At 43.8% G+C, this 243,793-nt stretch overlaps 1 long non-coding RNA gene across 1 annotated transcript; it reads left to right on the forward strand.

Annotated features, from left to right (window-relative positions):
- Positions 1-109,552: 109,552 nt before the first annotated feature.
- LOC134577954 (uncharacterized) lies at positions 109,553-239,244 on the forward strand. The gene is made up of 2 exons (XR_010086066.1): positions 109,553-109,884; positions 237,726-239,244. It is a non-coding gene; the product is annotated as an uncharacterized LOC134577954 (long non-coding RNA).
- The last annotated feature ends 4,549 nt before the right edge of the window (positions 239,245-243,793 follow it).

Below are 243,793 nucleotides of genomic sequence, written 5' to 3' on the forward strand. Positions count from 1 at the left end.
CGGTTTTATGAAGCACAGGTCATGTCAAACTAACTTGATTGCGTTCTACGAAGAAGTAAGTAGAAGTATAGATCAGGGTGTTGCAGTGGATGTGATCTATTTGGATTTTGCCAAGGCATTTGATACAGTTCCACACAAAAGATTAGTGTTCAAACTCAAGGAAATCGGTCTCGATGAAAATGCTTGTTCTTGGGTAGAACATTGGCTTAAAAACAGAATACAAAGAGTTGTCGTTAATGGTAAATTTTCAAGCTGGACAGAGGTGGCAAGTGGTGTCCCTCAGGGGTCTGTTCTGGGACCCCTTCTATTTAACATTTTTATAAATGATCTTGAAGACAGCATTGAAAGTCATGTTTCAGTGTTTGCAGATGACACAAAACTTTGTAAAATAATACAATGTGAGCAAGATATTACTTTGCTGCAGAAGGATTTAGATAGACTGGAGGACTGGGCACTCAAATGGCAGATGAAATTTAATGTTGAAAAATGCAAAGTTATGCACTTCGGCGTAAAGAATACACAAGCAAGGTATACCCTTAATGGAAGCGAATTAGGGATAACAACACACGAAAAGGACTTGGGAATTGTTATAGACAACAAACTATGCAACAATGTGCAATGTCAATCAGCAGTGGCCAAGGCCAGTAAGGTATTGTCATGCATGAAAAAGGGCATTCATTCTCGGGACGAGAATATCATTTTGCCTCTCTATAAATCACTGGTAAGACCACATATTGAATATGCTGTGCAATTTTGGGCACCTGTTCTAAAGAAGGATATCATGGCACTAGAAAAAGTGCAGAGGCGGGCTACAAAATTAATAAAAGGAATGGAACATATCAGCTATGAAGAAAGGTTAACAAATTTAAACCTATTTAGTTTAGAAAAACGTCGCCTGAGAGGGGATATGATAACATTATACAAATATATTCGGGGCCAATACAAACCATTGTGTGGAAATCTATTCACAAACCGGACTTTACATAGGACACGAGGCCATGCGTTTAGACTGGAAGAAAGAAGATTTCGTCTAAGGCAAAGGAAAGGGTTTTTTACTGTAAGAACAATCAGGATGTGGAATTCTCTGCCTGAAGAAGTGGTTTTATCAGAGTCCATACAGATGTTCAAACAGCTACTAGATGCATACTTGCAAAGACAGAATATTCAAGGATATAATCTTTCAATGTAGGGTAATAACTGCTTGATTCAAGGATAAATCTGACTGCCATTCTGGGGTCAAGAAGGAATTTTTTGTCCTAGCTTGTTGCAAAATTGTGCTTCAAACTGGGTTTTTTTTTTTTTTTTTTTTTCTTTTGGATCAACAGCAAAAAACAGGTGTGAGGAAGGCTGAACTTGATGGACGCAAGTCTCTTTTCAGCTATCTAACTATGTAACTATGTAACTCTGTACCACTAAAAACTTAATATCTTTCATAATTTAGAATATGTTAGTTTAATTTATTTTAGATTGTGTTATGTTAATCTTTGCAAATTAAGGACCACTCTAGGCACCCAGACCACTTCAGATGAATGAAGTGGTCTGGGTGCCTGGTCCAGCTAGGGTTATCCCATTTTTTTTTATAAACATAGCAGTTTCAAAGAAAATGCTATGTTTATAAATGGGTAAATTCAGCCTCTAAATACTCTAGTGGCTGTCTCATTGACAGCCACTAGAGGCGCTTGCGTGCTTCTCAACTGTGAAAATCACAGTGAGAGCACGCAAGCGTTCATAGGAAAACATTGATAATGCTTTCCTATGCGACCGGCTGAATACGCGCGCAGCTCTTGCCACGCGTACGCATTAAGCCGATGGGGCGGAACGGAGGAGGGTCGGAGGCAGAGAGCTCCCCGCCCAGAGCTGGAAAAAGGTAATTTTTACCACTTTTCCACTTTCCAGAGACGGACGGGAGGGGGGCCCTGAGGGTGGGGGTAACCTCCTGGCACTATAGTGCTAGGAAAACTAGTATGTTTTCCTGGCACTATAGTGGTCCTTTAAATACTCACAAAACCAATACTGTTGTTGATAGGTTTATGGAACACTGTTAAAGGACCACTGTAGGCACCCAGACCACTTCAGCTTAATGAAGTGGTCTGGGTGCCAGGTCCTTCTAGGGTTAACCCATTTTTTCATAAACATAGCAGTTTCAGAGAAACTACTATGTTTGTGAATGGGTTAAGCCTTCCCCTATTTCCTCTAGTGGCTGTCTCATTGACAGCCGCTAGAGGCGCTTGCGTGTTTCTCACTGTGATTTTCACAGTGAGAAGCACACAAGCGCCTCTAGCGGCTGACAATGAGACAGCCACTAGAGGATTTGGGGGAAGGATTAAGCCATTTATAAACATAGCATTTTCTCTAAAAATGCTATTTAAAAAAAAAAAAAGGGGTTAACCCTAGCTGGACCTGGCACCCAGACCACTTCATTAAGCTGAAGTGGCCTGGGTGCCTAGAGTGGTCATTTAATGCGAATAGCCACAGCTTACCGATATTCGGTACATTTACGATTTCAAAATTCTAAATGAAAAATGTTTTGAAAGGGAAATGCACAAAATATACATGACACATGTACTAGATGCAGTGTGTTTATAAAGGGAAGTTGTGTGTATTTGTGTAGTGTGTATATAATGAATGCATAGTGTGTGTGTGGTGTGTGTGTGTGTTTCTGGAGGTATGTAATTTATGTTTCATTCTGTCAAATTTTTAAAAAAATGTTACCACTCAAAAACATTGCCTACCTTGATCAAAGTCACGCACAATACTGATTCTGATGACGCAAGACAATTCTCTGAAAATAAAAACAAAACAATATTAGATTTAAAAGAAATTAAAATTCATGTTTAAGATTAGTTGGATACGTAAACATGATTTTGACTGTGTGCCAGCAGGCGAAAAATGCAGCCCCAAGAAAGTAAAAGTAAAAATTCAGGGCAGCACTTTTCAAGTGCTGAGCATCAGTGAAATATGTGGCAATATAGAGAAATGTATTTCTTCAACACAGCTATTTTATGTATGCCCTCAAGGAAAGCACAGGAGAAGAGCCTGCCTTGCATGCGCTGAAGCACAAGATGAAGGACAGACCTTTTCCTGCGCTCCAAGGATGGCATACTAAAATGGTACATACCGATTGAAAACACAATACAACACTCCCAAACGGGTGGGGAAAAAAAATTGAAAGAAAGAAAAAAAGTGTGTTTGACTGTGTACCAGCAGGCGAAAAATGCAGCCCCAAGAAAGGAAAAGGTAATATTCAGGGCAGCACTTTTCACGTGCCGAGCAACAGTGAAACTGTGTGAATATACAGAAATGGAGTTCAGCGATAAAGCCATTTTATGTGTGCCTGCAAGCAAAGCACGGGAGAAGAGCCTGCCTTCTATGCGCTGAAGCACAAGATGACGGCCAGCTCTTTTCCTGCGCTCCAAGGATGGCATACAAAAATGGGACACACACATTGAAAACACAAAACTACACTCAATAAAAAAATAAAAAGTGAGTTTGACTGTGTGCCAGCAGGCGAAAAATGCAGCCCCAAGAAAGTAAAAGTAAAAATTCAGGGCAGCACTTTTCAAGTGCTGAGCATCAGTGAAATATGTGGCAATATAGAGAAATGTATTTCTTCAACACAGCTATTTTATGTATGCCCTCAAGGAAAGCACAGGAGAAGAGCCTGCCTTGCATGCGCTGAAGCACAAGATGAAGGACAGACCTTTTCCTGCGCTCCAAGGATGGCATACTAAAATGGTACATACCGATTGAAAACACAATACAACACTCCCAAACGGGTGGGGAAAAAAAATTGAAAGAAAGAAAAAAAGTGAGTTTGACTGTGTACCAGCAGGCGAAAAATACAGCCCCAAGAAAGGAAAAGGTAATATTCAGGGCAGCACTTTTCACGTGCCGAGCAACAGTGAAACTGTGTGAATATACAGAAATGGAGTTCAGCGATAAAGCCATTTTATGTGTGCCTGCAAGCAAAGCACGGGAGAAGAGCCTGCCTTCTATGCGCTGAAGCACAAGATGACGGCCAGCTCTTTTCCTGCGCTCCAAGGATGGCATACAAAAATGGGACACACACATTGAAAACACAAAACTACACTCAATAAAAAAAATAAAAAGTGAGTTTGACTGTGTGCCAGCAGGCGAAAAATGCAGCCCCAAGAAAGTAAAAGTAAAAATTCAGGGCAGCACTTTTCAAGTGCTGAGCATCAGTGAAATATGTGGCAATATAGAGAAATGTATTTCTTCAACACAGCTATTTTATGTATGCCCTCAAGGAAAGCACAGGAGAAGAGCCTGCCTTGCATGCGCTGAAGCACAAGATGAAGGACAGACCTTTTCCTGCGCTCCAAGGATGGCATACTAAAATGGTACATACCGATTGAAAACACAATACAACACTCCCAAACGGGTGGGGAAAAAAAATTGAAAGAAAGAAAAAAAGTGTGTTTGACTGTGTACCAGCAGGCGAAAAATGCAGCCCCAAGAAAGGAAAAGGTAATATTCAGGGCAGCACTTTTCACGTGCCGAGCAACAGTGAAACTGTGTGAATATACAGAAATGGAGTTCAGCACCAGAAACTTTTTTTGCATAGATATCTCTTTATCCTATATGTATAAGCATACAATAAGACAAAGAGAGCCAGGCAAACTTTACCCCAAAATAAAGACAAATTAAAACTTACCGTAACCACTTTGAATTTGTCCAAAATTCTATTGCGCTTTGAATGAATCTGAAATCTGCGTTCTGAATTTGAAAAGAAGATAAATGTTATTTTAAAAATTAATTTGTTATAATGTTTTTTATATATAACTAAACAATTACAAAAGGATATGGATATTTATATATATTATATATACGACTGTATGTATGTATGTATGTAATGTAATGTTTTTGGTGCTACAAATGTAAAATAATAAATTACAACAATGTATGCTTACAACTACATATACTATTATAAATAATGAATACATTGAAAATATCTCTAAAAATATTTTTAAAAAAACATATATAACAAAAATACATATGTACACACACATAAAAGAAAATGTATATAAATATGAATTGAAATAGCAAAACTGTAAAAAAAATATAACAGTTAAAATAGTAAATCTATTAAATAGGTCATATATATACCAAATCTACATTTTCTTCTCTAAATAAGGCAAATAAATGAATTAAATATTATATAAATCACTAAATAAAATTAAAAAATGAAAATAACAGTTAAAATAGTAAATCTATTACATAGGTCATATATACAAAATATACTTTTTTTTTAATCTTAATAAATAAGGCAATTAAATGAATTAAACATTATATAAATCACTAAAAAACATTAAACACATTAATAAGACATTACATTAATTAATAAGCAAATAAAAACATTAGAAAAGTGTACTTACTGTCAATGTGCAGCCAGATTCCGTTAGGGAAGATTCTTCTTCGGCACTCTGTCTTCAGTGAGAGATTCTCTCTCACACACTGGCCTCCGAGGAATAAAACTGAGATGTGAACGCGCTCGGCGCGTTCACATCTCAGCATAGTCTCTAATGCAGGCGCGCTCACATCTGAGCTGCCTGCATTAGAGGGAATTACGTTAGACGTCCAAGAGGACGTCTGACGTCAGCTCACTGTGATTCTAACAGTGAGGATTGCGGAAGCACCATCTAGTGGCGGTCTCAGAGACAGCCACTGTAGGTGGGAATAGGGAAAAAAAAATACACTGCTTTTTCTCTGAAACGGCAGTGTATTTAAAAAAAAAAAAAAAAACTAGAGGTACCTGGCACCAAGACAACTTCATTGAAATGAAGTTGTCTTGGTGCCTAGAGTGGTCCTTTAACGGTGAGGGTCAGTTACAACATGCTGATCCTATATTTGTTTATGTTCCCTTTACCACTACTGACTTATTCAATTGGAAGACCCATAACTCCTCCTACACAGATAAACCTCAAGCCATGACAGATTTGATTACTTCTATAATCCAGACACATAATCCCACTTGGGCTGATTGCCAGCAATTACTTATGATATTGTTCAATAATGAGGAGAGAACTCGGATAAATCAGGCGGCAATTAAAGCGCTTGAGGAAACGGCCCGTACCCAAAATCAGGCCAACCCGGCAGCATGGGCCGCAGCCCACTACCCAAACGCAGATCCGAATTGGAATATTAATGGCGCAGATATGGCCCATTTAAGAGCTTACAGGGACGCCATTATTGCTGGCATGAAAGCCACAGGGAAGAAGGCGATCAATATGTCAAAGATGGCTGAGGTATTGCAGAAATGTGATGAGTCGCCCAGTGCCTTTTATGATCGATTATTGGAGGCATACCAGTTGTATACCCCCTTTAATCCAGAGACTCCTGAGTATTACCGGATGGTTAACTCTGCCTTTGTCAGCCAAGCCTATGGAGATATAAAGAGAAAATTACAAAAACTAGAAGGGTTTGTAGAGATGTCTATAACTCAGCTAATGGAGATAGCGAATAAGGTTTATATGAATAGGGAGACAGAGACGAAAAGGGAAGAAGAACGAAAGATGAGAAGGAAAGTAGACATGTTAGCAGTAGCTATCGCGGGTGTAGATAGAAGGGAAAAGGAAGTGTATAGGGGAACTGAGAAAAGTGAGAATAAGTGGAATAGGGAGCCTTTAAGTAGGAACCAATGCGCATACTGTAGGGAAGAAGGGCATTGGAGAAGTGAGTGTCCACAGAGAGAACAATAGGAGAGAGATAGAACAAGGGCAGGGTATAGTAATAATTATAGAGGCAGAGCGAGAGGAAGAGGAGGCCCTGGAGGAAATGGTCGGAATAATAGAGGGAGAATTCATGGGGATAGGTATTACCCAGTAGCGCAGAGACCCCGAGAAAGAGAAGATAGAGACTTCGTGGGTTTGGCTGACACTGTCATGGATGACTATTGATACCGACCGGGCTCTATCCCCCTTGGCCGAGCGGAGCCTATGGTCGATGTAGCAATAGGGGGAAAAAAGAGTTCTTTCATGATGGACACTGGTGCGGAACATTCTGTGGTGACTAAACTAGTCGCTCCTCCTTCAGGAAGAACTATCACTGTAATAGGAGCAACTGGAAGGAGTGCTGCTAAACCGGTTCTTAAAAGTCGACTCTTTACACTGGGAGACCACGTAGTAAAACATCAGTTCCTTTATATGCCTGAATGTCCAGTCCAACTTCTAGGACGAGATTTGTTGTCAAAGTTACAAGCACAGATAACATTTCTGCCTAACGGAACGACATCCTTGAAGTTTAATGGACCCTCAGGTATAATGACATTATCAATACCGAAGGAAGAAGAGTGGCGACTTTATACAGTGTTGACTAGCCAAAACCCTAAGAGTGATGAATCCTTGTTTAATATACCAGGATTGTGGGCAGAGAGTAACCCACCAGGACTTGCTCGCAATATTCCACCTATACGGATTGAATAAAAACTTGGAGTTTATCCAGTGAGCCTAAGACAATACCATATTCCTCAAAAGGCAAAGAAGAACATACAGTCTTATTTGGATAAGTTCATAAGCTATAAAGGTGGCAGAGGTGACTCCGTGGATTCATCACTCCAGGGTTAAACCAGCAGCAGCAGATTCTTGACAAGCTACACCAGATCCTGAGAATCCCTGCAAGATCCGGTTGAATATATAATAGAATATCTCCCAATATAATCACGTTTTGAATGTAGACGGGATCAGTATAATCTTCTTTATCCCAAAGATTTAACTTAAAGGGAAAAAACGATAAAAGAACATAGTGTACCACTTTAAGGATATAAGAAACACTTTATTGTCTGCACTTACAAAATGCAAGAAGGTTAAAAGCCCATCAAATATTGTTGTGAACTTCTCAGTGGATCTCCAAGTAGAAGTACAGGAACCCAGGTTGAAGAAACACGAACAAAATAAAACTTTAAAATACAAAATCAAAAGTCCGTAAAATAAAATGTTACAGGAAGAGGAATGCTGAGGGGTTCGTATCTCTAGAGAGTCGCAAAGTTTAGTGTGGTTCAAGGCAACTTGAGGTGTAAGCAAACCTTGGTTAAGTGATGCATCTGGAATTATGAAATATCAGAGGCATCAAAGGGGGGAATGTGGTGGAATCTCGGTAAAAATAAATTTAGTAGGCCGAGATTGCCACGTGGTATGTGCACGTGCATATGCTGATGTATCGGTCGGTTGGTTGCATGAGGCAATGATACAATCAGTAGTGTACAGAGCATGTGCAGGAATACAGGATATACGAGTATTCCCCTCCTCCATTGTGCTGGACAAGCCATGTGGTCAAACAGGAATTTAGTCTCTATTCTGTTGATTGGGTAAGAGTACGTGTAGGTGGAGCTAATTATAGGAGGAGCTATATGTCTATATAAGGGACCTACACTGTACAATCGGGGCTCAGATCTTTGCTGTTTTTGGTGACATTAGTCCCTCTGAGTCCCGGTCGGTGAATCGAATAAAGATCTCTTCCTTCCTGAAGAAACCTGTGTCCATCTCTCTGTGCTTGGCCTCCGTCAGTTTCTCCGGTATCAAGAGAATTGTTCAAATATTTTATAGACAAATTTAGATCGGTGAACTTTCGGTGATCAAACATGGCAGCTCATGGGTAGCTAATCCTTTCACAGCAGAAAGGACAGGGAACTCTGAAATTGGTATAAATAGATTATATGCTAATAGGCTTACCAGGCCAATATTTTTCTGGCCCTGTCAGGGTTCACCCTCTAAGCCCTAAGCCCTGAAGACCCAGCACATCTCTATGAGTTCGCTAGCCTGGGTACCCTTTTAGTGTCTGGGGGTCTGACCCAATTCTCTCCCTCAGAGAATGAAATCGGTCCACTGAATACATGAGGCCCAGATAATTTCCCTGAAAACCTGGCTATGCCTCTTCTATGTAATCCACCATGTCCGGGGTTTGTTTTAAAGCTTCCCCCACTGGTGATGACGAATGGCATATGGGGTACAGATGGAAGCCTATAGTTTAAATAGTTTAGGCTGTCAGTTGTTCAAATCCCTATTTGCTGCTTACATTCAGGCCTGCAGCTGTCCATCTGTCTCTAAGGCTGTTTAGTATGGTATCCCTCAGGTAAGTGCATTAGTAATTTAGATTAAAGACTAGTATAGGCACCTGGGTTTCTGTTCTTTCAGTTCGTCCCAGTTGCTTACATTAGGCTTCCTTCTAACAAATAGATCACATTTAGGAGGTTTGTGTGGTGATCATTTAAGTTAGTTTATAATGCAATGTTGCAATAATGCATATTACAAAACGGTTCTCATAATGCAATGATACATATTACAAAAGAGTGCCGATAATGAATATCCTGGCTTTGTAAAGTATGCCTGAATAGCACAGTCCTGAAAACAGATAAGCGAAGGTTTTCCCAAGTTAATGATTGAATGACACAAATGTACATGTCATGGGTAATTAACCTGACACAAAGTCATGACCGGTGAATAGTCGCCATATGGGCAGGTGAAGATTCCCCAAAACCCCATACCCAGCACTATTACCGCTAAAATGTGGCTAACTGAACATGTAAAGTCACATCAATAGTGGGAACCTTAGGACGTACTATCCATTTACGCTGCCTCCTGGGCCTACCTGGGTGATCACCAGAGAGTCACTTGTAGACTCTATGGTCTTGATAATTCTGGTGAACCCTTTCAAATTTTTGTTTTTTTAACTTAATTAACTTGTTCTTTTAAAAACGCTTCCTTTATCTTCTGTTGCAACTTTAACCCCTCAGTTGTTGCCAGGAGTATAACACGTTCAGGTTCCATGTCCAAAATATTTTGATTGATCTCTATCAAATCAGTTTTGACATCCTTGATAATAAACATTAAATCCAGTGATGCCTTGTTGAGGACCTTTCGTTTAAACGTAGTAGTAAAAGTAAATGTCCTTACATGTTAAGTGGTGAGGCAATTCCTAGCTGGTCTTTTCCTCTTGATAAAACTGTAAAGTGTCCGTTTGTTCTGAGATTGCTCCAGCTTTTAACAAAAATTAATCCATAATGTTCAAAATTCCAATTAAATCCACATACCTTGAAGGTGACTTAAAGTGCTGGAGGGGCCGATCTGCTTAATGAAGCAAAGTGCTGATGCATAGGAGGGAGGTGTAGCCAAACTCCCAAGTAACACAATACACAGAAATTCCTTGAAGACAAACTGAAAATCCCCTGTATTGCTTGGTGCCAAAACCAAGGTTTCAGTAGATAAAATGGTAAATAGTGAGGATGTACTCTCGGTCTTTTAAAAAATCCAATCTTTCAACGTTTCAGTCCTCTCAGGGACTTTCTTCAGGAAAAAAATGCAGTAATAAACACATACAACAAGGCATATATGTATATTGACACTTTTGGAGGCGGAGCATGTCCGCACATGTGCACAACAATCAGGAAGATGCTGGTGTTCACTTGGTTCAGCTGGGGTGAGTTATACATCCTATTTTTATTCTATTTATATATGGAATATAAAAATATGTAAATATATTTGTGGTATATATTTTTGGTTGGAAACCATAACCGATCATGAATAAGTATTATTATACTAGAAATTGGTAGTGGTGTGCCGGAACCGACGAGTAATTAAGCCTGTAATAAAGAGGGTCCAACTGATTAGAGTGATAATATTTAAATAGTAACCAAAAGGGTGAGGCAGAAGGGCAACGCTGGAACTTGAGTGCAGGTAAGGGGAGGAGGTCTGGTTTTAAATAGGCTGTACAACTCCTCCCACAACTATGGGCTAACGCCCTTACATTTGTGGTCGGAAACCATAGCCGATTGTGAATAAGTATTATTATACTATAAGTTGGTAGTGGTGTGCCGGAACCGACGAATGGTTAGGCCTGTAATAAAGAGGGCAAAAGGATAAGCAATACTTATTAAACCAGAAACTATACTTACAAAATCATGGTATTAAAACATTTTAATTTCCTTTCTGCACGTGGTATTCACCTGTAATAAGTGTCTGATTTCCAGCGGCCCGTATTATGTGAGTTGGAACCATAAGACTGGTTGCAGATGAAGCTGCTCCTATGTGGAATGAATGACCAGAGTAATAGGTTGGACTAAACCCAACCTAACTAGCAGAGTTCGCAGGTTCAGGACAAACTTGTGCGTTGTTAGCGGTTTACCGTGTAACTCGAGTATTGTAGAAGCATTTGACAAGCCTATAAGTGATGAGGTTTGTTTGTTGATCGAAAGGTGCAGTGTCAAGTAGGTTTGATATGTCTCAAGATTTAGAGCTGACAATTGGCAATCGCTGTGGGTTTTGAGAAAAGATTAACTTCTACAGTACGCTCTTTATGGGATAAGATAACAGGAAAGGTGAAATATTAAGGAATACGCATATAGGGTTGTATACCTATAAGGTATACCTTGAAGGTATTGTGTGCTAGTTTTAAGAAATGTGGCAAAAGGTAGCGAAAGCGACCAATGATTAAATAGAAACTCGTTGTAATCTGAAAGTCTGCCACAAATTTGGAAAACAACTTGAACACTCTGTCGTAAGTTTCCCTGGTGTTATTTGACAAGCCCATTTGGGACAAGTTTTACTGTGCGCTAGGAGAGCCTCTAATCCAAGATTGGATCTATTGAAATGAGGAGGACTGGTCGCATGTTTGTTTGCTGTGGGGTGATGCCAGAAAAACTTCTGAAATTTGAAGTGGGATAATGCATCAGCAGCTGTTTTATGTACACCGAGAACATGCATACAAGTAATGAGTAAGAGCCCGCAGAATACTAAAGAGCGGTAGATCCGATGCAACTGGACTACAGGTCACAGAACCAGTGACCTAAAAATGGCTGTAGATCTTGTGTGGCAGCTGTATTGGTTGTATAAGGGGGGAATTAACAGACTGGGAAATGAACATGGCTTTTCAATCTTATAAGAAAGAAACATGTTTGACCACCTGGACAGGTCTGATAGAACAGGTGTGACGAGCATGGCAAGTTAATGTAGGCGGATGACCAGGGAGTTAGTGGAGAAGTCCAATAATGTAGTTGCAAACTCACAGTTTGGTGCTGATGACGAGGTTCAGAGAATCAAGAGGGCTCTGAAGATACCTGTAATGACAGGCTTTTGCCAGAGACTGTCTCCATGCTGCCTGGTACACCAGACCCTGCCTATGGCTAGGCAGTCCTTTCCCAAGTGAGTCCAGTTAGGTACACTGCAAATTGGGCTGCTGGAGGAGGCTACGGAAAAACTATATTTGAGCGCACAGGGAAGTAGGTAGGGCCATGTGCACTTGCATGCTTCGTGGGATAGTAAATGGTACTTTTTTTTTTTTTTTGTCAATCTTTCTTTTATTATGGCATATGCGTTATGGGATACAGAAATAGAGAAGGGAGGTACGTAGGGATAACATATGTGAGTGTTAACAAGAAGGTTCACATTACACTCCCAAGAAAACCTGCCATATTTTTCTTTTTTTTAACATGAGTAATCACAGCGTTTCAGGTTAGGTTAAGCGTCACAAAGTAAAACATCATTAACTAAGGTAAAAGAGTGACGTTTAGTAGATATCATTATAACACACGATAATGCTGACAAGCTGGTTTGTGTTTCACACTTAGGAAGTACTGCGATCATTACTTATTAAAACATGAAGAGACATAGCGTTACTGACAATACGGGGAAACTAGTAGCGTACTATGATGCATTCGGTTAATTATAAGAGGTTTATAAGCTTATTCAGCAACAATTTATGCCAGGTAGAGACAGTGTTATTCAAGATAGAGGCACCCGGCTTATGCAGGGCCTTTGATTGCTGGGTATCAGCAGCATGACAGGGATGTATAACTTAAATAAAGGCTCTATGCTAGCAATTAAGACTGGGGACAATTCCCTTCAGTCAGATATAATACGTGCATATATTACAAGGCTATGATATAGTAGTGAGTAATGTGTCGGTTGTTGCTTGCCGGGTTCATTAGGATTCTCCAGTGCCCGGTAGCAGGTAAGTTGTGGCAGTGTCCGGTCAATGAGAGAGAGAGTCTCTGCCTGACAAGCAGAGTAGCCAGCTGTGGGTAGCGCTCGGCAACAGTCCAGTCCTTAGCCTATGCCTTTCCTGGCGGCCTTGTCAGTATACCTGGGACAATGACTTGGTTGTCTGAGTAGTGTGTCCGCCATCCCTCTTCTCGAGTGTAAGGACCCAGTTGTCGGGCGTGTTTGCTCGCGCTGGTGCTGGGATGCTTGTGGGTAATCTGAGTGTGATCTGCTATTGACTGCCCGTTGTGCAGTTGCCCTCGCTGTTCGGACACCGCCTGGGTAGGCCTGCCGGTTCTTTTCTTGACCCGGTTTGTGTTGAGGCTTGGGGGTGGCTGACCGTTTCTCCCGCGGCACTGGTGGTTTTCTCGTTGGTGGGAGACGGCGTCTGCCACGGCGCCATTTTCTATCATGCTTGTTTAGGCGTGGAGCCCATTTAGGGTAAGCTTGAGGAGGCACTGCCGGCATTAGTTTCTGAGCTGGGTCCATTGTAGTGGCTTGTCGCTCACCGAGTTTCCTCCAGAAAGCTTCGAAGTGTGCGTCGATTCTCTTTAGGATCTCTGTTAGCTGTGCAGAGCCTCTTGTAGGTGAGGCAGCGTTGTCCGCCATTTTGGAGGCCCCGGCTCCTGCCTTGTTTATTAGGGTCGCAGGCTTGGTCGTGAGGCATGGGGTCAGTGCTTCTCCTCCTGGCGGGGACCGGGATCTCCCCCACCGGTCCATGGGGGGGGGGGGAGGGAGTGTTTCAGTGTCGCTTGCGGCTGTGTGCACTCGGCGGGGAAGCGGCCGTCTTCCCTCACCATCTCCCAAGGTAGGCCCCATGCTGCTGTTATGGTGTCTGGTCTTCACGGTCGTCGGGTTTGGTCTCACCGGGTTCCGGTAGGTGACCCCCATGTCATGGGCTCCTTTGTAGGAGGGTTGTGGCATTACAGCTCGAGTAATTGGCATATTTTTGGCTCTTGTGGCAGGAGCTCCTACAGAGCACGTCCAGCCAGTTTGCCAGTCAGGCTCCGCCCCCCAGTAAATGGTACTTTTAACCCCTTAAGGACCAAACTTCTGGAATAAAAGGGAATCATGACATGTCACACATGTCATGTGTCCTTAAGGGGTTAAACTAAAAAAACTCGGATAATAAAGGGGAAGGATGAGTAATAGAGGTAAAGGCCAGTTGTCGAACTTGACTTCTGAAAGTCATGGCCTGTGAAAAAGAGGGTAAAGCGCATGATTTGGTGTAGCAGAGAAACAGTGAGCAATGTGGCGTAATCCACAAGCAACACTGCAAATAGCATCATGTATTGTTAGAGCTGCATGCTTAACCCTAGAAACCAATAGGTCTTGTAACAGAGGTCCATATGTCCCTTAGGACGATAGGACATATGAGATAGCATTTTTATATAGACCAAGGTTATAACCAGTTTGGGTATGTACAGGAGTATGGTCTATGGCCCTTAGTACAAACTACTGGATAAACCCTGTAGGGCATCTGTCTACAACTGGTCTTGGTTAGGCAATAACAAGGCACCAAACCTGCTCCTGGGTTAGGGCAGGGAATGGTATTCCTTATATCTGGACATCTGCAATTGGACTGGTCCAGGATTGCACAGGACTGGCCAAGCGTTATCAAGTTCTAGGTTCGAGTGTATTATTTGTCTGGGGTGGAAGGTTTGTTGAGGAACAAACCTCCTTGCACCTATGTAAGAGACATAGTATGAGGTGATAAAGAATGTGTAATTTAACAGTAGTGCCATGAAAGTGTAACCCTGCATCAACAGGCTCCTTACTTAGTGCCCAACTGGTGAAGAAATTAGCTAAACCAGGGATAGCGGACGCCCTACTAATTTGCCAAGTGAGTTTGAGAGGCTCTAGATATGAATTGGGCCGAGGGACTGAGGCCACCGAACGGAGTGGCAGGAATGTTGGCCTCTTGGTGACAAGTAAGAGCTTCCATACAAGTGGCCGTGACCAGTGAGGCCCTGTCTAATAACTTTTAGAGGTTGAAGCGAGGTTCTAACTATGAGTTGGGCCGATGTGCTAATACCTCTGTTTGAGGATGGGAGTTGGCCTTGCGGGATCAAATTACCTTTAAACTAGATTATTGCCAGCACCATTACCTTTCATAGCTCGTTGATCTATCCCAAAGGAATGTAGGGCAATAGCGAATTGATGGCAGGTAAAAGAACTACATACCTGGCCCAACTAGTGTGGTTGAGCTTGAGAATGGACTCTTGTAGAGAGGGAACTAATGATCCACTGAGAATGCTAATGGGAATGTGTCCAGTATGGTGTAAGTGTAACTGGAGATAAGGGCACAACGTATCTGATTTGAGTTTGTGGACTAAGACACGGGGCGACAAGTATACACAGTAGAATCGAGCCAATAAGGGGACAAAACTATGTATCTAACCTTAGTCCCATCAACATGAGGATAGAGAAGATTATTAAACGTGCTGTATCTAGGTATGAGTTCCCACTGTGCGTCCTTCTCTAAGAAAGACTGAATAGTATGTCATACATCTATATTCCTAGTAGGAAACAAACTCTGGAGGAACAAACCACCTTGCACCTATGCAAGAGACAGTCTGTGCCTGGGGTGTAGAATGCTGACAGATGGGGTTATAGGAAAAAAAATGAGGGGCCTAACGAGGCCGTAGTCTTACGTAATTACTCAAATGAGGGGCCGAAATGGAGTTGTAGTGGAATGCCTGTGGTGGGCCATATTTAACATATGAGAGACGGCCTAGTGAGGGCCGTATGTAGAGACATTGTTGTGGCAGGCTGTATGCCAAAATAACCTTATGCCAAATGTAAATCTAATACCATATGTGCGTGCCCAAATGAGGGGACAAAAAATTGTGCTGTACTGCATAACTCATGGAGGGCCAAGGTATGATAGGGTTGTAGCACACCCTGGTAGGCTGGAAATTATGTCTGAGTTGCTGGGTAATGGGTTGTATGAGATGTAACGATCGTACGTATCACAATGTAAGTGGCCTGGTTACACCGAACTACTGATATTATGCTGAAACACAATGGCATAAGAAGAGATTTAAGGGTTACATTCATAATGAGGGACAATGGACCGTCTGTGAGTATGGCCAGGTGTATGCCACTTAGGAAGGGTTATGAGTGGATTATTAGGGTGCACGTATGCTGGTAGCATAAGGAATAGCAAATGTGTAACATGATAAGACATGGTTGATTAAAGGTCGTAAGTTGTGGGATAGCTGAACTTTATCCTTCGCTTGCACCCGGATGGTATATTAATCAATTCCAGGATGGGGGTTTGGAAGTGGACTTACTGGTCCACTGGGGACATGTGAAGAGTGTTGCAAAGACCTAGTGAGGGCTTGTGTAGGGAGTATGCATATAATGCAGAGAGATGGCCCAAATTTGAGTCCTGAGGTACAGGGTGGACATGAAATGCAGAGTGTCGGTTTCGGTGATACTTCAATTTTGATAGTTATGGCTCGCTTCAGGTATGATGTGGACCTTTACCGACAAAAGGTCACTCCGGGTCATTCTAAGCTTAGCGTGTCTTTATGCAATCTATAGCTGTATACGGAGTAGACCCTTCCGTTCCCAAATTACTTATAAATACTGTTTTCCTTAACCATTCTAGATGATAATTTGATTTATCACTAAAATAATTCAGTGTCTGAAGACCCAAAAAGGCACTGTAAAAATATTGTAATAAATGAAACAATGACTCAAATAAATATAAGATAAAAGTGTATTGGATGAATGTAACAGAATGCAAAAATAGTCAGTAAATAATCAATCTTACCAAAGTAATAGTGATCACAGCATATGTCCTTGTGTATGATGCTCTGCGTGCAAGTGAGAATGGAATAATGGTTGAATGAATGAATGTATGCCTGAGTGAATGAATGTTAAAGAATGACAACGTCCTATCCTTTCTCTTTCAGTTAAATAGCCATTTTGTCCTCCATAAAGCAGCCCCCACCTGTGTGATTTTCCCAAAAAGGTTTTCTAACTTGTTACATGATGTAATGTATTGCATATCTAAGTTTGGGATATTCCCTAAATGGCTTGAGCTTGTAGTTAGCTTACGAAGTGTTTTGTATACATTTGACTGACAGCACATGTGTTTTTGGAATATTCTCTAGAAGGCTCTTGCCTGTAATTAGCTTACAACGAGTTTTGTATACATTTGACTGACAACATGTGTTTGTTCTAATTTAATTTTAACCTTTTTAGCTGTTAACCTTGTGGGATGTCATTGAAATGTTAACTTTTTCAAATCTAAGCAAAAGGGCCTTCCATATTTCATACACCTATTGTATACAGCTAAATGTACATTCATATTAGATATATATATATATATATATATATATATATATATATATATGCACCATACCATATAATACACATATATATTGCAAACTACACATTAAATAATGATCAATACTCCACACAGAGTAACACACATTGTGGGGGGTGGGGGGAGGGGTAGGCGATTTGTAAGTCGTAGAACATTTGGGGGGTTACTGGTTGTTAATGGAGGAGCAATTAACATGAGTATGATAGAGGTTGGACGGTAGCATACCCTGCGGTATAACTGATGGTGACTGAAAGGTCGGCATGGTGAACATATAGGGATTGAAAACACCTTATCTGGATGTAATACGTACCTGCTGAGTGACATGATGACCGGTACCTACCTTGATGCCGGGTGTCTAGACTGTGACCTCTAAAATGCTAAAGTGACAGTGGCAGTCAACCCTGCTAGTGGGGGACAGAGAATTAGGCCAGAAATGGCTGGAGACCAAGATGCAATACACTTGACGCAGTAAGAGACAGGATTTTAAAACATATGCGAAAGACAATTGGGACTTCTGATTTGGCATACAAGTTAAGGAAATGTTGGACTTAATAAGGCTGAAGCGTCAAGAAAGCGAAAAATGCTCCCCGTGAAACCAAATATTCCTGGCTGGAGAAAACCATGCTTCATTTAGGAATCAAACCTAACCCAAATGTAAAGCATAGTACTTAACAAAATAATTACTTTGACAGGCCACATGGTGGCAATATTGGCTTAACCACCTGCAAATCTCTTAAATGAATGGCTGAAATCTGCCGAAATGAGGGGAATTGTTGTGGAATTCCTTATCCTTTATTTTAATACTGCTCGCAAAGAGCAGAAATGAAAGTGCCGAACGTGGCATGAAATTGCAAGATTTATGCGAGCAGTGTTGCTGTGAGTATTTAAATCTACTGAACGAACCTGTTTGGTAAAACGCGAACTGACACGCAGCAAGTTTAAAAGTGCAAACAGACTACACGCGGTGAACCCAGCAGGTCTGTGGGCGGGCAGGTGGTAGAGGGGGGGCGTGTAGGCAGGGGAGTCCATGAATTGATAGCGTGGTGCCGGGGGAACCGGTGAGTAGGAAGGGGACTGAGCTACTGGTCCTGACAGTGTACTAAGATAGGGCGAATAGGATAGCAGCCGTAAAAATTGCATTGTTACCCAAACTGTAATACCTATTTCAGACTCTCCAAATCCCACTGCCAAAACAATATCTAAAAAACCTTTTCCTAAAATTTACCTGGCAGGACAAGAAAATCAGAGTGGTCACAAAAATATTACAAAGTTCTATAAGTAACGGAGGTCTTGGATTCCCTATTCTGCAACATTACCAAAGTGTGGCTAAGTAGCGTGGTTCACTTGCATCCCTCCAACACGTCACCTCAATGGCTAGATATTGAATCCTACTGAATAACTGCACACACTCTTATGGGTTCCAAAACCCTTACTCCCGCCCTGCAGCAAATGTTGCCACTAAGCAACTTTCTGCTCAGTACATGGGACACGCATGGCAGTAAACTACTCTCCTGAAAACACCTATCACTAGAAACTCTCTGAAACCTGTGTCTTTCAGTTCCCACATACAATTTGGACACAACACAGGGTGCACTTTCCTGAGCTACAACAATCGTACAACCTGCCATTCCAAGCTATATTCTCTTGCTTACAATTAAATTCTTGCATATCTTGGTTAAAACCCAAACCCAGACACGGGAACACCCTCCTATGTAAAAGTTTGGACAGATACATGCAAAAATTAAACCCTTGGGGGCGGAGCCTAGCAGCCAGACTGAGCGGTTGTGCTGATCCTCAGCTCCTGCTCTAATCCACACTTTTTGGGAGGAAATCCCCTAAAACACGGCACATTCGCCCACCAAAAGGCAGCTATCATGTCCGGGACACCCGGGGGAATCTCCCGACACCAAACCCAAGCCTGTAACCCTCCGGGGACCCGACATACAACCCTGAGACCTGCCGGAGATCGAGCAGCGGGGAGACGGCCGCTCCCTGCGCTATCTGACCTGGACAGAGTTTCCTTGGGGCTGCCACCTCCTACCCCCCCCCCCTCTGGACCGATGGGGGTCATCTCGGTCCGATCCACACATCAGGAGAAGCAGCTGCAGGCTGAAACCACGGCTTGACTCGCCGCAGCACACGGGAAGTCGAGCACATGGCACATCCAAAATGGCGGCGACAAGCTCACTGAGCTATGGTCCTGAAACGGTGACCCACAGCGATATCATGAGGCGTATAGAAACTACCTTTGCCCGCTTCTGGCACAACCTAAATAGACAGCTGCAAGCACCCCGAGCAACGCTGCAAACCTCACTAAAAACGAGTAAGCTGCATCATCCCCAGGGGGGCAGCAGACAGGTGTCATCGCAAGGGCAAACAAAGCGGAAGACTAGAGTTGGGAGTGGGGGGAAGAGATCCTCAACCCCAGGCAAAGTAACTGCCCCCAAGCCTAAAATACAGAAAACCCGACAAGTCCCTGCACCTCTGAAGCAAGAGAAGCAGAGAAGCAGCCAGAAGGCTACAACCCACTCAGCACCGTCCGCCACACACCGCGGCCTCCAAAGACCAAGACAACGCCACGCGGGAGGTTTGCTCCCAAAAGAACTGGCTAAAGCCGTCAAGCGACTGCAACCCAAGCGCAGACCCCCCTACGATACTCTCAACGGAGCCGCAGAGACCACAGGGCGCCTTAAAACCCGGAGATTCCAGACAAACCAACCCGAGGGCCTAATCGGACAGTTCCAGGGCCCCAGCCGTTTGGGAATAGGCTGAGCAGGTTTTCCAACCCGCAACCGTGATGCCCAGTCACTTAGAGGGCAAGCCGAGTAACTGGACCTACCCGATGAGAGACTCATCCTGGAAATATGTAAACTCACCATGCAAGTTTGGACTCTTATTCAACCCTAATAGTTTTTTATAGTTATTGCATATTTTAGTTTTGTCGCCACCGTAATCTAGCAACTGTCCTTCTAGCGTGAGGCCTAGCTTACCCAGCAAACATGTACCGCCTATTTAGACAGACAAATGCCAGGCTTAACCGACCCACTAGACTGTTTAACATGTCTTCTAATGTAGAGATTAGCCCTCACTATGCCTATTCATGCCATGTCTCTAATATATATCACTCATCTGCATAAGCTTTCCTGATGTACTCTATGTACTAGACTACTTAAACAAATTACCTTACAGTATTGTTACAGCTTCACTGAACCAACTTGTTTATATAAAAAAAATTGTGCAGAATATTCCACATGCCAACCAACTGTTAAATGTCTGTATTTATGCTTGTCAAAGCTGTTGGGGCGTGACGAGCCCACTTGTGATACTATCTTGCACGCAAAAATAAAGAATTACAAAAAAAAAAAAAAAAAAAAAAATTAAACCCTTGAGTAAAACACTCCATATCCTAAATGAGGAGCTTGCTGATCATGGTATTAAGTTTGAAGAATCCTACAACAGGGAATTGGGTCTCAGTTTTGCAGATTCTGATTGGGTTACAGCATATACAGCCTACACAGATCTGACTTCCTGTGCTACCCACCTGGAGACACAAAGAAAACTGCTATACTAATAGTATGAGGTGCCCAGCAAACTACGCAATATATGGCCTCAAACCATCTACCAACAGGTTGATGTTGGAGGTGTGGTGATACAGTTGGTACAATGATGTACATCTGGTTGGCACGTGATAGACTACAACCTTTTTGGAAGAAGGTAGAATCATTGATATGTAATCTCTTAAACATGGAACTATCAATATAACCACAGATTTGCATTTTATTTATGCTACCACAAACCTTGACAAAGACTTCTTTAACTCTTCTCTATCATGTATTGATATCGGCTAATACTCTGATAGCCCTTGGCTATCAGACCAACCCCGCCCCACCCCCACCCCCCCAGATATCCCTGAATTTGATATATGAAAATGTGTTCAAAACACAAGTTAGAAGCTCAACGAATATGGAAAGCACCTACTTGTCTGTTTATTGTTAATTACTTTGTTAAAAGACATCCAGAACACTAACATATACTCCTGATGTGTGATGACCATTGTGATATGTATGGCACATTTGAAAATTGTATCATTGCGCACTCAAAAATATTATAGTACTGTTTCTTCCAATACATGATATACAATGTTATTGTATTCAAAATATTAAACTGGACTTCAATAAAAATTGTCAAATTAAAAATATAAATCAAAGTGTCAGGATGACGTACGACTCAACATGCAGAATTAAATGGACAACTTTAGTTTAATGAAGCAGTTTTGGTATATAGATCATGCCCCTGCAGTCTCACTGCTCAATTCTCTGTCATTTAGGAGTTAAATCACTTTGTTTATCCAGCCATAGGCACATCTCCCTGCATGTGACTTACACAGCCTTCCTAAACAGTTCTTTTAAAGAGTCATCTAGTTGACTCTACTTTATTCTGTTTAATTTATAATTTCTTATCTCCTGCTCTGTTAATAGTCCTGTAGACCATAAAGAAGCTTCCTGTGTGTGATTAAAGTTCAATTTGCAGAGAATGAGATAAAAATGTCTAAAGCAAGTTAACATTTGATTGAAAATAAACACATTTTGTTTTCATGGAGGCTATGTCAGTCTTGGCTAGGGCTGCCTAAATAAAAACAAAAGGGATTTAACTCCTAAATGGCAGAGAATTGAGCTGTGATACTGCAGGGGCATAATCTATACACCATAACTGCATTATTGAGATACAGTTGTTTTGAAGTCTATACTGTCCCTTTAAATAAAAATAAAAGAAAACAACAAAAGAAACATATTACTGTCAGGGTATTTATATCGGCAGACATTTTGTGCTATGGTAGAAATTAAAAGTGTATATTCTGAAGTCACTATGAACAGACCAGACTCCATTTTGTTATTTTCAAGTTAACAAAGAGACACAAAATTTATATCCTTTCTCTAAAACTAACCGCTTTCCCAGAGCTGAAGGAATGCATAGTATATACAAACCAAATAGATAAGAATTGAGAACAGGGGGTGGACAGACTGTCTAAAATACTAATGGAATAGAATAAATTCTAAACCCAGACATAGGTGACATAGAAGATTAAATAATTTAATTTTACTTTCTATATCTAACAGATTCCCATTGTATTTAGGGGTCATATGTAGTATTTGAACTGTCATATTAGGAATTACTACAGAAAATGGAGACACATAGTCTGAAGAAATTTCAAGAAAATTGTTTGATCTGCCAGAATACCTAAGTTATAGGCAAAATAAAGATAAGCCAAAATGACGTCAAAATAGCCACAAGGAAAAGTTAACTCTTTCCTGGATAGGTATGTTTAGTGGGACAAGACTGCCCTCTATAGACCAAATACTAAATTTATGATTTAGAAGATAACCACACCCCCAGTTTTATATTGGTCTACAACCAGTGACGTACAGAGGAATCTGTCCCTTTAAAAAGTTAAGACAAAGGGTATTCAGGGTATTCAGAGATTCAGTATTCGAGGCAATCATCAGAATCAAGAATCAAGAGAGAGCAGGCTAAGAAAGAAAAGACAGAGAAGCATTCCTTGACACTTAGCTACTTGAGAATATCTGATGAGAAAATATCTACTTAACTGGTAAATATAAATTGTATCTATTTTTATAACAATTTGTGATTTTATTTATATGGTATACATTTCACTTAACACGATAACGTTCTTTGGGATCTGAGAATTGAACATAGTGGGCAATTTCTCAACTGTTACAATTATTATCCCATAAATATCCCCACAAATTGGAGGCACGCTGCTGAGATCGTTTAAGTTGAAATTATATTCCATATACAATAATATTGGTGTAATTCATGCAATTTAATCTTGATATAGAAAAGAGTTTTGTATTGAGATTAAATCAGAGTATAAAAATGGCCAGTGATATATCTGTACCAGATAATACTGAAATAATTGAAGACCTAAGAAAACATGCTCTAGTCCATATTCATAAACATATGAAAATTGAATACAGCTATGAGGTTTGGTTGAAAAGCGTAGAATGGGAAGCTAAACACACCATTCTAAGTGATGAACACATAATGACATATCTTCAGAAATTGCTGAACAAAAGAACATAGAGAAAAAAATGGGGTTCATAATACACTCTTGGCCTTTCTTTATGACAGCACTTCTTAAGGCGTTAGATGAAAACAAGTTACTGAATGCCAAATTGGACACGTACAGTGAACAATTGGGCATTCAAGATGGGAAACACCAAGATTTACTTGCTGAGCATAAAACTCGTCAGGCTGACCATGAAAAATAAATGAAAGCTTTGACGGATAAATATGCACAGGAAATAAATCAGCTTAAAATGCAATTGGATGAGTATGAAGAGGAGAGTCAGAAATCAGGCAGTGAGGTTGGTAGCCATCATTCTGTGCCAAAAAGTTGCACAAAAATGCAAGAAAAGGGACAGCCAAGATGGCCGGTCGAGATTTCTAAGAGCTCCTGCACCAGCGGGTGCAAATATATTATTTCGGACCGAGACAATAGCCTCAGCAGCTCCTGGAGCTCAGAAACGGATGCGGAATCAAACGGGGAACAGAGCGATACCTTTCCTGACCCGGTACACCAAGCGATCTCTACAACCGGCCATGCGGCCTACTCCAGAGCGGGGCCTGGAGCCTGGGGGAGGCGGCCGATCCCCCGGCAGGGCGCACGCTCACATTCTTGAACCCATCTCAGCCCTGCTCCCCCCCCGGACCGGTGGGGGTTATCCCGGTCCTTGCTGGGGACGATAACCCCCACGACTCAGCCTGTAACCCAACGAACCCAGGATGCCCCTGAAACCGCTGCCGCAGTAGCTTCCGCGCAGCACAGGGTGAGCACGGGGAACCCAAGTGACAACCACTCGGAACACACTGACTACGCCGCAAGGCTGGATGCGATCTTCAGGGCGTTTTGGAACAAACTCGAGAGGCGCTTACATCAGCGCACCACACTTAAACGTGGCACCCACTCACCTACACATCCATGTGGAGCGCATAAAATGGCCACTGCGACCAAACCTCTGCGCCCGAAGGGCCTGCAACACCGCCCAACCTCACACGCTAAACTGCGGGCTAGCACTACTGACCGGAGCAGCAGATCCCCCTATGGTCGGAGACCTCAACTGGACCGGGCACACACCCAATCAATAGCCCAGCACCAACACAGACCCGCCTGCCCACCTCAGCGAGGCTCTGCCAAACGCCAACCTGGCAAAGACCCACCAGCAGTGGCACAGAGGCGAGAAACGACAGGGAACAAGCTCAAGCCCGACAAGCTATGGAGAGACTGATCCCTGGTCACCAGGCCACACCGCTTATCATCAGATGCTCAAAACTTGACATGCCCCAGTGCGGGCAAAGACTATGCCCTACCGATACAGGGCATAGGGTGACTGTGGACTGTGACATGGGTACTGCAGGGGGTTCCATCTTACTCTGCTGGATGTGGAACTGTTGTCTCACAACCTCATGTTGCCTCCTGTCTTCCTGGCACTCTGAGTCCAGCTAGGTCTCGTGGTGACTTACCTGATGTCCGGTAATATTTTATCAGAGGACTTGCTGAATGTCGGCTGCAACACACTGAGCCCCTACAGCTATAATCAACTGATCTCCTGTTATAAGTTGCAACACCTTTAGTATATTAATGTGTAATGTGTAATTGCCTGCAGGTCTCTGCTATGCTAGCTAATGCCTAAACGACCCAACCATCTGGCAGGTGCAGTCAATCCCACATAGGTTACGGTAAATATAGAACGCAATACCTGGCACCATAACAAATATGCCACACAGCTCATCAGCACTTAACGCCCATGAGAGCAGCACCCACGACATAGCTAATGACCCTAATCCTGTTCGGTTAACCGCATAATAAGTTACCACCTGGTGTTCTTTGGGTAAATGTACTGCTCAATCCAGCCAAGCCAATATAGCTAATCACCCGCGTGCCCAAGCTTGCAGTTATTAAATCGTTGTGTTCTTTATTCATAATGCATCTAAGTCATATATGTATACCAATTAATACCAATCAATAATAACAAACACACGGACACCCGTGAACAAATGTGAAAATATGTAAAATATATAAATACACAAAAAACTTAACTTATAGGCACACGACTTCCCAAGGTTATCTCCCAGCTGATAACCATATAACAAGGTATGTATGATAGATAGGATATTTTGGGATTCTGTAAGTGTACCTATAATAGAGGACAAAACATAGTGCAAATATTGCTTTAAAATTAAAATGAAGCTTCCAATGATTAGAATGCACTCACATATTCCAGGACAAATAAAGCGTGTTATAGGTGCCTCCCCTTGGTGGAAGAAAAAGGGGGGTATGTTCCTTTAAAAGCTCCCTCCTCGAGTGATAGCCAGTGGGGTATCCGGGTCAGCTAGGAGATTCACAGACAGCAGACCAAACGGAGTACTTAAATGGCAATTTATTCACTTGTAGAAAGGTATATGATAAAAATCATAAAAACAAATTAAGATAACGATGCTGGTCCTACGCGTTTCGTCCTTGTGCAAAAGGACTTCCTCAGGGACCTCTTTCAATGATCAGTAATCAGACAGGTACATAAAATCACAGCAGCATCCTAAACATACTAACAATGAAACATCTTATATAGGGCTAGTTCCTTAGAGTCATTGGTGGAATAGTGGGTGTCTTCAAATCCTGCAGTTCTAATTCGTCAGGGTGTTCTCCTTCAGGTGTATTCACTTTGCCGAGATGAAGAAAGCCGGGTCCGTTTCCCTTGTCGGCTACTTCCGCATTCGTCATCTATGACGCGTGCGTCACGTGTGTCATCACGTGATCCTCATGCGTTCCATGCTCGGACCAAAAAAATGGCTGTGCGTTCCACAGCATAGAAAACAGCCTAAGGGAGAGTTTTTCTTATACCAGATATTTATATATACGTAGCTGCAAGATAGAAGACTGTTAGAAACCATCTTTTCATCTAAAGTATATAAAAAAAGGTAATGATGTGTCCTCTATATAAATAAAAAAAAACGAATAATCAGTTTTAAGACATAATGATAAATGAATGAAAGACACAACTTCCTATCTAAGTTGGTCATTCATAGTGAGTGTTTGTGACTTTGCTGAAATAATAAAACATAATAAAATATAATAATAGTGATAATAATAGATAATGATTAAGAGATACTCATACTCATAACCATATTTTAACAAACCATTAAAATGACATACAAAACATATCAATTGCAAAATCGTCTTGTGTAAAGTGACATGAATATTTATTTATATATTCAATTACAAATCCATATTGTATTAAAGTGACATAGCTAATACCATATTTCTTCCACCAAGGGGAGGCACCTATAACACGCTTTATTTGTCCTGGAATATGTGAGTGCATTCTAATCATTGGAAGCTTCATTTTAATTTTAAAGCAATATTTGCACTATGTTTTGTCCTCTATTATAGGTACACTTACAGAATCCCAAAATATCCTATCAATAATACCAATCAATATATGCTTATAAAATATGTAAAGCTTGTACCAAACAAAATCGTTTAGACATACCTGCCCAGGTTACTATGTTGTCAAACACCAATTGTAGTCAATGCATAATCGCTTAGACAAAGCTGACTAGTTTACTATGCCGACGACGACCCATTGTAGTTAATACAGATAGTTTATAAGCGACTTGACATACTAGCCTGGCTTACTATGTTTCTTTCACAAAAAATGTGCAAACACTTCATGCCACTGTTTAGCCTATGTTAACAACAAAAGCTCGCCGTTGTGGCGCATAACTATGCTTTGTAATCACCTGCACAACAAAAATAAAGAATAAAAAAATAAATTAAAAAATGCAAGAAAAGACTATCTGTAAATCCCCTCCTTATTATGATTTTCCCACACCAGACCAGGTTTTCATAAAACAGTCTGTAAGGAAAGACGTGAGTAATTCCGGAATATCACCTCTGTGAAACAGAATTCTCCATCTCCTGGCATTGCCAAACAATCTTGGCAATCTTGGGCAGAACAGTTTCAAAAAGCTGTCTTGGCCAAACTTGAGAGGGAGAGTCCAGTTCAAGGTGATAGGAATGAAAACAGACATGGTTCTGTACACTGGCAGAATTCTGATGCTAATCGGAATTGTGACAGTGAACGAGAAGCTCAGAGTGATGGGAGTGAAAGTGATTGCACTGTCCACTCTGAAGGCCATGTGACTGATATGCCATCTGCACTGTTGTACGGGTCTAATTCCTCTTCAGCAGACAGATCGCATAGACCCAAACACAGAGACAGAGGTCGTAAATCAACGACGCCTGTTTATGAAACGCCAAAGGTTATTAAATTCCTTAGAGATACTGTCCCGCAATTTTCTAGAGGTTCAGGAAATATATCTGAAATGGTTCATTACATGGACCTTTGATTCAATGTGCCGTGTTTATCTAGAAAGTCTTCAAGCTATACAGTTAATGTCCTGGTCCAAGATGAAATATGAAATAATCATGGAATATGGTAAGTATAAAACCATTGCTTCTGCTAAGAAGGCGCTTTATAACTTAAAGTGCCGTCCAGATCACAGCCCCAGAGAATTTTTAATAATTCTTAAAAATGCATACTCCGTGGCCCAAAGAAAACCCAGGTATGAAAGCACAGACTTCAAAGATCTGTATTTTCATGCCATGCCGGTAAACATACAAATGAATCTCGCAAGAGATTACGATTGTAAGTTACCTTTAGAATGACTAGTCAGTCAGTGCATGAAATTGTATACTATACACCATGCACATGACGAAAATCAGCAAAAGGTTAAGAAACCTGGTGATAAAATGGTGTCAGAGACTAAAATTCAGTTAGGTTTAGAAACCCAACAGAAAAAGAGGACCTATTCCGAGGTTTTGAAAACACCAAAACCTCAGAAACAGGAAAACATCAGAAGCAATTCTGCAAATTCCTCTGATAACTCTGAGAAATCCAATGCCAATGGGAATAAACGCCCCTGGGTTAATAAGAACCAAGGCAATTCCCAATGGAGAAGGAATCCTCAGGGAAATAGGAGATGTGGAAATTGAAATAACCAATCTGCTTCCAATAACTCCCAACAGTCTCAGCCATCCCAGCCAAATTCTAATGGGCAAAGACAAAACGGCAATGGGGGAAATAATTTGCGCCGTCAGGTTGGTCAATTGACGGACCAGATGGGCAAATTAATGGAGGGAATGACAAAGATTAACCAAGTCTTTGCTCTCAATCCTTTTTTAGGGACAGCTCCAAGGGCAGAGCCACCTGTGCAGCAGCAAAAACAAGTGCCGCAGCCACAATAGCTACTGTGACTAAACAGGCTAGGTTGTCAGTAGATGTAATACCTAACCCTGTTTCCTTTCCAGGTACTAACAGTCAAATAAACAATAGTTGTGTTAGGAAACCTATTGCCTATCCCGTCACTTCACTTCCGGGTGAAGGAGGCGCAACGTGTTCCTCTGTTTTTTCATTTCAGCCAAAGGCTAAAGTAGCCTCAGCAGCCGCTAGTTTCCAGGATCCAGACCTGAAAGGGTTAACTGATGAGATGCCGACCACTAGTTCCCGCTTGACAGTTCAAGATATTCCTAAAAAGGATGGGCCTGTGGGTAAGACTGAGCATTCCTCAGTACAGGTAGAAACTACTGCTGTGACCGGTAATGTATGGAAAACGAGTAATATGTTGACACATTCTAAATTCTTATGTGAATTAGAAGAACATGAAGGAAGGTACTACATGTCTGTAGAAATACAGGATTCGCTACCCCAACCTTTTAAAGGGTTAAAAGATACTGGCTCACAAGCCACTATCTTATCCAATGCCTACTTCCAGCAGGTAATGGACTTAGCAACGGATAAGCGGAAGCTAAGAGATTTCCCCAATGCTCTGTTGAGTGTAGGAGGAAATGCACTTCATGTTATGGGCAATACCTGGTTAAAGTTTAAAATAGGTAACAAAACCTTTAGACACCCGGTGATAGTGGTAGATCTCCCCTATAAACGACTCATTCTGGGTATAGACATACTCAGAAGACTTAACACAATTATTGACTGTGTGAATGGAATTGTATGGTCACAAGCTAAGGTTCCTATAACCTATGAGAAATCACATGTACAATCTGATCGTAACTGCCATGTGATAGAAGAAAGACCTGACTCGATAGAGGTACATTTTAGGAATAGTCAGTCACCTGACGTGACTATCCTGCAGGTGAATGATGCAATCGCACCTGTAGATGAGCATTCTGTAAGAATTGCTCCAGAGAGGATCCAGAATGTCTCTCTGGAAGGTGATGTTTTAACCATTTCTCTCCACAGGGACTATGTTGAATCTGTTGATCTGGCAGGTCATGCTCAATTCCTTGCCAGAATTGAAAGGGTTAATAATAACTTATTCTTTCCTATTCAGATAAATGACTTAGGAAGAAATAGGAATGCAAAGCTGGACTTACAGAGTGAGAACAGCTATATTAGCAGAAGTCTGTTAAAGCAGATCGCTAATCCTAAAATGATAAGGTACGCTTCCCCACATGACAGGTGGATCCAGAACCTGGATGGCGAATCAGAGAGTCACAATGTGATAGCAAAATGTTTACTATCTATTTCCATCGGAAATAAGACAGTTAAACATTTATTTCTAGTGATAGACGAACCTCGCTATCAGGTTTACATTGGCAATGATGTCATACATCGCTTTGCCATACACCTTGACCTGATTAATCCTTGTGGATACCTTCACGAGGAAAACGCCCTGAAATCAGGACAAATACTCCCATATGCGGCAAGTTGTCAGGGTATTTATATCGGCAGACATTTTGTGCTATGATAGAAATACAAAGTGTATATTCTGAAGTCATTGTTAAACAGACCAGACTCCATTTTGTTATTCTCAAGTTAACAAAGACACAACATTTCTTTCCTTTCTCTATTGCTGACCGCTTAGCCAGAGCTGAATGGAATGTGTATATAAACAAGCCAAATAGATAAGACATTGAGAACGGGGGATGGACAGACTGTATAAATTCTATTCCCAGACTTAGGTGACAGAGGAGATTAAACAATTAAATTTTACTTTCGATATTGTACAACGTCCCATTATAGTTAAAGGTGAAACTTAGTTCACAAACTATCAATTTTAGGAATTATAGCAGAATTTGCAGACGCATAGTCTGAAGAAATTCTCTTGATCTGACAGATAAAATAGGTAATAGCCATCATAAAGATAACGTAAATGACGTCAAAAATAGCCACCAGGAAAAGTTAACTCTTTCCTGGATAGGTATGTCTAGTGGAACAATACTGCCATCTAGAGTCTGAAAATTAAAATGATTACCTAGAAGGCAACCACACCCCACATTTGTGATTGGCTATCACCTAAGGAATTTTTCCCTTTAAAAAGTTAAGACAAGGGAAGAGAGGAGGATTCGAAGATTCAAAGATTAAAGAGAGGCATTACAACACTCTGGGGATTCAGAGAGATCCAGGCAGAATCGGGCGACCAGAGTAACCAAGAAACTCTCACACTCCATGCAGAGAAAGAGATCTATGACATTTAGCTACCTGAGGATATCTGATGAGAAAATATCTACTTAACTGGTAAATATACAGACATTTAATTAATTAATTAAAATTAATTAAAATTAATAGCATGATATATGACTGGATAAATCATGTTTGATTTCATATTTAGAAATCGTAATTATTAAAGAATATATATATGGTTATAGCATCCCATCTGCAGCTGGGATTAATATAGCCATTAATGTATTTGTGTGATTAATATCACGTTAGCATATCATGACCATTTATCCAGCTGTATTGATTGGCTCTAAAATAAGATAAAATATCTGTTTAGACAAATTAATTAAAATATCAGCTTATAGAACATAGTAGATTTTCTCATTGGATGCAAGGAAATGTTTAAAGGTTGATGACTGGTTAAATGTTATTTATTTAAATTACATAGGAGTAGATCTTAACTACTTAGGAGGTCTAGCCAGCACTGCAAGGGTTATTTCTAACTGCTAGCTAAGTTCCATTGCCCTACACTGTAGCTCTGTGTGTGAAACTTCACATTCTTTCTCCCTGTAAAGCCTATCATAAATTGTCCTGACAGCTAAGTGCTGTAGAGGCGTTTATATTAACCAGGAAGTAAATGGCCTATTGTATTGCATATATTGTTTTATACTGAATATTCATTGATTATTGCCATATTGTATTACATATGTTATGCTCGAATTCCATTGATTATTATCATGCATGTTGCTCATCATTATTATTTAAATTGTTAAGAAATAAATATCTATTTTTATAATAATTTGTGATTTTAATTACCGGTTTATGGTTATACATTTCATTTAACACGATAACGATTAAGGATCTGAGAATTGAAAATCGTGGGCAATTCTCATCTGTTTACATTATTATCCCATAAATATCCCCACAAATTGGAGGCACGCTGCTGAGATCGTTTAAGTTGAAATTATATTCCATATACAATAATAATATTTGAGTAATTCATGCAATATTAATCTTAATATAGAATAGAGTTTTGTATTGAGATTAAATCACTGTATAAAATATGGCCAGCGATACATCTGTAACAGATAATACTGAAATAATTGAAGACTTAAGAAAACATGCTCTAATCAATATTCATAAACATATGAAAAATGATTTAAGCTATGACGTTTGGTTAAAGAGCGTAGAATGGGATGCTAAACGGACGCTTATGACTGATGAACACATACTGAAACAACTTAAAGTAATTGCTGAACAAAAGAACATAGAGAAAAAGATGGGGCACATAATACACTCCTGGCCTTTCTTTATGACAGCACTTCTTAAGGCGTTAGATGAAAACAAGGTATTGAATACCAAACTGGACACGTACAGTGAACAATTTGGCATTCAAGATGGGAAATACCAAGATTTACTTGCTGAGCATAAAACTCGTCAGGCTGATCATGAAAAAGAAATGACAGCTTTGATGGACAAATATGCACAGGAAATAAATCAGCTCAAAATGCAATTGGATAAATATGAAGAGGAGAGTCTGAAATCAGGCAGTGAGGTTGATAGCCATCATTCTGTGCCAAAAAGTTGCACAAAAATGAAAGAAAAGACTATCTATAAATCCCCTCCTTGTCATGATTTTCCCACACCAGACCAGGTTTTCATAAAACAGTCTGTAAGGAATGAGGTGAGTAATTCAGGAATATCACCTGTGAAACAGAATTCTCCATCTCCTGGCATTGCCAAACAACCTTGGCAATTTTGGGCAGAACAGTTTGAAAAAGCTGTCTTGGCCAAACTTGAGAAGGAGAGTCCAGTTCAAGGTGATAGGAATGAAAACAGACATGGTTATGTACACTGGCAGGATTCTGATGCTGATCAGAACTGTGACAGTGAACAAGAAGCTCAGAGTGATGGGAGTGAAAGTGATTGCACTGTCCACTCTGAAGGCCATGTGACTGATATGCCATCTGCACTGTTGTACGGATCTAATTCCTCTTCGGCAGACAGATCGCATAGACGCTCAAACAGAAACAGAAGTCGTAAATCAACGACGCCTGTTTATGAATCGCCAAAGGTTGTTAAGTTCCTTAGAGAGACTGTCCCACAATTTTCTAGAGGTTCAGGAAACATATCTGAACATCTGGAAAATTATGATAGAGCAATGAATTCATTGGGCATGTATGATGACATTCAAAAGAAATGGTTCATTACAGTTCAACATTATGGTTCAACAGAAACAACCAATCTACTTCCAATAACTCCCAACAGTCTCAGCCATCCCAGCCAAATTCTAATGGGCAAAGACAAAACGGCAATGGGGGAAATAATTTGCGTCGTCAGGTTGGTCAATTGACAGATCAGATGGGCAAATTAATGGAGCAAATAACAAAGATTAACAAAGCCTTTGCTATCAATCCTTTTTTAGGAACAGCTCAAATTGCAGAGACACCTGTGCAATTGCAACAACAACAAGTGCCGCAGCAAATATAGCTACAGTGACTAAACAGGCTAGGTTATCAGTAGATGTAATGCCTAACCCTGTTTCCTTTCCAGGTACTAACAGTCAAATAAACAATAGTTGTGTTAGGATACCTATTGCCAATTCCGTCACTTCACTTCCGGGTGAAGGAGGCGCAACGTGTTCCTCTGTTTTTTCATTTCAGCCAAAGGCTAAAATAGCCCCAGCAGCCACTAGTTTCCAGGATCCAGACCTGAAAGGGTTAACTGATGAGATGCCGACCACTAGTTCCCGCTTGACAGTTCAAGATATTCCTACAAAGGATGGGCCTGTGGGTAAGACTGAGCATTCCTCAGTACAGGTAGAAACTACTGCTGTGACCGGTAATGTATGGAAAACAAGTAATATGTTGACACACTCTAAATTCTTATGTGAATTAGAAGAACATGAAGGAAGGTACTACATGTCTGTAGAAATACAGGATTCGCTACCCCAGCCTTTCAAAGGGTTAATAGATACTGGTTCACAAGCCACTATCTTATCCAATACCTACTTCCAGCAGGTAATGGACTTAGCAGCGGATAAGCCGAAGCTAAGAAATTTCCCCAATGCTCTGTTGAGTGTTGGAGGAAATGCACTTCATGTTATTGGCAATACCTGGTTAAAGTTTAAAATAGGTAACAAAACCTTTAGACACCCGGTGATAGTGGTAGATCTCCCCTATAACCGACTGATTCTAGGTATAGATATACTCAGAAGACTTAACACAATTATTGACTGTGTAAATGGAATTGTATGGTCGCAAGCTAAGGTTCCTATAACCTATGAGAAATCACATGTACAATCTGATCGTAACTGCCATGTAATAGAAGAAAGACCTGACTCGATAGAGGTACATTTTAGGAATAGTCAGTCACCTGACGTGACTATCCTGCAGGTGAATGACGCAATCGCACCTGTAGATGAGCATTCCGTAAGAATTGCTCCAGAGAGAATCCAGAATGTCTCTCTGGAAGGTGATGTTTTAACCATTTCTCTCCACAGGGACTATGTTGAATCTGTAGATCTGGCAGGTCATGCTCAATTCCTTGCCAGAATTGAAAGGGTTAATAACAACTTATTCTTTCCTATTCAGATAAATGACTTAGGAAGAAATAGGAATGCAAAGCTGGTCTTACAGAGTGAGAACAGCTATATTAGCAGAAGTCTGTTAAAGCAGATCGCTAATCCTAAAATGATCCGGTACGCTTCCCCACATGACAGGTGGATCCAGAACCTGGATGGCGAATCAGAGAGTCACAATGTGATAGCAAAATGTTTACTATCTATTTCCATCGGAAATAAGACAGTTAAACATTTATTCCTAGTGATAGACGAACCTCGCTATCAGGTTTACATTGGCAATGATGTCATACATCGTTTTGCCATACACCTTGACCTGATTAATTCCAACTTGTGGACAAGGTTAAAAGGTAATCCTTGTGGATACCTACACGAGGAAAACGCCCTAAAATCAGGACAAATACTACCATATGCGGTAAGTATCCAAGTGCCTAATGACATAACCATTCCACAAGGGACAAGTAATTTTCTTTTACCCCTACAGGTCAAGGAGGGTCAGAGATTAGAAAACTCTGATGCCCTAATCTGTTTATCCAACAGGATACAACAATTAGGGATGGTGGTAACACATACACCAATGGTAAGTATTGCTAAGAATCCCACCTGTATAACGGTTAACAATGTTACACCCAATAGTGTTACTTTACCAAAAGGAACATTATTAGGTCTAGCATTGGATGCTGAGTACTATACATTTGGTTTCCAAAACCAAATTATAGGCCTCATCCCTGAAGAATACTTAACTGAGGACGAAATTGTCGATCAAATATTCCATTCCTCCCCAGAAGGATTATTTACTATCCTATCTGTATATCCCTTCAACGTCAAAGACGGCTCGTGTAAAATCGAAGAAGCATCAATCACCTTCAATCATCCGCTCAATGAGCAGGAATCACAAGAGTATCACGACCAAAGAGAAAAGGTAAGTCAACACCAAACTGACCTAACTTCTAGGCTTGAAGAAGCTTATGAGATAGGCCAGCCTGAAATCTTTCCAGGATTTCAGGAAAGGCTAGAAGAGCAAATATCTTTAGCTGACGGTTGCTCCAACGATGCTGAGCGGCAACAGCTAAAGGAAATCCTTTTGGAATTCCAAGATATTTTTGCAAAAGATTCCTACGACTGTGGGTTAACTAACCTCCACGTAGCCAGAATACAAACTGATCCAAATTTACCACCTGTATTTATCAAACAATATAGACTCCCATTAGCGTCATATGATGATCTACAAGACATCATTCAGAATTTAAAGGAAAGGGGTATTATACGTCCAGTGCACAGTTCGTATAATAATCCGATCTTGGGAATTCCGAAACCTAATGGACAATGGCGTTTATGCGCTGACTTACGACAGCTAAATAAACGTGTCTATATGTCTGGTTGGCCAGTGCCATACATAGACCAATGTTTGGTACAAATGCAGGGATCCAAAATATTCACTGCCATTGACTGTGCGCAGGGATATTGGACTGTACCAGTCCATAATGAAGACCAATACAAATTGGCCTTCACATTTGGAAAGCAGCAGTATACCTGGACCCGTATGCCTTTCGGTTACATAAACTCTGGTCATGAATTTGCTGTGTTCATGCATAAAGCTATGCCTGATGCACTCGAGAGAGGAACGTTATCATATGTCGACGATGTCTTGCTGAAAAGCACTTCCTTTGATAAGCATATCATAGAGATTAGACATGTTCTCACTCAGTTAAGAGAGGCAGGGATTAAACTGTCTTTACAAAAGGCACAATGGTGCCGCACCCATGTCAATTTCCTCGGACATGAGGTAACTTCTGAAGGATTAAATCCCCAGAGGAAGAAGGTTGAAGCCGTACTAAAGGCTAAAACACCTTCAAACATCAGGGAATTAAGATCATTCCTTGGTATGACTAACTACTCCCGTAAGTTTATAGATAACTATGCAGAAATAACGAAACCACTCTTACACCTGCTTAAAAAGGAAACTACCTGGAACTGGGGGGAGCCTCAGGACCTAGCGGTAAGTGAACTGAGGAGGAAGCTCACTCAGGCACCCTGTTTAGCATACCCAGAGGGGGGTAAATCCTTCTATCTGGAGACAGGTTATACCGATTTAAGCATCAGTGCTGTTCTGTATCAGAAGCAGGACAGCTTAAACAAAGTTATTGCATATGCTAGCAAGACTTTGTCACCTGTTGAAGTTAAATTCAACGCGTGAGAGAAGGCGTTATTGTCGACTGTCTGGGCACTACAACATTTTCGTAGCTATATCCAAGGTGAGAAAATAATTGTAGAAACAGCTCACCAACCTCTACAGTAGCTGCAGAGTGAAAGAATTAGAGACGGTAATCTCTCTAACAGTCGGATTACTGCATGGACTCTATCCTTACAGGGATGGCCGTTAGAAGTCCGTTATAAACATAATAAGAGAAGCCCAGTTGCCCAAGGTTTAGCAGAATTACATGACTGTACTGCTCCATCTCTGGATGATAATGACACCGGAGATGACTTCCTAGAAGAGCAATTGCTATCCCCTTATAAAGTTTATGACGAGGAATACTGTCGACCACTACCGTGGGTATACATTGATGGTTGTTCATATCACCACGTCGCTGGTGCTGAACGGAAGTTAGTTGCAGGTATCGGAATCGCCTGGATAGGTGATTATCCCAATGTATCTATAGGATACAATATTGGTCCCAAAAGCAGTCAGATAGCCGAACTCTGTGCAGTATATAAGACCATTCAAATGGCAATAGAATATAGTATCAAAGAATTTGTTATCATAACTGATTCCAACTATGTTCGCAACAGTTTCGTCGAATATCTGCCTAGCTGGAAACGTAACCAAATGCTGAAAAGCAATAGCAAACCTGTTAAACATGGGAAATTGTTTTGTAAAATCGATGAGTTGGTTAAGGAACATGGTTTGACCATATATTGGAAGAAAACCAAAGGCCATTCTAAGATAGAAGGTATTGATAAGGATGGTAATGACTTAGCCGATTCACTGGCAAAACAAGCAGCCATCAATGGTGAAACCCTAAACATTGATGATCTTATGGGTTCAATTCACGTTGAAGCCATAACTAGACGACAGGCTAGAGATAATGCCGACTTAAATGTCGTGCAATGGAGTCATGAAGCTCCTAGTGAGGACCTGATTACCAGTCAGAAGAACGATCCTGTCATAGGCATATTCTATAAACATATAGAAGACCCTACTGCCAATCCCATCACAGATGAGGATTGCAAAGATAATGAAGATTTACGAATCTTGATGAGATATAAAGTCCAATTTAGTATCATGGATGGGTTGCTGGTCAGAACTTCTAAACATGGTATTCAACAATGGGTAGTCCCAACTGTATACCGAGGGTTAATGCTCCAACACGCACATGATGCACCTACATCTGGGCATCGTGGTGATAAGATCACATATGAGATATTGCGTGATTATGCATATTGGCCACACATGTTAAGAGATGTTAAGACATACTGTCAGGGATGCTTGATTTGTCCGCAATATCAACCCCATGGTCCAACCCATCGTGCACCACTTCAGAAGAGGGGGGTGTCATTACCCTGGTCTGATATCCAAATTGACTTTATAGGTCCTGTAACAAGATCTTCAAGAGGTAACAAATACATGTTAACAGTTACATGTATGTACACAAAGTGGATAGAATGTTTGCCTTGTAAAGAGAACACGAGTACCGTGTGTGCCACTTTGTTGATTAACCATGTCTTTTCCAGGTTCGGTCTGCCTCAAAGAATTGAGTCAGACAGAGGTAGTCATTTTACCAGCGAAGTTATGGCTAAGATGTGGAACATTCTAGGTGTTAAACGAAAGCTACATATTGCATACCGCGCTGCGTCTAGCGGGGGGGTAGAGCGATATAACCAGTCGATCGTTAATATTCTGAAGAAGTATGTTAAGGAGTCTGGTAAAGACTGGGACATTAAATTGCCCCTAGTTTTAATGGCGATTAGAGCTACACCTAGCACTGCTACCAAATTGTCACCTTTTGAATTGATGACAGGAAGAAAGATGGTTTTACCACAGCATTTACTATATCGTACTTCAGATCATAATTTGATCAATGCTGCCACTACGCATCAGTATATCGAAGATTTGCGCGAGCATTTACAACATGCGTTTGCTTTTGCCCAAAAGAATCTAGAGAAAGCAGCAACAGGGGTTAAGACCTATTATGATTTAAAAACCACGCAAAAGGAATATGAGATAACAGATCAAGTCTATCTGTATAATTTTGCGCGAAATCAAGTCAAGGAAAAGAAATTTTTACCTTCTTGGAAAGGGCCATATGTCATCATTGACAAAATTTCCCCAGTAGCGTACAAAACAAAAATTCCTAAGGATGGTGATTTTATTGAAAAGTGGGTTCACATTAACCAGTTGCGTGCTTGTCATCCTAAATCTCAATTAAGGATTATAGGTGTGGATTCAGATGCAGAAGGGTGAACGACTAACCTGGATGAATGCTTGATTCACGTGGTATCGTATGATGTGAAATGTTGTGATGTGTCATGATCTCATGTATGTTCATGTCATTAACCATTTCCTTGCCATCCAATAACTACATTTTTAAGCAGGTTAATAACTTGTTTAGTTGCTATAGGCATATTGCTGAGGAGTCAGTAATAAATGTAGTGAGGGATGAAGTTATAAAAATAGAATTAGAAAGAATACATATGTTGATGAATCATAATAATGTGTTGTCCTAGGCCAAGTGATGTCACACTGTTATAAGTTTGTATACTTAACAAACCTTGAATCATTAGTAGATAAGTCTGAAACGAGTTCCTGATCCGTGACTGTCGAAAGATGTCCAAGAAGGATGTGGCGTGTTTCTGGATCGTACTGCTCCTGTGCCAAGAGCTACGGACCGACCCGATCGCAGAGATGGGACCATCCTCCGGCATCCTGATTCAAGAGACACCAGGGTTCATCTTAACAGAAAAGAGGATCCTTACCCGACGTGTGTTCGTCAGCTTGGACCCCAAGATTTCCATCGAGAAGGCGTACAACATTTCATCGATGCAGCTTCCTGAGTTACAGACTTGGTACCAGATGCACCTCCAAAGAGCACAGGACCGCGTGCGAAACATCTTGGAGCAAGCCCGGAAACCATTTGTATCCAGTTCTATTTCGATGAGTAACCGACCCAAAAGGTTCCTCACCGCTATAATTGTTGCATTAGTTTGTGCCACTGTTGGTGCAGTTGTCGCAACTGGAATGTCTGCAGCCAACTCTATTACTGTCCAAAAGCTGGATATGGAAATCTATGCGCTAAAGCAACACATTAACGATATTCATCAGGTGATAAAAGAGCAAAGAACACTTCTCCAAGACGTGTTAACTATTGTGGAAGACACAGTTGTTACAACAAATTTGCATTCGGAGTTAATTGCCAAATCCACTGAGCTGCACCAAAGTCATGACTTATTTAAGCGTGAACTTCTATTTCTGCATGACCCAATATTGTTCCACACACTTGCTTTTCTCGACGAAGTGCAAACTGGAATGATCGAATTGGCAGGGGGACGCATACCTCTGTATTTTATATCCAAGGATACTGTTCATGCGATGCTTGCCAATGTGGATGGAGAAACAATTGAGCCCATGCAATTAAATCTGGCCTTTGAGATGGGGAGCGCTATACCTCTCTTAATTGATCCGGAACGTATGGAGATTTGCTTTTTATTGGCCATACCATATGTAACTCCCAAAAACATTTTTCAAATAAAAACAATTTACAACGTTGGTACATGGAAGGACAATATCCATGTAAAAGTCCAAACCCCAGATGTTTTGGCTTTTCAACCGTGGATACCAGATTGGTATTCAATACCCATTTTGAATGACTGTGAAAAATTCAAAGACAATAATTTCCAATGTGATGGAAAACCTTTTGTGTACGATTCTACCAATGCTTTGTGTGGAATCGAGTACCTTAAACATGGCTCTGAAACATGTCAAGTGACTATGTCAAAAACCGACAGTAATGCATTAGTACATGCTATCTTAGTAAAAGATAAATGGTTGGTAAGCACGTGTCTTAAAAACATGAGTGTTTTTCGCAGGGACCAGGTGACTAATAAAGTAATTGCCTTACCAGCACCTGTATCACTGATCAAGGTACCCCACGACTCTCGTATCACCATCGGTGACGTTACGCTATACCCAGTGTACACTGACGTCCTCGAAAGTGCTATTGAGATGGTGGATCCCTTCCAGAATCTAGATATCCCTCTAGATCCTAATCTTAAGTTCTTGCTGGACCATAAGCCCAACCACACTATCCAAATGTCGATCAAGAAAGATAACATTTCTGTGGACACATTTAAATACTCTGAGTTAGATACTGACCTTATTGATCGTGTTGACTGGTTCATACATGTTAAGATTGTTATGGGATGTGTTATGATAATGATGTTATTATGGTTAATTGTACTAAGCATAAAGTTCAAAACACTTACAGGTACAAAAATATACAAAGATGTTCATTCCACGCATGAGCCTATGTCAGAAATGATGTGATTGCACACTATGTCTTGTGACTTCCATAGTGCCTACTCATTAGCTAAATTATTTGGCTATGACAGGCACTAAAGGGGGGTTATGTCAGGGTATTTATATCGGCAGACATTTTGTGCTATGATAGAAATACAAAGTGTATATTCTGAAGTCATTGTTAAACAGACCAGACTCCATTTTGTTATTCTCAAGTTAACAAAGACACAACATTTCTTTCCTTTCTCTATTGCTGACCGCTTAGCCAGAGCTGAATGGAATGTGTATATAAACAAACCAAATAGATAAGACATTGAGAACGGGGGATGGACAGACTGTATAAATTCTATTCCCAGACTTAGGTGACAGAGGAGATTAAACAATTAAATTTTACTTTCGATATTGTACAACGTCCCATTATAGTTAAAGGTGAAACTTAGTTCACAAACTATCAATTTTAGGAATTATAGCAGAATTTGCAGACGCATAGTCTGAAGAAATTCTCTTGATCTGACAGATAAAATAGGTAATAGCCATCATAAAGATAACGTAAATGACGTCAAAAATAGCCACCAGGAAAAGTTAACTCTTTCCTGGATAGGTATGTCTAGTGGAACAATACTGCCATCTAGAGTCTGAAAATTAAAATGATTACCTAGAAGGCAACCACACCCCACATTTGTGATTGGCTATCACCTAAGGAATTTTTCCCTTTAAAAAGTTAAGACAAGGGAAGAGAGGAGGATTCGAAGATTCAAAGATTAAAGAGAGGCATTACAACACTCTGGGGATTCAGAGAGATCCAGGCAGAATCGGGCGACCAGAGTAACCAAGAAACTCTCACACTCCATGCAGAGAAAGAGATCTATGACATTTAGCTACCTGAGGATATCTGATGAGAAAATATCTACTTAACTGGTAAATATACAGACATTTAATTAATTAATTAAAATTAATTAAAATTAATAGCATGATATATGACTGGATAAATCATGTTTGATTTCATATTTAGAAATCGTAATTATTAAAGAATATATATATGGTTATAGCATCCCATCTGCAGCTGGGATTAATATAGCCATTAATGTATTTGTGTGATTAATATCACGTTAGCATATCATGACCATTTATCCAGCTGTATTGATTGGCTCTAAAATAAGATAAAATATCTGTTTAGACAAATTAATTAAAATATCAGCTTATAGAACATAGTAGATTTTCTCATTGGATGCAAGGAAATGTTTAAAGGTTGATGACTGGTTAAATGTTATTTATTTAAATTACATAGGAGTAGATCTTAACTACTTAGGAGGTCTAGCCAGCACTGCAAGGGTTATTTCTAACTGCTAGCTAAGTTCCATTGCCCTACACTGTAGCTCTGTGTGTGAAACTTCACATTCTTTCTCCCTGTAAAGCCTATCATAAATTGTCCTGACAGCTAAGTGCTGTAGAGGCGTTTATATTAACCAGGAAGTAAATGGCCTATTGTATTGCATATATTGTTTTATACTGAATATTCATTGATTATTGTCATATTGTATTACATATGTTATGCTCGAATTCCATTGATTATTATCATGCATGTTGCTCATCATTATTATTTAAATTGTTAAGAAATAAATATCTATTTTTATAATAATTTGTGATTTTAATTACCGGTATATGGTTATACATTTCATTTAACACGATAACGATTAAGGATCTGAGAATTGAAAATCGTGGGCAATTCTCATCTGTTTACATTATTATCCCATAAATATCCCCACAAAGTATACAAGTGCCTGATGACATAACCATTCCACAAGGGACAAGTAACTTTATTTTACCTCTACAGGTCAAGGAGGGTCAGAGATTAGAAAACTCTGATGCCCTAATCTGTTTATCCAATAGGATACAACAATTAGGGATGGTGGTAACACATACACCAATGGTAAGTATTGGTAAGAATCCCACCTATATCATGGTCAACAATGTTACACCCAATGGTGTTACTTTACCAAAAGGAACATTATTAGGTCTAGCATTGGATGCTGAATACTATACATTTGGTTTCCAAAACCAAATTATAGGCCTCATCCCTGAAGAATACTTAACTGAGGACGAAATAGTCGATCAAATATTCCATTCCTCCCCAGAAGGATTATTCACTATCCTATCTGTGTATCCCTTCAATGTTGAAGAAGGCTCGTGTAAAATCGAAGAAGCATCAATCACCTTCGATCATCCGCTCAATGAGCCGGAATCACAAGAGTATCTCGACCAAAGGGAAAAGGTAAGTCAACACCGAACTGACCTAACTTCTAGGCTTGAAGAAGCTTATGAGATAGGCCAGCCTGAAATCTTTACGGGATTTCAGGAAAGGCTAGAAGAGCAAATATCTTTAGCTGACGGTTGCTCCAACGATGTTGAGCGACAGCAGCTAAAGGAAATCCTTTTGGAATTCCAAGATATTTTTGCAAAAGATTCCTACGACTGTGGGTTAACTAACCTCCACGTAGCCAGAATACAAACTGATCCAAATTTACCACCTGTATTTATCAAACAATATAGACTCCCATTAGCGTCATATGATGGTCTACAAGACATCATTCAGAATTTAAAGGGAAGGGGCATTATACGTCCGGTGCACAATTCGAATAATAATCCGATCTTGGGGATTCTGAAACCTAATGGACAATGGCGTTTATGCGCTGACTTACGACAGCTAAATAAATGCATCTATATGTCTGGTTGGCCAGTGCCATACATAGACCAATGTTTGGTACAAATGCAGGGATCCAAAATATTCACTGCCATTGACTGTGCGCAGGGATATTGGACTGTACCAGTCCATAATGAAGACCAATACAAATTGGCCTTCACATTTGGAAAGCAGCAGTATACCTGGACCCGTATGCCCGTCGGTTACATAAACTCTGGTCATGAATTCGCTGTGTTCATGCATAAAGCTAAGCCTGACGCACTCGAGAGAGGAACGTTATCATATGTCGATGATGTCTTTCTGAAAAGCACTTCCTTTGATAAGCGTATCATAGAGATTAGACATGTTCTCACTCAGTTAAGAGAGGCAGGGATTAAACTGTCTTTACAAAAGGCGCAATGGTGTCGCACCTATGTCAATTTCCTCGGACATGAGGTAACCTCTGCAGGATTAAATCCCCAGAGGAAAAAGGTTGAAGCCGTACTAAAGGCTAAAACACCTTCAAACATCAGGGAATTAAGATCGTTCCTTGGTATGACTAATTACTCCCGTAAGTTTATAGATAACTATGCAGAAATAACGAAACCACTCTTACACCTGCTTAAAAAGGAAACTACCTGGAACTGGGGGGGAGCCTCAGGACCTAGCGGTCAGTGACCTGAGGAGGAAGCTCACTTAGGCACCCTGTTTAGCATACCCAGAGGGGGGTAAACTCTTCTATCTGGAGACAGGTTATACCGATTTAAGCATCAGTGCTGTTCTGTATCAGAAGCAGGATAAACAAAGTTATTGCATATGCTAGCAAGACTTTGTCACCTGTTGAAGTTAAATTCAACACGTGTGAGAAGGCGTTATTGTCGACTGTCTGGGCACTACAAAATTTTCGTAGCTATATCCAAGGTGAGAAAATAATTGTAGAAACAGCTCACCAACCTCTACAGTATCTGCAGAGTGAAAGAATTAGAGACGGTAATCTCTCTAACAGTCGGATTACTGCATGGACTCTATCCTTACAGGGATGGCCATTAGAAGTCTGTTATAAACATAATAAGAGAAGCCCAGTTGCCCAAGGTTTAGCAGAATTACATGACTGTACTGCTCCATCTCTGGATGATAATGACACCGGAGATGATTTCCTAGAAGAGCAATTGTTATCCCCTTATAGAGTTTATGACGAGGAATACTATCGACCACTACCGTGGGTATGCATTGATGGTTGTTCATATCACCACGTCTCTGGTTCTGAACGGAAGTTAGTTGCAGGTATCAGAATCGCCTGAATAGGTGATTATCCCAATGTATCTATAGGATACAATATTGGTCCCAAAAGCAGTCAGATAGCCAAACTCTGTGCAGTATATAAGACCATTCAAATGGCAATAGAATATGGTATCACAGAATTTGTTATCATAACTGATTCCAACTATGTTCGCAACAGTTTCGTCGAATATCTGCCTAGCTGGAAATGTAAACAAATGCTGAAAAGCAATAACAAACCTGTTAAACATGGGACATTGTTTTGTAAAATCGATGAGTTGGTTAAGGTACATGGTTTAACCATATATTGGAAGAAAACCAAAGGCCATTCTAAAATAGAAGGTATTGACAAGGATGGTAATGACTTAGCCGATTCACTGGCAAAACAAGCAGCCATCAATGGTGAAACCCTAAACATTGATGATCTTATGGGTTCAATTCATGTTGAAGCCATAACTAGACGACAGGCTAGAGATAATGCCGACTTAAATGTCGTGCAATGGAGTCATGAAGCTCCTAATGAGGACCTGATTACCAGTCAGAAGAACGATCCCGTCATAGGCATATTCTATAAACATATAGAAGACCCTACTGTCAATCCCATCACGGATGAGGATTGCAAAGATAATGAAGATTTACGAATCTTGATGAGATATAAAGTCCAATTTAGTATCATGGATGGGTTGCTGGTCAGAACTTCTAAACATGGTATTCAACAATGGGTAGTCCCAACTGCATACCGAGGGTTAATGCTCCAACACGCACATGATGCACCTACATCTGGGCATCGTGGTGATAAGATCACATATGAGATATTGCGTGATTATGCATATTGGTCACACATGTTAAGAGACGTTAAGACATACTGTCAGGGATGCTTGATTTGTCCGCAATATCAACCCCATGGTCCAACCCATCGTGCACCACTTCAGAAGAGGGTGGTGTCATTACCCTGGTCTGATATTCAAATTGACTTTATAGGTCCTGTAACAAGATCTTCAAGAGGTAACAAATACATGTTAACCGTTACATGTATGTACACAAAGTGGATAGAATGTTTGCCTTGTAAAGAGAACACGAGTACCGTGTGCGCCACTTTATTGATTAACCATGTCTTTTCCAGGTTCGGTCTGACTCAAAGAATTGAGTCAGACAGAGGTAGTCATTTTACAAGCGAAGTAATGGCTAAGATGTGGAACATTCTAGGTGTTAAACGAAAGCTACATATTGCGTACCGCGCTGCGTCTAGCAGGGGGGTAGAGCGATATAACCAGTCTATCGTTAATATTCTGAAGAAGTATGTTAAGGAGTCTGGTAAAGACTGGGACATTAAACTGCCCCTAGTTTTAATGGTGATTAGAGCTACACCTAGCACTGCTACCAAATTGTCACCTTTTGAATTGATGACAGGAAGAAAGATGGTTTTACCACAGCATTTACTCTATCGTACTTCAGATCATAACTTGATCAATGCTGCTACTACGCATCAGTATATCGAAGATTTGCGCAAGCATTTACAGCATGCGTTTGCTTTTGCCCAAAAGAATCTAGAAAAAGCAGCGACAGGGGTTAAGACCTATTACGATTTAAAAACCACGAAAAAGGAATATGAGATAACAGATCAAGTCTATCTGTATAACTTTGCGCGAAATCAAGTCAAGGAAAATAAATATTTACCTTCTTGGAAAGGGCAACATGTCATCATTGACAAAATTTCCCCAGTAGCGTACAAGATAAAAATTCCTAAGGATGGTGATTTTATTGAAAAGTGGGTTCACATTAACCAGTTGCGTGCTTGTCATCCTAAATCTCAATTAAGGATTATAGGTGTGGATTCGGATGCAGAAGGGTGAACGACTAACCTGGATGAATGCTTGATTCACGTGGTATTGATACCGGAGAAACTGACGGAAGCCAAGCACAGAGAGATGGACACAGGTTTCTTCAGGAAGGAAGAGATTCTTTATTCGGTTCACCGATCGGGACTCAGAGGGACTAATGTCACCAAAATTTCTGAAAGTTCTGAGCTTCGGACAATAATGCAGGCTCCTTATATAGGCACATAACTCCTCCCATATTAAGCTCCACCCGCACATTCTCTTAACCAATCAATACAAATAAGAATCAACGTCCTGCTTGACCGCATGGCTTGTCCAGCATAATGGAGGAGGGGAATACTACATCCTGTATTCTCGCACATGCTCCGTACACTACTGATCGTATCTTGCCACGTGCAACCGACCGACCGATACGTCAGCATATGCACGTACACATGCCACGTGGTAATCTCGGCCTACTAAATTTATTTTTACCGAGATTCCACCACATTCCCCCCATTTGATGCCTCTGATATTTCACAATTACTTGAGGCATCACTTAACCTTGGTTTGCATACACCTCAGGTTACCATGAACCAGACCAGACTTTTCCATGATGTGAATCCCTCAACACTCCTCTTCCTGCATTGGTTCTCCCTGATCTAGAGCCTCATATTTATATATGGCCATTATCTGTGCTGCAGCCTTCCTTTCTGCTATATTTTCTATCAGGCTTTGCACAGACCTAACTACTAAGGGAATAAGACATGGCAGGAGCAGACACAACATTAAAATCAGTATGAATCCGCCTACCAATGCCTTAAGCCCTCCAAACTGCTCATACCAGTTACCAAACCAACTACTTGGATTATACCCTTTCCATACCTGAGTAGGCACATGCGCTAGTTTAACCATATGGCTAGTAAGCTCAGCTATTGCTTGCCCTTCGTCATCTATTTGAAGACAGCAATTGCTCAGGTTAAACTTCCACATACACCTCCCTCTACTGCCAATAGGTAATCCAAGGCTAATCTATTTTGGTACACTGCTGTCCTCATCCTGGTATTATGCTTCGCTAGAAGATTGAGCGCTTGTGAGGTCTCATTAGTAATTATCTCAACCACCGCCTGTAACCTTATAATGCGGTTGAGCATATAAATTGGGGTTCTATATCCGAAAGTACCATCCTCTGCCCATGTGGCTGGCACATAATAGTCTATAATACGCTGGGGAGGCCATTCATCATCTTCCCAGGCGCCTATCTCTATGGGTCCCCTTTTCTTCCTATGATTCACATCATACACTTTAACACCCAAAGTCTCACCTGTTTCAATAGGTAACAAGAAGAAGGATGGTTTGAGCATACCCAACACACATGCCCCTTCCCAGTCCTGTGGCAACTCCGAATAGGCCTTCTTACCACAGATCCAGTACAAATTTGCTGGGGCTTTCCAACTAGATGTAATAGATAGGTCAAACCATACGTCCTTTAAATTGGCATATCTTGCAAACGGGTTAGATGGTTCTGAGACATTTGAAGCCGACCACCAAGTTGTATTCTTTGTATCATCATCATAAGCTTTTTGCCCTAGACAAGTTAATTCTCCTACAGTAGTATTAAACATCATTCCTTTCCTTGCTATGCAAACATAACCTATGATGGAGGTCTTTAATCTCCACTCAGATTTACCTCTAACACTCATCTGATAATCGGCTTGTGAAGATATTAATTGTTCAACTGCCTCAGAACCGGACATTACCTCCTTTGCTTCCCAAGGCCATTGGTCTCCCATGTTAGTACCTCCACACACATAGCAGTTGGTTACATTAAGACTACCGGCAATACTCTCAGCTAAATCTATGAACAGGTTTTTAGCGTTATGGGGGATCTTATTATCTATACTCATCTCTTCATAAAAGGAATGGAATACCTGATGAGTTTGGGAAGTTACAGTATCGATCTCTATCCCTATAAACAATATTGTCCCAGGGTCTAAACCCGTCCCATATATTTGAAACCCAAATAAGTTACCATATTTATCTAAAAATTGGTCAGGATTATTTATAAGAATATGGACTGGATTGCATTCCATAGACTTACAGTATGGATTGGTAGGCAACTTAGTAACAATCATATCCTTGTCTGCTGTCTGTCCCCAAGTTGCCCACCCCACACAAGACCAATATGGGCAAAAGTTATATTCTCTATTTGGGCATCTAGGACTCACATACTTATTTTTACTACTGGGACATATGTATTTATCATTAGACCCATACGTTCTCTCCCATCTAAGATCCCCACATACATTCCACGGCTTTCTACCACTTGATATCGCTTTACATGCATCAAATAGCAGAACACCAGAAGAATGTACGGATTCTAACACCGTTTTGTTTATTAGGGTCCCCTGAGGATCTCCGTTCCTGAGAGTCAACCAAATTGTACGAGGTTGATACTCTGGATTGAAGCACTTAGGTTCTCCTACTCCTAAATGGCATACACTATACTCTACATTTAAGTATCTACACCTAGACACATCACCTTTACAATCATATTGCGAATGCCAAATTAGGGTCTGGGAAATATGATTACCTGTTCTTGTAGTCTTAATGCATACCTCACAGCTAGGAGTGTCGGTACCTCTACCTTCCTGAACATAAAAAGACATATAAATACACATTATCATAAGCACGTCTTTCGTCGGCTGCATCCTCAATCTTCGTCCGTGCGATGGCACCTCAGCTTCCAGGAAGTAAGGGCTGCAGGGAATGGAGTTCTGCTCATCTTCACAGGGGTCCCTTCGAGACTTTCCTGGCTTTTATATTACACGTTGGTGAGCGGACAGGCTTTATTATGGCCGTCTAAACACTCACTTACCAATCTCTGAAACAATAAAATTTGTAATCCACAAGTTTCCTCGTCATTCCGACTGAGTCGTGCGCTTTAACCGGATCTTGCAGGGATTCTCTGGATCTGTTGAAGCTTGCCAAGAATCTACTGCTGCTGGTTTAACCCTGGAGTGATGAATCCACGGAGTCACTTCGGCCACCTTTATCGCTGTAGGGGTAGACAAAAGAACAACATAAGGACCTCTCCACTTGGGCCCTAACGGTACATTATTCCACTCTTTAATCCACACTTGGTCTCCTGGATGGTAACTATGAACAGGGGGATAAATATTCACAGGTAATCTATCTTGTACCCATTTCTGTACCTCCTCCATAGTCTTACCCAACTCTACAACCTGCTGCCGGGTAATTCCTTCTCCCAACTGACTCAAATCCCCACTTAAGTTACCAAGTACGGGAGGTGGACGCCCATACATGATTTCAAAAGGAGAGAGAGGAGTCCGTGTAGATGTTCACTCTTAAACCTTCAGCCAATTGTAACGCTCGTGTTAGTGCTATCAATTCTGCCTTTTGTGCTGATGTTCCTTTTGACAGTGGCCGAGCTTCTATCACCTTATCTATCGTTGTTACTGCATATCCTGCATAGCGAATCCCTTCTTTCACATAACTACTACCGTCTGTATAATATTGGACATCTGGGTTCTGGATGGGAAAATCACGAAGATCTGGTCTACTTGGAAATACTTCATCCATCACTTCCAAACAATCGTGTTGACTTTCAGTAGGTTGTGGCAAAAGGGTAGCTGGATTTAAGGTATTTACAGTCTCTAAATGCACTCTTGGGTTTTCACACAACATTGCTTGATACTTGGTCATACGGCTGTTACTAAACCAATGATTTCCTTTGTAATCCAGCAACGTCTGTACTGCGTGTGGGACTCGTACATAAAGTTCTTGACCCAGAGTGAGTTTATCGGCTTCAGCTACCAGCAGGGCGGCTGCAGCTACGTCTCTTAGACAAGGTGGAAGACCGCTGGCCACTGCATCCAGTTGCTTAGACATATAGGCAACAGGTCTTTGCCATGATCCCAAGTACTGTGTCAATACTCCCACAGCCATTCTTCTTTGCTCGTGTACATACAAGTAGAATGGTCGTTTGTGATCAGGTAGACCTAATGCTGAGGCACTCATCAAAGCCTTCTTCACATCTTCAAATGCCGTTTGCTGTTCTTGAGTCCATAGGAAGGGGTCATGTTCTGTACCCTTAATAGCTGCATACAGTGGCTTCGCCAATATCGCATAACTGGGAATCCATATCCTACAGAAGCCTGCTGCCCCCAAGAATTCTCGCACTTGTCTTCTATTCTTGGGTATTGGTATTTGGCACACAGCTTCTTTTCTCTCTTGCCCCATTATTCTTTGACCTTCAGAGATATGGAATCCCAGATATTTGACAGTTGGCAGACACAACTGAGCCTTCTTCCTAGACACCTTGTATCCTGCCTTCCAGAGAATGTGTAGTAGATCGTGTGTTGCTTGCTGACATATTTCTCTTGTGACTGCGGCTATCAACAAATCATCTACATATTGTAATAATACACACTCTCCTGGGATGGACTTGAAATCCAGTAAATCTTGACTTAGAGCTGAACCAAATAGGGTAGGTGAATTTTTAAACCCTTGGGGCAGTCTTGTCCAAGTCATCTGGCGTTTCGAGCCCGTTACAGCATTTTCCCATTGGAAAGCGAAGATACATTGGCTTTCTGCGGCAATTCAGAGGCAAAAGAAGGCATCTTTGAGGTCTAAGACTGTAAAATAGGTAGCCCCGCCCGGAATTAAAGCAAGCAGGTTATACGGATTGGGCACAACTGGGTGTATACTAACAACCGCATCATTGACTGCTCTCAAGTCCTGCACAGGGCGATACTCATCTGTACCGGGCTTTTGAACAGGCAGCAATGGGGTGTTCCAGGGGGAAGTACAGAATTTTAGGATACCATACCGTATGAACTTATCCAAATACGATTGTATATTCTTCTTGGCCTTTTGTAGGATATAATATTGCCTTAAGCTCACTGGATAGACCCCAAGTTTCAGTTCGATTCGAATTGGTGGGATATTGCGAGCAAGTCCTGGTGGGTTGTTCTCTGCCCACACTCCTGGTATATTAAACAAGGATTCATCACTCTTAGGGTTTTGGCTAGTCAACGCTGTATAAAGTCGCCACTCTTCTTCCTTTGGTACGGATAATGTCATAATACTTGAAGGTCCATTAAACTTTAAAGATGTTGTTCCGTTTGGTAGGAACGTAATCTGCGCTTGTAATTTGGATAGCAAATCACGTCCCAACAATTGGACTGGACATTCAGGCATGTAAAGTAATTGATGTTTTACTACGTGGCCTCCCAATGTACAGAGTCGACTTTTAAGAACCGGTTTTGCAGCACTCCTTCCAGTTGCTCCTATTACGGTAATAGTTCTTCCAGATGGAGGAGCAACTAGGTCAGTCACCACCGAATGTTCAGCACCAGTGTCAATCATGAATGCACTCCTTTTTCCCCCTATTGATACATCGACCATAGGCTCCGCTCGACCAAGGGGGATGGAGCCCGGTCGGTATCAATAGCCCTCCATGACCGTGTCAGCCAATCCTACAAAGTCCCTATCTTCTCTATCGCGGGACCTTTGCGCTGCGGGATAGTATCTGTCTTCTCTTACACTTCCTCTGTTATTACTATTACTCCCTCCGGGGCCTCCTCTACCTCTCGCTCTGCCTCTAAAGTTTCCATAACCTGCCCTGGGTGGGTCTCTCTCGTACTGCTCTCTTTTTGGACACTCGCTTCTCCAATGCCCTTCTTCTCTACAATACGCGCACTGATTCCTACTCAGGGGTTCCCTATTCCACCTACTATCGCCTCTATCTGGGCCCCGTCTATCTACGCCTGCGATCGCTATCGCTAGCATATCCGCCTTTTTACGCATCTTGCGCTCTTCCTCTTTCTTACTCTCTGATTCCCTATTCATGTAAACCTTATTCGCTACTTCCATTAGTTGGGTGATGGACATTCCTGCGAACCCGTCTAACTTCTGTAGCTTGCGCTTAATATCTCCGTATGCTTGACTGACAAAGGCGGAGTTTACCATTCGGGAATTCTCAGTAGCTTCCGGATTAAAGGGGGTATACAAGCGGTATGCCTCCAATAATCGGTCATAAAAGACACTGGGCGCTTCATCACTTTTCTGAATCACCTCAGCCGTCTTCGACATATTTATGGCTTTCTTCCCTCCGGCTCTCATGCCAGCAATTATAGCGTCTCTATAGGCTCTTAAATGGACCATGTCTGCGCCATTAACATCCCATTTGGGATCAGCATTAGGATAATGAGTTGCGGCCCATGCTGCTGGGTTAGCTTGGTTTAAAGTACGGGCTTCTTCCTCCAGCGCTTTAATGGCCGCTTGGTTTATGCTAGTCCTCTCCTCGTTGTTAAACAGTGTCATTAATAATTGCTGGCAATCAGCCCAAGTTGGATTATGCGTCTGGACTATCGAGGTGAACAGGTCGGTCATGGCTTGTAGTTTTTCAGTATACGAGGAATTGTGGGTCTTCCAATTTAGGAGATCGGTAGTCGTGAATGGGACATATACGAAGATTGAGTCAGCATACACCATTTGACCTAAATCAGTAAGGTATGCTGACCCAGGAGTCAAATGGAGTGGCATCTGATAATTTTTGGGTTTTTGGGTACCGGTCAGTTGTCTGGTTAGGGCTTCGTTGAGGGGCGTCAGTTAGGGGTTCCGGTCGAGGGGTAGTAAGGCATGAGGATGTAGAAGCTTGATTGTGGGGAAGGTCGGTGAATAGAATATTCCGAGCCGGGCTAGAGGAAGCCTGACCGGAAGATTGAATTGGCGCCAAATCAGGATATATGGGTTTAACGGGGGTTGGTACCGGAAGGGGAGGTTTAGTAACGGGTGGAATGGATTCTGAGCTGGAGGAGGAAGTAGATGGGGACAACGGGGGAGGGGGTGTGGAACTTCCTGTACTTGTATCACTTCCCCTTGCAAAGAAGTAAGGGGGCGGCATAGGGATCTCGGACTCAGGGGGCATGTCCGAAATGGGCGTAACCATGGCCCTAGTGGACAACCGAGTCCTGGCCACCATGAGGTGACATTGCTCCTCGTGGCATATTCGGATCCATCTTGGCGAGTCGTTTACGGCCTGCCTCCAACAATCAATGTATGGAAACTGTCCGTAAAGTTCAGGCCTACCTGATACAGCCACGTGTACACGCTGTACCAGATTTGGATCTAAACTGCCACGTGGCGGCCATGCCGCAACCAAAGTAGGCCATTCCCTAGTGCACAAAGTGATCAAACGTGCAGGAGACATTTTAACCCCAAAATCACATACTGTGAATCCCTTTTTAAAATTCTTTATCATACAACCTAAGGGATCCAAAATCGTCGACTCCGACGCGCCCATACTTATCAATGGAGCGACGTTGACAACGAATGCTATACACACACTCTATTCAACAGTCACACCCGTTTCTTCGGCAACAGCACCACGTGGTACAGTTACCAAGTGAAACATACACAATAACACAATAAAAACACTCAGGGAATTCCTGTACACACACAGCTGTTACACCAGTCACTAAGTAATCGATATTATGCCCTTTGGCGAAACTATACAGTCACCCACGCTATAATTCTCTATATATGAATTACCCGTCTATAACACACCCCAGTAACATCGTCTTTACAAACAGCAGTTACAGTACGGTTAGCATAGGTCAAAGTACAATTTAAGGTCACAATACAATTATTAGTGGTTATGGTGTTAAACATGCAATAGACAACAATTATTAGTACTTATATACAGTGTCAGTAAATATACAGGGTTATGGTACCGTGCACTATAATACAGCTATTAACACTCTCGCTAGACGGCAGAGCTCACGCTATCTAGATATACACGCTACTAAACAATCTTTAACACATATACAATCCCAACTAATCTATTGGCCAGTACCTTGATGGACTACCTAAAACTATCTACATCCGTTTTGGTTAGCCACACTGCCCAAGCACCACATATAGCGAACTAGAGGGCGGAATTTACAACAGAACCCTTTTAGTCTATCTACTCTATCAAAAGTCTAGTGGGTTCCAAATTTACACGCCTTCCCACTTAGCCAAGATAGGTTGAGAGCTAGCGGACCGAATTTACACAGACGCCGCTTAGTCTCCCGGTCCCTCCGACCTAGCGAACAAATTGTACACCCTAGAACGCTAGTCTAGACAAGACACCGGTGTCCGGCTAGGGCTATATACACAGAACCCCGCCTGACTCCAAACCAAATTAAACGGTCTTACTAAAGAGCGTTCAATTGAGCGGTGCGCCTTCGCTCCTTCCCTCCGACAGAGGGGGCAGATTCCATACACAGATTAACCCCTTATGGGCCTACCGCACAATCGGTATACCCCTAGTGGGTCCGCCGTCTAAAACAGCGGTCGTCTTACCTCCTCGTTCCTAAACCTGAGTTCACACTCATCGACGGGGACACCCCAGCACTTACTACATAGAGGCCGATGATCTCCTGGACAACAGACCAGTGGCGCCGAGACGAAGGGAGGTCCACGCAAAAGTTCAGGGGTGCAGCCGTAGAGAACGTGGGCAAAGATAGACCGTCTCACGCCTCTGCTTCTCAGCTACCGTTGAACGATGAGCTTCCCGGCCAATGCACCAAATGATACCGGAGAAACTGACGGAAGCCAAGCACAGAGAGATGGACACAGGTTTCTTCAGGAAGGAAGAGATTCTTTATTCGGTTCACCGATCGGGACTCAGAGGGACTAATGTCACCAAAATACAACAAGTTCTGAGCCCCGGACAATAGTGCAGGCTCCTTATATAGGCACATAACTCCTCCTATATTAAGCTCCACCCGCACATTCTCTTAACCAATCAATACAAATAAGAATTAAGTTCCTGCTTGACCGCATGGCTTGTCCAGCATAATGGAGGAGGGGAATACTACATCCTGTATTCTCGCACATGCTCCGTACACTACTGATCGTATCTTGCCACGTGCAACCGACCGACCGATACGTCAGCATATGCACGTACACATGCCACGTGGTAATCTCGGCCTACTAAATTTATTTTTAACGAGATTCCACCACAGTATCGTATGATGTGAAATGTTGTGATGTGCCATGATCTCATGTACGTTCATGTCATTAACTATTTCCTTGCCATCCAATAACTAAATTTTCTAAGCAGGTTACTAGCTTGTTTAACTGCTATAGGCATATTGCTGAGGAGTCAGTAATAAATGTAGTGAGGGATGAAGTTATAAAAATAGAATTAGAAAGAATACATATGTTGATGAATCGTAATAATGTATTGTCCTAGGCCAAGTGATGTCACACTGTTATAAGTTTGTATGCTTAACAAACCTTGAATCATTAGTAGATAAGTCTGAAACGAGTTCCTGATCTGTGACTGTCGAAAGATGTCCAAGAAGGATGTGGCGTGTTTCTGGATCGTACTGCTCCTGTGCCAAGAGCTACGGACCGACCCGATTGCAGAGATGGGACCATCCTCCGGCATCCTGATTCAAGAGACACCAGGGTTCATCTTGACAGAGAAGAGGATCCTGACCCAACGTGTGTTCGTCAGCTTGGACCCCAAGATTTCCATCGAGAAGGCGTACAATATTTCATCGATGCAGCTTCCTGAGTTACAAACTTGGTACCAGATGCACCTCCAAAGAGCACAGGACCGTGTGCGAAACATCTTGGAGCAAGCCCGGAAACCATTTGTATCCAGTTCTATTTCGATGAGCAACCGACCCAAAAGGTTCCTCACCGCTATAATTGATGCATTAGTTTGTGCCACTGTCGGTGCAGTTGTCGCAACTGGAATGTCTGCAGCCAACTCTATTACTGTCCAAAAGCTGGATATGGAAATCTATGCGCTAAAGCAACACATTAACGATATTCATCAGGTGATAAAACAGCAAAGAACACTTCTCCAAGACGTGTTAACTATTGTGCAGGACACAGTTGTTAAAACAAATTTGCATTCGGAGTTAATTGCCAAATCCACTGAGTTTCACCAAAGTCATGACTTATTTAAGCGTGAACTTTTATTTCTGCATGACCCAATATTGTTCCACACACTTGCTTTTCTTGACGAAGTGCAAACTGGAATGATCGAATTGGCAGGGGGACGCATACCTCTGTATTTTGTATCCAAGGATATTGTTCATGCGATGCTTGCCAATGTGGATGGAGAAACAATTGAGCCTATGCAATTAAATCTGGCCTTTGAGATGGGGAGCGCTATACCTCTCTTAATTGACCCGGAACGTATGGAGATTTGCTTTTTATTGGCCGTACCATATGTAACTCCCAAAAACATTTTTCAAATAAAAACAATTTAAAACGTCGGTACATGGAAGGAAAATATCCATGTAAAAGTCCAAACCCCAGATGTTTTGGCTTTTCAACTGTGGATACCAGATTGGTATTCAATACCCATTTTGAATGACTGTGAAAAATTCAAAGACAATAATTTCCAATGTGATGGAAAACCTTTTGTGTACGATTCTACCAATGCTTTGTGTGGGATCGAATACCTTAAACATGGCTCTGAAACATGTCAAGTAACTATGTCAAAAACCGACAGTAATGCATTAGTACATGCTATCTTAGTAAAAGATAAATGGTTGGTAAGCACGTGTCTTAAAAACATGAGTGTTTTTCGCAGGGACCAGGTGACTAATAAAGTAATTTCCTTACCAGCACCTGTCTCACTGATCAAGGTACCCCACGACTCTCGTATCACCATCGTTGACGTTACGCTATACCCAGTGTATACTGACGTCATCGAAAGTGCTATTGAGATGGTGGATCCCTTCCAAAATCTAGATATCCCTCTAGATCCTAATCTAAAGTTCTTGCTGGACCATAAGCCCAACCACACTATCCAAATGTCAATCAGAAAAGATAATATTTCTGTGGATACATTTAAGTACTCTGAGTTAGATACTGACCTTATTGCTCGTGTTGACTGGTTCATACATGTTAAGATTGTTATTGGGTGTGTTATGATAATAATGATATTATGGTTGATTGTACTAAGTGTACTCTTACAGGTACTAACATATACAAACATGTTCATTCCACGCATGGGCCTACGTTAGAAATGATGTTATTGCACAACATGTCTTGTAACTTCTATAGTGCCTATTCATAAGCTTAATTAATTGGGCTATGAAATGCACTAAAGGGGGGTTATGTCAGGGTATTTATATCGGCAGACATTTTGTGCTATGATAGAAATTAAAAGTGTATATTCTGAAGTCACTATGAACAGACCAGACTCCATTTTGTTATTTTCAAGTTAACAAAGAGACACAAAATTTCTATCCTTTCTCTAAAAAGGGATGCATAGTATATACAAACCAAATAGATAAGAATTGAGAACGGGGGGTGGACAGACTGTCTAAAATACTAATGGAATAGAATAAGTTCTAAACCCAGACATAGGTGACAGAGAAGATTAAATAATCTAATTTTACTTTCTATATCTAACAGATTCCCATTGTATTTAGGGGTCATATGTAGTATTCGAACTGTCATATTAGGAATTACTACAGAAAATGGAGACACATAGTCTGAAGAAATTTCAAGAAAATTGTTTGATCTGACAGAATACCTAAGTTATAGGCAAATTAAAGATAAGCCAAAATGACGTCAAAATAGCCACCAGGAAAAGTTAACTCTTTCCTGCATAGGTATGTTTAGTGGGACAAGACTGCCCTCTATAGACCAAATACTAAATTTATGATTTAGAAGATAACCACACCCCCAGTTTTATATTGGTCTACAACCAGTGACGTACAGAGGAATCTGTCCCTTTAAAAAGTTAAGACAAAGGGTATTCAGGGTATTCAGAGATTCAGTATTCGAGGCAATCATCAGAATCAAGAATCAAGAGAGAGCAGGCTAAGAAAGAAAAGACAGAGAAGCATTCCTTGACACTTAGCTACTTGAGAATATCTGATGAGAAAATATCTACTTAACTGGTAAATATACTGGCATTTAATTAATTAATTACAATTAATTAAAATTAATAGCATGATATATGACTGGATAAATCACGATCAGATTTCGCTATTTAGAATCTTAATTACTAAAGAATATATATATGGTTATAGCATCCCATCTGCAGCTGGGATTAATAATAATCATTAATGTATTTATGTGACATATCACATGTTAGCATATCGTGATATTTATCCAGCTGTATTGATTTGCTCTAAAATAAGATAGATTAAAAATTCTGCTTATATAACATGCTAGATTCCCTTATTGCATGGTTCCAGGAAATGACTAATGAACTGGTATAAATGTTATTTTATTTAAAATTACATAAGAATAGATCTTAATTATCTAGGAGGTCTAGCCAGCATTGAAAGGGTTATTTCTAACTGCCAGCTAAAGTTTTTACGACCTTATGCTGCACTCTAATGAGTTATTTTCTCTGTGTGAAACTTTTTCTCCCTCTCTGTGAAAGAGTCATAAATCTCTTGACAGCTAATGTTGTAGATTCTATACTGTATTAACCAGGAAACGTATTGCCACTTTGTATTGTATATTGTTTTATACTGAATATTCATTGATTATTCTCACGCATGTTACTCATTATTATTATTTAAATTGTTAAAAATAAATGGTATCTATTTTTATTACAATTTGTGATTTTATTTATATGGTATACATTTCACTTAACACGATAACGTTCTTTGGGATCTGAGAATTAAAAATAGTGGGCAATTTCTCAACTGTTACAATTATTATCCCATAAATATCCCCACATTACCGAGCCTTAGTTGGCCAGATATAACATAAAAGAGAATAGTCAGGAACAAGCAGAACTCAGGGACACAGAAAGAGACTATAATGAGAATACCAGCCAAAAGATCAATGATACCAGAATGTAGAAAATTATCAAGAACAAGCCAAAGCCAAAATACCAGTAGGGAAAACCAAAATGAACACACTGTCTGATAACCATAAGTAAAAACGATGATAGGGCACTGAAGAACTGGTGAAAGACAAAGGGTATTCAGGGTATTCAGAGATTCAGTATTCAGTATAAATACCTTAATGATGGCTGTTATATACATCAGAACGTGCATGATGTAAATGTGATGCCGCGTGAATGGCCACGTAATTTTCCCAATTTGGACCCACTGTTTAAATATTACCAGCATGCAGCGTCCGTGTCCTACATCATGCTGGTCGCGAGCGCTACAGGGAGGCAAAGAAGTCACCACAGTTCCAGATACAGGTACGCACCAAATGTAAGATAACATTTGGTACATGTGATAATATGTGATACAATCACTGATCATTTTTAATAAGTGCCAATGTTTGTTTATTATAGTTTTAATATCTGTGTGCATAATTAAAATCAAAGAGCATAGCTTTTTGACCATCTTCTTGATTATTCTTAGTGTATTTAAATTCAATAAGATCATCTTGATTGCACATTAATACTTCTTCACATGCATCTATCACCAATTCCTCTTGATATTTTTTTTCTTAAAATCTCCCTTTTAAAGTTGTTTAAAAACATCTTTGTCAGTGCAATTCCTTCTAATGTGACGTAATTGGCCCTTTGTGATATTATTGAGCAATGGAATATAATAGCCAATGTTATATAGTACATCATTATTTGCATCAATGTTCCAATTCTTTTTATTTTTTTCAATTGTTTTTATTTCCTTATTTTCAACATAAATTTCCAAATCCAAGAATTCAATATAGGTAGTGCAATATTTACTAATTAATTCTATGCCCCGGTTGTTTTGATTTAGACTACTTACAAACGTTTCCAAATTGGTCACAAACCCATTCCATATAAAAATCAAATCATCTATGTATCTGTGATATAAGGCTAGTGTCGCTCCCCATTCTGGACTTCCAAAAATATATTTATTTTCTCATCTGGACACGTACAAGTTTGCAAAACTGGGAGCAAACCTAGCCCCCATAGCATTCCCTTGGAATTGTAGATAATATTTAGTGTTTATAAAAATTTCAGTGCAACATTACATCCCAAGTCATGCGATGTGGAAGTATACAAGGATGATACATCGCTTGTCACTAGAACAAAAGTATCTTTCATTCTTAATTGTGTAAAATTCTAATAATATCTGTGGTATCCTTTACAAGCATATCCAGGTCAGTGCTGTGCTATGTTAGTGTTAAACTATTAACTTTTTGCCCTCTTTTTACAGGCCTACCCAAGCGTCGGTTTTGGCACACCACAACCGACTTATGCAAACACTAACAACTCGGCTTATTGTCCCGACCACAAATGGAAAGGCTGAGCCTGTAGTTGTGGGAGGGGTTATTTGGCCTTTAAATACACAGCCTGCCCCTTCCTCTGGGCTGAGGCTTTCTGGTTCAGCCCACCCACCACTCCCTTTATAAAGCAATTCAAATTGGTGGGCCCTCTTTTTACAGGCCTACCTGAAGGTCGTTTCGGCACACCACAACCGACTTATGCACCACTAACAACTCTGCTTATTGTCCCGACCGCACATATACACATACATATATATATATATACATATATATATTTGGGAGTCCAGGCCAACTCTCTGGTTTTGCACCCCTGCCTTTCACAGGTGCCTAATTCAAAGGCTATATTTAACCTTGCCCTGCAGAGAGTCCCAGGATGAAGCATTTTCCAAGTAAGTGGATTAAGCTCATAAGAGTAGGCATTAGGTTGCTGGAGTAGGATCTGACAAGAATGGGGTACATTGACGTTCTAGCAGGCTTATGCAATGTTTGATCATATACTGTAACTAAATCCACAATATTTTTTACCTAGGTGAGGTATTTTTTTAGATAAAACAATTACATTTTTGTGAGACTTGAAGTTTCTGTTTAGTGAGTGAGAAAGTGTCCTGGATCTTGTATGTTGTATGAATTGGCCCTAGCTTAACCCTATAATGTGTAGCTGAGTGAAGCCTCTTGGTTTCTTCTCTCTTACATATTGCCACATTACCATGACATTACCAATACCATATCACCCTCACATTGCAGCCATGCTACCAATTTGGACACACATAAATATATGAGTTTGTATGTGTATGTGTATATAGCATGTATATATGTGCATGTGTCAAAGTGTATACATGTGTGCATGTGTCAGTGTGTAAATGTATACATACTGACACATGCATACACTTTGACACACACATATATACATCGATATGTGCATACACATACACACTCTGATACAAACACATACACATATTTACATAGGCAGAAGTTAGACACGCGTACATCAAGTTCAGCCTCTCTCACATCTGTTTTTGCTGTTGCTCCAAAAGAACGCAAAAACATAGTTTAACCCCTTAAGGACACATGACATGTGTGACATGTCATGATTCCCTCTTATTCCAGAAGTTTGGTCCTTAAGGTTAAAGCACTTTCCAATTTTGCAACAAACTAGGAAAAACTACCTCTTGCCCCCAGAATGGCAGTAAGATTTATCCTTGGTTTAAAAAGCTATTACCCTACAATTGAAAGCTTACCTTATATACCCGAGTATAAGTAGAGTTTTTCAGCACATTTTTTGTGCTGAAAAACCCCAACTCGACTTATACTCGAGTCAATTGTCTGTATTATGGCAATTTATATTGCCATAATACAGACAATGGGGCTGTGTAGGTGGGGGGCTGGCAGGGAGCATTTACTTACCTCTCCTGCAGCTCCTGTCAGCTCCCTCCTCCTCCGTGCCGGTCCGGTCAGCTCCCTCTGTCAGCTCCCAGTGTAAGTCTCGCGAGAGCCGCAGGGTCATAGCGCGGCAGCAAGACTTACAGTGGGACTTGCAGAGGGAGCTGACCGGACCGGCGCGGAGGAGGAGGGAGCTGACAGGAGCTGCAGGAGAGGTAAGTTACAGCTTTCTGCCAGCCCCACTCCACTGAACTGCCAATGCCACTGGACCGCCAGGAAGTGAGAGCCCCCCTCCCTGCCATGTATCAAGCAGGGAGGGGGGACAAAAAAAATGCTAATAAAATAAAATAATAATACAAAAAATAACAAAAAATTAAAATAAAAAATAATATAACAAAAAAATAAAATAATAATTTTAAAAAATAAATAATAAAAATGCCCACCCCCCATGAAGGCTCTGGAACATATACACAAACACACACTGCATCACACACACACTGCACTCATACACACACACTGCACTCACACACACTGCATTCATTATATACACACACTGTAAATAAATATTAAATTAATATAATTTTTTTAGGATCTAATTTTATTTAGAAATTTACCAGTAGCTGCTGCATTTCCCATCCTAGTCTTATACTCGAGTCAATACGTTTTCCCATTTTTGGGGGGTAAAATTAGGGGCCTCGGCTTATATTCGGGTCGGCTTATACTCGAGTATATACGGTATATCCTTGAATATTAGATTTTTGCAAGTATGCATCTAGTTGCTGTTTAAATATCTGTACAGACAGGGCTAAAAACACATCTGCAGGCAGAGAATTTCACGTCATTCTTCTTACTGTAAAAAACCCTTTCCTTTCGATTTGACTAAATCTTGCGTGACGTTGTGTCCTAAGTATAGTCCTGTTTATGAATAGATTTCCAGACAATGGTTTGTATTGGTCCCAAATATATTTGTATAATGCTATTATATCCCCCTGAGGCGCTGTTTTTCTAAATTAAACAGATTTAAATTTGTTAACCATTCTTTATAACTAAAATATTTAATTCCTTTTCTTAATTTTGTGGCCCACCTCCACACTTCTAGTGCCATAATAATCTTCTTTAGAACAGGTGCACAAAACTACATAGCATATTGAAGATGTGGTCTTACCATTTGTTACGGTAGTAATCTGTATCACCGTCTAGCATTCCCTTTCTCCCAATAGCAGAATAACCACAATAATCCACAGGGTAAAATAACACTGGTATCGGCAAATAATCCACACATGAGCCAAAGCTTAATGCTGGAACAAGACTGATTTACTGAGATACAGGGCACACAATTTATACAATACAAAACTCCTCCTCTGGGCCAGGCTAGATAATTGGGTTTGAGCAACATGCTAAACTCAATTATCTACTGGCCAGAAAAATTACAGTTTTTACAATTTTTTTAAAACAATACTTTCTACTAGTGTTGTCGCGAACCCGAAATTTTCGGTTTGCGAATGGCGAACGCGAACTTCCGCAAATGTTCGCGAACCGGCGAACCGCCATTGACTTCAATGGGCAGGCAAATTTTAAAAACAACAGGGACTCTTTCTGGCCACAATAGTGATGGAAAAGTTGTTTCAAGGGGACTAACACCTGGACTGTGGCATGCCAGAGGGGGATCCATGGCAAAACTCCCATGGAAAATTGCACAGTTGATGCAGAGTCTGCTTTTAATCCATAAAGGGCAGAAATCACCTAACATTGACACCTGTCCTCAAAGCCCAGCCCTGATACACACTGACACAGAGCAGAATAGAGACTGTTCCCCCTACATAGGGTCACTTGGCAGATATGGATTGACACCTGTCCTCAAAACCCCGATACACACTGACACAGAGCAGAATAGGGACTGTTCCCCCTACATAGGGTCACTTGGCAGATATGGATTGACACCTGTCCTCAAAACCCCTGATACACACTGACACAGAGCAGAATAGAGACTGTTCCCTGTCCACAGAGACCATGATACACACTGACACAGAGCAGAATAGGGACTGTTACCCCTACATAGGGTCACTTGGCAGATATGGATTGACACCTGTCCTCAAAACCCCTGATACACACTGACACAGAGCAGAATAGGGACTGTTCCCTGTCCACAGAGTCCATGATACACACTGACACAGAGCAGAATAGAGACTGTTCCCCGTCCACAGAGACCATGATACACACTGACACAGAGCAGAATAGGGACTGTTCCCTGTCCACAGAGACCATGATACACACTGACACAGAGCAGAATAGAGACTGTTCCCCGTCCACAGAGACCATGATACACACTGACACAGAGCAGAATAGAGACTGTTCCCCCTACATAGGGTCACTTGGCAGGTATGGATTGACACCTGTCCTCAAAGCCCCTGATACACACTGGGGGGAGCTACTGTCCTCCCCAACCCCTGCGCGGTGGGTGGGGGCCATAAATCACAATGGGGTGACCTACTGTCCTCCCCCCCTCGGCCCCCACCCCTGCGCGGTGGGTGGGGGGCATAAATCACAATGAGGGGGCCTACTTTCCTCCCCCCCGGCCCCCATCCCTGCGCGGTGGGTGGGGGGCATAAATCACAATGGGACGGACCTACTGATAGGAGTGGAGTATTGTTCATATCAGTTTAATACCTTCCGCGTCTCCTATCAGTGGACGTGTAAATGGCAGAGATTTTTAATTGTTGAATCACCTCCCCTTTTTAGGCCAAGGTGGGAAGATGCTTAGACCACTGGTATATTGGTGCCATCTTGGAGGATTTTAATTTTTGGTTTGGTTTTTGAAGCCACAGTGCTGCACCAGTGGGCCTAAAAATTAGGCATGTACACATGCCTGAAAAATTTGGTATTGTTGCAGCCAGAAAAATTGATGTTTGTTTCACAGGCAGAAAGTGCCCTAAAACATGGCGGCTTGAACCCTAGTTGGTGGCGGATAAGTCACGTAAGTCAAACGTCATTCAGAGCTAAAATACAACAGCGTGTGGACCATTTTTAGCCCAAGGCAGCTCATCTCATCAGGCCTTTTTTAAGCGAATGTATCGCCCAGTGTCAGTCCCTTCAGGATCCATCCCTCATTCATCTTAATAAAGGTGAGGTAATCTAGACTTTTTTGACCTAGGCGACTTCTCTTCTCAGTGACAATACCTCCTGCTGCACTGAAGGTCCTTTCTGACAGGACACTTGAAGCGGGGCAGGCCAGAAGTTCTATCGCAAATTGGGATAGCTCAGGCCACAGGTCAAGCCTGCACACCCAGTAGTCAAGGGGTTCATCGCTCCTCAGAGTGTCGATATCTGCAGTTAAGGCGAGGTAGTCTGCTACCTGTCGGTCGAGTCGCTCTCTGAGGGTGGATCCCGAAGGGCTGTGGCGATGCATAGGACTTAAAAAGGTCCGCATGTCCTCCATCAACAACACGTCTTTAAAGCATCCTGTCCATGCCGGCGTGGTCGTGGGAGGAGGAGGAGGAGGATGACTTCCACCTCTCCCCCTGTTAGATTCCCGTTGTGCTGTAACATCACCCTTATACGCTGTGTAAAGCATACTTTTTAATTTATTTTGCAAATGCTGCATCCTTTCCGACTTGTTGTAATTCGGTAACATTTCTGCCACTTTCTGCTTATACCGGGGGTCTAGTAGCGTGGACACCCAGTACAGGTCGTTCTCCTTCAGCCTTTTTATACGAGGGTCCCTCAACAGGCAGGACAGCATGAAAGACCCCATTTGCACAAGGTTGGATGCCGAGCTACTCATTTCCCGTTCCTCCTCCTCACTGATGTCATTGAAGGTATGTTCTTCCCCCCAGCCACGTACAACACCACGGGTACCAGATAGGTGACAACGAGCACCCTGGGATGCCTGTTGTGTTTGGTCTTGCTCCTCCTCCTCCTCCTCAAAGCTACAATCCTCCTCTGACTCCTCTTCCTCACAATCCTCTTCCAGCGTTGCCGCAGGTCCAGCAAGCGATGCTGATAAGGCTGTTTCTGGTGGTGATGGTGACCACAACTCTTCCTCTTCCTCTTCACGCTCATCTACAGCCTGATCCAGCACTCTTCGCAGGGCACGCTCAATGAAGAAAACAAATGGTATGATGTCGCTGATGGTGCCTTCGTTGCGACTGACTAGGTTTGTCACCTCCTCAAAAGTACGCATGAGCCTACAGGCATTGCGCATGAGCGTCCAGTAACGTGGCAAAAAAATTCTCAGCTCCCCAGAGGCTGTCCTAGCACCCCGGTCATACAAATATTCATTAACAGCTTTTTCTTGTTGGAGCAGGCGGTCGAACATTAGGAGTGTTGAATTCCAACGTGTAGGGCTGTCGCAAATCAAGCGCCTCACTGGCATGTTCGCCGCTGGATATCGGCAAAGTGAGCCATGGCCGTGTAGGAACGCCTGAAATGGCCACACACCTTCCTGGCCTGCTTCAGGACGTCCTGTAAGCCTGTGTACTTATGCACAAAGCGTTGTACGATCAGATTACACACATGTGCCATGCACGGCACATGTGTCAACTTGCCCAACTTCAATGCCGCTATCAAATTTTTTCCGTTGTCACACACCACTTTGCCGATATCCAGTTGCTGCGGAGTCAGCCACTTTTCCACCTGTGCGTTCAGGGCGGACAGGAGTGCTTGTCCGGTGTGACTCTCTGCTTTCAAGCAAGTCAAACCCAAGACGGCATGACACTGCCGTATCCGGGATGTGGAATAGTACCTGGGGAGCTGGGGGGGTGCCGTTGATGTGGAGCAAGAAGCAGCGGCACAAGAGGACTCAGCCGAGGAGGTTATGGAAGAGGATGGAGTAGGAGGAGTAGAGGAGGTGGAAGCAGGACTGCCTGCAATTCGTGGTGGTGTCACCAACTCCTCTGCAATGCCACGCATTCCTTGCTTGTCAGCCGTCAGCAGGTTTACCCAATGCGCAGTGTAGGTGATATACCTGCCCTGACCATGCTTTGCAGACCAGGTATCAGTGGTCAGATGGACCCTTGCCCCAACACTGTGTGCCAGACATGCCATGACTTCCTTTTGCACAATCGAGTACAAGTTGGGGATTGCCTTTTGTGAAAAGAAATTCAGGACGGGTACCTTCCACTGCGGTGTCCCAATAGCTACAAATTTTTTGAACGCCTCAGACTCAACCAGATTGTATGGTAAAAGCTGGCGGGCTAATAGTTCGGACAAGCCAGCTGTCAGACGCTGGGCAAGGGGGTGACTTGGTGACATTGGCTTCTTACGCTCAAACATGTCCTTGACAGAAACACATGACTGTGGGCAGATGAGCGGGAACTGCTCAAGGCAGGAGACGGAGTGGCGGATGGTTGAGAGGGGGCAAGAAGGACAGCAGTGGTTGACATGGCTGAAGATGCTGGACCAGGAGGAGGATGGCGGCTTAGAGTAGGCGTGCTGCTTGTACTCATGTGTTGATCCCATAGGCGTTTGTGATGTGAGATCATGTGCCTACGCAAAGCAGTTGTACCTAGGTGGGTGTTGGACCTCCCACGACTCAGTTTCCTTTGGCACAGGTTGCAAATGGCATTGCTGTATTCAGAGGCAGACACACAAAAAAAATGCCACACTGCTGAGCTCTGCAATGACGGCATTCTGGTGGTGGACACAGCATGCGTTGATTGGCGTGCTGTCGGGCTGACCTCGGGTGCCGATGCATGCTGTCTGACTGTACCACTAGCTCCTTGCGACGACCCCCCCCTGCTTCCAACTCGTCTCCTCCTCCTCTCTGTCTCCCAATCTGAACTTTCGCCCTGTTCTTCTTCTTGCCGAGCGGGCACCCACGTGACATCCACGGACGCATCGTCATCATCAACCGTTTCGCTTGTATCTGACAACTCAGAAAAGGAAGCAGAAGCGGGTACAACATCATCATCATCACACCGTACCTCCATGTGTTTAATGCTGCCTGCCTGAGACATATCCCTGTTATCTACATCCTCTAGCAATAATGGTTGCGCATCACTCATTTCTTCAAACGGGTGTGTGAATAACTCCTCTGACATACCAAGTAAAGCGGCTGTGGTGCTAGTTTTGGTGGTGGCGGCAGGCGGGTGAGTGCTATCTTGAGAGGTGCCTGAAGCTAAGCTGGAGGAGGATGGTGCGTCAAGGTTCCGAGCGGAGGCTGTACAAGATTGGGTGTCCTGTGTTAGCCAGTCAACTAAGTCCTCAGAACTTTTCAAGTTCAGGGTACGTGGCTTCTGAAAACTGGGCATTATTCTATGGCAAAAGGGAATCACAGCACCACGACCACGACGGCCCCTGCGGGGTGGCCTTCCTCTGCCTGTCATTTTTTGGGGGATTAGTGGTAGTATGCGTGCAAGCTACTGTGAGACCAGATATGATTGGCAATGTGAACTGTAACAGTTCTGCAGAGCACACTGTAGGCCTGAGACACCCGCTTGAAGACAAGTAACTGCTATTCAATCTATAACAGTGAAAAATAAATTTTGGGTTTAAAAGCATGCTATAGAGACACCAGATATGATTGGCAATGTGCACTGGAACAGTTCTGCAGAGCACACACTGTAGGCCTGAGACACCCGCTTGAAGACAAGTAACTGCTATTCAATCTATAACAGTGAAAAACAAATTTTGGTTTTAAAAGCACGCTATAGAGACACCAGATATGATTGGCAATGTGCACTGGAACAGTTCTGCAGAGCACACGCTGAAGGAAGGACTGACAGAGCCGCTTGAAGACAAGTAACTGCTATTCAATCTATAACAGTGAAAAATAAATTTTGGTTTTAAAAGCACGCTATAGAGACACCAAATATGATTGGCAACTGTCAAAGCACGCTGGAACAGGTCTACAGAGCACACGCTGAAGTAGGCCTGACACCCAGACGCTTGCAGACAACTAACTGATCTTCTATTACAGTGAAAAAAAATGATTTCTTTAAAATCTAAAGCTTAAGCTATTGTTAAAACAGATATGAGTCGTGGCACTGACTGTGCAAATGGGCAAGGCATCCAACCTGACACAGAAGCTGGCAGGCAGGCAACTGCTCTTCTATTACAGTGAAAACAAATTATTTATTTTAAATCTAAAGCTTAACCAATTGTTAAAACAGATATGAGTGGTGGCACTGGGCAAGTGGGCACAGTATCCAATGTGAACCTCACACAGAAGCTGGCAGGCAGGCAACTGCTCTTCTATTACAGTGAAAAAAAAATATTTATTTTAAATGTAAAGCTTAACCAATTGTTAAAACAGATATGAGTGGTGGCACTGGGCAAGTAGGCACAGTATCCAATGTGAACCTCACACAGAAGCTGACAGGCAGGCAACTGCTCTTCTATTACAGTGGAAACAAAATTTTGGTTGTAAAAGCACGCTATAGAGACACCAGATATGAGTGGCAACTGTCAAAGTACGCTGGCAGGGTTGTGCAGGGCACACGCTGAAGGAAGGCCTGACAGAGCCGCTTGAAGGACACTGACTGTCTGCTATTAGATTACACTGGAAACCTTTTTTCTTTGTAAAAGCACGCTAAAGAGACACCAGATATGATTGGCAACTGTCAAAGCACGCTGGCACAGGTCTGCAGAGCACACGCTGAAGTAGGCCTGACACCCAGACGCTTGCAGAAAACTAACTGATCTTCTATTACAGTGAAAAAAAATGATTTCTTTAAAATCTAAAGCTTAAGCTATTGTTAAAACAGATATGAGTGGTGGCACTGACTGTGCAAATGGGCAAGGCATCCAACCTGACACAGAAGCTGGCAGGCAGGCAACTGCTCTTCTATTACAGTGAAAAAAAATTATTTATTTTAAATCTAAAGCTTAACCAATTGTTAAAACAGATATGAGTGGTGGCACTGGGCAAGTGGGCACAGTATCCAATGTGAACCTCACACAGAAGCTGGCAGGCAGGCAACTGCTCTTCTATTACAGTGAAAAAAAATATTTATTTTAAATGTAAAGCTTAACCAATTGTTAAAACAGATATGAGTGGTGGCACTGGGCAAGTAGGCACAGTATCCAATGTGAACCTCACACAGAAGCTGGCAGGCAGGCAACTGCTCTTCTATTACAGTGGAAACAAAATTTTGGTTGTAAAAGCACGCTATAGAGACACCAGATATGAGTGGCAACTGTCAAAGTACGCTGGCAGGGTTGTGCAGGGCACACGCTGAAGGAAGGCCTGACAGAGCCGCTTGAAGGACACTGACTGTCTGCTAATAGCTTACACTGGAAACCTTTTTTCTTTTTAAAAGCACGCTAAAGAGACACCAGATATGATTGGCAACTGTCAAAGCACGCTGGCACAGGTCTGCAGAGCACACGCTGAAGTAGGCCTGACACCCAGACGCTTGCAGACAACTAACTGCTCTTCTATTACAGTGAAAAAAATTATTTATTTAAAATTTAAAGCTTAACCAATTGTTAAAACAGATATGAGTGGTGGCACTGACTGTGCAAATGGGCAAGGCATCCAACCTGACACAGAAGCTGGCAGGCAGGCAACTGCTCTTCTATTACAGTGAAATTTTTTTATTTATTTTAAATCTAAAGTTTAACCAATTGTTAAAACAGATATGAGTGGTGGCACTGGGCAAGTGGGCACAGTATCCAATGTGAACCTCACACAGAAGCTGGCAGGCAGGCAACTGCTTTTCTATTACAGTGAAAAAAATGATTTATTTAAAATCTAAAGCTTAACCAATTCTTAAAACAGATATGAGTGGTGGCACTGACTGTGCAAATGGGCAAGGCATCCAACCTGACACAGAAGCTGGCAGGCAGGCAACTGCTCTTCTATTACAGTGAAAACAAATTATTTATTTTAAATCTAAAGCTTAACCAATTGTTAACACAGATATGAGTGGTGGCACTGGGCAAGTGGGCACAGTATCCAATGTGAACCTCACACAGAAGCTGGCAGGCAGGCAACTGCTCTTCTATTACAGTGAAAAAAAATATTTATTTAAAATCTAAAGCTTAACCAATTGTTAAAACAGATATGAGTGGTGGCACTGACTGTGCAAATGGGCAAGGCATCCAACCTGACACAGAAGCTGGCAGGCAGGCAACTGCTCTTCTATTACAGTGAAAACAAATTATTTATTTTAAATCTAAAGCTTAACCAATTGTTAAAACAGATATGAGTGGTGGCACTGGGCAAGTGGGCACAGTATCCAATGTGAACCTCACACAGAAGCTGCCAGGCAGGCAACTGCTCTTCTATTACAGTGAAAAAAAATATTTATTTTAAATGTAAAGCTTAACCTATTGTTAAAACAGATATGAGTGGTGGCACTGGGCAAGTAGGCACAGTATCCAATGTGAACCTCACACAGAAGCTGGCAGGCAGGCACCTGCAATTACATTACACAGGAAAAAAAAAAAAAAAAAAAAGCAGCCTGATGTTATAGCCCTAAAAAGAAAACTAACTGATCTTCTATTACAGTGAAAAAAAATGATTTCTTTAAAATCTAAAGCTTAAGCTATTGTTAAAACAGATATGAGTGGTGGCACTGACTGTGCAAATGGGCAAGGCATCCAACCTGACACAGAAGCTGGCAGGCAGGCAACTGCTCTTCTATTACAGTGAAAAAAAATTATTTATTTTAAATCTAAAGCTTAACCAATTGTTAAAACAGATATGAGTGGTGGCACTGGGCAAGTGGGCACAGTATCCAATGTGAACCTCACACAGAAGCTGGCAGGCAGGCAACTGCTCTTCTATTACAGTGAAAAAAAATATTTATTTTAAATGTAAAGCTTAACCAATTGTTAAAACAGATATGAGTGGTGGCACTGGGCAAGTAGGCACAGTATCCAATGTGAACCTCACACAGAAGCTGGCAGGCAGGCACCTGCAATTACATTACACAGGAAAAAAAAAAAAAAAAAAGCAGCCTGATGTTATAGCCCTAAAAAGGGCTTTTTGGGGTGCTGTCCTTACAGCAGAGATCAGATGAGTCCTTCAGGATTGTAGTGGACACTGAATACCCTAGCCTAGCTATCAATTTCCCTATCTAATCAGCAGCAGCTAAACTTTCCCTCCTCTCACTAAGCATGCATCTTCCGAATCAATCGAAAATGGATGCTGGGAGGGAGGTTGGAGGGTGTGGAAGGGAGGGAGTGCTGCTGATTGGCTGGAATGTGTCTGCTGACCGAGAGGCACAGGGTCAAAGTTTGCCCAATGATGACGAATAGGGGGCGGATCGAACTGCGCATGTGTCCGCCCGCCGCGGCGAACGCGAACACGCTAAGTTCGCCGGGAACTGTTCGCCGGCGGACAGTTCGGTACATCACTACTTTCTACATAACATATCAATATAAATCCCTGGGTAGCTGATGGTCTGGGGAGCAACACACTCAAATTTCGTGAAAATCAGTTCGGTAGTTTTCGTGTCGCGTTGTGTGGACGGTTGACCGGCTCACCGCATGTTGGTATCCGATTCAGAGTTCCACGAAATTGGGGCCAAGAGCCGGTCTCTGTTCGGGTCAATTTACACAAAAACTACCATGGTTAGAATCCAGAGAGTTAGTGGAAAGTGCTCCTTTCATTCGGAACTTCCCTAACGCCATTCGCGTACAGTTCATGGAAATAGGTCAGACGGGACTTCCATGGAGGACCGGGGCATGCTGGAGAGCCATGCCGAAAATAGTTCCAGTGAGTTTTTTGAGAGCCCAGACCAGTGCCAGGCACTCTTTCTCAATGGCTGCATAACTGACCTCCCTTGGCAACATAACTGACCTCCCTTGGCAACAGCTTCCGACTCAGGTAGGCTCATAGGCGTGCGCACGGGGTGTGCCGGGTGTGCCTGGGCACACCCTAATCCCCGTGGCACGCCTATGTATTGAGTCCTGCAGGAACAGCGTTCCTGCACTTTTATTTGAGCAGGAACGCTGTTCCTGCAGACACTCAGTGCCCCCCAAATGCCCCAGTTCCGGCCCCCATGTTCTTCTGCCTGTCTTCATCTCAGCCGCGGCGAGGGAGCTGTGTGCTCTCTGCTTCCTCTCGCCGCGCGCCGTTTGCTGATGCTGGGAGCCGGAATATGACGTCATATTCCGGCTCCCAGCTACAGCAGACAGCCCGCGCGGTGAGAGGAAGCAGAGAGCACACAGCTCCCTCGCCGCGGCTGAGATGAAGACAGGCACCCGACCCACTGGACCCCAGGGACAGGTCCACGCCAGCACTCCAGGTAGGGAGGCTGGGTGGACATTTTTTAATAAAATAAATACATTTGTATGTGTGTGTCTGTGAATGTATGTGTGTGTCTGTGAATGTATGTGTGTGTGTCTGTGAATGTATGTGTCTGTGAATGTATGTGTGTGTGTCTGTAAGTCTGTTAATGTATGTGTGTGTGTCTGTAAGTCTGTGAATGTATGTGTGTGTCTGAGTGCGTGTCTGTAAGTGTGTCTGTGAATGTATGTGTGTGTGTCTGTAAGTCTGTGAATGTATGTGTGTGTGTCTGTAAGTGTGTCTGTGAATGTATGTGTGTGTGTCTGAGTGTGTGCCTGTGAATGTATGTATGTGTGTGTGTGTGTGTGTGTGTCTGTAAGTGTGTCTGTGTATGTGTGTGTGTCTGTGAATGTGTGTGTCTGAGTGTGTGTGTCTGTAAGTGTGTCTGTGAATTTATGTGTGCGTGTCTGTGAATGTATGTGTGTGTGTCTGTGAATGTATGTGTGTGTGTGTCTGTGAGTGTATGTGTGTCTGTGAAAGTATGTATGTGTGTCTGTTAGTTTATGTGTGTGTTTGTGAGTGTATGGGCGTGTGTCTGTAATTGTGTGTGTGTCTGTGAGTGTGTGGGACTATGTGTGTGCACGCGTATATATATGTGTGTGTCTGTGTATGTGTGCCAGTATATATATATATACACACACACACACACATGTATATTATTTTTTTGGGGGGGTGGGAAAAGAGTTCCCACACTTTATTCCCCAGGACTTCTCCAGAGATCTCCGGATCTCCCCTGTCGGCTCACGCAGAGGCGGCACTCTCTGAGTGCTGGCTCTGCTCTTAGCCTTCATGGGCTGGCGGGGAGATCAAAGATCTACCTCACCAACCCACAGCAACATGGAGGGAGGCAGGAGAGGACCCGGGGAGCTCTAGACCGCAGCTCTGCCAGGTTCCTCTCACGAGATCTGAACATTGCCAAGGCAACACTGAGATCTCGTGAGAGTTAACTCTAGCTCCGCAGGCTAGAGTTCACTCTCCACTGGACCACAAGGGATGGCACATGGCAGCAAGGATTCCCCCTCCCTACATAAGGTAGGGAGGGGGGATATTTACTAATCTGCCCTCACCTCCACAATCCCTCCAAAAATACAGCCCACACACACACAGCACCTAGACACATACAGCACGCTCACACACACCATACACTAACCGCACCCTCACAAATACACACAGCACCTTTACAAACACACAACACCCTCACACACAGCACACTAACAGCACCTTCACAAACACCCACACACACAGCACCCTCACACACACACACATCACCCTCACACAGCACAGTAACAGGACCCTAACAAACAGACAAACACCCTCACACACAGCACACTACCAGCACCCTCACACACAAACAGCACCCACACAAACACCCTCACCCACATAGCACACTGCCAGCACCCTCACACACACATCACACTACCAGCACCCTCACACACACATCACACTACCAGCACCCTCACACACACACTAACAGCACCCACATCACACACTAACAGCACCCTCACAGCACACTAGCAGCACACACAGCAGTGTATGTGTGTGTGTATATATGTATATATATATATATATATATATATATATATATAGCAATAGAAAGAAATATACCAGCACTCCTCGGATTTTCAAATGAAGTTTTCCTTTTATTCCAAAGTACAATTTCGACGTTTCAGCTCTCCCTCAGAGCTTTCATCAGGACATATACAAAATTCTAAAACATAAACAGACTTATATATAGGGAGCTAAAATCAAGGTAAGTACTCACTTTTACAGCTGATTGTCATTTCCCATTCCCGCCCGATTGCTCAGGTTGCCTGTGCATGTACTTCCGGGTATGGTCATGTGACCACCATAAGGAGTTCCGATTCGCCGAGCACATCACGTTTCCTGGGCAACCATGGGCACATTACCTCATTGGTTGATCCCCCGTGTACTGGTGCTGTCAGGGCTCAAAATACATCATTGCCACGGACTTCCTATTTACACATCACCATGGCAACCTGATCGCAGCCGGGCTGGTTTTCTGGGAAGAGAAATGTACAGAGAAACCAGCTGATCAAATTCAAGAGACAGAAGATGGAGAGGGTGCAATTGGACTGCAATTGCAATTGGACAGAAGATGGAGAGGGTGCAATTAGAACCAGCTGATCAAATTCAAGAGACAGAAGATGGAGAGGGTGCAATTGGACTATCAAGAATATTCAGTATACCGATGGCTATCAGGTGAGCAGAGGGGGAAACAGAGAAGATTCCGTAGGAGAATAGTGAAACCGAATATCGCCACCATCGACATAACATCTGGTGAATCCGCATCAGAGGGAGAGGGCAGTCAAAGAGGACCCTCTGTACATTTTTTAGACAGAGAAGGGGAATCGAGTGCGGAGAAACAACCGACAACGGTCACAAGAAGCAAATTCAAAAATGCAAAAGGACAAATACCAGACGTGGATGCAAGGGACGTCTCCATTGGTCAAAAAGGGAAACCACCGATACGCAAGTGATCCCAATCTTCAATCTATCTACAAGGGAATTGTCACCTCTAGAGGTGAATATCTTGAGTAAAGGTTTGTCGTTCATACCTACCACTCCCCCCAACCACTTTCAATGGGACATAGAATTATTTAAATTTGGTCGTACCATCAGACTAAAAGATTTTTTTCAGAAACCAAAATCTCTGACTCCCTCATCAACTACTGGGATACCTTACAAATTTAGAACTCCTAGCACTTTTGACCCTCCTTCAACTCAGGTGGCCATTAAATCCTTTCTAACAACGGTTCAAAATGAAACTGATACTATGTTGAAGAAACACAAACAGACGCACTCCAACCTTTCAAAGAAAGAACGTGAATTGGTACAAAACTTGGCTATGGATCCTGAGATTGTAATACGACCAGCGGATAAGGGTGGTGGGATTGTGATCTTGAATTACTCTGAATATGCTGAGGAGATCAAACAACAATTAATGGACACTGATACCTATAAACCACTGGACAGTGATCCCACAATTCTAATTGCCAACAGAATCAGTGAAACACTACAATTTGGTCTACAAGCTGGACACATTGATCTGGTCCTGTTCCAATATCTACAAAAGAAACATCCCAGAACCCTGATAATCTACACACTACCAAAAATACATAAAAATTTAAAAACACCGCCGGGTCGTCCCATAGTCTCTGCAGTACAAGGCCTGCTGGAACCCATAGCTAAGTACCTTGACTACATCTTCAAAGATCCTGTAACGTCCCTCAGCACCTGCATTAGAGACACCCCTGATCTGCTGCAACAACTTAAGCAGATTGAGGAATTCGACGGGGTTCTCATCACAATGGATGTAGGGAGCCTGTACACAATCATCCCACATGAGGAAGGTGTGCAGGCCATGCGGGACCTTCTCACTCACTCTCCAAGCTACAAAGGTCCGTCATTTGAGTTTGCTTTGGAACTGCTTATGATTGCTTTACAGAACAACTACTTTCGTTTTGAATCACAATGGTACCTCCAGATAGCGGGAACATCCATGGGGGCAGCGATGGCCCCATGTATGCTAACACGTATATGTATGAATACGAGATGAAATACATCTTTCAACAATATGGCCATTCAATTGTTAAATATTTTAGATTCATCGATGACATTTTGATTCTGTGGCGAGGTTCTAAAAATGAAGCAATACAGTTTGTACAAAACCTTAATGAGCTACCTACACCGGTAAGACTGACTGCCAACATTGATGAGAGGAGTGTCCAATTTTTGGACGTGGAAATTATGAACATCAATAAGAAGTTGGAATTCAAACTGTTTACTAAATCCACGGATCGCAACACTTTGCTGCGATTTGAAAGTGCTCATCCAAAGCACCTTAAAGAGTCTTTGCCCTATACACAATTTCTGAGGGTATTACGCAACAATTCTCAAAGCTTCCAAGGTGACCTACAATTTGGGGACATGTATAAGAAATTCCAGGCACGCGGGTACCCTAGGAGTATCCTAGATAAAGCTGTATTGAAGGCTAAAACGACGTTGTCTTCACCAACATCCTCTAATAAGAAAATGGTTAACACCAGACCCATTTTTCCTATGAATTTTAACACTGCATCTAAGGAATTGACATCATCCATACGTCGAAATTGGAATATAATTGAAGTTGATCCCACTCTCCCAGATGAGTTACGCCAAAAACCGTTATTCTGTTACAGACGGAACAAAAACCCGCGGGATCTGTTGGTGAGAACTAAAGAGAGTAAGAATGTTGGGTGCGTTAGGTGTTTGGGATGTGTCACTTGTGGGCACATCATTCCCTCCAAAACCTTCAGTCACCCATATACTGGCAAAATGTATAAAATCAGACAACGAATCCATTGCAGGACGGATCACGTTATCTATAAGTTGACATGCCCTTGTGGGCTCAACTATATAGGTAAAACAGAGACGGCACTCTGCGAGAGAATTAGGGGCCACAGATCTAGTATCCGGCTTGCCTATCGTGATGGCAAGTCGGACAAACCTGTGGCCCGACATTTTTTGGAACATCAACATCAACTATCCTCCCTGAGATGTGTGGCAATTGAACATGTACCTATATCGGCCCGAGGAGGGGACAGAGGCAGATTCCTGATGCAGCGTGAAATATATTGGATAACACAACTGAACACCTTGGCACCCAAGGGCCTGAACGAAAAATACTCCTTAACAGTTTTTTTGGGGTGATGCAATATGTGATGTGATATAGAATTATTCGTGTACTACTACTGTTAATTAAGAATTCCATATTAATAATGTTTTAAGATAATGATTCAAGGTGGGCTCGCAAAAGCAGGATTTTTTGGGAATAGTGTTGTCGCGAACCCGGAATTTTCGGTTCGCGAACGGCGAACGCGAACTTCCGCAAATGTTCGCGAACCAGCGAACCGCGCGAACCGCCATTGACTTCAATGGGCAGGCGAATTTTAAAAACAACAGGGACTCTTTCTGGCCACAATAGTGATGGAAAAGTTGTTTCAAGGGGACTAACACCTGGACTGTGGCATGCCAGAGGGGGATCCATGGCAAAACTCCCATGGAAAATTGCACAGTGGATGCAGAGTCTGCTTTTAATCCATAAAGGGCAGAAATCACCTAACATTGACACCTGTCCTCAAAGCCCAGCTCTGATACACACTGACACAGAGCAGAATAGAGACTGTTCCCCCTACATAGGGTCACTTGGCAGATATGGATTGACACCTGTCCTCAAAACCCATGATACACACTGACACAGAGCAGAATAGGGACTGTTCCCCCTACATAGGGTCACTTGGCAGATATGGATTGACACCTATCCTAATGATCCCTGATACACACTGACACAGAGCAGAATAGAGACTGTTCCCCCTACATAGGGTCACTTGGCAGATATGGATTGACACCTGTCCTCAAAACCCCTGATACACACTGACACAGAGCAGAATAGAGACTGTTCCCTGTCCACAGAGACCATGATACACACTGACACAGAGCAGAATAGGGACTGTTCCCCCTACATAGGGTCACTTGGCAGATATAGATTGACACCTATCCTAATGATCCCTGATACACACTGACACAGAGCAGAATAGGGACTGTTCCCCCTACATAGGGTCACTTGGCAGATATGGATTGACACCTATCCTAATGATCCCTGATACACACTGACACAGAGCAGAATAGGGACTGTTCCCCCTACATAGGGTCACTTGGCAGATATGGATTGACACCTGTCCTCAAAACCCCTGATACACACTGACACAGAGCAGAATAGAGACTGTTCCCTGTCCACAGACACCATGATACACACTGACACAGAGTGTCCGCGTGAAATAGGGCCGTGAGTAATGACGTCACGGGTAGCCTGCCCATAGTATCGCATAGGGTGGAAGAGCTGATAGGACATCTGAAACGTATTGGGATGGAGATGCTTAATTGTTCTCCAAAATGCTTGACACCACCCCATAGTGAATCTCTGCAAACTTTAATACCATCAGAGGGGGAAGAATGTGGCAGCCCACTGGGATTATTCGAAAAATTTCAAATTGATGATTTTCCAGACCCTGGGGTTGACATTAGTCCAGATTTACATCTTGTGACCCATGAGGATGTTCCAGGCACTACTTGTGAAATAAAGACAGATAATAAAGTGAATGATCCTTCTCCTTGGGACTTGCACCCTGTCGTTGAAGGTGGAGTAGGCAATGGCAAGAGCATGCTGTGGGTAGTCAGTGCAAACACTCTCTTCCCGGTGAATAATGAGGAGACTAACTATGATGACGTTATTTGCGTTGAAAGTAATGATGCCAGAGATCTTTTGAAACCATATGGAAGGAACGAATTGGTTAAAAGAAAGGCAAGAGACCACCTGCATATAGACAAGAATACGCATAAGAGAAAGAAGAGAACAGGTGAAAAAGAGAAGCTGCAGACTGCCTATCTGCAAATAGTTGAGTTATGTCCTGAAGATGTCCGTGTTACCACAGTGCAGACTCTGTTTGATACACTACTGAGGAGAGTCAGAGAAACCCCAGATCTTCACGTATTGGATGAGTCGGTGCGTGGAGTTGCAGAGAACGTAGAACAAGAAATATTTAAACTTTTCCTGTGTACTGACAGCAGATATACATAGGGTCACTTGGCAGATATGGATTGACACCTGTCCTCAAAAACCCTGATACACACTGACACAGAGCAGAATAGAGACTGTTCCCTGTCCACAGAGACCATGATACACACTGACACAGAGCAGAATAGGGACTGTTACCCCTACATAGGGTCACTTGGCAGATATGGATTGATAAATCCCTGACAAACAGCTACCACATGCAAGGAAGGCAGCAGGGGCGCAAATGACCCACTCCCGACGCGGGAAGGTAGTGACGACAAATAACAATACAGGACTCTTTAGAGGCCCTGTAATTGTAATCAGTCCACTTGAAATCCTTTAACTTTGATCAATTGGAGGGAAGTCTGGTGCAGAGCCACTGACCCATGCGCAGGGCCAGCCTTAGGCCTTTGGGCGCCCTGTGCAAGAAATCTTCACCCTGTCACACCCATGTGCAAGAAATCTTCACCCTGTCATAGGGTCACTTGGCAGATATGGATTGACAAATCCCTGACAAACAGCTACCACATGCAAGGAAGGCAGCAGGGGCGCAAATGACCCACTCCTGACGCGGGAAGGTAGTGATGACAAATAACAATACAGGACTCTTTAGAGGCCCTGTAATTGTAATCAGTCCACTTGAAATCCTTTAACTTTGATCAATTGGAGGGAAGTCTGGTGCAGAGCCACTGACCCATGCGCAGGGCCAGCCTTAGGCCTTTGGGCGCCCTGTGCAAGAAATCTTCACCCTGTCACACCCATGTGCAAGAAATCTTCACCCTGTCATAGGGTCACTTGGCAGATATGGATTGACAAATCCCTGACAAACAGCTACCACATGCAAGGAAGGCAGCAGGGGCGCAAATGACCCACTCCTGACGCGGGAAGGTAGTGATGACAAATAACAATACAGGACTCTTTAGAGGCCCTGTAATTGTAATCAGTCCACTTGAAATCCTTTAACTTTGATCAATTGGAGGGAAGTCTGGTGCAGAGCCACTGACCCATGCGCAGGGCCAGCCTTAGGCCTTTGGGCGCCCTGTGCAAGAAATCTTCACCCTGTCACACCCATGTGCAAGAAATCTTCACCCTGTCATAGGGTCACTTGGCAGATATGGATTGACAAATCCCTGACAAACAGCTACCACATGCAAGGGCGGCAGCAGGGGCGCAAATGACCCACTCCCGACGCGGGAAGGTAGTGACGACAAATAACAATACAGGACTCTTTAGAGGCCCTGTAATTGTAATCAGTCCACTTGAAATCCTTTAACTTTGATCAATTGGAGGGAAGTCTGGTGCAGAGCCACTGACCCATGCGCAGGGCCAGCCTTAGGCCTTTGGGCGCCCTGTGCAAGAAATCTTCACCCTGTCAGACCCATGTGCAAGAAATCTTCACCCTGTCATAGGGTCACTTGGCAGATATGGATTGACAAATCCCTGACAAACAGCTACCACATGCAAGGAAGGCAGCAGGGGCGCAAATGACCCACTCCCGACGCGGGAAGGTAGTGACGACAAATAACAATACAGGACTCTTTAGAGGCCCTGTAATTGTAATCAGTCCACTTGAAATCCTTTAACTTTGATCAATTGGAGGGAAGTCTGGTGCAGAGCCACTGACCCATGCGCAGGGCCAGCCTTAGGCCTTTGGGCGCCCTGTGCAAGAAATCTTCACCCTGTCACACCCATGTGCAAGAAATCTTCACCCTGTCACACACACACACACAGGCAGACAGCCATACACACGCACACACACAACTGCGACTGACTAGGTTTGTCACCTCCTCAAAAGGACGCATGAGCCTACAGGCATTGCGCATGAGCGTCCAGTAACGTGGCAAAAAAATTCCCAGCTCCCCAGAGGCTGTCCTAGCACCCCGGTCATACAAATATTCATTAACAGCTTTTTCTTGTTGGAGCAGGCGGTCGAACATTAGGAGTGTTGAATTCCAACGTGTAGGGCTGTCGCAAATAAAGCGCCTCACTGGCATGTTGTTTCGCCGCTGGATATCGGCAAAGTGAGCCATGGCCGTGTAGGAACGCCTGAAATGGCCACACACCTTCCTGGCCTGCTTCAGGACGTCCTGTAAGCCTGTGCACAAAGCGTTGTACGATCAGATTACACACATGTGCCAAGCACGGCACATGTGTCAACTTGCCCAACTTCAATGCCCCTATCAAATTTTTTCCGTTGTCACACACCACTTTGCCGATATCCAGTTGCTGCGGAGTCAGCCACTTTTCCACCTGTGCGTTCAGGGCGGACAGGAGTGCTTGTCCGGTGTGACTCTCTGCTTTCAAGCAAGTCAAACCCAAGACGGCATGACACTGCCGTATCCGGGATGTGGAATAGTACCTGGGGAGCTGGGGGGGTGCCGTTGATGTGGAGCAAGAAGCAGCGGCACAAGAGGACTCAGCCGAGGAGGTTATGGAAGAGGATGGAGTAGGAGGAGTAGAGGAGGTGGCAGCAGGACTGCCTGCAATTCGTGGCGGTGTCACCAACTCCTCTGCAATGTCACGCATTCCTTGCTTGTCAGCCGTCAGCAGGTTTACCCAACGCGCAGTGTAGGTGATATACCTGCCCTGACCATGCTTTTCAGACCAGGTATCAGTGGTCAGATGGACCCTTGCCCCAACACTGTGTGCCAGACATGCCATGACTTCCTTTTGCACAATCGAGTACAAGTTGGGAATTGCCTTTTGTGAAAAGAAATTCCGGACGGGTACCTCCCACTGCGGTGTCCCAATAGCTACAAATTTTTTGAACGCCTCAGACTCAACCAGATTGTACGGTAAAAGCTGGCGGGCTAATAGTTTGGACAAGCCAGCTGTCAGACGCTGGGCAAGGGGGTGACTTGGTGACATTGGCTTCTTACGCTCAAACATGTCCTTGACAGACACATGACTGTGGGCAGATGAGCGGGAACTGCTCAAGGCGGGAGACGGAGTGGCGGATGGTTGAGAGGGGGCAAGAAGGACAGCAGTGGTTGACGTGGCTGAAGATGCTGGACCAGGAGGAGGATGGCGGCTTAGAGTAGGCGTGCTGCTTGTACTCATGTGTTGATCCCATAGGCGTTTGTGATGTGAGATCATGTGCCTACGAAAAGCAGTTGTACCTAGGTGGGTGTTGGACCTCCCACGACTCAGTTTCCTTTGGCACAGGTTGCAAATGGCATCGCTGTTGTCAGAGGCAGACACACAAAAAAAATGCCACACTGCTGAGCTCTGCAATGACGGCATTCTGGTGGTGGCAACAGCATGCGTTGATTGGCGTGCTGTCTGACTGACCCCGGGTGCCGATGCATGCTGTCTGACTGTGCCACTAGCTCCTTGCGACGACCTCCCCCTGCTTCCAACTCGTCTCCTCCTCCTCTCTGTCTCCCCATCTGAACTTTCCCCCTGTTCTTCTTCTCTTCTAGCGGGCACCCACGTGACATCCACGGACGCATCGTCATCATCAACCGCTTCGCATGTATCTGACAACTCAGAAAAGTAAGCAGCAGTGGGTACAACATCATCATCATCACACCGTACCTCCATGTGTTTAATGCTGCCTGCCTGAGACATATCCCTGTTATCTACATCCTCTAGCAATAATGGTTGCGCATCACTCATTTCTTCAAACGGGTGTGTGAATAACTCCTCTGACATACCAAGTAAAGCGGCTGTGGTGCTAGTTTTGGTGGTGGCGGCAGGCAGGTGAGTGCTATCTTGAGAGGTGCCTGAAGCTAAGCTGGAGGAGGATGGTGCGTCAAGGTTCCGAGCGGAGGATGTACAAGATTGGGTGTCCTGTGTTAGCCAGTCAACTAAGTCCTCAGAACTTTTCAAGTTCAGGGTACGTGGCTTCTGAAAACTGGGCATTATTCTAGGGCAAAAGGGAATCACAGCACCACGACCACGACGGCCCCTGCGGGGTGGCCTGCCTCTGCCTGTCATTTTTTTGGGGATTAGTGGTACTATGCGTGCAAGCTACTGTGAGACCAGATATGATTGGCAATGTGCACTGGTAGAGCACACGCTGAAGGAAGGACTGACAGAGCCGCTTGAAGACAAGTAACTGCTATTCAATCTATAACAGTGAAAAAAAATTTTGGTTTTAAAAGCACGCTATAGAGACACCAGATATGATTGGCAATGTGCACTGGAACAGTTCTGCAGAGCACACACTGTAGGCCTGAGACACCCGCTTGAAGACAAGTAACTGCTATTCAATCTATAACAGTGAAAAACAAATTTTGGTTTTAAAAGCACGCTATAGAGACACCAAATATGATTGGCAACTGTCAAAGCACGCTGGAACAGGTCTACAGAGCACACGCTGAAGTAGGCCTGACACCCAGACGCTTGCAGACAACTAACTGATCTTCTATTACAGTGAAAAAAAAATATTTATTTTAAATCTAAAGCTTAACCAATTGTTAAAACAGATATGAGTGGTGGCACTGGGCAAATAGGCACAGTATCCAATGTGAACCTCACACAGAAGCTGGCAGGCAGGCAACTGCTCTTCTATTACAGTGGAAACAAAATTTTGGTTGTAAAAGCACGCTATAGAGACACAAGATATGAGTGGCAACTGTCAAAGCACGCTGGCACAGGTCTGCAGAGCACACGCTGAAGTAGGCCTGAAACACAGACGCTTGCAGACAACTAACTGCTCTTCTTCTATTACAGTGAAAAAAAAAATATTTATTTTAAATGTAAAGCTTAACCTATTGTTAAAACAGATATGAGTGGTGGCACTGGGCAAATAGGCACAGTATCCAATGTGAACCTCACACAGAAGCTGGCAGGCAGGCAACTGCTCTTCTATTACAGTGAAAAAAAAATATTTATTTTAAATGTAAAGCTTAACCTAGTGTTAAAACAGATATGAGTGGTGGCACTGGGCAAATAGGCACAGTATCCAATGTGAACCTCACACAGAAGCTGGCAGGCAGGCACCTGCAATTACATTACACAGGAAAAAAAAAAAAAAAGCAGCCTGATGTTATAGCCCTAAAAAGGGCTTTTTGGGGTGCTGTCCTTACAGCAGAGATTAGATGAGTCCTTCAGGATTGTAGTGGACACTGAATACCCTAGCCTAGCTATCAATTTCCCTATCTAATCAGCAGCAGCTAAACTTTCCCTCCTCTCACTAAGCATGCATCTTCCGAATGAATCGAAAATGGATGCTGGGAGGGAGGTTGGAGGGTGTGGAAGGGAGGGAGTGCTGCTGATTGGCTGGAATGTGTCTGCTGACCGAGAGGCACAGGGTCAAAGTTTGCCCAATGATGACGAATAGGGGGCGGATCGAACTGCGCATGTGTCCGCCCGCCGTGGCGAACGCGAACACGCTAAGTTCGCCAGGAACTGTTCGCCGGCGGACAGTTCGGTACATCACTATTTGGGAATATAATAATGACTCATTCATAGAGGTAACATCAGACACTCAATTGTTAATATGGGGATTGTAAAATAGTTTGTGGCACTTTTTTCACATAGTAATTCCTCATATTTAATGTAATCACATTAATCAGGAACTCATGCAACATTTGTTAAACACGTTTTTTTCACATATTTATATTTGCTAAGTGATTTAGCATATTTTCACTATTTTTATAATATTTCTATAATATTTTGATTGTTTTTCACTTATTTGTATGAGCAGATTAAAATTTGCTCCTTATGTATAAGATACACTACTGTGCACAGTTAAGCAGATAATCCTTATTAATATGCACATTCTAAGAATGGATTTCACACAGCCCTGGTGCATTAACATATAAATAGGTGTGTTCCCCCTTTTTTTATGTTTCTCTGTACATTTCTCTGATCCCGGCTGCGATCAGGTTGCCATGGTGATGTGTAAATAGGAAGTCCGTGGCAATGATGTATTTTGAGCCCTGACAGCACCAGTACACGGGGGATCAACCAATGAGGTAATGTGCCCATGGTTGCCCAGGAAACGTGATGTGCTCGGCGAATCGGAACTCCTTATGGTGGTCACATGACCATACCCGGAAGTACATGCACAGGCAACCTGAGCAATCGGGCGGGAATGGGAAATGACAATCAGCTGTAAAAGTGAGTACTTACCTTGATTTTAGCTCCCTATATATAAGTCTGTTTATGTTTTAGAATTTTGTATATGTCCTGATGAAAGCTCTGAGGGAGAGCTGAAACGTCGAAATTGTACTTTGGAATAAAAGGAAAACTTCATTTGAAAATCCGAGGAGTGCTGGTATATTTCTTTCTATTGCTGTGCATGAGCTACCAGAGCACCAGGTACTAAACAAACAGTGAAGAGTGCAAGAGCTGTCTGCATTTATATATATATATATATATATATTACATATATACACATGCGGCGTGTGTTTGTGCTTTAGGGTGCACACCCTAATGCAATAGGCTGCGCACGCCTATGGGTAGGCTACCGGGTGCTCTCCTCTGTCCGCTCTGATGTGGCTTAATACTGCCCCCAGTCCAAACATTGAATCGTCTGTGTGGACAATAAATCTTTTGTTAGGATCTGGGGCAGCCAATACAGGAGCATTAACAAGAGCATTTTTCAACACTTGGAAAGCCACCTCACACTCCGGGGACCACAGGGCTTGTCGGGGTAACTTCTTTTTGGTTAAGTCAGTCAGGGGTTTGGCTAGGGCGCTATATTCCGGTACAAAGCGTCTGTAATAGCCGCCTGTCCCAGGAAGGTCATGACTTGTGTGTTGGTACAGGGAGAGGGCCAATTGGCAACGGCCTCGATCTTAGCTGGCTCTGGCCGTTGCTTCCGACTTGGTGGCCCAGATATTGTACCTCCGCCATACCCAAGTGACATTTGTCCAGCTTCAAGGTTAAGCCGGCTCCCCTAATCCTATCTAGCACTGACCCTATGTGCTCTAGATGTGCCTCCCAGGTATCGCTATAGATGGCGATATCGTCCAGGTAGGCACATGCATAGTCCGTTGGAAAGTGGCTGGAGCGTTCTTCATTCCGAACGGGATAACCTGGAATTGGTATAGGTCGAACGGGGTGATGAACGCTGACTTGGGGACCGCATCCTCCACGAGTCGGCTCTGCCAGTATCCCTTGCCAAGGTCTATCGTGGTCAGATACTTCCCTGTGGAGATGCGGTCAAGCAGCTCGTCCATACGGGGCATCGCATAGGCGTCTGACCGTCTTGTCGTTGAGCCGCCTGTAGTCTACACAGAAGTGGGTTGTACCATCCCGCTTCGATACTAGGACCACAGGTGAAGCCCAAGGACTTTCGGAATGCTCTATTATCCCCAGCCAGAGGATTTCATCTATTTCTTTCCGCATTCCGTCTCTGACAGCTTCGGGAATGCGGTAGGGAGGTTGCCATAGGGGTGCCTGCCCTGGGGTTTCCACTTTGTGAACAGCCAGCTGGGTGTACCCGGGTTCCTGGGAGAACGTGTCTTGTTTGGTCTCCAGTAAGCAGATAGCCTGAGCCCTCTCATGGGGTTCTAGCTGTTCCCCTAACTGGACCAATTATATTGTCCTTGTCTAGCGGTTACCCCCTAACAGATCTGGTAAAGGCAAAGCTTCTGTGTCCTCGCTGGTGGGAGCACAGATAGCGGTCACCTCCTCGACCCTCTCGTGATACGCTTTGAGCATGTTGATGTGAAACGTCCGTTTCACATCCTCATCCTCCCAGCTGGCTATAGTGTAGGTAGTATCGCACACCTGTCCTATAACCTTGTAGGGTCCCTGCCAGGCAGTGTGAAGCTTGTCAGTGTGGACGTGTCTTAGCACCATGACCTTCTGTCCGACTTGAAAGCTTTGGTACCTGGCCCTTCGGTCATACCATACTTTTTGGTGCTGTTGGGCCGCCTGGAGCTTTTCCTGCACTGCCTGAGCCAATTCCTCCATGTGGTCCCGCAGCTCCAACACGCAGGGCACAATCGGGGGGGCCCTCTAGGCTCCCGTGAACGTCCTCAGCATTTGCCTCAGAGTTCTGTTGAAGCGCTCACAGAGCCCATTAGTCTGGGGGTGGTATGGGGAGCTGGTCAGGGGTTTAACCCCGCAGACCTTCCATAGCTGTTGGGTTACCTCGGCAGTGAACTGTGTGCCCTGGTCTGATAGAATCTCTTTGGGAAATCCCACTCGAGAGAATATCTTGACCAGATCATCCACCACCCTCTCAGCCTGGATATTAGAAAGGGCTACAGCCTCCGGATAACGGGTAGCGTAGTCCACTACGGTAAGAATGTATCGCTTATCGGAGTGACTTGGCTTAGCTAGGGGTCCTACAATGTCAACTTTGACCCTCGTAAACGGTTCCTCTATTATGGGAAGTGGGACTAATTTAGCTTTCGGGTGGTCTCCACTTTTACCCACCCTTTGGCATATCTCACATGTCTGGCAATACGCCCAGACGTCGTCTGATACCCCAGGCCAGAAGAAGTTCTGGGTCATCCGATGTAACATCCTGCTTATCCCTAGGTGTCCAGCTAACGGGACATCATGCCCGACTCGCAATAACTCCCGACAGTATTTCCTCGGGATTACAAGCTGGTGTTTTTGACTGGGCCTGGGTGCATTGACCCATGTCTCTGCAAGCCGGTATAAGTGGCTATTCTCCCATACTAACTGCTCCTTCTCTAACCCCCCCAAGCTCCCCTTTTGCTTTTCCCTGTACTGGCTGAGTGTGGGGTCCCCCTCAACTTCTTTCCCAAAATCTTACGGGGTATCCCAGGGAAGGGGACAGGGGTAGGGTCAGTTGGCTTACCTGGGTCTCAGTTGGTGGTGGGTGGCTCTCGGCAGCACGACTTTGGGATCGGGTGGTCACTGCTTGTACCTCGTTTGGAGAAGTGGACGCAAAAGCTGAAGTCAAAGGGCCAATATCATTGCCCAGAACTACCTCAGCAGGCAACTCTTTCATTACTCCAACCTGTACGTTGCCCACTCCGGAACCCAGTCCAGATGTACCTGGGCGGTAGGAATCCTGTACACAGCCCCCCTTGCCACTTGCACAGCAATAGACTTCCCCGGTCTTTGCGCATTTTCGAGACAGTGGCGCACCAAGGTTATGGTAGCGCCACTGTCTCGAAGTCCCCGGGCGGTTTTCCCATTAACCATCACCAGCTGACAATGATGTTTCCTGTTGTCATTGATGGTGGATTGGACTATAAGGGCTTCGTACAGGGTGCCTAGGGGTTCTTCTCGACTCAAATCCTTGGCATCCCAAGCGGAGGGCACCTGGTAGTCTACACAGTGGACTGCGGCCCAGGGCTGAGGGAACCCAGGTCGGGTCCAGTTGGATCTGGGAGGCTCTAGGGGATAGTTGTTGCGGAGATGTCCCAGCTGTAGTGATGTCGCGAACATAAAAATTTTCGTTCGCAAATGGCGAACGCGAACTTCCGTAAATGTTCGCGAACGGGCGAACTGGGCGAACCGCCATAGACTTCAATAGGCAGGCAAATTTTAAAACCCACAGGGACTCTTTCTGGCCACAATAATGATGGAAAAGTTTTTTCAAGGGGACTAACACCTGGACTGTGGCATGCCGGAGGGGGATCCATGGCAAAACTCCCATTGAAAATTACATAGTTGATGCAGAGTCTGGTTTTAATCCATAAAGGGCATAAATCACCTAACATTCCTAAATTGTTTGGAATAACGTGCTTTAAAACATCAGGTATGATGTTGTATCGATCAGGTAGTGTAAGGGTTACGCCCACTTCACAGTGACAGACCAAACTCCCCGTTTAACGCACCGCAAACAACCGGAAACTCCCCATTTGCACAAACGGAAACTCCCCATTTGCACAAGGTTGGATACCGATTGATGGTTTGATATTCTGAGCCCTCTCAGATTTACTGTACATGACTATTCGATATTCCCACAAATTTTATATAGCCTTTTATGTTTGTTTAAGACCACCTTAAAAATATTGGATATCGCTAAAAATCATGATCACTATATACTTTCTCTACAAACCTCTAAAACGAACCAAACTACTCATCCATCCGCTATACCACTTTATCCCACCTAGAACTAGTGCCCAGTTAAAATACTTGACTCTTACTTACCCACACTCAGTCATGCCACACACATTTCACCACTACTCTCACTGAATCCCTCTGACTACGGCTAAATTCATCTTCTACATCAGAACACTACTCCTAAGATTGGGTTGTATCCGTGTCTCGGGTCTTTCATTTAGAATAGGGGCAGCTTCGGTCTCCTTCAACACTGACACTCCAGTGCATATTATTAAAAGATTGGGCAGATGGAAATCCTCAGTCTACAACCGATATATTCCTCATCCCGAGAAAGAAATGAGGAAAGCTTTTAAAAGCTTTTAAAAGTTTGGCTTTGTAAATTTGATGCAATAAGTGTGTTTTTCTTTAATACCTTTTCACCCTCTTTGCATGAACCTGATTTACATATATTACTAATATGTTTCTGAACATATATATTATATTATTCACTTACTCACTCACTCTCTGGGCCGGCCTAAGACATCATGCTGCCTAGGTCCAACGATAAATGACTATGGGGGATAATGTATAATAAACACAGGTTACTGGCTATGGGGGGATAATGTATAATAAACACAGGTTACTGGCTATGGGAGGGATAATGTATAATAAGCACAGGTTACTGGCTATGGGGGGATAATGTATAATAAACACAGGTTACTGGCTATGGGAGGGATAATGTATATTAAACACAGGTTACTGGCTATGGGAGGACAATGTATAATAAACACAGGTTACTGGCTATGGGGGGGATAATGTATAATAAGCACAGGTTACTGGCTATGGGAGGATAATGTATAAAACACAGGTTACTGGCTATGGGAGGGATAATGTATAATAAACACAGTTTACTGGCTATGGGAGGATAATGTATAATAAGCACAGGTTACTGGCTATGGGGGGAATAATGTATAATAAACACAGGTTACTGGCTATGGGAGGGATAATGTATAATAAGCACAGGTTACTGGCTATGGGGGGATAATGTATAATAAACACAGGTTACTGGCTATGGGAGGGATAATGTATATTAAACACAGGTTACTGGCTATGGGAGGACAATGTATAATAAACACAGGTTACTGGCTATGGGGGGGATAATGTATAATAAGCACAGGTTACTGGCTATGGGAGGATAATGTATAAAACACAGGTTACTGGCTATGGGAGGGATAATGTATAATAAACACAGTTTACTGGCTATGGGAGGATAATGTATAATAAGCACAGGTTACTGGCTATGGGGGGAATAATGTATAATAAACACAGGTTACTGGCTATGGGAGGGATAATGTATAATAAACACAGGTTACTGGCTATGGGAGGGTAATGTATAATAAACACAGGTTACTGGCTATGGGGGGATAATGTATAATAAGCACAGGTTACTGGCTATGGGAGGATAATGTATAATAAACACAGGTTACTGGCTATGGGAGGATAATGTATAATAAGCACAGGTTACTGGTTGTGGGGGGATAATGTATAATAAACACAGGTTACTGGCTATGAGGGAGATAATGTATAATAAGCACAGGTTACTGGCTATGGGGGGGGGGAGGGTAATGTATAATAAACACAGGTTCCGGCTATGGAGGATAATGTATAATAAACACAAACACAAAAAAAATAATAATAATAATACAAAAAAAAAAATGCAACTTCAGAATTCATCTAAATTGTATGCTGTCTAGGAGGTGGGAGGGTCTGGGAGGGAGGGTCTGCTGCTGATTGGCTGGAATGTGTCTGCTGACTGTGAGGTACAGGGTCAAAGTTTACTCAATGATGATGAATAGGGGGCGGACCGAACATCGCATATGTTCGCCGTCCGTGGCGAACGCGAACAAACTATGTTCGCCAGCAAACCGTTCGGGACATCACTACTCAGCTGGTTACAACGGAAGCAGCGGGGCTCGTTGCTAGCTGGACGGGGATAGCGGGGTTGAGCCATCCCTGGTCGGCTAGGAGGTTGGTACCTGGGTGCTGCTGGTGTGACGGGTACTGTAGGACGGGGTGGTTGGGCTTTTGGAGTAGCCGGTGGAGTCTTCCGAGTATCTGCATACTCGTCTGCCAGCTTGGCTGTCTCTGGTAGGTAGAGGGGTCTGCAGTCTTTTACCCAGTCTTTCACCTTTGCCTGGATGTGGTCATAGAACTGCTCCCGTAGTACCAGCTGCAAGATGTCATCTAGTGTTGTAGCTTGGCAGCTGTTAATCCAGTTGGTGGCTGAGAGCTGTAGGCAGAATGCCCATTCCGTGTAAGAGTCGTTCTCAGTCTTGCGGGAGTCTCTGAATTTTTGCCGGTATGTCTCTGTGGTTACAGCATACCGAGCCAGGAGTGCTTCTTTAACCCGGGCATAGTTGTGGATCCCCTCACCGGGTACCGCTCGGAAGGCATCCGCTACATTGACGGATAACTTTCCTGCGAGTATAGAGACCCATTCATCCATTGGTACTCAATGTAGGGTGCACTGGCGCTCGAAGTCTGCCAGGTACCCATCAATCTCACAGTCTTTCTCCGTGAACGCTTTAAATGCACTGAAGGGAATCTTTCGGGTGTCCTCAGTGCCGTTTCCCCTGCTTGGGGAACTTGTCGCTGCTTGCTGGGTCTCTGCCAACTTTAATTGCAGCTCCAGCTGTGCTTTCTGCGCAGCTTCATCCGCTATAATTTTCATTACCTGCATAATGATCTCCGGCTTTGGGTTCGGGCCGAACCATGCCAGTCTCTCTCGCATCTCCCCGTTAGTGGGGGATTCATTTTCCGGAACTGTCGCTGCTTCGATCTCCCGAACGGTCGGCGTTGCCTCCGTCAAGGTTTCCCGGTCTAGCTCCATCAATTCGGCTATAATGACCTGCTTGGCCTTGTTGCTCGCACTCTTTCCACGAACCTCCAACAGTTCCTTCAATGTGCTGCACTTGAGCTGTGTGTACCAGCCTCCCCTTCACTGTACACCAGTGCCTTACTCGAATTCTTTGCTTCAGGAAAAATTAAAATCCCACCACTGCCACCAGTTGTGATGGTAGTAATCTGTATCGCCGTCTAGTATCCCCTTTCTCCCAATATCAGAATAACAACAATAATCCACAGGGTAAAATAACGCTGGTATCGGCAAATAATCCACACATGAGCCAAAGCTTAATGCTGAAACAAGACTGATTTACTGGGATACAGGGCACACAACTTATACAATACAAAACTCCTCCTCTGGGCCCGGCTAGATAATTGGGTTTGAGCAACATGCTAAACTCAATTATATACTGGCCATAAAAATTACAGTTTTTACAATTTTTTAAAACGATACTTTCTACGTAACATATCAATATAAATCACATACAGCCTCTTTTATTCCCAATCCACAAACTTAGTACTGCCCACAGGGTTTTACAGAGCAACGAAAAACACACGTACATTACAGAAAACACTCCCAGCAATTATACACAAAATCCTCCCCTCCGCCTGTGATATAATTATGGTACACAATGGATTAGCATAATTATCACAATCACGAAAAATACAGTTTTTATATATGTACTATAACTTTAAAAATATACATCCAATTACATATTATTAATCAGCATACTTGAAATATAAACATACTCAAAAATCATGCAAATCCTTCCATTAGTTCAAAAGTTAGCTGGAAGTCCTTTGTGACCGACCGCAGGCACATTTTCCTGCCCAAAACAGTTCCATAGATTTGTGCTGTGCAGTCGGTCAATTTCACTTTGAAAAAATGACAAAGTCCCATTCGAATGCACGAACGGGTCGTTCGTGCATTTAGCTTAGTATAGCAGTGAGTTCAAACTGCCGAACGGGACTTACTCTCTGCAGCTGAAAACTGAGTGTAGGAGAAGGTAAGGTTCAGCGGTGTTCGTTGAAATGTGTAGCCGATTTCAGTTCCATGGATTTGGCTACACATACCGCTGACCTCGTTCGAATGAACAAAGATGGCCGCCACCACGTGTTTCTTTGTCGAATGGCGGCCAGTTCGACTACTTCGGCTGCATCCGAAGTGCCAATTTAAAGCTGCAGAACTGCTCCAATACAATTTAAAGGGGCAGCAAGTCTTTTAAAATCCAATCTGCTAAAATATTCTTTAACAGGCAATATCTTCCAAGGGCCATAGTCTTAAAGGGGCATTGTTCCCAAAAGTCACTGTGACAAACTGCCATTTGCCACTGGGCATTGGAGAGGACTGATCGCTAGCCTCCTGCCCTGCGACTATGGCCCTGGAATGTATTGCCCTTTAAGAACTGCATTTTGGGCATAATGGATTTTTGTATACTGTTTCTGGCCCTTTAACTGTGTTGTACAAAGAAAGGGTTTGTAGTTTTAAACTGGCACTTCGGATGCAGTCGAAGTAGTCGAAGTAGTAGAAGTGGCCGCCATTAGACAGTCGAACGCGTGGCAGCGGCCATTTTAATGCAGTCGAACGCGGTCAGCAGTGTGTGCCGTCAAATCCCTGGAACGGAAATCGGCCACACATTTGAATGAATACCGTACCTTCCCCTGCCCTTCGACACTGCGGCTGGAGACTAAGTCCCGTTCGAAGATCCGAACACACGTTCGAACGGGACTTTGTCATTTTGGCGTAAAATAGACCTACATTAGACTATTGAACACTGCTAAAACGCGCCCCCGGTTCCACTTCGACACTTCGACAAAAGTCGAAGTGAGTTCGACGATTCGAACGCCACCTTCGGATGGGACTTTGTTATTTTCAAGGCAGAAATAGACCGACCGCACAGCCTGAATCTGTGGAACTGTTTTGGGCATGCAAACAGGCGTGCGGTCGGTCCAAATAGACTTTTTAATATTTCTGGAACCACTGGACGGATTCTCACAAATTTTGAATATGTTGTTCCACAAGTTATGTTGTTCATACAAATTTAAGTTTTATGCATGTACTATGTAAAGTGAGAAAGTTATTAAAATGCATAAAAAGTATGATTTTTCAGCTTGGAGATAATTGAGTAAATACAGTAAGAAACTCAATTATCTCCCAAGCAGAGGGGAGGGAATTTGTGGGTTGTAACCATTGTTTGATTGATTAAGGTCTAATTGGTTGTGGGCGTCTCCCTTGCAGGGGAGCACTGCATAAAAGCAGAGTACCTGTCATTAAACAGATTTCTTCTGGGGGCGTGGCCTGACCGCCGAGGAAGATGGCAGCATAATCCTGTAGCTCCCTCTTCCCCGCTATTCAAATCCGCAAACATCCGCAGTTACGAGCACCCAAAACGCCACAGACAGCCCGGACAACATTATACTAGGCACCCCTCACACGGAACAGAGAAATGGGCGGCGGAAAGCAAAGAAAAGACTCCAAAGAACAGACTCCGTACGTCGCCACGATGTTCCGCTCACAACCGGAGCCTGACGGGCCGTCCTCCCGCCACAACATGGCAGACAAAAATACGGCAGACAGAGATAGAAACACGGCCGACCCCAGTAGCCCTATGCGAGACGCCCCTCTCACCCTGCAAGTAATGCGGCAAATGCTCCACGAAGCCACGGCAGACGTTAAATCCCACATGGCAACGGAGCTCGATAAGAGGCTCGTAGGCCTCCGTGAAGATATCACCTCCCTGACTCAGAGAGCAGACGACACCGAAGAACACATCACGGAACTCACCTCCAAATCCCGTGAACACTCCCAAGAGCTTGCCTACCTGTACGCAAAGATTGAAACTATGGAGGAAAGCATTGAAGACCTAAATAATAGGTCGCGACGCAACAACATTCGGATCAGAGGCCTAACTGAAAAGGTTACACCGGACGCTCTTCACGCCACCCTAACGGACCTGTTCCGCACTATCCTACCGGAGGCTTCCACACAAGACCTCCTAATGGACCGAGCCCACAGAGCACTCCGGCCACTGACCCTCAATTCCGAATCCCCCAGAGACGTTATTGTCCGCATGCACTTCTTTGCGATAAAAGAACAGATCCTCAACCTCTCTAGGGACAACCTTCCTCAATATCAAGGGGCCCGACTGGCCTTCTTCCAAGACCTAGACCCATCCACTCTAAAGAAAAGAAGAGACCTCAAGCAGCTCACCCTCACACTGAATCACTATGGAATCCGCTACATGTGGGGTCACCCCTTCAAACTGATTGTCAGGAAAGACGGCCAAACGCATATTCTGGTAAGCGCGGCAGAAATGACCCCATTTGCGGACTCATTGGGACTTACCCTCCTACCGGCCCAGCAAACAAACTCCATGAACGCGAGGAGCAGACCACGCACTCAAGGTGAAAGGTTCTCAGACTCCCCCCGCCGAACATCGCGGAAGAGGTTCCCCATGAGGCCTAAAGAACAGAACTAAACACAGCCCTGCCACCTCCTGCATGTGCCTCCGACCGACACACCCGCAAACAACTGCTACCCTGGACAAACCAACTTGGTACCCCCCCCCCGACCTCAAGCTAATACCAGAGACCTGGAAACCACCCTGAGACACCCCACGGACATAAACCCCCCCCCCAGGGCTCCCCGGAACATCACCCCTACCGCTCAAGGAGTCCAATGGACGCACCCACCCGGACAGCCCCGCTATGCTCCCACTCTGATGCCCCTCACGCAACTACCTGGACAATGAGACCGCAACCGACACCGTCCCCAGACCCAAACACGAACACCGACCGGACCCACCCTCGATCAACTAGCACCAAGAACTAGAGACTCTACCCGCCCACAACCCCAGGCATCCGACCCAGGGCCCTGTGGAAAACAACAATTAAGGAGGGAACCCGGTAACACAAAGGAAGGGGGAACCGAAATCATCAGCACTGTCACGAATGCGCTATATCCTCATATGTCTTATCCTCATATGTCTTATCCTCATATGTCATGCCGCACTACCATGCCTATGAACCTAAGGGACCCAAACCTTCACCCCCCCACCCAGAGGTTACCCTACAACTTAACCCCTCCACCAACCAGTAACCTCCTCATGTTATATGTAATGTTCATTTGTCAAGATTACTGCATTTATCTGCCTCATCTTCCGCAGCACTTCACATGACATGGTATTAGAGTCATAGGAAAGGGAGAAGATTGACCCCTAGGTACCATGACTCCCCCCCCATGACACACCGACAACCATCCACAGGACACTGAGAAGTGACAAGCTCGGACAAGAGAGACGCCCACCCCCGGCCCACGGACCACACCTCAATGACCCATGGAGACACTGACATACAAAGCGCACAACTCCCCCTGAACCACCGATGGTCGCAAAGACAGGTAGGAAGACCGCCAACCACACTACATAGCCCATGGGACCCCACAGTCCCAATGACACAACAGTTGGACTACTACCCTGACTACTACACTCAACCTCAGGTCGGAGCACACCCCCAACCCAAACAGGCACTCCTGACGCACCCTACACCACTGACCCCTGACAAACCCCCATCTCCACCACTGGAGGACAGGACAAGATAAGACACTACCCAATACCACCCACAAGGGACGACCGCAAAACCCCTAGAGACCCACATCGCCAACCTTCTAACATGTGACGAACAACTCGTAACCCATAAAACAAGAAACTAAGTAGGGAAGAGGGAGGCACCACTCCTCGCCCACCTCACCCCCTACACAGGACCAAAGGTCCACACAGAACGGACAGAGGCCCCCACGTCCACGGCCACCCCCAAATACGACCTGGCAACCCTGTCATAAGACCAGGCCTACCGTGCAGACAACTCCTCATTTCATACACCTACACACACACCACATACACAACCTAATACCCACCCCCACCTCCTCTCCTCTACTCCTCTCTCCCTCCTCCCATCTTTCTCAGCCTTCGTCTCTCCACCCACTACCACCTCGCGCCTCCTCCTCCTCCTCGCTCCCCCCTCCAGATGCCGCGGAGCCCGACAAACGGACCTCCAGAGGGACCAGCCCACAATCCAGGACCAAAACCCAAACCCAAACCTAAACACCTCACCTGCATATCCATAAACTGTAAAGGCCTAAACAACCCGACCAAAAGACACCGCCTGCTTAGAAGGGCGAACCGAACCAAAGCCGACATCATCCTGCTCCAGGAGACGCACTATGAAAACTCCAGAGCGTTTCCCCTCCGCAATAGATATTATAGGGATTGTCACCTAGCGAACTCCCCAGCCGAAAAGAAAAACGGGGTAGCCATACTGGTTCGCACCTCCTGCCCACTCACGATTACACGCACAGTGGCCGACCCACAAGGCCGATACGCCACAGTAACAGGACACATAGGCCCCCATAGGTACGCAATAACCTCCATCTATGCCCCTACCCTCCCAGACCCTAACTTCTGGGACACCTTCCAGACCCACCTCCGAATCTTCCCATCACACCATATGATCATAGGTGGGGACTACAATGCGACCTTGGCCCCGGACATAGACAGGAAACGGACTCATGCCCTAGGCACAAAGCCCCCACCAACTGCCCGTACAGACAAACTGCTACAAGCATTCACCACGCGAACACAACTAGTAGATATATGGAGGACAATGCACCCCACCACGGCAGACTTCACTTTCTTCTCACACCCCCACACCTCGTACTCACGCATAGACATGTTCCTCACCTCCCCCACCCTACTCCCACATATAACACAAGCATCGATAGGGTCGATCACGTGGTCAGACCACGCAGAGATCCTCCTTCAACTCACCATCCCAAACACTACCAAAGCCACAGCACATAAAAAGAAACAACTAGCGGAACTCGAACTACACCTCACGGCCCTCAGGACGACGGAACTTCTACACAAAACAAATCCTACACCCGCCCTGGAGAGAGCTAAACATATAACATATGTTTTAGAGAGCTAAACATATAACCCGGATAAAAACACCCGACGGACAAACACACACGCTACCACACCAAATCGCGAACGCCTTTCAAAAATACTATGCCTCACTCTACGACCATACCCCCGAAATACGACGGAACCCCACCCTAATGCACACGAAAATAGAAGCATTCCTGGAACGCATACCTCTGCCCTCACTAACAGAAGAGGGCCGTCAAACACTCAACACACCAATCACCACCGAGGAAATCGCACAAGCTATAAAATCCCTAAAACCGAATAAGTGCCCAGGCCCCGACGGTTACTCCGGCCTCTATTATAAAACTTACCCAACGGAACTCCTCCCGCACCTACTAACATTATTCACCTCCATCATGGACGGAGAACTCCCCCCCCCAGACATGTTAAGGGCAAACATATGCCTGATACCGAAACCTGATAAGGACCACCAAGACCCGGGCCACTACAGACCCATATCACTACTCAACACCGACATCAAAATCCTCACGAAATTACTCGCCAATCGTCTTCTCCCATTCCTACCTAAACTGATACACCCGGACCAGGTAGGTTTCATCCCACACCGCCAGGCAAGCGATAACACCAGGAGAACATTTGATCTCATCTGGCTAGCAAACAAACGCAAACACTCCACACTCCTCCTCTCCCTAGACGCCGAGAAGGCGTTTGACCGCATCCTCTGGCCCTACCTATTCGCAACCCTCAACAAAATGGGCTTCCCTGAGACCTTCATCGGAATGATCAAAGGATTGTACTCCCAACCCACAGCAAACCTCCTTATCCCGAATGCCCAACCTCCCACCTTCACAATCCCTCCCCTCTCCTCTTCGCCCTCTCCCTGGAACCCCTCCTACAGGCAATCCGACAAGACGCAACCATAACCGGCATTAAAAATCGGGACACGGACTATAAAGTGGCGGCCTACGCGGACGACCTCCTGTTGACGCTGACAGATCCCACGACATCCCTCCCCCCACTACTGACCCTCCTGGAAGACTACGCAACGGTGTCAGGATACAAATTGAACCTCAGCAAGACAGAAGCTCTACCAATCCACGTCCCTCACGAAGCTCTGGAGGCACTTAAACTGAAACACCCGTTCCGATACGAACCACAGTCCATACAGTACCTAGGAACACGACTACCGGCAGAACTAAACATGACGTATCAAATTAACTACCGCCCACTACTAACCAAAGCGACACAAGACTTAGAGACTTGGCAACATCTCTCCATCTCCTGGCTGGGCCGCCTGGCATCTATAAAAATGAACCTCCTCCCGCGATTCCTATTCCTATTCCAAGCCTTGCCCATACCCATATCCAAAGCAGACTTCAGATCTCTACAGACACGTATAGACAAATTCATTTGGGCGGGGAAAAAGGCACGGGTCAAAAGAGCAACATTATACGTACCACATAAAATGGGGGGATTAGGCCTCCCCAACTTATGGGACTACCACCAGGCGGCCCAACTCGCACAAATACAGAACAATCCCGCCCCAGCGTGACAAAAAATCTGGGTAGACTTGGAGCACGACCTGCTCGGTCGGGACTTCCCCTCCCTACTCTTCTGGCTACCAAAAAAAGACAGACCACAGACCCCCCCACAACACCCGCACTAACGCACTCCATACAACTCTGGGACCAAGTCACCCGCAAACATAAAATTATCAACTCCCCGTCCCCTTTGACACCCATATTACGCAACACCCAATTTGAACCAGGAATGACCCCACAGGATTTTGCACGGTTCGAAGATAATGAATTGATCAGATTCTGCCACTTTTTCAGAGGACCACAACTACTCCCCTTCCCGGAGCTACCGAACACCACACCATTTGCCACGTTCGACCACTACCGCTACCTGCAAATTAGAAGCTTCTTGTCCCAACCGCTTAATCACCAAGCGGCCATCACGCCGGCCACGACCTTTGAAAAAATGTGCATGCGCTCTCCAATACAAAAAGGGCAGATATCCACTATCTATGGAATACTCCACAATTCCACCTCCCATGAAGCTCTCTCATACACAGCAGCATGGGAAAGAGACATAGGACAACCAGAGGACCCATCGGATTGGAAAGAAGTATGGGACGCTACGGCCTCGCTCACAATCTGTGTCACACACAAGGAACAAGCGTACAAGACGATGTTCCGATGGTACATCACCCCCCTGAGGTTGAAGCAAATGCGCTTCTCCACCTCAGACCGCGGTTGGAAGGGATGTGGAGAGCAAGGCACCTACCTCCACCTCTGGTGGGAATGCCCCCAAATCACCCCACTTTGGAGAGAAATAGCCCAGATGATAAACAGAATGCTCCACAGCAATCTACCACTAGACCCCTGGATATGGCTTCTCTCTAAGCCACACGACACCCTAACACGCGCCCAAAAAAAGCTCACAGCCCGGGTGGCACTAGCCACACGACGCACCATAGCCAGACACTGGGGCAACAACACCACCCCCTCCATGCCCGAAGTCCAAAGGCGCATAGAAGATGCCGTAGAAATGGATAAACTATCAGCCCTGATCCACGACACGACTAAATCTTTCCACAAGGTATGGGACCCTTGGATAATGAGAATGGCAACGCTGCCATAACCCCCCCCCCCACATATATCCCCTGCCACCCAAACCCCCCGCTCCTCCCCTGGAAGGGGGGGGGGCGGGGGGGTGGAGGATGCACAATTTTGCCCCTTCTCTGGTCCTACTCTTCCTCCCCCTATCCCTCTCTCTTTCTCCCCCTTTTCTCTCCCCCCTCCCCTAGCACACACTTCAACCATGCCTACCCCAACATTGCAACTTTACCACATTGACACCACACGCCAACAACCCACCAGCCAGCCCACCACAAACACCACCCTAACCTGCAACGGACAAAAACTGACAGACACACACACAACCCCCCCAACCCAGGCATGGCTACATTGAGAACCCCAACTAGGAGGGATCCTACCCAGCCAGACACCGATGAGACGGATGTCTCCACCACACTCCTACATACGATACACACCACTCAACACTTACCCTTCCCGACCCAAATCGGAACCCACACGAACCACCCACTGAGACAGACCCCACACCACCACCCCCCAAAAAACACAACCAACAGTACCCACGAACACATACACACACGACAACCCCACCTCACACCCTACCCCCCACACCCAACAACAGTGACTTAGACACAACACTAAACTACTACAACAGATACACCACACAACCGTGGGAGAATAGACCCAAACCTCCCCGGCTACATCGCCAGACAGAGAATTACCCTACCCTCGACCAAGTTCTGTACCCCTCTCCCCAACCCCCAGAACTATAACAGAAACTGTCGTATCAGCGACTAAAAGCCACATAGCAGACAAATTTCTAAAGCACCTGAAGCAGACAAAAGATGGTGACGTAACACCAACGATAGAACATACGACTACGATTTACAAACTCTATAACCTTACCCCCACCTCCGAGTTATTCTACCTATTTCCCTCCCCCCCCCGACGAAACCTAGACACCACATCCAAACGCCTCCACAGGTACATCCGATAAGGGAAATCGAACCGAAAAAAATAGTTACCCATGGCGGGCAAGGTTATATGTGCCCACAGAAATGGCTTCTGCGCAAGCCAACTGTACGATACCAAAAATCAGTGAACATGCTACTAACCAAAACCTTCCTTTCTGTTAAACCACTTAAACAACCACAAGAGCATGGGCTTCTGCGCAAGCCACCCTAAGTTTTCTTCTGCTTACCTGTCGATATACAAACTAAGGTTTGGAAAAGAATACATATTAACTGAAATTGTTTGTCAATAAGTATCCCGTTTAGATAGACCCGAGCTTACAACTACAATAACACTGTTTTGGCATAAGATACGACATAAGCTCTCCTACCAACAATCACTTTACCCTATACATTGTCTTTAACCACTATTTCAAACGCCTGACAATTCCGGTCATGCTCATTCATAGTTTTAGTTTTAATATTTGTTGTATTAAAAATGTGTGCAATGTGATCGACATAACATGTTATGTATTATTACTCACGGGCTCTCTGCAACTATTGTGGTTCAGAGAACCGAAATGTTATTTCATGCACTAACAAAAATAAAGAATTTATAAAAAAAAAACAGGTTTCTTCTTGACCCTCAACACGTAGTCTTGTCTCGTGAATGGAGGGGACAGCTATATTCACACTGGGGACTGCTATGCGCTGCATATTCCCTGGAGCTTTAATCACTTAGCTCTTTTGAGAGCTTGATCCTGTTACGCTCTCCTTGGAGGAGAGGTCTTCCCCACACGGTCCTGAATGCTGGAGGTTCATTCCAGGGTGGACGGAAGACGGCGCGGCTCCAGTTAAGCTACGGCGGTTGTGGAGTCTGCGGTGGTTGTGGTGTCGTCTGCAGTGCGTGGAGTCCTCAGGAAGTGCTAGGAGCATCTGTCAATGGAAGGTGTCCTTTAAAGTCACAGTATGTCCCCAGATGGTTCTTAAAGGGCCAGCAGCAGCATAATAAAATACAATATGCCCAAATACTGTATTTAAAGGGTCAAATCTCCCAGGGACCATAGTCAGGAGGCGGGAAAACAGGCTTCTCCAATGCCCAGTGGTGAGGTTGGTTTCGCCACAGTGACTGTAAGAGAATTAGTGTGACATGGTGACTGTAACAGAGCACGTGAAACAGGGTGACTTTGGCAATGCGACTGTGTGTGAAGTGACATTAAACACTTAACTACACAAATTGAGTATAAACATTTTTAATTTAATGTATTTTGCAAAATTAAATCTAGTATATAAATCCTTGTTCACCCTCATTTATACTCTAGTTATGATTACCAGCCTGTAGAGCAGGGGTTCTCAACCCAGTCCTCAGGACCCCCTACCAATCCAGGATTTGGGGATTACCTGGGTGTGTCTAAGGTGTTTAGAAAAAGGGGAAAAAACACCTTAGACTCTAAGGTGTTTTTTTTCTTTTTCTAAACACCTTAGACACACCCAGGTAATGCCTAAACCCTGGACTGGTAGGGGGTCCTTGAGGACAAGGTTGAGAACCCCTGCTGTAGAGGAACACATTTCTCTGCCAGAATCTACTAATCACTGATATAATGCCTGTAAATTTACTAAAAATGTAAGTTCCCTTTCCACCCAACTTTACAACAGTACAGGCAGTTTCAATGGGTCATTACATTCCTATAGTCAAAGAGCTTTGCCATTTCTAGTTTGTTGTACTGCTAGTAATGCCTTCAGGGTCCTTACAAATAACTATAAGCAAGACATTTGTCAATTTTTATTTATCTATTCTTGTCACATCTACTGTATGTAAGAAAAATAGCATTTTTTTTTGCTTTTATATAAACATTTCATTTCCTGTATGAAATATTGCAAGATAAAGAATACTGTATATTGTTTAACCCCTTAATGACACATGACATGTGTGACATGTCATGATTCCCTTTTATTCCCAAAGTTTGGTCCTTAAGGGGTTAAAGCTTTTCATTTCCCAAATATATTTCCTGAAGTGAAAAATAAAAACTGTAAATTGACATGTTTTTTATTATTACATTACTCTTCAAAGCAATATACATAGAAACATTGCCTTGTTATGATGTATTTATATGCTATGCTTTTTTTTCAATAAAAAAATTAAAAGCCAGGACAAGCTATGAGTATTAGAAATATTGTTTAATTTGTCTTTTATGCAAATATCTCTATGCTGATTATCATCATAGAGATTATCATTAAAGGAAAGTGTTTATAGGAATGATCGAAAGAGAGCTAAAATTGAGTTACCGGGTTGCAAGTGTGGATAGAAAAAACAAAAACAGAAAAAAAATTAACTTAATTATTACCATAATGTAGATAATGGGAAGGATGTGAATGGGGTATAAACTACCCTTCTAACACAGAAATCCTTGAACTAATTATAAGATCAACTGATTTGTTCACAAATGTACTTGACTCTCATCATACATACTTGACTTGACTTTTTCACTCATGCAATCAATATGACACCAAAATCATTCTAAGAAAGGAGCAATTTGCACAGTACCCACTGTATCCCACTTAAACCATAGTAATAGTTATTTTTTCTGTTTATTTTTATTTATTTTTTCTATTTACACCATTAAATATATGGATAAACAAACATAACATTGAAAAACCTGGAAAGTAACAGTGCCCCTTTATTATACAGTTTTATATGTATATTAATATTATTATTATTATTAATATTATTATGTTATTTATATAGCGCCATCAAATTCCACAGCGCTTTACAAAGGGTGGATGAACAAACATGTAGTTGTAACCAGACATAGTTACATAGTTACATAGCTCAAAAGAGACTTGCATCCATCAAGTTCAGCCTTCCTCACATTTGTTTTTTTGCTGTTGATCCAAAAGAAGGCAAAAAAAACAAGTTTGAAGCACAAATTTGCAACAAACTAGGAAACAAAAATTCCTTCTTGACCCCAGAATGGCAGTCAGATTTATCCTTGGATCAAGCAGTTATTACCCTACATTGAAAGATTATATCCTTGAATATTCTGTTTTTGCAAGTATGCATCTAGTAGCTGTTTGAACATCTGTATGGACTCTGATAAAACCACTTCTTCAGTTGGACAAGTTGGACACACAGGAACAGAGGGGTTGAGGACCCTGCTCAATGAGCTTACATGCTAGAGGGAGTAGGGTAAAGTGACACAAAAAAGGTATGAATAGTATTAGACTAGTTACAGTTGCAAAACAGTTTATTTGATACGCTTTTATGAAGAAGTGGATTTTTTATGATTTTTTTGAAGGAGTGGAGACTGGGTGAGCATCTAATGGAGGAGGGAAGTGAGTTCCACAGGAACGGTGCAGGCCTCGAGAAGTCTTGAAGGCGAGCATCAGAGGTGGGAGTACGGACAGAAGATTGACATAAGTCTTCAGCAGATCATAACGGCTTAGATGGGACATACTTGTGTATTAGGGAGGATAGATAGGTGGGAGCAGCATTATGTAGAGATTTGAAAGCAAGAACCAGAATTTTAAATTGAGCCGTATATCTTACAGGAAGCCAATGTAGGGACTGACAGAAGGGTGAGGCGTGGGAGGTGCGGGTGGACAGGAAGATGAGCCTCGCCGCTGCATTCATTATGGACTGTAACAGCGCAAGTTGTGAGCACGTAAGACCACTGAGAAGCAGATTACAGTAGTCAAGGTGAGAAAGGACAGTGGAATGGACCAGTACCTTAGTAGCATCTGGCGTTAAGTAGGGTAGGATGCAGTGTTTTTGAGATAAAAACTACAGGATAGACTGAACACGAGGCTTGAATTAGAGGCCGGAGTTAAGGAGAACACCTAGGCAGCGAGCCTGTGTGGTGGAGCTGATGGTAGCACCATTGACTTGGAGGGAGACAAACACAGGAGTAACAACACTTAAGGGACCAGAATTTCAGTTTTGGTCAAGTTTAGTTTAAGGAAGTGGGCAGTCATTGTGACGAAAGCACCTTCGTCACTGGGATTTGGAGAGGCCTGCTTGCCAGCCTCTTGCCCTGTGACTATGGCCCCTGGGATGTATTGCCCTTCATGAAGTCTTGGCTCATGTTTGGGGGATTGGAAAACTACCTACACTCTGGGGATTGCTATAATCACTATAGTCCCCAGAGTAATCTCTTGTAAGAACTTGTTCCTGTTCCTGCTCTGTGGATTCTAAGAGAGGTCTACCTACTGGAAGCTGGATCCTGGTCTTGGGTCCAGAGTGGGCGGTTCATGGGCTCTGCGTTGGTTATGGTGTCTGGTGGAGTGCTTGGAGCCTTCGGGAAGCACTAGGAGCATCTGTCAACGGACGGTGCCCAGTCGGGGTGCCAGTCATTCCGTTACAGCCATCCAGTTAGAAATATCAGAGAGGCAGTCAGAGACACTAGTCAAGAGGGACGGGGAGAGAACAGGAGAGGTCAGGTAGATTTGCGTGTCATTTGCATAGAAATGATATTGGAAGCCAAAGGAGCTAATGAGTTTACCAAGGGAGGCAGTATAGATGGAGAACAGTAGGGGACCAAGGACTGAACGTTGGGGGACAACAACAGAGAGGAGTTGGAGAGAAGAAGCAGAGCCAGAGAAAGAAACACTGAAAGAGCGCTTGGAGATGTAGGAGGAGAAGCAGGAGAGAGCATTATCTTATAGACCAATATTGCGGAGGATGAGAAGAAGCTGTTTATTATCAACAGTGTCAAAAGCCGCAGACAGGTCAAGGAGAATTAGGAAAGTGTAGTGACCACGAGATTTTGCAGCGAGTAGATCATTGGATACTTTGGTCAGTGCCATTGCCACAGAGTGATTAGCACAGAAACCAGACTGAAGCGGGTCTAGCAGAGAGTTGGACTTGAGGAAGTCTGTCAATCTTGCATACACAATTCTTTCAAGGATCTTGGATGCAAAAGGCAGTAGCGAGATAGGACGGTAGTTGGATGGGGATTTTGGGTCAAGGTTGGGCTTCTTTAGAATTGGGGTTACAGTTGCATGTTTGAAGGGCAATGGAAATATGCCAGAGGAGAGAGAGAGAGAGACTGAACATTTTAGTGAGAGTTGGAGAAAGAGAAGAAGACAGAGTATGGATGAGATGCGAGGGAATTGGAACTAGGGAGCAGGTGGTGGGGCAAAAGGACTGAAGCAGAGCAGAAACCTCTTCCAATGTAGCATGTGCGAATGAACATAGAACAGCAGAAGGAGTGAAGTTAGGGGAAGTATTGTAAGGGGAAGAAGAAAGATGAGAGATCTCTTCCCTGATTGTAGAGATCTTGTCAGTGAAGTGAGTTGCAAAGTCTGAGGCGATCAAGTTAGTAGGTGGAGGAGGAACAACAGGGCGAAGAAGAGAGTTAAAAAAGAGTTAAATGTGTGACATAGTTGTTTGGGTTCACAGGAGAGTTGGTTATGAGGGTATTGAAGTAATTTACTTTTGCAGAGGAAAGAGCTAAGCTGTATGAGCTCAGCATAAATTTATAGTGGAGAAAGTCAGACGCACAGTGAGACTTTCTCCAACAGCAGTTCTGGAGCATTTTTGGAGCTATCGCGTCAGCTTGGTGTGCCAAGGTTGTTGTTGGGGGCGCCTGTGGCGTTTAAATGTAGAAGGTGCCATGATGTCTAGCTGAGAGGAGAGGGTGGAATTGAAGATGGAGGTTGCAGAACTAGGACAGGTAAGGTTTGAGATAGGTAAAAGAAGAGTTTGGAGATTAGTGGAGAAATGCTCTAGGTCAAGACATTGGAGGTTTCTGTGAGATTGATGTTCAGACGGTGGTGTCAATTTGGGTCTTAGGTATGCCAATGTCAAAAGTTAGCAGATGGGAGTCAGGTAGAGAAAAAGGAATATTGGAGAGATTAGAGGCAGTACAGAGGTTAGTGAAGGCGAGATCAAGAGTGTTTCCACAATCTAACAGCACCAGACCAACATTTAAAAGGACATTTTTGTTACAAGAATTGCAACAGCCTAATGTAATGGTTCTGGTGTCTATAGCTTGTCTCTGTCGACTAAGCACTTTAACCCCTTAAGGACCAAACTTCTGGAATAAAATGGAATCATGACATGTCCCACATGTCATGTGTCCTTAAGGGGTTAAACGCTGCATTTTCAGAGAAAAGGCAGAATTTACATTGCAGTCTAGGAAAACCACTAGATGCAGTCACTCAGATGGCCACTAGAGGTGCTTCCTAGTCCACTGCTGCACAGGAGGTTGCAGAACTGTCGTTCAACATCTCCACACTCTTCTTGGACGCTCTGAAAGTTTTCCACAGACATGCATTGATTCAATGCATCTCTATGAGAAGATGCTAATTGGTGCAGCACAGTGTTTTCACGTGCATGTACAATAGCCTCCCAATGCTTTTCTATGGGAAAGCATTGGATTGGCTGAGATCATCAAGATTGATGATCATAGCCTATGAGGCAGAGCCAAGTAGGGCCAGCTGCGGCAAGACTGGTGCTGCATGGAAAAAGGTAAGTAAATATACCTTTAATCTCCGGAGAGAGGGAGTGGGGGGACCTAATCCTGCATTCCATGTTTGTATTACTGACACTATAGTATTCCTTTAATTCTGAAAGTACAAAATACATTAAGCACCATGAACACAAATAATCAAATGCATACCTATATTTTAAAATTATATTTCGATAATAAATGCATGTAATGTTTTACATAGAATATCTTTTTCGGGATATCTTTGTATGTTTATACTTTCTCACAGATCCATAGTCATGTATCCATTCTCTTATCTCACTTTCTTCCCTGCTTTGTTTAAAACACTTAATTTTATTTTGTTTGCAAGCCTGTTGATTGGTGTTTCTCTAAGCTCTGACTGGCAAAGAAAAGCTGTGAAAGACTAGGCAGCTCAAATATCCCTTGAAAAGCAACAAAAGGAACTAGCTAATTGGACGGTTATCATTTTCATCTTCAAGTCTGGATTCTAATTGAAGTGGGAGGGAACTGGCAGTGAGTGATATGTGCATTCAAAAAAAAATGTCCCATTCAACTTTTGATGCTTAAAAGAACCTAAACATAATTAGTTCACATAGTTTACTGGAGAGAGGAAGACAGAAGATATGTGAGAAGAAGATACATTAATATTAAAGAAAGGTCAAATAGTATAAACTGGCAATGAGAGTGAAGAACAAGATATATATTCATTTCATAATAGAAGATGCTACAGTACACAATGCAAACTGTGTGACAGAATATTAATGGAAAGGTTACAAAACTGCAAACAAACAGATAAGAAGTTATCACAAAGAAGAGAGATAAATTATTGTTGAATTGAAGATCTAAGCAGAGGGCATTATTTTGAGAAAATTTTAAGTTATTGAACCTCAAGAAAAAAAATCAGGTAAGAATATTAATTGTATGTTTTGTTTAATTTATATTGGCATTGTTTAAAATTTGCAATGTTGATTATCATTTACATAGTAGTGTTATTCTTCAGGGTTAATATCAAACAGCATCTGATCAGTATGATGCTACATTGATATGCACCTTCTTCAGCAGCAGTATGGGCAAGAGAGTGATTCTAGGCAAATATTTCTTGATAATATTGTGCGTGGGATATTGTCGATAAAATAACAGATTGAAAAATGCTTACAGATTAATAAATGAATATTTCCAACTTAATTCAACAAAACCTTGGTTTAAATATTTTGACCTTACAAATAATCATCATTACAGTTTGCTTGCTACAAACTGACATTTCTAACTGTGGAAAAATCTGTGCGTGTAATCTTACATGTTCTGTTATCTTTTATTCAACAAGTTACATTTTCTGCTATTTACTGCTGTTAATAAAATAAATACATAAGACTAATTTATTTAATAGCCAAAATCCATTTTCTTTTGTTCATGGAGTTTTAAAATGTATCTTTCAAACAATCCACTATCACCTTAACTTTATTAATGTTAATTTAATAATATTGTCTTTTAAAATCACATTAATGTCCATTATAAAAGGTACTTTCATCAATGAAAAATATTTCTCTGACCTTTGAAACTCCATTATATATATGAAGTTTTAATTATATTAATGTTTTTGCATTTCTGAGGAACTTTGGTACTCAAACTATGTATTCATTTATTTTAATATTCAAATAATTTTACACTTAATTCAGAGGTGTGATTTAGATTTTTTCCACATAATGAAATGTATGATACATATAGTAAACAAAAAAAATTTAATAAGCATGTACAGAATTATCCATTAAATCCCAAATTGTAGAGTAAGTCTGAATGACAAAATTCCTACTTTAAAAGCCAAGTTGTTATTTTATCTAAGTTGGAGAATTTTTCTAAACCTTCAACATTAGCCCTATTCACAATTTCAATTCACTACATGTCAAAGTTTAATGTTTAACCCCTTAAGGACACATGACATGTGTGACATGTCATGATTCTCTTTTATTCCAGAAGTTTGGTCCTTAAGGGGTTAAACTTGGCATTTTAGACAATAATTTTTCTATTGCTGATATTAAACTTTCCTTAAATATGGCATAAAAACACGCAATTACATAACTTTCCATGTATTCATTTACACACTACATGTAATTTATGTAACTATAGCAGAGTTAAAAAAAATGTTGCAATACGTGTGAAGGTTCCTAGCGCTTGTTAGATCCGGGTATAGTCTCTTCTATCTGGCAATAACTGTTTTTTTTAGTATAGTTTTTGGTGACATGAGTTTTAAGATTGGGGGCTCCTCTAAAAACAATGTTTGGTTTGTCTGGTAAAATCTCCTTTAAAATTTCATCCTCTTTTAAAATATCCCAGTGTTTTTTTTGATCATTTTCATTTGAAATCTAAAACAATAGGCAGAGTAAAAGTTTTACTTTGATTCAATTTTTTATATTTTAACAATAGTTTTTTGTGTCTGCTTGTTTGATTTCTGTGATGAGGGTGTCTATGTCTTTACCATTGTAGTTTTTTTCTCCACCAATTTTTCTTTTAGATCTAGAGCTTGTTCTTGGAAGAGGTCATTGTCTGTACAATTGTGTTTAATTGAGCTGGCTTTTTGAGATGCTTTTAAGCCTGGGAGTGTTGTGGCAGCTAGTGGAGTCTATAATTGTATTGGTGTGGACTTTTTGGAAGAATGTTTTGTGTGTAATTGGTTGTTTAGTATGTAAATGTCTATATCCAGAAATTGGACTTTGGCAGTGCTTATCTCAGTGTTTAACATAATGCCACTCTTATTATCATTTTAAAAAGTGAAAATTCTGTAAGACTATTTTCTGTGCCCTTCCAGATAAAATCAGATAATCAGTATATCTCAGATATAAAACAAGATTAGATTGTCATTTGCAGTTAGATCAGATTGAAGTTTCCTCCCAGTCGGCCATAAAAACGTTAGCGTAACTTTTCTGCTGTAAATAAAAGGAATCATAAAACCAGAAATAGTTTTTTTTAAATCATGTCCAGACCTTTTAAAATAAAATCTGTTCAAATTTGTGGAGTGTCTTTATCTTTTTCTAAAACCTTTTTGATCGCAGCACATTCAAGGTCATGGGGGATGATAGTATTAAGGAACTGAACATCACTGGTGACTAAAATATAGTTTGATTTCCATTTAAAGTTGTTTAAAATTTGCAGAAGGCTCATGCTATCTTTCAGATAGGATTTATTTTTAACAATGTGGGGTTCGACATGGGTGTCTAGATATGCTGACAGATTAGACAACATTGCATTAATGAATAAAAACAGAGGGGTAGGTGCAGCGCTTCAGTAATCCTTGACAATGTATATGTGTAGAGAACCAGAGAAGAAATAATAGTATAATATTTTAAAACTGTAGTGGTAATAGGTAAGATAAAAGATGTGCACTCACTCTTTCCTGGAGCTTCAATACAGCTCCAGTGTATGCGCCTTTGAGGAATAATCTATGGATCAAGTGCAGTGGTAATTCTTCAAATTATATGTGTGGTAGGGGGTATTCTAAAAAAATAAACAAATAAAAATCGTATATGGTGAAGTATGTTGTGCTATGAAGCAAGGGTAGGTAAAAACGATAAAATGTACACTCACGTGTTATGGAGCCGTAAAACCTGACTCCTCTGATAGCGCTTGAAGTGGTTTGATCCTCACTCAAGGATACAAGTGTAAATATAAATTCTTCAGTATGTGTATATGTGGCGATAAACAAACAGAACCACAATAGTCTACATCATAAAAAGGAGTGTAAGCAGAAATAAATAAGTTAAACCTACTCACATGCTAAAGAGCAAGTTCCGGTTTGCTCAATCCAAAGCGCTTGGGTGGTATAATCCTCACCGGGGATATACCGTATATACTCGAGTATAAGCCGAGTTTTTCAGCACATTTTTTGTGCTGAAAAACCGGAACTCGGCTTATACTCGAGTCAATAGTCTGTATTATGGCAATTTGCATTGCCATAATACAGACTGAGGGAGAGGGGGCTGGCAGAGATCTTACTTACCCGTCCTGCAGCTCCTGTCAGCTCCCTTCTCCTCTGCGCTGTCCGTTCAGCACCTCGGTCAGCTCCCACTGTAAGTCTCGCGGGAGCCGCGGCTCTCGCGAGACTTACAGTGTGAGCTGACAGAAGAGCTGACCGGACGGCGCGGAGGAGGAGAGAGCTGACAGGAGCTGCAGGACGGGTAAGTAAGATCTCTGCCAGCCCCCTCTCCCCCCCACTGAACTGCCAATGCTGGACCACCAGGGAAGGAGCCCCCCTCCCTGCCATGTATCAAGCAGGGAGGGGGGGACGAAAATAAAAATAATAATTCAATAAAAAATAATAAGAAAAAAATATATTAAAATAATAAAAAATAATAATAAATAAAATAATAAAATTGCCCACCCCCCCACCCCCCCACCACTGCAACACACACACACACACTGCACTCATATACACACATACACACAATGCACTCATATACACACACACACACACTGCACTCATATACACACACACTGCACTCATATACACACACACACACTGCACTCATACACACACACACACACACTGCACTCATATACACACACTGCACTCATATACACACACACACACACACGCTGCACTCATACACACGCTGCACTCATACACACGCTGCACTCATACACACACTGCATTCATACACACACACTGCATTCATTATACACACACTGTAAATAAATATTCAATTAATATATATTTTTTAGGATCTAATTTTATTTAGAAATTTACCAGTAGCTGCTGCATTTCCCGCCCTAGTCTTATACTCGAGTCAATAAGTTTTCCCAGATTTTTGGGGTAAAATTAGGGGCCTCGGCTTATATTCGGGTCGGCTTATACTCGAGTATATACGGTAGCTCCAAACAATCCAACAGCAGCAAAGTTAGGTCCAATTAAAAAAGTACTTTAATATTAAAAAATAATAAAAGTAATACTATATATAATAAAATAGTGATAACAAAGTTAAACAATACACCTAACACGTTTCTCCTTGGATAGGTTTTATCAAAAGTGTTTATTGACAAAAACACTTTTGATAAAGCCTTTCCAAGGAGAAACGCATTAAGTGTATTGTTGTATTGCCAGGAGGATTGGTTTCATTTTTGTGGATTTTTGGTAAGAAATAAATAACAGGAGTAGTGGGATGTGTAATGTTTATAAGACGTGTTCATATTTATTGATAATCTGGAGGTCAGATAAAAGTTTCTCGTATACTGTGATGTCACAGTGGAATGGGAGAGAGCTTCTTTCATATACATTTCTTTGGATAAAATTACTAGCTCTCCACTTTTATCTGTGGGTTTGATAACGATGTGAAATTAAATTTGTCAAATTTGTTGTTTTTGGTTTTCTTTAAATCTTTTGTGACCAGTTTTTCAGAAGTTGTTAAACTACTGTATTTTAAATGAGAGGGGTAAAAAAAATAGAGGCAGGTTTCAGACTGGTGTAGTTAACAGGCATATCATTGGGAGGAGGCTTTGAATTTTGAGCTATGTTTGGATCATGTTGTCTGGCATAAATTTGTTTATGTCGATGTAAGCGGAAAAATTATTAAACTTTCGGGTGGGGGCATACTTCAAACCATTGCTTAGAACTGCAAGTTCTGTAGCATTCAGGACTTTACTGGATAAATTGAATATGCCTGATGTTGATATGAGTTTAGGTTATTTCCCATTCTCTTCTCCTTTTTTTGAACCCTTCTTCCGCTTCTTCTCCCGCTGGTGTAAGGTTTCTTTTTTTTTTCTCCTTTCTTCTATTTGGTAGAACTGATTTTGGGAAGCACCTATCTCTAAAAATCTTCGGTGTCAGTGTAGTCAGATGAAATCTGTTCCTTTTTATTAGCTCGTTTGGGGATATTGAAGCTTTAAAAATTTGTCAGTTTGGGGTTTTGGGTCTTAAGAAGTGAGTTGTTGTGGTTCTTTGTCTCTGAAGTTTAGGTGAGGCATAATAGTGTGTGGGTGTATTAGCAGACTGTATTCTGGTGACAAGCTAAGAGGGATTTGGGGGGGAAATAGTAATTTGGGGAGATATTTGGTTGGTGTGGTACGTTTTGGGAAGTGGAATGTTTTTTTTTTTTGTCAATCTTTGTTTTTATTGAGGCATAAGATGGTTCGGTACAGAAAGAAAAACAAGGGGTTAATGCATGAATGACGCAAGACATGTATAACTGATTGTACAATGGTTACATGTAATCCCTAGAATAGCAGCCTCATTTTATAAACGGTACAACAGTAGTGTAACGGATCGCCTGGCACCCCGACCGGGTACCTCCGTTAATGGATGCTCCTAGTGCTTCCTGAGGACTCCAAGCACTCTGGCAGACACCACAATCACCGAATCCGAGAAACCTTTAAATTCTCCCAAGCGTATGAATGCTGTAGACCATTGAATAGGAACCATACGAATAGGCTTGTACTCCTAGCAGTCAACTGGAACATACAATAAATCCTTCCCCCAATAATGAGACGACACATCACTTTGAGGGTAAAACAGGAACTCTGGACTGGCTCATCCAGCCCGGCCTTTACTTCCAACTCACACACACAGGCCACACCCAGGGGGAGGCACAAAAGAACCAATGACACAGATGCTACCTCCCACACATCCCCTCCCCCCAGTGTGACACATAATCCCATCATGCATACAGTGTAAAATATACTTTTACACAACTTTCATAACTTTAAAACCATACATCACATTCACACAAAAATACATATCCACAATCAATCCATTCAGGGGAACAACATATTAAAAAATGGCATGAATCCGACCAGGGGTTCAAAAGTTACTAAAAGTATCTTTTGTTCCTTTCTGGCTGGCAGAAAAACATCCCCACAATGCACCCTGGTTTCCTCCCTTCTGCCCTGGAGTTAATTGGAGAAGTAATCCAATTACCCAGGACTAAAGGCAGACTCCATTAACCACATGGTTGCAAAACGACATAAAACACTTTAAAATACATAAAGTCACATTTACACATAACACACAGACATTTCACCTATCCCCAGATAGCTGGGATCTGCACGCACAAAACTACCGAATAGCGCGCAGATCCTACTCACACAGTACAATTGCCATGGAGCTAAAGTCTTTCCCATAGTCTTTCATTATATGAATAGGCTCCATGGTATGGCTATCTGGGGTATCACATTCCCATAAAGTCTGGTCCATAGTCCAAAGGCAAGAGGCGGGCAATCAGCCCCCTCCAAGGACACGTGGCGAGGTCGGTTTCGCCACACTTCTCCCCTTTACCCCCCAGACTAACAGGGTACTTGACCTCCTGCCGGTCAGTGCCCTTGTTAGTCCAGCAGCCCACCCACAAGACAGAAACAGCAGAGCAGCCCACCCACAATAAACAGTTACTACACCTGGGTGAGGGAGAATCTTGTCCAGGTTCAGGTGCCTCACCACGGCTGTGTGGGGGACTGGTAGGCTGCCTTGGTAGGTTGCTGAGGGGGCAGAGACCAGCGGTACTCTGTCCTGTTGCCAGCACTACCGCGGGAGTAGTCTGGTTGGAGCCTGGTTGCTGGAGACCGACTGTCTCCCCTTTAAATACACCGCTCTGCTGCTGGAGATCGACTGTCTCCCCTTGAGTTACACCGCTCTGCTGCTGGAGACCGACTGTCTCCCCTTGAGTTACACCGCTCTGCTGCTGGAGACCGACTGTCTCCCCTTGAGTTACACCGCTCTGCTGCTGGAGACAGACTGTCTCCCCTTTGGCTAAACAGCCCTGTTGTGGGGGGGCAGGACCGACCGTCCCTACCCCCTGTGCTGGAAGTGCAGAGACCACGGTCCCATCTGCACAGGTGTGGGGCTTACAGTCTCCCCCTGGTACATTAAGCTGCCACTGGGGAGAGGTGGTAACCAGCTCCTCTCCCTTAAGAACACTCTGCCGCTGGGGAATGGAGACTGGGCTCTCTGTTCCCTGTACATTAATGATCCGCCGCTGGGGAGAGGTGGTAACAATCTCCTCTCCCATGCATACTTCCCGTCTCTGCGGAGGGAGACCGACTGTCTCTCCTCCCAGCACAGAGTCCTGCTGTGGGGGAAAGGGGGCTGGGCTCTCTATTCCCTGCTGGATACTCTGCCGCTGGGGAATGGAGACCGGGCTCCCAATTCCCAACAAATCACACTGCCTGGGGAGGGAGGACGGCTCCTTCAGCTCCCTGTAACTTGGGCGCAGAGACCACGGTCCCATCTGCGCTGGTGTGGGGCTTACGGTCTCCCCTTGGTGGGTTAGGCTGCCGCTGGAGAGAGGGTGTAACAAGCTCCTCTCTCTGAACTGTAACCTGCCACTGGGGATCTGGGCCGACTGCCCAGCATCCCTGTAGGGCCGGTAGAGAGACCTCGATCCCATCTCCACCTGCCATCTGTGGGTCTCTCCAGGACCAGTCTATGAGGTCCCCTACTTCTGCAACTGGTAGTGAAGCAGGGGGTGCCTCTGCCGCGTTTTCCCAGCTATAGGCTAGCAGGTCTGGGTCTGCCACCCAGTTTTCCCGGTCTGCGTCCCTGCTCTGCGGCTGGCAGGAATTTAATAGTTCTACATAGTCCATCTCCAGCTCTCGTTCCATGGCAGCGAAACGGCGGAGGTCTTCTCCCAGTCCAATAGATCTCGGGCCCTGTATCATCTCACCTCGGTAATGAAAGATAGCCCAGTACCGTGACTCTGCTGGACTGCCGAAGTCGACATCCTCCACTAAGGCTTTCCACAACAGGCCAGGGCTTGTGTAGTTCTCCCCCTCTGGCTGGATGCCCTCTGCCCTCCACGTCTCTGGCTGGACAGTGCACCACCACAGTGCCCGGTATGAGGCGTCCAGGCTCAGTTCCCTTTCCACGAGGTACTCGAGTTGTCTTACCCGCTGCCCTCCAGGTTGGTCTCCCAGAAGTGGCATCCGCCAGGCCATTTGTTCCTCCAACTGGTATGCGACACCAGGAAGGCGCTGCTGCCGTTGATACTGGACTTCCTCCAGGGCATCGTACCATAATTCTTTCCGGGCATTATCTCTCCATTCTAATTCACTCTCTTCCTCAGGTGTGTGTGTTGCCCAGGGGTCTACGAACCCCATTTTCCCAAATCTTTGTGTAGACAGGGACGCTGTAGGCACACTAGCGTCGCCCTCAATTTGTAAATCCAAACGTACTGTGTCTCCGAGCTGCTTTACCTCACACTAGGACGCCATCCCACTGCTGCCACCAATGTAACGGATCGCCTGGCACCCCGACCGGGTACCTCCGTTAATGGATGCTCCTAGTGCTTCCTGAGGACTCCAAGCACTCTGGCAGACACCACAATCACCGAATCCGAGAAACCTTTAAATTCTCCCAAGCGTATGAATGCGGTAGACCATTGAATAGGAACCATACGAATAGGCTTGTACTCCTAGCAGTCAACTGGAACAGCATACAATAAATCCTTCCCCCAATAATGAGACGACACATCACTTTGAGGGTAAAACAGGAACTCTGGACTGGCTCATCCAGCCCGGCCTTTACTTCCAACTCACACACACAGGCCACACCCAGGGGGAGGCACAAAAGAACCAATGACACAGATGCTACCTCCCACACATCCCCTCCCCCCAGTGTGACACATAATCCCATCATGCATACAGTGTAAAATATACTTTTACACAACTTTCATAACTTTAAAACCATACATCACATTCACACAAAAATACATATCCACAATCAATCCATTCAGGGGAACAACATATTAAAAAATGGCATGAATCTGACCAAGGGTTCAAAAGTTACTAAAAGTATCTTTTGTTCCTTTCTGGCTGGCAGAAAAACATCCCCACAATGCACCCTGGTTTCCTCCCTTCTGCCCTGGAGTTAATTGGAGAAGTAATCCAATTACCCAGGACTAAAGGCAGACTCCATTAACCACATGGTTGCAAAACGACATAAAACACTTTAAAATACATAAAGTCACATTTACACATAACACACAGACATTTCACCTATCCCCAGATAGCTGGGATCTGCACGCACAAAACTACCGAATAGCGCGCAGATCCTACTCACACAGTACAATTGCCATGGAGCTAAAGTCTTTCCCATAGTCTTTCATTATATGAATAGGCTCCATGGTATGGCTATCTGGGGTATCACATTCCCATAAAGTCTGGTCCATAGTCCAAAGGCAAGAGGCGGGCAATCAGCCCCCTCCAAGGACACGTGGCGAGGTCGGTTTCGCCACAAGTAGTATTATACAAGCTAAACAGGTTATTTGTTATTTAATATTTTGTCGTTGGCCTAGTGCTGAGAGTACAAGATATGGATCATATGATCCGAATGGTAGCATGCAGACTAATTACCATAGCAAAGAGTATGTGTATTTGTTGAGATCAGATATCATTTGTCGCTTTAACATTTGTCGCTTTAACTTTTGTCGCTCTAACATTTGTCGCTCTAACATTTGTCGCTTTTACATTTGTCGCTTTTACATTTGTCGCTTTTACATTTGTCGCTTTTACATTCGTCGCTTTAACATTTGTCGCTTTTACATTTGTCGCTTTTACATTTGTCTCTTTAACATTCGTCGCTTTGTCCTTAGTCGCTTTAACATGTGTCGCTGTAACATGTGTCGCTGTAACCCGTGTAGCTTTAACATTTGTCGCTCTAACATTTGTCGCTCTAACATTTGTCGCTCTAACTTTTGTCGCTCTAACATTTGTCGCTCTAACATTTGTCACTCTAATAGTTGTCGCTCTAACATTTGTCGCTTTGTCGCTCTAACTTTTGTCGCTTTAACATTCGTCGCATTAACGTCAAACTTTTTAGTATTATCAGAGCTTAAAATAAAATAATAATAACAACATAAAGTCATACGAGTAGGCAAAATGGGAGGCATATGCACAAGTGGGAGTCCAGTAAGGAGAGTCCATGGGGGTCATTCAGGCTAGAGCCCTGCGGCTATCAGCTAAGAGTCGTGATAGTGGGGCCGCCAGTTAGTGGGGTCTGTTCAGCCAATACCTCTGCTGGGCACGGTGGGGAAGTTGGCACCGTCGTGAAGAATGAGCCACCCTGGTACGGCATGGTGCGAGTTGGCGTCGGCCGTCGGCCGGCCCCAGGTCGTTATGAAGGCCTTCACCAGTTTCCCACCGACACGGTTACTCAGAGAGGCCGGGTCGTCCCTTCGTCGGGCGCCATGCTGGGCTCGGGTGTTCTGCCGCCGCCTGCGGCGGGCGAGCCTCCGGCGGTGTGGTTGGTGTCTTGGAGTCGGACTCCATGCGGTCTTCAGCCTGGGAAGGCGTTGTAGACGGCCTATGGTAGAGGCTTCTGGTAAGTGAGTGAGTAGTCGGGCGGTTTGTCGCAGTGTGACAGTACCTCGCCCCCGCTGTTGCAGGTGAAGCTTTGGGCCTTGAGGTGAGACTTTGGGCCTGACTGGGACACTGCTGGCTGAGTTAGGCCTATTGGTTCGAGTTTGAGGCACCTTTGGCTTGTGGGGTCGCGGTTGGCCCTTCTCGCCGTCTGCCTTAGCCTGGCGTGTGTCATGCCACTGCCATGTATGAGGTCTGTGAGTGAGAGGTTGCTCGCTGAGTCGCCGTGAATCAGGCCATTGGTGGTGTGAGGCCTCGGCCCTCAGGTGGGTCTGGGCTGGACGGGACATTAGTACCTCCAGTTTGCGCCAAAAGCTTTGGAGAATTCTGTCCATTCTCGCCTCATATCCCAGCTCGCTCCGTGCCTCCTCAGGCTTCCACATGGCCGGCGTTCCCCCAGCTGTCTTGCTGCCGGTCTGGGCTCCCGTATATGGGTTGGATGTAGTCCCATGGATGTAGTCCCCCCCGGCCCTGTGGGGGGGGAAGGGGACTTTGTGAGGACCCGTTAGTAGGGGAGGAGAGGGATGGGAGATCGGCCGATTCTCCTGCCCGCAGCCCCCGCTAGGCCGCAGCTGTTCCACCCGGCTTTTTCCTGTCAGCGTCTCGGCTTTCCGCTTTGGGACTTTCCAGCCGACGTCTGCGGCAGATGGGTACCCGTTTGGAGCATGATGTGAGCGGCAGGAGTCCCAGCAAATCGCTTGACATCGTAGGTTAGTAGGGAGCTCCTGCATGCTGCGACCGTCCGCCATGCCGGTCAAGCCCCGCCCCCGAGGCTGCATTATTTAACCCAGTAATGACCTAAAGAGATTTGAGATGACTACTTGAAGATTGCATTATGCTAAGGGATACAAAGCAATATTACCCATCTCATGCATGTCGAGTCAGTCTTATAAAGTCATGAGGTACCAATAGACTTCGGGAAGTGGAATGTTGATAAGATTGGTAATATTGTCGTTTATTGAATCTGTAGGTTTTTGGGGGGGATGGAGATGGATGGAACCTGGGTTTGTGTGGTGGTGCAAATCTGTGTTGTCTGAGAGGGCGGGTACGTGATGTGTTGTGGGTGTCTGTGGTAATTCTTATTTGACTTCAGACTCTGGAGAATACGAGACTCCTCTTTTTTGTGTGTGTTCGACTTTATCTAACTTTGTATTAGAACAGAGTTCTATTTATATTCGTGTCTCTCTCTAAATGGTTTTAATTTTTCTTTCAGTATATTGATTTCTTTTTCTAGTATAGTAAGCTGGTTCCTTTTTTTTGTTAATTAGTATTTTCATTAGTCCCAAGTAGCAATTTTCAAGCTGTTCAAGCCATTCATCCATGAATATTTGGTCTTCTTGGTCTGAGGTTGGCATTTCGAAAAGCCTGAGCCCCCTAGGAGTAATTTTTCTTATTTCCCATTTTAGTTTGATTTCTTTACTCATAGCCCGTTGAGTAAAGTAAAATTTTATGAATAATAGGCTGATTCTCTGTAGAGAGCATCATTTGGGTATTCTGTTATGTTATTTTCATTAAAACATTTAAATTGATACTAAAATTATTCCTCTATGCAAAAACAGGCATTGATTGCGGATCAATAAAAGAATAAAACAAGCAGCCAAGGAAATCTCGAATTAACAACAGTTCAAATACGTACAATGGTGAGGTTCCTAGCGCTTGTTAGATCCGGGTATGGCAGCTGGTACTTCCCAAAACAGAGTCTCTTCTATGAGGCAATAACTATGTATAGGCCAGGAAAGGGTACAGGGAAGCAGGCCTTATGGGTGTCCTTAAACTGGTATGGTGGTGAGTTAGTATGGAAAATGTGAGGGCAGAAAATAGTATATAGTGTAGTATATTCTATTGGTGGTGAGGTAAAATAATAAAAATGCTACTTAAAATTTTCTGGAGCTTATGTTCAGCTTCAAATATATGTGCCTGGGCGGTATAATCCCCATCTTTTTGGATTTGTCGCACATGAATTTATCTGGATAAAAAAAAAATTGAATGTGAGAGAACTGTTAGAATGAGTGATTGTAATTTTGTTATTTTGCCATCGTGTAATAATGAAAAATGGGGAGCAGTAGTCATTCCAAATTGAAAATAGGCAATTTATCCAAAAATAAAAGAGTCAGTGGGCAATTGACTACCCACACACCCATTCCCATATATCCAGTCTGTGGTGTTAGTGACCATTCTTCAGTGTGGGAAAAAACAGTGCTTCATCAGCTTCTCCCAACTGCATGCAGACTCATGTATGTACGTAGTGGGGAATCGCGATGCAGCCTAGAACAAAATCTAACCCCATTAAACCCCCCCAATAACGACAGACCACTTAGTATGGATGAAACAGGCCACAGCATTTATTATCACAACTAAATTACTGCATAACACATCCATAACTTTATTTATTAAATCTCTTCTTTTCTGTAACCAAAACATTAGACATAAATAAGCATAAATTAACATATATACATATATAACTCCACCCATAGTGTTATACAGTGACCCAACCGTCCTTGCCAATGAAAACATGGAGTGGTTCCTAATCACCACTCCCTCTCACCTCCCCCCTCGTCATAAAAAATCCTTCCAATGCCTGCCATCAGCCGACCTTATCCACGCTCGATGGGCACGAGACCTCAGGCAACCTAAAGTTAAACCTTTAGAGCAGGGGAGGTTTGAGACCTTAAAAAACGTGTTCATCTCATTCCATCTACTTAAACGTAACCTCAAACTCAATTGGCAAGGACATACCCCCGGCTAGCTGCGACAAAATATAGTATAGGGCGGGCGGGAGGGAAGCTGTTTGCTGGCCCGAATCCCAAGTGGCACTGAGGTAAGACCTCCCCCACACTGTCTTACACAGAACATAATCACACCCACAGACTCTTCCCAACCAATCCCATGCATCTATCCCCACACTCCTACATGTGCCCTTGTCCGCTTAGCTGCGCTATCTCCCCAGGGCCTGTCAGGCAGGACAAAAGCACTACGTGAAAGCATACATCTCAAGCTATGTTTGGATCATTTTGGCTGGCATGAATTTGTTTATGTCGATGTAAGCTGAAAAATAATTAAACTTTCGGCGGGGCATACTTCAAACCATTGCTTAAAACTGCAGGTTCTGTAGCATTCCCTATTTAGGAGGAACAGTTACAGTTTAGTTCCATAAATTGTTACTAGTAAGTCACCTAAAGTTTCTCAGAACATCCCAGCCCCTGACCACACGCCACTCACAACCCTCTTTGTTCACTTAAATAGTTGGGAGGTATGAAATCCTCCACATATGGGACAAAGGAGAGATTTATCAAAGAGTTCTATTTTAAAAGTGGAACAAAAATGTAAAAGGAGAATTCACCAATAGAATATACTTGCTGATTCCGTTGGTTTTCATGTTGTTGTTTCATGTTTATGTTTTAGAAAAGAACACTTTGATAAATCTCCTCCAATGTGTGCATCTATACTACATTGTGTAGCATAGTATATCCATTCCAAACTAATTATTAAAGATTTTTATCAATGTATTATTCACACATTACCCATTTATCCATACCCAGAAGCCTTCACCACAAAATACTACAAAAAAAATACTCTGGTCTACAGGCCCCCAGGCCTCATACGCATGTTGAATGCTATTCAAAAAGCCAGCTCCCTGTACTCAGTCACCCTCCAGGCACATATCGTGGTGCTACCCAAGGAGGGAAACTGCCCTTGGCTGTGCCTCAGCTACTGACTGATCTCCCTGTTAAACACAGACCTGAAGTTGTATACAAAGAATCTGGTGCTCCGCTTACAACAACATTTACTTGACATTTAATACCTAGATCAGGTGGGTTTTGTCTTGGGGAAGGAGGGGCATGGCAACACTACCAAAGTGCTCACATGATTTATGCAGCTTCAGCAGCTTAGGCTCCCTTGCTCCTCATATCAACAGATGTAGAGAAGGCATTCTACAGGGTAGACTTTTTAATCTCTGACCCAGAGTGGTCCCTTCCCTCTATGATGCAGAAATTAAAAACATTTGGGAACCTATCCAATTTGAAAATCAACTTTGCAAAATCTGAGATTCTTAACCTTACTTGTAAGGAGACATTAGTGGCAACCATGAAAACTGATGACTGAATATCAATTCCAGTGGTCCAGTGAAGCCATGAAGTACACAGATACATTGATACCAGCGGATCCTACTTAGACATGTTCACAACATTTTATCCCACTTCTGACTCATGTTAAGAAGGACCAAAAGAGTTGGACTTTCCTGCATATAATAAATGACAGGTAGTGAACAGCGCAAGAACAAAATAGCAGTATATTAAAATGTGTCACACTGTGTAATATACACCACTTATACGTATGTACCTAGTGGTAAAAAAAATAAATAATATTTGTGTTATTTACTGTATTTATTGTGAGTGCAATTATCGTGATTTATTTCACAGTGTTACTAGCTGCACTTGATTCTTGTGCCAGGTATTTCACACTATATGTACTACTCCTAACATTGCCCTCATTACTTTTTTTTTTAAACAAATTAGTTGACTCTTTTTAGAATATAAACAAAAGTAAAAACAACAGAAGGGGTAGCGCCACAGAGTAGAAATACCTAAGGTACAGTGGGAAACAACCTAGATTGGAAAAAAATATATAAATAAATAGAAAATAAATGGTTATATATATGGAAATGTCGTGATTATAGAGTCCAGAGGTAGGAAAAGTCCAATACTAGCTTTCCAATATGGATGCAAATGCACTTTAGACAAACAGTGCTCACAGTATAAAATACCAGGAATATGGATAGCGAATATTTTACTCACTTGTTCCAGAGCAGGCAAACTGCACAGCTCTCCACTCCTGTCAGACACCCGGGAGGTATCCAGGCAGCCCACAGTCGCAGGGGTTGTGGCTGCAGCAAGGCCCCCTGGAGTGAGGGTTCCGGTCGCAGCTATAACCCCTGTGAATGTGGTAGGTACAACACTGGTTGCATAGATATAGATCCCCATATGTTGTAGAACTACAACTCCGATGATGCTTTGCATGCCTTTATAATGACAAAGCATCATGGAAGTTCTAGTTCTAAAACTTCTGGGGATGTACCTTTTGGGCACCCATGGCTATATAGATATAGATATATAGAAACATATGTTGTCCCTCCTGTACTGTATATTATTAGAGATGCCGCAAACATGAAATTTTCCGTTCGCGAATGGCGAATGCGAATTTCCGCAAATGTTCGCGAACGGTCGAACCGGGCGAACCGCCATAGACTTCAATAGGCAGGCGAATTTTAAAACCCACAGGGACTCTTTCTGGCCACAATAGTGATGGAAAAGTTGTTTCAAGGGGACTAACACCTGGACTGTGGCATGCCGGAGGGGGATCCATGGCAAAACTCCCATGGAAAATTACATAGTTGATGCAGAGTCTGGTTTTAATCCATAAAGGGCATAAATCACCTAACATTCCTAAATTGTTTGGAATAACATGCTTTAAAACATCAGCTATGATGTTGTATCGATCAGGTAGTGTAAGGGTTACGCCCGCTTCACAGTGACAGACCAAACTCCCCGTTTAACGCACTGTAAGCCACCGCAAACAGTCCATTTGCACAACCGCAAACTCCCCATTTGCAAGGTTGGATACCAAGCTAGCCATGTCCCGTTCCTTGTCCTCACTGATGTCATTGAAGGTCTCTTCCTCCACCAAGCCACGTACCACACCAAGGGTCCCCGAAAGGTGACAACAAGCCCCCAGGGACGCCTGCTGTGTTTGGTCTTCCACCTCCTCAAAGCCACCTTCCTCTGACTCAACTTCTTCAGACTCCTCTCTCTGCGTTGCCTCTCTCTGCGTTATTATAAGGTGTGTTAAGTAGTACTATTCCTATCAGTTTAATCCCTGTTACTTCCCCTATCAGGGGACGTGTATATGACATCGATTTCAGGAACCGGGAGATGGAAAAAGATGCTTGGGCGGTCCTCCTACTTCAAATTTGGGTCACTGCGCGTGCAATCTAATGTGCCACCAGATAGGAGTGGTGTGTTAAGTAGTACTATTCTTATCAGTATAATCCCTGTTACGTCCCCTATTAGGGGACGTGTATATGGCATCGATTTTAGGAACCGGGAGATGGAAAAAGATGGTTGGTCGGTCCTCCTTCAAATTTGGGTCACTGCGCGTGCAATCTAATGTGCCACCAGATAGGAATAGTACTACTTTTTTAGCCTTTTTTAGTCTAATGTATCGCCCACTGTCAGTTCCTTCGGGATCCATCCCATTCATCTTAATAAAGGTGAGGTAATCTAGACTTTGACCTAGGCGACTTCTCTTCTCAGTGACAATACCTCCTGCTGCACTGAAGGTCCTTTCTGACAGGACACTTGAAGCGGGGCAGGCCAGAAGTTCTATCGCAAATTGCGATAGCTCAGGCCACAGGTCAAGCCTGCACACCCAGTAGTCAAGGGGTTCATCTCTCCTCAGAGTGTCGATATCTGCAGTTAAGGCGAGGTAGTCTGCTACCTGTCGGTCGAGTTGTTCTCTAAGGGTGGACCCCGAAGGGCTGTGGCGATGCATAGGACTTAAAAAGCTCCGCATGTCCTCCATCAACAACACGTCTGTAAAGCGTCCTGTCCTTGCCGGCGTGGTCGTGGGAGGAGGAGGATTACTTTCATCTCTTCCTCTGTTAGATTCCCGTTGTGCTGTGACATCACCCTTATACGCTGTGTAAAGCATACTTTTTAATTTATTTTGGAACTGCTGCATCCTTTCCGACTTGCGGTAATTCGATAACATTTCAGGCACTTTCTGCTTATACCGGGGGTCTAGTAGCGATGAAACCCAGTACAGGTCGTTCTCCTTCAGATTTTTTATACGAGGGTCCCTCAACAGGCACGACAGCATGAAAGACCCCATTTGCACAAGGTTGGATGCCGAGCTACTCATGTCCCGTTCCTCGTCCTCAGTGATCTCACTGAAGGTATGTTCTTCCCCCCAGCCACATACAACACCACGGGTACCAGATAGGTGACAACGAGCACCCTGGGATGCCTGTTGTGGTTGGTCTTCCTCCTCCTCCTCAAAGCCACATTCCTTCTCTGACTCCTCTTCCTCACAATCCTCTTCCAGCGTTGCCGCAGGTCCAGCAAGCGATGCTGATAAGGCTGTTTTATGCTGATAAGGCCCTAGCAGGCCCAGAAATGCACACGTGTGAAGGAAACTGACTGCTATTATTTCACAGTCAAATTTCTGGGGTTTTTTTAATGTACACTACTGTTACACCAGATATGAGTGACACTATACATAAAGTGCAAAAAGTAGGTCATAAGGTGCAAATTCAAAATACACTCATGTGATAAAATGTATCTTCCAAGTAATCTCCAAGTAATACAGTGTATAAAAAAAAAAAAAAAACACTTACATAAATATCTTGAATATATTTTCCCAAATATTGGGTGGCTTAGACCAAAGCAAAAGGAGACAAGAAAATAAAAAGGAATATAGTGTAAATCTGTTAATACCACTAAAAAGAAAATACACCAATCAACTCACAAGAATGGAGCAGTATAAGTCTGCTCTCACTGTAATCGCCCAGAAATATCAAGATGCAGGACCACGATAACATAGGCAGGAAGCAGCTGGATGATATTCAAACTTTTATTGATAGTAGAAACTTTAAAATCACGAGCTCGATCCAAGTAACAGCAGTCCACAGACCCTCCTGACACGCTGGCTAGCACTTGCGATCTTTGCAGGCACCGGAACGGCGTGAGGATCCTTTAGAGAGCTTCTTTCAGTGCGTCCTGACGTCGTACGTCTGAAACATGATGACGCGGTTCGCCTCAACGGCTTCTTCGGATCACATTCTGGGTCTTACGTCTGTATCGGTTTTATATCCGTTCAATGAATGCATAATTGCCAAATTGAATAGGTTAAATAGTCCTTAATAAATCACTTAAAACAAACCTAAAGGGGCACATCGCCTAAATGTCTCTTTCTTTCTGGATGCAAAATAGATTCTGCACAGGCTACTATAAACAGTATTTTGTATCTTTATACACACATATTTACAGATTGTACATAACTCTTAAAGGAGCAAAACATATTATTAAAAACCAAAAATCCCAGACGCTCTACATGAGGCTATAGCACAAGAAGAAGTGGCGGCGGCAATTTCTACGCTACTGGGCAATAAGGCACCCGGACCCAACGGCTACTTCATGAGCTATTACAAAAAATTCAAAGATGAATTAGTACCCCCCCTCACTAAATTATATAACCACTTCCTCCAGGGAGGGACCCTAGACCGAGACATGTCTACCGCCAATGTAGTGCTACTACCTAAACCAAATAAAGATTCCACCCTAGCCACGAACTACAGACCAATCTCCCTAATCAACTTGAACTTAAAAATATTCGCAAAACTCTTATCTATATGACTAACACCTCTCTTGCCCAAACTAGTTAATCCGGATCAGGTCGGCTTCATGCCAGGACGACAGCTATATGAAAACACCCGCCGTGGGGCTGACCTGATCTGGTACAACTCCGACGCCCCTCCCTAGATGCCGAAAAGGCCTTTGACAGAGTCCAATGGCCATTCCTATTTCAGCTACTAGAATCACAAGGCTTCCCAGACACATTCATTATTGCGATTAAGGCCCTATATACAGACCTCCAAGCACAAACAATCATACCTGGCGCCCCCAGGACCCCCTTCCCAGTGAGAAATGGGACACAACATTGGTGCCCGTTGTCACGGCAAGGGTGCCTAATTTAGTATTACATTATGAAATATTATCATTTAATGCCATTTGTGTAGTAAATGGCACAAAAGGATGCTATTGCTGAGGTCAACAGGGGTTACATCTTTTGAAGCTGGAACCCCCACAGAGGTTGGATGACAGAAGGGGAAGTGTGGATGGCATAGCAAGGTTGAAAGGGTTTTACTAATATGGATGTAAAGTAATCAAGGCTCTACAAGGTGTGAGGTTCTGCACTTGGGAAAAGTCTGAATGTCTCTTCATCCATTTGGCCTGTACCATTAAGTGCTGAGTAAATTTCTTTGAAATGTAAATGCCATTTTAGCTTTGCTCCAGTATCATACCCAAAGGAAGGACAAAAACATTCATATTTAACCCACAGAATAATAATAAAACCTAATTTTTATTATATTTGGAATGGGACAAGCCCAATCTTTTAATTAAGCCTAAACATGAGTTGCACAACTTAAACCGTGTGGCAGGAATTGTGATGTCTGTCCTATTGGATCGCAGGTGGGGCGTGCAACATGTCTATGGAATGGGAAAACAATAACAAATTCATAGAGGCAATTATTATTTCTGTGGCAGGTACAGTAGAGGAGATAAAACCAAAAAGTTTATATTTGGCTTCCTGTTTCTGGAACAAAGGAGGTGGTCACTTGGAATCACTATAGGTACGCCCCTGGGTGGGGTGTGATAATTCCACAGGGTATATCTCCTGTGATCCTGAAGGGTGGTGTGTACTTGCTTGGGGCCAAGATCTAATTTTGAGTGAGTCACCATCATCCTTCCTTGCCAGAGACCCCTTGGACAGAAGTTGTACTTTGAAAAACCTAAGTGAGTGAGTAATTAGGACTTCTGTTATTTTATCCTTTTTGTTTTTATCTGTTGTTGGTGTAAATAATTTGTTTATTATATATTGTTATATGCACTGTGACTATTTTTGCTCATAATAAACATTCATTTATTAAGTTCTACCTTTGTCTGGTTAAGAATCACGTTACCTGAAGAGACTAGTTGGTATTTTTGTAATTACATAGATACTGTGCTAAGTAATATTTGGTGGGTTTTATTGTTGATTTACCTGGGGGACCAAGGCACCCCATTTATAAATTGTCTTGGTGGTGGCAGCGTTAAGATAGTAATAGTTATATTATTATGTTTAAGTGTGGGTGGTGTTAAAAGGGGGATTTTGTCATTATTTCCGGTCTAGTGCAGACAAATAGTGTACTTTAACCCTTTCACCACCACAACTACGTCACGCACACTCTTGGAGTGGGGTGCGTTCGTGACAAATTGGTGGCATAGCGGTGGGATAACTAAAATATTTTTTCATCTTTTTACACCAGATTTTAGTGTTGCTGGATTTGTTGGTTAATCCAGGCACTAAAAGAAATTGTCTCAATTTCCAAAGGCTGAACTCAGTGCATATATAATATATTTACACCTCAACAGTTCCCCCCCCCCCACCCCCCTTCTCTGTTTTTTCTTTGCTATCTTTTATTTACTAAATGGAGTACCAGGCACAGTCCAAGGCAGCGCTAGACCAGCTTTGCCGGGAGAGATCTATTCCCTGTCGGGGAAAAACAAAAGAGGAACTATTACAAGCGCTGGTGGACTATGATTTGCAACAAGCAGTGCAAAGTGAGGCCTCAAACACTGCAGAGGAGATACCTGCAGCTTTTGTCAATGATGTACCGAGATCTGGAGATCCTTTGGATTGTTACTTACAAACGGTGTTAAAATATGTGGACTCAGCAGATGCAAACCAAAGACTACAGCTTATCCTTCAATATCAGGAGGCTGAGAGGGAGAGAGAGGCTGCTGAGAGGGAGAGAGAGGCTGCAGAGCGGCAGGCTGAGAGAGAGGCTGCAGAGCGACAAGCTGCCAGAGAGCATGAGCTAAAAATGGCTGAGTTAGAGAGGTTGACTGCCTCCCCTATAAGTATTAATTCCAGAGACTCTTCTGCACCCAAACCACGTGCAGAGAATTTTCCAACTTTGGACAAAGATGGTGATTTGGATGTTTTCCTGCGCAGTTTTGAAAAAGTTTGCAGGCAGTTCCAGCTACCAAAGGACCAGTGGGCAAAATACCTCACCCCTGGTCTCAGAGGTCCTGCCCTGGAAGCAGGGGTCAAGTCCTGGGGAAAAAAGTGTGGGAACTCACCCAAGATTCCCGCGCCCCCTTCCCTCCCCCCCTTAAAAAAAAAAAAATTACACTCCTATGCATATAGTGCAGTGCAGGGTGTGTATAATGAATGCAGTGTATGTAGTGTGTTTGTAGTGAATGCAGAGTATGAATAATAAATGTAGTGTGTTTGTAGTGAGTGCAGTGTGTATAATAAATGTAGTGTGTTTGTAGTGAGTGCAGAGTGTGTATAATGAATGTAGTGTGTTTGTAGTGAGTGCACTGTGTGTATAATGAATGCAGTGTGTTTGTAGTGAGTGCAGTGTGTATAATGAATGTAGTGTGTTTGTAGTGAGTGCAAAGTGTGTATAGGGAATGTAATGTGTTTGTAGTGAGTGCAGAGTGTGTATAATGAATGTAGTGTGTGTAGTGAGTGCAATGTGTATAATGAATGCAGTGTGTTTGTAGTGAGTGCAAAGTGTGTATAGGGAATGTAATGTGTTTGTAGTGAGTGCAGAATGTGTATAATGAATGTAGTGTGTGTAGTGAGTGCAGTGTGTATAATGAATGTAGTGTGTTTGTAGTGAGTGCAGAGTGTGTATAATGAATGTAGTGTGTTTGTAGTGAGTGCAGAATGTGTATAATGAATGTAGTGTGTGTAGTGAGTGCAGTGTGTATAATGAATGTAGTGTGTTTGTAGTGAGTGCAGAGTGTGTATAATGAATGTAGTGTGTTTGTAGTGAGTGCAGAGTGTGTATAATGAATGTAGTGTGTTTGTAGTGAGTGCAGCGTGTATAATGAATGTAGTGTGTTTGTAGTGAGTGCAGAGTGTGTATAATGAATGTAGTGTGTGTAGTGAGTGCAGGGTGTGTATAATGAATGCAGTGTGTTTGTAGTGAGTGCAAAGTGTGTATAGGGAATGTAATGTGTTTGTAGTGAATGCAGTGTGTATACTAAATGTAGTGTGTTTGTAGTGAGTGCAGTGTGTATAATGAATGTAGTGTGTTTGTAGTGAGTGCAGAGTGTGTATAATGAATGTAATATGTTTGTAGTGAGTACAGAGTGTGTATAATGAATGTAGTGTGTTTGTAGTGAGTGCCGTGTGTATAATGAATGTAGTGTGTGTAGTGAGTGCAGTGTGTATAATGAATGTAGTGTGTTTGTAGTGAGTGAAGTGTGTGTATAATGAATGTAGTGTGTTTGTAGTGAGTGCAGAGTGTGTATAATGAATGCAGTGTGTTTGTAGTGAGTGCCGTGTGTATAATGAATGTAGTGTGTGTAGTGAGTGCCGTGTGTATAATGAATGTAGTGTGTGTAGTGAGTGCAGTGTGTGTATAATGAATGTAGTGTGTTTGTAGTGAGTGCAGAGTGTGTATAATGAATGTAGTGTGTTTGTAGTGAGTGCAGTGTGTGTATAATGAATGTAGTGTGTTTGTAGTAAGTGCAGAGTGTGTATAATGAATGCAGTGTGTGTAGTGAATGTAGTGTTTTGTAGTGAGTGCAGAGTGTGTATAATGAACGCAGAGTGTGTATAGTGAATGTAGTGTGTTTGTAATGAGTGCATAGTGTGTATAATGAATGCAGTGTGTGCTGGATGAAGTGTGTGCGCTGGATAATGTGTGTGCGCTGGATGATGTGTGTGCATGTGTGCTGGATTATGTGTGTGTGTGTGTTGGATTATGTGTGTGTGTGTGTTGGATGATGTGTGCTGGATGGTGTGTGTGTGCTGGATGATGTGTGTATGTGTTGGATGGTGTGTGTGTGCTGGATGATGTGTGTGTGTGCTGGATGATGTGTGTGTGTTGGATGATGTGTGTGTGTGTGTGCTGGATGAAGTGTGTGTGTGTGTGTGCTGGATGATGTGTGTGTGTGTGTGCTGGATGATGTGTGTGTGTGTTGGATGATGTGTGTGTGTGCTGGAGGAAGTGTGTGTGTGTGTGCTGGATGATGTGTGTGTGTGTGTGTGTGCTGGATGATGTGTGTGTGTTTGTGTGTGTGCTGGATGATGTGTGTGTGTTTGTGTGTGTGTGTGTGTGTGTGCTGGATGATGTGTGTGTGTTTGTGTGTGTGTGTGTGCTGGATGATGTGTGTGTGTGTGTGTGTGTGCTGGATTATGTGTGTGTGTGCTGGATGATGTGTGTGTGTGCTGGATGATGTGTGTGTGTGTGTTGGATTGTGTGTGTGCTGGATGAAGTGTGTGTGTGCTGGATGATGTGTGTGTGTGTGTGTGTTTGTGTTGGATGATGGGGGGGAGCATTTTTTTTGTAACTTTATGTGTCTATATTTTCTTTGTTTTATTCCCCCCTCCCTGCTTCTTACCTTGTCAGGGAGGGGGGAGATCGCCTGGTGGTCCGGTGGGGGAGCCAGCCGCTGCACACAGGGGCCATCACACGCTGTGTTCCCTCTCCAGCTCTAACTCTCGCGAGACTCGCCTGTGCGGAGCGTTGCCATGGTAACCCGTGGCAACGCTCTAACAGCCGCGGGTCTCGCAAGAGTTAGAGCTGGAGAGGGAACACAGCGTGTGATGGCCCCTGTGTGCAGGTAGCAGGGCAGGTCCTGCAGGATCACTAGCGGGAACGGCGTTCCTGCTTTGGAAAAAGTGCAGGAACACCGTTCCCATGCGTTCCTGCAGGACTCGAGCCCTGCCTGGAAGCATTTGCTGCGTTTCCAGCAGAATTTGACCAGGACTATGATTCGATTAAGGCTGCCTTGCAGGAACGGTACAACCTCACTCCTGAGGTGTACCGAAAGAAATTCAGGACTTTGCAAAAGCATCCTACAGAAAGTTATGCAGCAGTTGTGGGGCACCTGGCGACAGCATTCCGACAGTGGACTACAGGGCTGGAAATTACCACTTTAGAAGGTTTGCAAGATCTGCTAATAAAAGAACAGTTTTTGCAGCTCTGCCCAGCCGATGTACAGGAATGGCTGCTGGACCAGAACCCCAAAACAGCATTGGAAGCGGGTAAGCTGGCGGATGTCCACACTGCCAATCGAGCAACAGTGGACCGGAGCAGAGGTTTTGCCAAGGGAACATCCAACTGGAGGACCACACCACCACGACTCCCCATCACCAGGCCTAGCGGACCATCTTTTGTTTCAGCTCCTACCTTAGGGAGAGGGGGAGCTAGTGCCATGTCTGCGCAAGGAGACAGTCGCAGATGTTTTATTTGCAACCAAGTGGGGCACATTAGTGTTGCTTGCCCTGGGAAACGGCAGCCAGCATCATCAGCTGGGGAGGGACGCTCCTCAGAACCAACGTCCTCTGTGTTGTTTGTAACCAGATCAGAGGGCAGCAACAATGTGAATCTGCAACCTGTGACAGTTGGAGGAGAGGTAACTGTGGGACTCAGGGACACTGGGGCAGATGTGACTCTAGTGCGTCCAGAGCTACTGCGCTCTGAAAACGTAATTCCTGGCAGGACTCTAGCAGTTAAAGGAATTGGGGGGATACGGCTTGTAGTGCCAATGGCACGTGTTTATTTGGATTGGGGAGCGGGGAGGGGTTTCAGAAATGTGGGGGTAGATGAGAATATGCCTGCAAATGTATTACTTGGTACTGACTTAGGTAGATTGTTATCCCAGTATGTGCCTGAAAGTAATGTGTGTTTTAAACCCAAGCCTCATAGGGGCCCTACTGTGCAGAGGGCAATATGTAAAAGTGTACGTAGACTACCTTGCTGGGAGGGAGGGCAGAATGAGCATGTGTGCCAGGCTGTGCCAGAACCAGAGGTGTCTGTGGTAACAGGTGAAAGTTTGCCAGGGCAACTTCGCTGGGAGGGAGGGCAGAATGGGTGTCAATCTGTGCCAGAACCAGGGCTGTCTGTGGAAACATGTGAAAATGTATGCAGACAATTGTGCTGGGAGGGAGGACAGAATGAGCATGTGTGCCAGGCTGTGCCAGAACCAGAGGTGTCTGTGGTACCAGGGGAAAGTTTGCCAGGGCAACTTCTCTGGGAGGGAGGGCAGAATGTGTGTCAATCTGTGCCAGAACCAGGGGTGTCCGTGGAAACTTGTGAAAATGTATGCAGACGATTGTGCTGGGAGGGAGGGCAGACTGAGCATGTGTGCCAGGCTGTGCCAGAACCAGAGGTGTCTGTGGTAACAGGGGAAAGTTTGCCAGGGCTGGATGAGCGTGTGTGCCTATTGGTGTCAGAGCCAGGGTTGTTTGAGATGCCATGTGAAAACATCAGTGGATCAAACCACTGGGAGTCAGGGCAGGATGAGTTGATCTGTTCCCCTGTATCTCAGTCAGGAGTATGTCAGGTGCTAGAACAAGGAGAAAGTGAGGGGCTATGTGAGATTGTGGGAGGATGGCCTGGCTGGGAGAGGAAGTGTGTGCCACATTATGTGCCTGACCAAAGGGTGTCAAAGGTGTCATGTGACAATATGCAGGAAGAGAATTCTAGGGGCAGAGGGCTGAATGAATATGTGTGCCAATATGTGCCTGAAGCAAATGTATCAGATGGGCTGTGTGAAAGTATGGAGGGAAAGCATGGCTGTAAGGGAGGGCAGAGTGCGTGTGAGCTTTACTTCGCACCAGACTCTGCCAGTTTCCAAGGTTCTGTATGTGTGAGGACATGGAGTGAAAGTGAGGGAGAGACAGAGGTTCCATCGGTAGAAAGGGGGACACGTCCATGGCCTGCCCAAAGTGAGGGGCAGGGACAGACTCAGCCTGTGGGTCCAGGGAGAATGGCCGCAGGGGAGCATACTGATGAGGGAACCTGGAACCTTGTCAGCTTATCACAATTACATCTCACACATACACCCAAGCCAGCTCAGGAGAAGGAATCTGTCTCTAAGCAACTTTTTGATTCTGAACCAAAGGTTCAGAGTCAAAAAGGGCAACAAGCCCTGCAGACAGACCACAAACTAAAAAAGATACATTGGATACATTGCAGGTACCCTGGGAGTGTCCTCTTTCTCATCTTTTGTGTGCTTACAGGGGAGTACTGCAGAAATTGGTTGGTTTCTTCCCTTTAGAGCTACTACATGGGCGCAGTGGGTGCGGCCCAAGAGAGGTGACCAGAGCGCAGTGTGAGATGGAAACAGGCAAATCAGGGATGTGTGGTGTGGATATGGCTGTTCTATGGCTTAGAGACAAAGGGCAAGCCTTTTTGGGGGAGGTGTGCGAACACATGAGGGCTACCCCATTCATGGAGAACCAGAGTTATGAAAAAGATGAGTGTATGAGGTGGAGGCAAAAAGGAACAAGTGTTGATACGCAAGGTAGAGGCATGTGAGCCTTCTCCCATTTCGTCTCTTATTTGGGGGAGGTGTCACGGCAAGGGTGCCTAATTTAGTATTACATTATGAAATATTATCCTTTAATGCCATTTGTGTAGTAAATGGCACAAAAGGATGCTATTGCTGAGGTCAACAGGGGTTACATCTTTTGAAGCTGGGACCCCCACAGAGGTTGGATGACAGAAGGGGAAGTGTGGATGGCATAGCAAGGTTGAAAGGGTTTTTACTAATATGGATGTAAAGTAATTAAGGCTCTACAAGGTGTGAGGTTCTGCACTTGGGAAAAGTCTGAATGTCTCTTCATCCATTTGGCCTGTACCATTAAGTGCTGAGTAAAACTCTTTGAAATGTAAATGCCATTTTAGCTTTGCTCCAGTATCATACCCAAAGGAAGGACAAAAACATTCATATTTAACCCACAGAATAATAATAAAACCTAATTTTTATTATATTTGGAATGGGACAAGCCCAATCTTTTAATTAAGCCTAAACATGAGTTGCACAACTTAAACCGTGTGGCAGGAATTGTGATGTCTGTCCTATTGGATCGCAGGTGGGGCGTGCAACCTGTCTATGGAATGGGAAAACAATAACAAATTCATAGAGGCAATTATTATTTCTGTGGCAGGTACAGTAGAGGAGATAAAACCAAAAAGTTTATATTTGGCTTCCTGTTTCTGGAACAAAGGAGGTGGTCACTTGGAATCACTATAGGTACGCCCCTGGGTGGGGTGTGATAATTCCACAGGGTATATCTCCTGTGATCCTGAAGGGTGGTGTCTACTTGCTTGGGGCCAAGATCTAATTTTGAGTGAGTCACCATCATCCTTCCTTGCCAGAGACCCCCTGGACAGAAGTTGTACTTTGAAAAACCTAAGTGAGTAATTAGGACTTCTGTTATTTTATCCTTTTTGTTTTTATCTGTTGTTGGTGTAAATAATTTGTTTATTATATATTGTTATATGCACTGTGACTATTTTTGCTCATAATAAACATTCATTTATTAAGTTCTACCTTTGTCTGGTTAAGAATCACGTTACCTGAAGAGACTAGTTGGTATTTTTGTAATTACATAGATACTGTGCTAAGTAATATTTGGTGGGTTTTATTGTTGATTTACCTGGGGGACCAAGGCACCCCATTTATAAATTGTCTTGGTGGTGGCAGCGTTAAGATAGTAATAGTTATATTATTATGTTTAAGTGTGGATGGTGTTAAAAGGGGGATTTTGTCATTATTTCCGGTCTAGTGCAGACAAATAGTGTACTTTAACCCTTTCACCACCACAACTACGTCACGCACACTCTTGGAGTAGGGTGCGTTCGTGACACCCGTTATCTCCACTACTGTTTGCGCTAGTTCTGGAACCCTTACTACAATCCATTAGAACAGACCCGCTAATACAGGGCATACAGATAGGGACTAAACAATTCAAAGTAGCGGCATATGCCGACGACGTGCTCCTAACGCTGAACAGACCCAATACGATCCATGGCCCGACTGGACACACTCCTACAACAATACAGAGAAGTCTCCGGATACAAGGTCAATCTCACCAAATCGACAGCCATGCCGTTCCACCTGCAGGAACAAGATGCAACATACATCAGACACAAACACCAACTTATCATGTTTTGGAATACAACTTACAGCTGTCCCTACTGCACTATACAAGCACAATTACACACACCCTGTAAAAAATTGGCCCACAAAGAGAAATGTGTAAAGGAGGGTGTAGGTGGGTGGGGGTCAACACAGCTTGAACGGCAAACGTAAGTAGGGGGGTAGGGTTTATATAGGGTCATAACTCTTCCCACAAATTCCGGTCAATTGGCCTTCCAACTTGTGCTTGGTATCTCTATTATGTTAATGGAATGTAGAGAAGGAGCAAAGTTGGTTGAGGTGTGCCAAAACCAACGTACGAGTAGGCCTGTAAAAAGGAGGGCAAAAATTATTTCAAAGTAAACACACTTTATTGCAAGTTTAAATTGCGAGATTTCTGAAAGCCTGCCTGAGCTCCCTTTCTGGTCGAGGGATGTAGGAGTTGTATATTGAGGATTTCCAGCGTCCCAGCCTCTTAATGATGTGTACCAGGGTGTTAGTGCTAGAGGCTGATGATGCTGCGCCGTTGCAAAATGAGTGACCAGAGAAGGAGGCTGGGTTGTAGCCTAACCTGGACAATAGAATTCTGATATGTGACATAAATTTAGCTGTGGTGAGTGGGTGTCCTTGGAGTAGAAGTAGTGGAGTATCTGGTGAGTGTGTGAGGTGAGAAAGCAGGAGCATATCCAGAACATGTACAAGGCACCACAAATTTTCGGTAGGAAAGAGGGGGATGATAGTGGGATAGGCTGAGTGATTAGTCTTGGTAGAAGGCAAAGAGAGTACAAAATGGTCGTCTATTCTCTTCAAGTAAGAATTGTACTGTGTCTCCTTGACGTACCACTGTGAACTCTCTAGGTCTGAGGAACCCATAAAAGGCCAAAAAAATGGCAGATTTCATGACTAAATTGGTATTGTGGTCAAACGGGGATTTGTCCAATAGTCGCTTAGGAGCCGGAATATTGGACCGTCTATTGGTAGCCTACTCGTACTAGGAGAGACTGAGACCTTGAAAATACCTTTGAGGATTTTCTTATTGGGGTAGGAAGACAGAAAAGGAGCGTGGTTAGGGAAGTTAGTGAGGATGTGGTGTTGTACTCAGGTGAGGTAGAGTTTGATGGTATTATGAGAGAGTTTAAGGTGTAAATGGCAAAAGGAGGCAAAATCCACCATGGTTTTGAAGTAAAGGTCACCTTGTAAGCAAAACTCAGCTGCGAATTTGTTAAAGATAGTCAGTGCCCTAGCGTAAGAGATAGTGGTGTTGGGAGACAGTGCTTGGTGCGTGAGTGTTTGTGCGTGGAGTAATAGTTCATTTAAACTAGGGTTAGCCGTAGGAACAATGGCGTCCTGGCTGATTGAAGGTGTGCCGGAGCGGGAACGCGGCCGGAGAACTGTAATTTAAGAGCATGAAAGAGTTTTAGCAGCTGAGTAGAGGAGGTGTAGAGAATGAGGTCTAAGATATATCTATATTGCTTAAGCATGTATCCCTACATGCTGGAATAGTTGAATGTAGGCAAATTATAAAAAAATATACATTGGTATGCCTGAAACTATTCCATGAACTGGAGGAAAAGAAGAAGGATACAAAAATGTCAAATCACACTTGGAGTGCACGTAAGCAGGCCCCCGAGATGAGTAAGGTTGCGAAGAGAAAGTGCCATTAACTGGACGTGGTGTCGTTGTATAATTAAATGTGTACTGAACCAGCTTATTTGTTTGGTGTCAGATGGGTTGGGCACATGGTCTTTGTGTGGGCTCTGAAGCATATGGAGCAGATGTGCAACAACCTGCATGCGCTGTAGTTGTATATGCCAGTGTTAAAGTTATTGCACACCTGCGCCTTGCCCAAGAAGATGATGGGTCTGCCCAGCTTGTCTCTCTGGACACCTTCCTGTCTAGGGAGTGGGGTGAAGGGGTGGTGGGGTGAAAAAGTGGACGTGGAAGGGTCTGCATCCCAGGGCATAGATCGGTGGAGTGTGAAGTGGAACCACAAGAGGCACAAGATGGGGGCCTCAGACCAGCAAAATGACGGCAGAATAACTCCGTATCTATCTGACACCAATCGATTCTAATATTGAATTGTGTCAGATGAGTAGCTGCCTTGGCCGAAACGGATTTGTGGTAATTGTAAAATGAGGACCCTCCATACTTGATGCCCAAATCAACCACCTTGTGCATATATAAATCAAGCTCTTCTCTCCTATGAGGGTACACCGTGCAGATAACATCGCGATAAGTGCAGAACGCGATAACAAACTGTGGGATGGTGAGTTTTTTATTCAAACGTGGATCTCTGGCTCTTAAGACTACGGAAATGTCCCCGTGGTTGTAAGCTCTATTCTCTAAGACAAATGGTATAACAAAAGTGTTCTGTGTTTACAGGCGCTTTGTATAAATTACATCAAGTGCTCTAAAGTGACAGCTGCTCCCACACAAAAACAGGAACTCTCCAATCCTGTCGTAATTTAATGTGAAAAAAGTACACTAATTTACATACACAGTATGAAATAGTGAGAGTGTGTAGCGCTTAGTTTAGTGAACTTACTCCACAGGAGATCCCTCAGAGTATAAAAGGTTGATAATCTATTTAAACAAAAATAGAGAAAAATATAGTGCACACTGTGTAAAACGTAGTATCAATACACCACACAATAAAGGACACACTCACGTGGTTTAGAGCCTATTAGGATTGGCTCTGATCACTTGCGCCTTGTGTCCTTTTAGGTGACACACACCTTACTCTCCAAACGAAATTTTTCCTCAAAAGGGAGAGATAAAGACAGGGGAAAATCGCCCTAGTATTGAAATCTTTAACGTACTCTGGTAGCAAGTTTAAAAGCACATAGGTGAAGATTGCTTCTCACCTGGAAGAGAGCCTGTGACCTGGCTCAAAGTAGATCAGCATATGAGTCCTTTTAGGGATGACTCTTACCCTCTTTGATAGGATGGAAAATGCACCAAATATGTATTCTAATAAAAAACTTATTTATTCCACAAATTATAAAATCAACTGATACATACAATATGAGGTGAATCCGAAACGCGTTTCGCCGGTTCCGTCCGGCTTTCTCAATCGGTATTTTCCATCCTGCTTACTTCCTGGTTATAAACCCCGCCTTCCGTCCTGATTGGATGCCGAAAATTTGATGTCGTCCAATCACGGGCGTCGCTGCGAGGGAGGGCAGAGTATTTCCAGCTGTATTAATTTATCCCTTAATGCGGACGTCATCACGCACGCACGTATAATCGTGCGGACGGCGTCACTTCCGGGAATGTGAAAGGGTTGTATTTCTCCTGTTGATCTATGAGATCCAATCATTTTCTTCTATACGTGTCACTTCCGGTTTCGTAGGTTCTCTCCTTTAGTCAATTCAAACGTCCATTTTAAGTGATGGCAAAAGTCCTGGAAGACCGGAAAGGTCATCCATGGCATTATAAATATCCTTCAATCCTAGAAATATGCTCATAATGAGCATAGGTGACAGACAATAAAGTGCATTTAATGGATTATAAATATACCAAGGTGATACTACACATCTATACATAGAGGGGGACATATTGCAAGCTAAAAGATTAAAAAATCAAAAATTCAAAAATGCATAAAGGGGGTATATTAAAAGATTAATAATATGATACATATGTGTTAATGATGTTTTAAGCCACTAGATAAAAATGTAAAATATATATAAAAAAGTATCAAATATGTGCAAAATAGCAATTTTCATATAAATAATTTATATGTAAAAATTATACAAATTATAAAAAGTGGCATAGTTCGAAGTCATCATTAAGACCATATGGTTGCATAGTGTTCAAGTTAAAAATCCATTTCATCTCTGTTTGTCCAATTTGTTTATTGAGATCGCCCCCTCTCCAATTACCTACTATTTTTTGAATTCCCATAAACTCCATTAATTGGGGGTTACTGTTATGTTGATTCTTAAAATGCAGGGATACACTATGATTCAGGAAACCTTTCTTGATGTTTCTGATGTGTTCCTGAATCCTAGTGTTCAGAGTTCTATTAGTTCTACCTACATAGGCTAATCCACAAGGACATGTGATCATATAGATTACTCTGGTTGTATGGCACGTGATTATTTGTTTTATCTTATAACTTTTATTTTTATCTTGTGGGTGACAAAATTCACGTAATGTCCTCCTATTGTTGTTGGAGCCCTTGCAGGCCCCACACATACCACATCCGTAGAATCCAGTTTTTTCTTTAAAAAACTGGTTTCTTAATTTCCTAGATGGTATGTGATTTTTAATCAATGTCCTTCTGAGATTCGGTACTCCCCTATAGACAATCTCCGGTGTGTCTGGGAGTATTGAGTTTAATATAGGGTCATTTTTTAGGAGTGGCCAGTATTTATGGATGATTTTCTTTAGACGTCTATTGTTATAATTAAAATCACAAATGAACTTTACATTCTGAGGTTCCATATTTTCTTTTTTTCTTTTGTACTCTATCAATTTTGTTCTATCTACAATTTCTACTTCGTTAAGGGCTTGTCTTAAGAGTTCTTCTTTATAACCCTTTTCCCTGAAGTCTTCCATTATTTTTTCCGACTGTTCCTGAAATTTATGTGAATCAGTGCAATTTCTCTTCATTCTCAGTAGCTGCGCCTTGGGGGCGTTTAACAGCCAAGGGGGGAAATGGCAGCTATTCTCCCCTATATAACTGTTCACATCTACCTTTTTAAAGTGCGTGCAGGTCTTGAGTATATTCTGTTCAACATAAATATTCAGGTCTAAAAATTCCACAGAATTCTTATTAAAATTGCTTGTAAGTTTTATACCCCACTCATTATTGTTCAAGTGATTTAAAAAAGACGTGAGTGATGTCTCGTCTCCCTCCCAGATAAAAAATATATCATCGATGTAGCGGCGATAGGTCACGAGGTTCGCATCCCATCCATGGTCACCATAGACAAATGTTTCCTCCCAATACGCCATAAACAGGTTTGCATAGCTGGGCGCGAACCTCGTGCCCATCGCCGTGCCGCAAATTTGTAAAAAGAATAAATCATCGTACCAAAAATAGTTGTTCGTTAAAATCCAGTTGATCCCCTCTATGATAAAATCTATCTGTTTCTGTGGGAATTTCTTGGAGACTTCCAGAAAGTGCTTAGTTGCTTCACAGCCTTTTGTATGAGAGATTATTGTGTACAAGGAATTGACGTCTGCCGTTACCAAATAGTAATCCTCTTTCCATTGTATATCTTTAATTACTTGTAATATATTAATGGTATCCTTCAAGTAACTGGGGCATGTGCAAACTATAGGCTGTAGACATCTATCTATATATTGGGATAGTTTGCTTGAGATTGACCCTATCCCAGAGACTATTGGTCTCCCTGGAGGTCTGTCTTTATCCTTGTGAATTTTAGGTAAATAATAAAATACCGGGATTTTGGGGTGTTGTACGTTTAAAAATTTATACTCCTTTTGGTTAAGAATCTCCATACTTTTACCTTTTTCAATCAAATTATTATAACTGAGTTTAATTTCTCTAGTAGGGTCTGTTTTTAAAATGCAGTAAGTGTGTTTATCATTCAAAAGTCTCCATGCTTCTTTATTGTAATCTTCCATATTTAAAATTACAATACCTCCCCCCTTATCAGCCGGTTTAATTACCAGAGATTCATCATCTCTCAATTCTTTCAAAGCCTGTCTTTCTTGGATGCTTAGGTTATAGTTTTTCATTTTAGGTTTTTTTATTTTATTCATGTCACTCATCACCATCTTTTCAAACGCCCTCATTTCGTCTGAAATGAAATGGCGAGGAAAAAATGTGGAACCTTCTTTCAAATTTGTGTGTACAGTGTCTGATTCGTATTCAACTACAGGATTCTTAGTGGCCGGATGCTTTAGAAAAAACTTTTTCAGACACAATTTTCGTTTGAACCTGTTTAAATCAAGATACACGCTAAATCTGTCTATTGGTTTGGTCGGAGCAAACTTTAACCCGTTAGTCAATAGACTCATCTGCGGCTTGGTTAGTACTTTCTGAGAAAGGTTGAAGATTCCATTTTGTTTGGATTCTTTTCTCTCCTTTCTCTTTTGTAAAAATGTTCCTCCTCTACTTCCCCTTCTTCTATACTTCGTCTCCGCTTGCTTGGGGATAGTCTGGATGTTGGAATCTCCTTGTGTCGACCTTTCGTCTGCCTGTGCCAAAAATCCTCATCTGTCTGAGGTGTGGAGAGGACTTGAAATCTATTATGTATTGTACCTTCATCTTGTTTATGGGGAGGTCTATAGGTCATCCCACGTCTATCATTGATGGTAGCCAGACTTGATTTAGGTGTTCTTGTTTTTTCTTTCATTGGGGATTTGGGTTGTTTTCTTCTACCTACCTATCGCCGCTACATCGATGATATATTTTTTATCTGGGAGGGAGACGAGACATCACTCACGTCTTTTTTAAATCACTTGAACAATAATGAGTGGGGTATAAAACTTACAAGCAATTTTAATAAGAATTCTGTGGAATTTTTAGACCTGAATATTTATGTTGAACAGAATATACTCAAGACCTGCACGCACTTTAAAAAGGTAGATGTGAACAGTTATATAGGGGAGAATAGCTGCCATTTCCCCCCTTGGCTGTTAAACGCCCCCAAGGCGCAGCTACTGAGAATGAAGAGAAATTGCACTGATTCACATAAATTTCAGGAACAGTCGGAAAAAATAATGGAAGACTTCAGGGAAAAGGGTTATAAAGAAGAACTCTTAAGACAAGCCCTTAACGAAGTAGAAATTGTAGATAGAACAAAATTGATAGAGTACAAAAGAAAAAAAGAAAATATGGAACCTCAGAATGTAAAGTTCATTTGTGATTTTAATTATAACAATAGACGTCTAAAGAAAATCATCCATAAATACTGGCCACTCCTAAAAAATGACCCTATATTAAACTCAATACTCCCAGACACACCGGAGATTGTCTATAGGGGAGTACCGAATCTCAGAAGGACATTGATTAAAAATCACATACCATCTAGGAAATTAAGAAACCAGTTTTTTAAAGAAAAAACTGGATTCTACGGATGTGGTATGTGTGGGGCCTGCAAGGGCTCCAACAACAATAGGAGGACATTACGTGAATTTTGTCACCCACAAGATAAAAATAAAAGTTATAAGATAAAACAAATAATCACGTGCCATACAACCAGAGTAATCTATATGATCACATGTCCTTGTGGATTAGCCTATGTAGGTAGAACTAATAGAACTCTGAACACTAGGATTCAGGAACACATCAGAAACATCAAGAAAGGTTTCCTGAATCATAGTGTATCCCTGCATTTTAAGAATCAACATAACAGTAACCCCCAATTAATGGAGTTTATGGGAATTCAAAAAATAGTAGGTAATTGGAGAGGGGGCGATCTCAATAAACAAATTGGACAAACAGAGATGAAATGGATTTTTAACTTGAACACTATGCAACCATATGGTCTTAATGATGACTTCGAACTATGCCACTTTTTATAATTTGTATAATTTTTACATATAAATTATTTATATGAAAATTGCTATTTTGCACATATTTGATACTTTTTTATATATATTTTACATTTTTATCTAGTGGCTTAAAACATCATTAACACATATGTATCATATTATTAATCTTTTAATATACCCCCTTTATGCATTTTTGAATTTTTGATTTTTTAATCTTTTAGCTTGCAATATGTCCCCCTCTATGTATAGATGTGTAGTATCACCTTGGTATATTTATAATCCATTAAATGCACTTTATTTGTCTGTCACCTATGCTCATTATGAGCATATTTCTAGGATTGAAGGATATTTATAATGCCATGGATGACCTTTCCGGTCTTCCAGGACTTTTGCCATCACTTAAAATGGACGTTTGAATTGACTAAAGGAGAGAACCTACGAAACCGGAAGTGACACGTATAGAAGAAAATGATTGGATCTCATAGATCAACAGGAGAAATACAACCCTTTCACATTCCCGGAAGTGACGCCGTCCGCACGATTATACGTGCGTGCGTGATGACGTCCGCATTAAGGGATAAATTAATACAGCTGGAAATACTCTGCCCTCCCTCGCAGCGACGCCCGTGATTGGACGACATCAAATTTTCGGCATCCAATCAGGACGGAAGGCGGGGTTTATAACCAGGAAGTAAGCAGGATGGAAAATACCGATTGAGAAAGCCGGACGGAACCGGCGAAACGCGTTTCGGATTCACCTCATATTGTATGTATCAGTTGATTTTATAATTTGTGGAATAAATAAGTTTTTTATTAGAATACATATTTGGTGCATTTTCCATCCTATCAAAGAGGGTAAGAGTCATCCCTAAAAGGACTCATATGCTGATCTACTTTGAGCCAGGTCACAGGCTCTCTTCCAGGTGAGAAGCAATCTTCACCTATGTGCTTTTAAACTTGCTACCAGAGTACGTTAAAGATTTCAATACTAGGGCGATTTTCCCCTGTCTTTATCTCTCCCTTTTGAGGAAAAATTTCGTTTGGAGAGTAAGGTGTGTGTCACCTAAAAGGACACAAGGCGCAAGTGATCAGAGCCAATCCTAATAGGCTCTAAACCACGTGAGTGTGTCCTTTATTGTGTGGTGTATTGATACTACGTTTTACACAGTGTGCACTATATTTTTCTCTATTTTTGTTTAAATAGATTATCAATCTATTCTCTAAGACGTCTTGGGAGGCTATGAGGCGGGACATTAAATTGACGTCTTTTCCATCAAGAATATCTTTCTTGATGGAAGCCGGAACAGAGTGGGCTGGTGAGATGTGGGTAGTGGGAGTGGTAGTGACTGGTGGGGGAGGGGAAATGAGGGGTAAGGCAGTCAGAGTGGTCAAGGTTACCGGTGTAGGGACTGCTGGGGCTGTTAAGTCACCTGGAGTGGCTATGGCTGATTCCACCTTCAGCAACCTGCTGTTAATGGATTGTAGGTTGGCCAGTATAGCTTCCAGAGTTTCCTGGGTGGAATCAGAAAAGCCAACTTGTGAACTGGTGCCGGGCCTTGGTTCGTTGGCCTGAGTCGTCAGCAGTTTATAAAGTTCTGAGTCTAAGTTCAGCCGATATTTTTGGAATGGTCCAATATCTTAGGGATCTGGGAGTAGAAGGAGTGAGGGATTCCACCGGAGACCCAGGCCTGGCTGGCGTGCTGGGTATATTGTCTGATGGGGGATCGATGATTGGTTCTTGCAACATCCTGAAAGGAATAATGATATGGATAAGTAGTGTATAGTGGAGGTGGGATGAAACCTCCAGAGAACTGGCCTGCTAGCTAATGCTGAAGCGAAGAATTAATTTTTTTAGAACCAAGTAAGAGATGAGGCCCTGCTATTGCCAAGCAGCGGTGAGAGGCTCTACCTATTGTGATGTAATTCCAGTAAAATACAAGTTTAGCAGGCTAAGATTGCCACAAGGCATATGTATGTATATGTGTTTGTAGTATCAGTTAGTTAATTACACGTAGCTAAGATACTGTTATCACTGTACTGACCAGGTGCAGGAATGTAAGAACTGGAATTACGCGTCCCTCTCCTTTGTATCAGATGAGCCACGTGGTTAGACCGGATGGATGAGTTTAGACTCTATTTATTAAATAGGTTAAGGGTATGTGTGGGTGTAGTTAATTGTGGGAGGAGCTACAGTGCTATATAAGGAATGTACTCTATGTATTCAGTACTCAGACTTTGCTGTATTTTGGTGACGCTAGTCCCTCTGAGTCCCGATCGGTGATCCAATAAAGAATCTCTTCCTTCCTGAAGAAACCTGTGTCCATCTCTCTGTGCTTGGCTTCCGTCAGTTTCTCCGGTATCATTTGGTGCATTGGCCGGGAAGCTCATCGTTCAACGGTAGCTGAGAGGCAGAGGCGTGAGACGTTCTATCTTTGCCCACGTTCTCTACGGCTGCACCCCTGAACTTCTGCGTGGACCTCCCTTCGTCTCGGCGCCACTGGTCTGTTGTCCAGGAGATCATCGGCCTCTACGTGAGAAGTGCTGGGGTGTCCCCGTCGATGAGTGTGAACTCAGGTTCAGGAACGAGGAGGTAAGACAACTGCTGTTTTAGACGGCAGGACCCACTAGGGGTATACCGATTGTGCGGTAGGCCCAAAGGGGTTTTGAATCTGTGTATCTGCCCCCTCTGTCGGAGGGAAGGAGCGAAGGCGCACCGCTCGATCGAACGCTCTTTAGTCAGACCGTTTGATTTGGTTAGTCAGGCGGGGTCCTGGTGTAAATAGCCCTAGCCGGACACCGGTGTCTTGTCTAGACTAGCGTTCTAGGGTGTATATTACGTTCGCTAGGTCGGAGGGACCGGGAGACTAAGCGGCGCCTGTGTAAATTCGGTTCGCTAGTTCTCATCCTATCTGGGCTAAGTGGGAAGGCGTGTAAATTTGGAACCCACTAGACTTTTGATAGTGCGACTAAGAGGCGCCTGTGTAAATTCGGTTCTCTAGCTCGCTATATATGTGGTGATTGGGCAGTGTGGCTAACCAAAACGGGTGTATATAGTTTTAGGTAGTCCATTCAAGGTACTGGCCAATAGTTTAGTTGGGAATTGTAAATGTGTTAACGATTGTTTTAGTAAAGTGTATATCTTGTTAGATAGCGCGAGCTCAGCCGTCTAGCGAGAGTGTTAATAGTGTGTTGCTGTATTATAGTGCACGGTACCATAACCCTGTATATTTACTGACATTATATAATAAGTACTAATCATTGTCGTCCATTGCATGTTTAACACCATAACCACTAATAATTGTATTGTGACCTTAACTTGTGCTTTGACCTATGCTAACCGTACTGTAACCGCTATTTGTAAAAGACGATGTTACTGGGGTGTGTTATAGACGGGTAATTCGTATATAGAGAATTATAGCGTGGGTGACTGTATAGTTACGCCAAAGGGCATAATATTGATTATATAGTGACTGGTGTAACAGCTGTGTGTGTACGGGAATTCCCTGAGTGTTTATTGTTATTGTGTACGTTTCACTTGGTAACCGTACCACGTGGTGCTGTTGCCAGAGGAAACGGGTGTGACTGTTGAATAGTACGCGTGTATAGTATTCGTTGTCGACGACGTTCCATTGTTAAGTATGGGTGCGTCGCAGTCAACGATTCCGGATCCCTTAGGATGTATGGTTAAGAATTTTAAAAAGGGATTCAAAGTTTTTGATTTTGGGGTAAAGATGTCTCCTGTACGTTTGGTCACTTTGTGTACTAGGGAGTGGCCTACTTTGGTTGCGGCATGGCCGCCACGTGGCAGTTTGGATCCAACTCTGGTACAGCGCTTACACGTGGCTGTATCGGGTAGGCCTGAACTTTACGGCCAGTTTCCTTATATTGACTGTTGGAGACAGGCCGTAAATGACTCGCCAAAATGGCTCCAGACATGCCACGAGGAGCAGTGTCGCCTCATGGTAGCTAGGACTTGCTCGTCCACTAGGACTGGTGTTAGGCCCATTTTGGACACGCCCCCTGAGTCCGAGATCCCTTTGCCGCCCCCTTACTTTCCGTTAAGAAGAAGTGACGCAAACGCAGGAAGTCCTGCACCCCTCCCCTCATTACCCTCATCCACTTCCGCTTCCTCCTCCAGTACAGGATCCACCCCCCCTCGTACTAAATCTCCCCTTCCGGAACCAGAATCCACCCCCATTAGAAACGAATATCCTGATTTGGCGCCACTTCAGACTTCCGGTCAAGCTTCATCTAGCTCGGCTCGAAGTGTTTTATTTACGACCTTTTCCCAAAACCGACCTCCCACATCCCCATACCCTATCTCTCCCCGACCGGAACCCATGACTGACGCCTCTCTACGTAGCCCCATCCAAACCCGACAGTTGACTGGTGCCCAACAATTAAAGCACTATCAGATGCCTCTTCGTCTGAATCCCGGGTCAGCTTATATCGATGCCGCAGGTCAAATGGCACACGCTGACCCAGTCTTCGTATATGTCCCATTTACCACAACCGATCTTTTAAACTGGAAGACCCATAATTCCTCGTATACTGAGAAACCACAAGCTATGACTGATCTGTTCACCTCAATAGTACAGACGCATAATCCGACATGGGCTGATTGCCAGCAGTTACTAATGACTTTATTTAACAATGAGGAAAGGACAAGAATAAATCAAGCAGCCATTAAAGCATTAGAGGATAGAGCCCGTGCTTTGAACCAAGCCAATCCAGCAGCATGGGCCGCGACACACTATCCCAACACCGATCCCGATTGGAACGTAAATGGTGCTGATATGGTTCAACTCAGAGCCTATAGAGACGCTATAATTGCTGGCATGAAAGCCGGAGGAAAGAAAGCCATTAACATGTCGAAGACAGTTGAGGTGATCCAGAAAAGCGATGAAGCGCCCAGTGTCTTTTATGACCGATTATTGGAGGCATACCGCTTGTATACCCCCTTTAATCCGGAAGACGCAGACAATTCCCGAATGGTTAACTCCGCCTTTGTCAGCCAAGCATACGGAGATATTAAGCGCAAGCTACAAAAGTTAGAAGGGTTTGCAGGTATGTCCATCACCCAACTAATGGAGGTAGCAAATAAGGTCTATATGAACAGGGATACAGAAAGTAAGAAAGAGGAAGAGCGCAAGATGCGTAAAAAGGCTGATATGCTAGCGGTAGCGATCGCAGGCGTAGATAAACGGGGCCCAGATAGAGGCAATAATAGATGGAGTAGGGAGCCTTTGAGTAGGGATCAATGCGCGTATTGCAAGGAAGAAGGGCATTGGAGGAACGAATGTCTGCAAAGAGAGCAGTACGAGAGAGACCAACCCAGGGCAGGCTACGGAAACTTTAGAGGTAGAGCGAGAGGTAGAGGAGGCCCCGGAGGGAGTAATGGTTATAGAGGGAGTAATGGGAACAGAGGAAGTGTTAGGGAAGACAGGTATATTCCAGCAGCGCAAAGGTCCCGCGATAGAGAAGGTAGGGACTTTGTAGGATTGGCTGACACTGTCATGGAGGACTATTGATACCGACCGGGCTCCATCCCCCTTGGTCGAGCGGAGCCTATGGTCGATGTATCAATAGGGGGGAAAAGGAGTGCGTTCATGATCGACACTGGTGCTGAACATTCAGTGGTGACTAATCTAGTTGCTCCTCCATCTGGAAGGACTATTACTGTGATAGGAGCAACTGGAAGAAGTGCTGAAAAACCGGTTCTTAAAAGTCGACTCTGTACATTGGGAGGCCACGTAGTAAAACACCAATTCCTTTATATGCCTGAATGTCCAGTCCAATTGCTGGGACGTGATATGCTATCAAAATTACAAGCGCAGATTACGTTCCTACCAAATGGAACAACATCCTTAAAGTTTAATGGACCTTCAGGTATTATGACTTTATCCGTACCAAAGGAAGAAGAGTGGCGACTTTATACAGTGTTGACTAGCCAAAACCCTAGGAGTGATGAGACATTGTTTAACATACCAGGAGTTTGGGCAGAGAACAACCCACCAGGACTGGCCCGCAATATTCCACCAATAAAAATTGAACTGAAACATGGGGTTTATCCAGTGAGCCTAAGACAATATCACATTCCGCAGAAGGCTAAGAAGAACATCCAATCCTATCTGGATAAGTTCATACGGTATGGTATCCTAAAATTCTGTACTTCCCCCTGGAACACCCCATTGCTGCCTGTTCAAAAGCCCGGTACAGATGAGTATCGACCTGTACAGGACTTAAGAGCAGTCAATGATGCGGTTGTTAGCATACATCCAGTTGTACCCAATCCATATAACCTGCTTGCTTTAATTCCGGGCGGGGCTACTTACTTCACAGTCTTAGATCTCAAAGATGCCTTCTTTTGCCTCCGAATTGCCGCAGAAAGCCAATGTATTTTCGCTTTCCAATGGGAGAACGCTGTAACGGGCTCAAAACGCCAAATGACTTGGACAAGACTGCCCCAAGGGTTTAAAAATTCACCTACCCTATTTGGTTCAGCTCTAAGTCAAGATCTACTGGATTTCGAGTCTATCCCAGGAGAATGTGTATTGTTACAATATGTAGATGACTTGTTGATAGCAGCAGTTACAAAAGAAAAATGTCAGCAAGCAACGCACGATCTACTACATATTCTCTGGAAGGCAGGATACAAGGTGTCCAGGAAGAAGGCTCAGTTGTGTTTGCCAACTGTCAAGTATCTGGGATTCCATATCTCTGAAGGTCAAAGGATTATGGGGCCAGAGAGAAAAGAAGCTGTCTGCCAAATACCAATACCCAAGAATAGAAGACAAGTGCGAGAATTCTTGGGGGCAGCAGGCTTCTGTAGGATATGGATTCCCAGCTATGCGATACTGGCAAAACCTCTGTACGCAGCCATCAAAGGTACAGAGCACGACCCCTTCTTATGGACCCAAGAACAGCAAACGGCATTTGAAGATGTGAAGAAGGCTTTGATGAGTGCCCCAGCATTAGGTCTACCTGATCACACACGACCATTCTACTTATATGTACACGAGCAAAGAAGAATGGCTGTGGGAGTATTGACACAGTACTTGGGATCATGGCAAAGACCTGTTGCCTACATGTCTAAGCAACTGGATGCAGTGGCCAGCGGACTTCCACCTTGTCTAAGAGCCGTAGCTGCAGCCGCCCTGCTAGTAGCTGAAGCCGATAAACTCACTCTGGGTCAAGAACTTTATGTACGAGTCCCACATGCAGTACAGACGTTGTTGGATTACAAAGGAAATCATTGGTTTAGTAACAGCCGTATGACCAAGTATCAAGCAATGTTGTGTGAAAACCCAAGAGTGCATTTAGAGACTGTAAACACCTTAAATCCAGCTACCCTTTTGCCGCAACCTACTGAAAGTCAACATGATTGTTTGGAAGTAATGGATGAAGTATTTTCAAGTAGACCAGATCTTCGTGATTTTCCCATCCAGAACCCCGATGTTCAATATTACACCGACGGCAGTAGTTATGTGAAAGAAGGGATCCGCTATGCAGGATATGCAGTGACAACAATAGACAAGGTGATAGAAGCTCGGCCACTGGCGAAAGGAACATCAGCACAAAAGGCAGAATTAATAGCACTAACACGAGCGTTACAATTGGCTGAAGGTTTAAGAGTAAATATCTATACGGACTCTAAGTATGCGTTTTTAACCACTCATGCCCACGGAGCTTTGTATAAAGAAAGAGGACTACTGAATTCAGAAGGCAAAGAAATCAAGTACGCAGCTGAAATCCTACAACTATTGGAAGCAGTGTGGGAGCCGAAAGAAGTCGGTATCATACATTGTCGAGCGCATCTGAGAGGAGATGGTGATGTAACCAAGGGAAATCGGATGGCAGATAGTGCAGCTAAGCGTGCTGCTGAATCAGGAAGACAGGAGTATGTGGGGCATATAGCTGCTCTTATACCAACTCCACTGTCCCAATGGACTCCAGTTTATACAGCTCAAGAAGAGGAGTGGTTAAAGACTGAACCGGGAAAGTATTTGGAGAACAAGTGGTATCAGCTAGAAGATGGAAGAATAGTCATACCAGCATCACTAGCGGTAGAAATTGTCCAAAATTATCACAACGGGACACATTCTGGGAGAGACAGTACTGAAGAATCTCTCAGGAAACATTTCTACATACCAAGATTGTCCAACTTGACTCAGGCCATTGTACGCAGATGTGTAACGTGTGCTAAGAATAATGCAAGACAAGGACCAGTAAAGCCACCAGGAGTCCAGTTTATGGGGGGACTCCCCATGTCCGATCTACAAATAGACTTTACAGTAATGCCTAAATCGGGTGGACATCGTTACCTGTTGGTAATTGTGTGCACCTATTCAGGCTGGGTAGAAGCATGTCCTACTCGTACAGAGAAAGCAGGAGAAGTTGTAAGATTCCTGCTACGAGAAATAATACCCCGATATGGACTACCCTGTTCTATAGGATCGGACAATGGTCCAGCTTTTGTTCATCAGTGCCTACAACAACTGACTCATATGCTTGGTATAAAGTGGAGGCTTCATACTGCATATAGACCCCAGAGTTCTGGTAAGGTAGAGAGAATGAATAGAACTATAAAGAACCAGTTGGCTAAAATGTGTCAGGAAACCCAACTTAAGTGGAACGTTCTCTTACCCATAGCTTTATTGCGAATCCGCAGTACCCCTACCAGAAGGATGGGCCTCTCTCCTTTTGAAATCATGTATGGGCGACCACCTCCCGTACTTGGTAACTTAAGGGGGGACTTGAGTCAGGTGGGAGAAGGAATTACCCGGCAGCAGGTTGTAGAGTTGGGTAAGACTATGGAGGAGGTACAGAAATGGGTACAAGATAGATTACCTGTGAATATTTATCCCCCTGTTCATAGTTATCATCCAGGAGACCAAGTGTGGATTAAAGAGTGGAATAATGTACCGTTAGGGCCCAAGTGGAGAGGTCCTTATGTTGTTCTTTTGTCTACCCCTACAGCGATAAAAGTAGCCGAAGTAACTCCGTGGATACATCACTCCAGGGTTAAACCAGCAGCAGTCGATTCTTGGCAAATTACAGCAGATCCAGAGAATCCCTGCAAGATCCGGTTGAAACGCACTACTCAGTCGGAGTAACGAGGAATTATTGTGGATTACAAATTTTATTGTTACAGGTGTGAGTGAGAAGGCCATAATAAAGCCTGTCCGCTTACCAACACATAGTGTATAAGCCAGGAAAGTCTCGAAGGGACACCTGTGAAGACGAGCAGAACTCCATTCCCTGCAGCCCTCACATCCTGGAAGCTGAGGTTCCATCGCACGGACGAAGACTGAGGATGACGGCGAAAGATGTGCTTTTGATTGTGTTTATTTATATGTGTTTTTATATTCAGGAAGGTAGAGGTACCGACACTCCTAGCTGTGAGGTATGCATTGAGACTACGAGAACAGGTAACCATATTTCCCAAACCCTAATTTGGCATTCACAATACGAATGTAAAGGAGAGGTATCAAGATGTAGATACCTAAATATAGACTATAGTGTGTGCCATTTAGGAGTAGGAGAACCTAAGTGCTTCAGTCCAGAGTATCAACCTCGTACAATTTGGTTGACTCTCAGGAATGGAGATCCTCAGGGGACCCTAATTAATAAGACGGTGTTAGAATCCGTACATTCTTCGGGTGTTCTGCTATTTGATGCATGTAAGGCGATATCAAGTGGTAGAAAACCGTGGAATGTATGTGGGGATCTTAGATGGGAGAGGACGTATGGGTCTAATGATAAATATATTTGTCCCAGTAGTAAAAATAAATATGTGAGTCCTAGATGCCCAAATAAAGACTATAACTTTTGTCCATATTGGTCTTGTGTGGGGTGGGCGACTTGGGGACAGACAGTAGATAAAGACATGATAGTGACTAAGTTGCCGACTAGCCCTTATTGTAAGTCTATGGAATGCAACCCAGTCCATATACTTATTAATAACCCCGACAAGTTCCTAGATAAGTATGGAAATTTATTTGGGTTTCAGATATACGGGACGGGTTTAGAACCTGGGACATTATTGTTTATAGGAATAGAGACTGATACGGTATCCTCCCAGACTCATCAAGTATACCATTCCTTTTATGAAGAGATGAGTATAGATAATAAGATCCCCCATAACGCTAAAAACCTGTTCATTGACCTAGCTGAAAGTATTGCCGGTAGTCTTAATGTTACCAACTGCTATGTGTGTGGAGGTACTAACATGGGAGACCAATGGCCTTGGGAAGCAAAGGAGGTAATGTCCGGTTCTGAGGCAGTTGACCAACTAATATCTACACAAGCCGATTATCATTTGAGTGTTAGAGGTAAATCTGAGTGGAGATTAAAGACCTCCATCATAGGTTATGTTTGCATAGCAAGGAAAGGAATAATGTATAATACTTCTGTAGGAGAATTAACTTGTCTAGGGCAAAAAGCTTATGATGATGATACTAAAAATACAACTTGGTGGTCGGCTTCAAATGTCTCAGAACCATCTAACCCGTTTGCTAGATATGCCAGTTTAAAGGATGTGTGGTTTGATTTATCCATCACATCTACCTGGAGAGCCCCAGCAAATTTGTACTGGATCTGTGGTAAGAAAGCCTATTCGGAGTTGCCACAGGACTGGGAAGGGGCATGTGTGTTGGGTATGCTCAAACCATCCTTCTTCTTGTTACCGATTGAAACAGGTGAGACTTTAGGTGTTAAAGTGTATGATGTGAATCATAGGAAGAAAAGGGGACCCTTAGAGATAGGCACCTGGGAAGATAATGAATGGCCTCCCCAGCGTATCATAGATTATTATGGGCCAGCCACGTGGGCAGAAGATGGTACCTTTGGTTATAGAACCCCAATTTATATGCTCAACCGTATTATAAGATTACAGGCGGTGGTTGAGATTATTACTAATGAGACCTCACAAGCACTCAATCTTCTAGCGAAGCATAATACCAGGATGAGGACAGCAGTGTACCAAAATAGATTAGCCTTGGATTACCTTTTGGCAGTAGAGGGAGGTGTATGTGGGAAGTTTAACCTGAGCAATTGCTGTCTTCAAATAGATGACGAAGGGCAAGCAATAGCTGAGCTTACTAGCCATATGGTTAAACTAGTGCATGTGCCTACTCAGGTATGGAAAGGGTACAATCCAAGTAGTTGGTTTGGTAGCTGGTATGAGTGGTTTGGAGGGCTTAAGGCAGTGGTAGGTGGAGTCCTACTGATTTTACTGTTGTGTCTACTCCTACCGTGTCTTATACCCTTAGTAGTTAGGTCTGTGCAAAGCCTGATAGGAAGTATAGCAGAGAGGAAGGCTGCTGCACAGATAATGGCGATATATAAGTATAAGGCTCTAGATCAAGGAGAACCAATGCAGGAAGATGAGTGTTAAAAGATTCACATCATAAGATAAGTCTGGTCTGGTTCATGGTAACCTGAGGTATATGCAAACCAAGGTTAAGTGATGCCTCAAGTAATTGTGAAATATCAGAGGCATCAAAGGGGGGAATGTGATGTAATTCCAGTAAAATACAAGTTTAGCAGGCTAAGATTGCCACAAGGCATATGTATGTATATGTGTTTGTAGTATCAGTTAGTTAATTACACGTAGCTAAGATACTGTTATCACTGTACTGACCAGGTGCAGGAATGTAAGAACTGGAATTACGCGTCCCTCTCCTTTGTATCAGATGAGCCACGTGGTTAGACCGGATGGATGAGTTTAGACTCTATTTATTAAATAGGTTAAGGGTATGTGTGGGTGTAGTTAATTGTGGGAGGAGCTACAGTGCTATATAAGGAATGTACTCTATGTATTCAGTACTCAGACTTTGCTGTATTTTGGTGACGCTAGTCCCTCTGAGTCCCGATCGGTGATCCAATAAAGAATCTCTTCCTTCCTGAAGAAACCTGTGTCCATCTCTCTGTGCTTGGCTTCCGTCAGTTTCTCCGGTATCACTATGATTTGGGCCGAGGGGATTTTGTGGCCACCAGAAGGAGGTGGCAGGATGTCGGCCTCTCGGTGACTGTAAGAGATTCAAAATGTGTGGCCGTGACATGGGAAGCCCTGACTGTAGCCCTAAAGAAGAGTGCCTCCATTTGTCTAAATATACATAGGGATTAAGGAAAAAGCGCAAGTAACATTTTCTTTTCTTTGGTTTTTACTACATATTGGGGCTGATGTGTGTTGTAGTCCTTGCTGCTTTAGCGCAGGACTTCTCTTTTTGTATTTCTAAAGAAGAGTGTGCAAGGTGGCTAGCTATGATTTGGTCGTGGGGCTGAACCTCCGTGTATGAGGAAGGGGCGTAGACCTCGCGGACCATAGTATTATTGGGGGAAGCTAGGGCCAGCACCTAACCCTGAAAGACAGTTCTCTACAATGACGGGGGCTTGTCTCTTGCAGGAAGTATGTAACGTATGTAGATACTGACCTTGAGTGTTAGTTCTGTATATAGGAAATTGCTCAGGCGACTTCAATATATAGGTCTATATATACTTTGTATAATCAGGTCCAGTCCAGGAACCTAGGGGTAAGAAAGATGCTAGTAGGCCAGAGGCGTGCAATTGGTAATCCAAGTGTAAAAATGTAGAACGTATGGAATGGTGTGTAACAGAAACACTGTATCATAAACGCTCGTGTAATGAGAGAGACCTGAACGTAGGCCCAAAATTTTTTTTGAGACAAGCCCCTGGGATCCCAGAACTGAGCAATATTATTAAACAAATATGCAGGTGAAGTGAGGCCTTAGAAGGACGTAATAGTAGTGAGTAAGATTAGGGATACCTACTACTGGAACGTCGGGAACCAGGTAGACTGATGGACGTAGAAGACGTAGTGAATCTGCGCAATGGTGCAGGTCTACGTAAAGATATGTAGAAATTAAAACAGAATTTAACATTTAATAAAATAGTAACCTGGAGAGTGAGGCATCTTTTAACCTGATGTGTTTAAAGTTTTGAGCCCACTTGGGAGGTGGGAGGGTATTGTAAAAAGACAGTGGAGGCTGAAATGAGGCCTCAGGAGAAACTTAAAGGGAAACTCCAGTGCCAGAAAAACGATCCGTTTTTCTGGCACTGGAGGGTCCCTCTCCCTCCCACCCCCCAATCCCCGGTTACTGAAGGGGTGAAAACCCCTTCAGTCACTTACCTGGGACAGCGGCGAAGTCCCTCGCCGCTGTCTCCGCCTCCGCGACGCTCCTCCTAGTGATTACGTCGGCCGGTGGGCGAGACTAATCTCGCTCACCGGCCGAGGAGACCTAATGCGCATGTGCGGAAATGCCGCGCATGCGCATTACGTCTCCCCATAGGAAAGCATTGAAAAATAATTTCAATGCTTTCCTATGGGGTTTTGAGCGACGCTGGAGGTCCTCACACAGCGTGAGGACGTCCAGCGACGCTCTAACACAGGAAACCTGTGCTAGAACCCAGGAAGTGACCTCTAGTGGCTGTCTAATAGACAGCCACTAGAGGTGGAGTTAACCCTGCAATGTAAATATTGCAGTTTATGAAAAACTGCAATAATTACACTTGCAGGGTTAAGGGTAGTGGGAGTTGGCACCCAGACCACTCCAATGAGCAGAAGTGGTCTGGGTGCCTGGAGTGTCCCTTTAAATGTTTTTTTTAACCTTATTTACCTGATACCGTGGTACTGGATACTGGAGCCACCTCCTTGAGTCTTCTTGACAGAATAAGTAGTGCAACCTAAAACATTTTTAAAATGAAGGAACCTGAGAATAGTATTACAATTAACAGGGATTTAAAAATAAAACTACTGGAAAAGTGAGCGTGGAGTTTGATAATTTTAAGAGGTTTTATGCGGGGCTAGGCCCTGCAACCGTAAAGGGGAAACTGTTCCTTTAAGAGAAAAACGCCTGGGATATAAACATAATTTAAATGTGACAGTGTGGTAAAATAATTACATTTAGAATAAGGAAAAATGTAGGTAGTGTCGTGAACATAATTAAAATCATACATAGAGGAACATACTTCAATATAAAGTTTTTAAAATGCATAGAACCTTATGCATTCGTCTACAGAACGTGTGAGAGAGATATACTATGGCCTGTAGTTTAGATTAATGAAAAAAGAAATGTTTCGTGACCCAGCTGTTCGTATGTGTTTCGTCTAACGAAAGTGAGAAACAGGCAAACGTAAGGTGAGTATAAGCGTACGTAAGAAAGAACGCAATTCGTGTGTACTATGCGGTCGACTAAAAATTGCCCGAACGCAGAAGTACCTGAATGGTGGATTAAACGAACTGGTAAGTAATATATCTAGGGAGCCTATCCCCGCATTTTTAGGCCCGAACGTGTGAAATAGACGAACGCTATTTCCCACGTTTAAGCTTACGTTTGCGTGTCGGTCTCGTGACCGGAAGTTCGGCAGCCGGGTAGCGAGTCAGGAAAGCCGCGGGGCAGCCGGTGGACGAGCCCTGGAGTCTGCGGTAGGTGCTGCTGGAGGGAGACTGCTTGCTTGATGCAGAATTTTGGCGGGAACGACTGACAGGAAATGCAGGTAACTATCATGACAGTCAACACAGTTTGAACGGCAAATGTAAGTAGGGGGGTAGGGTTTATATAGGGTCATAACTCCTCCCACAAATTCAGGCCAATTGGCCTTTCAACATATATATATATATATATATATATATATATATTTATATATAGTAAGATGTACATTTGAATCACTGTTCTTAAAGGCACAGCACAATTTTTTCTTTTTTATGTCTGTATGCATGTATGTCTGTCAGTATGTATGTATGTATATATGTATGCTTGTATGTCATTATGAATGCATGTCTGTCTGTCTGTATGTCATTATGTCTGTCTGTCTGTCTGTATGTATGTCTGTCTGTATGTATGTCTGCATGCCATTATGAACGTATGTCTGTGTGTATGTATGTATGTATGGATGTCTGTATGTATGTCTGTATGCCATTATGAATGTATGTCTGTATGCCATTATGAATGTATGTCTTTGTGTATGTATGTATGTTTGTATGTATGTATGTATGTATGTGTGTATGTATGTCGGTGTTTGTATCTATGTCAGTGTGTGTATGTATGTCGGTGTCTGTATGTAAGTGTGTATGTATGTCAGTGTGTATGTTTGTCAGTGTCTATGTCCTCATGCATATGTGTCTGTATGTATGTATGTTAGTATGTGTCTGTCTGTCACTACGTATGCCTGTGTGTCTGCATGTGTGTATGTCTCAGTATGTGTGTCAGTATGTATGCCTATATGTGTGTATGTCTGTTTCAGTATGTGTGTCTGTTGGTATGTATCTGTGTGTGTGTGTGTGTGTGTGTGTATCTGTGTCCTTTTGTATCAGTGTGTGTGTTTGTGTCTGTGTGTGTATTCTTGTGATTAGAGTCGCTAATGTTACAGGGTGAGTGTGGCAGGGATGGGGTGAGTGTGGCATGGTTCGAGGCAGAGGCGGCTCGCTAATTAGGCGATTTAGGCAGCCGCCTAAGGCCTCGCACTTGCGGCCACCTAAATCGCCATTGGGCAGAGTTACTTGTCAGGCTCTCAGTTCATGACTGAGGGCCCGACATCAGGAGTGGGGCGGCGGCTTGCCCATAATGCTGCCAGGTGCAAGGTCCCTCCCGTCCGCCCAGAGATCCAGCCTTCAGTCTGCAGCTCCGCCTGGTGTGAACTGCAGACGGAAGTGTCTCGTGGTCCCCAGCCAATCAGAGCGTTGCCGGGGTTACCATGGCAACGCTCTGACTTCTGGAGATAGCGAGACTCCTATCACGAGGTTTGCAGCTCACACCCGGCAGAGCTGCAGACCGGATAGGGAGCCCACCTGTCACCCCCTTCTCCCCTATTGCCACCCTCTACTCCGCTCACTGTCACCTGTCACCCCCTACAACCCTCAATGTCACCTGTCACCCCCTACTACCCTCACTGCCATCTGTCACTCCCTACTACCCTCACTGCCACCTGTCACCCCCTACTATTCTCACTGCCACCCCTCCTTCCATAACTGCCACCTGTCACCCGCTACTCCCCTCACTTTGTCACCCCCTCCTTCTCCCACTCTGACACCCCCTTAACTCTGCCACACACATTAGCCCCCTAATCCTGTTACACTCACCTTTTCTCTCACTGTCACGCTCACCACTCCTCTTCCTGTCACACTCCCTCTTCCAACCGTGCCACACTTACCCTGTCGCATTAACACCTCTAATCCTGTCACACTCACTCCGCCAATTAACCTCCTTAAACCTGTCACATTAAGCTCCCCTTTCCTTATCACACTCACTCCCCAACAATGCCACATTCACCCGAACCCTGTGATACTCGCTTCCCCAACCATGCCATATTCACCCAGTCACATTAACAATCAAATCCTGGAATACTTACCTCCCCTCACCCTGTAACACCCCTCCTCCAACCATGTCACACTTGCTCTTCTTTATTCTTTATTCTTTATTCCCACTAACCCCCCAACCCTGTCTCATTCACCCCCTTGCCCTTTCACACTCACCCTGCCACAGTTACCCCTTTACTCACAGAAACATACATTCACATACAAGAATACTCACTGTCAGACACACCTACTCAAGCACATATACAGGTAGACAATGACAAGCACACTCAGAAATACACACAATATACACACTCAGAAATACACACAGGCAGATAAATACACATTGTGACTGTATGTCTGTATTAGTCAATATTTGAGTCTCTGTGCATCAGTTTATTTGTGTGCATATGCATGTGCATGTATCAGCATGTATATGTATTTGTGTATTAGTGTTTATATGTCTGCATTTATTAGTGTGTGTGTCAGCAATGTGAGGGTGGTATGGTATGGGTAATGCAAAGGTAAAGTTGCAAGCACATATATATTATATACATACATATAAAATACATGGGGAAACACATATATAATAATATACATGTAAAGGATTATAGAATATGTGGAAAAATGTCTATGACATGGTTTTCTTATCTGTAACTATTATTTGGTAATTTAAAAGTCCAACCAAAATACAAATGTTTGTTTCCAATAACCTCTTCACACTGCGCACTTATGTATACATGACAGCCAGGCTATACAACCATAACTCGCAATCCTGTATAAACGATTAGCGTAATTGCAATTTAAATGTGTTTATTGCAAATTATGCCATAACTACAGTCAGACGGCTCACAACGGAGCGGCACAGGATACTGCAACAATGCAAGCTTCTTATACACACACACAAGGTAACTCCTACTTTTTTAACTAATGGTGTTAGTGGGGGCCTCATGTTTGAGTTTCGCCTAAGGCCTCTCAAAGTCCACCCTTGGTTGGAAGACAGGATTGGAGGAGGTTATGTGATAGAATGAGTGGAATAGGGTGAAGGGGGTGAGTTGGTAGAGTGATAGAGGATGAGTGTAAAAGTGCGAGACAAGAGAGTCCTTATATATATTCTATACAATACATGGAACAACACATTTAAAAAAAAGTCACACCCGGCGGAGCTGCAGACTTAAGGCTGGATCTCTGGGCGGACGGGAGGGACCTTGCACCTGGCAGCATTATGGGCAAGCCGCCGCCCCCCTCCTGATGTCCATGAACTGAGAGCCTGACAAGGTGGGTTAATGTTATAGTAAGTGGGTTAATGTTATAGTAAGTGAGTTTAGTAATGTGATAGTGTGAGTGTGACAGAGTGAGGGCTGGTGAGTTTGGTATGGTTGAAGGAGTGAGAGGATTAGGAGGGATTAATGTGAGTGAGGCAGGGTGAAGGGGGCTGACAGTGTGTGAGACGTGATGTGTGAGGGGGCTGCCTGAGTGTGTGAGATGTGACAGTATGTGTGAGGGGGCTGGCTGAGTGTATGAGACGTGACAGTATGTGTGAGGGGGCTGGCTGAGTGTGTGAGACATGACAGTATGTATGAGGGGGCTGGCTGAGTGTGTGAGATGTGACAGTATGTATGAGGGGGCTGGCTGAGTGTGTGAGACGTGACAGTATGTGTGAGGGGGCTGGCTGAGTGTGTGAGACGTGACAGTATGTGTGAGGGGGCTGGCTGAGTGTGTGAGACGTGACAGTATGTGTGAGGGGGCTGGCTGAGTGTGTGAGACGTGACAGTATGTGTGAGGGGGCTGGCTGAATGTGAGGGGGGTGACTGAATGTTGGAGGGGGGTTACAGAGTTTCTTAAATACCTTTTAGTGGCCGGGCGGCTCGGATCGCTGTACAGGAGTTTTGTTTCCTGTACCCGGCCGGACTGACAGGAAGTGCTCACTCACTGTGTGCTTCCCTCCTACCAGGTCACTCAAATTTGGCGCCCCCCAGTGCCGGTGCGCTCTAGGCTACTGCCCAAGTCACCTATAGCACGCGCTGGCCCTGCACACACATACTGACCTACATACTTGGACAGATATACATAGACATTAACACACAGATACACATATATACACAAGTCATACAATACGCAAGACAGACACAAAGATACACTCACTGACAGATGCACACCTTGACACACACACACACAATCTGACAAACATATAAATGCCCATTTTTATATTTACAGCCATCTTCCTGTTAACATTCCTTTCATTTCCTGGAGTGGCTTGTTGGAGTCCTACTGCTGGCTGAGGGGAGCGAGTGTAGAATTCTACTGCAGCTCCTGCCTCTCACTCCCTCCAGCCGCCTGTGTCTTCTCCCTCCCTGTGCAGTGCACTCAGTAAAAAGCAGTACTTCTTATCGGGTGGCCCTAAGTGTATGGGCCACCCAGTGGGACCCCTGAGCCGGTAGTTCCGCCACTGATACTATGTTTTTGTTTTTTTAAATGTGTTGTTCCATGTATTGTATAGAATATACACATACATACATTTATATACACACACACACACACAACTTTGCATTGCTCATGCCATACCACCCTCACATTGCAGCCATAGACACATACACAAACACACACACACTCTGATACATGCACATGCATAGACACACAAACACACTGATGCACAGAGACACACATTGACAAATACAGATATACAGTCACAATAAGTATATGACTGTGTCAGTGGCGTACATACCAGGGTCGCAGGGGTCGCGGCTGCGACCGGGCCCGGCCCACCAGGGGGCCCTGCCGCCCCTGCGACCCGGTATGTACGCACTGGGCCAGCCTCTTCTCCTGGGGTGCCCAGGACCCGGCCACCTCCGGGCCCCCCGAGGCTGGCCCTGCTTACACCCGGCGGGCAGTCAGGCTGGCCGGTGCGCGAGGGAGCACTCTCCCCTGAGTGCTTCCTCTTCAGCTCCCTCGCGCACCGCACTGATACCGGAGCCGGAAGATGACGTCATCTTCCGGCGCCGGCATCCCTACGCGGCGCGCGAGGGAGCTGAAGAGGAAGCACTCAGGGGAGAGTGCTCCCTCGCGCGCCCGCCAGCCTGATTGCCCGCCGGGTGACCGGCCCCCCAGGAGCCCAGCAGCACCACTGGACCCCAGGGAATCCCCTCAGCACTCCAAAAGGTAAGGAGGCTGGGGGGATTAAATAAAAAAAATGTGTTAGTGTGTGTGTGTGTGTGTGTGTTAGTGTTACTGTGTGTTGGTGTTGGTGTGTGTGTTACTGTGTGTGTTAGTGTTACTGTGTGTAGTGGTGTTGGTGTGTGTGTGTGTTACTGTGTGTGTTAGTGTCACTGTGTGTGTTGGTGTGTGTGTTAGTGTTACTGTGAGTGTTAGTGTTACTGTTAGTGTGTGTGTTAGTGTTACTGTGAGTGTTAGTGTTACTGTGAGTGTTAGTGTAACTGTGTGTGTGTTAGTGTTGGTGTGTGTGTTACTGTGTGTTAGTGTTACTGTGTGTGTTGGTGTGTGTGTTACTGTGTGTGTTAGTGTTACTGTGAGTGTTAGTGTTACTGTGAGTGTTAGTGTGTGTGTTACTGTGTGTGTTAGTGTTACTGTGTGTGTGTTGGTGTTGGTGTGTGTGTTACTGTGTGTGTTAGTGTTACTGTGTGTGTTAGTGTTACTGTGTGTGTTAGTGTTACTGTGAGTGTTAGTGTTACTGTGTGTGTTAGTGCTGGTGTGTGTTAGTGCTGGTGTGTGTGTTACTGTGTGTGTGTTAGTGTTACTGTGAGTGTTAGTGTTACTGTGTGTGTTAGTGTTACTGTGTATGTTAGTGTTACTGTGTGTGTTACTGTGTGTGTTACTGTGTGTGTTAGTGTTACTGTGAGTGTTAGTGTTACTGTGAGTGTTAGTGTTACTGTGTGTGTTAGTGCTGGTGTGTGTGTTAGTGTTACTGTGAGTGTTAGTGTTACTGTGAGTGTTAGTGTTACTGTTAGTGTGAGTGTTAGTGTTAGTGTTACTGTGTGTATTAGTGTTACTGTGTGTGTTAGTGTTACTGTGAGTGATAGTGCTACTGTGTGTGTTAGTGCTGGTGTGTGTTAGTGTTACTGTGAGTGTTAGTGTTACTGTGTGTGTTAGTGTTACTGTGTGTGTTACTGTGTGTGTTAGTGTTACTGTGAGTGTTAGTGTTACTGTGAGTGTGAGTGTTAGTGTTACTGTGTGTGTTACTGTGTGTGTTAGTGTTACTGTGTGTGTTACTGTGTGTGTTAGTGTTACTGTGTGTGTTACTGTGTGTGTTAGTGTGTGTTACTGTGTGTGTTAGTGTTACTGTGTGTGTTAGTGGTACTGTGTGTGTTGGTGTGTGTGTTACTGTGTGTGTTAGTGTTACTGTGTGTGTTGGTGTGTGTGTTACTGTGTGTGTTAATGTTACTGTGAGTGTTAGTGTTAGTGTTACTGTGAGTGTTAGTGTTAAGGTGAGTGTTAGTGTTACTGTGAGTGTTAGTGTGTGTGTTAGTGTTACTGTGTGTATTAGTGTTACTGTGTGTGTTAGTGTTACTGTGTGTGTGTTACTGTGTGTGTTTGTGTTACTGTGTGTGTTGGTGTTACTGTGTGTGTTGGTGTGTGTTACTGTGTGTGTTAGTGTTACTGTGTGTGTTGGTGTGTGTGTGTGTTACTGTGTGTGTGTTACTGTGTGTGTTAGTGTTACTGTGTGTGTTGGTGTGTGTGTGTGTTACTGCGTGTGTTAGTGTTACTGTGAGTGTTAGTGTTAAGATGAGTGTTAGTGTTACTGTGAGTGTTACTGTGTGTGTGTTAGTGTTACTGTGTGTGTGTTAGTGTTACTGTGTGTGTTAGTGCTGGTGTGTGTGTTGGTGTGTATGTTAGTGCTACTGTGAGTGTTAGTGTTACTGTGAGTGTTACTGTGTGTTAGTGTTACTGTGTGTTAGTGTTACTGTGTGTTAGTGTTAGTGTTACTGTGAGTGTTAGTGTGAGTGTCAGTGAGTGTGTCTTTTGAGTGTGTGTCTGCTAGTGAGTGCCAGTGAGTGTGTTACTGTGTTTGTCTGTTACGGAGTGTTTTTGTGTTAGTGAGTCTGTTTGATGTCTGTTAGTGAGTGTGTGTTTGTCAGTGTCACGGTTCTCACCGGTTAGACAGACGGCCAGACGTGGTCGCTCCTGGAGTTCCCAACAGGGGACTTGAACCGGGGAACTTCTCAGTCCTGGTCCTCTGAGCCACAGCAGCTTTATGCAGTGACTACTGATTCTGGTCCTGTTCATCCTGGCATGGCTACTACACTGGGGGCTGCACCTTGACTTGGCTGTGTTTCACCTGTTCCTGATCAGTCATCAGCAGGGTATTTAAACCCAGCCTCGCCCTGTGCTCAGGGTCAAGTATTTGATCCTGTGATCCTGTGATCCTGTTTCGTACCAGTGTTCCTGTTTCATCTGCTTTGTATTATTGACCCCGGCTTCTGATTAGTTTATTCTGACCTCTGGCATCCCTTGACTTCAGCTACTCCTCGTTGTTCCTGACCTCTGGCATCCTTTGACCTCGGCTATCCCTCGACATTCCTGCTGGTTCAGTCCTTGCCTGTCCTGCGTATTTGGTACTGCATCCTGCACAGCCCTCGTGCACAGACCCACAGGCCAGGTGAATTCTTACCTGACCACCTCGGCCTGTGGCTATCTGCAAGGGTGAGCAACATATCTGTGCTACAGACTCCCAACTCAGGTAAGACCCTGACAGTCAGTGAGAGTGTATGTTTTGTAAGTGAGTGTGTATGTATGTCTGTCGCTGAGTGTGTCTCTGTCAGTAAATGTGTGTGTCTGTTAGCTAGTGTGTATGCGTCTGTTCATGAGAGTGTGTGTCTTCAGCTCTTACCTTTCTCCAGCGCCGGACTCCCTTGGCGCTGGGGATCCCTCTGCTGCTCAGCTCCGAATGCGCATGCACGGCAAGAGCCGTGCGCGCAATTCAAACCGCCCATAGGAAAGCATTACTCAATGCTTTCCTATGGACGTTCAGTGTCTTAGAATCGCGGAAGCTCCTCTAGCGGCTGTCAGTGAGACAGCCACTAGAGGCTGGATTAACCCTCAGTGAAACATAGCAGTTAAAACTAGAGGGACCTGACACCCAGACCACTTCATTGAGCTGATGTGATCTGGGTGTCTGTAGGGGTCCTTTAAGTGTGTGTGCATCTGCATGCACTGGTGTACATACCGCGGTCGCAGCCCTGCAACTCCTGCAACCAGGTGCCCGCCGCCATGTGTTGCGGCCCCGGCCTGCGCAGAGTAAGCGTGCGGCCGGGGGCACGGATCAATTTTCGCACCGGGGCCCCATAAGTCATGTGTACGCCACTGGACTGTGTGTATTTCTGAGTGTGTCTGGCACTGTCTACCTATGTGTGCATGAGTGTGTGTGTCTGATGGGGAGTATCCTTGTGAGCATTTGTATGTGTGTGTCTGGGACCGTATGTGTTGCCTGTGGTCTTTGTGTGGTTCATGACTGTGTATGCTCATCATCTTCAAAGGCTGAGTGTTTATGGTGAAGCTGCATTTCATGACTATGTTTATGAAATGTCTATGAAATGTCTTCAGAGGGTTAGTGTGACAAGGTGAGCATGACAGGACAAAGGGGGTGAATGAGACATGATAATGGGGCAAGTCGCCAGTCACTCTCCAGGTTTTGGGCCTTGGTCATGGATAGAGGGCCCAATGGATTAATCTGCCGCCTCTGTCTGCAATTAAATAATATGAATGTTAACACAACCACATGGACAAATTACACTCTCCTACAGGTAGTTAAAGAGTAAACCATTGTTATTGTTCTTCTATGTTCTTTTTCTTTTAGATATTAAGGAGTGATAAAAAAAATAGATATGTTGCTCATATTTGAAAATGCTTATAGAGAACATGCTGTGAGTAATTGTTTTTTGAAAATTTTAAATTTAGACAAAAAGTGTTCAGTCCACAGTACAACTCTGTAGAATCTGATCATTAGTGATCTTGCGCTGTGCGTTGAAAATCATCATACAAACTAGGCATGTGCATGGGGAAAATTTTCTGTTCGGCATTCCGAAATTTGGGACTTCCGCAATTCGGGACTTCGGTTCGGCACTTCTCTTGCAGCCGCTTAGTAGATAACTCCCTAATTCCCACAGTATTGGGGAGCTATCTACCAAAAGGCTGAAAGACCTAAATTAGTCTTTCAGCCAAATTTACTAATACTAAGTAAAAATTACTTAGTATTAGTACATTTTGCCCCTACTCGCTATACCGCGAGTAGTGGCATGTCTATTAAAAAGCAAGCAGCCACACACACACAAAAAAAAAAAGTCGTGGTGGACCCATTGTCCTCCCCCCCCCTCCAGCTCCCATCCCCGAGCGGCGGGTGGGGGCTTTAAAGTAAAATAATGGGGGGGACCTATTGTCCTACCCCCCGGCCCCCACCCCTGAGTGGCCGGTGGTGGCCCCTCAATAAAAATGTACCCCCCAGGTGACTAGGGGTCACCAAACCCCTAGTCACCCCCCCTCCCAAAGAAAACTAACCCCTACCTACCCCCCTCACCCTAAAAATAATGAGGGGGGGACCCTTAACTAAGTACCTGTAAAAAAAAAAAATACAACTTACCATTTGATGTTTTCTTTCTTCTAAAATCTTCATTTTCAGGAAGGGATTAGTTATTTTTGGGAGGGGGGTTGACTAGAGTTTTGGGGACCACTAGTCACCTGGGGGGGATTACATTTTTAATTAGAGCCCCCCTTATTGGTATTTAGGGCCCCCACCCACCGCTCAGGGGGGGGGCAAGGGGGGAGGACATTAGGTCCCCCCCTTATTCTGATTTAGGGCCCCCACCTGCCGCTCAGTGGTGGGGGCCGGGGGGAGGACAATAAGTACTTATTTTACTTCAGGGCTCCCACCCGCCGTTCAGGGGTGGGGGTCAGGGAGGGGGCAATAGGTCCCCCTTCAGGTTAGAAGCCCCCACTCGCACGGCACGGGTGGGGGCGACTTTTTTTGTTTGTTTTTTTAAAGTGAGCAGCCACAGGCTGCTCACTGTTTACTAAACATGCCCCTACTCGCGGTATAGCGAGTAGGGGCATAATTTACTAATACTAGGTAATCTTTACTTAGTATTAGTAAATTCGGCTGAAATACCAATTTAGGTCTTTCAGCCTTTTAGTAGATCGCTCCCTAATACCGTGGGAATTAGGGAGTTATCTACTTATTCATTCCTGTCATTACATTGAGTGGCTAAGTAACTTACATTTTATATGAATGTGTGTTACTTGATTGTTGTAAGTGTTGCAAATGCTTACAGCTGAATCCTGGCTATGTTTGTACACTTTTTATTTAAAATTGTATACAGTGTAACATTCTTCATTCTCCCACTGGGTAATATTAGTTCTTGGGCAATACTGTGCTTCGGCACTTTGGCACTTCATGTATTCGGACATTCCGAAGTACCCGAATGTCCGAATTGCCCGAAATTCGTCCGAATTCACATTTGGACCTAAACGAATTGCACATGTCTAATACAACAGATAAAGGATGTTGACACTTTGCAAGAGGATAGGTGCAGGTAATAAACACTTATGTGAATGGTTGTTTGGCATTTTATATATAACATATGAAAGGGACCGGCCGCACCAGCTGAACCCATGGAACTATTTTGGGCAGGAGCCTCGTGTGCGGCCAAGCAGAAATGGGACTTCCACCTATCTCCCGAACCCCTGAACCAGTTCATATGAGTTTTTAATATGTTGGTCCCCTAATTATGCCCTATCAGAATATATAGGTTTTATGGGGATTGGATGTGTGTTTATGATATTTCTGAAAATGTGTAAAAAGTTAAATTTTTTCGCTAGGAGATAATTGAGTTGATACAGTAATTAACTCAATTATCTCCTAAGCAGAGGGGAGGAATTTTGTGTAATGAATGGGAGTGTTTAAATTTGTGCAGTAGCTCATGCAGTATAGGTACAACTGAATGTTAAATCATCAGAAAAAAGCTGTAAGTAATCATCAGGTGATACATACAAAGAAGATAATAATCACAAGTAATGACTCATTAAAGTAGGGGAATATGAAAAAAAAATCAAAGATGTATAAATATCACACCTTTAGCATCACATGGCCTGGGAGAGTGGGATAAGTGAAATGAACCATGGGATAGTGATGCAGGCATAGTAATATCAGATAGAGAGAGATTTTCAGTCAGTGTCCAGAGCATTAAGGAGCAAAATGGCAGTGGATTTCATGTACTTACAGTCTGAGTTAGCCTTCAAAGGACACAGCAAAAGCATAGACTGTAGTGGAGTGAAAATGTATATGTATGATATATAGGATTAGCAACAGGGGGGCAATGACTATGGGACATAACTTTAGCTGCTAAAAGTAAATGGATAGCTAGAGAAAGAAGGTTAGTTACATAAAATGTAAGTTATTTAGCCAGTGAATGGAATGACAGGAATGAATAAGTAGATAACTCCCTAATTACCACGGTATTAGGGAGTTATCTACCAAAAGGCTAAAAGACCTAAATTGGTCTTTCAGCCAAATTTACTATTACTATGTAAAGATTACTTAGTATTAGTAAATTATGCCCCTACTCGCTAAACCGCAAGTAGGGGCATGTATAGTAAACAGTGAGCAGCCTATGCCGCATGAGTGGGGGCTTCTAACCTGAAGGGGAGGGGGACCTATTGCCCCCCCACCCCTGTGTGGTGGGTGGGGACCCTATATTAGAATAGGGGGGGACCTATTGTCCTCCCCCCCTGCCCCCCACCTCACAGGCTGCTCACTGTTTACTAGACATGCCCCTACTTGCGGTATAGCGAGTAGAGGCATAATTTACTAATACTAAGTAATTTTTTACTTAGTATTGGTAAATTTGGCTGAAAGACCAATTTAGGTCTTTCAGCCTTTTGGTAGATAACTCCCTAATACCGTGGGAATTAGGGAGTTATCTACAAAGCGGCTGCAAGAGAAGTGCCAAAGTGCCGAGGTCCCGAAATTCTGAAGTACCCGAAGTGAACCGAAGTGCCAAAGTCCCGAAGCTCAGAATGCCGACATTGTCCCCATGCACATCCCTATTATTTTCATCATATCGTAATTAACTATATAAAAATTTTTTTTTTATAAAATATGATGACTTTTTTTTTTGTAAACACACTTTTTCTTACTTTGATACAGTAATTAACTCAATTATCTCCTAAGCAGAGGGGAGGAATTTTGTGTAATGAATGGGAGTGTTTAAATTTGTGATTGTACACCATTGGCTGTTAACTGTATTTTTCGGTGCCCCACAAGGGTGGTAACCTTGTGGGAAAAGTTGCATAAAAGGCCAGCCTGGCACATTAAACTTTCAAATCTGCTTAACCCTCAATACGTAGCCTCTTCTCGTGTTTGTAGAGAACCTGCTCCCAGCTAATCACTAGCTCTTGTAAGAGCTCTGCTATTCCTTCTCTACTGGTTTGCCTGATGGGACATCTGGAGAATACTGCAGCACAGCTTCTCTCAAGGGAAAAGGACGTCTCCAACGGCATACACTCCTCTGATACACAGGGAGGCCGTTACACTACGTACACTCAAAGCCCATAAATCACAGATCTCTACTTATAGCTCATGCAGTATAGGTACAACTGAATGTTAAATCATCAGAAAAAAGCTGTAAGTAATCATCAGGTGATACATACAAAGAAGATAATAATCACAAGTAATGACTCATTAAAGTAGGGGAATATGAAAAAAAAAAAAATCAAAGATGTATAAATATCACACCTTTAGCATCACATGGCCTGGGAGAGTGGGATAAGTGAAATGAACCATGGGATAGTGATGCAGGCATAGTAATATCAGATAGAGAGAGATTTTCAGTCAGTGCCCAGAGCATTAAGGAGCAAAATGGCAGTGGATTTCATGTACTTACAGTCTGAGTTAGCCTTCAAAGGACACAGCAAAAACATAGACTGTAGTGGAGTGAAAAGGTATATGTATGATATATAGGATTAGCAACAGGGGGGCAATGACTATGGGACATAACTTTAGCTGCTAAAAGTAAATGGATAGCTAGAGAAAGAAGGTTTATACTTAAATGTATATGTTAGACTTTGTGATCCAGAGGACAGAGGGGAGAGCTAGCAGATGTGTGATAAGATTGCATGGGATGAAACAAATGGTGAAGGACATATTAAAGTGTTACAGGGGAACACTGAAGAAGTCATGCACAGAGTCAGGACACATGTCATTTCACCGATCAGGTCTCTGATCCTGTTCAAAAGGTCTGAACACTGAGCACATGGATTAGAGGCTTTTTATAAGCTATGCATCCTCCATCTGTACCCTTACACCAATCAGCAAAACAGGATACACAGGATCACCTTATATGGACAGGCAACATGGCCCTTTAGGAGAATGGAATGTGGTTTCAGTTCTTGCACATGCTCAGTACATTGATGACAGTATCTTAGCTACATGTAACTGACTAACAGATACAACAGATACCTCTACTTGTATATGCCACATGGAGATGTTAGGCCTACTACATTTTGGGCCTAGCTGAAATCCCATCACAAAAGGAGGTGGTGGATGGATGGAAGGAAGGAAAGAAATGTTTTTGAAAAATTGGAAAATGTAAAGAGTAGGAATGAAAGCATTGGATGAACAATTTTATAAATATTGCAGAAATGGGTATTAGGTAGTATAGCAGTCTGACAGCAAGACAGGAATTGCTGAGAATGATAGGGGTAATCATGGCAGGATATTGTAAGAGTGTTGTCTGCAGAGCGGAGCTGGTAGCTGATTACCAGAATTAAGTAATTAAGGGAGTCAATATATCAAAAGAGAACCTAGGAATAGGTGGGCAAGGGCAAAGACTATAAAAGTATAGTATAGAAGGTGAAATAGGTACAATTTGGGAATTGGCAAGCACTAGGAATTAATGGCCCAAAGAGTTGAGAAGGAACAATATAGGCCTGGTGATACAGGCCGAAATATCCTATATGTAAGTTAAGCATGCAACATAAAATTATAAAGCAAAAAACTATAAAACAAATTAAATCACAATTAGCAAAACAGAAGAGAATACAGTTAGGTCTGAAAAATATTTGGACACTTACACATGTTTTGTTATCTAGGCTGTTTACCAAAATAAAAGCAATTTCCACATAAATAATGAATATGGACTTAAAGTGCAGTCTCCTAATTTGAGGGTATTCATATTCATTTCTACGGTGTTTGTGTTTAGCTGTAACTTTCCTCTTACTCATTTACTATACCCACACATTATGTACTGTTTTTCTCGCCATTAAATGGTCTTTCTAAAGATACCATTATTTTCTAGACACGTGCAATTCGTTTTGTTCCGAATGTCAATTTGGACGAATTTCTGGAAATTCAGACATTCTGAGACTTCCGAATTGCTGAATTGCCAAAGTTCCGAAATGTCGAAGCATAGTATTGCTGAAGTACTTATATATCTACCCAGTGGAAGAATGAAGAATGTTACACTGTATATAAGTTTAAATAAAAAGTATACAAAGATAGACAGGATTCAGCTGTAAGCATTTGCAACACTTACAACAATCAAGTAACATACATTCATATAAAATGTAAGTTATTTAGCCAGTGAATGGAATGACAGGAATGAATAAGTAGATAACTCCCTAATTACCACGGTATTAGGGAGTTATCTACCAAAAGGCTAAAAGACCTAAATTGGTCTTTCAGCCAAATTTACTATTACTATGTAAAGATTACTTAGTATTAGTAAATTATGCCCCTACTCGCTAAACCGCAAGTAGGAGCATGTATAGTAAACAGTGAGCAGCCTATGCCGCATGAGTGGGGGCTTCTAACCTGAAGGGGAGGGGGACCTATTGCCCCCCACCCCTGAGTGGTGGGTGGGGACCCTATATTAGAATAGGGGGGGACCTATTGTCCTCCCCCCTAGCCCCCCACCTCACAGGCTGCTCACTGTTTACTAGACATGCCCCTACTTGCGGTATAGCGAGTAGAGGCATAATTTACTAATACTAAGTAATTTTTTACTTAGTATTGGTAAATTTGGCTGAAAGACCAATTTAGGTCTTTCAGCCTTTTGGTAGATAACTCCCTAATACCGTGGGAATTAGGGAGTTATCTACAAAGCGGCTGCAAGAGAAGTGCCAAAGTGCCGAGGTCCCGAAATTCTGAAGTACCCGAAGTGAACCGAAGTGCCAAAGTCCCGAAGCTCAGAATGCCGACATTGTCCCCATGCACATCCCTATTATTTTCATCATATCGTAATTAACTATATAAATTTTTTATTTTTTTTATAAAATATGATGACTTTTTTTTTTTTAAACACACTTTTTCTTACTTTGACCCCCAACATCTGTTATGCATCTACAACCGCCAAAAAAAAACAACACCCATGCTAAATAGTTTAATTTTGTCCTGGGTTTAGAATTACCCGATGTTAACATGTGCTTAGCTTTTTTTGCAAGTTATAGGGCAATAAGTACAAGTAGCACTTTGCTATTCCCAAACCATTTTTTTCAAAATTAACTTGTTACTTTGTAACACTAATATCGGTCAGGAATCCCTGAATAACCCTTTACATGTGTATATTTTCTTAAAAGATGACAACCTAAGGTATTAAACTTGGGGTATTTTGACTCTTTTCATGCAACCATTTTTCCCACCAATCTATGTCAATTTAAAAAAAAAAAATTGTTGATTTTTTTTGGCACACATAGCAATTTAAGAAAACATGTACTGATAACTTTAAGTGTTACTGCCAAAGAACACATCAATATGTGTTTAGCAACATCTCCTGAGTACAGTGATACCACCCATGTATACTTGTGTCAGGTTCTCTGTCTGAAAGACCTTATTTGGAGGGTGCACATTCCAGTTTTCCAACTTGGAATTTTTACAGCTGGTAATCATGCACCCATGTCCTATTTGGGACATTTTGAAACCCGGCCAATGTAATTTACCACCAACAAACCATAGGGAATTTCAAATGGTGGTATTTGAACACTTTCAATGCACGAATTCTACCACCAGTCTTTGTCAAACTTTTGGGTAGTCATTTTCTTGAGTTATTTTTCTATCATTGTACTTAATGTGTTACTGCCAAAGAACACCCCAATATGTGTTCAGCAACATCTCCTGAGTACAACAGTAGCCCCAATGTACAGGTTTTATGGGTTTTTGCAAACTTACAGGGGTCAAATGTAGGGCTTTCCCCTTTTCCATGTTTGCACACTGAAATTTGCCAGATTGGTTTGCTGGGCATATGTTGCCTTTGAGACTGTATGACAGCCCAGGAATGAAAATTAACCCCATAATGGCATACCATTTGTAAAAGAAGACAACCCACGGGGTATGTCCATTCTTTTTTAGTAGCCACTTAGTCACAACCCTGGCCAAAATTAGCATTTATATATTTATTTTTCTTCATTTTTCACACATAAACTGCCATCTCACTGATGATTTTATCAGTATCATAAATTTTACTGCTCTAAAACACTCATTTGTGTAGAGTACAACAGTACCCCTCAAGTACAGGTTTTATGATGATTTGGAAAGTTACAGGGTCAAACATAAGATTTGGCAATTTCTGTTTTTGTAAAAAAATAAATTGAATTTGTATTTTTAATTTTTTTACACAAAAACTGCACTTTTACTGGTGATTTCATCGTCGTGATAGGCTTGACTGTTTTAAACACTCATATTTGTGTTCAGCGAAGTCTCCCGAGTATAATTATACCCCCCTATGTACAGGTTTCACGGTGTTTTGGAGAGTTACAGGGTCAATATAGGGCTTGCCCAATTCAGTTTGCCAGATTTGTTTGCTGAGTTTATTTTGCCTTTTGAGACCATATGGTAGCCCCAGGAGTATGAATTAACCTCATCATGGCATGCCATTTTCAAATGTAGACAACCCAGGCAGGGTATTCCAAATGGGGTATTTCCAGTCTTTTGTAGTAGCCACTTAGTCACAAACGCTGGGCAAAGTTAGCGTTTGTTTTTTGCATTTTTTTTTTTACAAAAACTGCACTTTTACTGGTGATATCATCGTCGTGATAAGTTTTACTTTTTAAAATACACACATGCTATATATATAGGGTGGGCTGATTCTCCACCCACTGTCAGAGTGGTTGCGCATGAGTCCAGCCCAGGTTTTCTAAGGAGTTCTGGCTCACTGCCTAACGAGGTCATTAGCCTCACCTGTATGGGCTGTGAGCAGCTATATAACTGCAGTTAAAGCAGGGTGGAGTGAAGGAAGTGTTTGGAGGAGAGAGAAAGTGCTTTGTGGAGAAAGAAGGTTTGCTGTTTATTGCATCCTGTTACTTCTTAACAACAGAAAATAAACAGGCCAGAGGCCTTTTTGAAACTGGACTTTGTCTTGACCTTGTTTTCTTACCCTAGAGGGCTGTGCAGTTGCCAAAAGATCCTGGACAAACACACACAGGAAAGTAAGTTTGTCACATATGCTGGAGAATACAGGCACTGCACTGAAGAAGCCTGTGGGTATTAACTGGAAGCCAAATAAGCCTGGAGGAATATGGAGGAAGTTGTGAAGTTTTTGTTGCAAACTACAGCTGCACAGCAAAAGGCTACATCCGTACAGCAGGAGGCCACAGCTGCACAACAGGAGAATATTACAGCCCTACAGCAACTGGTAATTACGCAAAAGGCCAACACAGATGCTATGATCCAGCAGGTTATGGCAGCCCAAGCTGAGGCAAACCTCCTGCTCAGGGAGGAGCAACATCAGGCCACCAGTATGATACAGAAGGAGATACAGGCTTTGACCAAGGGACTGACCAGAGTCTCGGATGGGACGCATTCCAAGGTTAAAATGATCAGAGCCAGCCGTTACCTGCAGAAGATGACACCTACAGATGATGTGGAAGCATACCTGCTAGCTTTTGAGAGGACAGCTGAGAGAGAAGAGTGGCCGGTGAGTGAGTGGGCAAGCATACTGGCACCTTTTCTTATTGGAGAACCCCAAAAGGCTTTCTATGACCTGGAACCAGCACAGGCAGGGGTCTACTCCAAACTGAAGGCTGAGATCCTTGCACGACTTGGTGTGACTATGGCAGTCCGTGCCCAAAGATTTCATGCTTGGACTTTCAACCAAGAGAAACCTATCCGCTCCCAGAAGTTTGACCTAATACATCTTGCTAGAAAGTGGTTACAACCAGAAATAAATCCGGCAAGCCACATCATGGATCTTCTTGTGATGGACAGATTCCTGCAGGGCTTGCCTGCTTCACTGCGTGATGGGTCAGTCAGAGTGATCCACAATCAGCCGATGAGTTAATTGGTTTGGTGGAAAGATATGTTGCTGCGGATGACAGACAGTGGCTTAGCAACACAAAGTCTATGCAGAGAGTGAAGAGTCCAGCTGCTGAAAGACCTGGTAAGATTTTTCAAGGTTTCAGAGACACAGAGGAACAAGTGACATATTCTCAGAGACCCCATATGCCTTTGCCTAGAAATGTTAATCCTGGAAAAGGGTCTAGGTGGGGGACAGTTGATAATATTAAAGGTTTCCAGTGTAATGAACCGGGACATAAAGCTAAAGACTGTCCTTTGATTAATGAAACTATGCAATGCAATATGATTAATCAGGATGTACAATTGTCTTGTTTGCTGAATTTAGTGATGTACCGAACTGTTCACTGGAAAATAGTGCCCGGCGAAAATATAGCGTGTTGGCGTTCGCCGCCACGGGCGAACACATGGGCGGTTCGATCCGCCCCTATTCGTCATCATTGAGCAAACTTTGACCCTGTGCCTCTCGGTCAGCAGACACATTCCAGCCAATCAGCAGCACACCCTCCCTAGCAGACCCCCCCCCCACCTCCCTCCCAGCATCCATTTTAGATTCATTCTGAAGCTGCATTCTTAGTGAGTGGAGGGAAAGTGTAGCTGCTGCTGATTAGATAGGGAAATTGATAGCTAGGCTAGGGTATTGAGTGTCCACTACAATCCTGAAGCACTCATCTGATCTCTGCTGTAAGGACAGCACCCCAAAAAGCCCTTTTTAGGGCTAGAACATCAGGCTGCTTTTTTTTTTCTGTGTAATGTAATTGCAGTTGCCTGCCTGCCAGCTTCTGTGTCAGGCTGGATGCTGTGCCTATTTGCACAGTCAGTGCCACCACTCATATCTGTTGTCACAATAGCTTAAGCTTTACATTTAAAAAAAATATTTTTTTTTCACTGTAATAGAAGAGCAGTTAGTTGTCTGCAAGCGTCTGGGTGTCAGGCCTCCTTCAGCGTGTGCTCTGCAGACCTGTGCCAGCGTACTTTGACAGTTGCCACTCATATCTGGTGTCTCTGTAGCGTGCTTTTACAAAGAAAAAAGGTTTCCAGTGTAAGCTAATAGCAGCCAGTCAGTGTCCTTCAAGCGGCTGTGTCAGGCCTACAGCCTGTGCTCTGCAGACCTGTGCCAGTGCACATTGCCACTCATATCTGGTCTCACAGTAGCTTGCACGCATAGTACCACTAATCCCCCAAAAAACGACAGGCAGAGGCAGGCCACCCCGCAGGGGCCATCGTGGTCGTGGTGCTGTGATTCCCTTTGGCCCTAGAATAATGCCCAGTTTTCAGGCCACGTACCCTGAACTTGAAAAGTTCTGAGGACATAGTTGACTGGCTAACACAGGACACCCAATCTTCTACAGCCTCCGCTCAGAACCTTTATGCACCATCCTCCTCCAGCTTAGCTTCAGGCACCTCTCAAGATACCACTCACCCACCTGCCGCCACCACCAAAACTAGCACCACAGCCGCTTTACTTGGTATGTCAGAGGAGTTATTCACACATCCGTTTGAAGAAATTAGTGATGCGCAACCATTATTGCCAGAGGATGTAGATAACAACAGGGATATGTCTCAGGCAGGCAGCATTACACACATGGACGTACGGTGTGATGATGATGATGATGATGATGTTGTTGTACCCGCTGCTGCTTCCTTTGCTGAGTTGTCAGATACAAGTGAAGCGGTTGATGATGACGATGCGTCCATGGATATCACGTGGGTGCCCGCTCGGCAAGAAGAAGAACAGGGTGAAAGTTCAAATGGGGAGACAGAGAGGAGGAGGAGGAGACGAGTTGGAAGCAGGGGGAGGTCGTCGCAAGGAGCTAGTGGCACAGTCAGACAGCATGCATTGGCACCCGGGGTCAGCCCGACAGTACGCCAATCAACGCATGCTGTGTCCACCACCTCTATGCAGTCATTGCAGAGCTCAGCAGTGTGGAATTTTTTTTGTGTGTTTGCCTCTGACAACAGCGATGCCATTTGCAACCTGTGCCAAAAGAAACTGAGTCGTGGGAAGTTCAACACCCACCTAGGTACAACTGCTTTGCGTAGGCACATGATCTCACATCACAAACGCCTATGGGTCAATACTCCACAATGGGATCAACACATGAGTACAAGCAGCACGCCTACTCTAAGCCGCCATCCTCCTCCTGGTCCAGCATCTTCAGCCACGTCAACCACTGCTGTCCTCCTTGCCCCCTCTCAACCATCCGCCACTCCGTCTCCCGCCTTGAGCAGTTCCCGCTCATCTGCCCACAGTCATGTGTCTGTCAAGGACATGTTTGAGCGTAAGAAGCCAATGTCAGAAAGTCGACCCCTTGCCCAGCGTCTGACAGCTGGCTTGTCTGTACTATTAGCCCGCCAGCATTTACCATACAAGCTGGTGGAGTCTGAGGCGTTCAAAAAATTTTTAGCTATTGGGACACCGCAGTGGAAGGTACCCGTCCGAAATTTATTTTCACAAAAGGCAATCCCCAACCTGTACTCTATTGTGCAAAAGGAAGTAATGGCATGTCTGGCACACAGTGTTGGGGCAAGGGTCCATCTGACCACTGATACCTGGTCTGCAAAGCATGGTCAGGGCAGGTATAACACCTACACTGCGCATTGGGTAAACCTGCTGACTGCGGCCAAGCATGGAATGCATGGCTCTGCAGAGGAGTTGGTGACACCGCCACGACTTGCAGGCAGTCCTGCTGCCACCTCCTCTACTCCTCCTACTCCATCCTCTTCCATAACCTCCTCGGCTGAGTCCTCTTCTGCTGCTGCGTCTTGCTCCACATCAACGGCACCCCCCCCCAGCTCCCAGGTACTATTCCACATCCCGGATACGGCAGTGTCACGCCGTCTTGGGTTTGACTTGCTTGAAAGCAGAGAGTCACACCGCACAAGCACTCCTGCCGCCCTGAACGCACAGGTGGAAAAGTGGCTGACTCCGCAGCGACTGGATATCGGCAAAGTGGTTTGTGACAACGGAACAAATTTGTTAGCGGCATTGAAGTTGGGCAAGTTGACACATGTGCCGTGCATGGCACATGTGTGTAATCTGATCGTACAACGCTTTGTGCATAAGTACACAGGCTTACAGGCCAGGAAGGTGTGTGGCCATTTCAGGCGTTCCTACACGGCCATGGCTCACTTTGCCGATATCCAGCGGCGAAACAACATGCCAGTGAGGCGCTTGATTTGCGACAGCCCGACACGTTGGAATTCAACACTCCAAATGTTCGACTGCCTGCTCCAACAAGAAAAAGACGTTAATGAATATTTGTATGACCGGGGTGCTAGGACAGCCTCTGGGGAGCTGGGAATTTTTTTGCCACGTTACTGGACGCTCATGCGCAATGCCTGTAGGCTCATGCGTCCTTTTGAGGAGGTGACAAACCTAGTCAGTCGCACCGAAGGCACCATCAGCGACATCATACCATTTGTTTTCTTCCTGGAGCGTGCCCTGCGAAGAGTGCTGGATCAGGCCGTAGATGAGCGTGAAGAGGAAGAGGAAGAGTTGTGGTCACCATCACCACCAGAAACAGCCTTATCAGCATCGCTTGCTGGACCTGCGGCAACGCTGGAAGAGGATTGTGAGGAAGAGGAGTCAGAGGAGGAATGTGGCTTGGAGGAGGAGGAGCAAGACCAACCACAACAGGCATCCCAGGGTGCTCGTTGTCACCTATCTGGTACCCGTGGTGTTGTACGTGGCTGGGGGGGAAGAACATACCTTCATTGACATCAGTGAGGAGGAGGAACGGGAAATGAGTAGCTCGGCATCCAACCTTGTGCAAATGGGGTCTTTCATGCTGTCGTGCCTGTTGAGGGACCCTCGTATAAAAAGGCTGAAGGAGAACGACCTGTACTGGGTGTCCACGCTACTAGACCCCCGGTATAAGCAGAAAGTGGCGGAAATGTTACCGAATTACAACAAGTCGGAAAGGATGCAGCATTTGCAAAATAAATTAAAAAGTATGCTTTACACAGCGTATAAGGGTGATGTCACAGCACAATGGGAATCTAACAGGGGGAGAGGTGGAAGTCATCCTCCTCCTCCCACGACCACGCCGACAAGGACAGGACGCTTTAAAGACGTGTTGTTGATGGAGGACATGCGGACCTTTTTTAGTTCTACGCATCGCCACAGCCCTTCGGGATCCACCCTCAGAGCGACTCGACCGACAGGTAGCAGACTACCTCGCCTTAACTGCAGATATCGACACTCTGAGGAGCGATGAACCCCTTGACTACTGGGTGTGCAGGCTTGACCTGTGGCCTGAGCTATCCCAATTTGCGATAGAACTTCTGTCCTGCCCTGCTTCAAGTGTCCTGTCAGAAAGGACCTTCAGTGCAGCAGGAGGTATTGTCACTGAGAAGAGAAGTCGCCTAGGTCAAAAAAGTCTAGATTACCTCACCTTTATTAAGATGAATGAGGGATGGATCCCAAAGGGACTGACACTGGGTGATACATTCGATTAAAAAAGGCCTGATGAGATGAGCTGCCTTGTGCTAAAAATGGTCCACACGCTGCTGTATTTTAGCTCTGAATGCCGGTTGACTTGCGTGACTTATCCGCCACCAACTAGGGTTCAAGCCGACATGTTTTAGGGCACTTTCTGCCTGTGAAACAAACAACAATATTTCTGGCCGCTACTGCAGCAGCGGCTGCAACAATACCGAATTTTTCAGGCATGTGTACATGCCTAATTTTTAGGCCCTCTGGTGCAGCACTGTGGCTTCAAAAACCAAACTAAAAAAAAGGCAGATAGTGACCCTATGTAGGGGGAACAGTCCCTATTCTGCTCTGTCAGTGTGTATCAGGGATTTGACTATCTTTATTCAGATTCCAAAATTACAATTCCAGGAAAAATTTAACAAACATTTACAAGAACATGTTATGCACATCATAGAAACAACGTAAATTCTGCTCTTTGTCAGTGTGTATCAGGGGCTTTGAGGACGGGGAACAGTCTCCATTCTGCTCTTGCATTTCTATTTCTTCTTAGATAACAAAAAAATTCTGAGACGACGTTGGCAGGGCTATTCACTTGTGTGATCTGTCATTTGAATGTTAATTTGAACTGTGGGGCACAAGAACTTGAATCTGACAATTTTTATTTTATCAGAGAACTTGTTCGGGATACAGAAAGGAAAAAAGGGAGGGTAAGCGGTTAAGGTACATCGATCTTATTCACATCTTATACATTCAAGAGCAAACTGGTTATTCATTCTTGTGGGAGTTTTTCCGCTGCCCTTGTGCCTTCGGTCTAGTACCATGTCAGGGTTGTCTTTCTCTCCTAAACCTGGGTTTGGTCCGGGGTATGGGAAGGGGGAAACCTGGGGACAGGCTATGGTAGGGGAAGAAGACGTCGGAAGTCCCTCATCTCCCTTTGTCTCCTTCTTAGTTAACACGCTGTGTGCGGTCACCGGGTCTATTCCCTTATCTAACTACTTAACTATGTACAATGTGGGTGTTTGTTCCGTTATACCCTGTAGATTGTTTAACCTCAGCTTGGTATACCTCAATGTTGGCTGTTGTACCATGGTGTTTGGAGTCGTTGTCTCTCTGCGTCAGAGCAGTTAGATCTTAGGAGTGGTACTATTCATCCTTCGTATATATATATATATATATATATATATCTGTGATATGTTATTGTTCTAACACGACCCCCTCCTCCTCCTTCCTCAGATACGCCTCCCATATGTTCCTGGCTTCCACTATGTGGTGTGGGGGGTGTAGCCGCTGGCAGGTTTTTGTTTCATATGCTAGGTTTAGGGAGATCTGTTGGAGAAGGCTAGATCTCTCCGGTGGCTGTTGTTGTTTCCACCCTCTGGCTATTAATAAGTTGGCAGCAATCAAAATATGATATGTTAGGTCGGCATGTGCTTTTGGGAATGGGTCAATCGAGATGAAGAGTAGGGCATTTTTCTGGTCTCAGGTTGGTTCTCGTGACCAGTGCCCCTTGTATCACCCCCTCAACTGCCTTCCAGTATCCTCTGATGGCCGAGCAGGCCCACCAGATGTGGAGCATTGTGCCCTACTCTATTAAACATCTCCAGCAAAGTCTCGAGGTGTTGGGATATATGGTCGCTAGTCTAGTCGGTACCAAGTACCACCTATATTGTATCTTGCGCATTAGCTCTAGGTGGGATGCGCATCTGGATCTACCTTTATGGGCTATGAAGGCTTGGTTCCATTGTTCTTCTGAGAAGACTGTACTCAAATCCTTATGCCATGCCTCCCAGGTGTGTGGTTCATAAAATGGCTGCAATATACACGTCCACTGATAGGAGACGCGAAAAGTATTAAACTGATCAGAACAATACTAAACACACCACTCCTATCTGGTGGCACATTAGATTTCAGGTGCAGTGCCACAAATTTGAAGTAAGAGGGCCGACCAAGCATCTTCTTCCATCTCCCTGTTACAGAAATCGCTGCCATATCCATACAAATTGTACATAATGTCCAGGCTAGGTTTCCAGGGACAAATGTTGTCGCCTGTTGAACGAGGTGACCTTGCTCGGGTCCCAGGTGTGCGGTTCCTAATATTGCTGCCATATAAACTTCCACTGATAGCTTCAGTGTGAAAACTGGTTGGAAGCAAATGATCTCAGTGGCACCAATTACACCAAGGGGCAGATCCAAGAGGGGGAGGATATGGTAGAGGGGCAGCTCTGTCAAGGGACTGCAGGCAGAATAATGAAAGGGTAGGGCTGTATATGAACATGGCACATGTCGGCAAGCTTCGCTTTTTACTAAACAGTTGGGTACTGGTTTTAAAACCTTGGTTTGTGGTATTATTTCGGGGGTCAGCCTATGAATTTATGGTGATATGGCACTTTGCCGTGGTTCGGTAATTGACTTTGGTATTCTCTAGGCAATCCAGTCCATGGCTCCTGAAGTCCATCTTATTTGGTGCTTCAACTACATTAGTTCTGATGCCAACCAACATTCTAGGTCCCCAAGGTTACTGAGCCTGTACATCGGTCGTTAAACCGGATCCCTAATATCAAGTGTCCATTGAGTTAACCATTAGTGATGTACCGAACTGTCCGCAGGCGAACAGTTCCCGGCGAACTTAGCGTGTTCGCGTTCGCCGCGGCGGGCGGACACATGCGCAGTTCGATCCGCCCCCTATTCGTCATCATTGGGCAAACTTTGACCCTGTGCCTCTCGGTCAGCAGACACATTCCAGCCAATCAGCAGCACTCCCTCCCTTCCACACCCTCCAACCTCCCTCCCAGCATCCATTTTCGATTGATTCGGAAGATGCATGCTTAGTGAGAGGAGGGAAAGTTTAGCTGCTGCTGATTAGATAGGGAAATTGATAGCTAGGCTAGGGTATTCAGTGTCCACTACAATCCTGAAGGACTCATCTGATCTCTGCAGTATGGACAGCACCCCAAAAAGCCCTTTTTAGGGCTATAACATCAGGATGCTTTTTTTTTTTTTTTTTCTTCTGTGTAATGTAATTGCAGGTGCCTGCCTGCCAGCTTCTGTGTGAGGTTCACATTGGATACTGTGCCTACTTGCCCAGTGCCACCACTCATATCTGTTTTAACACTAGGTTAAGCTTTACATTTAAAATAAATATTTTTTTTCACTGTAATAGAAGAGCAGTTGCCTGCCTGCCAGCTTCTGTGTCAGGTTGGATGCCTTGCCCATTTCCACAGTCAGTGCCACCACTCATATCTGTCACAATAGCTTAAGCTTTACATTTAAAAAAAATATTTTTTTTTCACTGTAATAGAAGAGCAGTTAGTTGTCTGCAAGCGTCTGGGTGTCAGGCCTACTTCAGCGTGTGCTCTGCAGACCTGTGCCAGCGTGCTTTGACAGTTGCCAATCATATCTGGTGTCTCTATAGCGTGCTTTTACAAAGAAAAAAGGTTTCTAGTGTAAGCTAAGAGCAGCCAGTCAGTGTCCTTCAAGCAGCTCTGTCAGGCCTACAGCCTGTGCTCTGCAGACCTGTGCCAGTGCACATTGCCAATCATATCTGGTGTCTTTATAGCATGCTTTTAAAACCAAAATTTATTTTTCACTGTTATAGATTGAATAGCAGTTACTTGTCTTCAAGCGGCTCTGTCAGGCCTACAGTGTGTGCTCTGCAGAACTGTTCAAGTGCACATTGCCAATAATATCTGGTGTCTCTATAGCGTGCTTTTAAAACCAAAATTTATTTTTCACTGTTATAGATTGAATAGCAGTTACTTGTCTTCAAGCGGCTCTGTCAGGCCTACAGTGTGTGTGCTCTGCAGAACTGTTACAGTTCACATTGCTAATCATATCTGGTCTCACAGTAGCTTGCACGCATAGTACCACTAATCCCCCAAAAAATGACAGGCAGAGGCAGGCCACCCCGCAGGGGCCGTCGTGGTCGTGGTGCTGTGATTCCTTTTTGCCCTAGAATAATGCCCAGTTTTCAGAAGCCACGTACCCTGAACTTGAAAAGTTCTGAGGACTTAGTTGACTGGCTAACACAGGACACCCAATCTTGTACAGCCTCCGCTCGGAACCTTGACGCACCATCCTCCTCCAGCTTAGCTTCAGGCACCTCTCAAGATAGCACACACCCGCCTGCCGCCACCACCAAAACTAGCACCACAGCCGCTTTACTTGGTATGTCAGAGGAGTTATTCACACATCCGTTTGAAGAAATTAGTGATGCGCAACCATTATTGCCAGAGGATGTAGATAACAGGGATATGTCTCAGGCAGGCAGCATTAAACACATGGAGGTACGGTGTGATGATGATGATGATGTTGTACCCGCTGCTGCTTCCTTTTCTGAGTTGTCAGATACAAGCGAAGCGGTTGATGACGATGCGTCCATGGATGTCACGTGGGTGCCCGCTCGGCAAGAAGAAGAACAGGGCGGAAGTTCAGATGGGGAGATAGAGAGGAGGAGGAGACAAGTTGGAAGCAGGGGGGGGGTCGTCGCAAGGAGCTAGTGGCACAGTCAGACAGCATGCATCGGCACCCGGGGTCAGCCCGACAGCACGCCAATCAACGCATGCTGTGTCCACCACCAGAATGCCGTCATTGCAGAGCTCAGCAGTGTGGCATTTTTTTTGTGTGTCTGCCTCTGACAACAGCGATGCCATTTGCAACCTGTGCCAAAAGAAACTGAGTCGTGGGAAGTTAAACACCCACCTAGGTACAACTGCTTTGCGTAGGCACATGATCTCACATCACAAAGCCTATGGGATCAACACATGAGTACAAGCAGCACGCCTACTCTAAGCCACCATCCTCCTCCTGGTCCAGCATCTTCAGCCACGTCAACCACTGCTGTCCTTCTTGCCCCCTCTCAACCATCCGCCACTCCGTCTCCCGCCTTGAGCAGTTCCCGCTCATCTGCCCACAGTCATGTGTCTGTCAAGGACATGTTTGAGCGTAAGAAGCCAATGTCACCAAGTCACCCCCTTGCCCAGCGTCTGACAGCTGGCTTGTCCGAACTATTAGCCCGCCAGCTTTTACCATAAATCTGGTTGAGTCTGAGGCGTTCAAAAAATTTGTAGCTATTGGGACACCGCAGTGGAAGGTACCCGGCCGGAATTTCTTTTCACAAAAGGCAATCCCCAACTTGTACTCTATTGTGCAAAAGGAAGTCATGGCATGTCTGGCACACAGTGTTGGTCCATCTGACCACTGATACCTGGTCTGCAAAGCATGGTCAGGGCAGGTATATCACCTACACTGCGCATTGGGTAAACCTGCTGACGGCTGACAAGCAAGGAATGCGTGGCATTGCAGAGGAGTTAGTGACACCGCCACGAATTGCAGGCAGTCCTGCTGCCACCTCCTCTACTCCTCCTACTCCATCCTCTTCCATAACCTCCTCTGCTGAGTCCTCTTGTGCCGCTTCTTCTTGCTCCACATCAACGGCACCCCCCCAGCTCCCCAGGTACTATTCCACATCCCGGATACGGCAGTGTCATGCCGTCTTGGGTTTGACTTGCTTGAAAGCAGAGAGTCACACCGGACAAGCACTCCTGTCCGCCCTGAACGCACAGGTGGAAAAGTGGCCGACTCCGCAGCAACTGGATATCGGCAAAGTGGTGTGTGACAACGGAAAAAATTTGATAGCGGCATTGAAGTTGGGCAAGTTGACACATGTGCCGTGCAAGTTGACACATGTGCCGTGCATGGCACATGTGTGTAATCTGATCGTACAACGCTTTGTGCATAAGTACACAGGCTTACAGGACGTCCTGAAGCAGGCCAGGAAGGTGTGTGGCCATGTCAGGCGTTCCTACACGGCCATGGCTCCTTTTGCCGATATCCAGCGGCGAAACAACATGCCAGTGAGGCGCTTGATTTGCGACAGCCCTACACGTTGGAATTCAACACTCCTAATGTTCGACCGCCTGCTCCAACAAGAAAAAGCTGTTAATGAATATTTGTATGACCGGGGTGCTAGGACAGCCTCTGGGGAGCTGGGAATTTTTTTGGCACGTTACTGGACGCTCATGCGCAATGCCTGTAGGCTCATGCGTCCTTTTGAGGAGGTGACAAACCTAGTCAGTCGCAACGAAGGCACCATCAGCGACATCATACCATTTGTTTTCTTCCTGGAGCGTGCCCTGCGAAGAGTGCTGGATCAGGCTGTAGATCAGCGTGAAGAGGAAGAGGAAGAGTTGTGGTCACCATCACCACCAGAAACAGCCTTATCAGCATCGCTTGCTGGACCTGCAGCAACGCTGGAAGAGGATTGTGAGGAAGAGGAGTCAGAGGAGGAATGTGGCTTTGAGGAGGAGGAGGAGCAAGACCAACCACAACAGGCATCCCAGGGTGCTCGTTGTCACCTATCTGGTACCCGTGGTGTTGTACGTGGCTGGGGGGAAGAACATACCTTCATTGACATCAGTGAGGAGGAGGAACGGGAAATGAGTAGCTCGGCATCCAACCTTGTGCAAATGGGGTATTTCATGCTGTCCTGCCTGTTGAGGGACCCTCGTATAAAAAGGCTGAAAGAGAACGACCTGTACTGGGTGTCCACGCTACTAGACCCCCAGTATAAGCAGAAAGTGGCGGAAATGTTACCGAATTACAACAAGTCGGAAAGGATGCAGCATTTGCAAAATAAATTAAAAAGTATGCTTTACACAGCGTATAAGGGTGATGTCACAGCACAACGGGAATCTAACAGGGGGAGAGGTGGAAGTCATCCTCCTCCTCCTCCTCCCACGACCACGCCGGCAAGGACAGGACGCTTTAAAGACGTGTTGTTGATGGAGGACATGCGGACCTTTTTAAGTCCTATGCATCGCCACAGCCCTTCGGGATCCACCCTCAGAGAGCGACTCGACCGACAGGTAGCAGACTACCTCGCCTTAACTGCAGATATCGACACTCTGAGGAGCGATGAACCCCTTGACTACTGGGTGTGCAGGCTTGATCTGTGGCCTGAGCTATCCCAATTTGCGATAGAACTTCTGTCCTGCCCTGCTTCAAGTGTCCTGTCAGAAAGGACCTTCAGTGCAGCAGGAGGTATTTATGCCCCCCACCCACCGCGCAGGGGTGGTGGCCGAGGGGGGGAGGACAGTAGGTCCCCCCCATTGTGATTTATGGCCCCCACCCACTGCGCAGGGGTTGGGGAGGACAGTAGCTCCCCCCAGTGTGTATCATGGGCTTTGAGGACAGGTGTCAATCCATACCTGCCAAGTGACCCTATGTAGGGGTAACAGTCTCTATTCTGCTCTGTGTCAGTGTGTATCATGGTCTCTGTGGACGGGGAACAGTCTCTATTCTGCTCTGTGTCTGTGTGTATCATGGTCTCTGTGGACGGGGAACAGTCTCTATACTGCTCTGTGTCAGTGTGTATCATGGTCTCTGTGGACGGGGAACAGTCTCTATTCTGCTCTGTGTCAGTGTGTATCATGGTCTCTGTGGACGGGGAACAGTCTCTATTCTGCTCTGTGTCAGTGTGTATCAGGGGTTTTGAGGACAGGTGTCAATCCATATCTGCCAAGTGACCCTATGTAGGGGGAACAGTCCCTATTCTGCTCTGTGTCAGTGTGTATCATGGTCTCTTTGGACGGGGAACAGTCTCTATTCTGCTCTTTGTCAGTGTGTATCATGGTCTCTGTGGACGGGGAACAGTCTCTATTCTGCTCTGTGTCAGTGTGTATCATGGTCTCTGTGGACAGGGAACATTCTCTATTCTGCTCTGTGTCAGTGTGTATCAGGGGTTTTGAGGACAGGTGTCAATCCATATCTGCCAAGTGACCCTATGTAGGGGGAACAGTCCCTATTCTGCTCTGTGTCAGTGTGTATCAGGGGTTTTGAGGACAGGTGTCAATCCATATCTGCCAAGTGACCCTATGTAGGGGGAACAGTCCCTATTCTGCTCTGTGTCAGTGTGTATCAGGGGTTTTGAGGACAGGTGTCAATCCATATCTGCCAAGTGACCCTATGTAGGAGGAACAGCCCCTATTCTGCTCTGTGTCAGTGTGTTTCAGGGATCCTTAGGATAGGTGTCAATCCATATCTGCCAAGTGACCCTATGTAGGGGGAACAGTCTCTATTCTGCTCTGTGTCAGTGTGTATCATGGTCTCTGAGGACGGGGAACAGTCTCTATTCTGCTCTGTGTCAGTGTGTATCAGGGGCTTTGAGCACAGGTGTCAATACATACCTGCCAAGTGACCCTATGTAGGGGGAACAGTCTCTATTCTGCTCTGTGTCAGTGTTTTTCAGGGATCCTTAGGATAGGTGTCAATCCATACCTGCCAAGTGACCCTATGTAGGGGGAACAGTCTCTATTCTGCTCTTTGTCAGTGTGTATCATGGTCTCTGAGGACGGGGAACAGTCTCTATTCTACTCTGTGTGAGGAGGAGGAACGGGAAATGAGTAGCTCAGCATCCAACCTTGTGCAAATGTGGTCTTTCATGCTGTCGTGCCTGTTGAGGGACCCTCGTATAAAAAGGCTGAAGGAGACCGACCACGCTACTAGACCCCCGGTCTCTATTCTGCTCTGTATCAGTGAGGGCCATTGAAGGGAACATTGGATCCCGAGCGCGCAGTACCCCACCGACGACGCAGTGAGACCCTCTGCCTCATCCAGCAGCACAAAAGGACTGTCTGGACGTTTCTTCACTTGCTGCAGACCGGAAAAATGCTTACCTTTGCGTTTTTCCAATCGTCAATGACAGGATTTCCTAACTTCAAGATTTGGTGAGATCAAACCATAAAGCATTGAAGAGACATTTATATACTACCATCAGTGTGTACACACTTGGACTGTAAATACATTCTTTTTTCCTTTTTCCTTTTTTTTCTCGTTTTTTTATATTTTTGGATATATCCTTTTTTTCAGATACACACATTTTTCAACATTGTTCTGCTGATGGACTTCTGTATATATTTTGTACAGTGGATAGAGGGCTCTCTACCACACAGTGCCTTTTGGCACGCTCTTAATTGTCGGATTGTATTGGGGTTTTATTGTGGTATTGTTTAGTATATTCATTGTTATTAAGGTGCTCATGGTGAGATTTGATATACATTATCCTTTATAGGAAACTATTTCTGAGATATTTATTATCTCCACAAATTTAATAAATTCATATTTGCTTGTATTTGCCTTACATTACTAATTCTTATCATAGAGTGCGGTATCATTTGTTATATATATTATTTTTGAGGTACCAGGAGTGGGTTACCCAGATATCCAGCACCTATCCGATGGAAGAGTGCCTGTACACTCCCTTTATTTGTATTTCTTTATGGATTAAAACCAGACTCTGCATCAACTGTCATTTTCCATGGGAGTTTTGCCATGGATTCCCCTCCGGCATGCCACAGTCCAGGTGTTAGTCCCCTTGAAACAACTTTTCCATCACTTTTGTGGCCAGAAAGAGTCCCTGTGGGTTTTAAAATTCGCCTGCCCATTGACGTCAATGGCGTTTCGCCGGTTCGCGAACGTTTGCGGAAGTTGCCGTTCGCGAACCGAAAATTTCGGGTTCGCGACATCACTAGCTGAATTATATGGAATCTGCTGTTGCCAACTGTAGTCACAATCCGCAGATATGTTCCATAAGGGTGAATGGCAAAGAGGTTAGAGCTCTATTAGACTCAGGAAGTATGGAGACCTTGATAACAAAATGCCTTGTACCTGAACGCAATATTGATGCATTTCAGAAAATTGGTATAATTTGTGTTCATGGTGACAAACGTGAATATCCTACAGTTTTGCTAAACTTTTAAAGCCTTTTTGGTACTGTTAATAATAGAGTGGGGGTGGTGGATAAATTGGCATATATCCACTTGTGGTGTTGGGAAGGGATTTCCCCCAATTTTTAGACTTGTGGGGGTCTCCAGGAAAAATAGCTCATGATTGTATAGCTAATGATGATTCTGGAAAAGTGTTCCCTTTTTCTGACATAGAATGGGAAGGACTAGGCATAAGACCAGAGAAGGCGGAAGCCTCAAGTCACAGGCCAGCTTAAGTAGGAGATGACCCGGGCCACGATAGTCAGGAGTCCGATAACGATCAGGATCAAGGCATTAACTTCCCTGAATTAGAAGTCAGTCCTGTTAACTTCAGGAAAGCACAATGGGAAGACCCCACTCTTGCAGAGGCCCGTAAAAATATCCAGATTTCTACTGATGATCCAGTACAACTAGATAGAGCCCCTTCTTTTCCTTACTTTGAGGTACAGAATGATTTGATATATAGAGTAGAGAAAAAGGGGATGGATGTTGTAAAACAACTACTTGTTCCTAAGCCCTTCAGACATACACTCCTAAATCTTGCACACAGCCATATACTGGGGGGACATTTAGGCATAGAAAAGACAAAAGAAAGAGTCTTACAGAGGTTTTATTGGCCTGGGGTATTTGCTTCAGTTGCAAATGATTGTTCTTCTTGTCCTGAATGCCAACATACCACCCCTTTTAAGGCATACCGCAGTGCTCTCGTACCATTGCCTATAATAGAAATACATTTTGAGAGGATTGCAATGGACTTGGTAGGTCCTCTGGTAAAGTCTGCAAGGGGGCATCAGTATATATTGGTGATTTTGGATTATGCTAACAAGTACCCGGAAGCAGTACCCCTACGTAACACGTCTGCAAAGACAATAGCTAGAGAACTCATGCTCATGTTTAGCCAGGTGGGCATACCAAAAGACATTTTGACAGATCAGGGTACACCATTTATGTCTAAAGTTACAAAGGAGTTATGTAAACTACTTCAAATTAAACATCTTAGGACCTCTGTTTATCATCCTGTTAGGGTATTTATATCGGCAGACATTTTGTGCTATGATAGAAATTAAAAGTGTATATTGTCTGAGTCACTTTGAACAGAGCAGACTCCATTTTGTTATATTCAAGCTAACAAAAGACACAAGATTTCTATCCCTTCTGTAAAACTAACCACTTTGCCAGAGCTAAAGGAATGCATAGTATATACAAACCAAGTGATACGAAATGAGAACGGGGGATGGAAACACTGTCTAAATGCTAATGGAATAGAATCAATTCTAAACCCAGACATTTGTGACAGAGAAGATTAAATAATTTAATTTTACTTTCGATATTGTATAAGGTCCCATTGTAATTTAGGGGTCATATTTAGTTTACGAACTGTCATATTAGAAATTACAGCAGGAATTGGAGACACACAGACTGAGGCAAATGCTTTGAACTGACAAGTAAACTTAACCCCCTAAGGACCAATCTTCTGGAATAAAAGGGAATCATGACATGTCACACATGTCATGTGTCCTTAAGGGGTTAAGTTATGGCAACCATATAGATAAGCCAAAATTACGTCAAAATAGCCACCAGGAAAAGTTAACTATTTCCTGGATAGGTATGTTTAGTGGGATGAGACTGCCCTCTATAGGCCGAATACTTAAATTGCTATCTGGAAGGTAACCACACCTCCAGTTTTCTATTGGTCTATCACCTAGTGACGAACAGAGAATCTTTCCCTTTAAAAAGTTAAGACAAAGGGAAGAGAGGGTAAGCAAAGAAGAAAAGCAGAGAGTGAGCAGTCGGGGGCAAAGTCAAAAAGTCGGAAGCAGGCTAAGCAGTCAAAGAGTTGGATTGGGTTTCAGATTCGGCCATGCAGAGAAATTCATGACAGATATCCACTCCAGGGCACTCAGAATTTCTTACACATCAATCACACATCCATTCAGTTCCTGAGACTACCTACTCATCTGATGAGAATGTCTACTCAACTGTAATTATACTGGTATCATTTAATCTAAATTAACATTTTCTAATAGCATGATATATGACTGGATAAATCACAATCAGATTTCGATATTTAGAAATCTTAGTTACTTAGTTACTATTCTGCAGACATCTTAGTTACTTAGTTACTATTCTGCAGATGGAAAGGAATAATTATATATATATATATTAGTGTGACATATTAGCATATCGTGATATTTATCCAGGTGTATTGATTTGCTCTAAAATAAGATAAAATATCTGTTTAGGCAAGTTAAAATTCTGCTTATAGAACATGGTAGATTACTCTTATTGGATGGTTCCAGGAAATGACTAATGAGCTGGTTTAAATGTAATTTTATTTAAAATTACATGAGAATAGATCTTAATTACCTAGGAGGTCTAGCCAGCATTTAAAGGGTTATTCTAACTGTTAGCTAAGTTTTATGGTCTTATGCTGCAAGCTGTGTGTAAGTTTCAATTTCTTTCTCTGAAGCCAATCATAAATCATTGTCAACCATTAGAATGTGTATTGCCATTAATTGCATACCATGTTATACTGAATATTCATTGATTATTGTCACGCATGTTACTTATTATTTAAATTGTCACAATAAATTGTATCTATTTTTATAACAAATTGTGATTTTATTTATATGGAATACATTTCACTCACACGATAACGATCCTTGGGATCTGAGAATTGAAATAGTGAGCAATTCTCAACTGTTTACTATTATCCCATAAATATCCCCACAATCCCCAGACAGATGGACTGGTAGAACGATTCAACAAGACCTTAAAAAGTATGTTACGGAAAGTAATTGACAAGGATGGTAAGAATTGGGATTGCTTACTACCCTATCTAATGTTCTCCATAAGGGAGGTGCCACAAGCTTCTACGGGCTTCTCTCCTTTTGAGCTTCTATATGCCCATCATCCCAGAGGTCTGCTAGATATAGCAAAAGAAACCTGGGAACAGGAGTCCAATCCGTACCGTAGTGTAATTGAGCACATAGCTCAAATGCAAGATAGGATGGCGGCTGTCATGCCAATAGTTAAAGAACATATGCAGAGAGCCCAAGAGGCCCAGAAAAACAGTTATAATAAAAATGCCAGACTGAGAGTTTTTCACCCAGGAGACAGGGTACTTGTTTTGGTCCCTACGGTAGAAAATTAATTTCTAGCATCTTGGCATGGCCCATATGAGGTTATTGAACAGGTTGGGGAAGTTAATTATAAAGTGAGACAACCCAATAGGAGAGAGCCTGAGCAAATCTATCATATAAATTTACTAAAACCCTGGAAGGATAGAGAGGTCTTAACTACTTCAATTTTCACTAATAGGACTGGTAGTGAACTTGAAGTAAACATACCAGATACACTATCCCCCCAACAGGAACCGGAAGTAAGGGACTTTATTGGTAGAAACAAGGATGTATTTTCTGTAGTTCCAGGCAGGACTAATGTTATCAAGCATGATATTGTTACAGAACCAGGGGTGAAGATAAGTCTTAAACCATACAGAATTCCAGAAGCACAGAAAGAGGCTGTATCTGCTGAAACTAAGAAAATGTTAGATCTTGATATTATTGAGGAATCACAAAGCGAGTGGAACAGCCCTATAGTGTTGGTGCCAAAACCTGACGGCTCAATAAGATTTTGTAATGATTTTCGTAAATTAAATAGTGTGTCGAAGTTTGATGCTTATCCAATGCCTAGGGTTGATGAACTAATAGAGAGGCTGGGTAAGGCTCGGTACATGACTACTTTAGACTTGACAAAGGGTTATTGGCAAGTACCTCTTACAGACAGAGCAAAAGAAAATAGTTTTTTTGACATCAGGGGGATTATTCCAATACAAGGTGCTACCATTTGGGTTACATGGGGCCCCTGCCACTTTTCAAAGACTGATTGATAGGATTTTGAAGTCTCTCAGCCGTTATGCGGCCACATACTTAGATGACATAGTCATTCACAGTTCTGACTGGGCTTCACATCTTCCCAAAGTGCTGGACTCTATCCGCCTAGCTGGTTTAACTGCTAACCCATCTAAGTGTACCATAGGTTTGGAAGAGGCAAAATATCTGGGTTATTCGATTGGGAGAGGGCTAGTTAAGCCCCAAACAGCAAAAGTGAAGGCCATACAAAATTGGCCACGCCCCCTCACTAAAAAGCAAGTCATGACTTTCTTAGGACTGATTGGGTATTACAGGCGATGTATTCCTGATTTTGCTACATTAGCAGCTCCTTTAACAGATCTAACAAAAGGAAAAGCCCCACTAGTAGTGAAGTGGTCATTAGAAGCAGAAAAATAGTTTGTAAATTTGAAAGAGGCTTTGTGCACCCAACCAGTTCTGGTAACTCCGGATTTCATTAAAGAGTTTATTGTCCAAACCAATGCATCAGAGATTGGATTAGGGGCGGTTCTGTCTCAGGAAATTCAGGGCGAAGAAAACCCAGTGTTTTATTTAAGTAGGAAGCTGTCTCCCGCTGAGAAATTATTCAATAGTGGAAAAAGAGTGCCTTGCCATAAAATGGGCCTTAGACTCATTCAAATATTATCTGCTGGGTAGAAAATTTAGGTTGGTCACAGACCATGATCCCTTATCCTAGATGAGTCAAAACAAAGATAATAATGCCAGGGTGACAAGGTGGTTCCTCAGTTTACAACCATTTCATTTTAAAGTTGAACATAGGCCGGGTTCTAAACATGGAAATGCTGACAGTTTGTCACGTGAATTTTTTTTTGCTGTGGTCGCTCACCCCACTAGGTCTCAGCTGGGGGGGGGGATATGTGACAGAGTGTTGGGGATGGTGGTCAGGGGTGTATATCTGGCACCCAGACTTTTGCACAGCCACTATCCTGACATGTGGGTAAGCACATGCAGCCCCAGGGAAAGTTAAGTTTAAATGTAGTTTTTTTTTTCTCTGTTATTTGGGTCCCTGGGGTGGAGTATTCGGAAGAGCAGGGAGGGCCGATTCTCCACCCACTGTCAGAGTGGTTGTGCATGAGTCCAGCCCAGGTTTTCTAAGGAGTAGTGATGTACCGAACTGTTCGCCGGCGAATAGTTCCCGGCGAACTTAGCGTGTTCGCCGCGGCGGGCGGACACATGTGCGGTTCCATCCGCCCCCTATTCGTCATCATTGAGCAAACTTTGACCCTGTGCCTCTCGGTCAGCAGACACATTCCAGCCAATCAGCAGCACACCCTCCCTTCCACACCCTCCAACCTCCCTCCCAGCATCCATTTTCGATTCATTCTGAAGATGCATGCTTAGTGAGAGGAGGGAAAGTTTAGCTGCTGCTGATTAGATAGGGAAATTGATAGCTAGGCTAGGGTATTCAGTGTCCACTACAATCCTGAAGGACTCATCTGATCTCTGCTGTAAGGACAGCACCCCAAAAAGCCCTTTTTAGGGCTAGAACATCAGGCTGCTTTTTTTTTTCTGTGTAATGTAATTGCAGTTGCCTGTCTGCCAGCTTCTGTGTGAGGCTCACAGTGGATACTGTGCCCACTTGCCCAGTGCCACCACTCATATTTGTTTTTACAATAGCTTAAGCTTTAGATTTAAAAAAAACTATTTTTTTTTCACTGTAATAGAAGAGCAGTTGCCTGCCTGCCATCTTCTGTGTCAGGCTGTATGCGGTGCCCATTTGCACAGTCAGTGCCACCACTCATATCTGTTGTGACAATAGCTTAAGCTTTAGATTTAAAAAATAATAATTTTGTTTCACTGTAATAGAAGAGCAGTTAGTTGTCTGCAAGCGTCTGGGTGTCAGGCCTCCTTCAGCGTGTGCTCTGCAGACCTGTGCCAGCGTACTTTGACAGTTGCCACTCATATCTGGTGTCTCTCGCGTGCTTTTACAAAGAAAAAAGGTTTCCAGTGTAAGCTAATAGCAGCCAGTCAGTGTCTTTCAAGCGGCTCTGTCAGGCCTACGGTGTGTGCTCTGCAGAACTGTTCCAGTGCACATTGCCAATCATATCTGGTATCTCTATAGCGTGCTTTTACAAATAAAAAATGTTTCCAGTGTAAGCTAATAGCAGCCAGTCAGTGTCCTTCAAGTGGCTCTGTCAGGCCTACAGTGTGTGCTCTGCAGACCGGTGCCAGTGCACATTGACACTCATATCTGGTGTCTCTGTAGCGTGCTTTTACAAAGAAAAAAGGTTTCCAGTGTAAGCTAATAGCAGCCAGTCAGTGTCCTTCAAGCGGCTCTGTCAGGCCTTCCTTCAGCGTGTGCTCTGCAGACCGGTGCCAGTGCACATTGCCACTCATATCTGGTCTCACAGTAGCTTGCACGCATAGAACAACTACCGTATATACTCGAGTATAAGCCGACCCGAATATAAGTCGAGGCCCCTAATTTTACCCCAAAAAACTGGGAAAACTTATTGACTCGAGTATAAGACTAGGGTGAGAAATGCAGCAGCTACTGGTAAATTTCTAAATAAAATTAGATCCTAAAAAAAATATATTAATTGAATATTTATTTACAGTGTGTGTGTATGAATGCAGTGTGAGTGTATGAATGCAGTGTGAGTGTATGAATGCAGTGTGAGTGTATGAATGCAGTGTGAGTGTATGAATGCAGTGTGAGTGTATGAGTGCAGCGTGAGTGTATGAGTGCAGCGTGTGTGTGAGTGCAGCGTGTGTGTGTGAGTGCAGCGTGTGTGTGTGAGTGCAGCGTGAGCGTATGAGTGCAGTGTGTGTGTGTGTGTGTGTGTGTGTTGCAGAGCCTTGGTGGGGATGGGCAATTTTGTTTTTATTATTATTTTAATATTTTTGTTATTATTATTTATTATTTTTATTTATTTAATTTAATGTTTTATTATTTTTGTATTATTTAATTTCTTTTTTTTATTATTACTAAAAAAAATTTTTTCGGCCCCCCTCCCTGCTTGATACATGGCAGGGAGGGGGGCTCTCCTTCCCTGGTGGTCCAGCATTGGCAGTTCAGTGGGGGGCTGTGGGGGCTGTAAGAGAGTTTACTTACCTCTCCTGCAGCTCTCTCCTCCTCCGCGCCGTCCGTGCAGCTCCCTCTGTCAGCTCCCAGTGTAAGTCTCGCGAGACCCGCGGCTCTCAGGAGACTTACACTGGGAGCTGACCGAGGTGCTGAACGGACGGCGCGGAGGAGGAGAGAGCTGACAGGAGCTGCAGGAGAGGAAAGTAAACTCTCTTACAGCCCCCACAGCCCCTGTCTATATTATGACAATGCAAATTGCCATAATACAGACTATTGACTCGAGTATAAGCCGAGTTGGGTTTTTTTAGCACATAAAATGTGCTAAAAAACTCTGCTTATACTCGAGTATATACGGTAATCCCCCAAAAAATGACAGGCAGAGGCAGGTCACCCCGCAGGGGCCGTCGTGGTCGTGGTGCTGTGATTCCCTTTTGCCCTAGAATATTGCCCAGTTTTCAGAAGCCACGTACCCTGAACTTGAAAAGCCTCCGCTCGGAACCTTGACGCACCATCCTCCTCCAGCTTAGCTTCAGGCACCTCTCAATATTCCACTCACCCGACTGCCGCCACCACCAAAACTATCACCACAGACTCTTTACTTGGTATGTCAGAGGAGTTATTCACACATCCGTTTGAAGAAATGAGTGATGCGCAACCATTATTGCTAGAGGATGTAGATAACAGGGATATGTCTCAGGCAGGCAGCATTAAACACATGGAGGTACGGTGTGATGATGATGATGTTGTACCCACTGCTGCTTCCTTTTCTGAGTTGTCAGATACAAGTGAAGCGGTTGATGATGACGATGCGTCCATGGATGTCACGTGGGTGCCCACTCGGCAAGAAGAAGAACAGGGCGAAAGTTCAGATGGGGAGACAGAGAGGAGGAGGAGACGAGTTGGAAGCAGGGGGGGGTCGTCGCAACGAGCTAGTGGCACAGTCAGACAGCATGCATCGGCACCCGGGGTCAGCCCGACAGCATGCCAATCAACGCATGCTGTGTCCTCCACCAGAATGCCGTCATTGCAGAGCTCAGCAGTGTGGAATTTTTTTTGTGTGTCTGCCTCTGACAACAGCGATGCCATTTGCAACCTGTGCCAAAGGAAACTGAGTCGTGGGAGGTCCAACACCCACCTAGGTACAACTGCTTTGCGTAGGCACATGATCTCACATCACAAACGCCTATGGGATCAACATATGAGTACAAGAAGCACGCCTACTCTAAGCCGCCATCCTCCTCCTTGTCCAGCATCTTCAGCCACGTCAACCACTGCTGTCCTCCTTGCCCCCTCTCAACCATCCGCCACTCCGTCTCCCACCTTGAGCAGTTCCCGCTCATCTGCCCACAGTCATGTGTCTGTCAAGGACATGTTTGAGCGTAAGAAGCCAATGTCACCAAGTCACCCCCTTGCCCAGCGTCTGACAGCTGGCTTGTCCAAACTATTAGCCCGCCAGCTTTTACCATACAAGCTGGTGGAGTCTGAGGCATTCAAAAAATTTGTAGCTATTGGGACACCGCAGTGGAAGGTACCCGGCCGGAATTTCTTTTCACAAAAGGCAATCCCCAACCTGTACTCGATTGTGCAAAAGGGAGTAATGGCATGTCTGGCACACAGTGTTGGGGCAAGGGTCCATCTGACCACTGATACCTGGTCTGCAAAGCATGGTCAGGGCAGGTATATCACCTACACTGCGCATTGGGTAAACCTTCTGACGGCTGACAAGCATGGAATGCGTGGCATTGCAGAGGAGTTGGTGACACCGCCACGACTTGCAGGCAGTCCTGCTGCCACCTCCTCTACTCCTCCTACTCCATCCTCTTCCATAACCTCCTCGGTTGAGTCCTCTTGTGCTGCTGCATCTTGCTCCACATCAACGGCACCCCCCAGCTCCCCAGGTACTATTCCACATCCCGGATACGGCAGTGTCATGCCGTCTTGGGTTTGACTTGCTTGAAAGCAGAGAGTCACACCGGACAAGCACTCCTGTCCGCCCTGAACGCACAGGTTGAAAAGTGGCCGACTCCGCAGCAACTGGATATCGTCAAAGTGGTGTGTGACAACGGAAAAAATTTGATAGCGGCATTGAAGTTGGGCAAGTTGACACATGTGCCGTGCATGGCACATGTGTGTAATCTGATCGTACAACGCTTTGTGCATAAGTACACAGGCTTACAGGACATCCTGAAGCAGGCCAGGAAGGTGTGTGGCCATTTCAGGTGTTCCTACACGGCCATGGCTCACTTTGCCGATATCAAGCGGCGAAACAACATGCCAGTGAGGCGCTTGATTTGCGACAGCCCTACACGTTGGAATTCAACACTCCTAATGTTCGACCACCTGCTCCAACAAGAAAAAGCTGTTAATGAATATTTGTATGACCGGGGTGCTAGGACAGCCTCTGGGGAGCTGGGAATTTTTTTGCCACGTTACTGGACGCTCATGCGCAATGCCTGTAGGCTCATGCGTCCTTTTGAGGCGGTGACAAACCTTGTCAGTCGCACCGAAGGCACAGTCAGCGACATCATACCATTTGTTTTCTTCCTGGAGCGTGCCCTGCGAAGAGTGCTGGATCAGGCCGTAGATGAACGTGAAGAGGAAGAGGAACAGTTGTGGTCACCATCACCACCAGAAACAGCCTTATCAGCATCGCTTGCTGGACCTGCGGCAACGCTGGAAGAGGATTGTGAGGAAGAGGAGTCAGAGGAGGAATGTGGCTTTGAGGAGGAGGAGGAGCAAGACCAACCACAACAGGCATCCCAGGGTGCTCGTTGTCACCTATCTGGTACCCGTGGTGTTGTACGTGGCTGGGGGGAAGAACATACCTTCATTGACATCAGTGAGGAGGAGGAACGGGAAATGAGTAGCTCGGCATCCAACCTTGTGCAAATGGGGTCTTTCATGCTGTCCTGCCTGTTGAGGGACCCTCGTATAAAAAGGCTGAAGGAGAACGACCTGTACTGGGTGTCCACGCTACTAGACCCCCGGTATAAGCAGAAAGTGGCGGAAATGTTACCGAATTACAACAAGTCGGAAAGGATGCAGCATTTGCAAAATAAATTAAAAAGTATGCTTTACACAGCGTATAAGGGTGATGTCACAGTACAATGGGAATCTAACAGGGGGAGAGGTGGAAGTCATCCTCCTCCTCCCACGACCACGCCGACAAGGACAGGACGCTTTAAAGACGTGTTGTTGATGGAGGACATGCGGACCTTTTTTAGTTCTACGCATCGCCACAGCCCTTCGGGATCCACCCTCAGAGCGACTCGACCGACAGGTAGCAGACTACCTCGCCTTAACTGCAGATATCGACACTCTGAGGAGCGATGAACCCCTTGACTACTGGGTGTGCAGGCTTGACCTGTGGCCTGAGCTATCCCAATTTGCGATAGAACTTCTGTCCTGCCCTGCTTCAAGTGTCCTGTCAGAAAGGACCTTCAGTGCAGCAGGAGGTATTGTCACTGAGAAGAGAAGTCGCCTAGGTCAAAAAAGTCTAGATTACCTCACCTTTATTAAGATGAATGAGGGATGGATTCCGAAGGGACTGACACTGGGCGATACATTTTACATCGATTTAAAAAGGCCTGATGAGATGAGCTGCCTTGGGCTAAAAATGGTCCACACGCTGCTGTATTTTAGCTCTGATTTCCGGTTGACTTGTGTGACTTATCCGCCACCAACTAGGGTTCAAGTCGACATGTTTTAGGGCACTTTCTGCCTGTGAAACAAACATCAATATTTCTGGCCGCTGCTGCAGCGGCTGCAACAATACCGAATTTTTCAGGCATGTGTACATGCAGTCCTATTAGATCACTCAGCGCTGATCCAATACCTATCTTATGTGTACATGCCTAATTTTTAGGCCCTCTGGTGCAGCACTGTGGCTTCAAAAAACTAACCAAAAAAAAGGCACATAGTGACCCTATGTAGGTGGAACAGTCCCTATTCTGCTCTGTGTCAGTGTGTATCATGGTCACTGAGGACGGGGAACAGTCTCTATTCTGCTCTTGCATTTCTATTTCTTCTTAGATAACAAAAAAAATCTGAGACGACATTGGCAGGGCTATTCACTTGTGTGATCTGTCATTTGAATGTTAATTTGAACTGTGGGGCACAAGAACTTGAATCTGACAATTTTTATTTTATCAGAGAACTTGTTCGGGATACAGAAAGGAAAAAAGGGAGGGTAAGCGGTTAAGGTACATCGATCTTATTCACATCTTATACATTCAAGAGCAAACTGGTTATTCATTCTCGTGGGAGTTTTTCCGCTGCCCTTGTGCCTTCGGTCTAGTACCATGTCAGGGTTGTCTTTCTCTCCTAAACCTGGGTTTGGTCCGGGGTATGGGAAGGGGGAAACCTGGGGACAGGCTACGGTAGGGGAAGAAGACGTCGGAAGTCCCTCATCTCCCTTTGTCTCCTTCTTAGTTAACACGCTGTGTGCGGTCACCGGGTCTATTCCCTTATCTAACTACTTAACTATGTACAATGTTAGTGTTTGTTCCGTTATGCCCTGTAGATTGTTTAACCTCAGCTTGGTATACCTCAATGTTGGCTGTTGTACCATGGTGTTTGGAGTCGTTGTCTCTCTGCGTCAGAGCAGTTAGGTCTTAGGAGTGGTACTATTCATCCTTCGTATATATATATATATATATATATATATATATATATATGTATATATATATATATATATATATATGTGATATGTTATTGTTCTAACACGACCCCCTCCTCCTCCTTCCTCAGATACGCCTCCCATATGTTCCTGGCTTCCACTATGTGGTGTGGGGGGTGTAGCCGCTGGCAGGTTTTTGTTTCATATGCTAGGTTTAGGGAGATCTGTTGGAGAAGGCTAGATCTCTCCGGTGGCTGTTGTTGTTTCCACCCTCTGGCTATTAATAAGTTGGCAGCAATCAAAATATGATATGTTAGGTCGGCATGTGCTTTTGGGAATGGGTCAATCGGGATGAAGAGTAGGGCATTTTCTGGTCTCAGGTTGGTTCTCATGACCAGTGCCCCTTGTATCACCCCCTCAACTGCCTTCCAGTATCCTCTGATGGCCGAGCAGGCCCACCAGATGTGGAGCATTGTGCCCTACTCTATTAAACATCTCCAGCAAAGTCTCGAGGTGTTGGGATATATGGTCGCTAGTCTAGTCGGTACCAAGTACCACCTATATTGTATCTTGCGCATTAGCTCTAGGTGGGTTGCGCATCTGGATCTACCTTTATGGGCTATGAAGGCTTGGTTCCATTGTTCTTCTGAGAAGACTGTACTCAAATCCTTATGCCATGCTGCCATATACACCTTCACTGATAGGAGACGCGGAAGGTATTAAACTGATATGAACATTTACTAAACTCACCACTCCGAGTGCTGTTATTTATTAAAAATTTTTTGGGTGAGGCTTTACAGGACAGAGTGTTTCTCCACGGGACATGTTAACTCGCGGTCAGCTGGCTCATCAAGGAACCAGAGCAGCTTGAACGAGCAGCTTGAACGGTGTCCCAATAGCTTGCATTTAAAAACCCCAAAACATTTTTCACTGTTATAGATTGAATAGCAGTTAGTTGTCTCCAAGCGTCTGTGTGTCAGGCCTGCTCATCTGCCCACAGTCAGGTGTCTGTCAAGAACATGTTTGAGCGTAAGAAGCCAATGTCAGAAAGTCACCCCCCTGCCTGGCGTCTGACAGCTGGCTTGTCTGTACTATTAGCCCGACAGCTTTTACCATACAAGCTGGTGGAGTCTGAGGCGTTCAAAAAAATTTTAGCTATTGGGACACCGCAGTGGAAGGTACCCGGACGAAATTTCTTTTCACAAAAGAACGAATTTGTTGGCGGCATTGAAGTTGGGCAAGTTGGCACATGTGTGTAATCTGATCGTACAACGCTTTGTGCATAAGTACACAGGCTTACAGGACGTCCTTCTTGTCTCTTTACTTAACTGCCAACAGCTCCTCTTGGCGCCGAGCTGAGGTCTCCCCCCTTCGTTGCCGGGTGCGTGCAAGTTGTCCTGGGAAACCTGTGCTGTTCTTTTTAATTGTGCCGCAAGCTACTGTATCAAAACAGTACAGTAGCTTGAACAAAGGGACATTTGTATAAAAATTGTCAGTATACAAGTGGTACCCTTTGTTCATCAGGGGGAATATCAGGTCCCAGACAATCTTGCCACTGGTTCCCATATGTTCTGGGCAACCTGGAGGGTCAAGGTGGCTATCCTTTCCCTCGTACACCCGGAAGGCCTGAGTATACCCAGTCTCGCTATCACAGAGCTTATACATCTTTACACCATACCTAGAGCGCTTGGAAGGAACATACTGCTTGAATCCCAGCCTTCCCTTATACTTCATCAGGGATTCATCCACGCATATATTACTTCCAGGTGTATAAGCCTCTGCAAACCTGGCAGTAAAGTGGGTAATCAGGGGGCGGATTTTATACAGCCTGTCAAACTGGGGATGCTCCCTAGGGGGACACAGGCTGTTGTCGCTGAAGTGCATGAAATCCAGAATCATTTCATGCCTCTTCCTCGACATACATTGGGAGTAAATGGGGGTAGAGCAGATGGGGCTACTGCTCCAGTAGGAGCGGATGGAGGGCTTCTTTATGATGCCCATCAGCATAGTCAATGCCCAGAATCTTTTAAATTGTGGCACAGTGTGTATCTTTGCCAAAAAAGAGTCTGGATTTGTAGCTCAGAATTGATGGGCATATAAATTAGTTTGGGCGACAATGTTCACCAATACAGGGATCCTTAGGACAGGTGTCAATCCATATCTGCCAAGTGACCCTATGTAGGGGGAACAGTCTCTATTCTGCTCTGTGTCAGTGTGTATCAGGGATCCTTAGAATAGGTGTCAATCCATATCTGCCAAGTGACCCTATGTAGGGGGAACAGTCCCTATTCTGCTCTGTGTCAGTGTGTATCAGGGGTTTTGAGGACAGGTGTCAATCCATATCTGCCAAGTGACCCTATGTAGGGGGAACAGTCCCTATTCTGCTCTGTGTCAGTGTGTATCAGGGGTTTTGAGGACAGGTGTCAATCCATATCTGCCAAGTGACCCTATGTAGGGGGAACAGTCTCTATTCTGCTCTGTGTGAGGAGGAGGAATGGGAAATGAGTAGCTCGGCATCCAACCTTGTGCAAATGGGGTCTTTCATGCTGTCGTGCCTGTTGAGGGACCCTCGTATAAAAAGGCTGAAGGAGAACGCCCTGTTCTGGGCTACTAGACCCCCGGTATAAGCAGACAGTGGCGGAAATGTTACCGAATTACAAGTCGGAAAGGATGCAGCATTTGCAAAATAAATTAAAAAGTATGCTTTACCCAGCATATAAGGGTGATGTCACAGCACAACGGGAATCTAACAGGGGAAGAGGTGAAAGTGATCCTCCTCCTCCTCCCACGACCACGCCATATCTGCCAAGTGAAATGTAGGGGGAACAGTCTCTATTCTGCTCTGTGTCAGTGTGTATCAGGGGTTTTGAGGACAGGTGTCAATCCATATCTGCCAAGTGACCCTATGTAGGGGGAACAGTCCCTATTCTGCTCTGTGTCAGTGTGTATCAGGGGTTTTGAGGACAGGTGTCAATCCATACCTGCCAAGTGACCCTATGTAGGGGGAACAGTCTATTCTGCTCTGTGTCAGTGTGTATCAGGGATCCTTAGGATAGGTGTCAATCCATATCTGCCAAGTGACCCTATGTAGGGGGAATAGTCCCTATTCTGCTCTGTGTCCGTGTGCATCATGGGCTCTGAGGACAGGTGTCAATCCATATGTCAAGGTGTCAATATGTCATGTCAGGTGTCAATCCATATCCATTGTGATTTAGTAATGTTAGGTGATTTCTGCCCTTTATGGATTAAAAGCAGACTCTGCATCAACTGTGTAATTTTCCATGGGAGTTTTGCCATAAATCCCCCTCCGGCATGCCACAGTCCAGGTGTTAGTCCCCTTGAAACAACTTTTCCATCACTTTTGTGGTCAGAAAGAGTCCCTGTGGGTTTTAAAATTCGCCTGCCCATTGAAGTCAATGGCGGTTCGCACGGTTCGCCAGTTCACGAACATTTGAGGAAGTTCACGTTCGCGACATCACTATTAAGGAGTTCTGGCTCACTGCCTAACTAGGTCATTAGCCTTTCCTGTAGGGGCTGTGAGCAGCTATATAACTGCAGTTAAAGCAGGGTGGAGTGAAGGAAGGTTTGCTGTTTATTGTATCCTGTTACTTCTTAACAACAGAAAATAAACAGGCCAGAGGCCTTTTTGAAACTGGACTTTGTCTTGACCCTAGTGGGCTGTGCAATTGCCAAAAAATCCTGGACAAACACACACAGAAAAGTAACATACATACACACACACACACACACACACACGTAATACTCCAAAAATTAGAATATCATGCAAAAGTTAATTTATTTCAGTAATGCAATGTAAAAGGGGAAATATATGAGACTCATTACACGCAAAGCAAGATAGCCGTGATTTGTCATAAGTGCGATGATTATGGCTTACAGTCATGAAAACCCCAAATCCACAATCTCAGTAAATTAGAATATTGTGAAAATGTGCAATATTTTAGGCTCAGTGTCCCACTCTAATCAGCTACGTAAGCCATAACACCTGCAAAGGGTTTCTTAACCTTTAAATGGTCTCTCAGTCTGGTTAAGTAGGAGTCACAATCATGGGGAAGACTGCTGACCTGACAGTTGTGCAGAAAGCCATCATTGACACCCTCCATAAGGAGGAAAAGCTTTAAAAGGTAAATGTGAAGGAAGTTGGATGTTCCCAAAGTGATGTATCAAAGCACATTAATAAAAAAGTTAAGTGGAAGGGAAAAATGTGGAAGAAAAAGGTGCACAAGCAGCAGCGATTACCACAGCCTGGAGAGGATTGTCAGGAAAAGGCCATTTAAAAGTGTTGGGACTTTCACAAGGGGTGGACTAAGGCTGGAGTCAGTGCATCAAGAGCCACCACACACAGACGAATCCTGTACATGGGCTTCAGATGTTTTATTCCTCTTGTCAAGTCACTCCTGAACAACAAACAACGTCAGAAGTGCCTTACCTGGGCTAAAGAAAAACAGACCTGGTCTGTTGCTCAGTGGTCCAAAGTCCTCTTTCCTGATGAGATCAACTTTTGCATCTCATTTGGAAACCAAGGGCCCAGAGTCTGGAGGAAGAATTGAGAGGCACACACTGCAAGATGCTTGAAGTCCAGTGTGAAGTTTCCATAGTCTGTGTTGATTTGGGGAGCCATGTCATCTGCTGGTGTTGGTCCACTGTGCTTCATTAAGTCCAGGGTCAACGCAGCCGTCTACCAGGAGATTTTCGAGCACTTCATGCTTCCTTCCACAGACAAGCTTTATGGGGATTTTCCAGCAGGACTTGGCACCTGCCCACACTGCCAAAAGCACCAAAGCCTGGTTCAATGACCCTGGGATTACTGTGCTTGATTGGCCAGCAAACTCGCCTGACTTGAACCCTATAGAGAATCTATGGGGCATTGCCAAGAGAAAGATGAGAGACATGAGACCGAACAATGCAGAAGAGCTGAAGGCTGCTATTGAAGCATCTTGGTCTTCCATAACACCTCAGCAGTGCCACAGGCTGATAGCTTCCATGCCACGCCACATTGAAACCAAGTACTGAGTCCATATGCATGCTTATACTTTTCAGAGGTCAGATATTGTTCTATGTACACTCCTTGTTTTATTGATTGCATGTAATATTCTAATTTACTGAAATTGGGGATTTGGGGTTTTCATGAGCTGTAAGCAATAATCATCGCACTTATGACAAATCACGGCTTGAACCATCTTGCTTTGCATGTAATGCATCTATCTCATATATTAGTTTCCCCTTTTACATTGTATTACTGAAATAATGCACGATTTTCAAATTTTTCGAGTATCACCTGTATAGTGACAAAAACCCCTTTTTAAGTGAGTTGGACACGAGTTCTTGGAGGGGACTACTTGCCAGCTTTTTACTCTGTGACTATGGTCCCTTCAACAGAACTGGTTAATATACTTTAAACAGGCTCTGTTCGTGCAATTGGGACTATATGTATCATTCACCAAACAACCGCACAAACAACTTGTAACATTTCACACCGCAGTGTTCTAATTGTTCGTCTAGGTGGCCGCAATTCCTATGAACAACCACGAGGTGGTGGCCATCTTGTTCGCATGAATGCAGGCAGCGGTGTTTGGGCATGAATCTCATGGAACTGAAATCGGATACAGAAAATTCCCGAACATCGCTGAACATCCATCATTGCCTGCATTCTTTTCTATTCAGCTTAGAAGGGCACTGTTCGGTGAGATCATTCGTCTGGATGAAGGGAACAAGCTCCAGGGTAAAACGATTGACTCCGTTCGGTAGTATGTTCATTTGCAAACTACTGAAATAGACCAGTTTTGGGCATGAAATCATGCGTGCGGTCGGTCAAGAGAGACTTCCAGGAATTTCCTGAACCCCTTCTCTGATCTGGGTGATTTTTGGATATGCTGTTCACCCAGATCAGGACTATCCAGTGATATATATATATATATGTCAGATACTGGACCAATATTAATATAGTCCTTTTTCGTAGAAATGGACCTGTGAGTCCTCACTATTAGTGGTGATCACTGTATTGCATTTATATAATGCTATTTGGTAGGTATTATATCTCTGTATACTCCACAGGGCTTTATGCCCTTTCACTCCATTGCACAGATAATTCTCTGCCTAATCCAAGCTGTTTCATGTTCACTACATACTTGCTCGGGTTTAGTTTACCCGTTTCCTAGCAACCACATCATAGTAATGGCCACGCCCATACGTCACATGACACGCGTCACCTGACGCTTCACTTACACTTCCGGGTTCAGACTAATGGAAACCAGTGTGCACTGTTTGTTTGGTGAGTAACTCCTCCTATGTTGCCTATATATTTGTGTTTTATATGTTTGTATACTGATCTTGAGGAAGACCTGAAGAGGTCGAAACGTCGATCAGTTGTATGTTACCGGTTATTAAATAATATCGAGTTTTTTTCTACAAAGACCTGAGAGTGCATCTCTTTCCTTCTTGCTTTACATACCCAGCGTGGGATTGCACTAAGGCAGTCTTTTACTTATTCATTGAAAGGGTGAGTGCCACTATACTTATATATATGTAATTGATAGGATATTTTGGGATTCTGCAAGTATACCTACAATAGAGGACAAAACAGTGCAAATATTGCTACATTTTTTTATAAAACTTCCAAGGATTAATATGCACTCATATTCCAGAAAATTAAGCGTATTATGGGTGCCTCCCCTCGATGGAAATGGGGGGTTGTTTCCTTTTAATTTTCCCTCCTCAAGTGATAGCCAATAGGGTATCCAGGTCAGCAAGAAGATCCACAAACAGCAACCAGAGCAATACTCCAAAGGCAATTTATTCACTTACAAAAGTTAAGAGGGTGTACAAATAAAAAGTTCATAAAAACAATATAAGAAAGAGATGCTGGTCCTACGCGTTTCGTCCTTATACAAAAAGGACTTCCTCAGGGACCTCTTTCAATAAAAATCAATTAACAGGTACAAACAGTAAACAGCATCCTAAAACGCTAACAATCAAATGATCTTATATAGGGCTATTCCCTTCAAGTCATTGGTGGAATAGTGGGTGTCTTCTCATCTTGTAGTTCCAATTCGTCAAACTTTTCTTCTCCCCAGGTGTAACTGCTTTACCGGAATGAAATGCCGGGTCCGTTCAAACATTCAGCCACTTCCGCGTACGTCATACGTTACGCGTGCGTCACGTGGTAAAATATTCATCACATGATCGTCATACGTTCCACGCTCGAGAAGAAAAACATGGCTGTGCGTTCCACAGTGTAATAACAGACTAAAGTGTCAATGTTCTTATACCTGGTAGTTGTATACAAATAGCTGAAAGTAGAAGACTGTTAGGAATCATATTTTAGTCTTGTAGAAAAAGCATAATAATAGTGGAATGTCCTCTAAATAATAACTAACTAAAACTTTGTTAAAATGAATAAAACAACTTCCTATCTAAGTTGATCATTCATGACATCTATTGTAACTTTGCAAAAAGTGATATTTAATTGTTAATAAATTCATATATTAACAGTGATGTTTTAATATATTAACATAGCAAACTAAACCATTAAAGTGACTTAAGTAATTATATCTTAATTGCAAATCCATAATATGTGGAGTGACATGAATATTTATTTATATATTCAATTACATATCCATATTGTGTAAGGTGGCATAAGTGATTATACACTCAATATTTATAAAATCTGAAATAAAGTGATATAAAAATTATTATACGTCCTAACTGTAGAACCAGTATTGTTTTTTACTGGTTCTACAGTTAGGACCTATAATAATTTTTATATCACTTTATTTCAGATTTAATAAATATTGAGTGTATAATCACTTATGCCACCTTACACAATATGGATATGTAATTGTAATATATAAATATTCATGTCACTCCACATATTATGGATTTGCAGTTAAGATATAATTACTTAAGTCACTTTAATGGTTTAGTTTGCTATGTTAATATATTAAAACATCACTGTTAATTAGTGATGTACCGAACTGTCCGCCGGCGAACAGTTCCTGGCGAAATTAGCGTGTTCGCGTTCGCCACCGCGGGCGGACACATGCGCAGTTCGATCCGCCCCCTATTCGTCATCATTGGGCAAACTTTGACCCTGTGCCTCTCGGTCAGCAGACACATTACAGCCAATCAGCAGCACTCCCTCCCTTCCACACCCTCCAACCTCACTCCCAGCATCCATTTTCGATTCATTCGGAAGCTGCATGCTTAGTGAGAGGAGGGAAAGTTTAGCTGCTGCTGATTACATAGGGAAATTGATAGCTAGGCTAGGGTATTCAGTGTCCACTACAATCCTGAAGGACTCATCTGATCTCTGCTGTAAGGACAGCACCCCAAAAAGCCCTTTTTAGGGCTATAACATCAGGCTTTTTTTTTTTTTTTTCCTGTGTAATGTAATTGCAGGTGCCTGCCTGCCAGCTTCTGTGTGAGGTTCACATTGGATACTGTGCCTATTTGCCCAGTGCCACCACTCATATCTGTTTTAACAATTGGTTAAGCTTTCGATTTAAAAGAAATATTTTTTTTTCACTGTAATAGAAGAGCAGTTAGTTGTCTGCAAGCGTCTGTGTTTCAAGCCTACTTCAGCGTGTGCTCTGCAGACCTGTGCCAGCGTGCTTTGACAGTTGCCAATCATATCTGGTGTCTCTATAGCGTGCTTTTACAACCAAAATTTTGTTTCCACTGTAATAGAAGAGCAGTTGCCTGCCTGCCAGCTTCTGTGTGAGGTTCACATTGGATACTGTGCCTATTTGCCCAGTGCCACCACTCATATCTGTTTTAACAATTGGTTAAGCTTTCGATTTAAAAGAAATAATTTTTTTTTCACTGTAATAGAAGAGCAGTTAGTTGTCTGCAAGCATCTTGGTGTCAGGCCTACTTCAGCGTGTGCTCTGCAGACCTGTGCCAGCGTGCTTTGACAGTTGCCACTCATATCTTGTGTCTCTATAGCGTGCTTTTACAACCAAAATTAGTTTTTCACTGTTATAGATTGAATAGCAGTTACTTGTCTTCAAGCGGCTCTGTCAGTCCTTCCTTCAGCGTGTGCTCTGCAGAACTGTTCCAGTGCACATTGCCAATCATATCTGGTCTCACAGTAGCTTGCACGCATAGTACCACTAATCCCAAAAAAAATGACAGGCAGAGGCAGGCCACCCCGCAGGGGCCGTCGTGGTCGTGGTGCTGTGATTCCCTTTTGCCCTAGAATAATGCTGAGTTTTCAGAAGCCACGTACCCTGAACTTGAAAAGTTCTGAGGACTTAGTTGACTGGCTAACACAGGACACCCAATCTTGTACAGCCTCCGCTCGGAACCTTGACGCACCATCCTCCTCCAGCTTAGCTTCAGGCACCTCTCAAGATAGCACTCACCCGCCTGCCGCCACCACCAAAACTAGCACCACAGCCGCTTTACTTGGTATGTCAGAGGAGTTATTCACACACCCGTTTGAAGAAATGAGTGATGCGCAACCATTATTGCTAGAGGATGTAGATAACAGGGATATGTCTCAGGCAGGCAGCATTAAACACATGGAGGTACGGTGTGATGATGATGATGTTGTACCCGCTGCTGCTTCCTTTTCTGAGTTGTCAGATACAAGCGAAGCGGTTGATGATGACGATGCGTCCATGGATGTCACGTGGGTGCCCGCTAGAAGAGAAGAACAGGGCGAAAGTTCAGATGGGGAGACAGAGAGGAGGAGGAGGAGACGAGTTGGAAGCAGGGGGGGGGTCGTCGCAAGGAGCTAGTGGCACAGTCAGACAGCATGCATCGGCACCCGGGGTCAGCCCGACAGCACGCCAATCAACGCATGCTGTGTCCACCACCAGAATGCCGTCATTGCAGAGCTCAGCAGTGTGGCATTTTTTTTGTGTGTCTGCCTCTGACAACAGCGATGCCATTTGCAACCTGTGCCAAAGGAAGGTCGTTGGAGGTCCAACACCCACCTAGGTACAACTGCTTTGCGTAGGCACATGATCACACATCACAAACGCCTATGGGATCAACACATGAGTACAAGCAGCACGCCTACTCTAAGCCGCCATCCTCCTCCTGGTCCAGCATCTTCAGCCACGTCAACCACTGCTGTCCTTCTTGCCCCCTCTCAACCATCCGCCACTCCGTCTCCCGCCTTGAGCAGTTCCCGCTCATCTGCCCACAGTCATGTGTTTCTGTCAAGGACATGTTTGAGCGTAAGAAGCCAATGTCACCAAGTCACCCCCTTGCCCAGCGTCTGACAGCTGGCTTGTCCGAACTATTAGCCCGCCAGCTTTTACCATACAATCTGGTTGAGTCTGAGGCGTTCAAAAAAATTGTAGCTATTGGGACACCGCAGTGGAAGGTACCCGTCCGGAATTTCTTTTCACAAAAGGCAATCCCCAACTTGTACTCGATTGTGCAAAAGGAAGTCATGGCATGTCTGGCACACAGTGTTGGGGCAAGGGTCCATCTGACCACTGATACCTGGTCTGCAAAGCATGGTCAGGGCAGGTATATCACCTACACTGCGCATTGGGTAAACCTGCTGACGGCTGACAAGCAAGGAATGCGTGGCATTGCAGAGGAGTTGGTGACACCGCCACGAATTGCAGGCAGTCCTGCTGCCACCTCCTCTACTCCTCCTACTCCATCCTCTTCCATATCCTCCTCGGCTGAGTCCTCTTGTGCGGGCTGCTTCTTGCTCCACATCAACGGCACCCCCCCAACTCCCCAGGTACTATTCCACATCCCGGATACGGCAGTGTCACGCCGTCTTGGGTTTGACTTGCTTGAAAGCAGAGAGTCACACCGGACAAGCACTCCTGTCCGCCCTGAACGCACAGGTGGAAAAGTGGCTGACTCCGCAGCAACTGGATATCGGCAAAGTGGTGTGTGACAACGGAAAAAATTTGATAGCGGCATTGAAGTTGGGCAAGTTGACACATGTGCCGTGCATGGCACATGTGTGTAATCTGATCGTACAACGCTTTGTGCATAAGTACACAGGCTTACAGGACGTCCTGAAGCAGGCCAGGAAGGCGTGTGGCCATTTCAGGCGTTCCTACACGGCCATGGCTCACTTTGCCGATATCCAGCGGCGAAACAACATGATCCAATTGATCAAAGTTAAAGGATTTCAAGTGGACTGATTACAATTACAGGGCCTCTAAAGAGTCCTGTATTGTTATTTGTCGTCACTACCTTCCCGCGTCGGGAGTGGGTCATTTGCGCCCCTGCTGCCCTCCTTGCATGTGGTAGCTGTTTGTCAGGGATTTGTCAATCCATATCTGCCAAGTGACCCTATGTAGGGGGAACAGTCCCTATTCTGCTCTGTGTCAGTGTGTATCAGGGGTTTTGAGGACAGGTGTCAATCCATATCTGCCAAGTGACCCTATGTAGGGGGAACAGTCTCTATTCTGCTCTGTGTCAGTGTGTATCAGGGATCATTAGGATAGGTGTCAATCCATAACTGCCAAGTGACCCTATGTAGGGGGAACAGTCCCTATTCTGCTCTGTGTCAGTGTGTATCAGGGGTTTTGAGGACAGGTGTCAATCCATATCTGCCAAGTGACCCTATGTAGGGGGAACAGTCCCTATTCTGCTCTGTGTCAGTGTGTATCAGGGGTTTTGAGGACAGGTGTCAATCCATATCTGCCAAGTGACCCTATGTAGGGGGAACAGTCTCTATTCTGCTCTGTGTCAGTGTGTATCAGGGGTTTTGAGGACAGGTGTCAATCCATATCTGCCAAGTGACCCTATGTAGGGGGAACAGTCTCTATTCTGCTCTGTGTCAGTGTGTATCAGGGATCATTAGGATAGGTGTCAATCCATATCTGCCAAGTGACCCTATGTAGGGGGAACAGTCCCTATTCTGCTCTGTGTCAGTGTGTATCAGGGGTTTTGAGGACAGGTGTCAATCCATATCTGCCAAGTGACCCTATGTAGGGGGAACAGTCTCTATTCTGCTCTGTGTCAGTGTGTATCAGGGATCATTAGGATAGGTGTCAATCCATATCTGCCAAGTGACCCTATGTAGGGGTAACAGTCCCTATTCTGCTCTGTGTCAGTCTGTATCAGGGGTTTTTGAGGACAGGTGTCAATCCATATCTGCCAAGTGACCCTATGTAGGGGGAACAGTCTCTATTCTGCTCTGTGTCAGTGTGTATCAGGGATCATAAGAATAGGTGTCAATCCATATCTGCCAATTGACCCTATGTAGGGGGAACAGTCCCTATTCTGCTCTGTGTCAGTGTGTATCAGGGGTTTTGAGGACAGGTGTCAATCCATATCTGCCAAGTGACCCTATGTAGGGGGAACAGTCTCTATTCTGCTCTGTGTCAGTGTGTATCAGGGATCATTAGGATAGGTGTCAATCCATATCTGCCAAGTGACCCTATGTAGGGGGAACAGTCTCTATTCTGCTCTGTGTCAGTGTGTATCAGGGGTTTTGAGGACAGGTGTCAATCCATATCTGCCAAGTGACCCTATGTAGGGGGAACAGTCTCTATTCTGCTCTGTGTCAGTGTGTATCAGGGCTGGGCTTTGAGGACAGGTGTCAATGTTACGTGATTTCTGCCCTTTATGGATTAAAAGCAGACTCTGCATCAACTGTGCAATTTTCCATGGGGAGTTTTGCCATGGATCCCCCTCCGGCATGCCACAGTCCAGGTGTTAGTCCCCTTGAAACAACTTTTCCATCACTATTGTGGCCAGAAAGAGTCCCTGTTGTTTTTAAAATTCGCCTGCCCATTGAAGTCAATGGCGGTTCGCCGGTTCACGAACATTTGCGGAAGTTAATATATTGAATTTATTAACAATTAAATATCACTTTTTGCAAAGTTACAATAGATGTCATAAATGATCAACTTAGATAGGAAGTTGTTTTATTCATTTTAACAAAGTTTTAGTTAGTTATTATTTAGAGGACATTCCACTATTTTTATGCTTTTTCTACAAGACTAAAATATGATTCCTAACAGTCTTCTACTTTCAGCTATTTGTATACAACTACCAGGTATAAGAACATTGACACTTTAGTCTGTTATTACACTGTGGAACGCACGGCCATGTTTTTCTTCTCGAGCGTGGAACGCATGACGATCATGTGATGAATATTTTACCACGTGACGCACGCGTAACGTATGCGGAAGTGGCTGAATGTTTGAACGGACTCGGCATTTCATTCCGGTAAAGCAGTTACACCTGGGGAGAAGAAAAGTTTGACGAATTGGAACTACAAGATGAGAAGACACCCACTATTCCATGTTTTGTCCTCTATTGTAGGTATACTTGCAGAATCCCAAAATATCCTATCAATTACACAGTCTTGTTATATGGTTATCAGCTGGGAGATGACCTTGGGAAGTAGTGTACCTATCAGTTAAGTTTTCTTTGTGTTTTATCACTTTCTTCACGGGTGTCCGTGTGTTTGTTATATATATAACAAATATATAATATACACACACACATTTATGGGGATATGTTATGTTTTGGGGTGTTTTCTGTACTTTGGGGAAAATGTGTGTTTTTCTGCCTGTGGATAATTAGGTTATTGTATTAGCTATTTTAATTATATCCCAGGCAGAGGGATTGTGTAATGTGGGAGTGTCGTTCATTGTTACTGTTTTTATTGGCTTGCATGTTTTGTGTCCTGTGCCCAACAAGGTTCACCTGGGCGTCAACCTTGTTGGGAAAATTGTAAAAAAGGCCAGTGTGTCCCATTAAACAGAGATTCCTGCTTACACTCCAAAACTGTGTCGTCCAGTTATTGGAGGGAAAGATGATTTGCTCCTGTGTCCGCTGTTCCAGCTTGCAGGAGATTCAACGGGGAAAGTCCTTGTAAGGAGTAGAGCTAATTCCCCATTCAGTTCCAGAGTTCCCAGGACTTAGTGTCGTCCAGTGCCTGGAGGTGTCAGAGCTAATTTCCCCTTCGGCTCCAGGAGGGAGGTGGCAGTTCCAGAGCCCCAGTCAAGCTACGGCATTCTGCGGTATGTCCCCTGGTCCTTTGGTGGAGGTACCCAGTCGGGGTGCCAGGTGATCTGTTACACACAGATTATATATAGTGATGTCGCGAACATGAAATTTTCCGTTCACGAACGGCGAACGCGAACTTCCGCAAATGTTCGCGAACGGGCGAACCTGGCAAACCGCCATAGACTTCAATAGGCAGGCGAATTTTAAAACCCACAGGGACTCTTTCTGGCCACAATAGTGATGGAAAAGTTGTTTCAAGGGGACTAACACCTAAAAAAAGGGGAGGACCTATTGTCCTACCCACCGGCCCCCACCTCTGAGCGGTGGGTAGGGGCCCTAAACACAAATTGGGGGGGACCTAAGGTCCTCCCCCCTGGCCCCCACCCCTGAGCGGTGGGTGGGGGCCCTAAACAAAAGTAAGGGGGGAGGACCTAATGTCCTCCCCCCTGGCCCCCACCCCTGAGCGGTGGGTGGGGGCCCTAAACAAAAGTAAGGGGGGAGGACCTAATGTCCTCCCCCCTGGCCCCCACCCCTAAGCGGTGGGTGGGGGCCCTAAACACAAATTGGGGGGGGGACCTAATGTCCACCCCCTGGGCCCCACCCCTGAGCGGTGGGTGGGGGCCTTAAACAAAAGTAAGGGGTGGAGGATCTAATGTCCTCCCCCCTGGCCCCCACCCCTAAGCGGTGGGTGGGGGCCCTAAACACAAATTGGGGGGACCTAATGTCCTCCCCCTGGGCCCCACCCCTGAGCGGTGGGTGGGGGCCTTAAACACAAATTGGGGGGGGACCTAATGTCCTCCCCCTGGGCCCCACCCCTGAGCGGTGGGTGGGGGCCCTAAACAAAAATTGGGGGGGACCTTATGTCCTCCCCCCTGGCCCCCACCCCTGAGCGGCGGCCTAAATACATATTTAACCCCCCTCTGTTTAATTTGACTCCTAACACTCTGGTGGATTAAGTAACCAATCAGAGTTATGAGTCAAATTACACAGCGTGGGAAAATTCCACAGAACTTTCCCACGCTGTGTAAAATGACACAGAGCACTCTGATTGGTGGATTTCAAATCAACCAATCAGAGTGCTGTGACAGGTAAATGTAGAGACTTACCTGTCAGTCTCTTCATTTACCTGTCAGAGCATTCTGATTGGATGGCTTAAACCCACCAATCAGAGTGTTTTGAGCCTAATTGCAGGGCGGGGCAAGACTTTATAAGCCTTCCCCCGCCCTGCAGAGCTCAGTCTGCGCGGAGCCCTCGCCGGATGAAGATGGATTATTATTTTTTTGCGCTCTTTTTTTTTTATTATTGCGTCGGTTATTATGGATTTTTATTTGGCCTTTTTTTGGGTCTGAAAAAAGAAAATTTTAGAAGAAAGAAGACATCAAATGCTAAGTTTATTTTTATTTTTAAAGGTACTTAGTTAAATGGTCCCCCTCATTATTTTTAGGGTGAGGGGGGTAGGTAGGAGTTTATTTTTTGGGGGGGAGGGGTGACTAGAGGTTTGGGGACCCCTAGTCACCTGGGGGGGAGGGGGGTTAAATTTTCATTTAGGGCCCCCACCCACCGCTCAGGGGTGGGGGCCAGGGGGGAGGACAATAGGTCCCCCCATTTGTATTTAGGGCCCCCACCCGCCGCTCAGGGGTGGGGACCAGGGGGGAGGACAATAGGTCCCCCCATTTATATTTAGGGCCCCCACCCGCCGCTCTGGGGTGGGGGCCAGGGGGGAGTACATTAGGTGTCGTCCCCCCCTTATTCTTGTTAAGGGCCCCCACCCACCGCTCAGGGGTGGGGACAATAGGTCCCCCCATTTGTATTTAGGGCCCCCACCCACCGCTCAGGGGTGCTGGCCAGGGGGGAGGACATTAGGTCCCTATCACCCCCCAATTTTTATTTAGGGACCCCACTGCCGCTCAGGGGTGGGGGCCGGTGGGAAGGTCAATAGGTCCTCCCCCCTTTTTTTACTTTAGGGCCCCCACCCGCTCAGCGAGGGGGGACCATTTTTTATTTATTTTTTTATTATTTTTATTTTTTAACAGTGAGCAGCTACAGGCTGCTGTTTTTTTTTTTTTTTCAGTTTGACAATTTTTATTTTTTGTCAGTGTATAACTCAAGTAATAAAAGGGGTACAGAAAGGAAGGGGGGGGGGACAGTTTGAAATCACCAGTTAAGGCTTGAAGAAATACACACATGGTTGTACAGGTTTCGCGTATTACATGCATACATTTGCATTATTGTATTTGGTCATTTTTCGTTTTGTGAGAAAATTTGTCGTTTAGTGTTTTAGTGTTGTGTACGCTTCTAGGAGCAATACAATGCGTTGCGTTGTGGTGGTAGGTTTGGGTCATATTCAGAGCTGCTATATTTGTGTTGCTGTATGGTTCCCTGGTTCATTTTTATGTCCTAATTGGGGTTGTACCAGAGGTCACTGGGTCATCATCTCGCTATGGTGTCATTAAGATATAAGATGGTAGTGCTTATGGTAGGTTTTTTCTTTTTTTTTTTTTTTATAAATCTGGATTCCTTTGTTTCCAGTTTGGGATTTTTGGTCTAGGTAGGTAAACACCCGTTGTTTTAGGTTTGTCAGTTACATGCTGTCAATTACAGTTTTATACCATTAGGTACAGCTAGTTACTGTTCTTCATTATACTGCTAAAGTCCCAGTGGGCATACTGTTACGGAATGTTTTCCATTTGTCCCATGCTACTTCCCAGTATTGTCTATATTGCGGGTGCTTTTTATGGGGGGGGGGGGGGTTGTATTGTCGGATAGTGGATTCGTAGTGGTGCGACTGATTCCCCTTTTGTATGCACATTGCTACTGTAGGTATTTTTTGTGAGGTCCAGTTTTGTGCAATCATATTAAGTGCTACTATAAGTATGTGGAAAGCCAGGTACCTGTCCGGTTTCGGGATAGAGCTTGGAGAATTGAGTAGGACGTAGTTTTCTAGTCTATATGGTAGGGTGGTTCCCGTGCTGTCTATCTCCTTCCAAAACCTAGCCAGGTGTGGGCAGTTCCACCAGATGTGACATGGTTACCACCCCGGTTTTGCACCCCCAGCAGTTGTTTGAAATGGCTGGGTTAAAGTTGTGTAAACGTGCTGGTGTCAAATACCACCTGTATAATAACTTCTTTGCTAATTCGACATGTTTTGAATAGAGGGTTAGTTTTTTGGGGGGTCACAATCAGTTGTTTCCATTCAGATTCACTCAACGTAATTCAATTATTTTTCCCAGGCCTTAATGAAGTTGTGTTCTTTCAATACTATTTTTTGGGGCAGCGTGTTATATATCATGGAGATAATTTTCCTTGGGGTTTTAGTGCTAACATATAGGTTTTCAAAGTCTGTCATTTGTTGCTCGCCAAGGGATGCTGAGCTTGTTTGGGTGTGTGTATGTAACCATGAGGTGATTTGGCGGTAGGAGAAATGAGCTACTGTCGGTAGCTTGTGAGATGTTTGTAGGTCTGTGAAGGGCGTTATGGTGGAGTTTGTGAGCAATTGATGTAAGAAGTAAATTCCATGTCTTTCCCATATCCTAAAGTTGAGGTCTGGGATAAGTGTTGTCAAAGATTTAATTGTCATAGCTTTGGAAATGGGGTCATTGTTGGTCAGTGCTTTTCTATGCCTGTCCCATATTGCTAATGTCAGCTTAGTGGTCGGGAGACAGTTTGGGGTGTGCGGTCTATTATTAGTTGGGAGCCACGCTAGATTATCCACACTTACATTTTTTGCCCATTCAGATTCCAGTTGTTTCCATTGAGGCTCATGGGGATTGGGTCTAGCTTGTATAATGCAACTCAGTATGGCTGCGTGGTAATAGTATTTAAAGTTAGGCAGGCTCATGCAGCCTTCAGAGGTATGCCTGTGCATTATTTTGAGGGCTATACGTGCCCTTTTTCCTTTCCAGACAAACTTTGTGATCTAGCTTTGCAATGTGCTAAAATAGACGTGGGGGACGTGGATTGGTAAGGATCTGAAAAGGTACTGCAGTTTAGGGAGCAGTATCATTTTAATAGCCGCGGCCTGACCAGGATATAAAGGAGGATTTCCAGTCCTGCAGTTGTTTTTTATGTTTACGAGCATCTTGCCGTAATTTGAGTTAAAAAGTGTCGCTTGTGTCTTTGTGTATGCTATTCCCAGAAATGTAATGTGGTCATTCCTCCAGTCGTATGTGTAGGCTTGTTTAAGTCTTTAGGTCACGTCCGCCAGGAGCCCCCTACCCATAGCTTGTGTTTTGGAGACGTTCAATTTGTAGTATGAGAGTTTGCTGTAATTGTCTAAAATTGTGTGAAAGTGTGGTAAGGATGTCTCTGGGTCTTGGATCGTCAAAAGTATGTCGTCTGCGAATTGATTGCATATATTTTTTCCGTAGCATATTGGCTAGTAGTTTGCCTGCCCTATTACCTTGAGCGTAATGTGTCATTTTGAGTCTTTGTAATGTGTGTGCAGTTTTTTGGAATTGAAGGTGATTGATTTTGGTCGTTATCATCTGTATCTCGTCCAGGAGGTGCTGTTGGTTTGTTTGATAATAGGTTTGTGTTGTGTCCCGTAGTTGTTTTAGGAGGTTTATCAGGGGGGCTCGGCGCTGCTTATTTAGGTAAGACGCCCTGCTAATCAGAAGGCCCCTAATGACTGGTTTGTGCACTTGCCATAGAATTGGGGGGGTTGTTTGTGGGTTGTTAGTGGCAAAGTAGGGTTCCATCTCTCGGGTTATGTGTTCAGTAAATTTTTGGTCATAAAGCAGTGAGCTATTCAGTCTCCAGGAGCCCTTGCCTTTGTACGAGAATGTGTCAGGATAATTGGTGCGTGATCCGACCAAGTGATATCTCCATGTGTGCATTGGAGGGTTTGGGGGAGTCCTGCTGATGTTGTGAAAGTCAATTCTGGAGTGCTTTTTGTGAACGTGGGAATAGTAGGTGTAGTCCTTGTCTCTGGGGTTTAGTGTGCGCCATATATCGTATAGGTTAAACTGATTTATGAGTTTATTAAGTAGAGCACAGGCAGTGTTGAGTTTTTTGATCGGGGTGCTTTAGGATCTAGTGTAGTATCTAATCCCGGTTCAAGCACATGGTTTAGGTCTCCACAGCAGATCAGGAGGCCCTGCTGTAAGTGGCTAGTTTTGGTTAGTAGATGTTGCAGGAATTGTCATTAGGTGCGTAGATATTGACTATGGTGTAAGTTACATTATTGTTACATATAAGAATTATGTATTGTCCTTTGCTATCTGTTTAGTCTAATCAGTTCGTATGCCACTGATTTGTGTATGAGAATACTAACACCCCTAGTTTAACCCCCTAACATTCTGTGAGTATATTTTCGTTATCTATGTGAGATATATGGCATATATAGTGCTCATTGTATATACCTTATTCATAGATCCTATTTTGCTTATAGTCTGTAATGTGTGTGAGGTGTCGCTGTCATTTATAACCTTACCAGGGTGGTGGATATACATGGGATGTGCGAGAGTGTACTTCCTCTTGTGATTGTGTGTGTGTGGGATGTTGGTTCCGTTCTGCGGTGTATGCCTGGTACTATGTTGTTGGATTTTCTGGTGTGTGTTTAGTTCTGTTTGAGGGGTGTGAGTTGGGGTAGGTAGGGATTCAACAGTGGGTATAACATGAGCTTAGTATTGGGCTCAACTATGTACATTAGTGCTCTGGTGGGGAGCTTGGCACCTATTTGTGGTGCCACGGGGGAGGTGAGCTCGTATAGGATGCTCACCTGAAGGCTACATGGGCTCCTTCAGTTGCTATATGTATGGGGAATCTCTGGGTTGCCGCAGCTTTTGGCTTTTCGCTATGCAGGGCCGGCGCTACCATTAAGGCGGACTAGGCAGCCGCCTAGGGTGCCCCTTGGGAAGGGGCGCCGCCAGGAGCGCCGGCCCCCCTAATGCTGCAGCCGCCCGAGCGCTCTGTAGAGAGCCTCAGGCGGCTGCAGCTTCGCCCGGGCTGGTGCGTCCATGAGGGCGCACCGCCCGGGCGCAGCATGAAGAGAGGAGCTGACAGGAGGGAAGCGCTCAGCGCTCCCTCCTGTCACTCCCTCACTGTAGCGTGGCCGAGCCCTGTATGATCCGCCGGTACAGGGAGCATTTGTCTCCTGTACCCAGACGGACTAACAGGAAGTGAACACTGAGTGTTCAATTCCTTTTAGTCCGGCCGGGTACAGGAAAGAAAAGCTCTCTGTACCCGCGGACAGTACAGAGCTCGGCCACGCTACAACATAGGTAGGGGAGGGTGGGGGGAATAAAGGGAGGGGGGGAGAACTAAATGGAGAGGGGGGAGGAAGGGGGGAGAACTAAATGGAGAGGGAGGGAGGGGGGAAATGGGGAGGGAATAAATGGAGGGGGGAATAAATGGGGAGGGAGGGGGGGAGAAATAAATGGAGAGGGAGGGAGGGGGGAGAAATAAATGGAGAGGGAGGGGGGGGGGAAATGGGGAGGGAATAAATGGAGGGGAGAAATAAATGGAGAGGGGGAGAAATAAATGGAGAGGGAGGGAGGGGGAGAAATAAATGGAGAGAGAGGGGGGAGGAGAAATATGGAGAGAGAGAGGGGGGAGGAGAAATATGGAGAGAGAGGTGGGAGGAGAAATATGGAGAGAGAGGGGGGAGGAGAAATATGGAGAGGGGGGGAGGAGAAATAAATGGAGAGAGAGGGGGGGAGGAGAAATAAATGGAGAGGGAGTGGGGGAATAAATGGACAGGGAGGGGGGAATAAATGGACATGGAGGGTGGGGGGAATAAATTGAAAGGGGGGGAAATAAATTGACAAGGTGGGGGGGAAGTAATTGACAGGGAGTGGAATTGACAGGGTTAGGAGGGGGAATGAGAGTGGGGAGGGGAGAAGAGAGTGACAAGGGAGGGGGAGAAGAGAGGGACACGCAGGGGAGAAGAAAGTGACAAGGGAGGGGGGAGAAGAGAGGGACACGCAGGGGAGAAGAGAGTGACAGGGAGGGGGAGAAGAGAGGACAAGGGGGGGGAGAGAGGAGAGGGACAAGGGGGGGGAGAAGAGAGGGACAAGGGGGGGAGAGAAGAGAGGGACAAGGGGGGAGGAAGAGAGGGACAAGGGGGAGAGAAGAGAGGGACAAGGGGGGAGAGAAGAGAGGGACAAGGGGGGAGAGAAGAGAGGGACAAGGGGGAGAGAAGAGAGGGACAAGGGGGGGGAGAGAAGAGAGGGACAAGGGGGGGGAGAGAAGAGAGGGACAAGGGGGGGAGAGAAGAGAGGGACAAGGGGGGGGAGAGAAGAGAGGGACAAGGGGGGGGAGAGAAGAGAGGGACAAGGGGGGGAGAGAAGAGAGGGACAAGGGGGGAGAGAAGAGAGGGACAAGGGGGGAGAGAAGAGAGGGACAAGGGGGGGAGAGAAGAGAGGGACAAGGGGGGGAGAGAAGAGAGGGACAAGGGGGGGAGAAGAGGGGGACAAGAGAGGGGGACAAGGGGGGGAGATAAGAGGGGGACAAGGGGGGAGATAAGAGGGGGACAAGGGGGGGAGAGAAGAGGGGGACAAGGGGGGGAGAGAAGAGAGGGACAAGGGGGGGAGAGAAGAGAGGGACAAGGGGGGGAGAGAGGAGAGGGACAAGGGGGGGAGAGAAGAGAGGGACAAGGGGGGGAGAGAAGAGAGGGACAAGGGGGGGAGAGAAGAGAGGGACAAGGGGGGGAGAGAAGAGAGGGACAAGGGGGGAGAGAAGAGAGGGACAAGGGGGGGGAGAGAAGAGAGGGACAAGGGGGGGGAGAGAAGAGAGGGACAAGGGGGGGAGAGAAGAGAGGGACAAGGGGGGAGAGAAGAGAGGGACAAGGGGGGAGAGAAGAGAGGGACAAGGGGGGGAGAGAAGAGAGGGACAAGGGGGGGAGAGAAGAGAGGGACAAGGGGGGGAGAGAAGAGAGGGACAAGGGAGGGAGAGGGGGAGAAGAGAGTGACATCCATCACGCACACAGAAAAACACACAAGCAATTCAACCCTTACATACAATGCATCCCTTACACACACAGAAACACAATGCATTCCTTACACACACTCAATGCACCCCTTACACACACTCAATGCACCCCTTACAGACGCACACACTGCATCCCGTACATACACAGAAATACACATTGCAGCCCTTACACATACAAACACAGATTCACACAATGCATTCCTTACACACATATCAGGACATCCCCTACTCCTGTGAACAAACTATTTGGTGGAACATGAAGGTGGACTCTGGGGCCCAGACCATGAGCTGTGTAAAGGGCCTTTAAAAAAAATGGAGCTGCTTTCCGTTCTCCCAGAACACAAACAGCCTCCAGAGAGCCTGTTCTACACCAGACGAGTGGAGCCAGACTGCAGCTAGAGCCCATCACCATCCTCATCTGATTGTAAGTAGGCAATCTAGTATATTATTCGTGGCACTAATCTCTAATTTACCTCACATTAAAGGGACACTATAGTCCCCAGAACCACTGCAGCTTAATGTAGTGGTTCTGGTGTCTATAGCCTGTCCCTGCAGGCAGGGCCAGCGCGTCCATAAGGCGGCCCAGGCGGCCGCCTTAGGGCGCCCGAGCAGGGGGGGCGCAAAAATCCGTATCCCGAGCCATCGGATTTTTATAATGCCGCAGCCTACCTTGCCCTGCTGAGGCTGCTCTCCGACTCCTTTTGGCTCCCTCCCTTGACGGAGGTGAAGTCTCTGTCTGCCGCCGCCCACTCCTGATGACGTCAGGAGGAGGGCGTGACTTACACCTCCCCCAGAGTCCCCTGCAGTCCACAGTGTCGGGCTACCTCTGCGGGCTCCAATATGGCGGCGCCCATGTACATTGGAGCCCGCCCGCGTTTGGAGCCAGGCCAGCCGGACTGTAACAGGGGAGGGAGACAAGGAGGGGAGGGAGGCAGATAGGCCCAGGTGGACTTCATGGTGAGTAGGTGGCCTGACTTCCGCCACCCTCCCACTCCCCCTCCCACTCCCACTCCCCCTGACTCCATATTGTCCAGGTCCTGCAGGCAGCAGACACACCTTGGAAGAACTGCCTCTTCTGCAAGACTGCTCCCCATAGTGTTGGAGTGCCTGCAGTCTCATCAGATCCCCCTCACTTTAGACCTGGCTGCCAGCACTTGAAGGGGGTAAGTTTGAATTTTTTTTTTTTATATTTAATGTTTTAATTGTACACTGTCTGTAACCCCCTGTCAGGGCACTAAGGGGTCAGAGTGACAGGGGGTTACAGGCTCCTAATCCTAAACCATTTTGTCCCCAAATCCACTATCATTTGTTCCTCGGCATCCCATTTCTCACTGTATCCCGCAACAAGCCCCTTTTCACTTGGTTCCCGAATTTAGTCTTAATTCGCTGTATCTCCTTAAAGGGATACTGTAGTACCAGGAATACAAAACTGTGTTCCTAGCACTACTGACCCTCTGCCTACCCTTTCCCTCCTGCCCCCCCACCTGTAAATAAAGGGTTAAAAACCCTTTACTTGCCTTATCTTAGCACAGCGCCTAGCGGGGTCTAATGCGCATGCGCACAGCAAATGCCGAGTGCACATTAGACCTCCCCACAGGAAATTATTGAATCAATGCTTTCCTATGGGTGAAAATCTGACTCTGGAGGTCCTCATGCAAAGCTTGAGGACGTCCAGCATCAGATAACGGACCAAAAGTCTGTTTCAATTCCAGAAGCGTCCCCTTTGGTAGACAGCCACTGAGGGCAGACTTAGTGATGCAATGTAAACATTGCAGTTCTTTGGAACTGCAATAGTTTACATTGCAGCACTGCGTGCAAAAGGGACACAGCACCGAGACCAAGGCAGCGTTTACATTTGCTTCTAAGGACATCTCTAGTGGCTGTCAAATGGCTTTCTCTCTTAAAAAAAACAAAGTGTGTATCTATCTATCTAAATATCTTTACAATCTAGTGTTTTGTCACACCTCTAAAACATTTTAGAGAAGCGTCAAGAAAAATGTATGGGGGGAGGGGGGTGGGCGGCAAAATGCTCCTTCGCCTGTGTAGACAAAATTCCTTGCACCGGCCCTGCCTGCAGGCCTTTTAATGTAAATACGGCGGCACTGCAGCACTTGCGTTAGTTAACACGGGGCATTGTGATGTCATATGGGGGGGGGGTGGCAAACTTTACTTTTGCCTAGGGCGGCAAAAATCCTTGCACCGGCCCTGTCGCTATGTCATGAGCTATGTCATTCATGGGTACATAGCTGCATACACTTACATGCATAAAATTATTATTATTTTTTTATTTTTTTTATTTTGTATCACTCGTGTCTCGATACGATTTGGTTTATGTGCAGTGTCTTCACTTTAGTAGTAGTGGGGGAGAGGGGGAACATTGTAAATCATTTGGCTTCATAGATTACCGTAAGATCAGCGTAAATATGTACAGTGGCAATATAGAGCGTACTGCCAGTATTACTATTTGTTGGGTATGGTGGGGCGAACCTTCCTATAAGTATTGAGCTCAGTGAGCTGTGTGGTCTGCTTATCAGGCCACTTATCTCATGCCCCTTAGTGTTAGTGAACCTCTTGAGGTTTTCAGTCACCTAGGATGACTGTATGTCAGATGTTTGTTGTTGGTGCACAATCGTAGTGTCCCCCCTTACTGCTTTTAGGGATAGGTATAATGTTGCCTCTTTGTCGTGGTATCTCATGGGCTGGATACCTACCCTTTTTTTTTTTTTGGCGTTTGGTTCCATAGCGGCTGAAGTAATTTGGCCGTTAGTCATCCTATAGGTATGGTGGGATAGAGGGTAAGTCGAGACCCCTTTTCAATTTGTTCAGTGTATAGGTTGGAGACAGTAGTGAGTAGCTTTTGGCCTAGAGGTGATGTGTTTATCGGCGTGACAGGGTTCGTGTATATCTTAGCGATATATTCTATTAGTGTGGAAATGTTCGGTGTGAGTTTGAGGTGCATATACGTTACCATCCTCTATATGCAATAAGTCAGTCACATATATGTATATTACGGCTGGCGAGTGTTCATAAAAGTCATTTTGTGTTCCATTCTCTTGCCACTGTGGTATTGCTGTGCGGCTGTTTGTTTGGGAAGGGCAACTTCCATTTCCCGAGTAGTCGTTCTCCTTCCTCTGGCATGAAGATCGTTTCTGTTATTCCATTTCTGGTGGCGATGAGTTTAAGTGGGAATCCCCATCGGTAGGTCACTTGATGCTGCCTGAGGGTACTGGTAACCGGCTGGAACGCTTTTCTCCTCCTGAGTGTCGCCGCAGACAGATCTGGGAATATTTTGATGCTGGCGAATTTGTCAGGGATGTCTTGGGCATGTCTGCTTTGTTTCAGCAGTTCCTCCTTTACGTAGTGGTAGTGCACACAGATTATGACATCGCGGGGTATGGAGTCGGGGAGGAATCAAGGTTTAGGAACTCGGTGAGCCCTATCCAGAAGGAGCATATCTGGTGGAGTATCTGGGGGCAGGGCGCGGAAGAGCTCGTGGAGGTAAGTTTGCAGATCCGTCTGTTATTGCTTCAGAAATACCTCAGAGTCGCAGGTTGTTTCTGTGCGCCCTCTCTTCTATGTCCATCAGTTTATTTTCCATGGTGTTCACTGTGGATTGTAGCGCTTGCACTTGATGTGCTAATTGGTTATGGCCGTTTGAGTTTTCTTCCAGCCTTTCCTCCACATGGGATGTTCGGGCTCCCAGCTCCCCAATATCCTTTTTTAGGCTCGCTAGGCCAGACATCCAGCCTGCCATAAGCTTGTTGGACAAGGCATCGAGTTGGTCCAGCAAGAACTGTTTGGTGACAGTTTCCTCCAGGGCTTGATCTGCCATGTCTGTCTGATCGCCGCCATCTGATTCATCTCCGCCATCTTGTTGGTGAGCTTGCGCGGCCTGTTTCGTCGCTGGCGTGTTTTGCCCAAAAAAATTATGTTTGTTCGATTTCGCGGGTTGCCTCTTGTGCTTGGGCTGAGACATGTTTGTTTTAGTTGATTTCTGCCCGTGTTTCGTTAAGAGCCCATGTGCCGGAGCTTAAGCTTAAGCGGCCATCTTGCTCCGGTGGTAGCCACGCCCCCCGGCTGCTCACTGTTTACTATACATGCCCCTACTCGCGGTATTGCGAGTAGGGGCACAATTTACTAATACGAAGTAATTTTAGTATTAGTAAATTTGGCTGAAAGACCAATTTAGGTCTTTCAGCCTTTTGGTAGATAACTCCCTAATACCGTGAGAATTAGGGAGTTATCTACCAAGCGGCTGCAACAAAAGTCCAGAAAAGTCCGGAAATGCGGGAGGGATAATGTATAATAAACACAGGTTCCTGGCTATGGGAGGATAATGTATAATAAACACAGGTTACTGGCTATGGGGGGATAATGTATAATAAACACAGGTTACTGGCTATGGGGGGATAATGTATAATAAACACAGGTTACTGGCTATGGAGGATAATATATAATAAATACAAAAAAAAAAATGAATGCAGCTTCAGAATTAATCTAAATTGTATGCTGTCTGGGAGGGAGGGTCTGCTGCTGATTGGCTGGAATGTGTCTGCTGACTGTGAGGTACAGGGTCAAAGTTTACTCAATGATTATGAATAGGGGGCGGACCGAACATCGCATATGTTCGCCATCTTTGGCGAACGCGAACACGCTATGTTCGCCAGAACTATTCGGCAGTGAACCGTTCGGGACATCACTAATTATATATATATATATATATATATATATATATAGTGTTTTGTCAAGGGTATAAAACATGCGCAGTCTTTTGGTTTTAACATCAATCCAGGCAATTTATTGAATTTCCACTCAAGAGACAACAGCAATACAAAATAAATAATGTAACTGAATTCCCTGCAAATTAAATCCTAGCTCATCTGAGCACTTACTGACATTTAAGTCCCTATCTATCAAGGGTTAAACTTAACAAAACACAGGTTCCACCAACCTTGTTTTCTGTCTCTTTTCTGCACGCCAGTGCTCAGTCACCGTGACTGTCAACTTCTGCACTCCAGTGCTCAGTCACCTTGCTGCTTCCAACCTCCAAAGGAGAAACCAAAATAAATCTCCCTTACCTGCCTAGCAGGGAGGGGTTTATTCCCACTGCTGCAGCTGATTAATTGCAGCTGAACAATGGGTTGGAGACAGCCTGCATTCCTGACCTGGACCTTATGTCTCCCAGTTGCATGTAAACTGAGGAGTGGAGCAGCGGCCCATCCTACTCTCCAAATGCTCCACCCCAGGGGCCCATCTCTAAACATCATATTATCTTGCATACCACAAATGCTCCCCCTGGGGTTGAATGTCATGTGCATCTCTAGAAATCTAGGGGAACTATAGACTCCTTCACTGATCACACCATGCACTTTATTACAACATATATATATACACACGCGCACACACACTTTTATTTCCTATATGTATAGTATATTTAAAAAAAAAATTAAAGCATTTTATAATATATTAGACCTATATAATGCATATATATGATTACATTATAAGTGTATTTGAGATATTTGTTACAAAACAGTTACAATGATCTTTGGAACTGTAACTAAATTCCGTAAACTACAAAGTCAACAACTGTGTATCAGAACAAATTCAAATAGCACACTGACAGCAGTCTGCTCTTTTAACTCCTTAAGGACTGAGCCAAATGTACATGTTGTGATCAAAACAAAACGTAAACAAAAACTTGAATTTGTATGTTCAGGCGTAATTCGCCTCTTTCGTATTAAGTGCACCCACACTTATTATATATAATTTTATTCAGGGGAAACAGAGCTTTCATTTAACTATTTCATTAAATATTTAGGTATGAAACATAGTTTGATATGAATAAAATATTTAAAAAAAATAGGAGAAAATAAGAATTAAAAAACAAACAAAAAATGAATAAAAAAAACTTAGTTCTATGTGACAGTCTAACTGTAAATGTCATAATACTGTTTGCTTTTACTGCAATAATATACTTATATTTGTATTCAGCGAAGTCTCACGTGTAAAACAGTACCCCCTACATACAGGTTTTATGGTGTTTTGGGAAGTTACAGGGTCAAATATAACTTATTACATTTTTCAGTTTTTTCACATTGAAATTCACCAGATTGGTTATGTTGCCTTTGAGACCGTATGGTAGCCCAGGAATGAGAATTACCCCCATGATTGCATACCATTTGCAAGGTATTGCAAATGGGGTATGTTCAGTCTTTTTTAGTAGCCACTTGGTCACAAACACTGTCCAAAGTTAGGGTTAATATTTGTTTGTGTGTGAAAAATGCAAAAAACTAATTTGAACGCCACTTTTGGCCAGTGTTTGTGACTAAGTGGCTACGAAAAAGACAGAACATACTCCATTTGCAATACCTTGGGTTGTCTACTATTGCAAATGGTTTGCCATCATGGGGGTAATTTTAATTCCTGAGCTACCATATGGTCTCAAAGGCAACGTAACCAATCTGGCGAATTTCAATGTGAAAAAACTGAAACGCAAGCCTTATATTTGACTCTGTAACTTTTGAAAAAAAACATAAAACCTGTACATGCGGGGTACTGTTATACTCAGGAGACTTTGCTAAACACAAATATTTGTGGTTCAAAACAGTAAAACATATCACAATTATATCATCTGTGTAAGTGCCATTTGTGTGTGAAAAATGCAAAAAAATCCACTTTCACTGACGATATTATCGTTGTAATACATTTTACTGTTTTGAAATACTAATATTTGTGTTCAGCGAAGTCTTCCGAGTAAAACAGTAACCCCCATGTACCGGTTTTATGGTGTCTTGGAAAGTTACAGGGTTAAATATAGTGCTAGCAAATTAAATTCCCTGGACTTTTGGCCTGGGTTGTCAGGCAGGTGCCACAAATTGTAATTAATAAAATGACCTAATTATGTAAAATTATTACATAAATATATATGTAGAATTATTATTATTATTAATATATATATATATATATATATATACATACACATATATTATTTCGTTCTAAATGTATTTTGATATCAATATATATATTAATTTTAAAATACAGTTAGAACAAATTTACCCATATATTTTTTATTTATGTTTTATTTAAATTTTTACACGTTTACATATGTATTTATGTTACTTATGATATAATTATACGTGTATTTTGAGAGAGATCACATGGCCCAAGGGTGCCAAAATGGATGAGGGTGGCTCCCTGGGCTGCCAGGTGAGTCCCCACACCGCGATCGCTGTAGTAGAAAAGACAGCCCCCGGTGTTTAGAGCCAAGTCCCCAAGGACGGCATAGTACGCCCTCCGTCCTTAAGGGGTTAAAAATCTAGGTTTGTTGCTAGAAACCAATCTATCCTTTGGCCTTCACATTGAAAAAAAAAATCTCTTCAAAACTTTACCCAAAACTAGGTGCCCAGTATAGAAACAAATCCTGCCTAAGCCCTACAGTAAGGAAACGGATAGTACAACAAATGCTAATGCTAATGCCGGTCATTGATTATGGGGAAGTAGTGTATGCACCCGCCCCACAAACCAACCTTAATAAGCCTAATACTTTATATAATAAATTCTGATGCTTTGTACTAGAATGTAATTACTTTACCCACCACTGTGACATGTTACAAGAGCTAAACTGGCTTGGTTGAATCCCGAAGCACTCTTCATCTTTCCAGCCTTATGCATAAGAGCATTTCTGGGAAGCTCCCACCCGTCTTGAGTAGAACGCTCTCCCCAGCTGTTCTCACCTCCTATAGCCTCTGATACAGTACTAGCAAGATATTTAGCATACGTCAATATAAAAATAAAATGGCTTGATCCTCATTTTCCTACAGAGCACTGCAATTGGGAAATAACACAGTCAAATCTTCATTCAATCTAAAATCTTTTAAGAGATCTATGGCAATATACCTTGTAACGGCACCCGAGGCATAAAAAGGGTTAAAAGACGTTTAGGAGATATTCCCTTCCAAATTCAAAGGCAGCTACCGAGGACACCAATCAGCCGAACAGGAAACCATATGAATGCTGTAAACAGCCGAACCGGAAACCATACGAATGCTCCAAACAGTCGAATAGGAAAAAACATACGAAAGGTTTACACTCCTAGCAGTTGAACTGGAACAACATACAATAAATCCCCCCCAAGAACAAGACAAGGCTCCGTGTTGAGGGTCAAAATAGGATCAGACAGAGCTGTGTTTTTATTGTTCTTATATACACACATTCTTACACATTAGTACCACCCACAGGGTTTTGTGGAACATCCAATCAAACATATAATATACATTTTAATATACAATGAACACTCCCATTCATTCCAGTAAAATCCTCCCCTATGCCTGTGATATAATTACTGAACACAATGGGCTAACGTAATTATCACAGTTTTACACAATATTCATAACTTTAAAAGTATACATCACACTCACATTTTCAGAATCAGCATACTCCAAATACAAACACTCAATCAGAAAATTCCCTCCAGTGGTTTAAAAGTTAGGTTGAAAGTCCTTTGTGACCACTGAAGCATGGATGTGGTAAGCCAACTATCTCCAGGTACAGGAAATATCTATTCACAACAACAGCAAAAATACACAAAAATACATAATTCCTATCATACTGAACAGAACCCGACATTCAACCTATCCCCAGATGGCTTGGATCTGAGTGCTCAATATCCAAACAGCGCTCAGATTCCAAAAACACAGTCAAATCGCCATGGGGTTTAAGTTTAGCATGGGCTGATGAGAGGGGCCATAGTCATGAGGCAGGAGGCTGGCAAATCAGTCTTCTCCATAACCCAGTGGCGAGGTTCAATACAGAATGCACCCGTCATGGTTGAATATATTTATTACCTGTTATGTATTAAAATATATATATATATATATATATATATATATATATATATATATGTTTGTTTATTGTATTTTTGTAATATTGTATCCTATTGTAGCAATGCAATGTTTTGTGGACCCAGGACATACTTGAAAACGAGAGAAATCTCAATGTATCCATCCTGGTAAAATATTTTATAAATAAAGTAATATATATGTATAATATATTATAAAATGCTGTAATTTAGCTGCCTGGGTGACTGACAGCTCAGCCACCCCCCCTGCTGGCAGCTTTATAGACTCCTATTGCGATCACATGGCCCTGGAGGGCTGCAGTGGCCGGAGCTGCTGCAGGGGGACTGCTGGGATCTTGGGATCGCCTCGGATCGCCGGTCCAGGTAAGTGTAGGGGTCCTTTTTGGCGTGGACGTACCAGGTACGTCCGAGCTTGTTAACCTTTTTTTGTCGGACAACCTACTATGTCCACAGTCGGGAAGGGGCTAATATGTAGTCACTGTTTTTCAACGGACCAATAGAAAGTGGACAATTGACTCTAAAACTGTTTCATGAACATGTGTGTGCAATTATTTTGTTATTTCTGATCAATTAAGTAAGTAAAACGTCTGGAGTGGATTTCAGGTGTGGCATTCACATTTGGAAACTGTTACTGTGAACCAACAACATGCGGTCACAAGAGCTATCAATGTAAGTGAACAGTGACAAATAGCTGGGGATAGCTGGAACACTAGGAGTGTCCAAAGCAACAGTTTAATACATTCTTAGAAAAAAAGAATGTACTAGTGAGCTTTGCAACTGTCAGGATCTTACCTTGAAGAGGAGTCCGACACGCAGAGTTAAAGCACCCTTTGCAATTTGACACAAGCCAAGGGGACTCAAGGCAGAAATCCCCAAGGCTGTAAAACAGTGCACTGGGGCTGATGAGGCACAGTACAGTCAAGGGAAATCCAAAAAGAGTAGTTGTGGTCGTAATCAATGGTCAGGACAGGCGGCAAACAGGCAGAAATGGAAGACGGGCAGAGTATCAAACCAGGAGTCAGACGTACAGCAATGATTCGCAAACAGGAACAAACAATATGACAATGAGTCACAAGCAAGGCAGTGTTTAAATAGGCTGATAATAACCACTTATCTGGAAACCACAAGAGGGGGTTAACCACAAGGTGCAAACCATTTATAAATCAAGAATAGAAAGGCCAAATTACACTTTATCAAAAAACATCTAAAAAAAAGCCAGCCCAGTTCTGGGACAGCATTCTTTGTACAGATTAAACTAAGATCAACCTGTAACAAAATGATGAGGGGAAAAAAAGTATATAGAAGGCTTGGATGGCTCATGATCCAAAGAATGCTACATCATCTGTAAAACACGATGAAGGCAGTGTGATGGCATGGACATGCATGGCTTCTAATGGCACTGGGTCACTAAGGTTTAGTGATTATGACAGAAGACAAAAGCAGGCAGATGATTTCTGAAGTGTATATGGATATATTGGTTACTCAGATTCAGTTAAATTCAGTGAAGTTGATTTGACAGTGTGTCACATTACAGATGGACAAAGCAACCCAATATTTTTTTAAGGCAAATAAGTGAAATATTCTGCAATGGCTGAGTCAATAATCCGGTCTCAATCTGATTGAGCATGCATTTCACATGCTGAAGATAAAATGTAAGGCTGAACAAACAATAGCTGAAGATAGCTGCAGTAAAGGCATGGCAAAGCATCACAAGGGAGGAAACCTGGGATTTGGTGATGTCCATGCATTCCAGACTTCAGGCAGTCAGTGCTTGAAAGGATTCTCAACAAAGTACTAAATATTAGCATTTTATTTATGATTATGTTATTTTTTTTAATAACATCTGAACCCCTGAAATAAGGGGACGTTGTATGAAATGTCCTAAACTATTCATACAAAATTTTTAAAGCTTAATTAAAGCTGGAAGTCTGCACTTCAATTGCATCTCGTTATTTCATTTCATTGTTGTGGCATACTGAGCCACAATCATGAAAATTATGTCAGTGTCCAAATAATTCCAGACCTAACTGTATATAGGTGGAATTATGAGTAGATTAAATATCCCAGGTGTACCTTGCAGCACTTAAGGTAATAAAGTCTCTTGAAACGCTGTTTGGTGCTGCTGGTGACTATAGTTCCCAGGAGCGATTATGAGAGTTGGCTGGTTACTTGACATGTGTTTAAGGAACTGAGGCTTGCAGCTGTTAAGGAAATGTAGTCTCTTGAAATGCTGCTTGTCATGAATATAGGGACAGTTTTAGGTGGTGATTAAGTCAATATATGCAGGAGGGTCATACAATTTACCCTTCGGTTGAAGCCTCTGGTCTTTCTGCCACCTAGCAACTCCCATAACTAATCAAATGAAAATTTAAGAAAGGAGATTTTGAAATCACATGAAAATATAGATTTAGCTGTCTATAGCCATTGTTTTATCCAATCCTGTAGAGGTTTTTTTATTATAAAGGACTGAATGATTTTACGGCACTATATTCTTATATTTTTTTTCCATCTTTTGGATCAACAGCATACATATCATGTACGAACGTGTGACCTTGATGGTCATTTATAATTTTTCGCACTATGTAACTGCATAGTTACTTAACTTTACTCTGCAAATTCTTACTCCAATCTTTAGATTATATAAACTGGGTTCTCTAGATAGCTAACTATCCTAATGTCCCTAACATTTCAACCCTCCATCTAATCACCATTCCTTCTCCCTTTCTACTCTTTCTTTCTTGTTATTCTACTAAATTCCATTCTTTTTTTTCTCTCTCCAATGGTAATCCTAACTTTTATTATTCTTGGATCAATGGTAGTACATCTCAGTATTTTCATCTCTATATTTTTGTCAGTTTTCTTAATGTTATTGTGTTTATATGTACAGTAAAAATGTATATTACCGTATTTAAAAATGATTCAATAATAAGTGATTATTAAAATGCATCATTACAACTCTATGACTGTATTATAAAGATAACCTCAACTTACCAGCAGGTTGTTAGGTTGTTTATAAAATAATATTGACACTGCATGTTTTAAGTCACTTACAGAATTCGTACGATTATTAGTATATTTTCACACCATTTTTCTATTACAGTAATCTTTTTTTTGTTATTTCAGAATTTATCTCAATGGCTGCATTCTTTCCAGATCAGGAGATTTCAATTGACCTTAATGAGAAAAACGCAAATGTAAAAAGTCAAGAGGATGAACCAACCAAAAAAACAATCAAGGATGCACATCTTTTAAGTACCACCACTGGTGGCATGGAGAATTCGTGCCACAGCTGCATGCTGGGCTTAGGAATTATAACTTTTTTGATTGGTATGTCAACATTAATCCTTGCTTGTGCAATAAACTCTCTAGATTCAGTTCCCTTTGTTTTGGGGGTTTCTATTCTGGCGATTGGTGTTTCTTCAATCATGTTCAGCTGCATTTGGAGAAGATACAAGAGAAAAAAGAAGGCAAAGAGAAATGAAGACCTAGCCGTATTGTGTTATGAGTATAAGGAGAAAAAGATCAGAATATAAATACGTTGTACAAAACTACAACAAAATGTGTTGCATAACAGAACTTATACCTGTAAAAGAATCCATTGTTTCTCAAATATTATTAGGGAAGCCACGTTGGTCTGCTTTGCATGTTTTTTTTTAACTTGTATTATTTATTCAGTTTCTGAAAAAGTAAATACAATGAAATTGTAACCTACAATTCAAGGAATCAGGACATCAGTAAAAAATTACATACTACATAAGGTGTCTGCATTTATTTACCTTCAATTATTTTGTTCATCCTCTTGAAAAAGCTGGCCATGCTATGAGCTCCATAATGAAATGGAAAAAAGTTAAGCTTATGGTATGCGAGTGAATAATTAAGCCAAATTATAACAATACAAAAAAGAATCACAATCCAAAAGAGAAGCTACGAGAATAGAATAAAAGATCAATCATCTTGATCTTCTTCTGTCTGCTCAAATCTCTAACACAATTTAGCTCAAACTTGCCTTTAGAGAACCTATACTATTTGCATATAGGCCTTATCCTACTAATAATGATAAGCCAGAACTGAAATGCCAACAAGTCCTCTATGCACAAGAAATCAAGAAAAACTCTGCATATAATTTTAGCCTTCTTTGAATATCTTCAGCAAGGCACAGCATGGGGTCTAGGTCTGGATTACTCTTTTCACTTACAAATGCATATTGATGAGATGGTATTATTCTGACATTTTGACTGAGGAAAATAGTATTTAACAGATAAATGCAATATATCCAAAATGAATACACTTAAAAAAAATACACAGTATTATCAGTCTCTGATTTCTGTGAACATATGTTGTCAGTATATAAATATTATTAAACAGAAAAAAAAAAGAAAAAAAACTGGCGTGATACTAATTTAATAAACTAAGTCATTAGATTTTACAATTTGAGAAAAGTGAAATAAGGAATGATTCTGGATTTCTTGAAAGTTCACATTTAGTTACATGCTGAAATGCCAAAGTGTAATTTTAAATTGAAAGTACAAACTAATTTTGTTTATCCACTATATGACACCATAATGAGATATTTTTGACCACACAGAGGCCTAAACAATGCACCAGACATCAGCTGATGGACATATACTGTCAACAGGGAAAATGCCAACACTGTTGGTTTTCAGTATAAAGTCCAAAATTAAAAAGGCTTCATGCTACACCAACAGAGAAATAAAAAAGGAAGGCTCCTAAGTAAAATATGAGTCTAACATGTTTCGTGTTTATAGGCTTCAAAGCAAAACTACCCACTGTTTATCAAATACATTTCTCAAATAGCAGAAATTAATATATTAATTAAATGTAGCAAAAAAATTGACAAAATCTAGAGTATTCTATGTGAGCACCATATACAAGGTTCCATAAACATACATGATAAACAAACGTTCACTTAAAAGCGTCCTTTTTGTGATTTCTCTGTTTGTTTGGATATTATATTTGTGATGTTATGTTGAAAACAAGCAGCATTGGCATTTATTCTGTTGTTAGTGTATGTTCGTTTTCCAGCAATTAACTGAGCTCTGTACATCTCCCTGGGTCCCAGTGATTGTCTCAATAAAAGCTAATTGTATGGAGAATGTGACTCCTGCGGGCATTTTTGTTTAAAGAGCTTTATATCTGTATCAGACAGAGGTCAAATCAACTAATATGATTGATCAGAAAAGTACATTAATTATATTAGTTCTATTCAGAAACAATTTTTCCATTTCAATCTATTAACTTTTATGAAAATGGATGTAGCATTGTTGTTAATGTTCTACTTGGTATACTGTCCTTCTGCAATGCTTATTTTATTATAATTGTATAATAAAAAATCTTTTTATGGTTTCTAACAATAGATATAGTTATTGTTATTATTTTGAGGAATATTATTATCTTGAGAGTTTTCTTATACCATCACTGTTAATAATCAGCTTTTTTGTTCCAATTCATTCGCACTCTGTAAGCCGTTTATATAATATATATATATATGTTGGGTTTCAATAAAAGGCCCTATTTGTATCCTTGTTATTCTTCTTATTATTATTAGTATTGTAACGGAGCTTCCTGTATTCCGGTTGGGTACCTTCGCCGACGGATGCTCCAAGTGTACACAATCCCTCCCCTCTACCTGTGATATAAGTAAGGTATAATTAATTAATTACCTAATTAATTAAGAAATATAATGAATTTTACAAAGCCCAGTAAGTACCCCAAAATACAACATATCCCCATAAAAGTCACATCCCTTAATAACCCTGATCTGGGTGTACAAAATATCCACAAATCACCCAGATCAGAGCAGGGGTTCAGGAAATTCCTGGAAGTCTCTTTTTGACCGACCGCACATATGGCTTCATGCCCAAAATAGTTTCAGAGAATTAGGCTGTGCGGCCGGTCTATTCAAACAGTTGAAGTCACATTCAAATAGTCGAACGGAGCCGTTCATGCACAGAGTCAGTGAGTGTATCTGGTTCGGTAGATTATTTCTACCGAATGGCGCCCCGTTCGTGCAGTTCTAGTCGAATCTAACTGGAGGTGGAAGTCCCAGCGGTGTTCGTCCTATCGAGTGTTCGATTTCAGTTCCATGCACTCGACGACAAAACAAGATGGCCGCCGCCACTTGTTCGACTATACAAACGGCGACCACCCAGCCGTTCATCAATTAGGCTGCGGTTAGCCACAAGCCTGGGAGGTTAACGAGCAGCACACTCCACTTGTGGTCCGGCTGTTTGACAGTTTGTTCGGTAAACAAACACCATAAGTCTAATCCATTCCGTAAGCCCCATATACTGAACCATAGAAAAAAAGGCACCAACAGTGTTTTTAGCCTAAAGTTCACCACAGGGCCATAGTCACAGGGTAGGAGGTTGGCAAACAGGCCTCTCCAAAAACCAGTGGCAAGGTCGCTTTCGCCACAATTATTATCATAATTCTTCTTATTTTTATATATTTTGTAATACAATGTTAGCATGTACAAAGCTTTTTGCACCTGAATGTTATATACCATGAAAGGGCACAATGTAAAAGCTTTAGAGAGGGTCAAAAGCACAGAAAGCAATCCATATCTTAATATTGGTAGTGGCGGAGTCAGATTATGTTGTGAAGGCATAGCTCTAAACATTTCAAATGAACAACGAGGGACACTTTAATATTAGGGATACAAGTGGGGTGTGGTCGGGTGCAGGGCTGTTATAAAAAAAAATATTAATTCATGTGTATGTATGTCTAAGTGTGTATTTATGTATGTATGTGGCAGTTTATGTGCATAAATACAAACAATCAAACACCAGCACAACATGCAAACACACTCCTGCAAATAAGACAAATATTACATACCAGCACATCCCTGCATTCAAACTCCAAGATGATATACAAACACACCCCTTCATTCAAACACCAATACTCAAGGGCTACAACTCTACAGTACATCATTCGTTTCTGGTCTTTGATGCCTTTGGAACACCATCCATTCTTTCATTTAAAATCTGTGTTTTAAATAGTACTCTATTGCTAGTTGTCCCTGTAGAAATATAGGACGAAGTCTCAAACAAGAAGCTGGACTGTGTTTAAATTGCATGTTGAGATTAGGAAGGACATGCACCACCTTAATACCACTTTTCTGTGGAATGTCCCAGTTAATGGAAGGGCATATTACCACCAAGCATCATTTACTAAGTTCAGGTGCTTTGGGATAGAAGGTGAAGCGTTAACCCACCTTTCATACTTTACATCCCCAATTTCCCCACTGTCTGCCAATGTTCTTATTCCCCAACTAAACTAATGGCTGTTAAAAAGAATATAATTACCATCAGAAGGTTTCTTTATTTTAACACCTTAACGACACAGCTTCAGAAGCTGGACTTAACCTTAAGGACACAAACAATTTGTGCATATTTTTGCTGTTTGTGTTCAACCGCAATTTACATCTCATTTATTGTACCAACACATATTATATATAGTTGTTTTTTTTAAATGTATTTTGACATTCTTTATTTGTTAGTTTTTCCATATTTGTTGTACATTGTGAACAATCATTAGAAATGGTAACAAACCCAGGCTTGAAAAATGTATACCGAGTTTTAATAGTAACATCATGTCTTAGGTGGTTAGACTGCTATCAATTAGTCCCTCAACTGTTTCCCCCCTCACTCCTGTCCCCTCAACCATGTTGTGCAACTGTGTGTGATTCCTATTAGATTAAACAAGGCCTCAACTTTGAAGAGAAGAAGAAAAAAAAAAGGCCCCCTCGCTTGCAGTGCCTCCACTTATGCAGTGTCGCCACCTGATTGCCTACAACTCCCCACCTCGCTGTTTGCAGACGCCTCCCCCATCCGTGGTACTTCCTGTATCTTACTCGCTGTGTGCACTTAGTTGTCCTCCTTCCAATGTGACTACTTATTGGAAATTCTACAAGTTTCACTGACTTATCATGTAGGGCAGCTGTTTTCTCTTCCATCATCCTGATCTCTTCCACCTGCTCCACCTAAGTATGAAATGTTGAAGCTTTGTGCTGCCTCCACAAGAACCTAGCTACCATCAGTAAAAGTCTTGTCAGGGACTTTTTGTATTTTGAGATGGGCAACGTCATGTGGGCCAGTAGCATATTGACTCGGGCGAATTCCAGGTCAGCTCCTTATTTGTCATTGCTTTGTGTACCTGTTTCCAGAATGGCTCCCACCACACATGGGTCATGGCTTCCCTCTCTTCTCCACACCTCCAACATAGGTCTAAGTTGCACAGTGTGATCTTGTGTAGTTGGTCTGGTGTCATATACCATCTAGTTAGAACTTGTCATTCGTTTCCCAAAGACTGGCGCTGAGGGAGCTGTGGTGCGTCAATGTAATTATTTTTGACCATTGTGCTTCAGTCAGAGTTACCCCTAACTCTTCCCACTTATGGATATATATGGGAGTGGCGTAGGGTTGGTCACCAGAAGTAGCATTTGATATAATGAGGATATACACCTGTATAGGGTCTCCCCCTCGAGCGCATAGTTCTTCGAACAGAGTTGGGGTTCTGTTCAGGTTTTATTGACTGGAAAAGGTGTTTCAGTTAGCGGTAATTACATTTTTCCTGGAATGTCAATGTTCTGTCATCCCCCAACTCCTGTGAGGGCTTCAGATGTCCAGCTGTGGTCACGTCCCTCACTAGGATTGGGTGCTTATCATATAAGAATCAAAATCGTCTATTGTCACATCCTCATTGGTATGCCGGGTTCGATGTGAGTGGGTACATTGGCCTCTTCAGTGTGGTTAGACTTAGTCGGAATCTTAGCTTATACTACACTTCAAATGTGGGCCTGGTTGTAGGGTGCTGGAAAGTATGGAGCAGGGTTTCTGCTTTGTCTAGCCATACTGCCCCTGGAATCAAGCTTTGCAGACTTTTGATCTCCATGCCCGTCCATATTTTCGTGTTGCTATGCCATTCAACAATTCTGACTAGGTCAGTTGCTTGGTAATATTTAAGCAGACTAGGGAGCCTGACCCATCCCATGGTTTTTGGTAGCACGAGGTGTCTTATTTCCACCCTGGGTTTGTGTCCTTTCCAGATGAAATGTATGATCGCTGCTGTTGTGAAAAAAGCTTTGGGGACTATTTTGGGTATGGCTTGACAGAGGAATACTGCTTTTGGCAGTAAAGTAATTTTTACTGCATTGCAGCGACAAAACCATG

The sequence above is a fragment of the Pelobates fuscus genome, chromosome 11, assembly GCF_036172605.1.
Source record: "Pelobates fuscus isolate aPelFus1 chromosome 11, aPelFus1.pri, whole genome shotgun sequence".
Classification (NCBI taxonomy): Eukaryota; Metazoa; Chordata; class Amphibia; order Anura; family Pelobatidae; genus Pelobates; species Pelobates fuscus.